Here is a 262,757-nt window from a genome sequence, read left to right as displayed (position 1 = left end):
AAAGTAGGGGAGTTGCCTTCCTTGGAGATTTTAAGCAGAGGATGGAAGGCCATCAGTCAAGGATTCTTCAGCTGTGATTTCTGCATTGCAGGGGGTTGGACTAGATGACCCTTGGGGTTCCCTCCCAACTCTACTGTTCTGTTATTGTAGGTGGGCCCCTTTTGGTCTGGTCCTGCAGGGCTGCTCCTATGATGGGTCATCTCTCCGTGATTGAATGCATATGTTCTGCTTACAAAAACTGCCAGGTTTAATTCTCTGTAGCATCTCCAGCGTAGGACTTTGAAGAACTCCTGTCTGAAACCCCAGAAAGCTGTTGCCAATCAGTGCAGACAATATTGAGCAGAAAGCCATGTCCTATGTTCAAAAACACCTGAATACCACTTAACCTAGACAGCATCTTAAAAAGCAGAGACATCACCTTGCCAACAAAGGCCCATATAGTTAAAGCTATGGTTTTCCCAGTAGTGATGTATGGAAGTGAGAGCTGGACCATCAAGAAGGCTGATCGCCGAAGAATTGATGCTTTTGAATTATGGTGCTGGAGGAGACTCTTGAGAGTCCCATGGACTGCAAGAAGATCCAACCTCTCCATTCTGAAGGAAATCAGCCCTGAGTGCTCACTGGAAGGACAGATCCTGAAGCTGAGGCTCCAAGACTTTGGCCACCTCATGAGAAGACTCCCTGGAAAAGACCCTGGTGTTGGGAAAGAGGGAGGGCACAAGGAGAAGGGGACGACAGAGGACGAGATGGTGGGACAGTGTTCTCGAAGCTACCAGCATGAGTTTGACCAAACTGCGGGAGGCAGTGGAAGACAGGAGGGCCTGGCGTGCTCTGGTCCAGGGGGTCACGAAGAGGCGGACACGACTGAATGACTAAACAACAACAACCACTTAATATATATATTAAAAAATCTAACCAGTGTCTAAAAAACCATAGAATTAAAATAACGTCAACAACCTAAACCTAGAAAAACAACAATATAAAAATGCATGAAAAGCTACAGACGTGAATGAAATTCAGACTTGTGAAACAGGATCCAGCTTTCCACTGACCTGAAAGATAGATGGACTTTCCTTGGTTTGGTCCCTGTCTGGTCTGCCTGTCAGAGCCCCTTGGCTCTTTCTCCCCTGCTCAGGGTCCGTAGAGGTCACCCAGGGGCGATCTCGTGAGCTTTGCCCTTGCAACATCGGTCCCAAGAATTCAGGGCAGACACCAAGCGGACAAGGGAGCCTTTGTCTGCTAGATTCCTCTCCCTCCAGTCCCCAAGGGATTTGAACCAGTTTGACTATCAAGTGTGTTCCTTGCAGATTTGGTTCCTGCAGAGACTGGAAGATCAAAGGATGTTCATGAATTGCTGCCAGCATTGTTTGCAGACCTGTGAGGGGGCTTCGAGAAATCTCCTGTTTTGCTTCCTTTTCTCCGCCTGCTCTCGTCATCCCGCTGCCGATCACTAAGACCAAACGTGCAAGACCGCTGGGGCAGCAAGAGCTTGCATTTTTAAAAATTGTACCAGTAAAAAGGACTTTCATGTACAGGGTGCTATGGAAAAATAAAATTTGTCTTTGTGATAGGAATTTTGAGTTCTTAGATAAATGTTAAATGTTCATAAGTGTACCAACCAAGCACATACATAGATCAGCACAGGAAGACCTACCTGGAACCATTTTGATTCCCAAACTGTCCCAAACTGAGCAAATGTTTTCTCTGCAAGGTCAGGAAAATGGAAAAACCTCCCCATTGTCTTTTCCTTCACAAATCCTGTCTTGAGGGTATGTCTCTGTTTGAATAGGGTGTGAGCCTGTGACCTGGCCCGGGAACTAAGTATTTATCACTACAAAAGACTGGCCAGGCTCCCCAGGCAATCCAATCAAGTAACCTGCCAAACAGGAAATGAACAACGACAGGAGAAAAACAACATTCAAATTTCTGTTTTAGATCGCCTTTTCTGTGATGTAGGTGTGATGTATCTGAGGGGTGGTCTTAGGTTACACCCCTTCTGTGAAGTACCAGTATGTATGATGTTTCTGGGGGTGGTCTTGATCTACAGGGTGGCAATTTCAAAAGTCTTTATAAGGCCTTGCGCGCCATTGTTCTGGGTTCCTCCTCCCTCCTGCGTGTGGTGAGTGAGGATCCTGTTGCAACAGATCAATAAAGATCAAGCTTACTAGCTGCTTTGCTTCTCAATATTCTCTGGTTGGCCTCTGTTATTCTCTCCTACCAATAGGGAACCTATGTAAGGACTCTATATGGGCTCTTGGATACCCCATAAGGGAAAAGGGCAATTTTTGTTTACATCTTCATGGCACAAAAAATCCTGGCAAGAAAAAGGACCTAGGATGAGGACCAGTGATGCCCTGTTGCACTGGAAGCAGGCAGGTCCAGCCCTACCATTAGAGAGAGGCTAGTGGCCATTTGCCCCAGAAGTGTGCATGGTCATATTTTTTTCCTACTTGGAGCCCACTCACGGGGGACATATACATGGCCTTCATCTTTTGTCTCCCTTCCTGAGACTCTGGCAGATGTGACTTCCCTCTGCCATTTGCACTCTTAATTTCTTCTGTTTTGGAGATCCTCAAAAGCATTTTGTTTTTCAGGGTTTTTTTAGGAGGAAAATGGTTTGTTTGTACTGTATTTTTATTTCCAGGGAGAAAGAGAGATGCTTGTGTGGTTTTCTGTCTCGGATGCCAAAAGACATTGATAATGCCTCTCTGGTGCCACTATTTATTATTTCAGGCATATAACTATGCACCTTGACTGCGGCGTATTGGGAGGCTGGGGGTGTTTGCCATTTACTTCTTTGCCTCAGGCAGCCAAATGTCTTGTGTCAGCCCTGGAGCTATGCGCGAGTGCATAGTGTGTGGTCTGCCCAGGATCTCTCCTCCGTGAGGCTCTGCAGAACCAAACCTGTGTGGGAAGGAAGAGAGCTTCTGCAGTGGCTTTTAGAAGCTGTGTTGGGGAGAACCGTGAAGTTGCTCAGAAGTTTATTGAGGATCCGTAAGGGAAAGATCAGGAGGTAGGAGACAGCTCCCCTTGCACCACCGCTGAGCTTCTTGTAGAGCGTGTGGCTCAGAGGGATGGGCAATGAGCAAACTCTCTGTTTCCAAGCGCCGGTCATATCCCTATTGTTTGGGGACTAACAGGTGAACAGCAAAGGTGGGTCCTGAGAGACTTTATAGCTGCAAAAGACATACACTGCATGACTGGAAGAGGAAACACCCACAATCTCCTCAGGAGGGAAGATCTGTGGCTCAGCTGTAGAGTGACCACTTTGCATGCAGGATCAATGCTCAGGAATCCATCAACGGTGTCTCCGAAAAATTTTACACATCACTTGGGAAGACAGGCGAACTAATACCAGTATACTGTGTCGACGGAAATCACCCCCCCTCCATTGTCACGTGTACTGCACAAGCACCACACTCACACACACACGCATCTTCCCCCCCCAACCCTAGAGCTGTCCCTTTAAAGGGCCACCTCTTAAAAGCCTTCCGTAAATAAGGAAGTGCTAGCCTGACAGCTTTCCGCTATAGCGCTCCGCATTGCCCTATCTTTCTTACGAGTAGACCGGCCGCCTGAACTTTGGGTCAAACGGCGGCCGCCTCAGCCAATCAACATCGCCGAACAGCGCCCCTTGCGGCGGCCACACTGGTACTGCAGGCTGCAAGCGCTTTCCCTCACCTTTTGACAGCTCTCAATACAATGTTTCCGAGTTTGTTTTTTATATATATATATAATTTTTATTAATTTTCCAATTTTAAGACAAAGCAACATACACACATCAACAAACAAAAACAAACACACAGATATAATTTCATAACCTCATTTTCATAAGCCACCTTTCTCGGACTTCCCCATACCTCACCCTTTTTGCATCCTTATTTTACAATTTTTCAGCAACCCTTTACTCCAATTAATTAAAACTTATTATCTTTCTCAATTTCATCTTATTTCAACAAACAATTTCCGCTGCAACTCTGTATCTTCCTTTCCCTTGACATTTTAGCACTCATCAATATTGTAACAGTTCTTAAGATAAACTTTGAACTTCTTCCAGTCTTCCTCCACCGTCTCTTTCTCTTGGTCACAGATTCTGCCAGTCATTTCTGCCAATCCCATAAAGTCAGTCACTTTCGTCTGCCATTCTTCCAGTGTGGGAAGTTCTTGTGTCTTCCAATACTTTGCTAGAAGGATCAGTAGTTTAGATTACAGCGCCACCTGCATCACGCAAGCCTTGGATCGTGCCCTAGAGCCTTCTGCATTGCTCCGTCCAGAGGAGCAGGATGGTGTCTTCTGCAGGCGGGTTAATGCGGAGAGCTGTCTCCAGACAGCATAGAGTTTGCAACTTCCTGCCCTCAAAGAAAAACAGGAGGCATTCATTTGCCGTCTTGGCAGCCGGCATAGAAAACACCAAAGTGAATGGAAATGTCAAGAGATCTCTGAGCACAGAGGCCCATCACTCTTTCCATGCCCCCTCCCCTCTGCCACCCCCAATTGTCACGCTTTACTTGGAGGCAGCAGAGATGAGAAGGGGAGCACTGGCTGACCCAAGACAGGAGACTCCAATGCGCTCCCCTTCCTTGCTCACGAATGAGCAGAGGCCACCATCCAGGCTTTTGCTTCCTTGCCAGGAGAGGGAGCACTGATAGGCCCCCTGTTCGAATTGTGGATTGTAAGGGTGTCCTCTGGGGCACTGTGCCCTGGCATATACTCAGAGTCGAGAGTGGATTTCATGCTCTTTATTCAGCTCATAGTGGTGAGGAGGAATGGAAGTTCCCCCAAAGTATCTGCTTTATATACATTATTTACACAATGGGCCCCACGCGATTGGCTAATTCCGGGATTCTCCTGTAGGGCAATCAGGTTGCGGATTCACTTCCACCTGGAGCTGGATTGGGTGGCTCCTGTGGACCAATCAGACTGCTGCATTCTGGATCCTATTGTTCCAGGACCAATCAGAATGCTGCATTCTGGATCCTATTGTTCTAGGACCAATCAGACTGCTGCATTCTGAATCCTATTGTTCTAGGACCAATCAGACTGCTGCATTCTGGATCCTATTGTTCTAGGACCAATCAGACTGCTGCATTCTGAATCCTATTGTTCTAGGACCAATCAGACTGCTGCATTTTGGATCCTATTGTTCTAGGACCAATCAGACTGCTGCATTTTGGATCCTATTGTTCTAGGACTAATCAGACTGCTGCATTCTGTTGTTTTTTTAAAAATAATATTTATTAAGTTTTCAACAAGAAAAAGGTTACAAGACAATAAAAGACAAACACAAGAAGTACAAAAAACCAAAAGTAGACATAAAAAGAAAAAAAGGGGGGGGGAGAAAATCCCTCTTTCTGATATCTTACCACTCATTTACTTATTTTCATGACTTCCTCACACCTCCCTTTTTTGTATTCCATTTAAAAAATTGTTCAGCAAATCCGTACCCTCTTAGTTTACCCTTAATTGTTTATCCTCACATATTATAATTCAGACTGCTGCATTCTGAATCCTATTGTTCTAGGACCAATCAGGCTGCTGCATTTTGGATCCTGTTCAACTCAGTACATAACACCACCCATCTCCAAAATAGCAAAATGGCTGGGCATCCCTAGAGCCATTCACTTCAACCTGGATCTGCCGCAGTCAGAAGGGCAGAGTGTCTGGTCTGTAGAGGGAAAGTGGGCAGGGGAGTGGGAGGGGGGGGGTCTGCAGGGATTTTTCAGAGAGAGAGTAGCAAAGTCAAAATAATATCTGAAAAGCGGGCAAAGCAGGCTTGTTTTGCGCACACACAGGGGAGAATAATGCCCGTACATTTTGCCTTGTGGCTCAGATACTACAAATGCTAGAAACTGCCCCACTCTTCTTAAAATAAAAGCAGGGGATCTGGAGCTTATTTCCCGGGTGGGGGGGCTTGCTAGGGGGTCCACTTCCCAGTCTCTGTGAGAAAAGGGTGCTGGATTAGATGGGTCCATCTGGGTATGGGAGAAGTGGAGAAGGGAGCTTTTTCCTGACCTCTCTCCCCTTACCAAAATGTGGTATTGTGTGGCGAGTTCCCGCCCCCCACCAGGATAAATAAAGACACGAGACACCATAATTTAAGGTTAATTGGGTGAATTAGGCCACAACTTTATTGAATTCAGGAATGAGAGGCATTGGCTTAGGCATTGGTGCTATCGACTATCCGGCTCCAGCCCATTTGCTGGAGACACGGGGAAGGGTTAACACTTTATCGGGGGAGTCTCCTGCAGAGGCACGTCGACTAGGAGCTCCCCCGGGTCACCGCTCTGGGGCGTGCCTTTGGCCCACACCTCCATAGGCTTCGGACAGGGCCACGCCCCCCGGAGTCCTTTAACGGACCACCCTTCGCTCACTGGGGGGAGGTGATGGCGTTCCTCCCCCCCCCCACACATCCTCTTAACCCCTTCTTACCAATGCCTACCGCCAATGCCGAAAAGTTGTGACGAGTTGCTACGAGGTAGGCGAAAAACCAAAAGGCTACAAATTGCCAATTGGGAAAAATTCCTACCATGCCCCTTGCGGCGACAGACCGAAGTCCATAGCAAAGTCAAATACCTACCTAAAGCATACCTAAAGGGAGGGAGGGTGGGAAAACGTGAGGGCTGGCCGGCGAAAAGAGGGCAAGCCCCCTCTGTGCTGGCCCTAAATAGGGCATACCCGGCCAGGATTCCCCTGTTCTCGCGGGGGCTGAAACCAGCCCCCGCTCACGTGGGGGTGGGCGTGAAGCCCGCAACCCTACCTCCTGGGCAGGCCGGAAGTGGCTTTATGATAAAATGGCCCCGTTAAGGGAGCTCATCCCAAAGGAGGCAGGGGATACATTAAAGGCAATCTCAATTGAGGAGATGGAGAATAGTTGGGGGATAGAAGGTACAAGGGAACAGGAAAGTGGTATTTGGAATAAAATTAATTGGCTACCAAAAAGACAAATTTCCTCTCCGCTAAAGGAAGAAGAAGTTAAAAAATGTAGTAAAAGAATCTTTACACCCTTTGAAGAATTAGTGAAAGCATATAGGACAGATAGAGTTTCAAAATTGTATAAGGTGTTATTAAACAAGGGGAAATCACCAAAGGAAAGTTTGAAAGAATATTGGAGGTTAGATACTCAGGAACAGATTTTAGATGAAGATTGGGAAAGAATCTTTCGACAACCACCCTTTGTTGTGACCTCTAGGATGAAAAAGAAAGAAAAGAAAGAAAGAAAGAAAGAAGATGGGCCCCTGGCCTGATCCAACAGCCTTTTGTGTTCTTACGTTGCTGTTGATCTGCCTTTCATTTAAAAAAACACAAAGGTGGTTCTCTAAGACAATCCTTTCTTGAAAGTAGATTTACACACACACACACACACACACACACACACACACACACCCCTCCTTTTCTTCCTCCCCGCTGATCCCCTGGAATAACCCTGTCTCCCTCCTCTGCCTGCCTTGTTTGCCCACTGAATTGCAAGGTTGCCTCTCGTCTCCCCTGCTGTTATGTCATCCAAGAGGGAGTAACCGAGCCAAGACCAACTGCCGTGTCTTGGTTATATTGACACTAAGAAGAGAGAGAAACAGGTTGTTGTTATGAGTTGCAAGAAGAGCTGGGGTTGTGTGCAATGAGACGAGGATCCAGGGAGCCTCTGAAGGGCCACAGGCATTACGGAAACCTGGTGGGATGAGACTCATGGCTGGGATGCAGGAATGGGGGGGGGGGTATGAGCTGCTCAAAATAAATAGATCAAACAGGAAGGGAGGAGGAGGAGCGTTCTATGTAAAGGATGTGTACACTTTTGAAGAGATCCATGACTTGGAGCATAGAAGGCAGATTGAGAGCATATGAGTAAACACCGGAGGAGAGGGAAATCACAGTGACCTTACTATGGGGGTCTCCTGTAGACCTTCAGACAGACTGAAGACCTGGATGGTGCCTTCCTAGAACAGACTGGCAAACATTTGAAAAGGAGAGGTGTAGCAGTCATGTGGTGAGAGCCAGTGTGGTGTAGTGGTTAAGAGGGGTAGACTCGTAATCTGGTGAACCGGGTTCGCTTCCCTGCTCCTCCACATGCAGCTGCTGGGCAGGGCCTTGCAGAACCAGGCAGAGGCCCGGGCCAGGTAGATAACGTAAAGGTAAAGGGACCCCTGACCATGAGGTCCAGTCGTGGCCGACTCTGGGGTTGCGGCACTCATCTCGCTTCATTGGCCAAGGGAGCCGGCGCACAGCTTCTGGGTCATGTGGCCAGCAGGACTAAGCCACTTATGGCAAACCAGAGCAGCGCATGGAAATGCCGTTGTAAATAATGTGCCACCCCTTTTTTTTACCCTGGGGATAACTTAAGTCTTATAACCAGTTACAGATAGGTAGTCGTGTTGGTCTGCCATAGTCAAAACAAAATAAAAAAATTCCTTCCAGTAGCACCTTAAAGACCAACTAAGTTAGTTCTTGGTATGAGCTTTCGTGTGCATGCACACTTCTTCAGTTGGTCTTTAAGGTGCTACTGGAAGGAATTTTTTTATTTTGTTTTGATTAAGTCTTATAAATAAGACTCGTGCTGCCAGCCATGGCCCCAGGTAATCCGCCACCGCCTTTGTGCCTCCGTGTTCGCCCCAGTGCATCCCCTGCAATTGTGAATATGCTGACCGAGGCCCCCTTTGGAATCGGAGGGCCAGGCCAAGTGGCCTATATGCCCCCCCCCTTTGTCTGGGCCTGCTGCTGCATGACCTTGGGCTAGTCACACTTCTCTGAAGTCTCTCAGCCCCACTCACCCCACAGAGTGTTTGTTGTGGAGGCAGAAGGGAAAGGAGAATGTTAGCCGCTTTGAGACTCCTTAAAGGTAAAGGTAAAAGGTACCCCTGACCATTAGGTCCAGTCGTGACCGACTCTGGGGTTGTGGCGCTCATCTCGCTTTATTGGCCAAGGGAGCCGGCGTACAGCTTCCGGGTCATGTGGCCAGCAGGACTAAGCCGCTTCTGGCGAACCAGAGCAGCGCACAGAAACACCTTTTACCTTCCTGCCGGAGTGGTACCTATTTATCTACTTGAACTTTGACGTGCTTTCGAACTGCTAGGTTGGCAGGAGCAGGGACTGAGCAACGGGAGCTCACCCCGTCGCGGGGATTCGGCCCACCAACCTTCTGATCGGCAAGCCCTAGGCTCTGTGGTTTAACCCACAGTGCCACTCCTTAGGGTGGTGATAAAGCAGGATGTCAAATCCAAACTCCTCCTCCTCCTCCTCCTCCTCCTCCTCCTCCTCCTCCTCTTCTTCTTCTTCTTCTTCTTCTTCTTCTTCTTGATGGGAGACTTCAACTTCCCCGATATCGATTGGGACTCAAACTCTGCCAAGAATATAAGGTCCGACAAATTCCTTCATTGCCTCGCTGACCATTTCATTTCCAAGAAGGTGGAAAAAGCAACAAGGGGTTCATCTATCCTGGACCTGGTCCTCACCGATAGGGAGGAACTGATCCACAAAGTGGAAGTGCTAGAGGAAGCAAACATGTCCAGTGGCATAGCTAGCCGCTTGGGTGCCTGGTGCGACGCATGCATCCTGTGGCCGAGGGCGGGGCGAGCTGCCCATGGGGGCCGGGCGCACTGCATGGAGCCTTTCCGCTGCCTCCCCCTCGGCTGTAGGGCAGCTGAGGGAGAGGCAGAGGGCAGACGTAAGCCCCATGCTGCCATTTCAGACACCACATCACTCCCAGGAGAGACGCATGGCTCTGGCATGCTGCAGGCCCCGTGGTAAGTGCCGGCCCCCGCGGTGTGGCGCCCAGTGCCAGCCGTGTTTCATTATGTTTGTTGACTGAGCTAAAAGGTTTCGTGAGCCAAATTAGAATAACAACAACTCATATTTTTGTCATTTTGTCACCCACCCACCCCAGTGATGACACCTGGGACGAACCTTACCCCCCCTTTCTCCGCCACTGATCATTTCTTCCAGGGAGGTGGTTGGAGGATGGATGGTGGCTAATGGATTGAGGTTGAATCCTGACAAGACTGAAGTACTGTTCTTGGGCGACAGGGGGCGGGCTGTTGTGGGGGACTCCCTGGTCCTGAATGGGGTAACTGTGCCCCTGAACTCACAGCTGTCCATGGAGGCGCAGGTCAATTCTGTGTCTACCAGCTCTATCTGGTACCCAGGATGAGACCCTCCCTGCCGCGGACTGTCTCGCCAGAGTGGTGCATGCTCTGGTTATCTCCCGCTTGGACTACTGCCATGTGCTCTATGTGGGGCGACCTTTGAAGGTGACCCGGAAACTACAACTAATCCAGAATGCGGCAGCTAGACTGGTGACTGGGAGCAGCTGAGACCACATAACACCAGTCTTGAAAGACCTACACTGGCTCCCAGTACGTTTCCGAGCACAATTCAAAGTGTTGGCACTGACCTTGAAAGCCCTAAATGGTCTCGGCCCAGTATACCTGAAGGAGCGTCTCCACCCCCATCATTCTGCCCGGACGCTGAGGTCTAGCGCCAAGGGCCTTCTGGTGGTTCCCTCGCTGCGAGAAGCAAAGCTACAGGGAGCCAGGCAGTGGGCCTTCTCGGTAGTGGCACCCGCCCTGTGGAACGCCATCCCACCAGATGTCAAAGAGACAAACAACTATAGTGGTACCTTGGGTTACATACGCTTCAGGTTACAGACTCCGTTAACCCAGAAATAGTATCTCAGGTTAAGAACTTTGCTTCAGGATGAGAACAGCAGCAGGAGGCCCCATTAGCTAAAGTGGTGCTTCACGTTAAGAACAGTTTCAGGTTAAGAACGGACCTCCGGAACGAATTAAGTACTTAACCCGAGGTACCACAGTATTTGACGTTTAGAAGACATCTGAAGGCAGCCCTGTTGAGGGAAGTTTTTAATGTGTGACATTTTAATGTATTTTTAATCTTTGTTGGAAGCTGCCCAGATGGGCGGGGTACAAATAAATAATAATAATAATAATAATAATAATAATAATAATAATAATAATAATTTCATGATACAGAGGAAAGGGGAAGCCAACTGTGGAGGCAGTTCAGAGTCATCCAGGATAACAGCCACCAACAGCCCTCTCCTCCGCCAATGACTCCATGATTTTATGTGTCCAATCCTCTTTTCAAACCATCCAAATCGGTTGCCATCACTGCCGCCTGTGGGAGCATGGTCCATAGTTTATGCACTCCTCTTCTTGTGTTCTTCTGATTTCATTTCTTTCTTCTTCCCCACTAGACTGGATGCCACTCCTCGCCTAGGAAGGCTTCTTGGCCTCTGCAACCACCAACCTTCTTTCCATCTGAAATATACTCGGAGTCGAGAGTGGATTTCATGCTCTTTATTCAGCTCATAGTGGTGAGGAGGGATGGAAGTTCCCCCAGAATGTCTGCTTTATATATATTATTTACACAATGGGCCCCACGTGATTGGCTAATTCCGGCATTCTCCTGCAGGCCAATCAGGTTGCGGATTCACTTCCACCTGGAGCTGGATTGGGTGGCTCCTGTGGACCAATCAGACTGCTGCATTCTGGGTCCTATTGTTCTAGGACCAATCAGACTGCTGCATTCTGGATCCTATTAAACTCAGTACATACACCATCATCTGTTGCTAATGCTGGCCGGGGAGCCTGCAAGAGTTCCTTGTTGAGAGGCCTCAGGCCGTGTCCGGCATCACGTCCGGCCTCTTTGACACAGGCAGCGCCCGATGCGATCCTTTGAAAGAGCCCCATGCGCTGTCTGTGGGTCATTGTCTGCCCTTGTCCCAGTCGCGCACCTCCCCCCCCCCAGGCACCCCTACCACCACAAAGCCTGTCAGATTACATGCCTGTAAGAATGGGCTACACAAATACCCCCTAGCTGTGCAGACAAAAAGCCCTGACATTGTGAGCACGAGCGCTTGTGTCATAGACACAGAGAATGCCAGTGCTGTGCACTCAGGAATAAGCCTGCTCAGCTGCAAAGCTCTGTGGGTGAGGTCAGCTCTTGGGGTGACACGGAAGCAATGCATCGGTGGGATGACATCCCTCTGCCGAGAGACGGGGGCCCTCAATTCAAGACGGGACTTGGGGGGGTTAATTGCAGCTATAATAAAGGCGGCATTTTTTCATCTCTGCCAAGCTAAGCAGTTGGCTCCTTACCTCTCTCGCCCTGACCTAGCCACTGTGATCCATGCGACGGTCACCTCCAGACTGGATTATTGTAACTCGCTCTACGCGGGGCTGCCCTTGAGACTGACCCAGAAACTCTAGTGGGTGCAGAATGCCGCAGCGAGACTCCTTACGGGGTCTTCGCTGCGAGATCACATTCACCCAGTGCTATACCAGCTGCACTGGCTCCTGGTGGAGTACAGGGTCAGGATTAAGGCACTGGTTTTAACCTTCAAAGCCCTATACAGCCTAGGACCCTCGTACCTACGGGACCGCCTCTCCTGGTATGTCCCACAGAGGACCTTACGGTCTTCCAACAAAAACATCTTGGAGGTCCCAGGTCACAGAGAAGTTAGGCTGGCCTCAACCAGACCCAGGGCCTTTTCGGCCGTGGCCCCAATCTGGTGGAACGCTCTGTCCCAAGAGACTAGGGCCCTGCGGGACTTGACATCTTTCCGCAGGGCCTGCAAGATGGAGCTGTTCCACCAGGCCTTTGGCCAAGGCACAGCCTGACCCCCTGCTTTGGTAATCCTCACAGAACTCTAGCCCAATGGTTACCATTAATTTGATTTTGAATTGATTTTAGAATGAATTGATTTTAGAATGCTATGTTACTTTTATTGTTGTTAGCCGCTCTGAGCCCGGCTTCAGCTGGGGAGGGCAGGATATAAATAAATTATTATTATTATTATTATTATTATTATTATTATTATGATGCGAGATTTTGCAGTCAAATATAATAACACATATTCTTGTTACTTAGTAATGGGGCTAAGGACCAGAGAGCCATCAATTTATAGACAGGCAAGTTATAGTTCTGCGGTCACATTAGCCCCTGGACTTGCTAATTAACAAGAATACACCTCGTTAGATTGGACTGCAAAGTCTGCCACAATCTGGACATTTCCACAGAAGCAAAAGCAAAATATGTGGAGCTGAACTGAATGGGGTGCCTGGCTGGCTGGGTGGGAGTCATAGCTGTCAACTTTCCCCTTTTCTCGTGAGGAATCCTATTCGGAATAAAGGAATTTCCCTTAAAAGGGGGGAAATGTTGACGGAGTTGTGTTGTGCAAATTCTGAAGGGTGCCAGCTTGGCCAAGAATGCTTCCCTTCTGCCCAGTCATGCTCTATGGTTCAGACTTGCACCCTGAAATATACTCGGAGTCGAGAGTGGATTTCATGCTCTTTATTCAGCTCATAGTGGTGAGGAGGAATGGAAGTTCCCTCAAAGTATCTGCTTTATATATATTATTTACACAATGGGCTGCACGTGATTGGCTAATTCCGGGATTCTCCTGTAGGCCAATCAGGTTGTGGATTCACTTCCATCTGGAGCTGGATTGGGTGGCTCCTGCCAACCAATCATACTGCTGCATTGTTCTAGGACCAATCAGACTGCTGCATTTTGGATCCTATTCAACTCAGTACATAACACACCCCCTTCAGATCTACCTCTCTTTCAAATTGGAACCAGTGAAGGTCCTGTGTGAGTGCCTGGAGGCGGTTGGACGATGGATGGCAGCTAACAGATTGAGGATGAATCCTGACAAGACAGAAGTACTGTTTTGGGGGGACAGAAGGCGGGCAGGTGTGGGGGACTCCCTGGTCCTGAATGGGGCAACTGTGCCCTGAAGGACCAGGTGCGCAGCCTGGGAGTCATTTTGGACTCAGCTGTCCATGGAGCTGCAGGTCAATTCTGTGTCCAGGGCAGCTGTTTACCAGCTCCATCTGGTACGCAGGATGAGACCCTCCCTGCCCACAGACTGTCTGGCCAGAGTGGTGCATGCTCTGGTTATCTCCCGCTTGGACTACTGCAATGTGCTCTACGTGGGGCTACCTTTGAAGGTGACCCGGAAACTACAACTAATCCAGAATGCAGCAGCTAGACTGGTGATTGGGAGCGACCACAGAGACCACATAACACCATCTTGAAAGACCTACACTGGCTCCCAGTACGTTTCCGAGCACAATTCAAAGTGGTGCTGACTTTGAAAGCCCTAAACGGCCTCGGTCCAGTATACCTGAAGGAGCGTCTCCACCTCCATAATTCAGCCCGGACACTGAGGTCCAGCGCTGAGGGCCTTCTGGCGGTTCCCTCATTGCGAGAAGTGAGGTTACAGGGAACCAGGCAGAGGGCCTTCTCGGTAGTGGCACCCGCCCTGTGGAACGCCCTCCCACCAGATGTCAAAGAGAACAACAACTACCAAACTTTTAGAAGACATCTGAAGGCAGCCCTGTTTATGGAAGCTTTTAATGTTCAATAGGTTATTGTATTTTAGTGTTTTATTGGAAGCTGCCACGAGTGGCTGGGGGGACCCAGCCAGATGGGCGGGGTATAATAAATTGTTGTTGTTGTTGTTGTTGTTGTTATTCACCCCCAAAAGAAACTAACCAGCTCAAACGAGAGGCTGCTCAGTTTTCTGCCCGACCTGCCTGTCACCACCCATCAGCCAAGAATTCTGATTGGTTGCAGCTTTCAGCAGTTTGTTAATATCAAGAGGCATCCCTGGAAGAGAGAGGGGTGGGGAGAGCAAACTTCCTATCAAGGGGAGGGTCGCAGAGGGGCCATCATGGATTCATTACTGCAGGCCCAGGGAAATTGGGCAATATCATTAGCTGTGCCCCTCCCACCTCCCCGTCTGCTGTTTGTCACCACGAGACGGATATTTATGCTGCTCCCGGGAAGCCTCTGAATCAAAGACACATGCCCTTGCGTTCTTGGAGCATTAGCTAATGGTGTACCTCATGCAAAATTCAGGGGAGGGCTGTGAAAGGTTGTGCTCATCAAAAAAAAAAAAAGGGGGGGTTCTGCCATACAGTGCAATCTCCAAACTAGGCTCCCATCAGAAGAATATTTCTTTCTCTCTTTTTTTCAGTCACTTTTTTGTCACTGTTAATTCCCCCCCATCCCATTCTTTTATTTACATTTTATACATTCTTTTTTTGACTGAAGAAAATCACCATTTTATAATTCAAATTGGGAAAAATAAATACAGTAAGTGGACAAAAGTACAAAGATGCACAAAATGTTAAGAGGTATGCGTACCCCTGCGTACCCCCAGGGGGAAAAAACCGCTGGTTATGCTAATCGTGCTGCTTAACTAGCCAGCCAAAACTATTAATTAGAAGGTCTGGATTTGGCAAGCCTGCTCTCAAATTCCAAGAAGTGGCAGAGACTTGGGGCATCAGACTAAAATTATCCAAATTCATAACATCCTAAGTCCCAAGTTGTCTTCCTCTTGGAGGAGAGAGAGGATTGGAGATTGTGGCTGGTCTGTATTTCTGCAGCTTGCACATGCATGTTCAGCCATGTAGGAGCATGAATGAGAAGGAAGTCGTTTTGATTTGGGATTTCCAGTTCTAAAAATACTGTGACGGTTGCTATGATCCTAATCCGTGGCCCGTGTTTTATACTGTGACCTGCCCAGGGATTGTTGCATGAGCAAGAGGAGTGGGGGTGGGGGCTATAAATGGGAGGAAGGAAATGCATGAATAAATCAACAGACCAGCAGCCCCTTCTCATTACTTTGCCGTGCTTCTAAGTGTTCCCTGCATTAGTTCACCTCTGTGCAGCTGATTTACAGCTCTGCAACGAAAGGAATGTGCAACAGGCAATGGGACTCTTGCGGTATCTGTAGGTTTTCATCATCACCCAGGATTGGGACCAAGGAAGGCTTGGAGGAGCCGGCTCTTTTCAGCGCTTGACAAAAATCCCATAAATCACGGTGCTCAAATGTGCATAGCTGTCAACTTACATATTTGAAAATAAGGGACCAGCAGCCTCGGAAATAAGGGATCAGCAGCCAAAATAAGGGATTTCCCCAGCACAGGTATGTTCGACTTCTGCGCCCCTCCGAGCCAAAGGCACAAAGCCCAGCCAGCAGCCAAACGAAGCCTCAAGCGGGGGTTCCCACAGTGCAGCAACCCGGCAAAGGGGATGCAGCAAGGAAAACCACCGTCACCTCTCCGCTGGGAAGCGCTGAGCAAAGGCGAGTCCCCGGGCAACGCAGCCGATTTGATCGGCACCAGGCATGCAAGCTCCACAGTTACACAGTTGGAGCCTCCCTCCTTTCTGGCCGGCAGGGAGGGAGGGAGAGGAGCTGCTTCCTTTGAAACCTGGGAAATTTAAGGGACATCATCAATAAGGCACAGCAGCGGGGCAACGGCACTGGGTTAAGGGACTTTGCCGCCAAATAAGGGACGGTTGACAGCTATGCAAATGTGGCCTCAATTCAGAGAAGTCGTGAGCGTCCAGTGAATGTTGGAAAATGCAGGACTGATAAAAGGGTTATTATTATTTTATTATTCATTACATTTATATACCGGCCTACATCCGAGGTTCTCAGGGCAGTTTACAGTGTAATAATAACCGGTCATGTTGTGCGGATGCCTGATGATCGTCTTCCAAAGCAACTACTCTATTCCAAACTTAAAAATTGAAAGCGTAATGCTGGTGGTCAACAAAAGAGGTTTAAAGACTCTCTCAAGGCAAATCTTAAAAAATGTAGTATAAACACCGACAACTGGGAAACACTGGCTTGCGAGTGCTCCAGTTGGAGAACAGCCTTTACCAAAGGTGTCATGGGCTTTGAAGACACTCAGGATGCAAGGGAGAAACGTGCTAAGAGGAAGGCACGCTTGGCAAATCCACACCGTGATCAACTCCCGCCCAGAAACCAATGTCCCCAGTGTGGAAGGATGTGTGGATCCAGAATTGACCTCCACGGTCACTTATGGACTCATTGTTAAAATTGTGTTTATGGAAGACAATCTTACTTGGTTGGGTGATCGCCGAAGAAGAAGAAATGATAAGAAGAATTTTATTATTTATTATTTATACCCTGCCCATCTGGCTGTTTCCCCAACTACTCTGGGGTTAAAGTAAGTTAAGAAGAAGATGAAAGAAAGCCGATTACCATGGTTGATATTAGACCCACGTAGAGGGCGAAGGAAGTCAATAAAGAAAATGAAGTCAAATTTAGGTTAATACATATCTTTATTTTTGAGATATTTACCCCCTTTCCCCCCTTTTTTCTATTTTTATTTTCTTGCCTATATATTATTTTTATTTTGTTGGTAATATATTTTATATCTATGTGTCATTTTTTGTTTATCAGCATATAAACAAACTATTTTAAAAATGTAATAAACAAACAAACAACAGTGTTTATGGAAGACAATTTTACTCAGATATGAGTGATCACCAAAGAATTATTATTATTATTATTATTATTATTATTAATCCCCCGCCCATCTGGCTTGGTTTCCATCCCACTGGATGCAGTGATGACCACTAACATGGATAGCGTTGAGAGAGGATTGGACACATTCAAGGAGGAGGGGGCTGTTGATGTCTGCTAGGCAGCATAGCTACCGTATTTTTCGACATATAAGACGCACCCGACCATAAGACACACCTAGTTTTTAGAGAAGGAAAACAAGAAAAAAATATTCTGAATCAAATGTTGTACTAAACTACTTAATAAACATAGGGGTGATGGGAGTTGTAGTTCAACAACATCTGGGGACCCACAGGTTGAGAAAGGCTGAATTACGCTATGTGAGGTGGGGCTTACCTGCTCCACCAATATTTTCCTCAAGTTGGAAGAGGGAGGGAGGAAAGGAAGGAAGAGAGAGGGACATAGCTGACAAGTTTCAGATTTGAAAATAAGGGATCAGCAGCCTCACCTGTCCCGGGGACAGTCTACGGGATATCTAACAATCCGGGATAGCAGCGGGAAGCAGCGGGAAACGGCGCTGCAATAAGGGAATTTCCCGCAAAAAAAGGGAAAGTTGACAGCTATAGAGAGGGAGAGCTCACATTTGTGTGTGCCTGTGACAGGCAGCTGCCTTGCCTCGCCTCCGAGGTGATGCCACAACCAGAGCAAAAAGAGGAGGAGACACCGGGGCAGGAGGCGTGTAAGCGGCTCTCCCATCAGCTGGGAGGAGGGGCGGAAGGGGCTGCCGTCCATCCCTCCTCGCTGTAGAGCAAGCAGAGCAAGAGCCGCTTACACGCTCTCCCTTTGCTTGCTTTAAAGCTAGCCACGGAGGAGGGAAGGAAGTGGAGCCATGGCTCCCGTGCGTCCCTCCTCTGTGGCATTCGCTTCATAAGACACACAGACATTTCCCCTTACTTTTTAGGAAGGAAAAAGTGCGTCTTATAGAGCGAAAAATACGGTATGTTCTGCCTCCACTTTTGGAGGCAGCAATGCTTCTGAATGGTAGTGTGCTGGTCCCGGGGGATAACCGTGAGGTGAGGGCCGAGTCCAGTCCGAGGTCGAGGGTGCAGTATGGAGACTGTCCATAAAAGTTGAAGCTGGATGCAGGGCAGGTAGTTGGGTGAGGTCAGGAGCTCCAGCAGAAGAGCAGGACAGGGTTCAGGCAGGAACTGACAACCAACGATGTTGCTCCCGCAACCTGGGACTGGGGCTGGCTGGCTTATATCTGCCCCGAGGCATAGGGTGGCCCCAGTCCACAGGTGACTTGCCTCTCCTGGCCTGGAGGCAAGCACTCCTCCTGCGGCAACATAGTTCCCTCCGCCTCTCTGCCCTGAGCCTCTGCAGCTCAGGAGAGGCTGGAGGGTTCCTGGACCCAGAGGCAACCTCAGCTTCCTCTGAAGGGGCTGAGAGTGGAGCACCTGCAGGCAATGGGTCCTCCATCACCTCAGGAGCCAGAGCAGACTCAGCTGATGCTTGCACCTGAGGATCCAGCACAGGTGAGGACCCTTCAGGCTCAAGCCCCAGCCCCGGCTCAGCTGGTTCCGAAGGCGGGGAATCCTGTGCAGGCTGGGATCCCTCAGGTTCAGCCTCTGAATCCAATTCCCAGGCCATCACAGGTAGTTACTGGCAAGCGGAGGGGGCAGAATTGCTCTTCCGCAGCTAGAACAGCCAGTGCACTCCTTTGCTTTTTGAGAGTTTTTCATATCCTGCTTTATTTTGCTGCCCTGTCTTCTTCCTGATGGCATTCCCTTTGGGCTGTGGTTTGGCCTGGCCATTGAGTGGCGGGGGGTCAGGAGAGCAATGGGGAATGACAGGCAATTAGCGGAAACATCCAGCGCTTTAATAACAAGCACCTGGGGCATGGCTTTCATCACACCCCAGAGAGCGGAAAAAACTGGGGCAGGAAAATGCTAGAGTCCTCCTGTATGCAGACTGAGCTCCTGGATGAAACGGGAAGCTGATGATGATGATGATGATGATGACGATAATTTATTATTTGTACCCCGCCTATCTAGCTGGGTTTCCCCAGCCACTCTGGGCGGCTTCCAACAAAGACCAAAAATACACTAAAATATCACACATTAAAAACTTCCGTGAACAGGACTGCCTTCAGATGTCTTCTAAATGTCAGGTAGTTGTTTATCTCTTTGACATCTGGTGGGAAGGCGTTCCACAGGGCAGGTGCCACTACCGAGAAGGCCCTCTGCCTGGTTCCCTGTAGCTTTGCTTCTCACAGGGAGGGAACCGCCAGAAGGGCCTCGGTGCTGGACCTGAGTGTCCGGGCAGAACGATGGGGGTGGAGACACTCCTTCAGGTCTACTGGGCTGTTTAGGGCTTTCAAGGTCAGCACCAACACTTTGAATTGTGCTCGGAAACGTACTGGGAGCCAATGTAGGTCTTTCAGGACCAGTGTTATGTGGTCTCGGCAGCCACTCCCAGTCACCAGTCTAGCTGCCGCATTCTGGATTAGTTGTAGTTTCACAAGATATTCGCAAGCACTCTTTCTGGACAGAGAGTGTGGTTGGTTCTGCCCTTGGGCATCTCCGGGGCAAACACAAACACACCCAAGCTCAAGACGGCCTGGTTGAGACTCTGAACAACTCGGGATGCTGTTCCACTTCCCAGTTGAGCAAATTCAGTCTTTCAACCTCTTAATCTGCCTGTCCTCTACATTTGTTTTGGAAAAATGACTCTAAGATCTACATCCCACACTAGAAATGGCCGGCACTCACAGGACCTTTGTTGGCCACCGTAAGGATGGTGGAGTTAAAGCCTACTGGGATATGACATACAATGAACTGAAAAAGATTTTAAACCATACAGTGGTACCTCGGGTTACAGACGCTTCAGGTTACAGACGCTTCAGTGTGCAGACTCCGCTAACCCAGAAATAGTACCTCGGGTTAAGAACTTTGCTTCAGGATGAGAACAGAAATCACACGGTGGGAGCAGGAGCCCCTTTAGCTAAAGTGGTGCTTCAGGTTAAGAACAGTTTCAGGTTAAGAACGGACCTCCGGAACGAATTAAGTACTTAACCCGAGGTACCACTGTACTTTTATTTTTAAAATGGAGGCTTTTCTATTGGGTATTGTGGGAGAAGAAATTCCCAAAGTAGACTTAAATATGTTTATGTAGCAGACAAAATTAATGGACTACGCAGAATCGGATAAAATGACAGGAAGGATTCGAAACCTGCGGGACGAGAGATTTACAGAAGATTGGTAGAAATATACGAATTATTTGAAGAGCAACTGTAATCAACAAATTACGCTAGTAGGACTACAAGAAGTTTTGTAAGGAGGAATATATGAAATATTGCAAAGAAGAGAAAAAAAGAGAGACATTGGTTATGATATTCAAATATAATAGTGAAAGTAAGAAATGTATATTATGTGAAAAAGATTTGAAAATTTTCAGATGTGATTGATGTCAAAAAAATTGTATAAGATATAAAAGTATGTTTAATAATGGTTGAAAATGATATATATATATATATATATATATATATATATATATATATATAATATAAATATGTTTATGTATGCTACCACTGCTGCAAGGACACTTTTAGCCCAGAAATGGAAGCAGCAGGAACTTCCAACTTTGGAAGAATGGCAGACAAAAATGACTGAATATGCAGAACTGGCAAAGCTGACAGGGAAAATCCGAAACAAGCGTGGCGAACTGTTTGAAAAGGACTGCGGTAAATTTATGCAATATATGAAAGAACATTGTAACCACTTGAGAACGTTTGCAGGTATGATTTGAAATATTTTGCAATGATAATTTTGGAAACTGATTTTCAAATACTAAATAAAAATTTTTAAGTATAGTAAGAAGGTAAATAGGTTGATATAGAAATGCTAAGTGGATTGTGATTGCTTAAGAAAGTCGGAGGGGATGGGGAGTCGATGTTTGATATGAGGAAAGTTGCATGTGATATGATTTGATATGAATGTGACAAAGGGAAAATATGAAAAAATAATAAAAATGATGGAAAAACAAGAACAGGATGCTGGACTAAGTGAGCCATTGCCCTGATCCAGCAAACTCCTTCTTACCTTCTTATGACCTGAAGATGGCTCTTGATTTATCTGTAGGCTTATCTGGTTGAGGGATTTTTAACACACAAGCCAGTAGACCTGAGCATTGCTGGCCGGCATGCAACATTATGTGCCCAATTAGCCGAATCTCTCCAGAAACTCATTCCAGCAAAGCAATGAAGCAGAACTCTTCTTTCCCGCCTCTGGTGGCTGGAGCTTCGCAGCATCGAGCCCATGCAGGTTTACTTTGGAGTAAGTCCCAAGTGGGGATGGGCAGACTCATGTAGGTTTGGCAGAAGTGAGGCACCAAGAGTTCTTAAAGGAACAAGGAAGAGAGGGGGGTGCGGCCAGGGTGGGGGCAATTAAACCACTTTAAACATTAGGTCCAAGTGCAGAAAAAGAATTTAAAAATGTGGTTTGGGGTGCAGCATTAAAATAATATAAAAACCAAATCTGTTAAAATGAAAATAAAAACAGCACAAAGCTATTAAAAACTGTTTGCTTGAAACAAGAAGTTCCATTTAAGTACAGTGATACTTTGATTTACAACCATAATCCATTCCGGAGGTCTGATTGTGAACCAAAACAGGTTGTTACCCAAGGTGCGCTTTCGCCAATGGGGCCTCCCCCCAAAAAATTGGTTGTAATCCCCCAAAATGGGTTGTAATCAAAAAAATGGGACACATACTTCAGGGTTTCACATGGTTGTAATCAAAAATGGTTCACACTTACAGCTATTGAAATGGACAGACAGAGGTGTTTCCATCACAGTGTATCTAACTGAGCTGTGGAACTCACTGAGACTAGATATTGTACTGGCCACAAACACTGATAGTCTCTTTATATAGTGTTGCACACCACCCCAATCACCAAGCAGTGAGAGATTCCAGGGGTTCCAGAACCTACTACACCCTATTAACACCCCGACAGATCCTGTTTCTCCGTTAGCTGCAGCTTTGGATCCAGCACAGAGCAAATAGGTCTCCGTGCCTCCAGCTTCCAGTGTGGTGTAGTGGTTAAGAGCGGTGGACTTGTAATCTGGTGAACCGGGTTCGATTCCCTGCTCCTCCACATGCAGCTGCTGGGTGACCTTGGGCCAGTCACACTTCTCGGAAGTCTCTCAGCCTCACTCACCTCACAGAGTGTTTGTTGTGGGGGAGGAAGGGAAAGGAGATTGTGAGCCACTTTGAGACTCCTTAAAGGGAGTGAAAGGCGGGATATCAAGTACAAACTCTTCTTCTTTTTCCTCCAGCTCAGCTCATGCACACCAAACCGGCTATTGCTCTCCTATCTAGCAATTCACTTGGGGTTGTTGTTGTTTAGTCGTTTAGTCGTGTTGTTGTTTAGTCGTTTAGTCCGACTCTTTGTAACCTGCTGGACCAGAGCACGCCAGGCACTCCTGTCTTCCACTGCCTCCCGCAGTTTGGTCAAACTCATGTTCGTAGCTTCGAGAACACTGTCCAACCATCTTGTCCTCTGTCGTCCCCTTCTCCTTGTGCCCTCCATCTTTCCCAACATCAGGGTCCCTTGGGGTACAGGACCCCAAGAATGGGAAGGGACTCAGAGCATCATCCACACTGACCCCCCACAAACCCACAACATCAGAAGGAGATTTGAACCCAGAGCTCTCTTTGTGGCTACTGCTGGCCACAAGACAACCACAAGCACAGCCTTCGCTTTCAGCACGAGCTTGTCTTGGGCTGGCAGGTGTCGGCTGCTGGAGGTGCAGATTGCAGCGACTGCAAGTCCCTCTCCTGAGCTGAGGCACCCAGTTGGCGTGTGCCAATCAAGCTGCGTCACTAGACTGGCCCTGCAAGGTGGATGCGTGAGCACTAGCCTTGAATGGCGCTTGCATTTTGTTGTGCTTGGACGTTTCTCGGGTCCTGTGACACGCTCCCTCCCCACAGAGAGACAGAGATATTTAGAGGGACACTGTCCTGGCTGAGCCTGCCTTTGCTGTTGGTGCAATTTCCTTTCAGCCCCCTGGTCAGAGGCGGCTGTGCTGAGCCGCCTGAGTATTAGCTCTGTATTGATCAACAGGGACAGGCGAGGGCCAGTGGCGGAGGCAGCTGCACCCCCGACGCAATTCATCAGACAGGATGCCCTTTCTCTGCCCCCACCTTCTTCTTTGAAAGTTTCCACAGCTGTAAAGGGAGCCCCTAAGCTGAGTGGGGAGTTCCCAACCTACGGTTAGAAATTCCCTGGGGTTTTTTTTGGGGGGGGGGCGTTTTGCAATCAAATCAGGTCAAAGAGGAGATTCAGAAATGGGCAGAGGGGAATGAATGAAAATGCGGAAATAAGAAGCCGGGGCAACAAGTGCATCGTGTCACTGTGGAATGTTGTTGCAGCTTTTGGCAATAAATAAAGCCTGTCCATTAATCAAGTCCATAAAGAAGGCTGATCGCCGAAGAATTGATGCTTTTGAATTATGGTGCTGGAGGAGACTCTTGAGAGTCCCATGGACTGCAAGAAGATCAAACCTCTCCATTCTGAAGGAAATCAGCCCTGAGTGCTCACTGGAAGGACAGATTGTGAAGCTGAGGCTCCAATACTTTGGCCATCTCATGAGAAGAGAAGACTCAAGTGTCTCTCAGTCTGGCAAGAGGAGGAGATCTGCATGCAGGAGGGAATTATCCTTGTTAGCGATCCAAACACCATCTGCATCCCAGTTGAACTGGTTGGGCTTGGGTGGCTTCTGATGCATCCAGGGCCACCGCTTAGGAACGTAAGAACAATGGCCCATCTAGATGCCTCAATGGGAGGCATGCAAGCAGAAGTCAAGAGTCTTCTCCCTTCCTGTAGTTCCCAGCAACTGGTATTCAGAAACATCATTGTCTCTGACTGTGGAGGCGGAACACAGCCATCATTGGCTGGTAGCCATCGACAGCCCTCTCCTCCATGAATTGGGCTAACCTTTTAATGCCAACCAAGTTGGTGGCCATTACTTTCTCCTGGGGGAGTGAGTGCCACAGTTCAAATATTTTTCTTTGTTGAATGTTTATACTGCCCTTCATCCAAAGATCAGGGTCAGGGGAAAAACAATGCTGTCCAGGGTTGTAAAGACTGCGGAGAGAATAACTGGACGCACTCTTCCCACCTTGGATCAAATCTACGCTTCCAGGTGCCATAAGAAAGCTGCAGAGATAGCGCAGGATAGTGTGCACCCCGGAAATGATCTCTTTCAGCTTCTGCCTTCTGGGAGAAGGTACAGGGTTATAAAGACTAGGACTAGCCTCCTGAGAAACAGTTTTTATCCAAATGCAATTTTGGTTGTAAACACAGTGTAAGGTAGTCTCTGTGGGAGTATATTGTATTTAATTATGGGGTATCAGAGTTTTTAGGGGGCTAACCAGGCTGGGATAGCTGGGCTTGTTGGTTTCTGAATGTCTGATGTAGATTTTCAATTTCATTGTTCTGTATGGGACAATGACAATAAAGATTATTGTATTGTATCGTATCTCAGGGCGGTTCACAGCCTAAAAACACGAGATAAAAACACAGAATACATAATAAAAGCAAGAATAGTAACAAACCAAACCAATGCACTGTGCGAAGGAGAACTTTATTTTATCTGCCCTGAATCTTCCAACATTCACTTTCCTTGCACGCTCATGAGCTTTAGTATTGTGAGAGAGGGAGAAAGGCTTTGATCTACCCACTTTCTCCATTCCATGCATGGTTTCTATAAACTTTAATGTGATGCCTCTTACCTTTTCTTGCCAGGCTCTCGTCAGTGATTCCTGCCCCCCCCCCATGGGATGGGGGCTCCCAGCAGATGCCTGCATTTGCTGAGCCCTGGTGCCAGCTCTTTTCCAAAAGGCCGCTTGCTTCCTTCCCATCCCTGCCCACAATGCTTTGCAGGCCAAGAGGAGCAAAACAGATAGGATCCTGCCCCAAGGAGCTTACACTCTGAATTCCACTTGAGGAGGAAAGAGATGGAGAGGAGGGAATGGGGAAAAGAGGGAGGTGGTCAGGGAACGAGAGCAAGGGGGGCTGCTTGCACTGAAGCTGTTTCGTTTTAGGGCGAGCATCATTCCAAAGCACGGCTCTGCACCCGCCAGCCAACGGCCCCGGATCCTGAAGAGCAAAGTGATGGCAATTAGCTGCGACAAAACAATTGATTGTTTCCCCTTGGTTGGCCATAACGCAGGCGTTTGGATTGCTGCAACGTGGTTTTAATTAAGTAACAGGTTCATTACGAGCCACTGAGGGAGCTTTAACAGGAGGACCAGAAACGTCTCCCGCCGCCACCGCCGCCCTCAACAAAAGCGCAGAGCAACAATTGCTTGTGCCGGGTTTCCCAAAATAATGATGAGGATTGCTTTTTAATTTATGCATTTATGCATTTGGTTTAGATTCGCAGCCTGCCCAATCTTGCAGGCTCTGGGCAGATAGACGCAGGAAGCTGCCTTTTCCTGAGCCAGACCACTGGTCCACCTAACTCAGTGTTGTCAACACTGATCAGCAGAGACTCTCCAAGTTTCTGGTGGGGGACAGACCTGGAGGGGCTGCCAGGGGTTGACCCTGGCTCTTTTTGCATGCAGAACAGGAGCTCTGCCTCTGAGCTGCAGCCCCGCAGTACACTGGACGCTCAGGTTGCGAACATGATCCATGCGGGATGCACCTTCGCAACCCACAGCGTTTGCAACCCGCAGCTGCGCGTCTGCGCACGCACGGGTTGCAATTCAGCGCGTCTGCGCATGCACAAAGCGTGATTTAGTGTTTCCGGTACTTCTGGGTTTTGGTGGTCCGTAACCCGAAAAAATGGGACGCGGGTGGCACTGTAGGTTAAACCCCAGAACCTAGGACTTGCCGATCAGAAGGTTGGGGGTTCGAATCCCCACAACGGGGTGAGCTCCCGTTGCTCTGTCCCTGCTCCTGCCAACCTAGCAGTTCGAAAGCACACCAGTGCAAGTAGATAAATAGGTACCGCTCTGGCGGGAAGGTAAACGGCGTTTCCGTGCGCTGCTCTGGTTTGCCAGAAGCGGCTTAGTCATGCTGGCCACATGACCCGGAAGCTGTAACCGGCTCCCTCAGCCAATAAAGCTAGATGAGCACCACAACCCCAGAATCGGCCACGACTGGACCTAACGGTCAGGGGTCCCTTTACCTTTAACCTGAGGTATGACTGTACGTTAAATCACCTATCAGACGGCCAACTTAAATGGATGAAGCTGGTCAAACACAAAACCCCTTTCTGGCAGCTGCTGCCACCCCTAAGGCCCAGGGTTCCTTCTTCACATGCTTCATAATGCTGGCACTCTGGGTCACACAACAAAAGGGTTAAGCAGGGCATTTAGCGCAGACAAACAGCGAAACCTTTTCCTCACATGGCACACAGTGACGGTGGGAGAATCTGTCAGTTTAAAGTTTCTCCCAGGTTCCCATTTCTCATTCCAGTCTTAAATTCAGTTCTCCACACTTCCATGTCAGTTTGCAAATTCTTCTTCTTTTTTTAAAGTCCGTTTGAAAATTGATTAGCATCTTACCGGGGATCTCTCCTAATACGCACAGGTTTGTATGCAATTATGCCTAACTTTGCAAAGCGCATTTTTGTAATATTATGCATTTTCACGCATACATGCATATCTGTGCACACTTCACCCTAGAATGTGCATTTTTGTACATGTTACTTGGTTGGCAAATTGCACTGCAAAATTCAGAGAAGTGTGAATTCTGGAGGATGGCTGCCTTTTGATCTTCATGCAGTTTAAGGAAGTGCAGAGGAGGTAGACTGGCCTGTAACTGGGAACATTTTATCTCCCCGCCCCTCCCAAAAAACCCCATTATGAAATCTGCTGCAACCATGTGCACTGATGGCCTCTAGCTTAGTTTTAAAAGAGAATTACAGTGGTACCTTGGTTCTCAAATGCCTTGGAACTCAAACAACCTAGAACCCAAACACTGCAAACCCGGAAGTGTGTGTTACGGTTTGCGAACTTTTTTCGGAAGCCAAATGTGCTCTATTTTGAGTGTTATGCTTCCGTTTTGAGTGTTACGCTGAGTTCTGTCTGTTTTTGCTATTTATTTTGCGTTATTGTTCTATTTTTTGTGACTGTGGGGAACCCAGTTCAGCTACTGATTGATTGTGTGACTGCAGTATACATTGTTTATTGCTTTCGTTTTATGGATCCATGATCTTGTTAGATAGTAAAATCCATGTTCAATAGCTGTTTTAGGGGTTGTTTTTTAAAGTCTGGAACGGATTAATCCATTTTGCATTCCTCTCTATGGGAAAGTGTGCCTTGGTTTTGGAACGCTTTGATTTTGGAATGGACTTCCAGAACGGATTATGTTTGAGAACCAAGGTACCACTGTACACAATTTCAGATTGCTATCTCTGTCCAAGAATTTGCCATGGCTGATGTAGCTGGTAGAAGGTTCTCCTAGTCCAGGCATCCTCAACCTTCGACCCTCCAGATGTTTTGGACTACAATTCCCATCATCCCTGACCACTGGTCCTGTTAGCTAGGGATCATGGGAGTTGTAGGCCAAAATATCTGGAGGGCCACAGGTTCGGGGTACCTGTTCTAGTCACTGAGGCTACCTGGATCAAGGAGCATCCTTCTTTCCCCAAACTCCAAACCAGAACTTTCAAAGGGACAGTAACCATATCCAGAACAGGCAGATGGGCCAACCTTCTGGACATTTGAACCACCCACCCTCAATGCCTCTGTTTCCCCAGGGTTCCAACATTTCAGGAGTTCAGGGAGTGGCTGGAAAATAAAAATGTCCAAGATACCCTTTTCTGTCAGCGAAGAATTGATGCTTTTGAATTATGGTGCTGGAGGAGACTCTTGAGAGTCCCATGGACTGCAAGAAGATCAAACCTCTCCATTCTGAAGGAAATCAGCCCTGAGTGCTCACTAGAAGGACAGATCGTGAAGCTGAGGCTCCAATACTTTGGCCACCTCATGAGCAGAGAAGACTCCCTGGAAAAGACCCTGATGCTGGGAAAGATGGAGGGCACAAGGAGAAGGGGACGGCAGAGGACGAGATGGTTGGACAGTGTTCTCGAAGCTACCAGCATGAGTTTGACCAAACTGTGGGAGGCAGTGGAAGACAGGAGTGCCTGGCGTGCTCTGGTCCAGGGGGTTACGAAGAGTCGGATACGACTAAACGACTAAACAACAACATCCTTTTCTGATAAATTTCAGCTAAGCACTAGTGAAGACCAGCCTACTGAATTGATAAGCAGTCGACGCAGATGAAACAAATAATGGAGAGAGAGAGATCTGCTCTGTCCAGCCAGCCTCTGTCAGCAGTCTGGTAGCGTGTGAGGAAAAGCTTCTCTCTGCGCTTTGGTGCTGGAGCAAGCGAGCAAGTCCAGGAATGAAGGCTGCTGTTAATGGCACGGCTCTGGAACAACAAGGCGCGTGATACCCTCGGCTGGCTTTCGCGTGGAGTGAGGCCGCTTAGCAGCTTCAGTGAACAGGCAATTTGCAAAAGTGCCTGGCAAATCGCCGTGTCAAATGCCACGCTCAGATTGGCGCAATTGCATGCTTAATGTCTGGAACCATCCGCAGCCCATGGCAGAAAAGGCAAAGAGCTCAGGCACAGCAGGCAGCAAGGAAATAAAAGGAAAGAGGGTCGGCTACACACCACACCTCTGCCCCATAACCTAGGAGGAGTGTCCTGCTAAGGCAGGGGTCAGCAAACTTTTTCAGCAGGGGGCCGGTTCACTGTCCCTCAGACCTTGTGGGGGGCCAGACTATTTTTGGGAGGGGGGAATGAACGAATTCCTATGCCCCACAAATAACCCAGAGATGCATTTGAAATACCGTATTTTTCGCTCTATAGGACGCACTTTTTCCCCTCCAAAACTTAAGGGGAAATGTGTGCGCATCCTATGGAGCGAATGCAGGCTCCTTGGCTTCAGCGATAGCAACGTGAAGCCTCCAAAGCACAGAGAGAGCGCTCCGTCCGTGCTCCGGAGGCTTCTCGTTGCTTTCGCTGAAGCCTGGAAAGCAAGAGGGGGCGGTGCGCACCGACCCCTCTCGCTCTCCAGGCTTCAGGGATAGCCGCCTGAAGCCTTCGGAGCGCAGCAGGAACTTGCACTGCACTCTGAAGGCTTCGGGTTCCTTTTGCTGAAGACGGGCGAGCAAGACTCTCCTGACTTCAGCAGAGAGGGAGAGCTGTGCAGCGCCCCTTCAGCGAAGCGGGAGGAGAAATGGAAGGGGATCCATTTCTCCTGCCGCTTTGCTGAAGGGGCGCTGAGCAGAGAGGGGGAGAAATATTTTTTCCTGTTCTCCCCCTCCTATGGTCCGGTGTGTCCTATAGAGCGAAAAATACGGTAAAAGCACACATTCTACTCATGTAAAAACACTAGGCAGGCCCCACAAATAACCCAGAGATGCATTTTAAATAAAAGGACACATTCTACTCATGTAAAAACACGCCGATTCCCAGAGTGTCAGCGGGCCGGATTTAGAAGGCGACTGGGCCGGATCCTGCCTCTGGGCCTTAGTTTGCCTACCCATGTCCTAAGGCCTTGGTGGCCTTGTTTTAAACAGATTTTAATATTGCATTGCTGCAACTCACCCTGGGACCTTCTGGTGAAAGGTGGGTAAGAAACTGAAGAAACAACAGCAACAACAACAACACATTATGTGTGTAGTAGGCATTGTATAAAATCACATCTAAAAATGGGGGCGTTGAAAAGGAACGTGCAATACAATGGCAATTAATTTTCATGAGGTCCTTAAAAAAAAACAAAAAACGCTCAAATTGATGCACAGATGTGGTGAGTTGAATTTAAGACTGAAATAATGAGAACTGAGAGTGGCAGATGTGTTTGTCCTTGGATAGGACGCAAGATCTGCACTTTCATTCTAGTTTGCTCCATTCAACTCCAGCAGCAAAGGGGGGGTGGACCTTGTTGCTCATCCTTCTGTTTTAGACAGACTGCAAGTTACGTTCTTCCCTTCTCAAGCAACACTGCCAGGGAAGTGGGGGCTGCAACCTCGCCGTAGATTAGATGGGAGATCGCAGACCTAGAAAGAAATGACTTTTCCAGGACCAGATCTTGGCCTGAAATCGTGTGAGAAAGAAAAGCGCCCAAAATGGTCACCGTGCTCTTACTGGGGGAAAAACACAAGGATGTCCCTGTTTTTCTGGGGCAATTGACAGGTGTTTTCTTATGCTTAAAGGTAAAGGTAAAGGGACCCCTGACCATTAGGTCCAGTCGCGGCCGACTCTGGGGTTGCGGCGCTCATCTCGCTTTATTGGCCGAGGGAGCCGGCGTACAAGCTTCCGGGTCACGTGGCCAGCATGACTAAGCCACTTCTGGCGAACCAGAGCAGTGCATGGAAATGCCATTTACCTTCCCACCGGAGTGGTACCTATTTATCTACTTGCACTTTGTGCTTTCGAACTGCTAGGTTGGCAGGAGCAGGGACTGAGCAACAGGAGCTCAACCCGTTGCGGGGATTCAAACCGCCGACCTTCTGATCGGCAAGTCCTAGGTTCTGTGGTTTAACCCACAGCGCCACCCGTGTCTTATGCTTATTCTCTTTCAAATGTTGCCCACAACTTGGATATCTTTGCTGTGTAACAAGTGGCTAACCAGTTTCATAAATCTTAAGTTCCTGGAAGTCACAGCTATCTAGGATGCACCCGATGATCCTGGAACATGTCTTGGGCAGAGCATAGGGGAAAACAGCGGACGCAGAAACAGCCTCAGGAAACATCTGTGCCCCCCACCCCACCCAAGCCACACCTGATCCGCCCCACCAACTCACTTTGCAGACAGACGGCATCCTTTGTCTGCAATCCATTTGTTGATGGGCGGCCTGATAAATATTTAGAATAAACAAAGAGCCGCCTCCTGTCTACCGTCTCGATGCAAAAAATCTGAACTGGCAAAACACACATTTATTTTTTAATTTTTTCCCAGGAATGGCAGGCAGCCTCTTCTTAGACGCCTCGCTGGAGGGAGGGAGTTGCTCAAGGCGCATCACTCACCAAGGTCAGGCTAATAAGCCGATGCTATTAAAAGCTGGAGCCGGCACACCAGCTGGACGAGAAGCTGGAGTCGTGGAATGCTGCCTGGCCGGTGAGACGAGCATCGCTCAGCACCGATTGCATTAAGGGAAGCACACAGGGAAAGGAGCAGCAGGATCCCATCTCTGAATCCCCAAGTGGGAGATTCTCTCTCTCTCTCGGCAGCCTCTGAAAACAGTGTGTGTATGTGGGTGTGTTTTGGTTTGGCAGCTGTACAACTTCAGAGCTGGACCAGAGCCCAGCAAGTGATGAAGCAGAACCCTTGTGCAGGTTTACTCGGAAGTTGCTATTTAGTCGTTTAGTCGTGTCCGACTCTTTGTGACCCCCTGGACCAGAGCACACCAGGCACTCTTGTCTTCCACTGCCTCCTGCAGTTTGGTCAGACTCATGCTAGTAGCTTCGAGAACACTGTCCAGCCATCTCGTCCTCTGTCGCCCCCTTCTCCTTGTGCCCTCCATCTTTCCCAGCATCAGGGTCTTTTCCAGGGAGTCTTCTCTTCTCATGAGGTGGCCAAAGTCTTGGAGCCTCAGCTTCAGGATCTGTCCTTCCAGTGAGCACTCAGGGCTGAGTTCCTTCAGAATGGAGAGGTTGGATCTTCTTGCAGTCCATGGGACTCTCAAGAGTCTCCTCCAGCACCACAATTCAAAAGCATCCATTCTTCGGTGATCAGCCTTCTTTATGGTCCAGGGATGGGCAAATCCATCTATTTCAGCTTCACTTCTCAGTTTCCCAAACTTAAGTTCAGTTCAGGTCTCTACACTTGACAACAGCTTGAAAATTCATTGGTTTCTCAGTGCAAATCTCTCCTAACGTACACATTTGTATGCAATCTCCCCAAAATGCACTCCCCCCCCAGCTATTTCCCCTAATATAAGGCATTTTGTATGTTATTTTCACTGATCTATGTGGGTGTCTTTTTACACGGCCAGAGGACTGCATTGCAAAATTCAGAGGCATGCAAATTTTGAAGAATGATTGTGTTTTGTTTCGTTTTATTTTAGAATCAGGCCAGTTTACCTTCAAACGCAAACTGATTCAGATTTTCCTCCCTTGTGAAGTCAGCTCTCCTGTGAAACTGAGGGCAGAGTCACACCATGCATTCAGAGCACAACCAGTCCACACTTAAGTATGGGAAGGGAAAACTAGTTTCCAGGATTCTTTGTAGTGGGAAAATGTGCTTTAAATGTGCGTTGGGTATGCTTCCAATGAATTAACGCCTGCTCCCGAGACACAGGCCGATTCCAGGCTGCCACTATTTCACAGGTGGGGTTCAGTCATATACCAGCAAATTTAGGTTCTGCAATTAAATTAGGATCTGGCGCTCTTGCGCAACAAAACTGCTCCTCCCTCCCAATTCCCCCCCCGCGCTTCTTGATGAGCAAATGCCCTAGAAAGTGTGGGATGATAATTGCTTGTCTGGACATCCATATAACCACACAAGCAAGTCACAATGCATGTTCAACCATCAGCAGACATTGCATTGCCTCCATGCAAACTTTGTAAAAATGAATCAGGGTGAATGGCTCTTTTATGTAGCCCCATAGCAAGCTTTATGTTAAATGGGGTTAATTAGAACATGAAACAGCCCCCTCCCAAGCCACATGCACTCCTGGAAGCCAAGCACTTCCAGTGCAGCTTTGTAGTTACAAAGACTTTTCTGCTTTAAAGAAACAACCCCAGCAAATATGAATTCTGCTACTCTCGGCACCCGATTTTAAAGATGGGCTGTGTGTTAGCTTGCAAATGGACAACATTCTCTTTCCCCCTGCCTCTTCCATCAGATACTCACAAGGGAGGGGGTTTGGGATGTCTTGGCAGAAAAAAATGGAGCGGCTCCGTTTACATTGCTCAACCAGGTTAGTTGTCTATACCCACAATGGCCTGAGTGTGCATGTGGGTGCAATTCTGGGATTAGGATATATATATATATATATATGTATGTTGTTGTTTAGTCGTTTAGTCGTGTTCGACGTTTCGTGACCCCCTGGACCAGAGCACGCCAGGCACTTCTGTCTTCCACTGCCTCCCGCAGTTTGGTCAAACTCATGCTGGTAGCTTTGAGAACACTGTCCCACCATCTCGTCCTCTGTCGTCCCCTTCTCCTTGTGCCCTCCATCTTCCCCAACACAAGGGTCTTTTCCAGGGAGTCTTCTCTTCTCATGAGGTGGCCAAAGTCTTGGAGCCTCAGCTTCAGGATCTGTCCTTCCAGTGAGCATTCAGGGCTGATTTCCTTCAGAATGGAGAGGTTGGATCTTCTTGCAGTCCATGGGACTCTCAAGAGTCTCCTCCAGCACCATAATTCAAAAGCATCAATTCTTCGGCGATCAGCCTTCTTTATGGTCCAGCTCTCCCTTCCATACATCACTACTGGGAAAACCATGGCTTTAACTATACGGACCTTTCTTGGCAAGGTGATGTCTCTGCTTTTTAAGACGCTGTCTAGGTTTGCCATCGCCTTTCTCCCAAGGAGCAGGCGTCTTTTAATTTCATGACTGCTGTCACCATCTGCAGTGATCATGGAGCCCAAGAAAGTAAAATCTCTCACTGCCTCCATTTCTTCCCCTTCTATTTGCCAGGAGGTGATGGGCCCAGTGGCCATGATCTTCATTTTTTTGATGTTGAGCTTCAGACCATATTTTGCGCTCTCCTCTTTCACCCTCAATAAAAGGTTATTTAATTCCTCATCACTTCCTGCCATCAAGGTTGTGTCATCTGCATATCTGAGGTTGTTGATATTTCTTCCGGCAATCTTAATTCCGGCTTGGGATTCATCCAGCCCAGCCTTTCGCATGATGAATTCGGCATATAAGTTAAATAAGCAGGGAGACAATATACAGACTTGCCGTACTCCTTTCCCAATTTTGAACCAATCAGTTGTTCCATATCCAGTTCTAACTGTAGCTTCTTGTCCCACATAGAGATTTCTCAGGAGACAGATGAGGTGATCAGGCACTCCCATTTCTTTAAGAACTTGCCATAGTTTGCTGTGGTCGACACAGTCAAAGGCTTTTGCATAGTCAATGAAGCAGAATGAATATATATATATATATATATATATATAAAATATTTTTTATTAATTTTAACACATAAATTATAAAATGTACCATAAAACCTATCACTTATATAATCTTTTTAGACTTCCATCAGCACCTCTGATGATCCACCGTTTTAACCACTTGTAATGCATTTCTTAACTTTATATTGCCTTTACATCTCTTAACAAATCATCCTCCCCCTTGTCCATTTTTACATTACTTCTAATAATACTCCTTACAAAATTTCTTGCAACCCTACAAACGTCGTCTGTTCTTCACAATTACTTTTCAAATAGTCTGTAATTTTACTCCAGTCTTCTGTGAATTTCTGGTCTCGCCGGTTTCGAACCCTTCCTATTAGTTTATCTAATTCTGCATAGTTCATTAACTTCATCCTCCATTCTTCAATCGTCGGTAACTATTCTTGCTTCCATTTTTGGGCCAATAATATTCTTGCTGCTGTTATTGCATATAAAAAGAGCTTACATTCCTTTCTATTTATGTCACTTCCCACAATGCCCAATAAAAATGCTTTCTTTATAAATGTATATTTCAACATTTTTTTCAACTCATTATATATCATCTCTCAGAAGCATTTCAGCTTTTTACATTTCCACCACATGTGATAAAATGTTCCCTCTTTTTCTTTACATTTCCAACATTTATTACTGACTTTATACATTTTCGCTAACTTGACAGGTGTAATATACCATTTATACATCATTTTCATCACATTTTCTTTTAGGGCATTGCATGCAGTAAATTTTAAACCTTCCTTCCATAATTTCACCCAATCACTCAGCTGTATATTATACCCAAAATATTTGGCTCAGTGAAGGGATTAGGTTTTGAATGTGCAAATGGTTGTAGCTGGGAGAAGGGAGAAAAAGTAGTTTTTTCACATTTTCTCTATCAAAAGCTCCAATAAGTGTGATCAACAGATAAAGAAAGTCAACACAGTGAGCTTCATGGCTGAGTGTGAATTTGAACTTTGGTCTCCCCCAGGTTCCAGACCAGCACTTTTAATATCTAGACCACACTGGCTCCGTTGTCTTTCTGACATTTAGTACTAGAAAAAAATCTAGAAATGTCTTCAAAAAGAAGAATGGGTATGTTTGTGTCAAATGGGTTTTGGTGCCCTCCTGACCATGACAGGGACCCCCCCCCCCCTTTCTAATATCTGGGGCTGATGCATGCACAAAGCAAAAATCCCGCAAATAGAAGCAGGTTTGTGCATTCAAAGATTTTCCTTCAATCTTACTAATAAGCACCATCAATCATTTCAACATCTCTGCACTCATTCCTTGCAGGTTTAATGAAAAGCTGGGCTGAGCTGGTGCCTGCACATTTGTTATTTAACCTCTGTTCGTATTGCATCGCATTGCATTTATATAATCAAAAGCCGCAGACAATTTTAGAAAACGCTGTACGTCCAGGATAGAGAGAGGGCTGGAATACCCCCTCAGGTGCCACAAACCATCTTCAGCCTCTCTTTGGGTCGCCCCGCTTAGCAATTCAGCTCTGCGCAGAGCTGCCCAATTTCAGAGTGAATACTCTGTTAAAGGTAAAGGTAAAGGTACCCCTGCCCGTACGGGCCAGTCTTGACAGACTCTGGGGTTGTGCGCCCATCTCACTTAAGAGGCCAGGGGCCAGCGCTGTCCGGAGACACTTCCGGGTCACGTGGCCAGCGTGACATCGCTGCTCTGGCGAGCCAGAGCCGCACACGGAAACGCCGTTTACCTTCCCGCTGGTAAGCGGTCCCTATTTATCTACTTGCACCCGGAGGTGCTTTCGAACTGCTAGGTTGGCAGGCGCTGGGACCGAGCAGCGGGAGCGCACCCCGCCGCAGGGATTCGAACCGCCGACCTTTCGATCGGCAAGCCCTAGGCGCTGAGGCTTTAACCCACAGCGCCACCTGCGTCCTGTTACTCTGTTACTGCTGCACAATTGAATCCCCTTTTATCTAGAGCAGGGTGGTGGGGAGAACTCAGGCCTGAACGTGGCCCCTCCTGGGCTCTGCACCTGACCCCGGGGCCTCTCTCTAGGCCCCTTGCCCCACCACAAGCCTTGCTGCACACCCTCTTCAAATGCTTTCCCCCCAGACTCGATTGTGTGTCCTTGCTTGAACCAGGATTGGTTCTGGGCTGCATCAATAGTAGTATAGCATCTAGATCAAGGGAAGTAATAGTGCCACTGTATTCTGCTCTGGTCAGACCTCACCTGGAGTACTGTGTCCAGTTCTGGGCACCACAGTTCAAGAAGGACACTGACAAACTGGAACGTGTCCAGAGGAGGGCAACCAAAATGGTCAAAGGCCTGGAAACGATGCCTTATGAGGAACGGCTAAGGGAGCTGGGCATGTTTAGCCTGGAGAAGAGGAGGTTAAGGGGTGATATGATAGCCATGTTCAAATATATTAAAAGATGTCACATAGAGGAGGGAGAAAGGTTGTTTTCTGCTGCTCCAGAGAAGTGGACACAGAGCAATGGTTCTAAACTACAAGAAAAAAAATTCCACCTAAACATTAGGAATAACTTCCTGACAGTAAGAGCTGTTGGACAGTGGAATTTGCTGCCAAGGAGTGTGGTGGAGTCTCCTTCTTTGGAGGTCTTTAAGCAGAGGCTTGACAACCATATGTCAGGAGTGCTCTGATGGTGTTTCCTACTTGGCAGGGGGTTGGACCCGATGGCCCTTGTGGTCTCTTCCAACTCTATGATTCTATGATTCTAGGATAATGCCTCTTAGTGCTGGGTGGAAAGGCGGGTGAGTGGGGAGACCTCAGATTTCTGCCTGGCTGGAACTTTACACCCAATTTTGCTTCTGGCTCCCCACCCCTGGCATGCAGCCCCAAAACTTTGCCCATGATAGAATTTGGCCCTTGGGATGGAGAAGGTCCCCTTCTCTTGATCCACAGCAGGAGTGGGCAAACTTTTTGACCTAGAGGTGCTTTCTCTGCCCACTCCGTGGGCCAACCTTTGACAGGTGCCCACCCACCTGTCAAAGTTGGACCACAGAGCACGATCTGCTTTGCCAGCCTGGTCTCTGCAGGGAGACACACTGGCTGGCAAAGCAGGGCTGAGCAAAGAATAAAGTATTTGATGGACTTTTCAGAGCTAGCTGACCTGACTGGAAGAATCCGCAACCAGAAAGAAGAGGAGTTTCAAGAGGACTGGAGGAAATTCAAGGACTATTTGAATAAATATTGTAATATAAAAAATTAGAAATTACTTGAAAGAAACAAATAGGCCTAGGATTAAATTAAGTCATAATTAAATAAATGGGATTTAAAATGTTAAGAAAAGTGAATAAGATAGACAATAATTGGAAATTGTTTTAGTTTAATAATGATATTGGAAAGCTGTTACTTTTAATTACAAGGAAACTCAGAAGGGAGGGATTTGAGGCAGTTAACCAAGATGTTTAAAAGGTTGGATTTGTGAAGAATTAAATTTGTTGTTATTGTTTATCTGTTTATTGTTCCCCCTTTCCCCCCTCTCTTTCTTCTTTTTCCTTTTTCTATTTTTGTGTATCATCTTGCTTTTTGGTTTGTGTTATCACGGTGGAGAATCTAACTTTTTTTTAAAAAAAGAATAAGGTCTTTGCTCACCAGTTGATGAGCAGATACTTCCGTTCCTGCGCTTCCTCGAGATCCTGCTGGTGCCCACTAGCGAAAAAAGGTTGGCAATCCTGACACCAGCCCCCCCCCCATCTTTGCTGCTACTCCCTGCCCACCCCTAAGTCTGTACTAGAGGGCGCAGAAATTCAATGCTGTTCACACTGAAAGCCAAACAGGTGGAAAGTACTTTTATTTTTACCTATTTTATTTGTAAAGGCAATCTTTGTATGACCCAGTACCTTATTGTGCCTTTTGAACTGCCCCGTGTCTTTGTACCGGTGTCCTTCCAGGCTGTGATGCTTTATGGTTCTATCACAATTAAGAATAAAGGTTCCATTAAGTATTAGTGGTGCCTGGCGTTTGCAGAGATTGGTGACGCTAAGTGACCATGTGCCTCGATATTCGTGTATGAAATAAAATCATGCCATATTGGGGAGGGGAGTCATTTGAGCTCTACCCTTTAGATACGTTGGGAACTAAATTATCTTCTCAATAAGGGCAGTGCCAGTACCAGCAGTCCAAATTATTAAGAATTAGGTCTTCCAAGGTTTGGCAACATAAGCCCTGGACTGCTGTTAAGAGATGAGCAATGAGAACAAATATTACTAGCTCCTAGTTATCATGTATAGTTCAAGCTATGGTTTTCCCAGTAGTGATGTACGGAAGTGAGAGCTGGACCATAAGGAAGGCGGATCGTCGAAGAATGGATGCTTTTGAATTATGGTGCTGGAAGAGACTCTTGAGAGTCCCATGGACTGCAAGAAGATCAAACCTCCCCATTCTGAAGGAAATCAGCCCTGAGTGCTCATTGGAAGGACAGATCCTGAAGCTGAGGCTCCAATACTGTGGCCACCTCATGAGCAGAGAAGACTCCCTGGAAAAGACCCTGATGTTGGGAAAGATGGAGGGCACAAGGAGAAGGGGGCGACAGAGGACGAGATGGCTGGACAGTGTTCTCGAGCTACCAGCATGAGCTTGACCAAACTGCGGGAGGCAGTGGAAGACAGAAGAGCCTGGCGTGCTCTGGTCCAGGGGGTCACGAAGAGTCGGACACGACTAAATGACTAAACAACAACAGTTATCATGTTCCACTATGGGAAAAATGAAGGCTTCTGCTTTTCTTTGGGGGGGGGGGTGGGTGGGACAGGACAACATTCATTTCCACTTGGTGTTTTTAAATTTTAATACACAAGTCTCGTGCAAGGCTGAAAAAGGTTCTTGCGATGCTGTTTGACATAAGGCCCAATGACCCAACAGTACTACAGATACCAGTCTGTATTAATGATGAGAGTGTGAGTTATGCGCAATCATGTATGGGGTGTGTGTGTGTGAGAGAGAGAGAAGTAAAATGGATAAAAAGAAGTCTGTCCTCACAGCTCCAAGAGCTTAGGAGAAAAGCCGTAATTGACTGGTTCATGGGAATTTAACATGCAACATGGAACAGGATCCCAGCCCTTGTGAAGAAAGACCCTTTGTCTTGGGCAGGAAATTCAGCCTCATTACTCCATCTTCCAGCTCATTAAACAGAGAGGAAAAGCGATTGTTGAACAGTGGATGCATCAGGAGCACATAACCATCCATTCTTGCCATGCTTGGCTCCAAAAGTTGGTTGGTTTTCTGCTTCTAGAGGGGTGGCTGGATCAGTCTGTTGTCACAAAAACAGCAAAGTGGTAGCCAATTTTTAAATTTGCATTTCCAAAGAAGCTCAATATTTTAAAAACTTTTAAGAAGAGTCTGCTGGATCAGACCAACGGCCCATCTAGTCCAGCACCGTCTTGTGTGGTGCACAGAAGCATTGCTGCCTTTGACTGTGGATTAAGAGCATAGCCATATTGACAGCCCTGTCCTTCATAAGGGAAGCAGGTGGCGTTGTGGTCTAAACCACCAAGCCTCTTGGGCTTGCCGATCGGAAGGTCGGTGGTTCGAATCCCCACGATGGGGTGAGCTCCTGTTGCTCAGTCCCTGCTCCTGCCAACCTAGCAGTTTGAAAGCACACCGGTGCAAGCAGATAAATGGGTACCGCTGCGGCGGGAAGGTAAACGGCATTTCCATGCGCTCTGGTTTCCGTCACGGTGTTCTGTTGCATCAGAAGTGGTTTAGTTCTGCTGGCCACATGACCCGGAAAGCTGTCTGTGGACAAACACCGGCTCCCTCGGCCTGAAAGCGAGATGAGTGTCGCAACCCCAGTCGCCTTTGACTGGACTTAACCATCCAGGAGTCCTTTACCTTTACCTTACCTGTACTCCATTAATTTATCTAATCCTCTCGTAAAGTCATCCATGTTGGTGTTGAATGATCTTCTACCAGCTGTGTTTGATAAGGGTAATGTTAAAAATGGGGGGGGGGGTAAGAATAATTGTCTCTACAGTGGTACCTCAGGTTAAGAACTTAATTCGTTCCGGAGATCCGTTCTTAACCTGAAACTGTTCTTAACCTGAAGCACCACTTTAGCTAATGGGGCCTCCCACTGCCGCTGCACGATTTCTGTTCTCATCCTGAAGTAAAGTTCTTAACCCAAGGTACTATTTCTGGGTTAGCGGAGCCTGTAACCTGAAGCGTCTGTAACCCGAGGTACCACTGTACATTTGGAAATGTGACACTCATACCACCAATAAGGAGCTTGCACTCCAAATCAACTTTAACTGCACAACCTGAATTTGCTGGTATGTGACTGAATCTCTTTGACAAGTGAGTGTCCAAAAGTACCTGTAGTTTGCCGATGAGAAGCAAACTGTCAAAGGATCCTGCAAGCTCACCCACAGGAGGCAGCTGTCTACTGCTTCTCTGCATGATCCAGTGTTCTGGCCTTGCTTTCTCCCAATCAGCCTTCCCTGCACGGAAAGAATTCTGCCACATTTTTTACCAATCATTTCTGGTGCAGCAGTATCAGCTCCACTCAGGGGGAGCTTCCCCATTGCAACCCTGGATGAGATTCAGAACACAAGAACAGACTCCTTCAAGGGCATAGTACCATTACTGACTATAGAAGCCTTTTGGGGGTGCCCTGCAACTTTAATCCAGAAAATGAGAGTGCCTCTGCTATCAGAAGTCAGAAATGCAAATTGCTCGGGGAATCGTTTGAGAGATGTCCAGAACCCTATTTGTTAACTCAGGTGTAATAGTAAGCAAGAACAAATTGCTCAGTCTAGGAAAGGGCAATCCACAGCCAAGACCAGCAGGAAAGGGGAACCGCCACTACCAAGAGGCGACAGACTATTCCAAACTAATCCAACCCCTTGTTGAGGAAAAGGCATCATGGCAGATGTTTAGCTAATACAGTAATTAGATTAACATGTTTTGCCAGCAAAGAGAAGTGGTAATTGAAAAGCTGGAAGTACTTGTTTTGCATTAGCAACATGGCAATAACACTGCCTGCTTTCATAGCGAATGTTTGCTTAAGGCAGGGCTGAACAGCTTAACGCCTAGTACTACAATGGAGTGGAACAGTCTTTGGTCACAGGGGGGCTATACCTAGCGCCTTGTGTCTGGAAACCCTGAATGTGAATTGCATCGTTAAATTCACAGATGAACAAGGCTTTGAAGTTTGTTTCATGTCCAACAGTGACTCTTGAACGCCAAGTAGCACCACAAAGATAGATAGGATCGTAGGAGTGGATCATTGTATAGTTGGAAGGGACCCAAAGGGTCATTTAGTCCAACCCACTGCAATTTCAGAAACACACCAGAAAGCTGTCCCTGCTAATTTTGGTGTACAGAGGTGGGATCACATCTCAGATCAAGTTTCAAAGCCATACACAGTCCTAAGGCTCACTGGGTAACCTTGGGCTTGTCAGATTTCACAGCTTATCCTACCGCCAAGGGTTGCTGTTAGAATAATATGGAATAATTGGAATACTGGAAGCAGTTTACATGAGAAAGATGGGATACAAAGAGGAATTCAACACTTCTGTCAACTCTTGCCTATGCTGGTTGCTCCGATTTTGAGAACCAGCTTCTCCTCACTAGCACACTTGGAATGTAAGTCCAGCAGTTTAAATGACAAGCAGAATTTCCAGATCTATTATTCCACATATAGCCTGTCTTTCTTATAAAGGACTCAAGTCAACAGAGGATTCCTGGGTGGTTTCGCCATCCTGACTGATCAGACCCAAAACAGGACTTTTTGAGAGGCACAAGACACAGCTTGGTTGAGAGTGTTGGATCAGAACCTTGGAGACCAGGGTACAAGTCCACACTTAGCCATGAAGGTCACTGGGGGACCCTGGGCTGGGCACCATCACTCAGCTTAACCTACGGTATCTCACAGGGTTGTGATAAAATGGAGAAGGGAGGAAAGATGGGAGCAGTGTTACAAACTGGGATAGAAAAGCTAGGAGCCAAATGGCTTCTGGGACCTGGGTTGTGGGCACCAAAACAGAATGTCTAGTTGCCACTGGGGGAGGCAAGTTGGCACCACTTTTTATTTATTACTTTGATAAGCATGAATTAATAGACATTAATTAACACAAGCGGCACATTGTTAATATCAGATTTTTAGAATTGTTAATACAATTATTAACAATTGTTGATACAAGGAGGTTCAATCTCCACTCTTAGTGAGTGCCTGTTCCAAGATTCATAAAGGAGTTAATCTAGAATTACTTCATTCTGACCGCATCATCACATCTACTTCATTGGCATGCGAGGCTCAGCCCTGGTCTGCGCCACCCCACCCCTCCAAGACATAAACAACACTGTCAACAATTCACTTTAGTCATTGCTGGCCCACAAATTATGGCTCAACATAATCTCTCAACGGGACAAACAGGATGACGTAATGCAAACTTTGCTAGGGTGATCTCTGCTTTCACAGTACAAAAGTGGATCCCCCTACCCTGTCAGGCAAGAGGGGGAGAGGAAATGGTGTGGTTTCATGTAAAATGTTTCAATAAAACATGCTTAGGGAAAGCAGATAATTGAGAAGGTTTGCTAGTTGTTTTGAGCTTAAACCTGTGGGACTGGGCAAGCAACATCATTTTCTTTTTAAGTCTGTTTTGACACATTTTATTACCACTCTTTTATACATAGGGACGCGGGTGGCGCTGTGGGTTAAAAACCACAGAGCCTAGGGCTTGCCAATCAGAAGGTCGGCGGTTCGAATCCCCACGACGGGGTGAGCTCCCGTTGCTCGGTCCCTGCTCCTGCCAACCTAGCAGTTCGAAAGCACGTCAAAGTGCAAGTAGATAAATATGTACCGCTCCGGCAGGAAGGTAAACGGCATTTCCGTGCGCTGCTCTGGTTCGCCAGAAGCGGCTTAGTCATGCTGGCCACATGACCCGGAAGCTGTATGCTGGCTCCCTCAGCCAATAAAGCGAGATGAGCGCTGCAACCCCAGAGTCAGTCACAACTAGACCTAATGGCCAGGTTTCCCTTTACCTTTTATACAAGCTGTGCATCAAGGTTCAGTTTTATCCTCTTAAATACAATTTTTAATATATGCTGTAAGCAACCCAGAGTGGCTGGGGAATAAGTTGTTGTTGTTGTTGTGAAGTGCTCTGGGCAAATCTTGCTTCTGTGTCATTCCATCCAGCTAACATGAGGGCAAAGAACAGCTCACACTTTACATTTCGATTTTGTATAAAAGAATCCACAGAGGCATTAGTACGGAAAGGAACAGGGATATAGTGGAATAAAGATTTCAGTCACTATTACAGGAGGAATGTATGGCACAGTCCAGGTGCTGGTCTTACAAGAAACCCACTACGGCTGCAATCCTACACACACTTACCTGTGAGTTAATCCCATGGGATTTACCATATTTTTTGCTCTATAACACGCACCTGACCATAACACGCACATAGTTTTTAGAGGAGGAAAACAAGAAAAAAATATTCTAAACGAAACAGTGGATGTATGATTTTTGTGGTTCATGCTGTGGCCACAGACATGTGATCTGACGGTGAGTTTGGGGTAGCCCAATGCAAAAATCCTGAGGATCCATGTGGATCCATGCTTTGTAACCACGTTTTTGCGCCATTGCGGCCCCATGAAACAGTGGGTGCGTGTGCTTTTTGGTGCAGGCTGTAGCCATGGATATGCTATGTGATCTGCTATGGTGAATTTGGGGTGACCTAGTGCAAAAATCCTGAGGATCCGTGTGGATCCGTGCTTTGTAACCACGTTTTAAGTGGGGAGGGAAGGAAAAGAACTCAAGGGACAAGGAGCACGCGTGGGGTGGGTGGAAAAGGATGCTGCTAATAATGCAGGAGAGGCTCCTCTCCGGCTTTGCTCCTTTAGAACAAGCAGGCTCTGCGTCTCTCCCTCCTCCCTGGCAAGGAAACCATGATAGTAACCACTCTGAGACAAATCAAGAAAAATTGCGACCAACACTCTCCCCCAACAAGCGCAGTGAGGTCAAAACACACACACACGCAGAGAGAGAACTGGCCCTAAAGTCACAGGGCGCTGGAATTCGCAGGGGTGCTGGGGGAGTGAACGGGAAGCAGGAGGAGGAGAAGGAGCCCTCTCTCTCACACACACAGAGTGTCAATTCTAAAGTCGGAGGCAGAGGGCAGGGAGAGTGAACGGGAAGCAGGAGGAGGAGAAGGAGCCCTCTCTCTCACACACACACAGACACACAGAGTGTCAATTCTAAAGTCGGAGGCAGAGGGCAGGGAGAGTGAACGGGAAGCAGGAGGAGGAGAAGGAGCCCTCTCTCACACACACACACAGACACACAGAGTGTCAATTCTAAAGTCGGAGGCAGAGGGCAGGGAGAGTGAACGGGAAGCAGGAGGAGGAGAAGGAGCCCTCTCTCTCTCACACACAGACACACAGAGTGTCAATTCTAAAGTCGGAGGCAGGGGGCAGGGAGAGTGAACGGGAAGCAGGAGGAGGAGGAGCAGGAGCCCTCTCTCTCTCACACACAGACACACAGAGTGTCAATTCTAAAGTCGGAGGGAGAGCGCAGGGGCGCAGGGAGAGTGAACGGGAAGCAGGAGGAGGAGAACGATAGCTCAAGCACACACACACACAGTGGCTAATCCAAAATCGGACAGCAAAAAACTGCAGGCAGGGACAGAGAGCACGGGGTTGTTTTGAAGCTCTGCTTCTCTCCCTCCTCCCGGCTAGGTTGGCTGAAAAGCTTTGCTGCTACTTAGCAGCTCAGTGGGGAGGAGAGAGGAACATAGAGGACGGGGTTGTTTTAAAGCAGCCAAGCCCGCTCTGCTTCTCTCCCTCCTCCCCAGCTCGGCTCGCTGACAGGAGCTTTGCTGTTTCAAAGCGAGCCACGGACTGCTCACAACTGCAGCAGATTCCCCCGCCATCTGTAGGCATTCGCTCCATAACACGCACAGACATTTCCCCTTACTTTCTAGGAGGAAAAATCTGCGTGTTATGGAGCGAAATTTACGGTACTTCTGAGTAGGTATTTGTACTTTAAGAGGGAGCATGCCTGTAGGAATGGCAAAATACACATTTTATGGAAGACTGAGGAACCTGGCATTAGTTGTGGAAGCAGGTAGCCTTACAACTCATTTGGACTCTCTCTCATTGTCAACATAGATTCCACAGTCACCCAGTTCAAAGGGGGAGTTTTTGGTTAGGTAAACCATGATTTATTAGACGAAAAACACAAGTCAGGCTCCCAGGCTCCAGCATCCCCTTTCCCTTTGTGCACAATAATACAAGGTGACTTCTAGGAGTTGTTAAACCACTGCTTCCCTATAACATTCATATCAGAAAACTGCTTTAATACCCAAATACAGACCAGGATATCTCTGTTGATAAGAGATTAAAACAAGAGTTTCCCAGTTCAAATGTAGCAGGAAACAGTGGTGTAGCAATCCTGGACTTATTGGAGCCATACAGTATTGTGTGCTTTTAGGACACAGGACAACAGCTATTCTTATAAGCGACCAGAACCAGGCCACAGACTCCCTTGAGACGACCAGCCGTTATTTGAACTGTTTGAATGACAAGCAACAGAACAAGAAAATTCTTCTTCATATGTAACATTTCAGGCTGTTTTATAGACACAGAATTGACTTCAACTAAGTAACACTCAGAGCAGACCTGCTGAAATCAATGGAGATGATTAATTTCAGTCCATTGATTTCAGTCAGTCTATTCTGAGCATGACTTAGTTGGATACAGCCCAAAGTGGCCCAAAATATACTTGCAGGGCCGAGGGGTAAATCCCATGCCATTTGTTAAATTATTTCTGGTGGGACTTACACTTGCTGGCACATACTTTGCATTTCTGTCTTTCCAAAGGCTGACACACACACACACACACACTGGAATAAACAAATGCATTGTGTCACCTCAAAGGCTAACTATCTTATGGCATCAAGCACATTTGTGGGAGTCTGATGGCTGTGGAAGCTCATGTGGGAATTGATCTGCTAAGCTTTGGAGTACCACGAGACATGTGTTTCCCACAAGGGCTTTCAGTAGCAGCTCAGAATTCTAACACCCAGTTGTGCCCTAACACAGCCACTGTTCTAAAATTTATACACAAGTCAGTATTTCTGAACAATATGAAATCATGCAGATAGGGGAAGAAAATATAACCATCTCGGGGGGGTGGGGGGTTAAGAGAGGATTTGGTGTCCTGCAGAACAGAGGTTTTTTTGATTTGCAGAACGGAACGCCTCCCCTGAGGATGATAAACATGGCTTGAAGGCAGAACATAGCCAGTTCCTTCCAGTCTTTGTCTGTATGCTTAGCACAGAAAGAAGGCTAAGTGCGGTGGAGATTTACATGGCAGAAACCCATAGATTATGCAATGAAAGACGTTAAAGGGATAAAAGGAAAAGTTAGGCTGCATTCAGACAGCAGATGACAGGACAACTGCAAATCCAAGTCAAACATTAGAAAAAAGCAAAAAAAAAACTTGGTAAAAGCCAGCTCAGCAGCTCAACGGAAGAGTTTGCCTTTGGGCGATTGTGGATTTGTTCTACCAGACTGCAAGGCTGGACTAGCTGTTTATCTGGGATGCCTTGCCCATCTTCATAGCTTTGTCACCTAGGCAAGACAAAACACAAGAATCTGGTTCAGCTGGTATTATCTACTCTGGGAATCGGCAAGTTGAGGAAAGGCTGTGTGGCACCACCGTCTCACTGATCCACATGCTAAGTGGCACACCCCTAGTCCTGAGAATCCGAGAGCTTTCCAGCAGTAAACCAGTCTAGCCTTGCACAGCATAGCCAGTCAGTTGTTTGTACTTTCCACTTCCTGGCACTTAACCAATTCCTGATCCACAAGAGGACCCTTCCTCTTATTCCATGAGCACTCCGCTCTTTGGCAAGGTCCAAGTATCCTCTGTGAACTGAATCAGCTCTATCTATATGCTTGTGGACACTCTCAAAGAACTCCAATAGGTTCATGATACACTTGCCCTGGCAGAAGCCATACTGGTTCTGCTCCAGCAAGTCTTGTTCTTCTATATGTTCGGTTATTTTATCTTTAACAATACTTTCTACCAGTTTTCCTGGGACAGGTGTTAAACTAACTGGTCCATAATTTTCTGGATTACACACACACACACACAATTTTTGAAAACTGGTGTTACATTGCCTACTTTCAAGTCCTCTGGTACAGAGAAAGAACTGAGCAACTTACATATTTTTGTTAGACCACAAATTTCACATCTGATATCTTTTAGAATTCTTGGGTGGATGCATCTGGGCCTGGGAATCTATCCTTTTTTATTTTGTCTATAATTAGGCTATTGGCCAATGTGAACTCGCCTTGGGAGGCTGACAGTTTTAAGATTAATTTTAAGTTACTGGTACACGTTATGAAGCCACTGTAATTTTGAATCCTGGTCTCTCACATATACAGTGGTACCTCTGGATGCGAATGGGATCCAATCCGAAGCCCCATTCGCATCCTGAAGCGAACGCAACCCACGTCTGCGCGTCGCAATTCGCCGCTTCCACGCATGTGCGTGACATCATTTTGAGCGTCTGAGCATGCGGCGAAACCCGGAAGTAATGCGTTCCGTTACTTCCAGGTCGCCGCGGAGTGCAAACCGAAAATGCTCAACCCAAGCTACTTCAACCCGAGGTATGACTGTACATAGGTCATGTAAATGTTATAATAAAGCTATAAACACGAGCTAAAAGCCAAAACTGTTTGGAGCAGCAATTTAAACAGATTTCAAAAGCTTCCATGCAAAAGAAATTCTGACATTTAAAACCAATAAGGCACCTAGACTACCAACAACATTACTTTAAGTCTTCTGACATAAGCTTTACCGCATCTGAGTCATTCCACGCCAAATCACCTGGTGCTATGTGCTCTCGAGTCTGATTTTGTTCAAAAAAATTTTGTGTGTGCATACCTATGAGATAACCTCAAATTAATTTAAGATTTTTTTGGTCCAAAATTGGGGTCAGGAGAAATTTTTTTAAATCTTGATTTTCGCACGATTTAGGCTAATGCAATTTATACGTCAGTTTAGAAAAAAAACTCATGCTCCTCTTATTCTTCATCCAATTGGGCTTATTTTGGTATCAAAATAAAGCTAATTCTTGTGTCTTTCAAAATAAGGTATAAAAATGGTATTAAGTGCCACAGAAAAGGGTCGCTGACCATTCAAAGTGAATTTTAGTCATTTTCTACCTTGTTAGGTTGGATAAGCCATAGCGTGCAAACCACAACTAACACGTATCATAATTTTTTTGTAGAATGGGCTAACTATGAACTTGTTATGTTTTAAAAGAAGCTTGTTTTTTGTGGTTATAAAATATTTTAAAAGTAAGTTTTTTCACTTCTTGCAGTAAGGGAACTGCCAGAAGGCCCTCAGCGCTGGACCTCAGTGTCCGGGCTGAACGATGCGGGTGGAGACGCTCCTTCAGGTATACTGGACTGAGGCTGTTTAGGGCTCTGAAGGTCAGCACCAACACTTTGAGTTGTGCTCAAAAATGTCCTGGAAACCAATGCAGGTCTTTCAGGACCAGTGTTATATGGTCTCTGCCACATTCTCGATGAATTGTAGTTTCCAGGTCACCTTCAAAGGTAGCCCCACGCACAGCGCATTGCAGTAGCCCAAATAATGTATCAAGAACATCAGATGACGCTGTAACATAAGAGGGTACAATTTTAACTATTCTCATGAATATGTGAGTTATTTCAGGCCCAATTTGGGACGAAAAAATCTTAAAAAAATAAATTGAGGTTATCTCATAGGTATGTACAGACAAAAAAAATTTGAACAAAAATCTGAGATGTGAGAGCACGGTCGAGTATTAAAATCAGGTGATTTGGTGTGGAATGACCCATCTGTTATTTAAATTTGGCCTGTCACAAAATAAAACTTACGGTAAATTACATGCAAAGCACCGTAATTCAGTAATGACAGTAATCTCTCCATTTTAATAGATTTATCCCTGGCACCATCGCACCATTAACTTTGAAAAGACAACACAGCAGAAGTCATTCACTCTTGAAGTAGGTTTTTGAACACCAAAATTAGATGTTGTGCATATCCTTCGAACTTTAACTCGAATTCCATGCACGGGGGGGGGGGGGGTGTGTGTGTGTGAGGGGGGGGACCCAGTACTTTAAACTTAGGAAGTGAATCAGAGTCCCCTACTGAAAGTCGGATAATTTAGTCATATATATGCAACTGATTTAGACTATTTTAACTAACAAGTGTTGATGGAGAGAGAAAAATATGATACAGCTGAATACTATATTTGCAATGGGGCCCCGCATTTTGAGAGCTGCAAAGAACTTTCAAATTGCTCTCCGTTGCTCTTTGAGCCTCCATAAACCTGCCCGCTAGCAAAAGCCTTTCACACAGATCATGCTGAACTTTGAGATTCCAACAACCAGGGCTTCAAAGTGCAGCATCACCCATGTCATTATGTCAGGTGATTGACAGGTGGGTGGCCTGCCTGCCTACCTGTCAAATTTGGCCCAACAGGGGTGGGGAGATAATGAAAAGATTCCCCACCTTAGGGTTAGAGCATACCTGTCAGACCTGAATTAGATCTGATTACAACTCTCCAATCTTACCTAAAACCTCAATCCTTATATCTGGCTCTCCCACTCTCTTCTCTCAGTTCACAGCTGTCACAGAACTAATGTATTCATCTTTCTGAACTCCACCTATCATAGGAACATTAACTTATGAAACCAACTGAACACAGCAGTTTAGTTTGCACGCCATGGTAAACCACGAACCCATGATTTGCTCCAACAAACCACAACCTCCAGTTTAGTCTAAACCAAGGATCATCAGTCTCAACAGATTGATCTGTAGCCAAAGTTTGTTCTTGGCTTATTGATCACTGTTTGTAGGAGCAAAAACAAAACTATGATCCTTGGTTATTACTGACTGTATTTATTAGTCGCCTCATGTGATAAGCTGCTAGGCAGCATACCGCAAAATAAGAAACACACACACCAAAATACAAACAGTTCATATTAGAACACGTAAACTGTAGTTTTCAAAAAATCAAACCAGAACAATAATATAAAACTAGGGGTGGGGGAACCAACCATGCCATCTAAAAACTACATCACTAATCAGATTAAACAAACTAAAATTAGAGGCTAAAACATCACTTAAACATATCAAATAGATGTTTAAAAGGCCTGGAAGGAAAGGAAGGTCTGCAGTCACAATCTGCACTGATAAACCAGAGATTGTGATTTGTTTTCTTCCAAAGGAAGCCAGTTGGAACAAACTGGGTGCAATTCATTTGCGCGTGGTATGGCTTACTATCATGTATGAATATAGCTAGCAAGGCTTGCTTACTAGTATGCACAGAGCATAGCTGCACCTGTTAACTTCCAAAGACTTCTTTAATCAGTGTCGTCTTCACTCCAGCCTTGGAGACAACTGCTGTACTAATGTTGGAGCCATAGTACAGGGTCAATCAGCATGTCCAATGGTCAGGGCGGCCAAGTGCTGTAGTCCAGAAGCATCTAGAAGGCCATAGATTCCCCAACCCTGTTTTGCGTCCTCCTCTCAGTTACTGCACTCTCCATCCTGAAACCCTCTTGTGCTTTTCACTTATTTGAGATTTGTCACACGTTTTAAACCACTCTCTCGTCTCTTAACTTTTCTTTCTAAAGCACTCATTGATTTTCTAAAGCTTCTCTTCCTTCCATGCAGTATCTTCCAGTACTGATCTCTTTGGGACTGCTCTTATCCTTTCTTGACAATCAGACCTTTTCCTGTTGGCTGCGTGTTTCCTTAAAGCAGCACAAATGTCCTACATAGCTGTCTTTGTTTAATACATCATCATCCTTGAGGAAAATATGTGGATCAGATATTCTTTTGACTTTTCAACACCAGATAAAGTTACATTTTACTTAGTTAACCCCCCCCCAAAAAAAGCCTCTCCTCACCCCTAAGAGTCCACCCCGCAGGCAAACTTTTTAACACCTGCCAAAGACTATGACACACACAAGTATTCAAATATACTTATTTCTCCCACATTCAAACATAACAGGAGAACTGCACTTTATAATTGCTTTATTTTCTGCTTATTAGTTCTTTTACCAACACTACAACCATATTGCGAACACAAAAAATCCTGTTTACTTTATTCAGGGAGATCACAGTCTACAGACTCATTCACTTATCAGACAAAGTTAACGCCATTCAAAAACGGATTCAGTTGCACTTTATAGAGTCACATGAACACAGAAGTTGGATGTACTGAACCTTTCCCCCCCAAAGAAGTTGAATTCTAAGATTGCATTTTATCTTGCAAGCTGCAGATAAATCTCTAAAGTCATCAATTTTTATGGCTACCTTTGAGCCAGAGAGAACACAAAATGTTGTTTCTTTGAAAGAGACACTTAAAATGAAACTTTACTAATTTTTGTTCAGTATCAAAAGTTATTTGATGCATTTGTCACACGTTTTTCAACTTCATGTTTCCCACCAAAGACTGGCAATTTAAAGGGGAAAACAAAACCAGAATTAATATTTATCTTTTTTTTAACCTACAAAACTGGCACACTTGGAGGAACAAAATGGACATACCAAGTAACGATTTCAAATTAATGTATAAGTTATATGACAATTTGATTCTGTCTCGGTGAGAGAAAAGATACAACAAACCCTTCACCAAAGGTAAAACCACCCATGTTTTTACTGCAGTTAAGATTTATATGAAAGTTTGAGAACTAGTAACAGATCTTCAAGTTTTCCAGTTTAGGCAACTACTTTGTGCTTGGCTTTAGTTATTCCAGAAGACTACGCTTAACTGTTTTGTGGACTTTTTCTTTGCATTGCCACTCTTGCCAGTGCTGCCAGGAAGAAAGATTCTAAATTTATTTTTATCGCAACCAGAATGTAGCATTTTTGTTCGATTCTCTCACAAATTTGTTGCTTTAGTAGAACTTTTTGTGAACCGCTGCTGTTTTTCCGATGAAAATTAATTTTTGTTCTGATCCTAAAAATTATTTTATGTGAATAATCCACATCCAATTTGGAGGAAGTAAAAAATCCAAATAACTATGATGTAAGTTTATTAGGATCAGAGCTCAAGTTTTCTTCTGTTAATGATGCTAAGCATTCAGTTCTAAGAAATTAATTTCTCATTACTTTATCCCCCTCAAACATCTTTGGTACAAGCTCTGGAGTCCACAATTTAAGTAGCAAAATCAACACTGAAGAAGTGTAGTGTAATGCCCCAATTTTATTTCAATCTCATACCCTTTAACAAAAGCAATTTTCTTCTGGTTTTGTAGCAATACATTCCTAAAATTCCTCAGATGAGTTTTACTCCTTGAGGAAATCTGAAATTAATCCTTAAGGCTGAATAGGAACCAGCTGCTTTACATTTTTTTGCACCTAGTATCAATACTTGATTGAAACCATTTTTTTATGCTAACCTGAATTCACAATCATTTTCCCCCATACAAGTAATCAGACATTTGAAAACTGCGATATGACAAATGAGATGCTTGCCCTTGAAGAACAGAACGTGGAAGTTTACATTCATAGTCGTTTGCTCACTCTCCACCTGAATCATTGCTGCCCTTCCAAAGGGCTTTATACATCCAAAGCAGATCAAATAAAGGTACTACCAGAACAGAAGTCTAGAATTTGTCTGTCACTGCCTGCGTGAATTCAGCATGGTTTTGTAACTGATGAAAGGGAAGCAACTTCCAAAGACACTCATTTGTTCCATTTAATTAGTAGTATCTGCAAAACCAAGTTGCCACATCCTTCCTTCATATTAGTACATCTCAATAAATTCTTAAGAGTGACTTATTCAAATCATAGTATAGATGCAGATGCAGGCTACCCCCCACCCCCTCAAGTTAATAAAGATGCATCTTAGAAGCCAAGCTAAAAGGTCTACAAATAATCTACTTAAGTTTTTAGAAGCTTTTAGACCAATTGTGATACTGCCACCTTTGTCTCAATTATTAAGACAGGAAGAGTTTTTAACATTCAAGTTTTGACTACAAGTTTATGATTTTTTTTAAAGTAATGTGTACATCACACATTATTCTTACGAATTATTGCTGCACTTTATGGAATGAAAGCATATTTGCACTGAAACTGGAAAGTAATGCAGCTACTTAATATTGCAGCAGCAAAATTAACTTTACAATGCAAAGTACAGGAACTGTGGTTTGACACTAGTCTCGTTTCATCCTGCATACGGTTGCTATTTAGAATGGAAACTTATTTGCATCCTTAATCATGCATTATATTTGGTTCATAACCTCCTGCAGCTAACATTTTGAAGCGGTTCTTGAATTACCCAGCCATCATTGGGCCCAGTAAGCAACCATACATTTATTCTAAATGCTACCCTTCTGATTTGTCAAAAGTCCAGATAAAGGCGATGAAAATTTTAGTTTCTAGTTACAGGTAAGCTCTCACCATAAAGAGGACAGACTGCAGTTTGTTCATAAGCAATGGTTTTCAGTTTACTAGATAACAAGAGACCTATCAACATATTCTGCATGGTTGCAAAAGGAAGCAAATCTACAGCAGATGATAATGGAGGGGGGGGTCAGGGGGAACTAAATCAGAAAGCATACATTTGAAAAGGTGATGCCTTAGCCCCAAGACTCAACAAATGAAGTCAAATCATCATAACCAAGGGCTCTCATAGTATGAGAAAAGTTGCTTTGCAAAGCTATGTGTCTCCTTCCCCCCTCCCTCCCCCATGTCGCTGGAAGCTTGCCATATAAACTAGTGCTTGTGTTCATTCACAGTTGAAGATTAGAGCATCTTAACACCAAGCAAGAATTGTATTAAACTGGGGATCCAGTCAAGTATGTGGAAGAAAAGGGTGGTAACTGGCAAAGAGGTGAGCAATCATTGTAATCCTATGGATGCTTAATTTCAGAACATTTTAGTATGGAGGATCATTCTTTCTTGGGAAGCAAGTATTTCTTTCCCCGCTAAACTCTCTTGAAGACTAGTAATAGTTTGTCTTTTTTTATTTTTTAATGATCATTAGGATTTATAGTTAGATGTTAACCATGTCAGCCCTTCGTAGAGTCCGTCTCCCGAGGTGGCACAGGACGGCTGAACATACCAATTCCTATCCCTGATTCGGGTCAGGCCTAGTTTCTCTTGGATCTCGTGCGGCTTCATGGCATCAGGAAGGTCCTGCTTGTTGGCAAAGATAAGGATGATGGCATCCCGCATCTCTCGGTCGTTGATGATGCGGTGCAGCTCCTGCCGGGCCTCGTCTATGCGGTCCCGGTCAGCGCAGTCCACCACAAAGATCAGGCCCTGGGTGCCCGTGTAGTAGTGCCGCCACAGCGGCCGGATCTTATCCTGGCCCCCGACGTCCCACACGTTAAACTTGACGTTTTTGTAAGTCACGGTCTCCACGTTGAAGCCCACGGTGGGGATCGTGGTGACCGCCTGGCCCAGCTTCAGTTTGTAGAGGATGGTGGTCTTGCCCGCTGCGTCCAGGCCCAGCATCAGGATCCGCATCTCCTTGTTGCCAAAGATCTTGGACAGCACCTTGCCCATGATGGCGGCTGGGGGGAGGCAGGCATCCACGGGGGGAGAGGGGGGCAGAGAGTTGGGGGGTGGGTGGAGGAGGAGAAGAAGAAGAGGGAAGGGCTGTTGCTGCACCCGCCAAGTAATCCACACAGGTGGTGGTGGTTGGGGGAGGGGGCCCACACCTGGACAGGGGAAAGACCAGTGGTTTACTGGTCTGTATGGGGCCCAAGAACTTGAGAAAGGGGCTTTGGGGGAGGAGGGAGGGGGGAAAGAAGAGGAATAATGCAGCCCCCACTTATATGCACCAAGAGAAGGATTAAGGGGGGGGGGGAAGATGCTTGACTTGAGATGAAGGGGGCGTGGCCTCGCGGGCGAGGGGGCGGGGCTTGGCGCGCGAGGGGGCGGGGCTCGCGAGGTCTCCTCGCCCGTCAGTCAGAGCAGGCCCGGGAGCCTCCCCGCGCTCGGCTGGGCTCCCCCGGGCGACGCTTCGGAGCTCTGAGGAGAAAAGAGAAGGGGGGAGAGGAGGAGGAGGAGGAGAGTCAGTCGGAGGCTCCGTCAGTGGCGGCGTGAGGGGGAGGGAGAAGGGAAGCCGCCGCCGCCGTTGCCGCCCGCACTTACCTCAGGAGGCGCCGGCTTTCCCTCAGCGCCGGCCGGCCGGCCTTTCCGGGTGGGAGAAGGGGCCCGCCTGCCCAGCCGGCCCGCCTCGCTTCTTCTTCCCTCACAAACTCCCTTGCCTGGCTTCGCTGGCTCGAGGCGGCCGGCGGCGACGCGCATGCGCGCAGCTCGCTCGCTCCCTCGCCCGACCGACTTGCGAAAGGGAAGCGGCCCCGCCTATAAGACGGGGGGGGAGGGGCGAGAGGGCGGGGAAGCGCGCGCACTTTAAACCCGGAATGCGCACGCGCAAAGTTAGGGCGGGAAAAGGGAGCCTTTGCGCATGCCCAGTGGGTCGCCCGCTCCCTTCACAGGGAGCCTCGACGGGCAGTTCTGTTCCTTCCACCATTAAGCTCGGCGTTTAAGCGCCGCGCCTTTTTCCCTTCCCCGAGGGCCGAGACAGAAAGAGAGGGGGAAATAACACCTCAGGTTCTCTCCTCTCTCGAACGGGCATATGCGCATGCGCGGTTCCACTTCGCGCAGCCGCATTTCCAGTCGCCAATCCCGGAAGAGAAACCCCCACGAGGAGAATTTACCTCAAGTGCCCGGCCAAGGACCGCGCAAGCGTGGTGGCCTTCTCACCTAACGTGGCCTCTCTCTACTGCGCATGATCTGGAGAAGCTGTCTCAGAGACGGAACTGCGCACGCGCAGGGTGTCATCCCCATGAGCCGAGAACGCGCGATCTACGTCAGTTGCTGCGCGACTCGGCCTCGCGTCTCCTTAAAGGGCCACGCACGTGGATGGGAGCCGAGATAAAACAGCAATAATTGAGATGTTTGCGGCCTCTTGTTAAGCGCTCCCTTGCCTGAAGGGAAGGGGAATGCAGACCACGCCCCCTCCTGAATTGCAGCTGATCTCATGCAAAGCTTATCTGTCCTGTCCAATTTCTTAAAAGACCTCAAGGGACTTTTTCACCTCCTTCTCGCCCCAAGTCTCAGCTCTTGTAAGGCTCATCATAATAAAGGCAAAGGGACCCCTGACCGTTAGGTCCAGTCGTGGCCAACTCTGGGGTTGCAGCGCTCATCTCGCTTTACTGGCCGAGGGAGCCGGCGTACAGCTTTCGGGTCATGTGGCCAGCATGACTAAGCCGCTTCTGGCAAACCAGAGCAGCGCACAGAAACGCCGTTTACCTTCCTGCCGGAGCGGTACCTATTTATCTACTTTGACGTGCTTTCGAACTGCTAGGTTGGGAGGAGCAGGGACTGAGCAACGGGAGCTCACCCTGTCATGGGGATTTGAACCACCAACCTTCTGATTGGCAAGTCCAAGACTCTGTGGTTTAACCTACAGCGCCACCCCATCATAATATAATATGATAAAAAGGACTTAATATTTATTGCATTCATTGCTTGCTACATAAAATGTCTCAGAGCAACTCCAAATTGTAAGAACGTACAGAACCATAGCTGTCAACCTTCCCTTTTTTTGCGGTAAATTCCCTTATTCAGGCGCCATTTCCCGCTGCTTCCCGCGGCTATCCCGGATTGTTAGATACCCCGTAGACTGTCCCCGGGACAGGTGAGGCTGCTGATCCCTCATTTTTCGAGGCTGTTGATCCCTTATTTTCTGTCCATTAAACTTTGATTAGTTTAATGTTAAGTAAACGTCCAGTGCGCTTCCAACGCCATAAGTATTATCTCAGCAGAGAATTTCGTGCAGCGGCTGAAGGAGGCAGGAGAGTCAGTACCTTTCTCTAAATGAAGAATCCTGGAGCAAGCACTTTGGAACTCAGGGAAAAACTTTATTCACAAAAGCAAAAAAAAACCCTGGCGATAAAGCACACATGCTTTTATCTCCGGCATAAAGAAAACTTTACTCTAAACTTAACTCATATCAGCAAACACGCCCACGGCCACAAACTGAGTCTGCGAGTCAGGTCAAGGGGGGAAGAGAGAAACACGGATGAACTGACTATTTATACAAACCAACTCATATTCCTGGATGCTTAATGACTTTCAGCTGCTCAGTGATTAGAGCGACTTGTTACCTCTTAACCCTTTAGTACCAACATTTTCAAATCTGAAAGTTGACAGCTATGTGCAGAACACAAAATATAAAATAACAAAAAGGAGAGAACATTGTTAACACAAAGTGCTCATCCTGCAATATTATGATGCCTAGATGAAGGTCCACCAGGCCTGTGTGTTGAGCAAGCTGCTTTATGGAAGTGAGCTGAGGGCAACTTACAACTGTCGGTAGCGATGCACAGCAGGACGGTGTCTCAAAGATATGGTCTCCCAAGCCCACATTCCCAGCAATGTCTACACTGGCTTGGTCATGTCCACAAAAGGGAAGATGGCAGGATCCCCAAGGATGTGCTGTATGGGGAGCTGGCTTCAGGGACCAGATCCAACTCTGAATTATAAGACATGATGACTGACAATATCAACCCCGCTGTGTGGGAATCCCTTGCAGATGACCGCAATACTTGTAGATGGATAGTCAGGTCCTGCATCCACAGTAATGACCAGAGGAGGAAGGACTGCTTGGAGGAACGCAGAGAGGAGAAATGCCATGATGCATCTGTAGCAGCACAACCGGACACCTTCATCTGCCTCAGCTGCAACAAAACATGTCTCTCCTATATCGGTCTCTACAGCCACATCAGACGTTGCAACCTTCCAACAGTTTGACTTCACCCCCAAAGGCGCACTCCTCCATTGTCTCCCAACAATGGCCTCACTTTGGCCTGATCCTGCCAGGCTTTTTCTTATGTTCTGCCTATTCTCACAGCAGATCATTTACACACAGTCCCTAACCATCATGATATAGGCAGGACTGTGGTGGTGTCCTGGGGATCAGCTGTGGGCATCTAAGCAGTTTGGGGAGACACAGCCCATGTAGGTGGGATTTCTGAACAGAAAAAAATAGTATTTCTCATTATTTTAAGAATGTGAGAGGAGCCTCCTGGATGAGGCCAATGGCCCATCTAGTCCAGCATCCTGTTCTCACAGTGGCCAACCTGATGCTTGTGGGAAACCAGCAATCAGGATTCATAGAATCATAGAGTTGGAAGAGACCACAAGGGCCATCGAGTCCAACCCCCTGCCAAGCAGGAAACACCATCAGAGCACTCCTGACATATGGTTGTCAAGCCTCTGCTTAAAGACCTTCAAAGAAGGAGACTCCACCACACTCCTTGGCAGCAAATTCCACTGTCAAACAGCTCTTACTGTCAGGAAGTTCTTCCTAATGAAAAAGCCCAGAATTAAGTTTAAGATACTTACCGATTCTAAAGAAAGAGGGGGGTTTGCCCTGCCGGACTTAAGACTCTACTATGAATCGGCAGCTTTCTGCTGGTTAAAAGATTGGCTACTTCTTGAAAATGCAGACATTCTAGATTTGGAAGGATTTGATAACAACTTTGGTTGGCATGCATATATCTGGTATGACAAGGTTAAGGTGTATAAGGGTTTTAAAAATCACATTGTCAGGAAAGCACTATATAATGTTTGGATACGGTATAAAGATTTACTGGAAAATAAAACTCCCAGGTGGCTTTCACCTATGGAGGCCAAGGAGGTAAAGAAACTTAATATGAGAACTAATTGGCCGAAATATTCTGAAATTTTAGAACAAGAAGGTGGTGAATTTAAATTACAAAGTTATGAGAAAATAAAGTCCAAGGTACGAGATTGGCTCCATTATTTTCAAATAATGGAGGCCTACAAACAAGACAGGAAAATTGGTTTCCAGGTGGAGAAATCGAAACTAGAAACAGAACTGTTAGAACCCAATACTAAGAATTTATCAAGAATGTATAACTTGCTGTTGAAGTGGAATACATTAGATGAGACAGTGAAGTCTGCTATGGTTAAATGGGCACAGGACATAGGTCATGACATTATGTTTGCTGACTGGGAGCAGTTATGGACCACAGGTATTAAATTTACGGCATGTAATGCCTTACGAGAAAACATTATGAAAATGATTTACAGGTGGTACATGGCCCCAGTCAAGCTTGCGAAGATTTATCATTTGCCCAATAACAAATGTTGGAAATGTAAAGAGACTGAAGGTACCTTTTTCCACCTTTGGTGGACCTGCCCAAAGATTAAGGCCTTCTGGGAAATGATTTATAATGAAATTAAGAAAGTGCTTAAGTGCACCTTTAACAAGAAACCAGAGGCATTTCTCTTGGGTATGGTCGGCCAGTTGGTGCCGAAGAAGGATAAAAATTTCTTTTTGTACGCTACTACGGCAGCAAGGATTCTTCTAGCAAAGTATTGGAAGACAGAAGAGCTACCCACGCTGGAGGAATGGCAGGCGAAAGTGATTGACTTTATGGGACTGGCAGAAATGACCGGCAGAATCCGCGACCAAGAGAAAGAGACTGTGGAAGAAGATTGGAAGAAATTTAAGATGTATCTTAAGAATTATTATAAAATTGAGGAGTGCTAAAATGCTGAGGGAAAAGAAGACGTAGAATTGCAGCGGAAAATTGTGTTTAATTTTAGGGTGGAATTGAAAAAGAGAATGAATTTACATTTAATTGGTTAAGAAGGGTTGCTGAATAATGGCTTAAAATTAAATGGCTTAAAAGGGAAAGGTATGGGGAAGTCCGGGAAAAGAGGGTTATGGAAATAAGGTTAAGAAAACATGAGTTTTTGTGTTTGTTTTTATGTTGTTTTTGTTTATGTTAAAAAATTGGAAATTAATAAAAATTTTATTAAAAAAAAAAAAAAAAGGAAGTTCTTCCTAATGTTTAGGTGGAATCTTCTTTCTTGTAGTTTGGAACCATTGCTCTGTGTCCGCTTCTCTGGAGCAGCAGAAAACAACCTTTCTCCCTCCTCTATGTGACATCCTTTTATATATTTGAAGATGGCTATCATATCACCCCTTAACCTCCTCTTCTCCAGGCTAAACATGCCCAGCTCCCTTAGCCGTTCCTCATAAGGCATCGTTTCCAGGCCTTTGACCATTTTGGTTGCCCTCCTCTGGACACGTTCCAGTTTGTCAGTGTCCTTGAACTGTGGTGCCCAGAACTGGACACAGTACTCCAGGTGAGGTCTGACCAGAGCAGAATACAGTGGCACTATTACTTTCCTTGATCTAGATGCTATACTCCTATTGATGCAGCCCAGAATTGCATTGGCTTTTTTAGCTGCCGCGTCACACTGTTGGCTCATGTCATTCGACCACAAGAGCCCTCTTCCACCTGTGGTTTCATAGAATCCTAGAAGCATAGAGCTGCAAGGGACCCATGGGTCTTCTGGTCCAATCCCCTGTGATGCAGGAAACTCAACTAAAGCATCTATGACAGATGGCTATCCGACCTCTGCTTAAAAGCCTCCAATGAAAGACAGTCCACAACCTCCTGAGGAAGCCCGTTCCACTGTCAAACAGCTCCTACTGTCAGAAAGTTATTTATTCATTTGAGAATACAGTATTGATTCAGTGTTTTGATCTTTGCTGCCATCTTCTGGATGATGGACACACAGGAAGCAAACAAGGAGCCCTGGTGTGATGGCTCTTGCCTATAATCCCAGCTCCTTGGGAGACCTGAGCCTGGAAGGCTGCTCTAGCTCCAGAGTTCTAGGCTGCTGCTATGGACTACGTTGCAGAATGAGTGCATTGCTAAGGTTAGGGTCAATACAATGGTCCTCAGTGTGTCAAGATCCAACAGGATGCTGAATTCGCCCAGATCAAAGCCACCATCCTGAGCATCCTCTCTTCTCAATTCTGAAAATAAAATTAAAATGCACATGTCTCTGAACTTGTGCAAAGTGTCTATTATCCCTGGAAGCCATACTCCTCCGTGCTATCAGGCTGGCTGAAGCCTATCTAAGCACATTTTGAAAATTAATCTCTAGTGTTATGCTCACCCCACTTCCAAGCAGTAAGAAGTTCCAGGGCACATTGTATACCCAGGATTAGTTTAGTTTCCATTAGAAGGAGGTTTCTGGAGACTTACTGGTATTTTGTAACGTTTGCATTTATTTGCAAAATTACGGGCTGAGCATAGCTGGAGACACCGTTGGGATTATATCATTATTTATCAATTAATGAGTTGCCTTTTACATGCACGTGAAGGTGATTACGGTCATATAATAAAAAAACAGCTAAAAAGTCTACTGTTTTAAAAGCAGTACAAAAAATAATAATAACTGGAAGGCTGAAAAACAACAGAATAGCGGATGAAATGCACTAATTAATTAATTAATAGCACAAAACACCTAAGGCAGAGGTGGCTTCATCCAGGTGCAAAAACTTGTCAAAACAAAAATATTCCATATCCACCTGTCTTATAGGCACCACTAACCAGCATTTTCATAGCCCTGGGACTTTGCTAACACCATCTGATTTCTAACCTTGGGCTCAGGAAAGCAGGTCACAGTCAAAATAAATTAAAAAATTGTCCAGTAGCACCTTATAGAGACCAACTAAGTTTGTTCTGGGTATAAGCTTTCATGTGCATGTAGCTTTCATGTGCATGTAGCCAACCCACTGTGGGATCCAGGTCCCCATCCCAGATTTAAACACTCAAGGCCCAAATCCGCTTTTCTCAAGAGTATCCTCTCAAACAGAGCTTACAGAGGCTTAACTTGGCTCTCTCTCAGTCTGGCCTAACTGCAGTTTTTAATTCTCCCTTTTTAGATTACATGACTTTCAGCAGCTGGGTGGGAGGCCTCTTTCTGCTCCATTCAGAAGCCTTGAGAGAGATCACCTAACAATCAGTAGCCATGGAAACGCATCACCTGTACTTTCCTTAACAAAAGCTGTGCCTGGCAACTTTGTCAGGAGTATTAAATCAGCCTTGCTCCATTAACCCTGTCCTGGCCAAGCTCCCCATCTCACAGCAACATGCTCCCCTAAATAAAACATTTCAGAATTCTCCTCCTAGGTGCCAGCCAAACTCCAAACCCCAAGATCTGAATTCAAATGTGCGTATCGGGCTTCCTCCAACAGCTGAGCATGGTGGCACCTTGGGAGGCTGAGGATTGCTTGAGGAGTCCTAGGCTGTTATGGGCTATATTAGATGCTAAGAAGGTGCCCTTGCTAAGATAAGGGCACCCTCTGGATGCCTCGCAGGAGACTTAGGAACACCACCCTCCGCTTCAGGGAGGAAAGGTGGAGTAGAAATGCAATGCATAAACAAGGTGAAGAAATAGCGGGGACCTCTGAGCATACGAAAAGTGCTTTCCCATCACCATTAAACTCCTGCACCTCCAAGCGTTGCCATTTCCACGCTGTCCGGCAGAGGGCGGCAGGGAGCTCTTCTCCTTCCCTGACGCCGCGCTGGAACAGTTTTGGCCTAGTGGGCTCGCCGTAGGTCACGTGGCGCAAGGCGCATGCGCGCGAGCGCGATTCGGCTCCTGACAGGAGGAAAAGCGTCCCGGAGCGCGGCGAGGGAAGGCCGGGCAGAGTCCGCCGCGGAGAGGAGAGGCCCGGCCATGAAGTCCCGCTTCAGCACGGTCGATATCCGGGCGGTGATAGCCGAGCTGCGCCAGAGGTAGGAGGGAGCCTCGAGACAGGCGGGCGGCGGCCCCGCCCCCGCGACCACGGAGACCCCGCCCACAGGGCATTGGCCCCACCCACAGCCACGCCCCTTTACCTCGCTCCGCCCCTGCCAGCCTCCCCCAATCAGGTGCCTCCCAGGAGCTTTGGACTACAGTTCCCATTCGTTGGCAGGGCCTGGTGGGAGTTGTAGTCCAAGTCACGTGGGAGCTGGCTGGGGGTCGATGGGAGTTGTAGTCCCCTGGTTGTTAGACCAGGCATAGGCAAACTCGGCCCTCCAGATGTTTTGGGACTACAATTCCCATCATGCCTGACCACTGGTCCTGTTAGCTAGGGATCATGGGAGTTGTAGTCCCAAAAACTTCCGGAGGGCTGAGTTTGGGGATGCCTGGTCTATAAGTCCAGTTACAGATAGGTAGCCGTGTTGGTCTGCCATAGTCAAAACAAAAAAAATTCCTTCCAGTAGCACCTTAAAGACCAACTAAGTTAGTTCTTGGTATGAGCTTTCGTGTGCATGCACACTTCTTCAGATACACTGAAACAGAACTTCTGTTTCAGTGTATCTGAAGAAGTGTGCATGCACACGAAAGCTCATACCAAGAATTAACTTAGTTGGTCTTTAAGGTGCTACTGGAAAGAATTTTTTTTGTTTGGTCTATAAGGTGCTACTGGACAATTTTTTATTTTATTTTTATTTCTTCCAGATGTTGTGGGACTCCACCCCCATGGCCAAGGGCAAGCATAGGCAAACTTAGCCCTCCAGATGTTTTGGGACTACAATTCACATCATCCCTGACCACTGGTCCTGTTAGCTAGGGATAATGGGATAATGGGAGTTGTAGTCCTAAAACAGCTGGAGGGCTGAGTTTGCCTATGTCTGTGTTAGACTCCTAGCAGTGTTTCCTAATAATAATAATAGTAATAATAATAATAATAATAATAATAATAATAATAATACAGTGGTACCTCGGGTTGCATACGCTTCAGGTTACACACTCTGCTAACCCAGAAATAGTGCTTCAGGTTAAGAACTTTGCTTCAGGATGAGAACAGAAATTGCGCAGCGGCAGCGGGAGGCCCCATTAGCTAAAGTAGTTCTTCAGGTTAAGAACAGTTTCAGGTTAAGTACGGACCTCCGGAACGAATTAAGTACTTAACCCGAGGTACCACTGTAATTTATTATTTCTACCCTGCTCATCTGGCTGGGCTTCCCCAGCCACTCTGTGCAGCTTCCAACAAAATATTAAAATACAGTAATGCATCAAACATTGAAAGCTTCCCTAAACAGGGCTGCTGTGAGTTGGCTTCCAGCTGTTTTGGACTCCAGTTCCCATCATCCCTGACCCCTGGTCCTGCTAGCTAGGGATGATGGGAGTTGTAGTCCAAAAGCAGCTGGAAGCTCAAGTTTGGGAAACCCTGAGTCTTCCAACTGACAGCAACCTGTGTAGCCAGTGGTCAGGAGTGCTGGGAGTCAGAGTCCAGCAACATCTGAAGGGTCCTCTCCTGATCCTGAGCTACATTCTTTCACCTGACGATTGAAGGCCGCTGGCATGGGAGCACTACTATACGGGCAACTCACAACTTACACACATTTAACTTGCATGCACTGGGCTTTATGCACTTAGCAAAAAAAGAAAAGGAAAGTGGATGGGATTCACCAGAGCTACAGATCCCAGTCTTCTTTCTTTCTCCCCTTGTTCCTGATGTAGATCTTCCCTGGTGGGGAGAGGGTGTGTGCTATTTTGGGGTCTGCCTCAGGTGCCAACATATCTTGGGCTGGCGCTGTGTAGGACCAGCCACATATTTTACAGTGGTACCTATGGATGTGAACGGGATCCGTTCCGGAGCCCCGTTTGCATCCTGAAGCAAACGCAACCCGCGTTCTGCACGTGCCATTTCTGCGCATGCGCGTGACGTCCTTTTGAGCGTCTGCACATGCGCGAGTGGCGAAACCCGGAAGTAACGCGCTCCATTACTTCTGGGTCGCCGTGGAGCGTAACCTGAAAACGCTCAACCTGAAGCACATTTAACCCGAGGTATGACTGTATTTGTCTGATTTTTAGACCTACGAATACGTGTCACATTGATTCTATCTCACTACAGTCATACCTCGGGTTAAATATGCTTCCAGGTTTTTGTCACTTGCACATGTGCAGACACTCAAAATACATCACACGCATGTGCGGAAGCGGCAAAACACGGCCCGCGCACGTGCAGACACGCAGTCGTGGCTTACGTTCTACTCAGGATGCGAATGGGGCTCCGGAACAGATCCCGTTCGCATCCAGAGGTACCACTGTAGTCTTGTTCCAAGATAATCAGCATACAAGACTACTCCAGATTGGACTTAGCCCAGAAATATATTTGTACTATAATTAATTTGTTGTTCCTTTGATTTTAGAAGCAGTTCTTTCACTGCCTCCTCCAGCCTTAGCCACAATAAGATTGACAGTTGCTCTTTGTTAAAAAAAATTGAGTCAGTGTTTGCAACAAGAGCAGTTTTCTATAAATTTCCTTAGACTGGTAAATATATATATATATATATATATATGCATTTTCTCCTCTGTCTCTTTTCCCCCCAGCTTGTTGGGAATGAGAGTAAACAACGTTTACGATGTGGACAATAAGACATACCTTATTCGCCTTCAGAAGTAAGAGCTGAAACTTCCTTGTTTTCTTTATTTCAGGAGCAGGAAGCCTCTGGCCCTCCAGATGTTGCTGGATTCCAGCTCCCATCAGTCCCAGCCAGCATGGCCAATGGTCAGGGAGCTGTAGGCCAGCAACATCTGGAGAGTCACAGGTTAGTATCCCAGCTCTCTTTGGAATATTTCTAACTTTTCAAACTGTATGTGTGTTTTACGTGTATCTCAATCTCCGATGAGATAAAGTAGCCAAACAAAACTAGAACACTATGTATGAAAAGGAAGTTGGAACACGGACCTGTTTCCTATGAATGTAGTCTTTTGAATGTAGTACATGAAATCAAGATGCATTAAAATTAATGGGACTTTTCTTCAAAGATACAGGTGTATATTGTCCCCTCTGCTTTCTTCTGTATTCTTCATTTAATGTGAATGATTACAATCTCTCTCTCTCCTTCCTCCCCTGCATAGCATGCCCATATTATGTATTTTCCTGGTGCTGTTGTTAAACGTAGGGAGAAGGTTCACCTGTCCTTGCTTTTCCAAGCATCTTCACACACTACTTTCTCTGAGTTTATAAACATTGTTTAGTTCATAAAATTTATATACTGCTTGATTGTTAAAAAGATCCTTCAAGGGATTACTCGTGGGAAACCTTCTCAGTTCTGGGGAACTGCATAAATTTATTACGAGCGAGTGGATGCCAGCATGCAAATTCAGTGTTTGATTTTGAAAAAAATTAAAAATGCAAGCTTGCACTTCCCAGAGGAGGAAGAGCATGTGTTACGCCAAATCGGTGCCTAGATGCTCCCTGACGCCTTCTGTTGTCATTAGGCCAGACCTCAAGGCTACGCTTCTCCTGGAATCTGGCATAAGAATTCACACAACAGAGTTTGAGTGGCCCAAGAACATGATGCCATCTGGCTTTGCAATGAAGGTAAATGCATCTTTCTCTGCATGCTGTAGATTTCTGGGGCGGGGGAGAGAAAACATGCCAAGCCGCTAATGTTGTCGTTTCATCTCTGGGACTAGCCAGACAAGCATTTTGCATTTTTCATATATGAACCTTGCAGTATGAGACTACAGGCGCAAATAACAGCAAGGCTTGTGCCTTGGTTTTCTCTTGTTGAATGGAGAGCTCTCGTCTTTCCTTCTCCTGGCAGGAGTAGGTGAATAATTCCACTCCATGCTCTAAGGCTTTGGAGTGTTTTACATACATATGTGTTTTCATGTGGCGGAGTGAGTTCTGGAAGCAGGCAGGCTAGCAATATCTGCTGAAGACTCAGCAGCCAAACAAGTGATGGGGAGGTCTTCGGGTAGCCAAAGTCACATCTGCTCCACCCTTTGCTTCTGCCAGACCTTCCCCATAGGTTTTTCTTTTTTAAAATACAGTTATACTTCATGTTGGGATGCGGGTGGCGCTGTTGGTTAAACCACAGAGCCTAGGGCTTGCCGATCAGAAGGTCGGCGGTTCGAATCCCCGCGATGGGGTGAGCTCCTGTTGCTCGGTCCCTGCTCCTGCCAACCTAGCAGTTTGAAAGCACGTCAAAGTGCAAGTAGATAAATAGGTACTGCTCTGGCAGGAAGGTAAACGGCGTTTCCGTGCGCTGCTGTGGTTCGCCAGAAGCGGCTTAGTCATGCTGCCCACATGATCTGGAAGCTGTACTCCGGCTCCCTCGGCCAATAAAGCGAGATGAGCGCCGCAACCCCAGAGTCGGTCACGACTGGACCTAATGGTCAGGGATCCCTTTACCTTTACTTCATGTTACATCCGTTTCAGGTTGCGTGTTTTCGTCTTGTGTCCCGCAGCAACCCGGAAGTATTGGAATGGGTTACTTCCGGGTTTTGCCTCTTGTGCATGCACAGAAGCGCTAAATCGCACCGCGTGCCTGCACAGACGCAGCACTTCGAGTTGCGGGCTTTTCATGTTACGCCCGGGCCTCCGGAACGGATCCCATCCGTAACATGACTACCACTGTAGACTCTCCCCAACACCATGCTTCTCCTGCTTTTATCAGGCCATTGTTCAAATATTCCAAATGATCCAAAAGTTTATGAGAGACTACGATATCAGCATTTTTATTTATGGGGCGTGGGAGTCCCCATCTACCCTGGCTTTTTGCAGGGGAAGAGCAAACGACTGTGCCTCATTGCCCCTTTGTGAGACCTGTTTGTGCTCTCCCCGCTGACAGTGTCGCAAGCATCTGAAGACCAGAAGGCTTGTGAGTGTGACGCAGCTTGGCGTCGACAGGATAGTCGATTTCCAGTTTGGGAGCGATGAAGCCGCCTATCATCTGATTATAGAGTTGTACGACAGGGTAAGTGGAGGGTGAAAAAGCTGCGGGTCTTGGAGGCGAAAAGGCTGATCTCTCTCCTCGTGCCGCTGCTTTGTTACTTGGTGGGAAGGTTCTTCGTTTTTGTTTCAAATTTCCTTTACTGCCATTACTAACAACCCAAAAGGGCAGTAGCAGGGTACTGCGTCATACCATATGCAAAGCAGACAAGCAATAAATAAATAAATAGTAATTAAAAAAATCCAAATTTCCCTAGGTAGTGTGGATGGTGAATGTTGAGCATCTAAGTCCACAGCATAGGAACTAAAATTGCACCCTTGTCTTCTGACTGTTTTATTACTTTCCACAATAAAGTGTCTCAAAGCGGCTTACAAATCCGTAAAACAACCTGACACTTGAAGTGTATCCTTTATTTTTGTGATCGTAATTTGATTTCAGCTGTTTTAAATAGAGTGTTTTAATGTTATAACCTGCCCAGGGATTTTAGGATGAAGGGAAGTAATTAATAAAAAATTAATGTTGACACAGGGAGAGGCTCCATAAAGACTTTATAGGTTGAAACCCGCATTTTGCTTGGAAACTCTTTTGCAGGGCAACATTGTTCTTACTGACCACGAATACCTAATACTGAACATCCTGAGGTTTCGCACGGATGAAGCAGATGATGTAAAGTTTGCAGTGCGGGAACACTACCCGGTCGATAACGCCAAAGCAGCAGCACCGTTGCCCAGTTTGGAAAGGTACCTCTGTTCTTTGTGCAGCATTTAGTTTGGGGGAGAAAGCAATATCCGCCCCCGCCCCATCCTTCTCCAAGAACTGAGTAGAGCTGCTTTTCAGAGACCCGCTTGCTGGGCTGGAAAGTTGCTCTGGTTTGAGTTTGACACCCAAAATGGTCAAGGGGAATGGAGTGACTCCCCTGTGAAAATAGGTTGCATCGTTTGGGACTTTGTAAAGGTAAAGGTAAAGGGACCCCTGACCATTAGGTCCAGTCGTGGCCGACTCTGGGGTTGCGGCGCTCATCTCGCTTTAGTGGCCGAGGGAGCCGGCGTCCAGCTTCCGGGTCATGTGGCCAGCATGATTAAGCTGCTTCTGGCGAACCAGAGCAGCGCACGGAAACGCCGTTTACCTTCCCGCCGGAGTGGTACCTATTTATCTACTTGCACTTTGATGCGCTTTCGAACTGCTAGGTTGGCAGGAGCAGGGACCGAGCAACGGAAGCTCACCCCGTTGCGGGGATTCGAACCGCCAACCTTCTGATCGGCAAGTCCTAGGCTCTGTGGTTTAACCCACAGCGCCACCCGCGTCCCTATTGGGACTTTGTAGTTTAGCGAAAAAGTTAAGTAAAAGGCAACATGATAGGAGTTTTTTTAAAAAAAATATATGCATGGCACGGAAAAAGTAGATAGAGAAATGCTTTTCTCGTCTCATAATGCTGGAACCTGTGGGCCTCCATTGAAACTGAGTGTTGGAAGATTCAGGACAGAAAAAAGAAAGGACTTTTTCACACAGCGCAAAGTCAAACTGCGGAACTCCCTGCCACAGGGGGCAGGGATGGCACCAGCCTGGGATTAGACAAATTCTTTTTAAAAAAAATTATCATTTTTATTAAATTTTAATCGATGTTACAGAAAAATGAAAAGAAAAAAAATAGAAACAATACATAACCGTACATAAAAACATTTATCTACACAATTTTCCAGAATGTAGACTAGAAAAGAAGAAAGACCTAAGATAAAAGAAAGAAAGAAGGAAAAGGATGAAGAGAAAAAATACTTTTCATAATCAATAATTCCAAATTTGTACTTCAAACATTACAATATTTAAATCCTAGTTAAAATATTATAAAAGACTTCCACCGCATTCTATTTTAAATTTACATCTGTTCTTTAGTCACTTCCTTTCCTTAAATTCTTTCATAGTCCATCTAATCTTTGTATTCTCTGTATTCATCACAAGGTTAGTCTAAGCACAACCAAACTTTTGTGTTTGATCCCTGTTTGAGTAAATATTCATATAAGCATTCCCATTGTTTCTGTACCATAGTTTTAGATTTATGCCTTCTTATGTCCATCAATTTTGCTAACTCCAGATACTCACATAGTTTACTTAGCCATTCCCTTTTTGTTGGCCACCAACGTTCTCGCTGCTGTTGTTGCGTATAGGAATATGTTAATTTTATCTTTGGGGATATGGGATTAGACAAATTCATGGAGGTGGAGAGGGCTGTCAGTGGCTACTGGCCACCATGGCTACGCTCTGTCTTCGCAGTTAGAAGCAATACAGTCATACCTCGTGTTGCGTCCGCTTCATGTTGCGTCTTTTCGCGTTATGTCCTGTGGCAACCCGGAAGTACCGGAACGGGTTACTTCCGGGTTTCGCCGCATGCGCAGAAGTGCCAAATCGCACCGCACACCTGCGCAGACGCAGCGCTTTGAGTTGTGGGCATTTCACGTTACGGATGGGCCTCTGGAACACGAGGTCCCACTTTACTGCTTCTCAATGCGAGTTGCTGGAAACCAGATTAGGGGAGAAGGCTCTTGTGGTTAGATCTTGTTTGCAGGTTTCTCACGGTCAACTGGCTGGTCATTGTGAGACGAGGAGGCTGGACTAGATGGGCCCTTGGCCTGATCCGGCAGACCCTTCTTACGTTCACAATGTGCTTTCCTCTTCAATATCATTCTATAGCAATGTATTCTTTTTTGGGGGGTGACCTTCCTCCCCATCTCCCACTTAACAGGTTGACAGAAATAATAGCCAGTGCACCGAAAGGGGACCAGCTAAAGAGAGTCCTAAATCCTCACCTTCGTAAGTACCATTTATGTTAAAATTGAAATCAGCAATAAGCTATCTTCTGTTTTTCAAACTTTGAGCACTAGAGAAGAAAGCAGGATTGCAAATATATCTAAGAGATCCTGTTGGAACATCAAATAACAGGTATATTTCTACCAGTAATAGCCAATTGCTTTTGAGAGCTGTAATGTTTTTGAGATGTGCTAGGTCTTTGCCGCGATACTTAAAATGACATATATTTGTTTGGAGCTGGGAAGGGACAGACTAAACAAATTGTTGATTCAGGTAGGTAGCCGTGTTGGTCTGACGCAGTTGAAATAAATAAATAAAAATTAAAAAATTGTCCAGTAGCACCTTAGAGAACAACCAGAACAAACTTAGTTGGTCTCTTAAGCTGCTACTGGACAATTTTTTAATTTATTTAAACAAATTGTTGAAGATGGAGGCCTCTTTATCCCCTGTGTATAAAATGTCCCATATTCTGCCTTGTTTGAAAAAAAATCCTTGTGGGGGGGGGCGAGGATTCTTTTAAATCCATGTCTCTGGCTAATTGTTTGGTCTTATAAATGGTTCTCTCCCTTCCTCCACTTTTTATAGCTTATGGAGCCACACTTATCGAGCACTGCCTGATGGAAGCGGGAATTTCCAGTAACGCCAAAGCAGAACAGATAGAAGGGAAAGGCAAGTGGCCAGACATTTCATCGCGAAATGCACCGCACACCCTTTTGCATGTCACATGACAGAGTTGCATAATGCCTGGTATTTCAAGATCTTTGTGTTACGCACTGTGGTGTATCATTTTAATTTCATCTATTAGGCCTGGTTAATTCCCTGTTTCTTGTGAGTGGTTCCCTGACGTACGAGTGGTGTTAAGTCGATCATCTCAGCAGTTATCACCAATATGTTGCTCAAAAGGTTAAAGGTGTTTGTATAGGGTATACAGTGGTGCCCCGCAAGACGAACGCCTCGCAAGACGGAAAACCCGCTAGACGAAAGGGTTTTCCGTTTTGGAGGCGCTTCGCAAAACGAATTTCCCTATGGGCTTGCTTCGCAAGACGAAATGTCTTGCGAGTTTTTCCGACTTTTTTTCCCTCCCCCCCCTTTTCCTAAGCCGCTAAGCCGCTTAACAGCTGATCCGCTGATAAGCCGCTTAACAGCTGATCGCTAAAAGCCGCTAAACCACTAATAGCGCTAATCTGCTAAGCTGTCAATGGGCTTGCTTCGCAAGACGAAAAAACCGCTATACGAAGAGCCTCACGGAATGGATTAATTTCGTCTTGCGAGGCACTACTGTATATTTCAGCTCTGATCATTACGGTCTGTCATTTTTGCACCTCATTCACCTCCCAACCTAGACTTTCTTTCTTTGCATTCCTGCCAGCTAATATTGTGCGCATGAGTCCTTGAAAGCTTAAGCCATAATAAATTAGTTAGCCTATAATGCACTGGTTTTCAAACTTTTTTTTCCTGGGCCACACTTTCAGAATAACAATTTGCTCTTAGCAATTTTTTTATTGCTAAGAAATACATGGGGAAACAAAAAGAAACAACAACTAGCAACTGATTTATAACACAGAACACAATTGCTTTATAATACGATCATGGGACACCCAGAAAGTATAAAACAATGCAGCTTACATAAGAACATGAATCATTCTTAGACTATAATTAGAAATGAGCGTCTTATGTATGTACCTTAAATATGTGTACAAACTCCATGAGAGGTGTGAGCTTTTGCCAGATAACCTCATTTATAAAGAATATTTTTATACTATACTACACCGAAATGTTTAAATGTTTCCTTGATTGTCTTTGAATCTTCCACCACACTTGCTATCCTCTCCTGCCACGCCAATCTTTGAGAACCACTGCTCTAAGGTGTCACTGTACGCAGCTAACACAGCTGACGCTTTGGAAATGCTTACCATATTTTTCGCCCCATAGGACGCACTTTTTCCCCTCCAAAAATGAAGGGGAAATCTGGGTGCGTCCTATGGGGCGAATGCAGGCTTTCGCTGAAGCTTGGAGAGCGAGAGGGGTCGGTGCGCACCGACCCCTCTCGCTCTCCAGGCTTCAGGAAGACATCCGCAGCCTAGGCAGCCCTGCAGGAGGTCCGGCAGGGCTGTCTAGGCTGCGGATAGCAGCCTGCTTCCCGGAGCGTCGGGTGCCCTGAAAGTAGAGCGCCCGGCGCTTCGGGAGCGCATCCGCAGCCTGGGCAGCCCTGCAGGAGGTCCGTCCGGCAGGGCTGTCTAGGCTGTGGATAGCAGCCTGCTTCCCGGAGCGTCGGGCGCCCTGAAGCAGAGCACCCCGCGCACTGGGCAGACATCCGCAGCGTGGGGAGCCCTGCAGGAGTTCTCCGCAGGGTTCCCCACGCTGCGGATAGCAGCCTGCCACCCGGCGGGTGGGGCGCCCTGAAGCAGAGTGCCCCGCGCGCCGGACAGACATCCGCAGCATGGGGAGCCCTGCAGGAGTTCCCCGCAGGGCTCCCCACGCTGCGGATAGCAGCCTGCCGCCTGAGGCAGACATCGGCCAGCCCCACAAGCTCGGGGGACAGCAGGGAGGTGCAGCGCTGCCATCCCGCTGTTCCTCGACCTGGTTCGGCTTCCCCGACCTGCTTTTGGGGGGGAAATAAAGGAAAAAATTTTTTCCTTTATTTCCCCCCCCAAAAAACTAGGTGCGTCCTATGGGACGGAGCGTCCTATGGGACGAAAAATACGGTAATTCTCATTCTCCTAAACCAGCCTTGGGGCAGTCTGCAGCTCTGAGTTTGATCATATCCCCAGCATCTCTAGGCAAGGCTGAAAAAATACAGTGGTACCTCGTGTTGCATAACCTCCAGGTTACAGAATCTTCAGGTTACTACCGCAGCAAACCCGGAAGTGGGTTTGCCACTCGCGCATCTGCAGAAGAACTCTGCGGCGCTGCGTGCGTGTGCAGAAGCGGTCCTCGGGTTACGAAATTTTTGGGATACGGCCGGGCCTCCAGAACGGATCCTGTTCGTAACCAGAGGTACCACTGTTATCCTGTCTGAAACCCTGGAGAGTTTCTGACAACATTGAGCTTAGATCAGGGATGAGGTACCTGTTGCCCTCTAACTTTTCCTGGAGTGCATCAACACCAGCCACCAGTCCCATCATCAGAGATTATGGGAGTTGCAGTCTAATAGTGTTTGGAGGCTCCAAGTTCCCATCCTGGGATTAGGTGGACAGATTATCTGATCTGGCCCAAGGCTGCCTCCAGTATGCAAAGAATATGCTGTAGCACGGCAGGAAGCCACAGAATCAAAAATCTTGGATTCCATTTTTTCTCTTTTTAGATGTCGAAAAGGTACTTGCTGCGCTACAGAAAGCAGAAGAATATATGGCGATCACAGACAACTTTAACGGCAAGGTAGCTCATGGTTGAAGTGCTCTGGTTTTTGCACACCCCACGGGTTCCAGAGGAGCAGTGTTCAAACATTGCCATTGTAGATCTTCCAGGGAGGGGTGGGTTTAGTAAACATTCTCAAGCTCCCCTAGCCCAGAAGTGGAGGCAGTCTGGGACCGTGATGCAAAAGGCAGACTTATTGGACCAAGGAGGAGGGGAGCCCAGAGAACCTCATGCAAAAATAGCTGTGGTTTGATCCTTCTCATATCAAATGATGTATTCTGGAGAAGGTGTACAAATTCGGATTTTGTGGTCGTCTTGTTGTGATCCTTACTTTTTTCTCCCAATGTGTTCTGGCCTAGCGCTTACCTTCCACTTTTTGTGACCCAAGCTTCTAGTCTCTCCCATCCCCTCACCCCAGGCTGTCTTGTAGGCTCTGGTCTAACTCGCCCTTACTGATGGCTAGCTAAAAATAAAAACCGTAATAATCACAATAATTCCAAGAACAGAAAACTGAAAAGAAATGCTGCTCAGGGTTTCTCTACTTCTCTTTTTTTGGCAGGGTTATATCATTCAGAAGAGGGAGAAAAAGCCAAGTCTGGAACCCAACAAGCCGCCAGAAGAAATCCTCACGTATGTATTTTGAAGAGAGCCTCCTTTTTGGCCCCTCACTTTCCTGCTGGTCATAGAGTCATAGAATTGTAGAGTTGGAAAAGGGACCATAAGGGTTGTCTAGTCCAACCCCTGCAATGCAGGAATCTCAGATAACAACTATGTTTACAAAAATTTGTTAACAGAATGTATTACATATCAACAGTTTCTAAATCATGAAATCTTAATTAATGTGTACAATGCCAAAATAATAATGGCACCCGCAACTCAATATCTTAAAGCCAAATAGTCCAAATATTCCTAAAATACGTCCAGAGAACAACTCTCTGTGTGTGTACTTGTGCTGGTGCGGTCCCAACGGAACTCTGACAATGAGCTACGCAGATTTTAATCTCTGTGTCAGGGGGCTGCCATCGGAACAGGGGAGGGAGGCAGGGGGGCCGTTGGGATACAGAGAGCCTCCGAAGCTCCTGAGGAGCAGTTCCTCTTCCAGCGGTGGGAAAAGCCACACCTCCAGTGGGGAAGAGAGGGAAGGGGCCAGCCAGGCGAGGAAAGGGCTCGATGCTGCTGCTGAGAACCCCAGCGCCTCACCTGGCCAGGCTTGCCGGGAGGGACACACGCCACTTCCGTCGCCCAGCTTGCGCAGAGGGGTGAAACACAAGGAGGGGAGGAGGAGGCTTGGGGTGTCAAAGTTCTTATGTTGGGGGAGAAGCCGGAAGGGGCCACTCCCGGATTCTGCAAGTAACTGAGACAGACATGAACTTGGTAGATCTGCACTGTAAATAGTTTGCACACTAAAACCTGTAAAAGACAGGTCCTGCCTGGTTACTCATGAGCAACCACCACCACCATCTGACACTCTGTCTCGTGAATCTTCTTATGACCGGCCCAAAAAGGAGCTATACAATGGCAATTCCATGCTCCGCTAAATAAGTCAGCTCCAACCTTAGAATGGCCCTCTGCTCTTTTTTGATGCAGCCTAGAATAGCATTAGCTGCTTTTGGTTTGCTGCTGCGACATTATCCAATGTGTGTCTTGTAGATATGAGGAATTTCACCCTTTCTTGTTTTCACAACACACAAGATGTCCGTACGTGGAGTTTGACTCTTTCAACAAGGTACGGTCCTGTGTTTGGTATTTATTGTCTTTTATAACTGGGGTGTAATTTTTTTATTGTGTCAGGTGGTACTGGGAAGCCACAGTGGCCACTGAGTTAGAATCCTGCCAACTGTTTGTGGCTGCAGCAAGATGGATCTGAATGCAGCATAGCGGTTTAAGAGCCAAGTTTAGGATTTTGAGTTACAGATTTTTGAAGCGGCGGGTGGTGGCATCTGTGCTTTTGAGCGTTACCAGAATGCGGCAGCTGTGACACAGAAAGTTGCTTTGCTCGAGTGAATTCTGAACTCAGACTTCGGAGTTTGAGACTGAAGGAAATCTAACTCAAGGGCCTTTTTGGATGTAATTGGTTTTGTTCTGAACTTTTATTTTTTATGAGAAACGAAAAACAGCTTCCTGATACATATATATATATATATATATATATATATATATATATATATATAAGTTTTCATCTCTTTTGGAAGGCAGTGGATGAATTTTACTCCAAGCTGGAAGGACAGAAGATAGACCTGAAGGCATTGCAGCAGGTACCGACCTCGTGAAAGAATTAGCATTTGACACAACACCTTGTGGCTTCCCTAAGGAGCCAGTTGCTAGCTGTGGGTTGTCGTTCAGATGGGGAGAATTTTACTTTTGTCCCTGCTGAGAACCCTAATAGCTTCAGCATTAGAGGGGAAAGTTTTGCTGCTGTCAAACACACATGGAGCTCTCTGTGAGATAGCTTCCCTGCGTTTGCTAATACAGAGTAAGGCACAGCCTTGGCTCCTGCATCTTGTCAGCTTGGGGTGATTCAGGAGATGAACTGCCTGCCAGCTGCCTCCAGACCTGCCAGGTCTACTCCTTTCCCCAGTAGACTAGAGTGGCTCTTTCTAGCTACCTGCTTGCAGCCTTCTCTCCCCTCCTGCTTTGCCTTCAGCTCACTATGCTTGAGTTGGCATGAGCATCAAATCACCACCAGTCTTTCTTTCCTCCTTCATTTTGTCCTGAAAGGAGAAACAAGCACTAAAGAAGCTGGAAAATGTTCGGAAGGACCATGAGCACCGGCTTGAAGCTCTCCATCAAGCTCAGGTAAAGGGTTGTTATCGTACCACCATGATAACTCCATAAATTGTTGGCTTCAGTCCATTTGTCATACTCCAGAGAATCTCAGCTGCTGCTTTTTTGGTCTCCTCCACTTTCCCAAAGGAAATTGACAAGGTGAAAGGGGAGCTTGTGGAAATGAACCTGGAGATAGTTGACCGAGCCATCCAGGTGGTCCGGAGCGCCTTAGCCAATCAGATTGACTGGACAGAGATTGGCGCTATTGTCAAAGAAGCCCAGGCCCAGGGGGATCCCGTGGCAAGCGCCATCAAAGAGCTGAAGCTGCAGACCAACCACATCACGATGCTCCTGAAGTAAGTGCCGGGCAGGTGGGAGAAACGCGCTGGAAAGGGGTGGTTGGGGCGTGTGTGTGTATTGAAACTCCTTTGTTAGGAGGTTCAGGGTTAGGCAGAATTGGGGGAGTGGGACTGTGAATAGCTGAAAATGGGACCTCACTGCCTGGATACAAGCTAACCCCCCGAGGACCAAGTGCTGGAGCAATGGGAGTGGGGTCCCTGTTCCAGCAAAGACAGCATTGGGTTCTTATCTGCAATTTAATTGGATGAATAAGCCCCAGCCCCAGCCTAGGTTGGCTTGAGGCCTGTAATCTGGAGAATATTGGGAGTGCTACTTGGGTACCACTGAAATCAGCAGTGCTGAGGCTTTTCCAACAAGGAGCTGTTTTTGTAAATTGGTATGTTGTTGTGTTATATTTATATCCCACCCACCTGGCTGGGTGGCTTACGGCATATATAGAAACACAGCTAAACATCAAACATTAAAAAAACAGAATATCCTATACAGGCAACAAACAAACCAATAAATCAATAGAAATCAATAATAACAATAGTAACAATAATGAACACTTTATGTTTATACCCAAATTAAAATAACCGCCAAACCCAACTGAACATTTAACCAACCCCAACCCGACAAAAACAAAACAGAGGAGCCAAAATTAGAACTGTTTAAAACATTGAAAAACATTTTAGCTAGTTGTCCCAACCCAAGAGTTGTCCCAGCAATGTCCCTCCGGCCTCCCCGGAGCCTATACATGCTTATACATGAGCCCCATAGGGACGTGGGTGGCGCTGTGGTCTAAACCGCTGAGCCCCTTGGGCTTGCCAATCCGAAGGTCGGCGGTTCGAATCCCCACGGCAGGGTGAGCACCTGTTCCTCTGTCCCAGCTCCTGCCAACCTGGCAGTTCGAAAGCATGCCAGTGCAAGTAGATAAATAGGTACCGTTGCGGCAGGAAGGTAAAATGGCATTTCCGTGCACTCTGGTTTCCATCACGGTGTCCCGTTGCACCAGAAGCGGTTTAGCCCTGCTGACCACATGACCCGGAAAGCTGTCTCTGGACAAACACTGGCGCCCTTGGCCTGAAAGCGAGATGAGTGCTGCAACCCCATAGTCGCCTTTGACTGGACTTAACCATCCAGGGATCCTTTACCTTTTACCTTTACCTTTTTATACATGTGCCCAGGAGCATGTGGAGGGTGTCAAGATTGGCTACCCCTGCACTAAGTAGTTACACTTCAGCTCTTGCCCCCCCCTGCCAGCGCAGGATGACTTCCTTTCCCCTCCTTATGACTGACAGAAGCAGAATAAACCACACAGAACAGACAACGGAAAACATACATGACGTGTGTAATAACTCTGCTGAATTCAGCTTTCTAGGCACAGAAAACAATGCAGAATTTTACTGTACAGTGGTGCCTCGCAAGACGAAATTAATCCATTCCGTGAGGCTCTTCGTATAGCGGTTCTTTCGTCTTGCGAAGCAAGCCCATTGACAGCTTAGCGCATTAGCGCTATTAGCGGTTTAGCGGCTTTTAGCGATCAGCTGTTAAGCGGTTTATCAGCTGATCAGCTGATAAGCGGCTTAGCGGCTTAGGAAAAGGGGGGGAGGGGAAAAAACCCGCAGGAACTCGCAATACATTTTCGTCTTGCGAAGCAAGCCCATAGGGAAATTCATTTTGCGAAGCGCCTCCAAAACGGAAAACCCTTTCGTCTAGCGGGTTTTCCGTCTTGCGAGGCGTTCGTCTTGCGGGGCACCACTGTATTATTAGGCCACAGATCATGGGCACAATCAACAGAATGAATGGGAAATCCTGGTCAGAACTTTTCAATTGGTCTTCCTGCAACTAGCAGTGTGCATACTTTTAAAAAATAAAATAAAAAAGGGTAGACATTTTTGGCTCCGGACTTTTGCAATGCCTGTCTTTTCTGCTTGGCTAGAAACCCTTACATGCTCTCAGAAGAGGAGGAGGAAGCTGAAGGGGAGGTGGCGGAAGAGCCGCAGAGCGGGAGGAAGCAGAAGAAGAAAGCCAAACCACTTCAGAAGCCCCAGAAGAACAAGCCCCTGCTAGTGGACTTGGACCTCAGCTTGTCTGCTTATGCCAATGCCAAGAAGTAAGGAGTTCGAGTGTTTGGCTGGGGTTGCCCCTGAAAGCGGCCCTGGGATATAGGACCAGTTTAGTGCCCATGAATCAAGGGGTTCCTCGCGCCTCCTTAATTGCATTTCTTTTGGTCCTGCCCAAGACATCAAGTCAAGATCTTTCTGAGATCCATTACTTCAAATCTCTCTGCAGAGCACTCGGCCACCTTTCCATCCCCCCCCCACCACCACTGACTTATTCCAGGTAGTGGACGAAGCGCTATGATTAGCACTCCTTTTGAACAAATTTAGCATCTTCCAAATCATGGGTTCTGTGCTATTTATGTGGGCTTACAAGGCATCTTGCATGGAAAGGCAAACAGGCCGTAATCCTAACGGAAGAAGGGAACGGGATGGAGACATTGACACGGCTGCTTCTTTCCCAGGTATTACGATCACAAGAGGCACGCAGCCAGAAAAACCCAGAAAACGGTGGAAGCTGCAGAGAAGGTGCGTTGGTGATTTCTTTGCCTTTCTTCCTTCGAGACACTTTATGGCAGCAGCCCATAAGCAACTCTTTCCAGTCTGCTTGGAGCTTTTCACAATTTCCGCGGTTCATATACCTCGACCGAAAATAAGCTCCAGTACAGTGGTACCTTGGTTTAAGAACAGCTTAGTTTATGAACAACTTGGATTAAGAATGCTGCAAACCCGGAAGGAGGTGTTTTGGTTTGTGAACTTTGCCTTGGAAGCAGAACATGTTTCGCGTGTTCCATTTGTAAATTGAGTTCCCCGCTGCTATGGGAAAGCATGCCTTGGTTTAAGAACGCTTTGGTTTAAGAACAGACTTCCGGAACGGATTAAGTTCGTAAACCAAGGTACCACTGTACTAGAAACCAGGAGTGGGGAACCTCCAGCCCATGGGCCCAGCCAGGCCTGGCAGGCCTGTGAATTTGACCTCGAATCTTATGCAAACCAAGTGCACTTGTCAGTCACCTGAAGTCATGTTACGTCCTGCACAGAGATCTGTTATCTCTGATATAAGTGCTAAGTACTAAGACTGAAGACAAGGGATCTCTTCTCTTTCATCTTAGGGCTAAGTGCTAAGATCAGAGATTAGCCTCTCTTTGATCTTTCATAGTAAAAGTTGGCAGTGCACATTTTTGCACTCTCGTCCCATGGTGCTAAGATTGGAGGTACCGTAAGTCTGAAAATGGCCAATGAAGGGGTATGGATCTGGCCCTGGAGCTGAAAAAGGTCTCTTCTTGCCTGCAAAAGGGTCTCTTCCTCCGCCCCTGATATAAAGGTTTAGTGGCTAGTGAGCCGAATTCAAGAGAATAGCCTTGTGGAGTCTGGGGGCGGCAAACCCTCCAAGCCTGCTGTTGGTGAATCCAGAGTGTCTGCTTCTGATCCGGCAGCAGTTAAGAGCAAGATGGTCAAAGGCAAACATGCTATAAGCCGCCCGCAGGTATAGGCAGCACATAAGCAGGTCCAGGGACAGAATACTGGCCATTTTGAGCATCTGCCATTTGCATTGCCTACACTAGTTCATTGCAACTTGGGAGATCTCTTTAAATTCCAAATTCTAGTTGCTGGAAATCACAGGAGGGGAGAACTGCTTTTGTGCCCAAATCCTGCTTACTGTTTCCCCACAGGCAACTGTTCAGTCACCGTGAGAACCAGATGCTGGATTAGGTGGGACATTGGCCTGATCCAGCAGGACTTTTCTCACATCCCTCTTTCCTTGCTTTCTTGCTTTCTTTGTTTGCCTAAACAGGCCTTCAAATCAGCGGAAAAGAAGACCAAGCAAACACTGAAAGAAGTTCAAACGGTTTCCACTATTCAGAAGGCGAGGAAGGTGTTCTGGTGAGAGTGTGCACAGATATAAGCAAGTGAATTCTCTGAACATCTTTTGCATGTTCTTGTCTGTGTGATGTGAGTTAAGTACTCAGTGCTTAAGATCCAGGTGTTTTAAGCTTTGGGTTGGTAGGAACTTGCCATTCCTCTTTCAGTTGAGTGGGGTTGGCAAGGGACGGGCTTAAATGTTCCTAAGATATGGGGCTGTTCCCTGACAACATCATGAGATGTCTTTTTTTTTTGGTTATTCCAATGCCTTGCTCTGTCTTGATGGCTTGATGTAATCTGGCAGGTTTGAGAAATTCCTGTGGTTCATTAGCTCTGAAAATTACCTTGTTATAGCTGGAAGAGACCAGCAGCAAAATGAAATGATCGTCAAGAGATACCTGCGGCCAGGTGAGTCTGCCTCGCTCCTCACTTGGGGTGCAGTCCAGATTTGGGACAGGCTAAATAAAGTTCAGGGATGCGGGTGGCGCTGTGGGTTAAACCACAGAGCCTAGGACTTGCCGATCAGAATGTCGGCGGTTCAAATCCCCGCAATGGGGTGAGCTCCCATTGCTCAGTCCCTGCTCCTGCCAACCTAGCAGTTCGAAAGCATGTCAAGTGCAAGTAGATAAATAGGTACCACTCCAGTGGGAAGGTAAACGGCGTTTCCATGCGCTGCTCTGGTTCGCCAGAAGCAACTTAGTCATGCTGGCCACATGACCCAGAAGCTGTACACCGGCTCCCTCAGCCAGTAAATTGAGATGAGCGCCACAACCCCAGAGTCGTCCGCAACTGGACCTAATGGTCAGGGGTCCCTTTACCTTTACTAAATAAAGTTCAACCGCACTCTGTGTGAAGGAGTACTGTGCAAATTGCTCCTACAACATGTAGTGATGGCCACCAACTTGGTGAGCTTTAAAAAGAGGTTTAGACTAAAGCTGCACGGATATTCACCACTGGCCTCTCTCTGTCTCCCTTCCTCTGTGTAAGGCGACATCTACGTGCACGCTGACCTCCACGGAGCAACCAGTTGTGTCATAAAGAATCCAACAGGTAAATGCTTTCAGGAAAGTGAATTTTGAGAGGGCAAAAGAACAGTCTGTCATTATTACGGTGATTGGTTTTAGGGCTTTTTTTCTACCTTAAATTTTATTGCTTTTTGAAAATTCTGTGAACTGCTCAGAGGACTTTGGTGGTGATGAGGCAGCATACAAATTGTTAAAAATAAAAAGTTATTTTCCTGCTTTTTGTTCAGCAAGCAGAGGTATGTTGGCTGAAGTCTCGTGATTTTGCCTCTGCTGTGCTACAGAGCAAATCTCTTAAATAATGTGCCCAAACTGCATTGAGAAGACTACAAAGTTTATTTTTAGCAATGCTAAACTTGGAGAGTGCTGTTTTCTTTGGTGTTGGGGTTCCCTGATACTAACTTGCTTCTGGCGCTGCTTCTGTTTCAGGGGAGCCCATCCCTCCACGGACGCTCACCGAGGCCGGCACGATGGCCCTGTGCTACAGCGCTGCCTGGGATGCCCGGGTCATCACTAGCGCCTGGTGGGTGTATCATCATCAGGTAAAGAGGCCTGGAGTGGCTGTTGTTGTTATTATTATTATGCATTGAGCTTATATACCGCCCTAGGGACACAGGTGGCGCTGTGGTCTAAACCACTGAGCCTCTTGGGCTTGCCGATCAGAAGGTCAGCCGTTCGAATCCCCGCGGCGGGGTGAGCTCCCGTTGCTCGGTCCCTGCTCCTGCCAACCTGGCAGTTTGAAAGCACACCAGTGCAAGTAGATAAATATGTACCACTGAGGAGGGACGCTAAACAGCGTTTCCGTGCGCTCTGGTTTCCGTCATGGTGTCCCGTTGCACCAGAAGGGTTTAGTCACGCTGGCCATATGTCCCAGAAAGCTGTTTGTGGACTAACACCAGCTCCCTCAGCCTGAAAGCGGAGATGAGAGCCGCAACCCCATAGTCACCTTTGACTGGACTTAACCATCCAGGGGTCCTTGACATTTACCTACCTATACCGCCCTATACCTGGAGGTCTCAGGGTGGTTCACAGAAAAACTGAGAGGGGTGTGGCTTGGCTTAACTTTGCATTTTAAAAAGAATATTTTTCGAAACTTGATGAAGCATAGCCAATGAAATTGATAACACATCAAGGGAGAAAGGGCGTAGAAATGGATTCAATTTATAAGAAAGGAGACTCCCATTCAACGTTAGGAAGAATTTTCAGACCATAAGAACTGTTCAAGAGTGGAATAGACTCCATTGGAAGGTGTAAGATAATAATAATAATAATTTATTATTTGTACCCGCCCATCTGGCTGGGTTTCCCCAGCCACTCTGGGCGGCTTCCAACAAAGATGAAAAATACACTAAAATGTCACATATTAAAAACTTCCCTGAACAGGGCTGCCTTCAGATGTCTTCTAAATGTCAGGTAGTTGTTTATCGCTTTGACATCTGATGGGAGGGCGTTCCACAGGGCGGGCGCCACTACCGAGAAGGCCCTCTGCCTGGTTCCCTGTAACTTGGCCTCTCGCAGTGAGGGAACCGCCAGAAGGCCCTCGGCGCTGGACCTCAGTGTCCGGGCAGAACGATGGGGGAGGAGACGCTCCTTCAGATATACTGGACCGAGGCCGTTTAGGGCTTTAAAGGTCAGCACCAACACTTTGAATTGTGCTCGGAAACGTACTGGGAGCCAATGTAGGTCTTTCAAGACTGGTGTTATATGGTCTCGGCGGCTGCTCCCAGTCACCAGTCTAGCTGCTGCGTTCTGGATTAGTTGTAGTTTCTGGGTCACCTTCAAAGGTAGCCCCACGTAGAGCGCGTTGCAGTAGTCCAAGCGGGAGATAACCAGAGCATGCACCACTCTGGCGAGACAGTCTGCAGGCAGATAGGGTCTCAGCCTATGTACCAGATGGAGCTGATAAACAGCTGCCCTGGATACAGATTTGACCTGTGCCTCCATGGACAGCTGTGAGTCCAAAATGACTCCCAGGCTGTGCACCTGGTCCTTCAGGGGCACAGTTACCCCATTCAGGACCAGGGAATCCTCCACACCTGCCCGCCTCCTGTCCCCCAAAAACAGTACTTCTGTCTTGTCAGGATTCAACCTCAATCTGTTAGCCACCATCCATCCTCCAACCGCCTCCAGACACTCACACAGGACCTTCACTGCCTTCACTGGTTCTGATTTAAAAGAGAGGTAGAGCTGGGTATCATCCGCATACTGATGAACACCCAGCCCAAACCCCCTGATGATCTCTCCCAGCGGCTCCATGTAGATGTTGAAAAGCATGGGGGAGAGGACAGAACCTTGAGGCACCCCACAAGTGGGAGCCCAGGGGTCTGAACACTCATCCCCCACCACCACTTTCTGAACACGGCCCAGGAGGAAGGAGCGGAACCACTGTATAACAGTGCCCCCAGCTCCCAGCCCCTCAAGACGGTCCAGAAGGATGTTATGGTCGATGGTATCAAACGCCGCTGAGAGATCCAGCAGAACTAGGAAACAGCTCTCACCTCTGTCCCTAGCCCACCGGAGATCATCGACCAGCGCAACCAAGGCAGTTTCAGTCCCATGATGAGGCCTGAATCCCGACTGGAAGGGATCCAAATGGTCCGCTTCTTCCAGGCGTGCCTGGAGTTGTTCAGCAACCACGCGCTCAATCACCTTGCCCAAGAATGGAAGATTTGAGACTGGGCGATAGTTGGCCAGAATATTATTATTATTATTATTATTATTATTATTATTATTATTATTATTATTAAGACTCTCCTTCTTTGGGGGTTTTTAAGGAGAGCTTGCAGGGGGTTGGACTGGATGATCCTTGGTGGTCCCTTCCAACTCTACCGTTATATAATTCTGTGATATTGGTGATGAGTCACCGTGGCTGTGCTGGGAGGAACCAAGATTGTGGAAGGCTGTTTTGGAACATCTCTATGCTTCTCAACGGCCTCTTTCTGGTACTTATCATGCTTATTTATTTATTTTATAAAAAAATTATGCACTGGTTAATTGTAAAAACCCTCAAAGCAGTTAACAAAGAGAGTAAAACAATAAAACTATCAGTAAGAAACAACTCTTTCTTTAAGACATCCAAAAGGTAAAACCAGCAATAAACTAAAAACAGATTAAAACATAATATTAATAATAATATTTTATTTATATCCTGCCCTCCCCAACCGAAGCCGGGCTCAGAGCGGCTAACATCAGTAAAAATAACACAGATTACATAAAATCACAATCAGTTAATTGAAATGCATTTTAAAATCAATTCAGAGTCAAAGTTCTACATTTTTGGATAGGCTAAAATGTTTTTAGCAGGCGCCGAAAAGGGTACACTCAAAGAGCATGCCTGATGTCAAAAATCAGTGTGTGATTAACTTCTCTGGATAAATTCCACGCAGGTGTCTAAGACGGCCCCCACTGGGGAATACCTGACAACTGGAAGCTTCATGGTCAGAGGTAAGGCCCACCAGGTGAGACACAGAGAGGGTTCCTGGAATCCATACCTGGCTGGGCAGCCCCTGGTCCAGCTGGGGGTGGAAGGGGAAGAGTTTTGTCTGTTCCCTTTGGGCATCTTCACATCAAGATCCCCAAACGGCTGAACTTTGCAGAATTCCTCCCCTCTTGCAGGACGGAACAGTGGAATGTTCACAAAACCCTGAGCAAGTTTGCTTCTTTCGTTTCCTCCTATACAGGGAAAAAGAATTTTCTCCCTCCTTCCTATCTGATGATGGGGTTCAGCTTCTTATTTAAGGTACAGTGTCTTCAGTTTCTGGTCTCCAATTATTTGGAGGTCCTTCTTAAAAAAAACTAATCCTGCGTTGATTCTTCTGTATCCTTCTGCACCCTCAACTGCAGTGATGGGAAAGGAGCTCTGTGCACATTCAGCCCTCCCCCAATCCTGATTGGCCTAGATTATTTTTTTTGGGGGGGGGTTGTATCTATTTATATTTATTAATTAAATTTCTATACTATCCTTCCCCTGAGGATCACATGGTGGGTTACATTATAAAAACATAAAAATACATAGCATAGTAACAAACAAAAAACTATACCCCACTCCCACACCCAGTTTAAAAGGGCATCGATTTTGGCTATTCGCCATTTGGCTAATTAAACAGTTGCTGTGTTCTCCTCCCACTCTCGGAGGCAGTAAGTGCCTTTAAATGCCAGATGCTGGGAATTTCAGGTGGCAAGGAGAGCTGCTGTTTTCCTCTTGCCCTGTTTGTGGTCCTCCCTTCGGGGCACCCGATGTCAGGCTTCAGGGAACCAGCTTTTCCCCCCCTCCCCCCATGGCTGTAGATAAGCAGAACAAAGGAAAGGGAGTCTTCGTACCAGTTGGAAACTTTAATAATCGCAGCGGGAGAACAAAGAACCCATCTCTTAGAAATGGCGGTGCTCCCAATTAAGGATTCCACCCCCCTATGTCCTTATTAATCCATGTCACTTCTACGTCTTGTTACAGGTAGGTAGCCGTGTTGGTCTGCCATAGTCAAAACAAAATAAAAGAAAAAAATTCCTTCCAGTAGCACCTTAAAGACCAACTTAGTTCTAGGTATGAGCTTTCGTGTGCATGCACACTTCTTCAGAGACCCTTCTATATAGTGAGAAGGTGGGGAGGGGTATTACTCAGAAGGGTGGTGGGAATGGGTGATTGGCAGATAGCTGTGTCTTTGTTAAGACCAGGTCTCTCCATGGTTTTAAGTTTGGTAATAAGTTGCAAAGCTGCTGAATTGCAACTTATTACCAAACTTAAAACCATGGAGAGACCTGGTCTGAACAAAGACATTGGATTCTTATCTCATTATACATGACAAGGCCATTTTTCACCTTCTCACCCCTTGCTTTTTCCTGTAAGACCTATTGCAGTCGTTAAGAGTCGTCAACAGGCTCATCACAGCTATCTGCCAATCACCCATTCCCACCACCCTTCTGAGTAATACCCCTCCCCACCTTCTCACTATATAGAAGGGTCTGGTGACTTCTGTTTCAGTGTATCTGAAGAAGTGTGCATGCACACGAAAGCTCATACCTAGAACTAACTAAGTTGGTCTTTAAGGTGCTACTGGAAGGAATTTTTTTTCTTTTATTTTGTTTTGACTTCTACGTCTTGTATTTTTAAAACAATCTTTATTGCATTTTTTAAAAATTACAGAGAAAGCATGAATTAAACATTACATCCAATTGTTCAAAAATAAAAAGGAAAAATATGAAAAGAAAAAACCCGATAAATAATAAAAAATGAAAAAGAATTAATCAGGTACACAAAATTGTTCAAAGGAAACCAACAGTGATTTGAATAATCTATATGCCAGGTTCTCAGAAATAAATTACATTGTAAAGTGACTGTAACGAAAGAAAGAAAAAAAGGATTACACTTCTACATCTTGTAATCTGAGCCTGTCCCCTCTGTGCTTTCTGTTCTGCCACTTTCTCAGCTCTCCTTGACCTTGGGGAAAGCGGATGGATGCTTTCCGGAGACAGTGAATCTGTTAACCCTCTCTCTCCCAGTGTTTCTTCTCCTAGATGTTTCCCCTCCAGTATTTCCCAGCTTCTGCCTTCTGAACTATGTCCCTCTGCAAACCACTGTTCCAAATCTACATTGTCCTCCTGCTCCTGGGAAAATTCAAGAGCAGGGGGAGGGGGAGGCTCCCACCATTCTTCCTCAGTGCAGCCTTCCTCAGCACGGTCCCTGACACCTGGTTGGCCACTGTGAGAGCAGGTTGCTGGATTAGTTGGGCCGTTTGGGGCCCCTTTTTGTGTGAGTGGCTTCTGCCTGTGCAGCCCGCCTGCTTCAGCTTTGATGGGTGCCTGGGAGGGCTTCCTGCGCCCCATGGTCACATGGCCTTCTCTCCCCCAGGTGGACGAATCCTGCGTGTGGCGACACAAAGGGGAGCGGAAGGTCAAAATGCAAGACGAGGACATGGAGACGGTGACCAGCAGCACCAGTGAACTGGCGGCGGAAGAGATGGAGCCCTTAGGTAGGAGGGCAAAGGGGTGGGTTTAAGGGGGTGATCGGGGGCTCCACACACTGCCAGGGAGAGCTTGGGGTGGCCCTGCGATATGGGACAAAGTCCGTTGACACACTGAACTTCATGGAAAATATTCATTTTGAGGTTCATTATTATTATTATTAGTATTATTAGAATTTATAGACCGCTCTATACCCGGGGGTCTCAGGATGGTTCACAGAATAAAATCAGGATGTGGTTGTTTAGTCGTTTAGTCATGTCCGACTCTTCGTGTCCCCCCTGGACCAGAGCACGCCAGGCCCTCCTGTCTTCCACTGCCTCCCGCAGTTTGGTCAAACTCATGCTGGTAGCTTTGCAAATACTGTCCCACCATCTCATCCTCTGTCGTCCCCTTCTCCTTGTGCCCTCCATCTTTCCCAACATCAGGGTTTTTTCCAGGGAGTCTTCTCTTCTCATGAGGTGGCCAAAGTCTTGGAGCCTCAGCTTCAGGATCTGTCCTTCCAGTGAGCACTCAGGGCTGATTTCCCTAAGAATGGAGAGGTTTGATCTTCTTGGAGTCCATGGGAATCTCAAGAGTCTCCTCCAGCACCATAATTCAAAAGCATCCATTCTTCGGCAATCAGCCTTCTTTATGGTCCAGCTCTCGCTTCGCTTCCATACATCACAAAAAATCAGAATATAAAACCACAAAATGCCTTATAAAAAACCAAAAAACCCAATAAAAACAAAAACAATAAAAATAAAAATAAAAACAATAGCCCCCCCCCAAAAAAACATATTTTAAAATGGCACAGCATGTAAATTGGATCAACCAAAGGCCTGGTTAAAAGGTTTAGAGAGGAGAGGGCAGCCTTCGCCACCCTAGCGCCCTCGAGATGTTTTGGAGGAAAACTCCCGTCACCCTAGCCAACACGGAAGCAATCCAAAATATCTGCAGGGCACCAGGTTGGTGAACCCTTGGAGAGGGAGAGAGGGCCCCATGCAAGCTTTCTGGTGGGGAGAATTTTTGGGTCCAGGGAGCACTATAGGAAGAAAGGGCAGAATCTTTTTCAGGCAGCAGGAGATTTCCCAGTCCTGTCCTATCCAGGCTGGAATACAGTTCCCATCAGCCCCAGTTGGCATGCCCAAAGGTCAGGGACGGTGGGAATTGTGGTCCAAAGTATCTGGAGGACATCTGCTTGCAGATGGCTGTTAGACTCTAAGCCCTGGAGAATGCAGCTGCACTTTCTTTTCCAAGATGCACCGGAAGGAGACGACAGCAGCAGCAGCGATGGCGAAAAGGAGGAACCTCAGGAGAAGGCTGGGGATGAGGGAGACGCGGCCGAGACCCCCCACCAGGAGGGGGATGGGACTGGGGCAGGGCATGCCCTGGCTCCAGAAGGATCGTCCGACGAGGAGTATGCAGACTCAGAGGAGGAGGAGGGCAAAGGAACTCAGGCCTCGGAAGAGATACGTTTTCCCGACACGACCATTGACCTCTCGCACCTGCAGTCCCAAAGGTAACCGAGACAGGCTGAGCCACACCTTGGCTTTGTGTGTGTCGCTTTCAGGAGGACGAAGCAACGTTTGGATTGTGAGCTTGGCTGGGTGTGAGCTGCGATTGGCATAGTGAAATCTGGGAAGTGGTTTCTTGGAGCCTGATTAAGGAGGGTGTTGTCAAGCTGGAAGGTGTGCGGAGGAGGAGAATGAAGGGCCCGGAAATCAGGCCTTACGATGAAGGGTTGAGTTGGCCCAATGTTTAGCCCGGATAAGAGGAGATCTGATAGCCATCTTCAAATATCTGAAGGAGATGGAGCAAGATTGTTCTTCTATTCCAGAGGGTAGGACTTGAGACATTGGATTCAAATTATTATTATTATTATTATTATTATTATTATTATTATTATTTATTTGTACCCTGCCCATCCAACAAGGAATAAAAATACATTAAAATGTCACACATTAAAAACTTCCCTGAACAGGGCTGCCTTCAGATGTCTTCTAAATGTCAGGTAGTTGTTCATCTCTTTGACATCTGGTGAGAGGGCGTTCCACAGGGCAGGTGCCACCACTGAGAAGGCCCTCTGCCTGGTTCCCTGTAGCTTTGCTTCTCGCAGTGAGGGAACCGCCAGAAGGCCCTCGGAGCTGGACCTCAGTGTCTGGGTAGAACGATGGGGGTGGAGATGCTCCTTCAGGTATACTGAAGATGACAAGAAAGGCGAGCCTGACTAAACATCAGGAGGAACTTTCTCTCCCATAATCAACATCCACTTCCCAACATCTCGCACCAGATTGGCAGCTCCTGCTAACAAAGGACTTATTCGTTTCCTTCCAGATCCCAGCTGAAACCTGCTCCAAAGGAGGACGTCTCAAACTTGGTAAGTTCCTGCCTGATACCAGCCGGTAATCGTACCGCTTGCCTGCTGCCCCAGAGGAAACAGACCAAGTCTTAATTCCCTTTTCTCTCTCCCTTGCAGAGCGACAGCAAGTCTCAGGGCCGGAGGCACCTCTCAGCCAAGGAGAGGAGGTGAGAATCATTGGGCGGCAGTTTCAGGGCTGCTTGAGAGATTTGATTCATTGTGATCCAGCAGACGTCTTCAGCCTTGTGGCTGGCTTGCTGGTCTGACTTTCTCCCTCCCCGAGGAGATTTCTGCAGGGCCACGTGCAGTGCAGACTGAGCCAGGCTGAGGTTTGCTGGCTGCTGGTGCCAGCATGGAGGGAGTCCCCTTTTCCCTCCCTCTCCTAGCAGTAGCCTCCAAACAGAGGCCGTCCGTCTGTGTGTGTGTGTGAACAGGGGCTGTGCTTTGGAGGGCCCCCCTGCCTCCCTGCCCCACTGGCCCTCTCACCCACCCTCCTGCCAAAGCTGCCTGCCTCCTCCTTCCTTTGAGCAAAGCATCTCAGGTGAAGGGTTTGGGTGCCCCTGCTAAAGGTCAAGGGACCCCTGACCATTAGGTCCAGTCGTGGCTGACTCTGGGGTTGTGGTGCTCATCTCACTTTATTGGCCGAGGGAGCCGGTGTACAGCTTCCGGGTCATGTGGCCAGCAGGACTAAGCCACTTCTGGTGAACCAGAGCAGCGCACGGAAACGCCGTTTACCTTCCCGCCAGAGTGGTACCTATTTATCTACTTGCACTTTGACGTGCTTTCGAACTGCTAGGTGGGCAGCAGCAGGGACTGAGCAACGGGAGCTCACCCCGTCATGGAGATTCAAACCGCCGACCTTCTGATCGGCAAGTCCTAGGCTCTGTGGTTTAACCCACAGCGCCACCCGCGTCCCGCCCCTGCTAAAGCAGCAGCAAAAAATGTCAACTGGGGTGGAGAAGAATTGGGAAGAGAAGGCAGCGGCCATTCACATGTGCAAAAAATAGGCTTGTCCAGGCAGTGGGTGGGTAGGGAGGACCACTGACACCATCACCATGTAGAGGAGGAAGGGGGCAGCAGAGGCACGGAGGAGATGAAGGCAACCAGGGAGAGCAGTTTGACTTGCCCCCCTGACAGTGGCTCTTCTCTCAGCTGCTGGTTGGTGCCTCCTTTCTGAGTTTTTAAGCCAAGCAGCTGGTCAGACTCTGAGCCCTTGGGTGGTCTTTTTTCTTTTTCTTTTTTAAAATATATTTTTATTAAGTTTTACATTGTGAATTTAAATTCAAACACATCATTCACCTCCTCATTTAGGATTCTCTGGATCCCTTGACTTCCCTCCATCCTTCCCTAGTTTCCATTATCTTTCTTTTTTCATCTGCTTACCTTATTTTCTCTAATTTGTTAAAAAAATTAATAGTCTTTTTTCCCATATTTTTTCATACATCACAAGCATTATTCAAATCCTGCCAAAGTTTTTAGTTGTTTACAGTGTTCTCTTAAGTAGATTATAATTTTTTCCCATTCTTTCTTGAAATTCTTCTCTTCCTGGTTTCTGATTTTCCCAGTCAATCTCAGCATTTCGGCATTGTCCATCATCTTCATCAGCCATTATTCTCTGAGCCCTTGAATGGTCTAAGGCAGGGGTCGGCAACCTGTGGCTCCGGAGCCGCATGTGGCTCTTTTACACCTTTGCCGCGGCTCCGGGGCGGATACTAGCGAGGGGAGGAGGCGCATTGTGTGCCCCGACACTCCCCACTGTGGCGGGCGCTGTACTGGCTGTGACGTCGCATGGGGGCGGTGCGAGCATTAGTCACGCACCATCCCGACGTCACCTTCCCGCTCACCCGCCCACTACATTGTAAGGGGCATGTACACTGGTCACTGCATTGAAAGGGGGCATGTACGCTGGTCACTGTTTTGAAGGGGAGTGAAGAACACACACACACAAAAAGGTAACTTGTTAATTTAACGTTTATTTCTATGAGGAGGAGTAATTCTGAGGGGTCAAACAAAGAAATAATAAAAAAGTGACAAAAAAGTTATTTTTATAATGACAAGTTTTGCGGCTCCCAGTTTTTTTTTCTTCGGAAACGGGTCCAAGTGGCTCTTTTTGTCTTAAAGGTTGCAGACCCCTGGTCTAAGGCAGGGGTTTCCAAGCTTTTTTGGGGGGGGGCCTGCCCTCTTGTTCCCCCGTGTCCCCTGCCCTACCTTATAAAAAGCTTTATTCGGAATTGCTGCAACCTGCTAAGGAAGATGTCACTAAGGGGTCGCTGTTGCCCAGTTTGGGAACCACGGGTCTCAGGCCACCTGCCTTTCCTCCAGGGAAATGAAGAAGAGGAAGCCAAGTGACCCAGAGGATCCAGACCCGCCCAAGGGGAAGGAAGAGGACGATGGCCCTCAGCTCCCAGCGCCTCCCCCCAGCACCAGCAAGAATTCAGCAGGGGCCCAGCAGCCCATGAAGAGGGGACAGAAGGTGGGCATTGCAGAGCTGTGGAGTTTGCCTATTTTGCCTGCCGCCTGCACTTTGGAACTCCCTGTCTCTTGAGGTCAAGCAGGTGCCTTCCCTTTCCCCTTCTTGGCACCTGCTAAAAACGTTCTTGTTTAGACAAGCGTGCCCAGGTGTTTAGAAAATAGCGTTTTAGCTTTGGCCTGGTTTAAAGCATTGCTGCAAATTTGTCTCAGTTTTATTGTTTTGTCTTTCTGCAAACCGCTCTGAGGGTTTCTCTTACAGTCAAGCGGTGTTTAAATATTGACAAATGCAGCGGTGCCTTGGTTCTCAAACTTAATCCGTTCCAGAAGTCCGTTCCAAAACCAAAGTGTTCCAAAACCAAGGCGCACTTTCCCATATAAAGTAATGCAAAATGGATTAATCAGTTCCAGACTTTAAAAACAACCCCTAAAACAGCAATTTAACATGCATTTTCCTATCTAACGAGACCATTGATCCATAAAATGAAAGCAATAAACAATGTACTGCAGACAGACAATCAATCAATCAATCAATCAATCAGTCAATCAGTCAATCAATCAGTAGCTGAGCTGGGTTCCACAAAGTTACAAAAACAAAACAAAGAAGCCACAAAACAAAAACGCAAAATAAATGGCAAAAAAAGACAGACCTCAGTGTAACACTCAAAGCGGAAGTGTGGCACTCAAATCGGACGCGTAACACTCAAAACGGAGCATGTTCGGCTTCCGAAAAAGGTTCGCAAACCGGAACACTTACTTTCGGGTTTGCAGGGTTTGGGTTCCGTGTTGTTTGAGTACCAAGGCATTTGAGAACTAAGGTACCACTGTAAAATGAATGAAATGGCTCGGATCCAGACCGAGTTGGGTGCCGCATTTGGAGCAGGAGCCTAGAGCGCCCTGTCTGTGGGAAAAGCTGCTCCACTCTGCTCCTTCCCTCTCTCCTCTGCAGAGTAAACTGAAGAAGATCAAGGAGAAGTACAAGGACCAGGACGAGGAAGAGCGGGAGCTGATCATGAAGCTGCTGGGGGTGAGTCGGGAGGAAATGGGATGGGTCTCTCTTTGCCTGGGGAAGAAGGGCCACTGCAGCTCAGAGGCTACAGCATCTTTCTTGCACGCAGAAGGTCTCTGGTCTCTGGTCCAACCCCCAGCGCCTCTCCAGGTAGGGTTGGGAGAGATCATAGAATTGTAAGGCTGTAAGGGACCCCCAGGGGTCATCTAGTTCAGCCCTCTGCAATGCAGGAATCCCAGCTAAAGCATCCATGTCCTGCCAAAACCCCTGGAGAGTTAGTCCTGAGCTGGGTGGACCCGGTGGCCTGGCACAGGGTAAGGCAGCTCTTCTGTGTCCACGGCTGGATTAATCATGAAGCAGAATAAGCACATGCTTATCCTGAAATTTTCCATTGCTGGATTTACCATGGATCATACGGTGTAGCTGAACCAGCTTCCACAAAAAAAGAAATAGCAGAGAGGTTTTCTTTGAAACTGAAAACTATTCTCAGTGTTGTCAAAAGCAGATTGATACTTGTATGATACCCAATTGATTGATACCCGAGAACTTGGACGCAAATTTCTCAGCTCAGCTTTGGTAGTTTCACTCGTATGTGCTTCATACGTTCAGTGTAACGAAAAAGGTGAAAACACGATTCAGACAATATTGAATCTGATTTTCCAAATGCCGAAATTTGCTTTCATATTTTTTTAACATTAATGGTCACAAATTGCCCAGCTGAGCATTCATTTTCTCAGTTGAAGTATATTAAAAAAATCCCAACAGAATAATTGTTCAACAAGGCAGGCTGGGTACCTTTTTCCCGTGGAACACCCTCTTCAGGTGTCAAGGAGATAAAGAGCTATACAACTTTTAGAAGACATCTGAAGGCAGCCCTGTACTGGCAAGCTTTTAATGCTTTCTTATGCTTTATATATTTTGTAAGCCACTCAGAGTGGCTGGGGAAACCCAGCCAGATGGGTGGGGTATAAATAATAAAATTATTATCATAATCTCTACTTAAGCATAGAAGCGGACATGTTATGTAAGATTAGTTCTGAGGATCTGATCAAAAACTTTGCAATTATAAAAAGTAGGAGAAAACGTTTCAAATACAAGTAAAGTGGAAGCATACCAAAATAAACATTACTTTCCAACTTACTGTAGGTTTTGTTTCGTTTTGAAAAAGAAAATTTCATTTTGCTGTTTATTATTGTTTATAATTTGAATTGGACATGCATGGGAGCACCAAAAAGCTTTTTAACAGCTTATGGCCCTGAAGGTATTAATCTGGCCTTGTCTGTGTCCTACGTTCTGGGGTGAGGGGGGGGGGGAGAGAAAGAGAAAATAAATGTTTTTCCCCTTTGCTTTCTGTGTCGGGTCTTGAATTCTAACGCCACTTGCTTGCGCCCAACCCAGTCTGCAGGGTCGAGCAAAGAAGAGAAGCCGAGGAAAGCCAAGAAAGGAAAGGGTGGTCCGGATTCTTCAAAGAAGCAGCCCCAGAAGCCACGAGGGGGCCGGAGGGGAGAGGGGGTCACAATAGAGCACGTGGCCCTCGACTTGCAGGACGTGGCTTTGGAGGAGCCCCTGGACGAGAAGGTAAGCAGTCGAGAGAGAACCTGTTAGTGCTCAAAGCCCCTGTGGCGATCACACACAGCGCCCCCGGACGTTTGACGGTCTATTTCCTTCTTTGCTCCCACCACCCCGTATCTCACGGGGACACATGGAGTCCAGTCAGTTGTCAACATAAATCAAGTTTATTGTTAAATGCAGGAACAAGCTTATGGTTACTGTTAATTTTGCTTGGCAGTTTCTTATCTTAGTTCCTAACAACTCCAAACTGATTATTCCAACTATCTATCTGACTCCACCTAACAATTCCTCTCACTCTCTCACAATACAACTCTACCAACCCACTGCCTATTCCCCCCTCTTCCTTCTTCAACTCCCAAACCTCAACTTCACTCAACTCAACTCGACTGACTTTCAAAACCTCCCTCTCTAACTTTTATTCCCCCCTTGCATTCTCACTGGCCAATCACATCACACCTATTTTAACCCTTTCCTTATGACCCATCCTAGGAAGCAAACGCCACAGCCCCTAACAACTTGGGACCAGTTTTCCTACGAGATCGCCTGATCCCACAGGCTCCCACTCGATCCCTTCAGTCTGCGTAAGGGGCACCACTGCAGGTGCCACGTCTGTAAGAAACCAATATTTTAGTTTGGCAGTACCTGTACTTTGGAACTCCCTGCCTAGTGATTGTTATAAAGAAAAAATTTGCACCTTTTCCCTTATGGGGTACCAAAGAGCACTAATAAAGTCCTTATGTAGTAGGTTCTCTATTGGTAGGAGACGAATAACAGAGGCCAACCAGAAAATATTGAGAAGCAAAGCAGCTAGTAAGCCTGATCTTTATTAAACTGTTGCAACAGGGTCCTCACTCCCCACACGCAGGAGGGAGGAGGAACCCAGAACATTGGTGTGCAAGCTCTTATATAGACATTTGAAAATTGCCTCCCCTGTAGCTCAAGACCACCCCCAAAAAACTTCCTGCATATATCACTGAAGGGGCAGTCTACAGCAGAAATCCTGTCTGCCAGGATACCTGATAATGGTCACTGATTGCTTTTACCTGGGCATCCTGGCCATTCTTTTGTGATGGTAAATACTCAGTTCCTGAATCCAGGTCACAGGCTCACCTTATTCAGACACAGATACGCTCTTAAGACAGGATTTGTGAGCAAAGAGACAAAGGGGAGGAAATTTTCCCATTTCCTCCCTCCTTGCAGAGAAATATTTGAGGTCAATTTGGGAGAGTCAAAATGGTTTCAGGATTGCTCTCCTGTACTATTTCAGACACGTGGTTTATATACTTACGTATGTGTTTGCCTCGTACATTTATGAACATTTATTATATACCGTATTTTTTGCTCTATAAGACGCACCAGACCACAAGACGCACCTAGTTTTTGGAGGAGGAAAACAAGAAAAAAAATATTCTGAATCTCAGAAGCCAGAACAGCAAGAGGGATCGCTGTGCAGTGAAAGCAGCAATCCCTCTTGCTGTTCTGGCTTCTGTGATAGCTGTGCAGCCTGCATTCGCTCCATAAGACGCACACACATTTTCCCTTACTTTTTAGGAGGGAAAAAGTGAGTCTTATAGAGCAAAAAATACGATATATATATATATATATATGTAAGACCTCAGAATTCCTGTAACATGATGTTAGGCAGGGGCCTTTGCTGTGTTCTTTTCGGCACCCGCTAGAAACATTTTTCTTTTCGACAAACCTGCCCGCGCTTGTAGAACATTGATATGCATAAAAAAATTCCTTCCAGGAGCACCTTAAAGACCAACTAAGTTAGTTCTTGGTATGAGCTTTCGTGTGCATGCACACTTCTTCAGATACCCTTGGTGAGGTTGATGGACTTCCATTTCATGCGGCTCAGTGTGGTGCCTTCCATAGTTCCAGTTACAGATAGGTAGTCGTGCATGCACACGAAAGCTCATACCAAGAACTAACTTAGTTGGTCTTTAAGGTGCTACTGGAAGGAATTTTTTTATTTTGTTTTGACTATGGCAGACCAACACGGCTACCTATCTGTAATTGATATGCATTTTAGTCTGTTTTTAGCTCATTGCTGGTTCTCTCTTTTGAATACTTTAATGTGTTGTTTTTAACTGATAGTTTTCTTGCTTCTTTTTTTTTTACAATCAAGTGGTATATAAATTTTAATAAATAAATAAGAGGCGGCTGCTATAGAAAGCAGAGACTCCTCCTGCCCCCCCCCAAGTACTGCAGGCTTTCCTCCCTTGGAACCAGCCCTCCTCCATGTACTTCCCCCTTTGCCAACTTGGTGCCCTCCAGGCTGATGGGAGTAGCAGCCCCACAACATCTTGCAGACACCAGGTTGGCGAAGGGTGAGTTGCTGTCGTTTCGGGGGTCAAGGTGAGAAATCTCCCCTCCCCACTCCCTGTTTTCCTGTTTCTTCTAACTGGTGCTTCCTAATCTGTTGCTGCTCAGCATGTTGAGTCCTCTTTGGGGTTTGCACATTCTCTTCTCCCCGCCCGCTTCGCCTCATTATTTATTTGGTCCTGAAATATTTGTTGCGCTTCTGAAAATCTTGGGGTTCCCCCGAGCAGGCCAGGATTCCCCTCTTGTTTCTCGGAAGGCCCATTTTGGATCTGTTCATGTTTCGTTGCTGGTGGAGGGAACGGTGACTGACGGATACTGATGCTTATCTAAAGATAAAACAAAATAAAAAAATTCCTTCCAGTAGCACCTTAAAGACCAACTAAGTTAGTTCTTGGTATGAGCTTTCGTGTGCGTGCACACTTCTTCAGATACACTGAAACAGAAGTCACCAGACCCTTCTATATAGTGAGAAGGTGGGGAGGGGTATTACTCAGAAGGGTGGTGGGATTGGGTGATTGGCAGATAGCTGTGATGAGCCTGTTGACGACTCTTAACGACTGCAATAGGTCTTACAGGAAAAAGCAAGGGGTGAGAAGGTGAAAAATGGCTTTGTCATGACAAAGAGAAGCTGCTGAATTGCAACTTATTACCAAACTTAAAACCATGGAGAGACCTGGTCTGAACAAAGACATTGGATTCTTATCTCATTATACATGACAAAGCCATTTTTCACCTTGACTATGGCAGACCAACACGGCTACCTATCTGTAACTTATCTAAAGATAGACAGGAAGTATCTTACAAGAACTAATTTTTCTCGCCTTTGTTCTTTGCATTGCATTGCTTGTTTTTTTGGAACATATTCTGCAAATGCCTAAATAAATAAATAAATAAATAAATAAATTATTTGTACCCCAGCCACTCTGGGCGGCTTCCAACAAAGATTAAGAATACATTAAAATATCACACATTAAAAACTTCCCTGAACAGGGCTGCCTTAAGATGTCTTCTGAATGTCAGGTAGTTGTTTATCGCTTTGACATCTGATGGGAGGGCGTCCCACAGGGCAGGCGCCACCACTGAGAAGGCCCTCTGCCTGGTTCCCTGTAGCTTTGCTTCTCGCAGTGAGGGAACCCCCAAAAGGCCCTCGGCGCTGGACCTCAGCGTCCGGGCAGAATGATGGGGGTGGAGACGCTCCTTCAGATAATTTGACGAATGCAACAATATAGACTAAGACATGCAAGACGCGGGGGGTATTCAGCTCAGAACAGGCTCATTGAAATTGGAGTGGAGGAGAAGGCTCTGCTCGGCTCTTGTGTTCAAATTTTGCTTGCTGGTTTCCCATTGAGGAATCTGATTGGCTCCTGTGAGAACAGGATGCTGGACTTGATGGGCCATTGGCCTGATTCAGCAGGCTCTTCTCGTGTTCTTGATTTCACTGGGTGTACTCTGAGTAGGACTCAGAATCATGGAATTAGAAGGGACCCTGAGAGTCGGAATCATTGGGTAGTAGTTGATTACTACCCAGTAATAGTACAGTGGTACCTCGGGTTACAGACGCTTCAGGTTACAGACTCTGCTAACCCAAAAATATTATCTCAGATTAAGAACTTTGCTTCAGGATGAGAACAGAAATCATGCTCCGGCGGCGCAGCAGCAGCAGGAGGCCTCATTGGCTAAAGTGGTGCTTCAGGTTAAGAACAGTTTCAGGTTAAGAACGGACCTCCAGAATGAATTAAGTTCCTAACCCGAGGTACCACTGTACAGTAACAAAAGCAGGCAGTTTTACAAACCCAGCCGCCAGATTCAAAGCAGCGAACAGCCACACTGAGTGAGATTTCTCTATTTTCCAGCTTCTGGGCCTCCCGAAAGCTGGGCTTCTTTGCACCTTTGTCCCCCTGCCCCCATTTTTTTGCTGAAGGCTCAGCGTGTTGCTTGAGATGGTTTCTCTCTACATCTAAGACAGCACTGAGTCCAGCAAGCTAGAAATCTCAAAAGGGGCTGGACACCTGCACATAATCAGGAGTAATTTAGTACTGGGGACGTGCTAGCATCCCCCTGATCAAAATGCTCAAGGAGACCTTGAGATGATGAATGAAATCAATGAAGCATCTGAAAATAGGAGTAGTAAAGGGTGATTTCAAGCACCCTCACGTAGACTGGCTAGATATGTGTTCCAGTCGTGACAAAGGGGCAATATTTCTAGATACCCCAAATAATAATAATAATAATAATAATAATAATAATAATAATGTTGTTGTTGTTGTTGTTGATTAGTCGTTAAGTCGTGTCTGACTCTTCGTGACCCCATGGACCAGAGCACGCCAGGCAATAATAATAATAATAGACTGTGCACTAACAGTTGGTGTTAGAACCGGGACCCTCGACTTAATTTTGAGTGGCGCCCAGGACCTGGTGTGAGATGTAAGCGTTGTTGAGCCAAATATAGATGCAAATGGCCAAGGAAATCCAGCACGGTCACATTTGGTTTCAAAAAAGGAAATTCGTCCCAAATGAGGAGATTGGTAAAGAGGAGGTTAAAAGACAGAGGGTCAAATCGCCAAAACGCTTGGGAGTTGTTTAAGACCACAATGTTAGAAACTCTAGTTTGTCCAGCAGATCAGGAAAAGGTACTGTGAGAGCCAAGAGATCACCAGCTTGGACCTCAGGCAGAGTCAGAGAAGCTATTGGAGGGTGTTGTCCAAATGAAAAGAAAGCAAAGGAACACAAATCTGGCAAAGGAAGTGCAGAGAGAAAGGGATGCTTTAAAAAAAGCTTTGAAGAACCAACAACAGGCAGTTCTTTAAATATGTTAGTATCAGAAAACCATCTAGGGAGGCAGTTGGTTCCTAGGGAGTCAAAGGAGTTGTAAAGGAGGATAAAGAGATTGTGGAGAAGCTAAATGATTTCTTTGCATCTGTCTTCACAACAGAGGATATAGGGCAAATATCAGAGCCTGAATTAACCTTTGCAGGAGGCAAGTCTAAATGTGAAATTTCTGATCTTTGCACAAAAATATGTAACTTATATGTAACAGATCAGCCCCCACACCTGACAACTGGTAAGCCGGCAATGTAATGCAATTTTTAAAAAAGGGATTCAGGAGGCTATTCTGGAAATTGCAGACCTGTTGCCTTAATGTTTGGAAAACTAGTGGAGAGTGTTGTTAAAGATAAAATAACCCAGCACATAGAAGAACAAGCCCCACTAAAGCACAGCCAGCGTGGCTTCTGCAAAGGAAAGTCCTGTCTCACGAACCTAGTTATTTGAGAGTGTCAGCAAGCATCTCAACAGAGGTGATCCGGCTTACATTGTTTACTTGGACTTTCAAAAAGCTTTCGACAAAGTACCTCACCAAAGGCTCTTGAGTAAGCTTAGCAGTCAAGGAATAAGAGGAGAAGTCATCTTGCGGATAAGGACTTGGCTAAGTTGCAGGAAGCAAATAGCAGGAATAAATGGACAGTTCTCTGAATGGAAAGAAGTAGGAAGTGGAGTCCCCCAGGGATCAGGACTGGGACCTGTGCATTTTAACGTGTTCATAAACGATCTAGAGTTAGGAGTCACTTGTTAAAATGAGATTGCAAGGAGCTCCAAAAGGACCTCTTCAAGCTGAGTGAATGGGAAGTAAAATGGTAATTGCAATTCAGTGTAAACAAGGTTAAATTGATGCATGTTGGGGCAAAAAACATCAATTTAACATAAACGTTCATGGTGACTGACCAGGAATGAATGAGACCTTGGGGTCATAGTGAAGATGTCAGCCAAGTGTGCAGCAGCCGTGAAAAAGGCAAATTCCATGTGAGAGATCATTAGGAAAGGAATTGCAAATAAAACTGCCAGTATCATAATGCCATTATATACAAATCTTCTCGAGCAACCACATTTAGAAGACTATGTACAGTTCTGGTCGCCTCAACTCAGAGAGGATATGGTAGAGTTGGAAAACGTTGAGAAAGGGGCCACCAAGATGACTGATAATTTCGAGCGAAGGAAGGTTGCAGCGTTCAGGACTTTTAAGTTTAGAGAAAAGGCAAGCAAGAGGCACTATGACAGAAGTTTATGAAATAGCACAGAGAAAGAGGGCAGTTTTTCTTCCTCTCATAACAATAGAACTCATCAATATCCAATTCAGCTGAGTGTTGGAAGATTCAGGATAGATAAAAAGACAGGACTTCTTCATGCAGCGTATAGTTAAACTGTGGAACTCATTGCCACAGGAGGCAGTCATGGCCACTAACCGGGATGGCTTGAAAAGAGGATTAGACAATTTCATGGAGGAGGAGAAGGCTGCCAATGGCTCCTAGCCCCAATGTCTACTCCCTGCCTCTACAATCAGAGGCAGAAATGCATCTGGACGCCAGTGGCTGGAAACCAAATGAGGGGAAAGTTGCTCTTGTGCTCAAATCCTGCTTGCTGGCTTCCTACAACCATCCGGTTGGCCATTGTGAGAGCAGGACGCTGGACTATGTAGTCCATTGGCCTTATCCAGCAGGACTCTTACGTTCTTACATTCTTATGTTGACTTTTGCAGGATGAGCAGGACCAGGATCAGCTGGGGAACGAGGTAAATACAAAATGCCCAATTTCTGGGGGAATGTTGGAAGTACTTTGACTTGGTCAGATCCGTCGTATCCTGAACGTAAGAGAGCTGTGGCTTGGGGAGGGAACATGAAGATCCCTCCTCGGAACGTGTTCTCCCTGCCCACCCCCACCCCCCATTGATGCGAGGAATCGTCAGCACGGTGTATTCTCCAAACCCTTTTCTCTTATTTCTGTTGAGTTTCACCTGGTGATGAGCCACGCACAGATATCCTGTTGTCAAAAAGACTGAAGGAGGTTCCTTCCTTTGTTTTATGAAATGAATGCCACACGTTCTTCATCCAGTGGCTCTGGAAATAGCTTAAGGTAAAAAGGTAAAGGGACCCCTGACCATTAGGTCCAGTCGCAGACGACTCTGGGGTTGCGGCGCTCATCTCGCTTTATTGGCCGAGGGAGCCGGCATACAGCTTCCGGGTCATGTGGCCACCATGACTAAGCCGCTTCTGGCGAACCAGAGCAGCGCACGGAAACGCCGTTTACCTTCCCGCTGGAGCGCTACCTATTGATCTACTTGCACTTTGATGTGCTTTCGAACTGCTAGGTTGACAGGAGCAGGGACCGAGCAATGGGAGCTCACCCCCACACGGGGATTCGAACCACCGACCTTCCGATCGGCAAGCCCTAGGCTCTGTGGTTTAGACCACAGCGCCACCCGTGTCCCTGGAAATAGCTTAGTGTCCGTTTAAAAAAAAGATCCTTACATGGGAGCATTTGAGTGAAATATGGAATGGCTGCAAAAGGCCATAAAGAAAACTTGTGTACATCCATACGGCCAATGGGGAGTCTTTAAAGAGTGTATAAACCACCACCACCCCATTTGAAAATATTGTGTGGCACATACAAAAAGAAATGAATTACAAAGTTAAAACTGTGAAGAGTCCATTAAATCTCTGTCAAGCCAGCATGAGTGGTTTGCGTGTTTCTACCCCAAGAAAGCTGGCTTGAATGCGTGTGTGTCTAAAGGATTTGCCTGAAAGGATAAAGCACAGAAAAAACCCCCAGAACCAGGCATGCCCCCCCTCCCTTCCCAGCCTCTGCTCCCATCTCCTCTGTTCTGTTTCAGGAAGGAGAGACGCTGTATGATTCTCTGACTGGGCAGCCCCACCTGGAAGACATTCTCCTCTTCGCCATCCCATTCTGCGCCCCTTACACTACCATGACCAACCACAAGTGAGTGGCAGCATCTCTTGGCCCGTTTGGCATTGCCCCTCGTAAAAGGGGCCTCCGATTAAAGCTTGTGTTTGTTCTTTTTTTAAAGATACAAAGTCAAGCTGACACCTGGCACACAGAAGAAGGGCAAAGGTATTGTATATTCTCCATTGTGTTTCTTTCCAGCTCCTTTTTGTTCTTCTAGCCAGTGGATCAATTGCACACACAAAAATTCCGCAGGGCAGCATCACTCGGGAAACTTGAGCGTTACGAGGCAGCTTGACCTCTTACCGTATTTTTCGCTCCATAAGACGCACCTGACCATAAGACACACCTAGTTTTTAGAGGGGGAATGCAAGGAAAAAATATTCTTTAAAGGGAGCGCTGAGCAGAGCCCAGGCTCTGCTCAGCGCTCCCTTTCACGAGCCATGAGGAGCGTGTGTGCGGCACTTGCGGGCTTTTCCCCAGGAGCCGCACACATGTTCCGTGTGGCTCTTTAAAGGGAGTGCAGCTCTTGGGGGCTTTTCCAGGAGGTGGGGGAAGGGACAGAGGGGCTAAGCCAGAAGCTAGAACAGCAAGAGGGAGCGCTGCGCAGCGATCCCTCTCGGTGTTCTGGCTTCTGGCTTAGCCGCGCAGTCTGCATTTGCTCCATAAGATGCATACACACACAAGTGCGTCTTATAGAGTGAAAAATACGGTAACTTCGGGGGCCAAATTTCATGCTTACACTCCAATCTCTCAATGTCATTATCACATCATATGATTGACTGGTTGGTTTTCCTGTCCACCTGTAAAATCCCTTCTGCGGTGTCCCCAGACACCCAACAGCCAGTCATGTCTGGCATCAGGTGGGCTTGACTTCCCCCAAACAGCCTTGTGGGCCAAATGGGGAGGCCTGGTGGGCCCCATTTGGCTGCAAATCTGGAGGTTCCCTTTCACTGCTGTAGAAAGATGGGTAGCCCAGAAATCTGTCCGGCTTGCAAACAACCACTCACCTGTCCTCTGTAGTGATTTGAGAATCATCTCCAGGTAAGCAAGCTTGGGGTGTTTTTCCCCCTTTGGCCTGCAATGTGCCCACTGACTTCCATGGTGGGCAGAAAGGCTCGTAATCCGTCAGTTGGGTGGTGGCCACGGTGAACCTGCTAGCAAGGATGTTCTAAGTGAACAAACTGGTACATTTCTGTCTCTGCTTATGGCCCCCACATAAATCTGTGCCTTCTGTCTTTCCAACAGCTGCAAAAACGGCTCTGCACAATTTCATGCAGTCCAAGGAGGCGACTCCAAGAGAGAAGGATCTCTTTCGCAGCGTCAAGGTAAGAAGCCCCCTCTCTGGGCAGGGGGCAGGCCTGCAGCTTTGGCTGAAAGCAGGTGGCGTCTGCTTTCGGAGCCAATTTGTGTGGTTTTTTCCTAACCAAGTTTCCTGCTAACAGAACAAAGGTTTTGCTCTGTGCATGTACAGCTGATCAAGATGGAATCGTGTGATTCTCTTCTACAGGATACAGACCTGTCCAGAAATATTCCGGGCAAAGTGAAGGTGTCGGCCCCCAATCTCCTGAACCTGAAAAAGAGGTGAGGGGCCACTGCTCACAGCACTGCCGGCCTTGGACTGCCTTCACCCACTGCCAAGAGTGACAACTGACCTCCCTGTCTGGGCCTCCTTCCAGTTTTGCAAATACAAGTGTGACTGATACTGATGACTTCTGTTACTTATTTGGCCAAAGTGAGAGCAGAACATCCTGTTAACTTAGCTCCAGCTTTCAGATCACAGCTATGCGTGGAAGTGGGTTATGGTCTACCGTATTACCTAATGGCCCAAGTCCTTCTCATGTTTTAGACTCCAGATTTGAATGTTCATATTGCTACAATGTCCAGAAAGCTGCTTATGAGACATCTTGCTGAGATGCTTATTAAAGGCCTCAGTCCCCTGCTTGTCTCCTCCCAAATGGATTGAGTTAGGTTTGAAATAAGAGGGTGCGTTTAGCAACACTGAGAGGACCTTGCATTTCATTGGTTTAGTTTTCTTGTGTGGGCTGATGTTGAGAAATGAAGTCAAAAAAACCATTAGGGAGAGGGAAATCCCCTTCTAAAATACATATTAGCTCTAGTTACACCTGTTTACACACCAACATATTCATTCCACCGTTGAACAGCTCTAACTGCCAGAAAGTTCTTCCTTATATTTTGTCGGAATCTCCCTTCTTGTCATTTGAATCCATTGGTTTGGTTCCTGCCCTCCGGAGAAGCAGGAAGCCAGCTTGCTCTTCGTCCCATGGGACACCCCTTCAGATACTTGAAGCTGGCTATCAGATCTTTTGTGATCTAGTGCCTGACAGAAGTAGCCGAGCAGGTTCAAGGAGCTACAGACTATGGAGCAATTTTCCCTGATGGAAATAACAGCTGCAACTGTCCCAAAGTCCACCGCTGCTTTTTCTTCCGCCTTAAACGCAACACTAACAATACAGAGGGTTCAGTTTCCTCTGCTGATCTGTTTTCTTTCAAGGGCTACAGCCCCACTGCTTTTAAGCCAGGGGGAAGCCCTTCCCAGGAATCGTTCTGGAGGGCAGGTGAAGCAGTGACGTCCTCTTGCCTTGCATTAATTACATTTATTGCAAACAAATTTTTACACAAAAATAGGTTCTCTCTCTAAGCCATTCACATGCAAACAGAAAAAGAAAGATCAAAGCAGAGAAGCCGTTACCTACAACGCAGAGGGTTTTTTTTGGGGGGGGGGGGAATTAACCTATACAAATGTCACACACACTTTGCCAAACCGGGATGGTTCAAATTATTACATCTCTTTATATAAGAAGGGCTTGTTCATGCGCAGCACGGCAGCCGAGGGCCTGGCGTCAGCGGAAGTGCTTCGCTGCTGTCCTCCTAGGAGCCAGACGTGTTGTTACTCCCAAAGCGCTGGTTGAGGCTGTGGAGGAGGTGTTTGGGCAGGCAGTGCCAGGAGCTAGCCAGGATCTCCTTGAAGCACATGATGGCTTCCAGGCACAGCCTGTGGGAAGGGAAAAAGAGAGGGGAGAAAAAGGGGGCTGAGAATTTGCGCCAGGCTCCTCTCCTGCCCTCCACCAAGTCCCAATGGCCAACAGAACATGGGGCACATCTCCACTGGGCTTTCTAGGGTTCTCCTAGAGCAGTGGCTCCCAAATTTGGGGGGGCCGCCATCCCCTCGGTTTCCATTAATGCATCCCCAGCGCCCCTTACTCTACAAAAAGCACTGTTTGCACAACCCACCAAGGGAGGGTAGCATGGCACATTGCTAAACTAACAAGTAATGGCACATTTATTGAAAATCCAATTAAAACTACTGAATCTGATCCAACGAAACTGACAAATTTGATTTAATGATACTAGCTTTTCAAAGTCTGATAGTCGTTAACGCCTCCGGCAACCCCCCCCCCCCCCGCCTTGTAGTGCCCACCTTGGGACCCACTGTGTTATCCAACAATCCATGTGGGTCTGCCCTCCCTTGCTTTTCTCTTGGTTAATCCTCTTGGCTAAACCCTTCCCATCACTCGCTGGGTGTGACCTTTATACAAAAGGAACCAGCCCCTGACCTTGCGATGAGTCTCAGCTGGCCTTCTGGGAATCTCTGCTTAGGGGTTTATGTGGGGAGATGGAGAGGGGGCTGTGTTCTAAAAGCAGAACCCTTCCCAGCAATAGATTTGCTTCCCAGCTTTTCAGAGTAATAATTCAGGCTGTGCAACTACTTGTTAAGAAAGCAGAGCCAGGCTGGATGGGCTCTGCACAGTTGGAGACGGGGGAGACTTCTCATTCCTTTCTTGGGTGACCTACTTTTTAGGCAGGCAGAAATTCAACAGGGGCAGCTGTCCTTATCCCAACTGGCAGGTTGAAATGCACCTGCCAAATGCTGACTGACTTCCCAGAGCTTACAAACGGGGCGAAATCTTGTTGACATATGGTCACCCATTCCTAGAGAGGAAACCTCAACAGAAGTTGTTTCTCTGACTCCGAGAATACCGTATTTTTTGCTCTATAAGACTCACCTTTTCCCTCCTAAAAAGTAAGGGGAAATGTGTGTGCGTCTTATGGAGCGAATGCAGGCTGCACAGCTATCCCAGAAGCCAGAACAGCAAGAGGGATTGCTGCTTTCACTGTGCAGCGATCCCTCCTGCTGTTCTGGCTTCTGAGATTCAGAATATATTTTTTCTTGTTTTCCTCCTCTAAAAACTAGGTGCGTCTTGTGGTCTGGTGCATCTTATAGAACGAAAAATACAGTAATTCTGCTCCTATTTTTCTCAGGAAGAGACTTGAGCCCGTCATATACCATATGAAAGTCCCCAGTTTCTCATGTTGCATATCCAACTGTAACTGCAAGAACGCACAAGCAATTAGTGGGTTTCCCCCACTTTAATATATACCTTACGAGGGATTTTGGTTGAAGAGAAAAGACAAGAATCTCATTACTATGTGCCTGAAAGAAAAAGAAAGAGCAGCTTGTATAAATCTCATGATTGAAAAAGCACCTTTGACTTCAGCCCAATTCAAAAGGGTCCGTGTGGAGCTGTAGAGACTACATTGCTGGCCCTGGACCAGAGAGACCCAGGTTCGAATCCTTGCCCAGCCCTGAAATCTCTCAGCCCAACCTAATTCCCCAGGTGGTTCTGAGGATAAAATGGCAGGTGGGGTGGAAGATCCCCTAGCGGGTGAGTAACGTCTGCCCTCTTGGGAGACATAACACTGCCACTTCAGGATATTTGAAATCCGTCACCAGGGAGAACCACAAGGACAGAATTCGCAAGGAATGGGGAACCTCAGGAGTCAAATCCTGCACTCCAAGCTTCCTTAACTGGTGCCTTCGTTGCATATCTTTAGGTGCCGGGCAAACACATTCCTCTTTGCTCAGGCCTTTGGTTAATTAAGCAACTTGATGGCCTTTTAAACTGAGTGTGTAAGGGAGATGCTGTTTTTATTTGCTGTGATGGCTTGTAATGTTGTGCTTTTATATTGTAACCCGCCCTGTGATCCTCAGATGAAGGGTCATATAGAAATGTAATTAACAGCAACGGGCCCTGGGGACTCTACAGAGGCTGCGCACTCAGACATACCTCGCCTGCTCCTTCCTCTAGTGGTTTCACCTGGCTAGAGTGTTCCTTTGACCCATGGTAATGCATTTTGCTAGCCCAGATGGAGAGTTGTGTTCCAGGCCCTGGCCCCCGGAAGTCTTGCCCCAAAGGAATGTGGCCCCTGGGCTGAAAAATGCTCCCTCCCAGTTCTGCACAGACTTGGACTGGGGTCAGAGGAACTGCCCAGGAGGTGGCAGCCATGTTAGAGCAAGTTGAGACCCATCATCATAGATTCACAGAATTGGAATGCAGGAATCTCAGCTAAAGCATCCATGACAGATGGCCATCCAACCTCTGCTTAAAAGGTTTCCAAGGAAGGGAAGTCCACAACCTCGCAAGGCAGACTGTCCCACTGTCAAACAGCTTATCTGGTGGGTCTCGCTGGAAAATCCGAATGCCAACGTTTTGCCATGACCAAATCCAGAAATAATTGTCATGTGCACTACTTCTTCTGCCCCACTGGCTGGCAATCACGGCACTGAAAGGTGTGTGAGAGGGGGTGCCTCTACGCAGCTGGAACTGCTTTGCAATGGGCCGGGGGGGCGGGTAAAGCCAGGAATTCTGCCCCCAAACGATGACAGAGCAGGCAGCCTTTGGGCTTTACAAAGGGAGCTGTGACTTGGTGCCCAGGTGCCCTGAGAAGAACAACAACAAGGACTTACGGCTTTGTGGTGGGCAAGCAGATTGTTGGCACAGCCCCCAAAGACAATCACTTCTCCCTCGTCGCTCGCGCACGCCGTGTGCCAGAGCCTGTAAGATCACACAAATTAATAATAATAATAATGATGATGATGATGATTTGTTTGTACCCCTCCCATCTGGCTGGGTTTCCCGAGCCACTCTGGCCGGCTTCCAACAAAGATGAAAAATACATCAAAATGTCAACATTAAAAACTTCCCTGAACAGGGAACAGCCTTCAGATGTCTTCTAAATGTCAGGTAGTTGTTTATCAATCAATCCTTTATTAGGCATAGCAAACCACCCATTATGAAACAAACACCGTATGCAGATTGTGGAAAATACGAATTCGGCATAAAAATTTGCATACATAATACAGTCTAACACTACCACATCACTGACCAATCAAGAACCACGAAATCTTTCTATAATGACTCAGTCTTTCCACATGGACAGCACTCAAAAATTTAGCCACTATCAAAGTAATTTGATCATTCCTGTCCGAGAGCAGGTCCTGAACCGCTGTTTATCTCTTTGACATCTGGTGGGAGGGCGTTCCACAGGACGGGCACCACCACCGAGAAGGCCCTCTGCCTGGTTCCCTGTAGCTTTGCTTCTCGCAGTGAGGGAACCACCAGAAGGCCCTCAGTGCTGGACCTCAGTGTCCGTGCAGAACGATGGGGGTGGAGACGCTCCTTCAGGTCTACTGGGCCAAGGTGGGGTCAAGCAGTGGGGAGATTCAGCAGAAAGCTTTGGCTGCAACTCAAGGGAATCCTGCTGCCGTATACGGCTTTCATCTCCCCTGTTTTTGTTGTTGCGATTATCCATTTCTGTGAGTTTTTGAACATTTTGTGTCGCTTTTCAACTGTCTTGTTTGTGGCCCAGAAAAGTCAGCGGTTGGACAGGAGGGTTTATCTGCCCTCCACTCCTTTAAGGAAGGGCCTGTTGCAAGACACTCCTTTGTTTCTTACCCTGAGGTGGGAAGGCTGCCGGACGAAAAATATGGGCCCCTTTGCCCAAACGTGCGGCAATATTCAGGAATGTCGAATTGCTTTTAAAAACAGAATAAAAGCACAGACCTAAGTGGCTATGCTTAATAATAATAATAATAATAATAATAAATTTTATTTATATCCCGCCCTCCCCAGCCGAAGCCGGGCTCAGGGCGCATAACAACAATAAAATAGTACAACATTCTAAAATCATTCCATTCTAAAATGAATTCAACTCAAATTGATGGCAACCATTAAGCCAAAGTTCTGTGAAGTTTGCCAAAGGAGGGGGTCAGGCTGTGCCTTGGCCAAAGGCCTGGTGGAACAGCTCTGTCTTGCAGGCCCTGCGGAAAGACGTCAAGTCCTGCAGGGCCCTGGTCTCTTAGGACAGAGCGTTCCACCAGATTGGGGCCACAGCCGAAAAAGCCCTGGCTCTAGTTGAGGCCAGGCTTCTCTGGGATGCTAACAAGAGAATGACTGACATTTGAAGCCCCTTGCAGGCCAGCCAAATGGAGACTGGCCTGAGTTTACCGGAACTGAAGAGTCTGGCCTAGACACACTGCCCATTATACAAAGGGGAAATCAGAGAATTGTAGAGTTCGAAGAGGCCCCAGAGGGTCACCAAATCCAATCTCCCGCAGCGCAGGAATCGCAGCTAAAGAATCCCTGACCAATGGCTATCCAACTTCTCAATCTCCTCCTCTTCTGATATATACGATATCCTTATTGTCATTGTCCCTTGCGGAACAATGAAATTGAAAAAACTACATAAAACTACATAAAAACTACATAAAACTACATAAAAACTACAAAAAACTACCTAAAAACTACATAAAACTACCACAAAACTACATAAAGCTACATAAAAACTACATAAAACATTCAAAACCCCTAAAAACTCTAAAACCCCATTTTAAAATACACTATACTACAGAGACCCCTTATGCTGCGTTTAGAACCAGAATTTCATTAGCGTAGAAACTGTTTTTCAGGCGGCTAGTCCTGGCCTTTATAACCCTATACCTTCTTCTAGAAGGCAGAAGCTGAAAGAGATAATTTTCGGGGTGCGTACTATCATGTGCTATCTCTGCCGCTTTCTTATGGCACCTGGCAGCATAGAGGCTTGGATTCCAGGCCCTTTTATCATCTCCAGGCTGCACACACTGCAGCTTGTCAATATCCTTTTTAAACTGTGGCGCCCAGAACTGGACACAGGACTCCAGGAATAGAGGGGCACTATGACTTCCCTTGATTTGGACGCTACACTTCTGCTGCAGACAGCATTGCTGCAGCTGTCTGACAATATTCTCATCCAGAATTTGTCCCTGTCAAATACAAGACGGTGGAGTGGTTTCTCTGTCCTCCACCCCTTAAAAGCCAATTTTAAGGTAAAGGTAAAGGTACCCCTGACCATTAGGTCCAGTCACGGACGACTCTGGGGTTGCGGCGCTCATCTTGCTTTACTGGTCAAGGGAGCTGGTACACAGCTTCCGGGTCATGTGGCCAGCATGACTAAGCCGCTTCTGGCAAACCAGAGCAGCGCACGGAAACACCGTTTACCTTCCCGCCAGAGCAGTACCTATTTATCTACTTGCACTTTGATGTGCTTTCGAACTGCTAGGTGGGCAGGAGCTGGGACCAAGCAATGGGAGCTCACCCCGTCGCAGAGATTCGAACTGCCGACCTTCTGATTGGCAGGTCCTAGGCTCTGTGGTTTAACCCACAGCGCCACCCGTGTCCCTTGTAAAGCCAATCTTACTTGAGCTCAAAAAACGCAAGAGCTGAAAGGCTGCCCAAAATCTAAAGAGCCACGAAGATAGAAGCCAAAGAGGGCTATCAGTGCAAGCAAAGCAACGACCAGGAGAGGTGAGTTCTGTGGAAGGTTCAGAGTAGTGTTTGTTACTGCGCGTGGGGCTGCTTACCGGGGTTTCTCTGAATAATTGTGCTCAAATTGTATCCACTCGTTTTTACTAATGCAATAGATCCAGGCGTCACCTGCAAGGAACAGAAGGGAGGTTTTCGTTGGGAGCGCGTTTGGAGTGTTAGCAAAAGAAGCTGTCATTGGCCACAACTTGATCCTGAATTTGAACTCACAAGGTGGTCACTTGAAGCCGTCATTTCCTACAACTACCATGAGTGGCTCAAGAGGCAAATAGGAAATACGAGGATCAGGACACACCCCAACCCCTAAACTGTGGTTAAATTAATTGTTTTTACATACAATCATTTAACTCCAATAATTCATTGTACTTTTTTTTGGTGCAATGAAACACGTCCGCGTGGAACATTGGTGGTGATGGTGAGAAGGCACAGAGATGTTTCCAATTTTTCTTTACAAACATGAGGTCTAGAAACTTGGGGTGTTTGTTTTTTTAGAAATGAAAAGTGTTAGCCAAGATTCTCAGGATGCCAAATTTAAACCAGATGTACTAGGTGGGGGGTGGGAGGGCGAGAGGGAAGGAGGAAAGACTTCAGAGTTATCGGATCTACTTTGGTTTTCTTGCTAGAAGTTCAAGGCTCACCAGCTGAAGCCAGAGCGCGGCTCAGGAGGTGGGAGTTTGTTGCCAACTGAGGGCCACAAGCCAATATACATCACATCCAAGTGACGCCCCAAGTCCTTGTGGTCAAGGGCAGGTAAGAAATCTGATAAAATAAAATATGTTAAGAAAGAAGTGTGGATTCCAACACAGACCTCTGAAGCTGGCCAGGACTTAACAAAAGGTAAAGGGTAAAGGGGCCCCTGACCATTAGGTCCAGTCGTGGACAAGTCTGGGGTTGTGGCGCTCATCTCGCTTTACTGGCCGAGGGAGCCGGCGTACAGCTTCTGGGTCGTGTGGCCAGCAGGACTAAGCTACTTCTGGCAAACCAGAGCAGCACACAGAAATGCCGTTTACCTTCCCGCCGGAGCGGGACCTATTTATCTACTTGCACTTTGACGGTCCCATCCTACAATGTCCCCACCCCTATTATGTATTATTTGAGATCCGTATCAATCAGCCCAACTTCCCACCAGCCTGTTGTGTTTTGTGACCCTTTTAGCCGCTTTAAATCTAGCCAGTGTTTTTGAGAGGGGTGGGCAACAAACAGCAGCAGCGCCAGACCCCAGATGCCACTGGGTCCTGAACTGCAGCCATTGCAAGGACCTTCTGGGATCATCCCATGAAAGCTAAAATAAACCCAGCGCCAACCAATTCTGCGGAAAAGGCTCTTCTGTCTAAACCAAAGGCTATTTTTAGTTCTCCTGGGATTTACTTACTGAGAGGCTGCTTGTCGGTGGTGAACCCGCCAAAGAGGAAGAGATGGTCAGACGAAACGGGGGTTAGAGAATGCCAAGATCGGCCAACCGGGCAGATGCCTTGCGTGATTCTGTGTTGGGGAAACACAAGGGATTGACAAGAGATTGTCAAAACAGCAGCCAGGAATGGAGTGTCTGATCTTACTATAAGCAACCTGTTCCTGACCGGGGTGGGAGATGGTGGAAACTCTGGAGACATCGATCCAGGTGATTCGCTGCTCCGGCCATGAAGTCAGGCTTTGGGAGAAGATTTGGCCGGCTGCTTCTGTACTCAACCCACGCTTCAAGTTTTCCTGGCCAACTAAAAATGGGAATAGGGGAGTGCTGCAAACCACTTAGGTACAGGTGAAACTTGAAAAATTAGAATATCATGGAAAAGTTCCTTTATTTCAGTAATTCAACTTAAAAGGTGAAACTAATATATGAGATCAACTCATGACATGCAAAGCGAGATCGGCTTCTACTTCTCAGAGGTCCAATCTTGCTCCATTTGCAATCCTTGTTTTGCTGATTTCCTTGAATATTCTAATTTTCTGAGATTGTTCATTTGGGGTTTTTATCAGCTGTACGCCATGATCTTAGCAATGATAACAAATCAAGGCTTGACATATCTCGCTTTGCATGTCACGAGTCAATCTCATATATTAGTTTCACCTTTTAAGTTGAATTACTGAAATAAAGGAACTTTTCCACGATATTCTAATTTTTCGAGTTTCACCTGTATATTTTTGACGACATAGCGGGATAGAAATCCTTCTCTAAACAAATCAATAATAAGCAATTTTAGGCCCCACCTTTCATTTTAAATTGTACAGAACTGTTTTAGAACTGTGTGAGTTGTTGTAACCTGCCCTGGGACCTTAGGATGAAGGGCAGGGCACAAATCACAATAAATGAAGTAAGAATAGCAAACGAGACCCGGTGCTCTCCAGATGCAATTCCCACCGGCTCCCAAAAGTGCTCGCTGGGACTGATGGGAGCTGTAGTCCAAAAGATTTGGAGAGCACCTACTCGGGATCAGCTTCCCTGCGCCGACAAGGGGAGACAGAAGCCTACGTACATTTCATGCCACTCCCACTTGTCCAGATTGAGGGAATAGAGATCGTTCATCCTGGACTCCTGAGGGAAAGAGGGAGAGAGGGACGCGTTTAGTGAAACCTGCACTCCAGAAAGGCAGCAGCAGCGTCCCCACTCTGCTCTCGCACTCACTCGGTATCTTCCTCCAAAGACGTAGCCTCTGTTTCCAACCGTGGCACAAGCGTGGGCTGCTCGGGGCGACGGCGATTTACCCTGAGGGGGGAAGAAGAGGGGACAGGTGAGAGACTACCTGCTTTGGGCTCTACGAAATCTCCTTCCCATCTCCTGCCACTGACCACTTTTCAGGAACTTGCTGCTGGTGGTTATATTCGTGTCCGTTGGCAGTAGGAGTACAATATGGGCATGTCTTTAAGTTAACATCTTACATCAAAAACCTGACAGTACCTGTCAGGGGCTCAGGAGCAGAAGCACAGGGAAGAGGGGAGATGGAGAGCGAAGGGGAAGAATCTGAGGGCAGCGTAGGAGAAGATGACAGTGGCCCGAGAGATTCCATGAGCCTCTCCAGCGAATCGGAAGATTCACAGAAGGGGGCGTCGGTGGCCAGGGCAAGGGGGGTCCCAATGGGGACACTCCAGAAGCAAGGGGCCAGCGGGGACTCCCAGAGCAGCAGTTGGAGATCAGGACCAGCTTCCCCACCTGAGCATAGTGGGGGGGAAGAGTCCCAGGTATCGGGGGTAGCGTCTCCCCCAGCAGGGAGAGAAGAGGAGTCAGGGCTGACCACGCCTCCATCGGAGAGTCAGGCAACGGAGGGGAGGTCAGGTCCAACTAGCATCCCGGAAGAGGGAAGCAGTGACAGAAGCAGTGCAACCGTCAGGAGGAAGGTCACTGGGTTGGCGCGAGAGCCAAGTTCAAAAGTACAGGCGCGCGGGGCAGCAGAGAAGGAGGATTGGGAACCGGGTCCTAAAGCCCGCAGGAGGCAGGGGGAGGAGTCAGGGGACTCAGCGTCAGAAGAGTCCAGAAAGGGGAATGCCCCAGCGGACAGGAGGACCCAGAGGAGAAGAGAGCAGAGGAAGAGGTGGAGCAGGGCGAGAATCTTAAACTGGTGTCAGGGGGGAGGAGATTCAGACGGAACTTCGGCGGTCTAGGGTTTAAGACGTAGAGCTGCGCGCTACGGCTTTGGAATGGAAACTGAACTTCAATAAAGACTTTTGTATATAACGACGACCTGGCGTTGGTCCTCTGTGAGCTGGGACCTTGGGCAGCTCTGACAGTACCAAACTATCGAAGGCTTTTCACCAAAGCCAGACTAAATGTCTTTCCCTCTGCAGTGTTGGCTGGCAGGTTGAGAGGAGTTCCCTACCAGGACAGACTTTGCTCATGCGCTCAAGACATCAATTCCATAAAACATATTTTGTTGCACTGTGCAAAATTAAGAGCAAGCCAGGGCTGAACTGATGCTACCCTTGCTGGTGCCTTTCCCAGGAAAATCAGAGGCTCACTATGTCAGGTTCCTATTGGAAGACCGGACAAACGCTAGAACATTAGCAGTGGCAAAGTTTTTATCGGTGGTTGCAAGAACAAATAATCCCTATATTCTGAACAAAATGCTTGTTTAACCTGGAAGTAGGCTGTATGAATTGTGTACTGTTTTGTAATGATTGGTTGGGTCTCTGGACCGTAATAAAGATTGATGATGATGATGATATTTGTTAGGATCTGATGGGCAGTGGAAATGAACCAGCTGATATTAATCATTATGGGTGGTCCTACTGGATAATAATTTTTTTAAAATGTACGATTGCCATATTTTGGAAGTCCATTACTTTACCTTGGTTACAGGCTGGCTCCACGTAAAGGTGTCTGTGTCCAGGACGTGAACATGATCATTCCACCCACGGGGAACACCTGAATTCTTTTAGACAAGAACAGGGACAATGGATAAAATCTCATTCCGTGCAGCAGTTTCGACATTTGCTAACTAGGGCAGAAAAATCTGACTACCCGCGGCCACTGTTCCTCCTGTGATGTGCGCAAGAAGCTTCTAGAACAGCTGTGAGTTTCAGCCTCCACTGCCCAGGAGGAGCAGGACCACAGAGCAGGTAAATATGGGCAGGTATTCAAGGTGGTGGAGCTGAAAGCCAGTTTTTCTGGGGGCCTCATGTGCCGCCTCCCTGCATTTTTGGTATTATTTATTTAACGCTTTAATACCTCACCCTTCCTCAGTTAGGAAGCACAGTGCAGCTCACAACAAGAAACAAGATAAAAACAGCAGCAACAGAATGATAAACCCAATAAAATAAAACCCCACAATCAGAATCAAATAAGCAGTGGCAAATATCGAGAATAAATTCCACTTATGGATCCAAAGGCCTGGGCAAATATACGTGCCTTTAGCTTTTGCTTGAATGTTTGTACCGAGGGAGCCAAGCGGATGTCACCTGGGCGGGGGTTCCATAGAAATCACAGGTGAGATGCCACCACCGAGAAGGCCCTGTCTTGTGTCACTGTCCAACAGATGTGACTACAAGCAGGGCATTCTCTGTGGACCATAATGCAAAGGTTGGATGGCAGGGGGCGGGGAGAGATAGTGTTTCTTTGGGTCCTAATTCACTTAGGGGTTTTGATCATGTGCAGCCACTGCAGAGCTTTCAGGAGGGGGCCGATACAACCCCTCCTTGCTGCTCCAGCCAACAGCCAAGCAGCAGCATCCTGAGCAATCTGCAATTTCCAGAATGTCTTTAAGGCCTTTAGGGTAGGCATAGGCAAACTCAGCCCTCCAGATCTTTTGGGACTACAACTCCCATGATCCCTAGCTAACAGGACCAGTGGTCAGGGATGATGGGAATTGTAGTCCCAAAACAGCTAGAGGGCCCAGGTTGCCTATGCCTGCTTTAGGCCCTCAAAGAGTAGATTGCTGTAATCTATTTGTATGTATTATAGTGTTAGAGTATTTTAATATTTTTGGGAAGCTCAGCCAGATGGGTGGGGTATTAATAATAAATTATTATTATTATTATTATTATTATTATTATTATTATTATTATTATCATCATCTATTTGGAAGGCTACAAGAGCATTAATTAGTAAATGAGCCACTCCTGAGCTAGAAGAGATTCCAGTGCACAAAAAGCAGAAGACTTACCCAAAAAGAGGTTTCATCAAACTCAAACCTTCCAATCTGCTCCCCTTCAGGGTAATACCCGTAGCCACCAAAAAATATAAGCCTGTTCAAAAAGAAGGGAAGGGAAGGCAGGTAAACAAAAGAATAAACTATCATCAGAGTGACCCGGTAATACGCGGTAATGGATTTCCATTTACAAGAAAGCACCACTTAAAGAGTAAAAGCCAGAATATCTGAGAAAAGATTCCATTATTTATTTTAGCCTTTCATAAGCTGAGCCAGCATGTCTGCAGGGCACCAGGTGGACAAAGGTAGATTTATTTAAATGAAACTGAGCACCCATAAGCAGCTTCTTTTCCCTTTACATACTGCACTTAAATTTGCAAATAATCGTTCGCAAAGGCAGTTAGAAGTGCCAAAGGACAAGACCAGGACGTCAGCAGCGTCTGAGATGCTTTGCTGTTGCTGTTTCAGAAAAAAAAAAAAACATAACGCCAACAAAACATTATTTTTCAGGGGATGGGGGAGGGAAGAGGCATCCAGTTGTGCTGCTATTTTAGCCGGAAAAGTTTCTTAGCTTGTTTCCTCGCCCCCTCTTGCTGTCGCTAACTCTAATCTGAAAATTACCATTAACTCTCCATGGTCACAAACCTGTATGCGATTTGGCTGCAAGTTTCTTCTAATATTTAGGACGTCATGGAACATCAAGTAAGTGCATTTATAGGCTGCCTATTTTTATATAAAAGCTATCAGTTGCTTACACGAAACCAACATAATCCAATTAGGCCAAATTACATTACAAATTAAATACAAAGAGTGCTATTACAGCAATGAATAGGTAACAGAGACACTTTGGAGAACAGGCAACATGGAAACCCACTATTTTTTGAGTCAAATGAGGCTGCAGAGCACGCAATCATTTCCAGGAAAGAGAAGGGACCCCAGAACAGCCAGGCTCTGGTTCACGCCGACAAACTTACTTGTTTCTATAAACCCAAACGCCGAGTTTGTCTTTTGATGACGGAGGGGTGCCTTGGCACTCCACCCTGACCCACTGCAACACTTTGTCACTCGACCTGGAATTAAGCATGTAGAACTGCAAGAAAATGAAGGAACAGATTATAAACGTGCAGCTCATTGGCCCCAAGGAGTCCTGATTATTTGGACTTCTCTGTGTCGATTTAAAGATCTTAGGGACGCGGGTGGCGCTGTGGTCTAAATCACTGAGCCTCTTGGGCTTGCTGATCAGAAGGTTGGCGGTTTGAATCCCCGCAACAGGATGAGCTCCCGTTGCTCTGTCCCAGCTCCTGCCAACCTAGCAGTTCAAAAGCACGCCAGTGCAAGTAGATAAATAGGTACTGCTGTGGCGGGAAGGTAAATGGCATTTCCGTGCGCTCTGGTTTCCGTCACAGTTTTTTGTTGCACCAGAAGCGGTTTAGTCCTGCTGGCCACATGACCGGAAAACTGTCTGCGGACAAATGCCAGTTCCCTTGGCCTGAAAGCGGAGATGAGGCCTGCACCCCATAGTCACTTTTGCCTGGACTTAACCATCCAGGGATCCTTTAGCCGTGTTGGTCTGCCATAGTCAAAACAAAATAAAAAAATTCCTTCCAGTAGCACCTTAAAGACCAACTAAGTTAGTTCTAGGTATGAGCTTTCATGTGCATGCACACTTCTTCAGATACACTGAAACAGAAGTCACCAGACCCTTCTATATAGTGAGAAGGTGGGGAGGGGTATTACTCAGAAGGGTGGTGGGATTGGGTGATTGGCAGATAGCTGTGATGAGCCTGTTGACGACTCTTAACGACTGCAATAGGGCTTACAGGAAAAAGCAAGGGGTGAGAAGGTGAAAAGTGGCTTTGTCATGTATAATTCAGCAACTTGAATTGCAACTTATCACCAAACTTAAAACCATGGAGAGACCTGGTCTGAACAAAGACATTGGATTCTTATCTCATTATACATGACAAAGCCATTTTTCACCTTCTCACCCCTTGCTTTTTCCTGTAAGACCTATTGCAGTCGTTAAGAGTCGTCAACAGGCTCATCACAGCTATCTGCCAATCACCCAATCCCACCACCCTTCTGAGTAATACCCCTCCCCACCTTCTCACTATATAGAAGGGTCTGGTGACTTCTGTTTCAGTGTATCTGAAGAAGTGTGCATGCACACGAAAGCTCATACCAAGAACTAACTTAGTTGGTCTCTAAGGGGCTACTGGAAGGAATTTTTTTATTTTGTTTTAATTTGGGCTGTCAGGCAACATGCGATGGATCTGATGTCAGATAGTGTGGGGGTTTTGGATACTGTAGTTTTCTGGCTCCAAAACAAAGGCAAAAAAAGGGGGCGAGTCTCCCCACCCAAACTGGGAAATTTGAGGACTGACCTTGTTTGTGTTGCCGCGTGCGTGGTGCCCTCCAAACAGGTACAAGACTCTGTCCATACAGATGGCGCAGCTCCCTGACATGGAAGGGGGAACATCTCCAGCCGTTCTGTGCTTTGTCCTGGCAAGGCAGGGGTAGAAAGGCCTCTGAGTTGAACAAGGAAGCTTTCCTTTCTCATGCTTATCTGTCATTTATAGCTTTTGGTATAACTTAGTGTGCTACTTTAGGGACGCGGGTGGCGCTGTGGGTTAAACCACAGAGCCTAGGGCTTGCCGATCAGATGGTCGGCAGTTTGAATCCCCGCGACGGGTTGAGCTCCTGTTGCTCGGTCCCTGCTCCTGCCAACCTAGCAGTTCAAAAGCACATCGAAGTGCAAGTAGATAAATAGGTACCGCTCTGGCGGGAAGGTAAACCGTGTTTCCGTGTGCTGCTCTGGTTCGCCAGAAGCGGCTTAGTCATGCTGGCCACATGACCCGGAAGCTGTAAGCCGGCTCCCTCAGCCAATAAAGCGACCCCAGAGTCGGTCATGACTGGACCTAATGGTCAGGGGTCCCTTTACCTTTACCTGGTGTGGTACTTACAAGCTGATTCAGAGCTCCCATCACCTCCCCAAACTGATGGCACTTCAATCCGAAGTGCCATATGAACATTCTCAATGGATTCATGCACATGTTATAAAACAGTAGGATCCCCAAGCATAAAACCTAGTGGAAAAACACTGACATCACCTTCTGGAATCAGGCATCTAGGTAAGGAGAGGAACCATCTCTAGGCAGTACCTCCAGCACTCAACTCAAGACAACCTGACTAGGAGGATCCATCAGGGATGGTGGTACTGAAAACTTCTGTGGATTCCAAGAAATCCAACAGAGGAAGGCAACTCTCCCCGTCTTGCTTTCCGCAAAGCGGATCAGAAGACTCACTAACCAAAGGGCCCCTGATTTTCTTCTTTCAATTCACATTTTGTCTTATCTGCCTTGAGCCATCTAGAAAGGGTGGGTTGAAAAATAAAACAAACTAAAAAAACCCTGAAGGACATGGAAGTACAGTCGCAAGTCAAACGCTTTGGCTCCCGAACGATGCAAACCCGGAAATAAGTGTTCTGGTTTGCGAACATTCTTTGGAACCCGAACGTCTGATGGGGCATCCACAACTTCTGAAAGAAATCAGAAGCCAGGAAATCAGAAGCTGTGCTTTGGTTTCTGAACCTTTTGGAAGTTGAACGGACTTACAGAATGGATTCCGTTCGACTTCCAAGGTACGACTGTATGTTTCCGAGCATAATTCAAAGTGTTGGTGCTGACCTTTGAAGCCCTAAACGGCCTCGGCCCAGTATACCTGAAGGAGTGTCTCCACCCCCATTGCTCAGCTACTGAGGTCCAGCTCCGAGGGCCTTCTGGCGGTTCCCTCCCTGTGAGAAATAGTGGCACCTGCCCTGTGGAACAGCCTCCCATCAGATGTCAAAGAAATAAACAACTACCAGAATTTTAGAAGACATCTGAAGGCAGCCCTGTTTAAGGAAGCTTTTAATGCTTAATAGACTATTGTATTTTAATATTCTGCTGGAAACTGCCCAGAGAAGCCAGGTGGGAGGGGTATGTATGTATGAATGAATGAATGAATGAATGAATAAATAAATAAATTCTACTGCTCTAACAAAACGTGATCATGGTTGGAGGTATTTTTTTGTGTTGGTAGGGAGATAGGAGGCACTCAAGATATAATTTACCATCTTCCAGTCTCCATGTTGTATATCCAGATTTCATCTCGGGGCAGGTAAAAGTCGTAGAATCCTCTCACTTGAGCATTCTGAAGCAGGAAAGAAGGAAAGGGGGGAAACACTCCCATTATTAAATGGAACGATTAATTCAAAAGCACCATCTGCTTCTCTCTTTATGCCAATAGTCTAAAGAACACCCCACCCTCCATTTCCACCCAAATATCTGTATTTTGAGAATCATGGCCAACTTGGGTATAAAAATGTGGAATGTTCCAGGGCAAGACTGTGAGCCCCATTTATTTATCTATTTAATTTATAGTCTGTTTCTTCGAATGACATTCTGATTAATCCACAGGGAGCATTATTCTACAGGCAGAGGATCGTGACTAAGCCAGGACCAACCCCAGCCCCATGTCATAGAATTGTAGAGTTGGTGGGGGCCCCAAGGGTCATCTAGTCCAGCCCCCTGCAATGCAGGAATCTCAGCTAAAGCATCCATGACAGATGGCCATCCAACCCCCATCTCCACCCCCATCGTTCTGCCCGGACGCTGAGGTCCAGCTCCAAGGGCCTTCTGGCGGTTCCCTCATTGCGAGAAGCAAAGCTACAGGAACCAGGCAGAGGGCCTTCTCGGTAGTGGCGCCCGCCCTGTGGAACGCCCTTCCAGCAGATGTCAAAGCGATAAACAACTACCTGACATTCAGCAGACATCTTAAGGCCGCCCTGTTCAGGGAAGTTTTTAATCTGTGATATTTTAGTGTATTTTTGGTTTTTATGGAAGCCGCCCAGAGTGGCTGGGGAAACCCAGCTAGATGGGCGGGGTACAAATAATAAATTATTATTATTATTATTAACCTCTGCTTGAAAACCTCCAAGGAAGGAGAACAGCAGAAGAGGTCAGATGGGTGGGGTACAAATAAATTATCACTATTCAGGGTGGATAAAAATCAATGTTTTTAAAAATATATATTAAAAAAAATATCGATTTTTTATTTTATTTAAATCAGATTTTTTTTATTTAAATTAGATTTTTAAAATAAAATGCTTTTGGAGGAAAAATCTTTCTAAAGAGAGTTTTCTATTTAAGTTACATTATAGTACAAAGACTATTCATCAGGAAATAAGGATTTGTCTTAAGTTTTTCATGTATGCTAAAACTCAAAGTTTTTTTTTAAATTGTTTAACCACATCAGTTAACAAACATGGATACATATCCTATAATGTTATTTTTAAAAATAAATAAATTGTTTAAATTGTTATTAAGGAAACAATTATTTTTCTCCTTCCAATAAAGAAAAATTGTCCAAATATCAACTTATTAAATCTCACAATAATTTCATAATAATCTGTCAATCTATTTCTAATAGTATAGTATATTTTTTGATATAACTGTAAAAACTACTCTGAAAATTTATTATTCCAAAATGAAACCTTGCTCTGGTTGTAAATATTAAGATTATACCAGCAAGAATGAGCCTTGATGTAAAAAAATGATGTAAATTAAGTCTTACTGACTAGTGATTTAAATTGATTTGATTTAAATCAAGTCCACCATGTCACCATCATCATCCTCATCCTGTACAGTGGTACCTCTGGTTGCAAAACGGGATCCGTTCTGGAAGCCCGTTCGCAACCTGAAAGGAATGCAACCCACCACTTCTGCGCATGATGTCATTTTGCGCGTCTGTGCATGTGCGAGCGGCGAAACCCAGAAGAAACCCTTTCCGGTAATTCCGGGTCGCCGCAGGAACGCAACCTGAAAACGCTCAACCTATAGCAACCGTAACATGAGGTATGACTGTACTTAATACATCCCTTGAGAGCTTTGGGGCATAACACAATGTACAAATAAAGTAATAATAATGGCAACACATCCCACAACGTCCCTTGAGACCTTCAAATATAAGGCAACACATCAATGACCGCATTTTCGCCCTATAGGACGCACTTTTTCCCCTCCAGAAATGAAGGGGAAATGTGTGTGCGTCCTATGGGGCGAATGCAGACCCCTCTCGCTCTCCAGGCTTCAGGCGGCTATCCGCAAGCCTTCGGAGCCCGCAGGAGTTCCCACCAGGCTCCCACGGCTTGCGGAGAGCTGCCTGCATCCTGAAGCCTGGGGTGCGCAGCAGAGCGCACCTCGGGCTTCGGGCAGCTCTCCGCAAGCCGTGGGAGCCCGGCAGGAAGTTGCGCTGGGCTCCCAAGGCTTACGGACAGCTTCATGCACCCCGAAGCCTGGGGCACGTGCCCCGGGCTTCGAGCAGATATCCGCAAGCCTGGGGAGACCGGCGTGACTTCCCGCCGGGCTCCCTAAGCTTGTGGATAGCAGCCTGTTCTGGGGGCTGGGGTCGGGGGAAGCTCAGGGGATTTTTTTCCCTTTATTTCCACCCCCCCCCCCGAAAAACTAGGTGCACCTATGGTTCGGTGCGCCCTATGGGGCGAAAAATACGGTAAATTATTACAACATGGTTACACACATTTTAAGCTGGGTGCATCTTCTCCAGCCCTTTGTGATGGAGGGAACAAGGCCACCACCTCTTCTTGTCCTGCATTTGCCAAATAAAGAGTCTTTTTTTGCTGCTCACCTTATACCCGCCCCAAACGAACATGCACTGCCCGTCACTGACTGCCACGTGGCCACTCCGTTCGGCAGGACTGCCATTCTCTAGGTGCTCCAAGCTGTCCTCTGCTGGCCCGGGAATCTCTTCATCCGCCGGCAAATCTTCATCCTCCAGCAGATCCTCATCCACCGGCAACTCTTCATTGTCATCTGCCATGCCTATAACAGGGTAGTCACCTTCAAGAAGGGCACAAAGAGGAAGAAAAGCTTTCAAAATTGTGCTTAGCCAAAACAGGATGGAGAAAAAGCCACACTCAGAGCTGTTTCCTTTGCCCGGGGGCAAGAGGACTCAGCGAGGGGCAAGAGACACTTCTTCAAGTCTCTGAAAATCTCTTGTTTTCTTTTGGCTGGCTCCTCGGGTTAAATAAGTTGGAGTTCTTGTTATTAAATATACCAAGAGAAAATAGCACACCAAGAACACTGGCCAATATAAGTTTCAAAAGTGGGAGTGGTCCCTTCTCGCAAATCAATAGTCAATTGAAAAAACCCATTCAAAAGTATGTATTCTGACAAGGATTACAAACTCAAATGGAGATTACAAACTCAAACAGAGATTAGAAACTCAAACTCATAAGGATATGTATAACACAATAATTTGTCACAGTATTAAAAATAAGAGTTTATGAGTTTATGCTCAATGACTGAAACTAGGATCTTCATGTCAAATCTTACTATGGACTAACATGAACTTATCTCTACTCGTAAACTCTTATTTTTAATACTGTAACGAATTATTGTGTTATACATATCCTTATGAGTTTGAGTATGTAATCTCTGTTTGAGTTTGTAATCCTTGTCAGAATACATACTTTTGGATGGATTAGTTTTTGTTACAACTGACTATCGATTTGTGAGAAGGGACCACTCCTTCTTTTGAAACTTATATTGGCCAGAGTTCTTGGTGTGCTCTTTTCTCTTGGCTCCTAGGGTTGGCAGGGGTCACTTCTTGTGAGAAACACCTCTTAGCTATTGTCCACAGATGAACCTTGGTCTCTGGGGTGTCTGTTTTTAGCTTGCTGAGTTCTTTCGTCACTTCCTAGCCACGCTGTGGGCTTTTAGAGGCACGGCACTTCCAAATTACACAGACCTTTCCATCAGCCACAATGGAAAAGCAGCTAGGCACATACTTAGCACTCCAGAATTAGGCCATTTGCTTTTCACGCGGAAGGTGCCAGTATAAAGCATCTTCTCTATAAGAAGAACCTGGCTGCTGGATGAGGTCCAAGGGGCCCCACCTTGTCCAGCATCCTGTTCTCAAACTGAGAAACCAGACACCTCAAAGGTAAGCCCCCAAGGGAGAGATGCCTTTTCACAAACTAAGATCTCCTTCAAATAACCCATTTCTTGAGCATTCGTCTCAATTTGCTTGTGGAGTGTGTACACACCTTTCCATTAACCATTCACTCATTCCTCACTTTTCGGTGCATTCCTCTGTCATTTTCTCCTCACAAAAAAACAACAACTAGATTTGTTGCTTTAGACTGGCAACAGAGTGCTTTAATTCAATTTAATGGCGCAAATCCAAACTTCCTGGTATGCACTCAAATCTGTCCCGTAACATACTGACAATCTGGAAGTGTCCTGAAAAACTGTAAGAGAGCCCACCCGTTCCTCTCCAAGCTCACTCTGTGAAGATGACCTCAATGTTGAGTGCAAATAAAGGTCTTAACTCAGCCAACCAGAGCAGGAAAAACAAGCTCCATGGCCTAGTAGTCTCACCCACAGCCAAGCTCAGCATCTCAAGGATGTCTTTAAAAGCTCTCTGGGAAAAGCCAGCCCTGAAGGCCTTGGCCAGGGAAGCGGAAGGAGGAGCAGGCAGCCGGAAAAGAAGAATTGGCTCTTGGCTACCTTTCCTAGTCATTTGGACATCCCAAGGCTTAGCTGCTAGATGACAGTACCTGGAGCCTGAAATGCTGAAGGCTGTTTAAAGGCAGTTTAAAAGGATTTCTTGCTAGACAAAACAGAAGCTGGCTGCAAAGCGTTTGACATTTAAAGGGGCAGATAGACAGGAAGGTTCCCCAGTCCCTTCTTCAAACTTCTCAAGAGCTTTTAAAAGCTCCTCTGCACCTGGTCAGGAATCTGGGCTGGACACATGGCACTGCCTCATGACCACTTTGCATCTGTACTCAATGGTCCAGTCATAACAACATGGACACATAGGAATTTGCCTTATATAAGTGTCAGACCAGTAGAATGACTCATTATAATCTCCAGCACTGGCTTGCGGGATCTTTCTGGGCTTTTCAGGCAGGAATCTGGAGGTATCTAGAGATGCTAGGGACTCAATCTAGGCCCTTCTGCCAAAGCAGGTGCTGGACCACTGAGCTATGGCTCAGACCCCTTTGCAGCAACATACGGAGGTAGATTCCTTCAAGGGGTGGGATGGGTTGTGCTGCAGCCAGTGAGGGGAAATCACAGTTTTGAAGGGTGCCCTACACATTATTCATTGAAAGAAAAAATGAGGGGTTACTATATAAAACTAGCACAATGGGGATCAGGGCTAGAAACCCTGGAAAGGCAGTATGGTGTAGTGGTTGGAGTATCATACTAGGACTTGAGAGAGCAGGGTTCAAATGCCCACTAGACCACATGAAGCTTACTTGGGGTGATCTCGTGGGCCAGCCAATACCGCCTCTCAGGCTAACCTACCTCACAGAGTTGTTGTGGGGATTAAATGAGGAGGGGTGAGAACCACGTATCCCACTCTGAACTCCTTGGAGGTAAAGGTGGAATATAAATGCAATCAACAAACAACCCCACAAGTCTGAAAAGATGTGGAATTGTGGCGAACTGGATTTAAGACTGGAAATAATAGGAAACAGAGAGGGTGGCATAGTCATGGTTCAGAGTGGGTGACTAGGGCCTGGGGGACATGGGTTCCAATTCCACGCTCGGCCATGGAGCTCACTGGGTGACCTTGTGGGGCAATCGCTCTCCCTCTCAGCCTATTTATCTTACGTATTTATTAAATACACATGCCACCCTCCACTGGAAGATCCGCAGAGTGGTTTACAGTATAAAAAAACAAAATACATAACAACATCCACCACCAATACCCAATAAAGGGTGAGGGTTGGGGGAAAGGGGGTTGTTGTTGATGTTGTTATTATGCATTTTGTGCTTTTATCTTGTATCTTGATGCTGCGAACCACCCAGAGATCTACAGGCGGTAAGCAAATGAAATAAAGAACCCTACCTCGCAGGGCTGTCTTGGGGGTGAAATGAGGGGAGGGGGGTAAGGAGAACCCTGCCCTCCACTTTCAAGCTCCTTGGAGGTAAAAAGGATGGGATAGGAATGCAGTATACCTGAAGGAGCGTCTCCACCCCCATCGTTCTGCCCAGACACTGAGGTCCAGCACCGAGGGCCTTCTGGTGGTTCCCTCCCTGCGAGAAACCAAGTTACAGGGAACCAGGCAGAGGGCCTTCTCAGTGGTGGCGCCCGCCCTGTGGAACGCCCTCCCACCAGATGTCAAACAAACAAGCAACCATCTGACGTCTAGAAGACATCTGAAGGCAGCCCTGTTCAGGGAAGCTTTTAATGTTTAATAGGTTATTGTATTTTAGTGTTTTGTTGGAAGCCGCCCACAGTGGCTGGGGAAGCCCAGCCAGGTGGGCGGGGTATAAATAATAAATTATTATTATTATTAGAAGAAGAGGAGTTTGGATTTGATATCCCGCCTTTCACTCCCTTTAAGGAGTCTCAAAGCGGCTCACATTCTCCTTCCCCTTCCTCCCCCACAACAAACACTCTGTGAGTTGAGTGGGGCTGAGAGACTTCAGAGAAGTGTGACTGGCCCAAGGTCACCCAGCAGCTGCAGGTGGAGGAGCGGAGACGCGAACCCGGTTCCCCAGATTACGAGACTACCGCTCTTAACCACTACACCACACTGGCTCTCTTATAATTTATTATTATAAATTATTATGCAGTACATGAAATGACGGTTTCTGCCTGATGGGCTAGTCCAGGCACAGGCAAACGCGGCCCATCAGCTGTTTTGGGACTACAACTCCCATCGTCCCTTGCTAACAGGACCAATGGTCAGGGATGATGGGAACTGTAGTCTCAAAAATATCTGGAGGGCCAAGTTTGCCTATGCCTGCTTTAGGCCCCCAAAGAGTAGATTGCTGTAATCTATTTGGGGGGCTACAAGAGCAGGGTACTACTACTACTACTACTAATAATAATATTACCCTTGCAAGGTAATAATAATAATAATAATAATTTATCATTTATACCCCGCCCATCTGGCTGGGTTTCTCCAGCCACTTTCCTTTTTAACTGGGGGGGGGGAGCTTCCTAAAAGGTGACACCCCCCCCCAAAAAAGAGACCCCCCCCCAGCCTGCAGTGGTGCAGCCCATTCAGTCACCTTATTCTGCAGGAGGAGGAAGGAGCCACTGAAGGCGGCGGGGGGGGGGTAGGAAACTTTCGCCCGCCTCCCCTGCCGGGCTCAAGGGAAAGCGCCCCCTTCTCCTCTCTCGACTTACCTTAGCGGGGTCCGCTCACAATGTCAACATCCGCCGGTGCCGGCGGATATCCGGCCCGCCTTCCTGCCCCAGCGGAAGCCCCGCCCCTTCTGTCCTCGACGGAGGAGGCGAGAGATCGGGACAGAGCGTCCGCCGCGGTCTTGCTCCCCCTGCAGGGAAGGAGGGGAACGGCACCCGAGAGAGCGTTAGATTGACTGCCACTTGCAGGGGTGGCCGAGAGTGGCCGCTGTGGGCGTTGGAAGGACATATTTTAATGTTGCATCTTAATCTTTTAAATTGTATTTTCATCAACTTGTTTTTATTATTGGTTGTTAGCCGCCCTGAGCCCGGTCTTGGCTGGGGAGGGCGGGGTATAAATAAAAAATCATTATTATTATTATCATCATCATCATCATCATCATCATCATCATTATCATTTCTACCCAGGGACTTCAAGGGGGCATCTAGATGAGAGTGGTGTGTTCTCCCTGCTCAGAGGGAGGCAGGGAAAGGGCGAGGGGGGAAGAATGGTAGAATCATACAATGGTAAGGGAACCCAATTTTGGGAGAAAAGCAATGACAAACCTGGACAGTATCTTAAAAAGCAGAGACATCACCTTGCCAACAAAGGTCCATCTAGTTAAAGCCATGGTTTTCCCAGTAGCGATGTATGGAAGTGAGAGCTGGACCATAAAGAAGACTGATCGCCAAAGAATGGATGCTTTTAAATTCTGGTGCTGGAGGAGACTCTGGAGAGTCCCATGGACTGCAAGAAGATCAAACCTATCCATTCTTAAGGAAATCAGCCCTGAGTGCTCCTGGAAGGACAGATCCTGAAGCTGAGGCTCCAAGACTTTGGCCACCTCATGAGAAGAGAAGACTCCCTGGAAAAGACCCCGATGCTGGGAAAGACGGAGGGCACAAGGAGAAGGGGAGGACAGAGGATGAGATGGTGGGACAGTGTTCTCAAAGCTACGAACATGAGTTTGACCAAACTGTGGGAGGCAGTGGAAGACAGGAGGGCCTGGCCTGCTCTGGTCCAGGGGGTCACGAAGAGTCGGACACGACTAAACAACAGGGGAACCCAAAGGCCATCTAGTCCATCCCCCTGCAATGCAGGAGTCCCAACGAAAGCATCCGTGACTTATGTGTTGCTCATGTAAGGAATCATAGAATTGTAAAGTTGAAAGGGTCCCCCCAGGGTCATCTAGTCTACTCCCCCTGCAATGCAGGAATCGTAGGTGAAGATTCCCTAACTGGGGGCCATCCAGCTTTGTTTTTTTAAAACCTCCAATGAAGAATGGTGATGAGAAGCCAAGCCATTTTTGCTTCACCCCCCCCGCCTCATGTTGTCCTCCCACCAACCCTGTGAGGCAGGTTACACCTGAGAGCCAGTGGCTCGCCCAAGCAGGTCTCCCAGGATTTGAACCCGCATCCTAACCCCAACAGTGCATCACACTGATTCTCGTCTGCCTGCACACGCAGGGGATTGAGATGGAAGCTGTTTTGCAGAGCAGTGCTGTCCATTCCTTGGGTTTCTTGTGCATCCACTCTGGAAAGTGAAAGGGCTGTCGGTTAATGAGGGGTTATGTTGACTCACAGGCACCGAGAAGGGGGCCTGGATTCTAAACCTTCTGCTCCAGTATTCAAGTGACTAAAATTATGCAGCCTCGTATCCTCTTCCCTCCATTTTCCTTGGGGTGTGAATTTAGTTTTCGGTGGACACACAGAACCTTCTACTCTCCACCATCCACTTCAACTGCTAGATTCACTGCCTACCTGACTTACCTGCACCCCTAACCCCCACTCAATTGCCATTCTGTAAATTCACAGGCAACGATGTTGTTTTTAAGTGTGATTTCCTTTCCTTCTATAAACTATGCGCTTCTGAATTCCTTGACTATACCCCTGCCACAGTGTGCAGCTCATTTTATGGGTTATTTGTTTTTGTACTGTATTGCTGTTTTGTACTTTGTGTTCTTATTTTGTATTTTTCTGTTGTGTTGTGAACCACCTTGGGATCTTCGGATGAAGAGCCGTATACAAATTTAATAAATAAGAAGCCACTTTCATTTGTTTCCAAACTAATAAAATGTTGTTGCAGTGTGGAATGCTCCATTCCTTTCCCTTCTTCCCCTTGGTTTTCCATTTCTCTGTCCCCTAACAGTCTTCTATGGTCACTGAACATGTCCAATGGTCTGTCTGTGCGACGGTCTTCCCTAAAGCTTCTTGAGAGTGGTGGTGTGGGTACTTCTGCAAAATTGTAGGGTGACCGTATACCTGCTGACAACTTGCTTGTGTGCATGGTGTGGTTTCAGCCCCATAATAATCGTAAGTTTGCTATCGGTAAACAGGATTACTGTATATAATTGTATAACAGAAACAAGATCGTCAGAATTCCATGTTTTTATTGCGAGAGAGAAAATTCCAGTCTTCTGCAGATATTGTAAAACACACATGAAAACATAATAAGGCAATAAAGGCACTTTTCTTTGGAACTGATTCTGAACACAATTTCAATATGAAAAACTTGCGGATACTTCCTTGTCAAAGTTTTCTAGCTCAGGTATGGTATAATCATCAATGTTGCTACTGAAGTTCAGAGTCAAGTTCCCCTGACTTTGACCTCATCAGGATTTGACCTTTGAAGTAGCACCATTGCTATTTGCAAGGTTATCTGGAAGTCCATAGAATTCTCACACCAATCCTAAACACATCATGTAGAGGTTCCATTAAAATAAACGACCATCACTTCAAAATACTGTCGCAATCCACTGAAGTTTTCCAGCTCATGTATGGGAGATGCCCCCATTCGTTCTGCAGAGGCCTTGGGCAGAACATCCTAGTGGATTGCATTTTAATGCTTGACACGGATGGCACTCTTGAGTATACTGCATGTGCTGGGGACCAGAAGGCAAGAACTGAATGCTCCTGTGCAGCATTCTCCAATGCCATAATTTTCATAACTGGTCAGATCAATTCTAATGCAATAAAGGGTTCTCATCCTACTAGGCTAGTTTTCTTTAGGATGGACTCCTTTTGTGTTTTAAGAGCTGTGCAACAAGCAGAGATTCAGAGGAAACTAACTCATTACTTCACCTGCACATCAGAAAAGCTTCGTCTGCTGAATTTCAGCTTGTTAAAGGCACAGAACTTCCACACACAAGTTTTCAGCCTTAACCCAAACATCTGCCAGGATGAACATTAAAATTACTTCAAGAGAAATATTTGTGACATCTTGATTTGCTCCAAGACTGCGTCAATGCCAAGTGCAACATTTTACCTAGAAGGGAGCAGAACTGGAGTGAATCTCATGACAAAAGGTAGATAAAAAGTCACTTGCTACCTACAGTACGTTCAAAGTACGTTATGCCATTGTTCCACGACAAAGGTTGGCATTAATGAGTTCACTAAACTGCTGCATCTGTTCAGGTGTTTGAACCACCCGATTCCTCTGATTTTCAGTCATTCACATATTAGGTCCAAAGTCAAATATCTGAAACACAGCTCTATATTTGATAAGTCACATACTCTGTTTTGGGAGTAAAAGCCCACATTCCTTATTTTAGCTTGTAGGTTCTGCACTAAGAACAAGGAAGCAAAGATCAGCTATATAAAATCTGCATCACCCCTTCCCCAAGAGAAGCAAAACTGCTATGGTGGGATTCGGCTAACAAGTCCCATTAGCACAAAGATTTCCACTTGCGCAATGGGCTCCCGACACCCTAGGTTTGAGGGAGAGAGTAGGCAAGGGATTGTTCTCTCTGGGGAACTGAAATGCATGTGCTGGTGGAATGATCAGAAGAGTGTGATGTTGAATTCCTCCCCTAGTATCAAAAATATCCCTAAAGAGATATATGGCTTAAATGTGATACTGAGTTATTAAGCAGCATATCATGGCATGACTCTACCTCCTCCTAGTCTCCTAATACCACATGTGCTTAGTTATTACTGCAACCAGCCTGAAGGCAACTCTAAGAAGATGTATAAACAAAAAGATTTCCCAAGATTTTTGCTCAAAATGGCAAGTGAGTAAAAGTATTCAGAGTAACATTCTATTCAAAACATAACAGCAAAACGGTAACAATAGGGTCCCTATTAGCTAAATACCTAGAATTGATAGGAAATTTGTCTTTTATAAATACTTTACAATAAATAACAAAAAACAGCTAAGTTGAATACAAACCTTACACATTGTGGTCTGTGTAACATTTTTTAAATTGTGATTATTTACAGTCCATCAATGTTTATTGCAACAGTAAAACTTTGCCCAGTAAAAACATTTAACACAAAAGTGCAACTTTAAAGTGTTTCTATAAAATAGTGTCAATACCCGGCCCGTGCAACTTTCAACCAAGTTTTTATAGTGCTGTCGAAAGAAGAGAGTTTTGCGGCTTCAGAGGTATTAAAGAAATTCCCCTCTTCAGACAATGGCTAAAGTGTAGCAATACGCAGGAATATGACCAAATAAAGCTTTGACTGTCTGAAGCCTCATTAACATATTTAGCTTTAATAATAATAAATGGCTCAACTAGCTTTAAGAACTGGCTCAGTAAACCCAAGAAAGTTGTTATTAACCTCCATAGCCCATAGCCCCTAAGTGGAGCTGCCATTACATCAGTAGACTCTGCTCCCGTTCCTTATGCACCAGCAAATCAGAGTGCCTTTCACCCGATCTGACCCAACCTTAGAAATTCAGCCCAGTCAACAGTCAACATTTCAAAATTATCTCCGAGAAGGGTCTGTACTGTGCACTGTATATTCATGAAGAATGGTTGCTAAGAGACATTAATCTGCTCCTGTGCTGCTGCTTCGGCTTTTCTTTCTTGACGATGGCTAGCAGCAGCCCAAAAAGTTATTTTATCCATAGCTTCCTCCAAAAGTCTAGATGGTAACCAGGACAGTTGGTTCTCCAAGAGGGCAGCATTTTTACCAATGCAGTCAAGGCTCAGTCTGAAAGAGATAATGCCAGATTACAAAGTTTTGCAGGTTAAACATTAAACTATATAGAAGAAAACAGTTTTATCCATGTACCGTATTTTTCACTCTATAAGACGCACTTTTCCCCTCCTAAAAAGTAAGGGGAAATGTGTGTGCGTCTTATGGAGCGAATGCAGGCGGGAGGCTCTGCTCAGTGCTCCCTTTAAAGAGCCACGTGGAGCCTGTGTGCAGCTCTTGAGGGCTTTTCCCCAAGGAGGGAGAAGGGCGGCTCTTGGGGGAGCCTTCCTCCTGCTGGCTTCTGGCTTCATTCTGCTGCCTGGGAGAGGCTGCGTGCGGCTATCCCATAAGCCAGGACAGCAAGAGGCTATCCCAGAAGCCAGATCCCTCTTACTGTTCTGCCTTCTGGGATTCAGAATTTTTTTTTCTTGTTTTCCTCCTCCAAAAACTAGGTGCGTCTTATGGTCTGGTGTGTCTTATAGAGCGAAAACTACGATAAGTATCTAGGTATTCTCATCTCAACTATGAATTTACCAGGTGGCTTTAGGCAAGTTAATATGGCTTAGTTGAAATATCATGCCAAACTGGTTTGTGCTAACTGCAGTTAAGACTCCACACCATGATTTGGACATCCAACATTAAACCATGGCTTACAGCAGCTTTTGTCTTCCATCTGTTCAGCTTTGCAAGTTTCCTCCCATCTACCATACATGGTGCATTAGCTTCCTGTGGTGGAGTAAGGGCCGGGACTGTGTTTTCAAGGGTTTGATAACTGAAAACCACAGCAAACCAGCTTCAAATAGAGGCTTGATATCATAGTTTGACAGTGTTTCACACAGATACAAAGATAGACAGGCCAGACAGTGGATTTGATGGACATTGGGAACGCAACCGGGAAAGGGGGGAGGGAAATTTGGAATCCAAAGGGTGTTAAATTATATTTTATTCTTTTTTTAATTCTTTTATGTTAATCTGTATCTTATATTAAAGAGGGGAACTCGTGGAAGGGAACAGGTCGATTTTAGGGGATGGGAAAATATTTTTTAAATTGGGTTAATGATAATAATTTTAAAATTTGGGGTAAGAATTTGTTGAATTTATTTGAAAGAATTGGAATACAAGAGGGGGTGGGGAGGGGGAAGTCTTGGAAAGATGATATTGAAAATAAGGCCTTAAATTTGGATGTTTTTCTTTTTTTTGTTATATTTGAAAATCTATAATAAATATTATTAAAAAAAAAAAAAGATAGACAGGCCATGGTTTGGAGCCGACGACTGAATGCAGTCGCAACCTCAGCCCTGGCCCCTTACCTGCAATATGGGGACTATAGTGATTAATTCAACTCTGTGCTAAGGTGATCCTTCTGTCAGCTCGTCTGATGGAATGATCCCCCTTCCCCCTGTGCACTGTTCCTGACATCCACCCACACTAAGCCAATTTGGAGTGTGGGAGAGGGAATGAAGAGGTGGTGGAAGCAGCCCTATTGCATCCGGCTTCCGCTGATGGGACTCATCAGCTGCATCTCACCCATAACGTTGATCTATAATGTTGCAAGGATTATCAAGTGAATGGAAAAGGCTTTGGACTCTTCAAAGTCGCACGCTGTTTTGTATGTGGTTTCAACTTTGAGGTTAACAGATGCGCAACTGAAATAACACTCGGATTTCAGAGCCTCTGAAATCCACAGAATGTAACTGTCGTTTTTCATGAACCAAAGTTCTGCAGGACTCTGAGGTGCAGGGGATGGCCCCTCTTCCCTTCCTTGTCAGGGAAGGCTTGAAATCATTGCACTGTGTGTGGAGCATTTCCTGACGCCCTGAACAGCCCCTGCATGGGTACAGCTTAGTGTGTGTCAGTGGCCCTGCATGTGCTCTGAAGCCGCTATGTCGGGATAGTTACCGCTTAACATTTTGGAATATACAGTTGCTTTTAAACAGTGTTGAACTCAACTAGGCTCATGGCTTTATAATATTGTTATCTGAGTAATTTCTCAGCTCACCTGAGAAGTGAGTATGGTTGTGTCTGGAAAATCAATAAATCGCTGCAGTGTCCCTAAGCAAGAACAAAAAAAAATTCAAATATTTATGAGTTACTTTGCAACAAAGATGCTTATAGCAATGCATAACAATAAAACATTGCATTAAAATATGTGCAATTAAAAATAACATAAAATCAACAATACCAACGTGCAGCAGAAACAGTTAAAAAACCCCAGGAAAACTGGGTAAGGAAGAACAACTAAATATTTTAATGAGGTATTTAAAAACATTGGGCTAAGCCAACAAAGCAGTTCTGATAATGCAATTTGTGAAATGGAATATCCTCACCCTCTCCTCAAGCACCTGCCAGGTGCCCCCGCCCCCCCCCCAATCTGCTCTAGAGGGTTGTGGGAGCCTCAGAAGAGATTTAGGGGTGCACAGGGAAAAGAGAGGGAGGAGGAGTTCAGGACGGATCAAAACTCCTGTCATATGATCTGATTCTGTTTACCTAAATTCTCTCCATAAAAATATTTTAAAATTTCAGTTGAAAGATTTATCAGCACAATGGTGACATTTAACAAGTGTTCTATTTACTGACCGTGTCCATGAAATGCAAGTCATCTTTACTTCCTCCAAAGACCATCACTTCACCTTCTTTACCAAGACAAGCTGTATGCCACAATCTAAAAGTATATTATAGTGAGAATAAATACTCAAATAGCTGTGCATTTTAAAAAAGTTTTCAGATAGCTATCATAGGGTTTTAGTGCATTTTGTAGGCTATTGTAGCACTTTCCCCCTTTAATCTCTACTACATAGTAAATAGATTTATTTGAATGGAGCTCTCTCTCAGCTCTTGAACTAACTAACTAGTCCACTCAAATGGATTCTAAAAACATTTGAATTCATTAGACACAAATCAAGAACTTACTACCCTTTTACTACTTACCATGCGTAGGCTTACTTTTTTTGTCAAACACAACTGTTTAATAAACGTTTAACAATGTATGCATTCCAATTCTTAAAATGATGCTATCTTAAAACCCAGCAAGACAGATTTAAATAGGAGGAACACAACCAAAATAGTTCTCTTGTGAGTGCTGATTTAAAAAGTACCTTTAGCAAACATAATTAAAAATGGCTGCTGTGATATAGAGGGACTTGATTTGAAAGCAGGTATGGCCATGGAAACAATTTAAAAACTGGGCCATCGGAAAGAAATCTTTCTTTCTTACAGATCTTGGCCTTCACTCAAAATCATAGGGTGAAACCCAGGCTATGAACTTGCTTATTCTGAAGTGCACAATTTGAGAGTTGGGGAAACATCTCTGGGATAAAGAAGGCACCTCTCCTCCCTCACCTGTCTCAATTCAAAGGAATCTGACAAGCACGGAGATGGAATTTGTTACCTTAAAAACACACTTATGCAAAAAAGTAAAGAAGAGCTTGGTAATTTAGTTTAGATACCAGCTTTCCACAGCTAGAGCGAGCTGCTACGTTCAGTTTCTCCTCACCCCACCCCTGATATGTCACTGAGGTCAAAGGAACAAAGGGTCTTTAATCTCTCATCCCTCCTTTGTATCTTCCAAGAGTTGGAGCTTTCTGAATGTTAATGGTTTACAAAATTATGCTAAAGGGAGTAAGTTTTCTTTTTGCACATGCTAGTACAAAATAAACAAATGGGTATGCATGGATACACAGAAGTTCAAAATAGGACCAATTCATATAGGTTTGTAAAGAGAGCTTCACTGAACTGAGGTGAATTTTCTTTCAAGAATTAACAGACTGAGTATAACTCACTGAGGTCAGCAGGATTGCAGAATTTGTCCCCTTTTGTTTATTTAACTATTGCAAAAATATGTGCAAGATGACTCGGTACTAAATAGCACTTCTTACTTCATTAATTTCAGCAATTATGCACTGTTCTCCTTACACTAAACTGTATCCCACCTGTTCTCTTCCTCATACCTGTTGATAGGTCTGCCTCTGTCTTATCTGCATTAGGAAAACTTTGGCCTGGACTGGATCATCGCAGAACACTGGAAAGCCTTTCCTGCATTGACTCTGTGCCTTGACTCCTAGCTTGAAACCTGAAGCTTTTTTCTACAGACTGATAGGTTTATGTCCTCTCACAGCTGCTCTAACTTAGTACCTAGACATTCTAATAAAGCATGTTATTTGCATCACATATCAGCTAGATTAACGTCACCTTTTAAAATAAACCCTCCACCTAGAATTATAGTACTGAGTTACACTCTGATTTCAATCTAATTTTATATAAAATTGCTTTAATATGAGAAGATCTAAGTATCAAAATATGTTATGGTTAGTGTGTGCTGCTGCGCAGTCTACCTAAAACATTGGGGGTGGAGACTTCGTTAGAATGGAGGGGGATGATGATAGTTTGGCACAGTTTGAATCAGCTTCTATCTATTGTAGAGACTAGCTGTGGTGTGGGAGTGTAATTCCAATCCCCCTTGGCGGCACCGGTTCAACCTTCAGTCTGCAGTGATATAATATTTGCACAGGGCCTGCACAGATAAAGTCAACATGCAGGCCCTCTGAAAACATGCATATCAAGAATGTTTTGTTATAGTGCAGCCTACACCCCCCCCCTTCCACAAATAAATAGAAGGTGTGGATGCAATCTCACTCCCTGACCCATGTAGATTTTCATTTGAATCAGGGCTTTAAGGCCGCCATCCCAATCGCATGAACCAAGCAAGCAATTTCTCCTGAAGTCAATGTGCCTTTCTTCCAAATGAGTGTGTTAGGGTGGAAGTCAAATAAAATTCAAATAAATGTCCAATAGGTGCATGATTAGGTGGAATTCATCAAATATTCTTCACAATCGTATGTATCTATACTGATACCTTTTTAGTATCACCTGGAAAATTATATTACTGGCTCAGACAGAGATATAGGATAAAGTTAACTGAAAATGTGCACAATTCATTTTGGGGTTTTTTAAAAGATACCTGGTTGGATTCTATGACCTATGATGAGACTTGTCTAACAGGGCTTTCCTGCCTCCACCCTCCCATTCCAGAAGCTCAGGGGACCCTATAGGACAACATCTGATGTGAGCAGAACTTCTGCCTGAACAGAAGTTTATACTTGCACTTGGCATCACTGGATCCAAGCCTATGCTCCGATGTTGAACATGACATAACGATTTATCCATACTTTCCTCAGTTCCAGAAAAAGTTGACTAGTTTATTATACCCAGAGGCATGCGTAGGAGCCCTTAAACCATTGGAAAGGAATTGCATTGACCCCCTACCCCCCAAAAAAAACCAATATTTACTGCAATAGCCACATTAGAAATGACTACATTTTATGTGACCCAACTACTCCAAGCATCCGGAGTGAAGGAAAGGCAAGCAGGAAGGGCAAAAGAATTAGCATCCCTTTGTGCCATGGCACGAAAAGGACAGGAAGCTTCTCCTATGTTTGATTTCACCACGACAGTGGAGGCAAGTCACCACACACACCTACATCATACACTCCACAGTCTGATAGGTGTTTTTTGCACGCCCCTCCCCCCGGGCCTGCGCCCCTGGTTGGGGGCTGGTTTCACCAACCCCCAGGTATGCCTCTGATTGTACCTCGGTATGCTCTTTGGTAAGTATGTAAGTTGTTGCCATTTGTTTGTTGCGACCTCATAAATCCAGCCATCACCTGAAAATAAAGAAAGATGCATAGTTACTGCTATTTATTTTCTTTAAAAACACACACATTGATAATAAGAGACCATTTATGTTATGCAATATATTATGTTTCGTGTTTAAACATGAAATAAATGATACTGAATATGAAAAACTAGGGCAACTGTGGACAGGACCCAAGGAGCAGCTTGTACTAACCCTATGGGCTTTTGACACCCTCCTCCTACAGAACACTGGACTTTAGTGCCATATCAGCAAGCACTACCTGCCTTTTAAAATTCCCTACCGTTACAAAAGTGGTGGCAAGGAGGGATGTTGTAACTTGAAGCCTCCTTGTGCATAGACTTGACTAGTTACATGGTTCTATGGACTGGGACCACTCTATGTTTCACAAGCATTCAGCATCTCTGCTTGGGCGAGTCCTCTTCTTTTCACCACTTTTCCTTTCTGTCTGTTGTGACAGGCTGCAGACTAGGCTGCACATTTCAGACTTCTGCTACAGAGGCAGACAATAACCTAGTCTTGGGAGGCAGGGGTACCATTTTAAAGCCCATATATCCTCAAAAGGCCTATTGGCTGGAGATGTAAAGTACCCAGAACTAAAGCAGCTTTGTTAGAAGAAAAGGTGCTCTGAGAGTCTCTTTTGTGTGAAGACCTGGATAAAACTGCTTTCAATAAATAATAATAAAAATTTACCATATGTCTGTTTAGTTAGAAGTAAGCTCTACGGATAAATAGATTTACCCCTAAGTAACTGCAGCCGATGCGTTATAGTACTGTTTTTTAAAATGCCAAGTCTGAAACTAAAAACTAAAGGAACATTTTTTAAAAACATTCTGACACTGATTTTATCTTCAGCTGGTTGCAGTTCTTTGACTTATAAAGAAAGCCACAGCAGTTTCCTTCTGAAACATGAAATCTGCTAGACTTTGATAAAAGATGGATTGAAATATTATGTTTAAGTTTACTTGTAGTCAGATTTGGAGCAGGGGGACGGGAGCCAGGATGGTGGCAAGTCCTTCAAGCATCATGTATCCAGAGTTTTTCTGTTGCTATTGTGCCAGCAATTCATTGACAAACAAGTTTTTAATTTATCTTAGCATTATAGTTTGTTAATCACACAAATCATTCAGCTGGAACTTGCTTCCCTCTTAGCATAGTGTACTCAATAATTTAGAGTAAATAAAGTGATAGCAATCAATTAATATCAAACTACTTACTTAAGGGTACATTGTCTGAACTCAGCCCACCAAACAGGAAAAGTTTACTGTCTGTTACAGATGTCAGAGTATGCCATGATCTGTCTCCTGGTTTTTCTCCATTTGTGCAAATTCTAGGAAAAGCAAGCAAAAAACAAAAGGCCTACATATTTCAAGAAACAAACAAAATAATTATTGGGTGGGCAGTTTAGCATCTTTCAGGTGGGGGGAACAACTATTTTGCAAAGTCAGCATTCACATCAAGTGATTTGCTTACAGAGAGCTTGCTTACTGCACCATTGCCAATGAGAGTCCTTCCCATGGGTAATGCCCTATTTTTCAAGTCTTTTTGCTCTTGGGAACCTCCTGTTGGGACATTCTTAAAGCTAAAGGTAAAGGAACCCCTGACAATTAGGTCCAGTCGTGGCCGACTCTGGGGTCATGGCGCTCATCTCGCTTTATTGGCCAAGGGAGCCGGCGTACAGCATCCGGGTCATGTGGCCAGCAGGACTAAACCACTTCTGGCGAACCAGAGCAGCGCACGGAAACACCGTTTACCTTCCCACTGGAGCGGTACCTATTTGTCTACTTGCACTTTGACGTGCTTTCGAACTGCTAGGTTGGCAGGAGCAGGGACCGAGCAACGGGAGCTCACCCCGTTGCGGGGATTCGAACCGCGACCTTCCGATCGGCAAGTCCTAGGCTCTGTGGTTTGACCAACAGCGCCACCCGTGTCCCATTGGGACATTCTTAGGATCCATGAAAATCCTAAGATCTGCCTGGGGACTCTCCTTGTCTTTCAAAACCAGGAATCCATAGCTACCAAGGAGGCAGGCTCCTAACAGAAGCACTATCTGATACTGGTAAGAAGGGGACTATGGACCCTGTTCTCCCTAGAGGCTTGGCATGTGTAATAAATATGGTAATAAATTCATTGGGGCTGAGGCCCAGAACAATAAATACTGCTAATTTAACATCAAACAAAATTTAAACAAAAAATTTAAAGGAGGGACAGCTAATGGAATCTGTCCTTATATAATTCCTCCCTTCCTTCTTCTTTTACAAAATAATATTTTCCCAGTCTGAGAACACTCATAAGAATGGATAAACGTACTTCAAAGATATGTCAAACTGAGATTTCCACACAATCTAAATAAATGTTCCCCAAAACCATATTGCTGTTTACCACCCTAAAACAGTTATCTAAAAAGGGCATCGTTGTTATTTTAAGCATAACAAAGAGCAGTTTTTAGCTCAAGCTCCCCCCCAAAAGAAAACCAAAGGGGGAAAAAAAGTAACGATGGGAGTAAAAGGTAAAGGGACCCCTGACCATTAGGTCCAGTCATGACCGACTCTGGGGTTGCGGCGCTCATCTCACTTTATTGGCCAAGGGAGCCGGCGTACAGCTTCCGGGTCATGTGGCCAGCATGACTAAGCCACTTCTGGCAAACCAGAGCAGAGCACAGAAACGCCATTTACCTTCCTGCTGGAGTGGTACCTATTTATCTACTTGCACTTTGACATGCTTTCGAACTGCTAGATTGACAGGAGCAGGGACCGAGCAACGGGAGCTCACCCCGTCGCGGGGATTCGAACCACCAACCTTCTGATCGGCAAGTCCTAGGCTCTGTGGTTTAACCCACAGCGCCACCCGCGTCCCAAATGATGGGAGTATTCAGTACTAAATATACAAATGCATTGAACATGAATTGTTACATACAACAGAGCTATGACATGAGGAAAAACTTACTTTCCTGACCAAACCCAGGTATCCAAATTCAAATAATGTAAATCATTCATTCTTTTTTGCTGTTAAAATAAAAAAGTTTAATTAAGAAAATATGACAATACAGCCTTTCACAATGATTTTCAAAGGAAAGCCAACATCCTCCCCCACAACAAACACTCTGTGAGGTGAGTGGGGCTGAGAGACTTCACAGAAGTGTGACTGGCCCAAGGTCACCCAGCAGCTGCATGTGGAGGAGCGGAGATGCGAACCCGGTTCCCCAGATTACGAGACTACCGCTCTTAACCACTACACCACACTGGTTGAATGCTTTTCCCTTTCCAGCACTGACATGCTCCTTTCCCCCTGTTTTTTCATAGCGTAAACATAAAATCAGTACAAACCAAAACACGGCCTCCAAACACATAGCCTTTGTTTCCTAGGACTGTGCATGAATGTGCTGCTCGAGGCTGAGGTGGAACTCCATTCTGCAAGCAAACACAAAAGAAGTACTGCTGTGATTCTTAGGACTGCTGTATTGCGTTTGAGGCAGGACTGCCTCTGAAGACGGTTTAGACACTTCAGTTGCTGCAGAACGAATTGACTGTCTACATTCTGGTATGGACCGGAAAGTCAGAACATCAAAAATCAATCCTGTCTGTGAGTTTCTGGGGCCAATTTAAAAATTGTTGTGGTAACCTAAAACCCTAAAAGTTTGGGATCAGGTTATCGGCTTCGCCCATATGATTTTTGCCTGCACATTAAGATCTGCATTGAAGGTCCTAGGTGGATATGGATATCTTACCACTGTTAAGATCAACAAAGTTGCCTAGCACAAGAAGACAGGATGGGCACCCTGTCTAGGTTCATATCAATCCAAGAGCATAAGGAAAGATATGTCAGATTGTGTTTGGAAAGCCTCTGGAGGACAACGAGACATGACAACAACAAATCCAGAGTTCAAATAACACTTACTTTAATTTTTGGCTGATACCAAGTTTGCGTTGTTGTATCAAAAACATGAACATCATTGTGCCACCCCCAGAATATCCGTTCTCCCTGAAAGAAAAAAATAAAACAGTAGGTGAGAAGGAATAAAAGACAATAAATCCACTGCTAATATTCCTTCCAACACAGGGTCCTCTTTATTTGAAACTGTAACAGATCTCTTACCCAATATGCATCATGAACATCAAAACAGTCACACAGCTCACTCTGCTTTCTACAGCCATAGCCACCAAAATAGATGAGCCTTTTAAAAAAAAAATCAGAATTAAAATTTACAAATTAATTCCTGCCATTAGATCTAAGAGGTCAGATGCTCTAATTTAATTTCTCTAGAGCAGCCTTCCCTAACCTGTTGCCTTCTACACCTTTTTGACTACAACTCACACACCTAGAAGGCAACAGGTTAGAGAAGGCAACTCTAGAGTTCTTTGACATCTGCAATCATCTTGTTTCAATTCTCCTTGTGTGTGAAACCTTCCCACCCTCCAGTGTGCAAGGAACTACTGGAGCAAGGACTTATCTGTGCTACCAAAATGCAGATCAATCAGCAGAGGAAAAACTCAAATATGCATTCATATTTTAATCATCTAATATTTCTAAGACAGTGAGCCACTGTCATTTAACAAGGTTTTAATATTGCCTTGGGCTCTAATCCTATCCAATATCATGCCTCACACATAATTTGCAGGCTGTCGACATCAGCACAATTCTTATTTTATAAGTGAAGGAACAGAAGAACAAGTGAATTAAAGGAAGACAAAGGTCATAAAGCCATACAGAATTACAACTTGGTCTCTTCACCAGCTAATGCCACCTCCCCATTTGTGAAATCACCCATGACAATTACCTGTCTTTATACACCCAGCAGGCAAGTTTGTCACGTGGTGTAGGAGGCTGACCTTTAAAGTCTGTGATTTTTTCCCACAAATAGGTTCCATTTCTTGTTCGCAAATTAACATAATAGAGCTTAAAAGGAAATTAAGACACTTTCAACACACAGCAATATTCTGGAAAAAATGAAGTGCTAATCGGCAAAAGTGGTGTCTGGAGAGAACAACCAGTAATATTTAGTCCTTTATAGTTTTAATAGAAAATGCTTAAATTCTTCTTCCTCCACTTCCTCATTGCTAATAATGAGCAGCACTTCTTACTGCAGGGGGCTTCCGTATTCTAATTTTAACTGTTGAAAGTCAGACTGTCCTTAACCTTTTCCACAACAGCAACATAAATTCCGAAGAAATAAAATGAAGCAGAAAGGCTTAACCTCTCAATTGATGTTTGGTCACAACTTCTACTAAAATTAATTACTCTGATGCCCCATCATAGAGAGTTATAGAATCTAGTTACCCCACAGAATCTAGTCAAGATAAGTTCCTAAACATCGGTGTCAAGCAGAGTCCCTCTGACGTCAAAGGGCAGCTCTGAAGGCTTATATAAATTTTGAATGGCAGCATAACAAGCAGGTCATCAAATTCACACTGACATGAATGAGTTGCTGCCCTTCTTTTGGTAGCAGCATAAAATGCACAGAACTGCAAAACAAATTACACACACACAATTAGGCTGCTTCTCAAACATAAGCGCCCACATCACATGGCAAACCATTATGGAAATTAGGAGGAGGGTTAAAAGGATTTTGTGTGTGTGTGTGTGTGTGTGTGTGTGTGTGATAGGTTCTGCGGTTCAAATACTTGGGCATACCCTAAAGTTGTTATTCTGGTTCTAGCCTGTTACATCCGTGTGAAAATAAAATCAAAACATAATGTTAAGATTTCTTGAACAGTTTAATTCTCACTACTATACTATTTCATCCTTAACAAGCTGGTAATTCTATCTGAAAGTTTCTAAAAATAAAGGAACCCTTTACCCGATTGCTGTATCCTTTGTCATCATATCCTCCAAAGATGTACAGCTTTCCATTAACAGACGCTCCGCAACTTCCAGACATGGATGGAGGCAATTCACCTTCCATCAGATGCATCGACCTGTAAATCAATGAACATAAGAAATCCCATAATTTGGCCCACAGATTCAGGAGTATATTCCTTCAGGAGCCCTTATGGGAAGCGATTCATGAATGAAATATGTAATAAAATACAGGTAGTAGTTAGCGAAGGGTAGACTGAAGCTGGTTGGGCAATGCCCCATTTGCCCTAATGGACCAGACTCCACTGGTGCCATCCCTAGACACAACCTACCATTGACATGTATCTCTGTCTCAAGAGACAATGGAGTGTGCCTCTGGGAGTGAAGTCAAACTGCTGCATTAGGAGCATCAAAGTGACCTCCCAGGGGTGCAAGCCTGGGCAGTGTGTATGGAGGTCCTGGGATGGCCAGATGACAATAATAATAATTTTTATTTATACCCCGCCCACCCCAGCCAAGGTCGGGCTCAGGGCGGCTAACAAACAATAATAAAAACAAGTTGAATGAATACAACTTAAAAACAAGATTAAAATACAACATTAAAACACTGAAACATTAAAATATTAAAATGCAGCCTCATCACAGGAGGAGAAAGGAAAAAGAAAGAGGGGGAGGGAATCAAATTGGCTCCAAGCCAAAGGCCAGGCGGAACAACTCTGTCTTACAGGCCCTCCGGAAAGGAATCAGATCCTGCAGGGCCCTGGACTCATGTGACAGAGCGTTCCACCAGGCTGGGGCCAGTGTTGAAAAGGCCCTGGTTATAGTTGAAGCTAGGGACAAGAGCCTTCTCTTCGCCTTGCTACGGTCCAAAGAAAAGCAGAGCAATACGTTCAGGCCAACCGTCTTATGGATTCCTCTCCAGATTTGTGTAAGGTTTACTCCTTAACCTTTCCTTCTCCTGAAGATATCCCACAAGGCAGCAGAGGTTTAGGGTCAGAGTTTTCCTTCTCTTAGATGGGCTACATTCCCATGCTGCTCCTCACTTCCCTCTACAGCAGGGGTCAGCAAACCTTTTCAGCAGGGGGCCAGTCCACTGTCCCTCAGACCATGTGGGGGGGCCGGACTATATTTTGGGGGGGAAATGATGCAAGAGCACCACGAGCCCCGGTGACTGCTTACCTGTGTCTTGCAAGCGGCAGGGGCTGGCAGTGACGACAGGGTGACAATGAGCGGTGTGCGAACAAAGCCCAGCCCCCTTCCTCCTCTAGGCAGGGTGGGGAGAAGCCAGGAGGAGGGAGGGAGGAGGTGCCACTGCCGTTGCCATGAGAGGGAGAGGGAAAGAACACGCACACTGGCGATACATGTGATGATTTCCGGACCATCCGCAGGCCGGATCCAGAAGGCAATTGGGCCTGATCCGGCCCGCGGACCTTAGTTTGCTGACCCATGCTCTACACTACAGCATATGCAGAAACCGCCTTCTTGACTATTGGACCCACTGTTGGTCTTGTCTGCTCAATCCGCCAGAGCCTGCCTTTATAATAATAATAATAATAATAATAATAATAATAATAATAATAATAATAAAATAAAATAAAAAATAAAAATAAAAATAATTTATTATTTGTACCCCACCCATCTGGCTGGGTTTCCCCAGCCACTCTGGGCGGCTTCCAACAAAGATGAAAAATACACTAAAATGTCACATATTAAAAACTTCCCTGAACAGGGCTGCCTTCAGATGTATTCTGAATGTCAGGTAGTTGTTTATCGCTTTGATATCTGATGGGAGGGCATTCCACAGGGCGGGCACCACTACCGAGAAGACCCTCTACCTGGTTCCCTGTAACTTGGCCTCTTGCAGTGAGGGAACTGCCAGAAGGCCCTCGGTGCTGGATCTCAGTGTCTGGGCAGAATGATGGGGGTGGAGACGCTCCTTCAGGTATACTGGGCCGAGGCCGTTTAGGGCTTTAAAGGTCAGCACCAACACTTTGAATTGTGCTCGGAAACGTACTGGGAGCCAATGTAGGTCTTTCAAGACCGGTGTTATGTGGTCTCGGCGGCCGCCCCCAGTCACCAGTCTAGCTGCCGCATTCTGGATTAGTTGTAGTTTCCGAGTCACCTTCAAAGGTAGCCCCATGCAGAGCGCATTGCAGTAGTCCAAGCGGGAGATAACCAGAGCATGCCTCACTCTGGCGAGACAGTCCGCAGGCAGACAGGGTCTCAGCCTACGTACCAGATGGAGCTGGTAAACAGCTGCCCTGGATACAGATTTGACCTGCGCCTCCATGGACAGCTGTGAGTCCAAAATGACTCCCAGGCTGCGCACCTGGTCCTTCAGGGGCACAGTTACCCCATTCAGGACCAGGGAATCCTCCACACCTGCCCGCCTCCTGTTCCCCAAAAACAGTACTTCTGTCTTGTCAGGATTCAACCTCAATCTGTTAGCCGCCATCCATCCTCCAACCGCCTCCAGACACTCACACAGGACCTTCACCGCCTTCACTGGTTCTGATTTAAAAGAGAGGCATGCAGAGGAGTCCCTCACCCATCAGCTACCCTCACCCGTTTTGGCCGGCCTGTCAAAGCCACTCCTGGGGTGTGTCCACTGTCACATGCTGAAAGCCTCCAGGACTAGTTGCAGCAATACAATAAAAAGGAAGGAGAAACACTGATACCTATTTTCCAGCACATATAATGCAGAAAGTCCATGAAAACCCATGGGATTTACTTTTACCCAGGGAATTTAGGATCATGCCCTTTGAAACAGTTATGAAGGCTTGTGATATAAAGGCCTTGATAAAAATTGTCAGTAAATAATATGACTTACCATAATCCACTGTCAATTTCATAGATCCACAGCTCATCGTTAGGTAAGTAAACTTCATTTTCTTCAATTGACTAACCAAAATAAGAAAGAAAATCATAGGCATACAAATGTTTCATCAGGGTCACTGGAAATCTTCCTTTCTACTAACAAGCTACTTTTCATTTCAAATTATAGTTTCTCATCAAGTGACTTGGATTGTGGAAGCCGTGCTGTAATAATGCACACTCATGGAATTATCTTCCTGTATATAGGAGTTTTGCTAACTACCTAAGCTGCTCTCTGCTCAGAGTTCCACCAAAGTCTCTTGGGAAATTAAATTAAGTCTGGTTCAGCAGCAAATGGGAAGCAGGGAAATCGAGGCACTCAAAAGTATTGTTAAAAGCAATGTAATAAAGAAATTCCTATTTTGAAGAGTTGCCCATCGTGAAAAGTATTAGTGGTGATCAAGACTTTCGGGAAGTATTAGGCATTAAAACCAGCCACCATAAACTGGGATATTTAATGCCTAATCTCATGGCACAAGGCAATCAGGATTCTGGAGCTAGAGAGCTGTAGACTATGCCACTCAGGTGGAATTATTATTTTGTACTAAAATCAGTGTAAGATCTTTGTGCCTGAACAAAGGCAGGGAAAGGCAGACTACTCATAGCAAGGCACAACCTTCTCACACACTCCCATAGATTTCAGCAAAAGGTCAGCCTCCGCTCTTTCTGCACTGCTGTTCTGTGATCATTTGTTGTTGTTTAGTCGTGTCCGACTCTTCGTGACCCCATGGGCAGAGCACGCCAGACACTTCTGTCTTCCTGTGATCATTTAGCTGCACACAAATGGCATATGTGGGAGGATGTGCAAGTGTGATATCCATGCAGAACCAAGAACTGTATTTGTGAAACTAAAACGGCATCCCTCCAATTTGCTAGCAAGGCCAGAGGAGAGAAATCACACCCAGAATCATCCAGCTAATGGCACTGTAAATAATTATTTGAACTACAGTGCTGCCCCGCAAGACGAATGCCTCGCAAGACGGAAAACTCGCTAGACGAAAGAGTTTTCCGTTTTGGAGGCGCTTCGCAAAACGAATTTCCTATGGGCTTGCTTCGCAAGACGAAAATGTCTTGCGAGTTCCTGCGGGTTTTTTCCCCTCCCCCCCTTTTTCTAAGCCGCTAAGCTGCTTATCCGCTAAACTGATAAGCCGCTAAAAGCTGCTAAACCGCTAATCCGTCAATGGGCTTGCTTCGCAAGACGAAAAAACCGCTAGACGAAGAGACTCGCGGAACGGATTATTTTCGTCTTGCGAGGCACCACTGTATGAAGTTTTGCATATGAGAAGTGGTGGTTGCTGCCAAAGGTTCCTGGCTAATGCTCCTCTGGCTTCCTGCAACTGGTATTCAGAAGCATGGAGGCAGAGAACAGCTATCAAAGCTATTATCCTCCAGGAATATGTCCAATCCTCTTCTAAAACCACTCGGGACAATCTTAGCTGTGAGTCCTGGAAGACTTGCACCATGCCATGCAGGCATGTTTGTGCTGGCTGGGGCTGACAAGATAGTACAGTGGTACCTTGGTTCTCAAACTTAATCCATTCCAGAAGCCTGTTCCAAAACCAAATTGTTCCAAAACCAAGGCGCGCTTTCCCATAGAAAGTAATGCAAAATGGATTAATCCTTTCCAGACTTTTAAAAACAACCCCTATAACATCAATTTGACATGAATTTGATTATCTAATGAGACCACGGATCCATAAAATTAAAGCAATAAACAATGTACTGCAGTCACACAATCAATCAATCAGTAGCTGAACTAGGTTCCACACAGTCACAAAACAAAAAAAGAGCCGCAAAAACAAAAATGCAAAATAAATAGCAAAAACAGACAGACCTCAGCATAACACTAAAAACGGAAGTGTGGCACTCAAAACAGAAGCTTAAAACTCAAATCATCAGCGTAACACTCAAAACAGAGCACGTTTGGCTTCCAAAAAAAGTTTGCAAACTGAAACACATCTGGGTTTGCAGTACAGTGGTGCCTCGCAAGACGAAATTAATCCGTTCCGTGAGGCTCTTCGTTTTTTCGTCTTGCGAAGCAAGCCCATTGACAGCTTAGCGGATTAGCGCTATTAGCGGCTTTTAGCGATCAGCTGTTAAGCGGCTTATCAGCGGATCAGCTGATAAGCGGCTTAGCGGCTTAGGAAAAGGGGGAAAAAAGGGGGGAAAACCCGCAGGAACTCGCAAGACATTTTCGTCTTGCGAAGCAAGCCCATAGGGAAATTCGTTTTGCGAAGCGCCTCCAAAACGGAAAACCCTTTCGTCTAGCGGGTTTTCCGTCTTGCGAGGCGTTCGTCTTGCAGGTTCCAAGTTGTTTGAGTACCAAGGCGTTTGAGAACCAAGGTACCACTGTAGCCCAAAACATCTGGAGGGCATCGGGTTGGGGAAGGCCACCCAATGCTATGGCTCCAACAAGGCTGGGACCAGTTTACCTGCAAGGTTGCCTCACCCCATAACTGCCCACCCAGCAGCTTCAATCGACAGAACTGGCACTGTTACAGGTGTCCCATAAGATCTGTTCCACATTTCTAATAATTTCATTTTTTCATGTGGCGGCACCTACACTTTGGAACTCCCTGCCTATTGACATCAAGCAGGGGTACACTACACTGAAATTCTTCATTATTTACACAAGCCTGTATTCGAGTTTTCATGTTTTAAGACTACTGTCATTCCAGCTTTCTGAAAGTTTTTAACCAGTGTTAACTTTTCTTGCAGTAAAATTGTTTTATTATTATATTTTGTAAACCGCTTTAAGGTTTTGTGTGCCCCCCCCCAACCAAGCGGTGTTTGAATCTTATGAAATGAAACGTTATTGGCAAAAGAGTGCGAGTGGCAGGGAACCAAGTCGCCCTTTTATTTATTGAATTTATATTTATATTTGTAATAGAAACCGAAGATATTTTAATGCTATGTTTAGATATTTATTTATTTTTGTGTGTTTTTTTTTGTAACTGTTGTAACTGTTGATTTGTTTTTCTTTTTGGTTATTTAAGTGAAAATTAATAAAAAGAATTTTTTTTAAAAAAAGAATTTATACACCGCTCTATAACAGGTCTCCTCAGGGCGGGGGGCGGGAAAATAGGCCGGCCGCCGCGCCTCGAAAAACCAGCGACCAATAGGCGACGCCGCTTAGGTAAACGACGGCCCCTCTCTCCAATCCCGATTCACCTCTACCTCCAAACCCCCACCCCTCCCGGGGCCTCTCGCCCTGTTATGCTTTCCCGCCCATTTTGCTCTCCTCAGCGAGCGCCCGAGTGGGCGGAGCCAGCGCCCCTTCCCCGTCTCCTCACGGGATGTTTTGTCGTCGGCCTCCCGCCGCCCCGCTTCTCCGCCGCCTCCCTCGCCCCTTCCTTACCACGTATCCCCCCCACACGTAAAGGCAGCCGCCGTCCACCACGGCGCAGTGCCCGCTCCGCTCCTCGGCCACGGAGAACTCCTGAAGCGGTGGGGAAGCGCCGGAAGCAGCAGCAGGGGGAGTCGCCGCCGCCGCCGCCGCCGCCATCTTGACGCGGGGTGAAAAGGCAGGCTGCCGTCGCCTCGCGTCGTCCCCTCAGCAACCGCGCGACGCCCGACCGCTCGGAACGCCGGCCTGGCTCGGGAGCGCGGCGCCGTTGGCCTTGGGGAACTGGAGTCGTCGCGGAGCCGCTTCTTCCGCCGCCGCCGCCGCCTCCTCTCTCCCTTGGCGCGGATGCGCAGGACTCGCCTCGCGCCAACCGCCCCGAGAGCCGTTTGAGGGGGAAAGGCGGAATACGCCGGGGAGGGCGGGGGAAGAGAAGAAGAAGAAATATCAATAAACTGACGGGGTGGTGTCTTCGTTATTGTCTATTCGTAAAACGGCGCTGTGTGATAAGGCAAATCCCACGTCCTTGGTGTTACGGAAGGGGGGGGCATGTCTTCTTCACCTTCTTCACTACAATATATTTGCTCAATTTCTCTAGGACTCCATCACCCCTCCCCTGTCTTCCATAATCCATCAAGGTGTCAAGACCCTAATCCTGTCAAATCGCTCTGATCAACCTTTCCTCCAGGCAATGTCAGGTGCCAGACTAGGCATATTTGGGACCATTGTTTTCTCATCCCCAGGAAGTGTTTATCTGTGCATATCTCCAGCTCTGCATATTCCCCCCTCCCTCCTCCATATGTTAATCTGTGTAACCCAACCTCCCTTTAATATATTCATGATGTAATCTGTGTAACCAAACCTCTCTTTAATGTATCCATGACGTGTTTTGCACTGTATTCTGGGACATGGAGGGAGTTTCAAAAACTCATGTCACCCCTTTCTCACTGTTCAATCTTGCCTTGAACCTGTTGCGCAATAAACTTGGATCTTCTGCTGTTTGCTCCTGTCTCCGGCTGAGCTCATTTTCCTCCGCAGGGACCCACGGACTTAGTCCGATGAGCTGGGTGGCAGAGCAGCCTCGCACCCAGATTTTTGCCGTAACATTGGGAAGGAATTGAAAACGAAATGGCCTCTGGCGCGACCGCATTGGAAATCCCGGCGCCATGAGGTCGCCTCATCTGAGAAAGGGCATGGCGGGGTTGGGAATGAAGTATGATAGGAATTTTATGCTCTTAGACACATGGCAACGTTCATAACCACACGTACATAGATCAGCACAGGAAAGCCAACCTGGAACCATTTTGATTCCTAAACTGAGCAAATGTTTCTCTACATGGTCAAAATGGAAAAGCCTCCCCATTGTCTCTTCCTTCGCAAATCCTGTCTTAATCTGTGTTTGAATAAGGGTGTGGGCCTTATCATTACAAAAGACTGCCCAGGCTCCCCAAGAAATCCAAACAAGTAACCTGCCAGACAGGAAATAAACAAAGCGACAGGAGAAAATGAGGCATCTAATCATAGCCTGCATTTTTATTGAGGCTTGATCAGGGCCTGTATTTTAAAATGAGCTTAAAGATCTTCAAATGTTTCATGCCAGGCAGAAGAGCAGCTGCCTAAGAACCTTGGCAAGATGTTTATTCTCCTAGACAAGGGGGCCCCCTGATTTATAGCAGAAAACAATTCTCAAAGTCAAAAAGGGAATTACAGGCTGACAGCCAAGGTTACACTGACCCTACATATTACAGAAGATAAAAAAAGAGAAAAACATAATTAAGAGTGGGTAAATAGTAAAATAAAACCATGTGCCTCCCATTAAACTTGAGCCATATTTTCCTAAGGTTCAAAGGTCAAGAGCAATGGAAAAGCATCTAGCTGGCAGAAAGGGAGAGAGTATTTTGGGAAGTCTTTTTCTAAAGTTGTTTCTTTCTTAAACTGAAATCCTTTTAAGATTTCTTTTCCTTTTAAAAGGTTATTTATGTTATGTATTAAATATATTGGCTTAAATGTAATTATGCAAAGGAATTAGAAGCTAAGAAATGTTAAATCCTTATGCTAGATTCTTATTTCATATAGTTGGAAGAGATCACAGGGGCCATCAGCCACCAGCCCATCCCCCCTTGCCAAGCAGGAAATATCATTAGAGCATTTGTCAAGCTTTTGTTTAGAGACCGCCAAAGGAAGGAGATCTTTCAATGATGATCCTTGACATCTGTTTAAGATAAAAATTTAAGATTAAACCATCTGTTTTGGAGGGCAATAGGGCGAGGTGAGCTGGTAATTAAGGTTCCTTGTTGAGACACATGTAAGATATATTACTACTTATTTGTCATTTATAGATAGAAGAATATATAGCTTTTTGTTTCCCATAAAAAGGCAGAAGGAAATGGGTGTATCTTTTGTGATTGGTTCTAGCAAACAGCCAATAGGAATTTCAACCAGGCTGATTGGACAGAGGCAGCCACAGGAGGAGCAAGGGGGCTGGATTAAGGAAATATAAGTGCTGGCCAGAATGGCAGGAGGCCAGGCCAGAGCTTGGTAACCATATACCACTGTGCCTCTCATTTATTTGTCTGACAAATAAATTATTATTTTAATTTCTCTATTGCTGCGTTGAATATTTCATTCCAGCTAAGCGTTAACCACAAGCAGGGTGCTACAAAAACAACATGTTTTAGATCGCCTTATCTGAGGGGTGGTCTTAGGTTATACCCCTTCTGTGATGAATGCATAATGTTTCTGGGGGTGGTCTTGATCTACAGGATGGGAATTTCAAGTCTTTATAAGGCCTTGCGCGCCATTGTTCTGGGTCCTCCTCCTTTCCTGCGTGTGAGGGGAGCCCCCTGTTGCAACAGTTCAATAAAGATCAAGCTTACTAGCTGCTTTGCTTCTCAATATTCTCTGGTTGGCCTCTGTTATTTTCCCCTACCAATAGGGAACCTATGTAAGGACTCCATATGGGCTCTTGGATACCCCATAAGGGAAAAGGGCATATTTTTATTTACAACAGAAAGAAGGTGAGGACAGGTGACCTCACCTAGGCCTGAAGTCACCCCCCACCAAAGCAGGCTCAAAGCTTCTCAGAGCTTTTCAAAATCATTTTTCTCAGCAGCTAAAAGGCATTAGCTAAGCACCAGAAACATTCCGCTTGCTGTAACTAAAAAGATTGCAACAAAGGTAGGGAACACAGTCCATTTGTAGCGACAGGATATCCAAATCCTGTCTGTGAAATTACCCCAGGCTTCAATAATCGACCAGGCCTCAAAACTCCTTTTGTCTTCTAAAAATCCAAAACGGCTTTTCTCTGCTTTTCTCACAAGATGCTGTGGCAAAAGGCAAAATGTTACTTTTAAAGGCTAATGTGTATAGGCTCTGTCATTGCCAAGAATACTCAGGCCTGAGAAACGAATCTTATCTCATTCGGTTGCAACATCTTGGACATGCTGAACCACCAGGGCTCCTCGACCCACCCCCTCGGCTTCTCATTCCCCCTTTCCTGGGAAGAGTCCAATAGTCCCAAGACAGCTTTCTGTTCATGCTCGGAGGATTCCTGAGGGAGGAGAAAGGGGGAGGGAACTGGAAAGGGGTATACAGTGGTGCCCCGCAAGACGAACGCCTCGCAAGACGGAAAACCCGCTAGACGAAAGGGTTTTCCGTTTTGGGAGTCGCTTCGCAAAATAAATTTCCCTATGGGCTTGCTTCGCAAGACAAAAATGTCTTGCGAGTTCCTACGGTTTTTTCCCCCTTTTCCTAAGCCGCTTATCAGTTGATCCGCTGATAAGCCGCTTAACAGCTGATCGCTAAAAGCCGCTAAACTGCTAATAGCGCTAATCCGCTGCGCTGTCAATGGGCTTGCTTCGCAAGACGAAAAAACCGCTATACGAAGAGCCCCACGGAACGGATTAATTTCGTCTTGCGAGGCACCACTGTATATGCTTGTGCACATGACTGTGAACTTCGTGCATGCTTTTTGTGACTTATCACACTTGCTCCTTCTACCAGTTCATGGATGGTAGAAATAAAAGCCTTTTCTCCGAAACTATTCCTTGAGTGTCTGTTGACTCCCACTTCCCTTTCCCAGGCGCAATATTTTTCCCACCCGAGGTCAAAGCCTCATAAGGCTACAGGAAAAGGGCCAGAAAAGGGAAACCCAAAAGAACCGAGGGGCTGGAGCGGCTTCCCTATGAAGAAAGGGTCCGACGTTTGAAGCTTTTTAGTTCAGATTGAAAATAGCGAGTAAGAGGCAACATGATAGAAGTTAATGAAGTAACATATGGAAAGGGCATTATTTTATGAAAACCAAGTAACTTCTTAATTTTTTTTTAAAAAGTATCAATTCTCATTTAAAGTATATCATCATCATCATCAAACCTTTATTGGCATCACATACAAACATTCAGAATAAATAGGCCAGTGCAATCTCCCTGCCATTTCAACAGTACAGTCATTTGCCAAAGGGAAGAAGAGGCGAGCAATCTATTTCAAAGCAGTATATAATAATAATAATAATAATAATAATAATAATAATAATTTATTTATACCCCGCCCATCTGGCTGGGCCTCCCCAGCCACTCTGGCAGCTTCCATAGAAACCAAAAATACACTAAAATATCACACGTTAAAAACTTCCCTGAACAGGGCTGCCTTAAGATGTCTTCTGAATGTCAGGTAGTTGTTTATCGCTTTGACATCTGATGGGAGGGCGTTCCACAGGGCGGGTGCCACTACCGAGAAGGCCCTCTGCCTGGTTCCCTGTAGCTTTGCTTCTCGCAATGAGGGAACTGCCAGAAGGCCCTCGGAGCTGGACCTCAGCGTCCGGGCAGAACGATGGGGGTGGAGACGCTCCTTCAGGTATACTGGACTGAGGCCGTTTAGGGCTTTAAAGGTCAGCACCAACACTTTGAATTGTGCTCGGAAACGTACTGGGAGCCAATGTAGGTCTTTCAAGACCGGTGTTATATGGTCTCGGCGGCCGCCCCCAGTCACCAGTCTAGCTGCCACATTCTGGATTAGTTGTAGTTTCCGGGTCACCTTCAAAGGTAGCCCCATGTAGAGCGCATTGCAGTAGTCCAAGCAGGAGATAACCAGAGCATGCACCACTCTGGCAAGACAGTCTGCAGGCAGATAGGGTCTCAGCCTACGTACCAGATGGAGCTGGTAAACAGCTGCCCTGGACACACAATTGACCTGTGCCTCCATGGACAGCTGTGAGTCCAAAATGACTCCCAAGCTGCGCACCTGGTCCTTCAGGGGCACAGTGACCCCATTCAGGACCAGGGAATCCTCCACACCTGCCCGCCTCCTGTCCCCCAAAAACTGTACTTCTGTCTTGTCAGGATTCAACCTCAATCTGTTAGCCGCCATCCATCCTCCAACCGCCTCCAGACACTCACACAGGACCTTCACCGCCTTCACTGGTTCTGATTTAAAAGAGAGGTAGAGCTGGGTATCATCCGCATACTGATGAACACCCAGCCCAAACCTCCTGATGATCTCTCCCAGCGGCTGCATGTAGATGTTGAAAAGCATGGGGGAGAGGACAGAACCCTGAGGCACCCCACAAGTGAGAGCCCAGGGGTCTGAACACTCATCCCCCACCACCACTTTCTGAACACGGCCCAGGAGGAAGGAGCGGAACCACTGTATGACAGTGCCCCCAGCTCCCAGCCCCTCAAGACGGTCCAGAAGGATGTTATATAAATCTTGTTAAATAAATAACCCAGTACCCAGTAAGGGTTCCTCGTCATCCTGGGGAAAAGTGGAAGGGTTCTGTCCTGGACAGGTGGTTCAATGTCTTTTGGATGAAGGGAGTTGGGATGCTCATCCTCCTTTGGCGATCACTCAAAGCCGAGTAAAATTGTCTTCCATGACTCCGCCAGTGACCATGGAGGCCAATTCTGGATCCACACGTCCTTCCACAGTTGGGACATTGGTTTCTGGGTGGGAGTTGATCACACTGAGGGTTTGCCAAGCATGCCTTCCTCTTAGCATGTTTCGTCCTGAGGATGCTCATCCAATTTGCAGATGGCACCGAACTGGGAGGGGTAGCTAATGCCGCAGAAGACAGAATTGGAATTCAAAATGAGAACAGATCGGAGAACCTGGCACAAGCTAACAAAATGAATTTCAATAGGGACAAATGTCAGGTTCTGCACTTAGGTTGGAAAAACCTGGTACACGAATATAGGATGGTGGACACCTGTCTTACTAGCAGTACAGTGGTACCTTTGGTTGTGAAAGGGATCCGTTCCGGAGCCCCGTTCGCAACTTGAGCAGAACGCAACGTGCGTCTGCGCGGGTCGCAATTTGCCACTTTTGCGCGTGTGCGTGCCACCATTTTGAGCATCTGCATATGGGTGAGCGGCGAAATCCAGAAGTAACCCTTTCTGGTACTTCCAGGTTGCCGCGGAACGCAACCTGAAAAGATTTAACCTGAAGCAAACGTAACAAGAGGTATGACTTTACATGGGAAAAGGATCTAGGTGGACCACAAGCTGAACAGTGTGTCAACAGTGTGATGCAGCAGCAAAAAAATAGCTAACACTATTCTAGGCTGCATCAACAGAAGTTTAGTGTCCAGATCAAGGGAAGTAATAGGGTGGCGCTGTGGGTTAAACCACAGAGACTAGGACTTGCCGATCAGAAGGTTGGCGGTTTGAATCCCCGTGACGGGGTGAGCTCCCGTTGCTGGGTCCCTGCTCCTGCCAACCTAGCAGTTCGAAAGCACGTCAAAGTGCAAGTAGATAAATAGGTACTGCTCCAGCGGGGAGGTGTGGGACGCAGGTGGCGCTGTGGGTTAAAGCCTCAGCGCCTAGGGCTTGCCGATCGAAAGGTCGGCGGTTCGAATCCCTGCAGCGGGGTGCGCTCCCGCTGCTCGGTCCCAGCGCCTGCCAACCTAGCAGTTCGAAAGCACCTTCGGGTGCAAGTAGATAAATAGGGACCGCTTACCAGCGGGAAGGTAAACGGCGTTTCCGTGTGCGGCTCTGGCTCGCCAGATGCAGCTTTGTCACGCTGGCCACGTGACCCGGAAGTGTCTCCAGACAGCGCTGGCCCCTGGCCTCTTAAGTGAGATGGGCGCACAACCCCAGAGTCTGTCAAGACTGGCCCGTACGGCAGGGGTACCTTTACCTTTACCTTTACCAGCGGGGAGGTAAATGGCGTTTCCGTGCGCTGCTCTGGTTCGCCAGAAGCGGCTTAGTCATGCTGGCCGCATGACCCGGAAGCTGTACGCCGGCTCCCTCGGCCAATAAAGCGAGATCAGCACCGCAACCCCAGAGTTGGCCACGACTGGACCTAATGGTCAGGGGTCCCTTTACCTTTTATTCTGCCTTAGTCAGACCACACCTGGAATACTGTGTCCAATTTTGGGTGCCACAGTTTGAGAAGGATGTTGACAAGCTGGAACATGTTCAGAGGAGGGCGACCAAGATGATCAAGCGTTTGGAAACCAAGCCTTAGGAGCAGTGTTTTTTTCTGGAAGGACGCAGGTGTACACGTACCCAGTGCCGGATTTACGTGTAAGCTAAACAAGCTATAGCTTAGGGCCCCACTCTCTTGGGGGCCCCAAAAAAATTCAAAGCAAAAAAAACCCCTGGATGTGCATTTGCAAAATATAAGATAAAAAACATAAAATAAAACCTACATACAGCAACAGAAGACATCTGAAGGCATGGAAGGGAAGTTTTTAATGTGTGACATTTTAATGTATTTTTAATCTTTGTTGGAAGCCACCCAGAGTGGCTGGGGAAACCCGGCCAGATGGGTGGGGTACATATAATAAATTATTATTATTATTAACAGTGGCAAATGGCTTTAGAGACCTATTAGGTCCATACATTTCCATATAGCATATACTCAATACAAAAAAATAGTGACAATTTGTTGTTGGCAAAGGACAGCTGGACATAGAAAGGGCCCCATTGAAGGAGGTGAGGACAGGTGACCCCCCCCCCTAGGTCTGTATAGTCACGCCTCCCCAACCAGGCCTCAAGACTTTTCAAAATTACTTTCTCAGTAGCTAGGTGGGGTCACCTGTCCTCACCTCCTTCACCATTACCTTCAGTAGCTGAGGGCCTCATCAAACCTAAATTGCCCTGCCTGTAACCCTAAACATTTTGTGAATCTCTGCACTTTTGTCCATTTACTGCATTTATTATAGACGAGTCCACGTTTCAAATGAGTAGCTATAAGCTTAACACAAGTTAAAAACAGCAAGGTGGAGGTAATTTCTACATTGGAACTACTTGTGAGTAAGCACTGCGTCATGATACTGTAACTTCTTACCAGTGATAAAACATGAAATTACATTTAGTGTTTTGGAGCTGCCATAGCCCAGAGAGGGCTGGTGCATTCCCAGCGGCATTATTTGAGTCCCATGCTTTACAGCAGCATAGGAAGTTACCTAAAAGCAAGCCGGACTTTGGACATGCCTGGTCTACACTGATAGCGGCTCTCCCGAGTTTGGGGCAGGGGGCATTCCTAGCCCAGCCTGCAGGTGCGATTATGGGTTGTTCTGCCCCTTCCCCTGTACTCTTTCCATGCAATCACATTCAATATAGTCATATTTACTTGAAGCAATTCTAAGTCATTAAAAAAAGAACCCTCTATAATAGATGCAGATCTTGGAAATGCATGTGCTTTTCTGCACCGGACAATGCTCACTTCCCTTTTATTTTTATTATTTCTATTTTATTTTATTTTATTTTAATTATTTCTATTTTATTTTATTTTAATTATTTCTATTTTATTTTATTTTATTTTTATTATTTCTATTTTATTTTAATTATTTCTATTTTATTTTATTTTTATTATTTCTATTTTATTTTATTTTATTTTTATTATTTCTATTTTGTTTTATTTTTATTATTTCTATTTTATTTTATTTTTATTATTTCTATTTTATTTTTATTATTTCTATTTTATTTTATTTTTATTATTTCTATTTTATTTTATTTTTATTATTTCTATTTTATTTTATTTTATTTTTATTATTTCTATTTTATTTTATTTTTATTATTTCTATTTTATTTTATTTTATTTTTATTATTTCTATTTTATTTTTATTATTTCTATTTTATTTTATTTTATTTTATTTTTATTATTTCTATTTTATTTTTATTATTTCTATTTTATTTTATTTTTATTATTTCTATTTTATTTTTATTATTTCTATTTTATTTTATTTTATTTTATTTTATTTTATTTTTATTATTTCTATTTTATTTTTATTATTTCTATATTTTATTTTTATTATTTATAATGATTTCGGATGATGACGACTGCCGCGCCTGCCACGCCCAGCCCAGCCAGCCTCCGCAGAGGAGGAGCCTTCGCGGGTGAAGGGAGCGGAGGCGGCGGCGCGGCGGCGGCGGCGGGCCTTCCCTCCCTCCCTCCCTGCCTCCCTCGCTCCCTGCTCGCGAAGGGGCCGGGCGAGGGACGAGGAGGCGGCGGCGGCCTCGGCCTTGGCGGGAAAACCTTTCAAGATGGCTGCGGAGAAGCTGAGGGGCAAAGTGGGCGCCGCCTTCAAGATGCACGGCTTGCTGCTCCGCGCGTGAGTAGCAGGCAAAGAAGGGGGACCAAAACCCCGGGGTCCGGGTGGGCGGGAAGCAAGACTCTGAACGCCCCTGGCAGGAAGGGGTGCGTGTACACGTGTACGAGTGAACGTGTGAACGCGTGCGGGCGCCGCCTCCCCCCCTGGGGCTCCTCAGCTGGCCGCCCCGCTCAACTGACAAAGAGGATGTGCAAAGAATGGATCGTCTTTTTTCGCCATATGTGATGACTTGGGGTCTTCTCCTGTGAAATGGACAGGCAACGTCGAAAGCTGGGGCGGCTCACACGTAGCCAAACTCCAGGTGGTTTGGGACTACAACTCCCATCATCCCTAGCTAACAGGACCAGTGGTCAGGGATGATGGGAACTGTAGTCCTAAAGCATCTGGAGGGCTGAGTTTGCCTATACCTGCCCTTGGTCATGCTGGCTGATGGGGGTGGAGTCCCACAACATCTGGAAAAAATAAAAAAAAATTGTCCAGTAGCACCTTTTAGACCAACTATATAATATAATAATATAGACCAACTAAATAATATAATTTAGACCAACTAATAATATAGTAATAATAATAATAATAATAATAATAATAATAATAATAAAATATAATAATATAGACCAACAATACAATACAATACAATACAATACAATACAATACAATACAATACAATACAGACAAACTAAATAATAATATAACAACAACGACAACAACAACAACAACAATTTATTATTGATACCCTGCCCATCTGGCTGGGCTTCCCCAGCCACTCTCGGCAGCTTCCAACAAAATACTAAAATACAGTAATGCATCAAACATTAAAAGCAAAAAACATTAAAATCGTGCATGCACACAAAAGCCTATACCAGAACAAAATTATTTGGTCTATAAGGTGCCACTGGACAATTTTTTTTATTGTTATTTTTATTTTGCATCAGACCAACATGGTGATATGATAGCCATGTTCAAATATATAAAAGGATGTCACACAGAGGAGGGAGAAAGGTTGTTTTCTGCTGCTCCAGAGAAGCGGACACGGAGCAATGGCTCCAAACTACAAGAAAGAAGATTCCACCTAAACATTAGGAAGAACTTCCTGACAGTAAGAGCTGTTTGACCGTGGAATTTGCTGCCAAGGAGTGTGGTGGAGTCTCCTTCTTTGGAGGTCTTTAAGCAGAGGACGCAGGTGGCGCTGTGGGTTAAAGCCTCAGCGCCTAGGACTTGCCGATCGAAAGGTCGGCGGTTTGAATCCCTGCGGCGGGGTGCGCTCCCGCTGCTCGGTCCCAGCGCCTGCCAACCTAGCAGTTCGAAAGCACCTCCGGGTGCAAGTAGATAAATAGGGACCGCTTACCAGCGGGAAGGTAAACGGCGTTTCCGTGTGCGGCTCTGGCTCGCCAGAGCAGCGATGTCACGCTGGCCACGTGACCCGGAAGTGTCTCCGGACAGCGCTGGCCCCTGGCCTCTTAAGTGAGATGGGCGCACAACCCCAGAGTCTGTCAAGACTGGCCCGTACAGGCAGGGGTACCTTTACCTTTACCTTTAAGCAGAGGCTTGGCAACCATATGTCAGGAGTGCTCTGATGGTGTTTCCTGCTTGGCAGGGGGTTGGAGTCGATGGCCCTTGTGGTCTCTTCCAACTCTAGGATTCTAGGATTCTAATACGGCTACCTACCTTAACCTAACATTCGGAAGGGCCACCATCAGCCACAGGTCACAAGGACCGTGAGGAATTTGGTGCTGCAAGATGTGAGAAAGGTTTCTACATATTAGGTTAGAAAGCTTTTAGGAAAAAAAAGAGTCAAGCCCGGCACCCCCAAACTCCAGATGTTTTGGGACTACAATTCCTATCATCCCTAACCACTGGTCCTGTTAGCTAGGGATGATGGGAGTTGTAGTCCCAAAACATATGGATGACCGAGTTTGGGGATGCCTGAGCCGATGTACATCCACCCGATGACTACTTGGCAAAGCAGATGAATGGAAAACAAACAAACCTGAATGTACATTTCCAAAATATAAGATAAAAAAACAAATAAAACCTACAATTTTTATTTCATGTTATAGCAAGTTTCTAGAGACTAGATTATGAGTCTTTGTAAATTGTGTTTCTAAGGGAACTTTTGTTATTGCCAAATGCCAAAGTGTTTGCATTATTAAGTTTGTAATGAATAAAAAATCACTTTAACTTAGAGCTTAATAAAAATTTCACTATTAATATGCTTAATTGTATTTCACTCCTAATATACTTCTAAATTGTATTTCAGTTCAACAATTCTTTTGATAAAATACATATTTTATTATGTGCAAATGGCTTTAGATACCTATTAGGTCCATAAATGACCATATAGCATAAATTCAACACAAAAGCAGCGGTAATTTGTTGTTGACAGCTGGACATATAAAGGGCCCCATTACCTTCAGTAGCTTACGACCTCATCAAACCTAAATCTGGCCTTGCCTGCAGGTCCCCTCCCTTTGCTGAAATTAGCAATATTCAGTCGTACCTTGGTTCCTAAACGCCTTGGTACTCGTACATTTTGGTTCCCGAATGCTGCAAACCTGGAAGTGAGTGTTCTGGTTTATGAACTTTTTTGGAAGCCGAACGTCCAACGCAACATCCGCAGCTTCCAGTTGAGTGCCTTAGTTTTCGAACATTTTCGGAAGTCAAACGGACTTCTGTAACGGACAACATTCGAGAGCCAAGGTATGACTGTATTTTTGTTGACAAACTAATGATTCAGTTGGGGGCAGTTTTCGTGTTCAGGTTCACATCTGTATGCCATCGTCATGTGCATTATTACGATCGTTTCAATCACATCTTGACTAATTTTGTTCTTTGTTCTTTAATCAGAGAAGCTGCCAAGTATCTCACGGAAGCTCTTCAGACAGTTAATGAAGCGGAGCTTGAAGATATGATAGAAAATATAATTGATGCTGTTGAAAAGCAGCCTTGTAAGTAGAGTTTTGGTTATCTTAAATGCTTTGAAGAGAAAGGAAAGTTGGATTCTTATGAGTTTTGTGGCGTCCTTGTGTGGCTGTGATGCTCATGATAATCAAGTGTGTTAAAGTTCTATGGATCTAATAATTGGCACAATAGATGGCAGGGGCAGAACTTTGGGTCAGAAGGCTGCGTGTGCAACCAGCAAATTGAGCATTATGTTCCAGTTAGCTTCTCATTGCTAATAAGATTGTAATTCTATTATGATTTCTCTTGAAGCAAAGGTATTTTTAAATGCTTTGTGAAATACTTCTGTAGCCTGCAGATGCGCAGGTTCCCATTTTAATCTTTTTTTTAAAAAAAATTATTAGGAATTTAAACAAAACATATTATCTTAAAACATATCATCCTTAATTTCCCCCCTCTCTCCCATAAAACAACCCGCCCCCCCTGACTTCCCTCAGTTCCAATCTCTGGTTTCTCTATAAATGCTATTCTCTGCATGTTACAAAATTGTATAAATCCTTCATTAATCCAACTGGTTATTATCAATAAAAAGTTTGTGAGTGTTTATTCAAAGCCTGCCAAGGAGTCCAATTCATTTTGTTGGATCTTTAGGTACTTTGTAAAAGGTTCCCATTCATCTTTAAAGTCACAGTTATCCTTGTCCTGTAGTTTATGTGTCAATTTTGCCAATTCTTCACAGTCCATCAGTTTCTCTTGCCATAATTCTTTAGTCGGGATTTCCTCAGTCTTCCATCCTTGTGCTATTAAGACTCATGTTGCAGACATGAAAATATTTTTCAACTTCTTTGGCAGGTCTTTTCCTACAATCCCTAACAAAAATGCTGCAGGTTTTTTAGCAAATGTTAGATGGAACATTTTCTTCAATTCATTGTACAGTGGTACCTCGGGTTACATACGCTGCAGGTTATGTACGCTTCAGGTTACATATCTTTCAGGTTACAGACTCCGCTAACCCAGAAATAGTACCTCGGGTTAAGTACTTTGCTTCAGGATGAGAACAGAAATTGTGCTCCGGCGGCGCGGCGGCAGCAGCAGGCCCCAATGGCTAAAGTGGTGCTTCAGGTTAAGAACAGTTTCAGGTTAAGAACGGACCTCCGGAACAAATTAAGTACTTAACCCAAGGTACCACTGTATATCATTTCCCAAATTTTTAAAATTTCATTACAATCCCACCACATATGGTAAAATGTCCCCTCCTTTTCCTTACACTTCCAACACATATTTGAGCTAGTTTTATTCATTTTTCCTAACTGCACTGGTGTCATATACCATCTATACATCATCTATACATATAATTTTCTTTCAACAAAGAACAATCTGTAAACCATTTTAATCTTTTGAATTGTTCTCTTCAGTGACGTGTAATATGATTGAAAGAGCCATGGTGGAAGCAGCCGTCTTGGAGTGCAACCAGTCCTTAGATGAGACCATGTAAGTCGGCATCAATTCACACAGAGGAGTAAACAAACCGCTGGGAACATTTTTGCCATTGAATTCAGTTAATTGCCATTTGTAGCCCTCCCTGCTGATATTTCAGATTTAAAACTCATTAACGCTAGCCCCTTCTTTAGACTCTGAGGGATTGTAATCTTGTTCTTACATTAAAATGGCATGTCTAGGGCACTGCGTGGCTTTTACCAGAGATCATTAGCTGATAGAATTGGGAAGAAAATGTTTAAAAGAATGTTTCCTAAAAACCCAGAAGCTTTCCTTCTGGGAATAATAACAACAGAAATCCCCCCCAAAACCACACTACATTACGGATGTATGTGACTACAGCGGCCCAAACTCTGGTAGCACAAATGTGGAGAACAGATGCAGTACCATCATGGGAAGAATGGCACCTTAAAATATTAGATTATTTGGAACTCACCAGCATGACAAATAGATTAGGAAATAAGGACGATAAGAAACTAAAAGAAGATTTGACAATATATAGGTTATATGGAAAAATACTATAACAAGAAAATAGTGTAACAGGATGTATAAATACTCAGCAGTAGATGTGACAAAGTGGGATAGTGTATGGCAATGAAAACAATTTAGTAGAGTAAGAAAATGCAGTTTGAAAAGATACCAGATAGGAAACCAGGGAAAGAATGAAAGGGGAGTTAACATCAATGTATATAAGAGTGGAGGAATAAGTTATGTTGCGATTATTTCTCATATACATATGGGTTATAGTTAAGTTATTTTTCTTTTCTAATTACCTTGTGCTTGACTGTAACACAGTATGCATTGATGGTATGATTATATAGAAAAGCAAATAATAAAAAAAGAGAATATATATATTTTTAAAAATCCATGAACTTGACTGTCAGTTATCTAAATGAGATAGAGGACTCAGCTATACAGCCGAAAATAAAAAGTTTTAAGTGTGCTTTAAGTGCAATATACAAAGTGACACTAGATGGCGATGATGAGCTTTAAGGAAAATTCAATGTATTTTAAAAAATGCTTTAAAAAGAAAAGCATTTTCAGGACAGTTTTTATATGTGTGTAGATTCTACCTCTGACTTAGTTAGATACAGCTCAGTAAGTTTGGAATGCTCTTTGGCTTTAAGTCCTCTTCAGATGTTCTACTTGTGTGTACAACCAATAGTAGGGCAGGTAGGAGAGCACTAAGCTTGTAATCTGAACCGTAAACTATGGGTAACTTAGCTGTGGTTAGCGAAAGCAAGCCATCTTCATAAACCATGGCTTAGTTTCACTAACCATCAGTATGATAAGTCACAGTTTGTCCAGGAGTGGACAACAAACATCCCCTCTGTCACCACACTGCAATCTGGGGGATATCCAGTGAAGGTGAATGTTTGGAAATTTAGGAAGGGTTAAAAGAAGTCCTTCTTCATACAGTGCACACCTAAACTATAGAACTTGCTGGCAAAGGAGACAGTAATGGTAATCCACCTGTCAGGGAACTGACATCAGAACTAGAGGTGGAGGCAAGGCTCCACAGCAGGGGGGGAAGGAATTCACCGGTAGGGAAGGGAGGGAAATGGAGGATTCGGAGAGAGGTCTCCAAGACCCTTCACCCGAGACTAGTGGGGAGAGCGCGGACACACCTCTGCCTTCCCCTTACTTGCGCAGACGAGTTCCGCGCAGGGAGAGTAGGAGGAGACTTGGTGTCAAACAGCTCTTATGCTGGAAGAGGTTCAAGAAACGCCCACTGACGGATTCTGCAAGTGACTGACCGGCCACGGAGTGTGAGCTGTCAGCCAAAGCATGGTTGGGCAGGCAATCTAACCAAAACTGAAGGCAACATACGCACAAGTAACCCCTTACAACCATTACACCACCTGAATGGCTTTAAAGGAGTCTTAGACAAATTCATGGAGGATACTGCTATCAGTGGCTACTAGTCAGGGTGGCTGTGTTGCCTCGGAGGTGGCATTCCCATTGTCACTTGCTGGGAATCGGAGAGCGCTGTTGTGCTAATATTCAGTTTGTGTGCTTCGTATATAGGCAAATGGTTTGCTACTGTGAGAAAATAGGCCTTTGGTCTCATCCAACAGGGCTTTTTTTGGATGTTCTTAGGATGCAACAAACTGGTTAATCAAAAGCATAAGGGAAAGCTTCTGAACTCCTTGAGCTGTGCCAGGGGAGTGTTGGAACCCCGAGGGAAGCCGTTTTATTTGCGTCTGCTAGGATAAATTGAAAATCAAAGTAACTATATTCTCGCTGTTCAAGCAAATGTAAAGTGATTTTCTTGTAAATGTGAAAATACAGGAATAAGATACAGGAGGATAATGAATCAAATTCTTCTTAAAGTGATTTTTCCCCCTTTAAAATGCATTCATATGTATGTGCCTTATTGTGCATTTCTTTGTTTTAACCCCCAGGGAACATATTTTCAACATTATTGGAGCATTTGATATCCCCAGATACGTTTACAATTCTGAAAGAAAGAAGTTTCTCCCGTAAGTTCTGGCTTTGCAGTTTCGGAAGAGCTGGCATCCCAACAATTGTTTCCCCATTTCCTCAGACCAGGTTTGACTTATAATATGCAAAGGTTTCCTAGTTCCCTATTTTAGCACGGAAGCGCAGGTCAATTCTGTGTCCAGGGCAGCTGTCTACCAGCTCCACATGATACACCGGCTGAGACCCTCCCTGCCCACAGACTGTCTGGCCAGAGTGGCGCATGCTCTGGTTATCTCCCGCTTGGACTACTGCAATGCGCTCCATGTGCAGCTACCTTTGAAGGTGACCTGGAAACTGCAATTAATCCAGAATGCGGCAGCTAGACTGGTGACTGGGAGCAGCCGCCGGGAACATATATTTCTGGTCCCAAAGGATCTTCGTTGGCTCCCAGTGTGTTTCCGAGCCCAATTCAAAGTGTTGCTGCTGATCTTTAAAGCCCTAAACAGCCTTGGTCCAGTATACCTGAAGAAGCGTCTTCACCCCCATCATCTAGCCTGGACATTGAGGTCCATCTCCAAGGTCTTCTGCTGGTTCCCTCACTGTGAGAAGCTAAGTTACAGGGAACCAGGCAGAAGGCCTTCTCGGTAGTGGTGCCCATCCTGTGGAACACCCTTCAGATGTTAAGGAGATAAAGAACTATACAACTTTTAGAAGACATCTGAAGCCAGCCCTGTTTAGGGAAGCTTTTAATGTTTGGTGCTTTATTATGCTTTATATATTGTGTAAGCCGCTCAGAGCAGCTGGGGAAGCCATATGGGCAGGGTATTATTACTACTACTACTACTACTACAGGTATTATTACTACTACTACTACTACTACAGGTATTATTACTACTACTACTACTACTAATAATAATAATAATAATAATTTATTTATACCCTGCCCTCCCCGGCCAGAGCCGGCCTCAGGTTGGCTGACACCAGTAAAATTACAATAAAAACATAATGGGGGGGGAGAAAATAATAAAACCCAATTTAAAATACGGGTTAAAATACAATTTAAAATGCAGCTTCATTTTAATAGTAGCCCATAGAATAAAACCATAAGGGGAGGGAAACATAAGGGTCAGACTGAGTCCAAACCAAAGGCCAGGAGGAACAGCTCTGTCTTGCAGGCCCTGAGGAAAGATGTCCAGTCCTGCAGGGCCCTGGTCTCTTGTGACAGAGCGTTCCACCACGTCGGGGCCAGTACTGAAAAGGCCCTGGCCTTAGCTGAGACCAATCTAACCACCTTGCGACTTGCGACCTCCAAAATGTTGTCATTTGTGGACCTCAAGGTCCTCCATGGGGCGTACCAGGAGAGGCAGCCCTGTATTATTATTAGTGCACACTTTTTGTGCTCACTTAAAACCCACCTTTACACAAATATCTGTAAAAATTGATTTCAGCCTCTCAATGACCAGCCATTCGGCTCCAAATTTATTCGGCTCTGCCAGGGATAAAGCAGAACTGTTTCGTGAGCGCTACATCATCTTGCAGCAGGTGAGATAAAGTGGGGAAATACTCCCATCAGATACATATCAATGCCATAAGTACATGACAAGAGTGCTGCTGAATCGGACCCAAGGACCCATGTAGCCAAGCATCCTATGCCCTCAGTGGCCTCTCAGATGCTCCCAATGCCCACAGAAGGACTTGAGGGCAGTAGCCTTCCTGTGCTGTTTGCCCTCCAGCAGCTGATTTTGCAAGGTATGCTACCCCTGGACAAGGAGGTTCCACTTAGCTGCCATGGCTGACAGCTGCTGACAGTGTCCCCTTCCTTCACAAATTTGGCTTATTCCCATCTTAAAACTGTCTGTAATAGTGGCTGCCACCAAATGCTGTGGCAACGAATTCCACGAGTTAATTATATGTTAAGCAAGCAGCTGCAGTTTCCTTCCAAATAATTAACTTTGTAGATGTGGAACATCGTTTCGTTTTACCACCATGCTTGTAACGCACATATCCCAACCATAGTAGGCTAGGATCGTGGTTAACGTGGGATAACAGCTTGAGGGCATCATTGCACGGGGGGAAATGTTTTAGCCATAACTGCATGGTGCTTTCCAAATATGTAAAATAACTCAGCAAGTATTAGACATCATCCCAGAATTGGCCCTACTAAACATCTTCCAAGACAACAATGCCCATTTACACCACAAAGAACTCATAACTCACCTACTTTCATTAGCCAGAAACATCATAGCCAGACACTGGAGAGACCTGTCAGGAGTAAGCATGGACCAATGGTACCAAATAGTATGGGAAACAGCCCTACTAGAAAAATTAACCAATAAACTGAAACTGACATGGGGACAAATAGAAGAAGACACCTTCACCCCAGTATGGCTCCCCTTTATCACATACACAGCCCAACAAGACAATAACAATAATCCACCAACAGCATACAAATCAATATGGCTAACCTGATCCAAAACACCCACCCACCCCACTCACACACGAAAACAAAGATCACCACAGCCAACCACAAACAAACAACCATACCGTAGGCCAACTCCAACCTCTCTCACCACCAAAGAAACAAATGAGCAGCAGAGAACACTGACACCAGACCCTACATACATTAAGCAAAATAGAAACATCGCCACCCAACCCCCACCCCCACCCATCTTCTCCACCCCTTATTTCCCCCTAACGTCTCAACAAATGAAACTGATTTGTAAAAATGTTACATGGAAAAAATACGAGAGACATTACACATACTTCTGTAAAACAAGAAAATCTTTAATAAAAAAAGGAAAAAGAGAATACTTTGAAGGCATCATTGCATGGGGGGAAATGTTTTAACCATAACTGCATGGTGCTTTCCCTTGCTACCTGGCTTGTATTTCCCACTGTGCAGAGAACGCATAGGCACGAACTGTTCACACCATCTGCTATTGGCGCACCCGCAGAGGAAAGCAGAAGTAAATTCCAGGTAAAATTTAAAATGTTTTCATTTACTTCCTTACTTAAATATTTACAGAATTTATATCCTGCACCTTGCAACACAAAGGCCTTTTGGAGACTTTGGGCATGCGTTTCTCAAACAGCAGCTCCCATTTTTCCTGAGAGCAAACTAAGGGTAAAGGTAAAGGGACCCCTGACCATTAGGTCCAGTCGTGGCCAACTCTGGGGTTGTGGCGCTCATCTCGCTCTATCGCCGAGGGAGCCAGCATACAGCTTCCGGGTCATGTGGCCAGAATAACTAAGCCACCTCTGGCGAACCAGAGCAGCGCACGGAAACGCCATTTACCTTCCCGCCGGAGCGGTACCTATTATCTACTTGCACTTCGTGCTTTCAAACTGCTAGGTTGGCAGGAGCAGGGACCGAGCAACGGGAGCTCACCCAGTTGCGGGGATTTGAACCGCTGACCTTCTGATCGGCAAGTCCTAGGCTCTGTGGTTTAGACCACAGCGTCACCCGCGTCCCACGAGAGCAAACCAAGGACAAACTAAGGAGTCTTTAAAAACTGCTAAAAGCTGTTTGCAGTAGGGCACCAGGGACTGACATTCAAAGGGGGTAAAGTAGCTCTATGGACTGTGTAGCTACCGTATTTTTTGCCCTATGGGACGCAATTTTTCCCCTCCAAAAATGAAGGGGAAATGTGTGTGCGTCCTATGGGGCGAATGCAGGCTTTCGCTGAAGCCTGGAGAGCGAGAGGGGTCGGTTCCAGGCTTCAGGAAGCTATCAGCAAGCCTGGGGAGCCCGGCGGGAGTTCCCGCTGAGCTCCCAAGGCTTGCGGATAGCAGCCTGTTCTGGGGGCTGGGGTCGGGGGAAGCTCGGGCTTCCCCTGCCCCAGTCCCGTGCCTGGGAGGGGATAAAAATTCCCCCCCCCCAAAAAAAAAACCCCTGGGTGCGCCCTATGGGCCGGTGCACCCTATAGGGCGAAAAATGCGGTAATTTTTGAATCTGGGAAACACAGGCCTTAACTAATTTAATTTATTTATCTCTTATTGTAGCTCAAAACTATAGAAACTCTCTTGGGGAACTCAGCTAAAGTTAAGGAAGTTATCGTTCTGGGGATGATAACCCAGCTGAAAGAGGTAAGCTGTGCTGTGTCAGCGGCTCTTTAGATGACTTTGCTGTTCAGTATATTCAACTAATATAAGCAGAAGTGTAGTTTTTTGCAGTTGCATGACCTCAAGGGGAGTGTTTTGAAGCTGAATGGCTTGGCCCTAATTTATTTTATTCATATTTTTAAGGGAAAATTTTTCTTGGAAGATCCAACAGGAGTTGTCCAGCTGGACATTAGTAAAGCAATATCCTTTTACATGCATCCTAAGTAAGAAAAGAGACTGAACAGTGAGATAAACTCATATTTCCCCTTTTGCATTTCTTTGTGGACTTTCTACATGTCCCCCCCCCCCCCAATTCTTTTTTCCTACCTGTAGTTTAATCATTGTATAGGGTTTCTTTATTATTTTATTTTATTTTGCTTTCTTTTTTCTCATTCAACTGCTACAAAGTTTTCCTTTCTCCAACCTTCTTTTTGTATTTTTCACATGTTGATTTTAGTTGTTAACCCTGTGGACTGGGGCATTTCATTCCTGTACAGTACCTAGTCCTCAAATGGCCAGACACTGAGTGTTGCTGCTTTTGCAGCCAAACAGCTGGAACGGTTTAATTAAAAACATAGTTCTTCCCACCCAACAGTGCTTACACAGCTGCCTTTTTATCTTTATAACTATCAACTTGCCATGATCGCACACAGCTATAGTCATCATAACCGTCTTCCTGGAGATTCACCTAGAAGTGGAAGTTTTCTGTTCCTGCACTTGCTACTCAGCTGACAAAAACCCCCAATATTTTTGTATATGAGCTCTCTGCCGGCCCTTCCCAATTTGCATTTTTACAACAGTATGAAGGCCTAAATGTTATTATTCTGTTTTAACCAACACATGGAAAAATTTAGACTGTTGGCTTTCATGTGGAGAAATGAAGGTGCAAAGAATATTCACAGCCTTGCCTAAAGTCTGTGTTTTGAGCCACAGCTGTTCATTTGCTTTGATTAGAATAATTAGAATCATTTCTATAGGGCTGCCTACATAGCAAGAACATCTTCCTTAACTGTTCTGTACCAGTTCCACAGTGGCTTATACACAGAGTCATGTTTTGTTTTAACAGAAGGTAAGCCAGATCATTTTTCTTCTTCTCAAGCTTCACTCTTTTCAGTAAGGTCAGATTCTTCAGCTGATAATAACTACTGGCTCTGTTTGCATGATAAATCCAGGGATCTGAACAAATAAGGGTGGGTGGAGAGAAGAGAATTGTACCAGAGGACACTGCCTAGGTGTTGTTCTAAGGCTTTGAACAGAACCTATTCATATAGAAGTTGTGTACACAATCCATACACTCCAGCAGAGTACAGATTGCATCAACAACTTATGTGTTGTTATTATTATTATATTATTATTGGGGATGCAGGTAGTGCTGCGGGTTAAACCACAGAGCCTAGGACTTGCCGATCAGAAGGTCGGCAGTTCGAATCCCCGCGATGGGGTGAGCTCCCGTTGCTCTGTCCCTGCTCCTGCCAACCTAGCAGTTCGAAAGCACACCAGTGCAAGTAGATAATAGGTACCACTCCGGCGGGGAGGTAAACGGCGTTTCCGTGCGCTGCTCTGGTTCGCCAGAAGCGGCTTAGTCATGCTGGCCACATGACCCGGAAGCTGTACGCCGGGTCCCTCGGCCAATAAAGCGAAATGAGTGCTGCAACCCCGGAGTCGGTCATGACTGGACCTAATAGTCAGGGGTCCCTTTACCTTTATTATATTATTATTATTATTATTATTATTATTATTATTATTATTATTAACCTGGAAGACAGGAGTGCCTGGCGTGCTCTGGTCCATAGGGTCACGAACAGTCGGACGTGACTAAACGACTAAACAACAACAACATTATTAACCTGCCCTTCATCATGAGATCCCAGGGTGTGTTATAACAATTTAAAAATGCAATGTTAAAAACAATTAAAATGAATTATAATCCAGAGATTAGAGTGGGTCCTAAAATATCTATCTTGGGTGTCAAAGGCACCTAGACTGGTGACTGGGAGCTGCCTCCAGGACCATATAACACCAGTCCTAAAAGATCTACAAATTTCCAATTTAAATAGATGGTAAAATCTAAAGGCTCTAGATAATAAAAAGTGCTATATCAAGTTGCAAAAGAAGAACCCAGCCTAAAAGAACAGCTTTGTTGAGCTTGGATGTTCTGTTTGGTGGAAGCTCTCCATGCCTATTCTACTAAACCAAAAATATCTAGCTGTTCTTCAAAATCCAGGAAAACAGAAATGTTTTTATCTGGCACTGCAGTGATCTTAAGCAGAGCTCTAGGTGGGCCTCTTTGAGTAAGACATTCCTCCAACCAGGTTATTCCTCCATGCCTCCCAACTTGATTCTTCTTATGTGGGAACTTTCCTCTGTCCCATATGGAAAAAACCAAATTCACTTGCTAAAGGTACTTGACGATCCACTCCTTTATTGCGTTTATGAATCAGTAGGCGCTTAGCTTGTGGTTTTTCTGTTCGTGTATTATTTACACATTTGAGAACCTGGGAGAAAAATAATGTAAAATATGTTCAGAGAGCCTGGCATCTTTGGTGGAGGATGTAGTGTCAATGGGAGTGATAGGTTTAAAGCATACCTTGGTTTTTTTGAATTTGGAAAAAAAACATGCTAATCTTATTTCCTAGGCTGGTATGAAGATGAAATATTTCACGTCAACGCATTTGGCTTCCCCCCTACGGAGCCTTCTACAACAACTAGGTAAGAAAATATAAAACTATAAATTTTCATTTTGCTCCATTTTTATGAAGGAAAATCTTAGGTGTAAGAGTATACAGTTTATTTAATCTCTTGAGGAACTGATGTTTGTAATGTGGATTATTATCAGCAAAAATTTGCATTTCAGAAACTTTATGCAGGTGAGGGACAGAGTGAGCTGGGTTGGGGAGTCAGTGTTCAATGCTGGAAGCTACAGACCCTCATTTAAAGTCAAACTCTTTGCAACCAACAAGTGACAAACTGAGGAGGTGATCTGGGAAAGGAATAAGCTTAACTTGCTTCCGCAGGGCCTGTAAGACAGAGCTATTCCGCCTGGCTTTCAATTTGAACTTAGCCTGATCTTTTATTCCCCTTCCTTCCCTCCCTCCCTCCTTTTTATGAAGATTCCCCACTCTGGGATCCCACAGCTAATTCTCCCCTGGTCTCCTCGCTGGCCCAAACAGGACTAATTTAGCCAGCTAGCCCTGGTGATCATCTAATGTTTATTGGATGGATTTTGCCCCTAAATTGATTTTTGAATTCTGAATTTATTGTTATTAACGTTTTATACTGTATTTTATGCTGTTTTTTGTTGCATTAATTAAGTGTTTTAAATTTGTTGTTTGCTGCCCTGAGCCTGGTTTTCTGAACGGGGAAGGGCGGGGTATAAATAAAAATTTATTATTATATGGAGCCTTCTGGTGTTTGCTGTTCACGCTGTAGGGCGTATTATGGAAACACAAACTTCTTTGGAGGGCCTTCCTCAACCTCTGTGAAATCTTCTGCGAAATTGAAACAGCTGGAAGAAGAAAATGAGGACGCCATGTTTGTGTTCCTTTCGGACGTTTGGCTGGACCAAGCAGAAGTTTTGGAGAAGCTGCGTATTATGTTTTCAGGTAGCTCTCTTGACCCATATTTGTCAACCGCTTAAAGGTTTCGGTTGAAATGTGAAGCAATATGTAAAAACAAAAAAGATACGTGCTACCAAATCAAAAGTCAGTGATGTTCCTTGTTCCTTTAACCAGGTTATTCCTCCATGCCTCCAACTTGCTTCTTCTTCTGTGGGAACTTTTCCTCTGCCCCATACGGAAAAAACCAAATTCAGTCGCTAAAAGGTACTTTGGAATCAGCTGCTGTATTGCATATTGTGAATAGCTTGTGGTTTTTTCTGTTTGTGTGTTATTTAAACATTTGAGAGACAGTTCTGTAGAGAGATCCATGGTGGGAATTTGTTGTGAATGGGAGGGCTAAGGCTAATTTTAAAAATAATAATAATAATAATAATAATAATAATAATAATAATAATTTATTTATACCCTGCCCTCCCCGGCTAAGACTGGGCTCAGGGAGGCTGACACCAAATATAAAATACAGTAAAAACATTTTAAAAACAAACAAAACAAACAAACAGTTGATTAAAATATAGGTTAAAATTGATATCTCAATTTAAACTTGCTTAGGTGCAGTAACAAAAATACTGCCTTAGTGATCTTTGCATTGTGAGAAACAGCTTCCACAAAGCCATTTACAATATAACCAATTGGTTTAGTTACTTAAGGTTGGGGGAAATAATAGATGTTCTGCGTAACTGTTGTTCAACTGTCGATGTAAGATGCATATTTATTACCTGTGGATAAGATGAGAAAATATAGGAATAACTATGCTGTTTCATAGGAAAGCTTTTACGGTTGTACCTCTAGGTTCACTGAAAGCCCTTGCAAATATCATCTGTGAATACCCCAGTATCCATAAGAGGTATGTGCTGTGTTTTTATTTGCTTGATGAAAAATCTTACTGAATATGTGCTTCAGATTTGTCAGTTAGAGAAAACATTCCACCCTGCAGAATTTAGTCCCACTTAAAGAAAGAACGGACGCAGGTGGCGCTGTGGGTTAAAGCCTCAACGCCTAGGTCTTGCCGATCGAAAGGTCGGCGGTTCGAATCCCTGTGGCGGGGTGCGCTCCCGCTGCTCGGTCCCAGCGCCTGCCAACCTAGCAGTTCGAAAGCACCTCCGGGTGCAAGTAGATAAATAGGGACCGCTTACCAGCGGGAAGGTAAACGGCGTTTCCGTGTGCGGCTCTGGCTCGCCAGAGCAGCGATGTCACGCTGGCCACATGACCCGGAAGTGTCTCCGGACAGCGCTGGCCCCTGGCCTCTTAAGTGAGATGGGCGCACAACCCCAGAGTCTGTCAAGACTGGCCCGTACGGGCAGGGGTACCTTTACCTTTACCTTAAAGAAAGAAAGAAAAATTGAGTCCATTCACACCAAGTATTGTATAAAGAATGTTGATAAAAGGTAAAGGGACCCCTGACCATTAGGTCCAGTCGCGGACGACTGGTGTTGCGGCACTCATCTCGCTTTACTGGCCGAGGGAGCCGGTGTACAGCTTCTGGGTCATGTGGCCAGCATGACTAAGCCGCTTCTGGCGAACCAGAGCAGAAACACCGTTTACCTTCCCTCCGGAGTGGTATCTATTTATCTACTTGCACTTTGACATGCTTTTGAACTGCTAGGTTGGTAGGAGCAGGGACCGAGCAACGGGAGCTCACCCTGTCGCGGGGATTCGAACCGCCGACCTTCTGATCGGCAAGCCCAAGAGGCTCCGTGGTTTAACCCACAGCGCCACCCGCATCCCTCCAGAATGTTGATAACAGCTACTAAAAAGTTCATTCTCCTTTGTTCAGCCACACTTAAACATTTTGTTGTTGCTGGCATCCCGTCTGTCTTGGAAGACTTATGGTCTGTGTGTGTGGTTTGGGAGCTGCACGGTCAGGGAAAAAGCAATGTTGTCCAGGGTTGTAAAGACTGCGGAGAGAATAATAGGGTGCACTCTTCCCACCTTGGATCAAATCTATGCTTCCAGGTGCCATAAGAAAGCTGCAGAGATAGCGCAGGATAGTGCGCACCCCAGAAATGATCTCTTTCAGCTTCTGCCTTCTGGGAGAAGGTACAGGGTTATAAAGACTAGGACTAGCTGCCTGAGAAACAGTTTTTATCCAAATGCGATTTTGGTTGTAAACACAGTGTAAGGTAGTCTCTATGGGAGTATATTGTATTTAATTATGGGGTATCAGAGTTTTTAGGGGGCTAACCAGGCTGGGATAGCAGGCTTGTTGGTTTTTGAATGTCTGATGTAGATATTCAATTTTGTTGTTCTGTATGGGACAATGACAATAAAGATTATCATATCGTATCATACAATGGAGGAGTGCACCTTTGTTCATTCACCTGTCATAACTGGAGGTTTATGTGGCCTGCCATTTACTTTACTTATGCTTTGATTTTTACCTATCAGTTATGTTAAATGTAGTGTATGTATTCAACTATTTATAGCAGTCGATTTGTCTTTGTTCCTGGCTCTGAAGACCCTGGCCCAGGCTCAATTTTGCCAAGGTATGCTTGCGACTCGACAATTAAGGTGATTCATTCAAACATCCACCTTTGAGAATACGCACATTTATTTCTAATACATACCACATAAATTTATTTCAGGCCACCACTTCCTGAAAACATTACTGAAGAGTTCAAACAGCAGGTGCCATTTTCAGTCTTCACTACAAACCCTTGCAGGTAAATGTCCCAATTTAAAAGAGATCTTTTAAATTGAGAGCTTTAATATGTGTCATATTAATAGTACACATAATACTACATATTTGTGTAGGGTTAATACTCTGGGTATCTGGGGAGAAGTCTGTGCGTGTTTCTGCCTTGCTGATGGTCTCTCCTGAATGCCTGTTTAATCACCCTGAAAAAATAAAATTGCGCTTCTTCCTTCCAGAGTCCAGTATTACACTCAGGAAATAATAATCTTTAGAGAAGACCTGGTAAATAAGATGTGCCGGAACTGTGTCCGTTTTCCTAACAGCAACTTGGATATTTCTAATCACGTAAGGCAAAAAAAAGCATGAAACATTTGGGGATAAGCTTCTGCTGGTTAGGTCGTTACTATTATTCTAGCATGGTTATTTTTAGTAATAGAGTAAGAAATTGAGGAAGAGATCCAGTGTGATGTGATCAGGCACCTGCTTCTCATTCCATTCCTTACCTCTGCATCTCCCCCGCCTCCACCTGCTCTGAAGGGTGGGGAGGAAGCAGATTTGGAGGATATGGGGAGGGCTGGAGAGGGAAGAAGAGAAAACAACTCCTTGCAGTATATGCAAGCAGATTTCTTCATTGCTTTTATTTTTTATTCAACTCCTATACTACCTTTCATCCAAGGATTGCAGGGCCATTTTAAATAAGTGGGCTGTGCAAGTGGACTGCCGCATTTGGATCTCACCCTCCAAACCATCCAATAATAATAATAATAATAATAATAATAATAATAATAATAATAATAATTTTTTATTTATTTATTTATACATACATACAATATGTATACATATTATACATACATCCCCAGCCACTCTGGGCGGCTTCCAACAAAGATTAAAAATACGTTAAAATGTCACACGTTAAAAACTTCCCTGAACAGGGCTGCCTTCAGATGTCTTCTAAATGTCAGGTAGTTGTTTATCTCTTTGACATCTGCTGGAAGGGCGTTCCACAGGGCGGGCGCCACTACCGAGAAGGCCCTCTGCCTGGTTCCCTGTAGCTTTGCTTCTCGCAATGAGGGAACCACCAGAATGCCCTCGGCGCTGGACCTCAGTGTCCGGGCAGAATGATGGGGGTGGAGACGCTCCTTCAGGTATACAGGACCGAGGCCGTTTGTGTCTGATTACCAGCGGAGTGGACTCCCACTTGTACTCTGGGTGATATTCAACATTCTGCAAGCAGATATCTGCTCCAACAATGAGACTTTCCCTTCTCTACTGCCCCCCCCCCCCGCATGCCCTCCCAAATCTGCCGGGGCAGGAGCAGAAAGGGAACTTTGTGTGTCCTGACGAATGCAGTATGTTTAAAGTGGCCGCCTTATTTTAATCTTCACACACCCAAAGTTCTTTTCTGTTCCGGTGCATTTCTGTGCAAATAATATGGGACGCTTACACCAGAGTTCTGCCGAGGGAGAAGTAGTCTTCATTGAAAAGAGAGAGAGGAGCTGAAATTCCATCTTCTTCTGCATATACTGTAGAAACTTTTTAATATAGTTAATGGAATGTGTGGATGGATTCTGATGACTAAATTGGATTTCAAATGGTTCATCTTCCATACAAGAGGCCTTGCAGCTGCTCTGCTCTGGAAAAGTATAGCTTCCCCAAAGCATGGTCCTCAGAGATCACTTCAGATGCTGTTGGTAGCATGGGAATTTCATTGGGCCACAGTAGTGTTTCCCAGGGACACGGGTGGCACTGTGGTCTAAACCACTGAGCCTAGGGTTTGCCGATCAGAAGGTCGGCAGTTCGAATCCCAGCGACGGGGTGAGCTCCTGTTGCTCGGTCCTAGCTCCTGCCAACCTAGCAGTTCGAAAGCACGTCAAAGTACAAGTAGATAAATAGGTACCACTCCGGCAGGAAGGTAAACGGCGTTTCCATGCGCTGCTCTGGTTTGCCAGAAGCAGCTTAGTCATGCTGGCCACATGACCCGGAAGCTGTACGCCGGCTCCCTTGGCCAGTAAAGCGAGATGAGCGCCGCAACCCCAGAGTCGTCCATGACTGGACCTAAGGGTCAGGGGTCCCTTTACCTTAGTGTTCCCCAAGTCACCGCACAACCCTGCAAGACTGCAGAGGTTTGAATGAGTCTCAATTCTGACTTAGTTTACCAGATTTAGAACTCGAAGCACATATAGTGCTATTTTTAACATGTGCTAATCATCAGGAAAGTAAGATGGTTTTGTGATTTATATAGGAGTTTGGAAGACAGGTTTTTGCTTTCAAATGGAAACCAAAGTAATTTGTGTGCCCTTGTTCTTTGCCTTGCAGTTTGTAAAGACTATTTTATCACAAGGGCATCTGACTCCATTGCCCCTTAATGTTAGTCCTGTCTACTGGGCTTATGACTATACATTGAGAACCTACCCTCTGCCGGATCTCATTGTCTTTGCTGACAAATATGACCCGTTCACTGTGACCAACACTGATTGCCTCTGCATAAATCCCGTAAGATCCTATCTCTCTATCCACCCTTTCCTCCCTTCTGTAAGCATGATGAAAAACAGTCTCTAGTTTGTTTTTTTAAAAAAAGTGTTTAATGTATTGTTAGTACACACTCCTAGTTGGGATTGTTCCTACTTAGCACCGCTCATTCTGATGGATATATAATACAAACATTTATTTAGTTTTTCCAAAACAAAAAAAATGGCAAGTTAACTGAAAGTGATTGTACCTGAATTTCATTCCTTCCTTCCATTATTCTTAAATTAAATGCTGCCAGGTGGTGGTGAATAGCAGTTATTCTTCTGCAAGCAGTGCACTGTTTTGTTAATGTGGACTTTCGGATTCTACTTTAGTCTGGTGCTAGAACAATGTGTCTTTGAAAAGAGTGGCATGGATCAGCCTCTTAGAGGTGTCCCCGTAAAGCTGAACAAATTGGAGATGCCTGGTGTTATAGGGAAAGCTACTGATTTAGCCTTTCCAGAATCTAAATTACCGTATTTTTTGCTCTATAAGACTGACTTTTCCCCTCCTAAAAAGTAAGGGGAAATGTGTGTGCGTCTTACGGAGCGAATGCAGGCTGCGCAGCTATCCCAGAAGCCAGAACAGCAAGAGGGATCGTTAAGCAGCGATCCCTCTTGCTGTTCTGGCTTCTGGGATTCAGAATACTTTTTTTCTTGTTTTCCTCCTCCAAAAACTAGGTGCGTCTTATGGTCTGGTGTGTCTTATAGAGCGAAAAATACGGCACGTCCTTTTAGAAAGATCCAGGCAGGTACGCAATTGGCGTTTCAAAACAAAAGGCAAGTGTAGAGAGTTCCTGGGACATTGTGCACAAGGTGAGGCGATAGCCCAGCCATGGGGCATTTCCTGCTCATTAAATCTATTTTATTAAGGTTCTATTGCCGTGGCGACGAGAACAAAGGAAGCTGGTTTTACATTGAGTCAGATCTGGTCTCTGTTGTCTCTGTTGACTATCAGTGGCTCTCTAGGTTTCAGATGGGATATTCCCAAGCCTTTATAGAGATGCAGAAGGCTGAACCTTCTGCATGCAAAGTAGATGATGTACTGTTGAGCTACAGCCCTTCTGAAGTTCTTAAGAAATCCAAATGACGAGCTTTAAAAACTAAAATCCTTTCTTACCCCCTCATTCCAGGGATCTTTCCCAAGAAGTGGCTTTTCATTCAAAGTATTCTACCCATCTAACAAAACAGTGGAGGACAGGTAAGGTCTTGTTTTTTCATATCAAATAGTAAGTGTGAGAGATGTTTTGACCCCCCTGCTTTTGCAGTACAAATTTCACCGTTATTTGGGCTGCCATCTGTTGTAAACTCTTTGTTTGGTGGAACAAAGCGTTTGGTGTTTGACTGGGATAAAAACAAACTGTTCAATATATAAAACACGACTACAGTAAGCCCGCAACTTAGGCACATTTAATTTGTGCGTATTCAGCTTTATGTGCTTGGCAAAAAAAACGTAAGAAATTAAAAAGTGGACGGGCGTTTGGGTAAGAAGGTTTTGGCAATCCCTCCCCCCCCCATTGAACCTAGTGTGTCTTAAATATATGAGATTTTGGCTTTTGGTGCATTCCACAGAATGTAACCCCTGCATGAGTTGCGGGGTTACTGTACTCGCAAGGAAAAATCCATACCCAAGAATTTCAGCCCCATAGCACCATAGTGGCTACAAGGTGTCTGAATATAAGGGTTTTTAATACTATTCAGAGGAAGATTGAGATTCAGATAAACCTTTCCAGGGAGGGAATTATGAAGCTTGTCTACCCTCTATATACCAAAAGGAAATGACCCAAGAATGTGCCCTCTCTGCTATTTTGCTCTGCAGGACTTGTGCTTTTGCCATGCCCTGCTTGCCCTGCTTTTGTAGGCAACGGGTCCTTTAGTGTTGCACCACCCATTCTTGAGAACTTCCTGCCCATTAATATTTTGCAGGTGCCTTCAGTGAATTGTTCTCCGTGCCTGCTAAGAACTTTGTTTCGGCAAGCCCTGCCTAGGCATACAATTCTAGCATTTCAGTTTAACAGGAGTACATTAACTGTTCACCAGTTTTAAGCTTGTTTTAAACTTTCATGTCACTTGCTTTTAATACTTGTTTTCTGTTGGTGTTTTTGGTATTTTAACTGTTTTGTTAAACTGCTTTGGGGGCTTTTTTTTGTTGTTGTTGTTTTAGTAAGTGGTAAATACAGTCTTGTTAAATAGAAACGAACAAATTTCCGTTCCTGTTTTGGAACTCTTGCCCTTGGGTAACAACATGAATTTGGACCTGTCTGCCTTGTGAATACATCTGTGTAGAATTCTCAGTGATGCATTGGGTTGAGCATTTTTAGTAAGAGGGTTTTTCATTCACATGTTTTTATTCACAGAATGTAGGCTATAAATGATGAATATAAAATATAGCCTATATAAAATGTAGATACAAGATATATTAGAATATAAAAGACTGTATGCATTTTTTTTTGTATCCTTACCACAAGGACAATGCTGAAAGGCACCAGTGACACCCTAGCTAGTGCACTTAGTTAAGAGTGGGCATTACAAAATTTGTATTCCCCCCCACCCTCCCGCATATTTGTAACACAACCCTGAAATCTTATTCTGCGTAACTGGCAGTAATTCTCTTAGGTACATTTGTGATTTTTCAGACCAAACTATGGCTTTTAAAACCTTTCCTTTATAACTAAGCTAGTAAACTTTCAGCGACCCCAGCCATCTGGAAGACAGCCAAGCTGAGTTTTAAGGGAATTAAATATGGAAGCATTAAGACTCAGTGATCAGAGGCAATCTCGGTAGCCTTCCGTGTGGAAGTATAAAGGGCTCCTTTTGTTGTTGTATTAAACAGAACTTAATCCTCAGGGCCTGGGACAAAGCATTACAAATCTGTGTGAAGTGGGCTCTTTGTGTCCCCCATCAAGTGCACTAATCTTGGATCTAGAATATTCACGTAACTTTAATCAAATGCGAGGGTTTAATTCTATGTAACCATAGGAACAGAGATATCTTAGCATGACAAACTCCTTTGAAGTTGCTAGTGCTTATTTTACAAACTTTTAAAAAGCAAGCATTAAGGCCGAAGAAAGAAGATAAGAAGTTAAGTTTCAAGAAGCACCAATGTAGTTTTGGTAACTTGATTTTTTTCCCTTCCCCCCAGCAAACTTCAAGATATTTGAATCTCAGGAAATAGCAGTAGATCAAGAATTCTGACCTTAATACCATGGAAGCATCACTTCTGGAATCGTGAATTTTGTTATATGCTGCTGTTACAGATATTGAACGTCTTGTAAATAAACTTTCAAACAATGGATGGAATAGGCTTGTGGCATACTTGAGTAAGTCTTACAGCTCTACTTGAAACAGCGATGGCGCAATGGCCCAACAACTTTTTCTCTAAGTGATTTTTATTCAGAAACAAAAAAAATTGTGGCTGGATCCTGGCTTGAAAAATGTGTGCCCTTTTGCCTTCTGCTGCCATAACAGTTCAGCTATTTGTGGATGGCTTTTCTGAATTTGGGGAGATGGGGGAACCTCTCCAAAGGGGCTTGAGAACCTTCGAATACGTGAAACATCAGATCTAAGCAGACAAATGCTCATTTTACATTATCCAAAACTGGGGTCTCTTAACAACTGAAGGGGACTGGCCTCATATCATGGTCCTACCTAACCACAAACTGGCTGAAATATTTAGCATATTTGAACATGATAGCCATGTTCAAATATATAAAAGGATGTCACATAGAGGAGGGAGAAAGGTTGTTTTCTGCTGCTCCAGAGAAGCGGACACGGAGCAATGGTTCCAAACTACAAGAAAGAAGATTCCACCTAAACATTCCTGACGGTAAGAGCTGTTTGACAGTGGAATTTGCTGCCAAGGAGTGTGGTGGAGTCTCCTTCTTTGGAGGTCTTTAAGCAGAGGCTTGACAACCATATGTCAGGAGTGCTCTGATGGTGTTTCCTGCTTGGCAGGGGGTTGGACTCGATGGCCCTTGTGGTCTCTTCCAACTCTATGATTCTATGATTCTATGAGTTCTCCCTACAGTGGCCAAAAGCCCCACACCAAACCCTGTTGGTTTATTGCATTAATATCCTGCCTGCCAGTCTTCCATTATACCAGACACAGCATACGTATCCTTGAGGCAGTCTACCATCCAGTAGACTGCCTCAATCACTTCTGCAAAGTTGCTACTGTATGTATCTTCAGCCCACATCCCAGTCCTGAGAAAACACACCACCAGCAGCACTTCAGACTAGCTTTCAGAATACACAGTGACTGATAATGGGATTATAACTTCTGAATTCACACAGCCTCATCAAAACAAGATAGCCAAGACTGATAGCATAAGAAACAAGATGTTCCATCAAGTTTCTAGGACCTATGCAGCTAATCTACTGGTTCATGTAGCATATCAAAAGGTATGTTGTTCTAGCATAAGGAAGTAGATTTGGTGGGGAATATTGCTCTGGTTGTGTGCAACTGATGGATGGGACTCTATACTTTTTAAAGCTTAAGTGTGTGCCCTTTTAAAAAATAACTAAGTGGGGCTTCCTGTTCCCGGCGGTGGAAAATGGCAGATCCCACATGATCGGACCTCAGCCGTTCCGATAATTCAGGGCTGATATGGGGGTAATTAGCCCTGGCTGCCTCCCCGGGGCAGGGGAGGACTGTCTCGATGACCCGCGGTTTGCCCCAGATTGCCAATGTGGCAGACGGCAGGGGCACTGGGTCACGGAGCAAGGGACGGACTGACACTCCTGCAACGCCACCCCATAGCCGGACGCATCTGTTTGGGAAAATATAAAGATTTGAAAAACAAACAGACATGCTCTGAACTGACGAAGCTGGGGGAAAAACCTGCGGTATGTACAGTCTCTGGTGCAAAAGATCGAACTTCAAAGAGATCCTCATGACGTTTGGAATTTGGAGGGGCTTGGTATGTTTTTTTTCTACTTCCTTTAACATTAACAATCTGTATTGCATGCCAAGTCCCATTAAGAACCTAAATTGTTCTTCAAAAAGTGAGTACAGATGGACTTTCATATATAATTGGGACCTATTCGCAGCTGCTTTCCTTCTAAGATTTGAAATGCTTGATAAAGACGAAAACAAAAACAAAAGGGCTTCTACCCACCACGCATTTACGGAATATCTGAAATATTTCCCTGATTAAGAGAAACAGGAGCTAACTGATGGTTGGTCATAAAGACTGGAAACAATATTATATATACAACTTTGCAAAAAGGAAGTTTTTTATTATGAGCGAGAGAGAGGGCTAAATGGATGTCTGGCAGCCCCCCTCTAGGGCCCGGAGGGGGGGTTGGGGGGATTCCAAAGGCTAATTGTTAACTGTCTGATATATGGCTACATTGCAAACAGTCTGCTCAAGAATAAATCAGCAAGGAATTTCAGAAGGAGGTTTCTCTCTGTTTCTTTGATAACACCTGGATGGGAAAGATTAACGATCTGGGAGCTGCCAAAATAACAACTCTCAAAGAGCTGGACAGAACTCTGGAATTGGATGCAATTAAAGAAGCGGTGCGATGAAAAAACAAAAACAGCTGAAAAAGTACAGTATAAGGACAAATCTGCACTCCATAGAAAAAAAAGGATGTGTTTTCTGACATGAATGAGGATCGCAGAAGCAGAGTCAAAACGTGGAGGAAAAGATCGGATATGGAATTATGAAAAACATCGATGATGGTGAGAGGCAGGACTATAATGTTGAAAGCGCTTCGTAATTCAGACCGTGGGAAGCCAAAACCAAAATTATCACAATTTGGAAGACAATTGGACTTTTTTTTATTTTGGTTTTTTATTGGATTTGATTTGATATGTTAATTAGATGTTCTTATTGGAAAACTAATAAACACTTAAAAAAAAAACCTGAAGAGAGTTCACTGAAATGTGTGGGCTTGTTCACCTTTTTTTGGATGATTTTATTTATTTTTCATGGTACAGAAGATACATTTTGAGAAAACAATTGCTACAACAGTAAACAACAGAGTTGTCCTGATAGAATTACAGACTTCTGTCATGCTGTGTGATATTCATTCGATTCCTCTGAGAGATCACACCACATTTCCCCATGAGTGTTGGGTAGATTCCTGCCACAGTCTGAACAATTTATGTATTTGCTAAACATTTGCCATATGTTATAAAAGGAATAGGGATTGTGTTTGCCCTTTGCTGCTCTGACCTGTTAGTTTCTATTGACCATACTATGGTATACCAAGAATCAGTGTTCAGCCCAACACCAGTTTTCCAACAGTGGTCAATAGAAAGGCTAAGATGTCATCACTGGGGTAATCTTGAGCAGGTGACTCCCGAAGCCCAAGTAGTGTTTGTGCACGAGACAGTTCAATTGTTTTGTTATACATCAAGTTTATTTCTTTGAATACAGCACTCCAGAAAGATTTGATGAGGTCACACCACCACAACATATGGAAATGTGTACCTATGGCTTGTTCACCATATATATATATATATATATATATATATATATATATATATATAATTTATATTATCTGTTTTACAATTTCAAATAAACATTTTACAAAGTTTATAATGTCCAATTACTTCCCTTCTTCTTTTTCCATGGTTCATTTTACATGTCCTATGGCTTGTTCACCATTTTTAGTCATTCTGTTTCGTTATGGAACCAGCGTTGATGGCAGCTACCAATCATACCCTCTGCATTTGTTGCTCCAAATGCTTCCGTGTCTTTATACCAAAATAAGTTTTTTAATACTAAAAACCAAGCATGAGCAACATGCCATTGTGACCAGGTAAGGAAGTCTGTAGCCCTGAAGTTCATGCCCAGGAGCTGTTGCTCTTTTCATCTTACAAGGCAATTTCATTAGTCTCAAAGGATAGCGGGAGTAAAATTAAAATAATTGGTTTAGCTCTTGCTGCTACACTTTCACTTCTGAATTAAACTGCGTACTGCTGAAAGTTCAAACCCATTTGACTTTCCATTAATACCTTACACGTTCTTTAGCAATTCATGCCCTCTGTCGTTCTCCGTTTAGCAACCTTGTGGGAAGTACTTTTGTTCACAGTGGAAGTCTGAATGACTTTAAAATGTTAATGATACATGAGCTTTGTAGGAGATGGGGGAATAACGGTGGTTGCATTTGAAACTTCCTTGCAAGCATTTTCCTCTGGAGAAGGGCCTCGCCACGGGATCACATTCACCCAGTGCTATACCAGCTGCACTGGCTCCCAGTGGAGTACAGGATTAGGTTTAAGGTGCTGGTTTTAACCTTCAAAGCCCTATATGGCCTAGGACCCTCGTACCTACAGGACTGCCTCTCCTGGTATGTCCCATGGAGGACCTTACAGTCTGCAAACAACACTCTGAAGATCTTGGGCCCCAGAGAAATTAGACTGGCCTCAACCAGAGCCAGGGCCTTTTTGGCTGTGGCTCCGGACTGATGGAACGCTCTCTCACAAGAGACTAGGGCCCTGCGGGATTTGACATCTTTCCACAGGGCCTGCAAGACGGAGCTTTTTCTGCCAGGCCTTTGGCCAGGGGGCAGTCTCTCCTATTTTCCTTTGTATAAAAACAAGCATGTTCACAAACTGTTCACAGGTCCATATATGATCAGTGAAAACAATTGGTCCTGGCAAGTATTAACTGCTCTCAATCTTCACCTGATAACTGCCATTTGTCCAGGTTTTCCCGGTAATTTGTCTGAATTAATTTAAAGATGTATTTTAACTGATGCCTGTTTTTATGTATACTGTGATATTTGTAGGAGGATAGCCGCTCTGTAACCCCGTCGCCTCTGACTGGACTTAACCGTCCAGGGTTCCTTTACCTTTGCTTATTGGGTAATCCTGCACTGCAGCAACCTCAGTACCATGGAGCCCAAACCTCCCCACTACGCCTCCCAGCAAGCGATGCCCACCCTTCCCTCTGCACATGGCCAGAGTTTCCAAAGTACATTGTGGACTATGTCATTCTGGGCGCTGCAGGAGGAAAGGAAGCGGCAAGGTTTTGACTGCCAGCTAAGCAGCATTCATTCTCCCAGCAGATTTATGCTTAAGGATTCGCTATGGTTTTTTTTTTAAATGATATTTATTAAAGTTTCAAATAAGCACATATAAACACAAACACAAACAATAAAAACATACATAAACCAACAAACACAACAAAAACAAGTATAAATTCAAACCTTATTTTCTAAACCTAATTTCACCGACCTCCTCACACCTCCCCCTTCTGTATCCTAATCTCATTTATTTTATCAGCAAATCCATTCCCATTTTCCCCATAATTTTTAATAGTTCTATTCTTTTTTCCTTAATCAGCACCCCTGCAAACCACTAATTTTTAAACCCATATCTTTTTAGCCTTCATTAATTTTATAATATTTGTTAAGATAGTCTTTAAACTTCTTCCAATCTTCTTCCACTGTCTCTTTGTCCTGGTCTCGGATTCTGCCAGTCATCTCTGCCAGTCCCATATAGTCTGTCATCTTCATCTGCCATTCTTCCAGGGTGGGTAGATCTGGTGTCTTCCAATACTTTGCGATAAGAATCCTTGCTGCTGTAGTAGCATACATAAAAAAAGCTCTGTCCTTCTTTAACACCACATGGCTTACCATACCCAGGAGAAAGGCCTCTGGTTTCTTCAGGAAGGTATATTTAAATACCAGGATTCGCTATGGTTAGGTTTCTTTTTAAAGAAAAAACCCAACACACACTTGCTGTTTCAGAAATGGTTTTCAACTGAAGACAGAACCGTACCATTAGTTTTAGCAGGTTACTGAAGGGCTTCTGCGGTTTTTATTAAGCTGCTGGGGAAACGAGTGTTCATTCTGGTTTATTTGAACAGAGGAGCCTGCAGAATCAGGCCAGAGATTGCCATTAATTTGATTTGAGCTGATTTTATAACGAACTGATTTTAAAATGTTGTATTATTTTACTGGGATGCGGGTGGCGCTGTGGGTAAAAGCCTCAGCGCCTAGGACTTGCTGATCGAAAGGTCGGCGGTTCGAATCCCCGCGGCGGGGTGCGCTCCCGCTGCTCGGTCCCAGCGCCTGCCACCTTAGCAGTTCGAAAGCACCTCCGGGTGCAAGTAGATAAATAGGGACCGCTTACCAGCGGGAAGGTAAACGGCGTTTCCGTGTGCGGCTCTGGCTCGCCAGAGCAGCGATGTCACGCTGGCCACGTGACCCGGAAGTGTCTCCGGACAGCGCTGGCCCCTGGCCTCTTAAGTGAGATGGGCGCACAACCCCAGAGTCTGTCAAGACTGGCCCGTACGGGCAGGGGTACCTTTACCTTTTTACCTATTATTTTACTGTTGTTAGCCGCTCTGAGCTCGGCTTCGGGAGGGAGGGAAATAAATAAATAAATAAATAAATAAATAAATAAATTTATTATTATTATTATTATTAAATGCAAGAGAAAACTTTTGTCCATTGCCTTTTAGCTGCTCAGGGTGGGAAGTCCCATTTGCAGCCCTTTGCCCCAGCACCCGCTCCGATTCTGCCTCTTGACCTGGCACACCCCATCTGAAAGGGAGACAGGAAGGGACACTGGCCCTTAGGACTTGGCTCCTACGATCTGGCAGCTCCTCCGCAGATCCCTGCCTCCAGTGCCCCCGACAGGAAGGACAGCGAGACGGGGAACGGAAGCTCCTCTCTGTCACACTTCCCTTCCGCTCTAGGAAGGGCAGCTCCACTGCCGCTGTTAACCCTTCCAAGACGAAGCGGCAGGAACCTCCGGGCCGCTCGGACAGACACAAGAGACACTTGCGGGGTGCGCGTCACCCCCAAATATCTCATTGGGCGGTGCAAAAATACCTAGCACCTAAGGTTATGAAAGCTTTTACAGCGACTCCGGCCTCGCGGAGGCCATTTTGCTTGCCGCCGTCTCCACGGCGACGGGCCTCGCCGCCATTTTGCCGGGGTCGTTTCTATAGCAACGGCGGCCTCCGCCACTTTGCCGGGGTCGTTTCTATAGCAACGGCGGCCTCTGCCATCCCCGCCGCCATTTTGCCGGGGTCGTTTCTATAGCAACGACACGGCCTCCGCCATCCCCGCCGCCATTTTGCCGGCCTCCGTCTCCACGGCGACGGGCCTCGCCGCCGCCATCGTTTCTACAGCGACGGCGGCCTCCGCCATTTTGCCGGCCCCCGTCTCCATAGCGACGGGCCTCCCCGCCATCTTGTTAGGGTGGCTTCCATAGCAACGGCCGCGCTTCGTCGTCCTCCTCCTCCTTCCCCGGTGGCTTTCCGAGGGCCGGCATGGCGGCGGTCCGCTCGAGCCTGGAAGGGCTGGACCTGACGGGGGACGAGGTGGAGCGGCTGAGCCAGGCCTTCCAGGACGAAGGCTTCCGCAAGCTGTTCGCCGACTATGCGGCCGAGCTGAGCGACCCGGCGCAGCGGGCCGTGTACGAGGCGGAGGTGTCGGCGCTGGAGCGGCAGCGGGGCGTGGAGGCGCGCTTCCTGCACCCGCAGCCCGGCTGGGTGCTGCGGACCAGCCAGGCCGGCTCCCGCCGCTGCTACGTCAACGTGTGCGGCAACGCGCTGGTGGGCAGGCCCGAGGCGCGGCCGGAGCCCGGAGGCAGCCGCTGGACGCTGCCGCACTGCCTGGCGCCGGCCCGGGAGGAGCTGGGCAGCCGGCCCAGGCCCGGGGAGCCTCGAGGCCCGCCGCGCCTGGTCTACGACGTGCTCTTCCACCCGGACGCGCTCCGCCTGGCCGCCCGCTCGGCCCGCTTCCGCCGCCTGGTCAGCGACACGGCCCTGGAGGCGCTGGAGAGCCACTTCTCGCCCGGCCTGGACCGCACCAACGCCGTGCCGCTACGGGGCGTCAAGTACAAGGGAGTCCCGCAGGCCACGCTGCTCCGGACGCCGCTGCCCGGCGGCGCCCCGGCGGGAAGCGGGGAGGAGGAAGAAGAGAGCCCCTCGCCGCTGCCGCCCTTCCCCACGCCCTACGCCTACCCGCCGCGCCCAGCTCAGCCCCCGAGGCCGGCGCCCGAACCGGCCCCGGCGGCCGCCGCCACCACGCCGCGCTGGAGCCTCCGGCAGCGCTGCTACGTGGACCTGCAGGACTACCGCTGCTGCCGCGACTCGGCGCCCAGCCCGGTGCCCCGCGAGCTGGTGGTGACGGTGGAGCTGCCCTGCCTCGGCTCGGCCGCCCAGGCGGAGCTGGAGGTCCGCGGGCGGGAGCTGCGGCTCGAGTCGCGCCGCCCCGCCGCCTACAGCCTCCGCCTGCCGCTGCCCTACGCCGTGGACGAGGCCGCCGGCAAGGCCACCTTCAACAAGGCCAAGAGGCAGCTGGTGGTCGTGCTGCCCGTGCTGCCGCCGGCCGGGAAAGAGCAGGGGAGCCCCGGCTGCGGCGAGCAAGGCCGGCCGGAGGAGGAGGAGGAGGAGGAGGAGGAAGGAAGGGAGGAAGAGGAGCCGCCGCCGCCGCCGCTTTCGGAAACCGGAGGCTCGGCTGAACCGCAGCCGGGCTGCGCCCCGATCCAAGCCGCGAGCAACGCGGAGCAAACGCCCCTTGCCGCCCACGTGGAGGCGGGGCCGGGGTGCACCGCGGAAAGCGCTCCGGCCGCTCCCGAGCCTGGCCTTTCCACGGGTCCGGGTCATAACGATTCCGACGATCCTCGGAGCCCCGGTGCCAGCAGCCCGGAGGCTCCCGCGGAAAGCGACCAGGCGGCTGACACGCGTCCGACCGCCCCGACGTGCGGCGGCACGGGTTTGCCTGCTGCGCCGCGTGAAAATCCGTGCGTGGACGGCGCCGTGGAGCTACCCGGCCCTGTTGCGGGAGTAAGTCAGGGGCTCCTCTGCGCCGACATGGATCTGAACGAAAACACCCAGGTCACCAGCGACGTGGTGCCCTCGCCGTGCCCCGGTGGCATCCTGGCTCCTCCACGTGTGTCCCGCTGTGACGGCCCGGACCATTCCGTGGCAACCTTGTCGGGTCTGGACTGGTCTAGTGTAGATGAGGATCCGATGCCCTCGACAAGAAGCGAGCTTCCTGCGCCACCAGGGTGCCCCAGTACCATTAGCACCGTGCAGATTTCTGCACCTGCCTCTCTGGGTCCTGCAAATATAACCTCTGGTTCTCCTCTGCTGCCCACGGAGGGCCCCACCGTTGATCCAGATACTGCCAAAATCCCTACTAGCTGCCTTGACTCTCCAGTGCCCCCTGCAAGCACAGCCGCTCGGTGTCCCCCTTTCCAGTGCGCTCAGGATGAAAACTCTCTGAGGCTGATCTTGCAGGTGCCAGGCATTGTTCCCCAGAGCCTCAGGGGGGAAGTAGGAACAAATTGCTACAGAGTTAGTTTTGCCAGCAAAGACTTTGCTTCTTATACATTCCTCTTGCAGTTCCCTCCAGAAAATAGACTGAGTCCCCCTGAGTTTGGACTTGATGTGTCCCTCGATAATGCTGTTATTTCCCTTACCAAGTCTCACGAGACCACTGGACTTTGGAGAAAGATGTATTTCGGCCCAAATGCTGATTCCTTGCAGGTAAAACTACATTTTTTATCAGTCTCACCCTCAGGGTGTAGCAGAATCAGGGGTATATTTTTGAGGCCCTTATTTCATTTTTATTCTGCTCTTCTTCTACTTGGGGCACTGCGCACTCACTTGTTATCCCATAAATTTATTCTCACAGCTACACTTTGAAGTAAGTTATGCTGAGACTAATAATGTGATAGGCCCCACATAACCAGTGACCCTCATGGCTGAGCAGGATTTGAATGTGGGTCTCCAACACTTTCCCCACTAGTCTCCTCGCTAAATGTGTGAGCAACAGAAAGGTATCTGGGTTCACACAGTGCATAGTTAAACGATGGAATTGATGGCCAATAATTTGGATAGCATTAATAGGAGACTGTGGGACGCAGGTGGCGCTGTGGGTAAAAGCCTCAGTGCCTAGGACTTGCCAGTCGAAAGGTCGGCGGTTCGAATCCCCGCGGCGGGGTGCGCTCCCGTTGCTCGGTTCCAGCGCCTGCCAACCTAGCAGTTCGAAAGCACCCCCGCGTGCAAGTAGATAAATAGGGACCGCTTACTGGTGGGAAGGTAAACGGTGTTTCCATGTGCTGCGCTGGCTCGCCAGATGCAGCTTTGTCACACTGGCCACGTGACCCGGAAGTGTCTCCGGACAGCGCTGGCACCCGGCCTCTTAAGTGAGATGGGCGCACAACCCTAGAGTTGGACACGACTGGCCCGTACGGGCAGGGGTACCTTTACTTTTACCTTTAATAGGAGACTAGACAAATATGTGGAGTATAAGGCTATTTCTTATGCCCGCTGCCAAGGGAGTGATAAGGAGTGCTGTTGTGCTCATGTTTTGCTGCTGGGCTTCCCTGAGGCATCTTGTTGACCACTGTGGACAGCAGAATGCTGGACTCGATGAGTCTTTGACCTAATCCAGCAAGGTGGTTCTTCCATTCTTAGGATCTGTGGGAGTAGTAAAGCCCTTTAAAGCCCTAAACGGCCTCGGTCCTGTATACCTGAAGGAGCGTCTCCACCCCCATCGTTCTGCCCGAACACTGAGGTCCAGTGCCGAGGGCCTTCTGGTGGTTCCCTCGCTGCGAGAAGTGAGGTTACAGGGAATCAGGCAGAGGGCCTTCTCGGTGGTGGTGCCTTCCCTGTGGAACGCCCTCCCTCCCTCAAGGAAATAAACAACTATTTTACTTTTAAAAGACAACTGAGGGTGGCCCTGTTTAGGGAAGTTTTTAATGTCTGATGCTGTATTGTTTTTAATGTTCAGTTCGGAAGCCGCCCAGAGTGGCTGGGGAAACCCAGCCAGATGGGCGGGGTATAAATAATATTATTATTATTATTATTATTATTATTATTATTATTATTATTATTATAGCAAGTGAGGCCCCAGTTAGTCCTTTACCTGAAGGCCAACTAGATGCATGTGATGATGCTAAGTTGGAGTGCTGTGGTTGTTTTCTTATTGCCCATAGCTATTGGGGTGTTGGGAACATTTTCCTTCCCTACCACAGTGATGAAAAGAAAATAACCTCCATAGTAAGTAGTGACTGCTACCGACACCCTTTCAGTATGGCAACCCACTGCTCTCTTCCCATTCTCCTTGCCTCTGAAGGCTTGGGTACTTGGAGAAGGACCTCTGAGGATGGTTGGCAGTAGTTGAGTAGGCTTGTATGAGAGAGAGAGAAAAAGTCATTCAGGAACCTAAGTCCCAAACTGTTCAGGGCTTTGCATCAAGACTGCATCTGACCTCCTTTGGGCTGAAGGCGCTGTCAAAACACAAGGACCTCATAGTACTGAAGTGAATACTGTGTGCCTACCTGTACACAGGAGAACTTCTCCCCTGAACTTGCTTTGCTACTTGTTTAGTTTTGTTGTTCAGTCGTTTAGTCATGTCCGACTGTTTGTGACCCCATGGACCAGAGCATGCCAGGCACTCCTGTCTTCCACTGCCTCCCGCAGTTTGGTCAAACTCATGTTTGTAGCTTCGAGAACACTGACCCACCATCTCGTCCTCTGTCGTCCCCTTCTCCCTGTGCCCTCCATCTTTCCCAACATCAGGGTCTTTTCCAGAGAGTCTTCTCTTCTCATGAGGTGGCCAAAGTCTTGGAGCCTCAGCTTCAGGATCTGTCCTTCCAGTGAGCACTCAGGGCTGATTTCCTTCAGAATGGAGAGGTTTGATCTTCTTGCAGTCCATGGGACTCTCAAGAATCTCCTCCAGCACCAGAATTCAAAAGCATCAATTCTTCGGCGATCAGCCTTCTATTTAGAATGTTTCCTTGAATGTTTCTTTGCATTGGAAAAAAAAACCTCGTATAAAAGTTTCAGAGGGGAGGAGAGAGAGGATCTAGGTTTGGTCTTCTTGCTGACACTGGGACTATACATTTTTCCCTGTTGAAGAAAACACACACATTTTTTTACCACTTAATTGGAGCATTGAGTCAGCTCTCATCAACATGAGATACTATTAGAGCTACGGTTGCATTCTGGCAAGGCAGAACCTGTCTATGTCAGGACTCAGTAGCTTCAAAATATCATTTGCATTGACATATAATTAATTATTCAAACTCACATAAATATTAATTAGATGCCAGTACAAATGACATATTGAAGCTACTGAGTCCTGTATACTAGTGATGACTAAAATAAGCTCTGTACTTTATATAGGGGTGTTTTGCAGGACCTTTTCACCTGTCAGGCTTGGTCTGCTGGGCTAGAAAGCTTTGCCATTCCTGAAATAGAAGTTTAAAGTCCTAACCAGCACTTCGATTTGGGTCTGGATATGGGCTGACCGTCAGTTAAACTCTTGTAATAGTGGAGCCACACGATCCTGATAACTGGCTCCAGTCAGCAGTCTGGCCGCAGCATACTGTGCCAGCTGAAGCTTTCAAACAAAAGCTTGGTCAGTTGCAGTGCAGGTCGTGAGGTATCATGGCCAGATCTGACTTTTCTAGGAACAGGTGTACCCAGCGCACCAAGCAAAGTTGTGCAAAGACACTTTTGCCCACAGCCAGCTTCTGAACATCCAGGTTCAGAGTGCAAAACTCAACTTTAAAGTGGGGCGCAATCCAGACTAGCTGCTGCTTGCTTTTGGTTTAGTTGAGAGTAAACTGATCAAATCAAGCCCCTGCTGTTAAATAGAAACATGTCGAAGAAGAGCTTATAAGTATATAGTGACCTGTAAACCATCACCAAACTCCCCTGTGATTTTGCTCTGGTTCTAGAACCAGATGAGGGTGCTCTGCAGCATGTTACCTTTTGGGGATGGTGTTTGGGCTTCTGTCTTCTGGCAACAGAGACATCTTTATCCTTTCTCAGGTGTTTCAGTTGTGGCCTTGAGTAATTTCCCTCCTGTTCTGGAGTTCAACCCACCACTTTGTGGAGGATCTTGTCTTGTGGTGGAGTGCTAGTTGTGTTGACCTTCTGCTCCCATCTTAAACTGCACACCCTTGGTTTGGAAAACCACGGCAGTTTTTAAAGAAAGAGACTGAGCCCTTGATACGGATGGACTTTCCCCACTGCTGTTCCTGCAGGGGTTGCATCTCTTAGAGAGGTAATGTGACCTTTCGTTCTGAAGTTCCTTAAAGGCCAGCAGTTTGTTAAATAGGGTTTTAACAGATCAAATGCCCTTTCGATTAAAATTTTTAAAATTATATTATCTCATTCAGTATGGATCATTGGTGGCAAGGAGGTAAAAAATAACTGTGGCATTTCTCTCAGAGGCTGGTGAAAGGTCATTAATCTAATGCTTTGCAGAAACCATTAACTCCTTATGTCAGCCATTGCCGCTGGCTGGGTGTGAGGACTACGAATGGGAGAAGGTTCAGTTGCAGGTGACTGGTTTCATTTCGTCAGATTTTTCAGCCAAGTACTGTAGTACAGCACAAGCAAGTAAGTTTTCCATCATACAGAACAGCTGGCACCTGGAGGCTGAAGGTGTGTCCCAGTGAGCAAGATCAGTACTGCCAGCGGTGGCTCAGCTATGCTCATGGGTCTTTGCCTTCCGCAGCCCATGGATAGGGCCTGGTTGCAGTGATACCCCTGCAGTATGGACAACAATTGGCCATTTTTTCTCCAGGGAAGATAGAGAGATATAAGAAATAGGCATGCAGGAAAGCATAAATTCCAGACATGAAGCCTTCAGGCAAAGATGCATTGTTTAGAATGAGAAAAACGGGTTTATTTAGTGACATTCTCATGGAGAGAGATTCAAGATTATCCACGTCTTGGTCCAAGAAACCAGATACGTTCTTGTTACAGTATAAACAATTTTAACAGCAGCTCTAGTTTTCCTGTTTCTAGCCTTCCCACATATCTAGATTCTTTTGGAATTAGCCAGTGGAATTAGTTCTTGCTTGACCTCCAGCTAGCAACTGAAAATACTTTCACAGGAGAATGCTTAGAAAAAAATAAATATTTTCAGGTTATACACTGACATTGTTTGTTGTTGTTGCTGTTAAGTTGTTTCTGACTCTTCGTGACCCCATGGAGCAGAGCACGCCAGGCACTCCTGTCTTCCACTGCCTCCCGCAATTTGGTCAAACTCATGCTGGTAGCTTCGAAAACACTATCCAACCATCTCGTCCTCTGTCGTCCCCTTCTCCTTGTGCCCTCCATCTTTCCCAGCATCAGGGTCTTTTCCAGGGAGTCTTCTCTTCTCATGAGGTGGCCAAAGTCTTGGAGCCTCAGCTTCAGGATCTGTCCTTCCAGGAGCACTCAGGGCTGATTTTCTTCAGAATGGAGAGGTTTGTTCTTCTTGCAGTCCATGGGACTTTCAAGAGAATTCAAAAGCATCAATTCTTCGGCAATCAGCCTTCTTTATGGTCCAGGTTTCACTTCCATACATGATGGGTGACACCTGGCTTGAGAGCAGTACATGTGAAAAGGATCTAGGAGTCTTGGTTGACCACAAACTTGACATGAGCCAACAGTGTGACGCGGCAGGTAAAAAAGCCAATGCAATTCTGGGCTGCATCAATAGGAGTATAGCATCTAGATCAAGGGAAGTAATAGTGCCACTGTATTCTGCTCTGGTCAGACCTCACCTGGAGTACTGTGTCCAGTTCTGGGCACCACAGTTCAAGAAGGACACTGACAAACTGGAACGTGTCCAGAGGAGGGCAACCAAAATGGTCAAAGGCCTTATGAGGAACGGCTAAGGGAGCTGGGCATGTTTAGCCTGGAGAAGAGGAGGTTAAGGGGTGATATGATAGCCATGTTCCAATATATAAAAGGATGTCACATAGAGGAGGGAGAAAGGTTGTTTTCTGCTGCTCCAGAGAAGCGGACACGGAGCAATGGATCCAAACTACAAGAAAGAAGATTCCACCTAAACATTAGGAAGAACTTCCTGACAGTAAGAGCTGTTTGACAGTGGAATTTGCTGCCAAGGAGTGTGGTGGAGTCTCCTTCTTTGGAGGTCTTTAAGCAGACCATATGTCAGGAGTGCTCTGATGGTGTTTCCTGCTTGGCAGGGGGTTGGACTCGATGGCCCTTGTGGTCTCTTCCAACTCTATGATTCTATGATTCTATGATTCTACATCACTACTGGGAAAACCATAGCGTTTACTATACGGACCTTTGTTGGCAAGGTGATGTCTCTACCTTTTAAGCAGCTGGTTAACTGATAGAGGTGTGCTTGGTGGCTTTATAAGTCATCCTTCCCCAACCTAGTTTGAACTACAATTCCCATCAGCCCTAGTCAGCACCATTAGTTCCCGAACACTGTAAATCCTGTCCAATAGCTGCCAACTGTAGTTGAAGAACATACAGGAGCTAGTAAAAATGAATGTCAACCCTTGCAAGAAAGGATTAATAACACTAATGATTTAATGCACAGTTGGGAACAATTTGCTCAATATTAGAATGACTCTTGGGAAAATTAGTCTGGATTGTTGTCTCTTCATTCCATAATTCTTGTGCTAATTATGTGTTGATATGTGTATGAGTCAAGAAGCGAAGGGATTCTACTCCCCACAACAGTGGTTCCCATTAGCTTAGTACTGCAGACCCCCTGTTTTTCAAAAGGCAAGCCATGGAGCCCCTGCTTCTGAAAATTTTGATATCTCTATGGTAGGTTTTTTTCATGTGAATAGTGCCACAGACTCCCTGTTGGAAAACAAGCCCCCTCGGGAGAGGCTGGCCCCCCTTGTAGGTTCCTGGAGCTTGTTTACCGGTGATCTTCCTGGCTGGCATCCCCGCTAGTCCAGGGTAGATCTTGATAGGCGACATTTCCCAGCGGGTTATGTAGACCCCCTGGGTTGTGCGGACCTCCAGTTTGGAACTACTGCCCTACAAGAAACTGATATATTAACTAATTTCAGGCTTCTCATATGCATCTAGTTGGACATTGTGAGAACAGGAAGGTGGACTACATGGATCATTGGCCTGATCGAGGAGGGTCCTCTTATGTTTGTTGTGGGGGAGGAAGAGAAAGGAGAATGTTAGGTGCTTTGAGACTCCTTAGGGTAGTTATATGGGCAGGGGTACCTTTACCTTTACCTTTAGGGTAGTTATAAAGCGGGATATCAAATCCAAACTCCTCCTCCTCTCCTCCTCTCCTCCTTCTGTTCACCAGCACCCACAGAGACCTTCCCTTGTGCCTACAGGGTCTCCTCCACCCACTGAAATTCAACTTGAAAGAAGCATTCTCTTGTGCTAGTCAGTCGGATAGTTTGAGCTCTGTCCTTGGTTGCTGATCGTATTTGGTGCTCACAACAGGTTTAAAAGGTTGATGACGTCTGGTTTAATCAAACAAACCAAATTCAAAACATGGTTTATGAAGCTGACTTGTTTCAGTAAACCATAAATAAGAGTAATTACATTTTGAGTTTGGACCTAACACTAAACTGTGGTGAATAGAAAATGGAAGTGGAAGCTTCAAATGTCCCCATGACTGTGGAGGCAGAGTGTATAAGCCAGGGCTGGGCGATGCCTGGTTTCCAGCATCACAATATACCAATGTATGACAATGTCTGAAATAAGGATGGATCTAGGTAGAGGCACTGGCTGGCTTCATGGTTTCTCCTGCATCGTGATTTTTGCCTGCGCCTGCTCCTGCAATTCACTGCCCCCTGCGTTACTGTATGATACAATAATCATGACTGCACATCAGCTAAGAAATACAGACTAAAATAAAAGTTTGTGCTGATCTACATGAAAAACTTTATGTAAAATATAATCCACAGAAAAGAAAAATTACCTTTCTCCTAGCACCACACTTTTGTGAGTAACATACAGTTGTGGTTTCCAGTATTTCCAAGCTAATGCCATTAGCAATAAGCACATAAATAGTTTTATACTCATTTACTTGTATCTTGCATGTTCTAAAATGGCGCACATGTTACTGTGAAATCTCTTGGGTTTCCCCATGCCTTGGTATTTTTCTGTGGTGCAAAGGTTCTTCTGGGCTCCTTTGTTTCTGTCAATCCACAGATTACATGTTTGCCTAGTTGTTCCTTTCCAAAACTGAGCAGTTAGTTTCATGTTTTGCTGGCAACAGCGGAAAATTGCCAGTTCTTGATGTTTTCCAAATGAGTGGAGAAATGCCAACTAGAATTGGTTTTGGCACATGGACGTTTAAGGGGATTGCCATGGTGAAACGTGGTTTGCTTTTCAGAGGGGGGAAATTGTTGCTCTCGTCGTCACCACCAGCAGATAGGCAGTGGAGTTCCTCGCTCTCTATGTTTCCCCCAAGAAGCAGGGGTTGGTTTTTAGTGCTGTGAGAAGGCAACCTACATAAATGTTTTAAAGCAGGATTCCTTTTCGCTTACACATGGTGGCATTAACGGACCGTATCTCACTTTTCTTCACCTGGGAGGAATTCCTGTGTGTTTACTCTTCCAGCTGGAACTGAAGGAGGCTCACACATCAGGGTACAACCATAGAATCATAGAATTGAAGTGTTGGAAGGGACCCTGAGGGTCATCTAGTCCAAACCCCTGCAGTGCAGGAATATGCAGCTGTCCCATACGGAGAAGCAAACTTGCAATCTTGACATTGTCAGCACCAGGCTGTAACCAACTGAATCATCCAGGATCTTATGCAAACCAAACCTTTAGAATGCCAACTAGAAGATAGTCAGATGGATTAAAAAAAGATGTTCCTCCCATCTCTTTGTATTTCAGCAATGATGCAACAGGCAAATGGGTTCCAAGCCATTTTGGAAGCCAGGGTGTAAGCAATAAATCCCCCTTATTTAAAAATACACACTTTCCCCATAAAACTACGTCCACAGTATTAATTCCATTTTAATGCCCAGTTTCCCAAATCAGCTTTAGTCATCTGAATGGATTTGCAGTGGGTTGCTAGGATGGAAGTATTTGGTGGTAGCTTTGCTCTAGGCTAGTCTATACTTCAGATAGACAGGAGCATTAGACTCCTGAGTAAGCTTAGCTGTCGTGAGATCAGAGGAGAGGTCCTCTTAAAAGTAAGTAAATGGTTAAGGAAGCAAAGAGAAGGCATTAACAGACAGCTCTCTCTTTAGCAACGCTGGGATGGGGCAATCATGCACAACTTATAAAGGTTTCATGCAGACCTGTATAAAGCAGTTCTTTCCCCCTCTTCTTTTTTCTACAGCAAATTAGTGTCACAAGGAGCAACTCTTAGACAATCACAAAGCAAAAAACACACCTCTCTGAATGCCATGCCCTTTCCCCAGAATAAATATATTTGTCTAACTAGTGTCCTCCCTAATGTGGAGCAAAGTAGTCAGTTCTTCCATTTCCTATCCTTTATAAATATATGATGAAATTAAGTCCACATTTCCACATTTGCCACCAGATTTTATTTGTTCAGTTTATTTCAAAGCTAGCCTTTCTGTTTGAAAATGCTCAGAGCAGCCAACAAACAACTCCCTAAAAGTACACCCCATTAGCACATAAAACTGTTCAAAAACATTGTAAGATGCAAAACAGTGTTTTGAAACATTTGCGTAAACCAAGCAGTGCTAAAAGTAAAGAAAGGAGCCTCCACATGCTGTTACGTACTAATTTTCAGTGGTTTATAGATGTTTGCTTTGGTGCCGTTGTTGACCTTTGCTTTGGAAGTTTCTATTTATCTAAGCATTATTTGTCAAAGCAGAGGCATAACAAATATAGAACCGGGATTAGAATATTTATTGTAACATGGTATTCGAAAATGGGAGTGACAGGAGGAAATAAACCCAGGGCCATTTCAAGTCATTTTGCTGCCTTGATGCATCACAGAAACTAGAATAAAGAATAGAGAATACATTTTGAAAAGAAAAGAAAAATCTACCCATCAAAATTGTTACTGATTTAATCGCTGATAAAAAGCACCATCATTTTCTAGAAGCCATTAATATTTAAGTTTCATGTGCCACCTTCTTGGTATAGGAAACTTGTGTCACCAAAGTTATTAACTTCTTGATTAAGCTGCTGAAAGCCTTTCTGGCGATGTCTTAATTCTGGCCATTGCTAATACCTTATACATAGGAGACTCCCCCCTTTGTGGCTTTCATCTTCCATTGCCGTAGAGACTCTGACTTTAGCTGATCTCCTCTGCGGCAGGATTTGCAAAAAGGCAGAGAGGCTCTGAGATCTGAGTTTCTTTTGAACCTGTTTCCTGAATTCACCATAAAGGCACCTTAACTTAATTTAGATCCAGCGCATGACCTACTTTTAAAATGCCTGCAGTCTGCTGGAGAGAAACTTTCAATTCTAATAACTTAGCACTGGGTATTATTGACAAAGGGGCAAAAATGGATGTTAGCTTTATTTCTTACCATTGGCAATTGCTCCAAAGACTACTGTGAACTCAAAATGTGCTTTATTACTTGTTTTTATTTAATGCCCAATGAACAATGTGACATAGTGCTGACATATAGTGTTAAGTCCTAGACATACAGCGTTATTGTGGTTTTGTGCAATATTCTCAATATGCCCAGTTGGGTTCAGTGACTTACCTATGAGTGATATTCCATCTTGCCATTGGCTTTCCGTTGGTTGATGGATTTGTGTGTTATTTCTGGGCTGGACATGTATTTATTATTGCAGGTTTTCTTAATATTTTGTTTATATTAGAAGTTTTTTATTTATCTTATTCCTGTTGAAAGTTGTATATTTATAAGGCTGTAAGCCACATTGAATGAGTTCATAAAGTCATCCTATGAATGTTATAAAATAAAAATGTATCTTAATATATGCGAAGCTTCTTGAGGGTGACATGTTCCAAGGGTGCATGTGTGGGTTTTGTTAACTCTGAAACGGTGGTGACAGCGATGTAAGGTTATGAGAATGAGGCTGGGGAAGCCTCTGGCACCTCCCTCTCCTCTGGAAAAGCCAAAAGGAAATGGGAAAGTCTTGTTTCTGTTTCCAGCCAACTGTAATTACTTATTTTGTCCAAACTGAGGACCATTATTAGTGTTAAGCAACTGCATTTTGAAGAAGGCTTCTTCCTCTGAAATGTACTTAACATTCATCACAGTTTCCCCTAGCTTTGAACATGAGTCACTATGGTTTTCTGCAAATGGAAGCCATCACTTCTGATTTCCTCCTCTTGGTTCTCCTGGAGAATGAGAGGGCAGGGTATAGATAATAAAACTGTTATTGTTATTATTAAACTACAGTTCAGCATTATGTGTGAACCAGGACAGCATGTGGAGCCATCTCTTTCAGTGATGTGCAGACAGGGAACATGGGCACAAATAAGGAAAGTGGAATTCCCCACTGGGCAGCTTGCTTCATCAGTGAACCTGGACATTTCACTTTAGCTTTAAAGGCCAGATCCCCTGAGATTGAGGAAGTGGTGGCTCCAGGACAAAGCATGCATGTACCTGCAGTCCAGAAAACAGCTTTAGGCACTTACCTTTTCTCTAAACCAAAAAGTCCCAAATGTTGCAACCTTTCCTCATAGGGGATCTCCTCTACTTTTTTTTTTACAACTGTATGGCAAGCAAAAATTCACTGGCTGAAGATTTTATTGTCCCATGGTCCAGTTCATGTACCCCATGTGTAAAAAGCTTCACCTGTTGAATTTCTCCTCACCCCACAGTTGTACAAGGCGCTGGTGCTTTGCCAGAAAAAAAGGTTGACAAATCTGCATAGCCTCTGTTTCTCTCTCATTGGTGAATGTCTTTTGGGGTTGAGTAATGCAGCACTTTTGCATCTGGATTCTTGCTCAAAGGCCTTAAAAAAATGTCTGCAGCCTAACATAGAATTGGCCTGTTACTGTATATATTGAATCTTCATCCTGACCTTCAGACCGGTTGGGTGTATACAGCATAAGCACAATAATGAAACAACAGATAAAATGGTTAATCATTAAAATGTACTACACAAGGTTAAAATGCTTCTGTGAGCAAAAACACCTTAGCCTGGTGCCAAAAGGACTCTGATGTGGGTGCCATGGAAGCAAGGCTGTGTGTGTCGTCGTTGTTGTTTAGTCGTTCAGTCGTGTCTGACACTTCGTGACCCCCTGGACCAGAGCACGCCAGGCACTCCTGTCTTCCACTGCCTCTCCCAGTTTGGTCAGACTCATGTTTGTAGCTTTGAGAACACTGTCCAACCATCTTGTCCTCTGTCGCCCCCTTCTCCTTGTGCCCTCCATCTTTCCCAACATCAGGGTCTTTTCCAGGGAGTCTTCTCTTCTCATGAGGTGGCCAAAGTCTTGGAGCCTCAGCTTCACGATCTGTCCTTCCAGTGAGCACTTAGGGCTGATTTCCTTAAGAATCGATAGGTTTGATCTTCTTGCAGTCCGTGGGACTCTCAAGAGCTTTGTTGGCAAGGTGATGTCTCTGTTTTTTAAGATGCTGTCTAGGTTTGTCATTGCTAAAGGCTGTGTTGCAAGGGCAGTTGAGAGTTCAGGTGTCACTGCCAAGAAAGACTTTTCTTTCATTGGAGTTCCATGGCATCCCTCAGACAGATGTGCACAAGGAAGAAGGGCCTTGGCAAAAAGACTTTAATCACAGAAAAAGGAAACAAAACCAACCCGGCCTGCCCTGCCCTTGTGCCATTTGCCAGCATATGGAGAAAGCATTATCACCTGCAAGCATGCAGTAGCTCACCATGAAAGGTTTGGCCAAAGGATCTGCTAGAAAATTAGGCAGCTATATTCAGGTTTTTAGTATAAGTAGATTGCTTGAAAAGGGAGATAGAACTACCTTAAGGAAAGCATCACTTTGTTGACCAACACGAAGTCTGTCAGCCCACAATAAAATCTACACCTTCTTGTTGCTGATCCAATTGGTTGTGTGTGACTTTCTGATTGAGGGTGCCACAGCTGAAGGTTTCGTCCATTATTTAAGAATGCCAGCTTTAAGGAGAAGCAGAGATCTGGGGATTGCGGCAGCTGTGGGGAGCCTAAGGGCTGGTGTTTTGTAACCAAAGGGAAAGTTTAATCCTTGCACTTGTTTCTCCCCTTCAGGAAAGGTGGTTTGTCACTGAAGACAATGTGGATGAGTTTCTGGACAGTCTTTCGAGGATGTCCCGTTCCAGCCCGTCTGAGATGGAACATCAGCCATTAATTGAAGTGTTGGATGTCTCGGAGGGCAAAAGTCAGATCAGATTAAAGGTAAGGCATTGTTCAGCAGGCCTGCCTTATCATCCATGAACAACGCTGCAGTAACCAGTCACTGTCTTCTCCAGTTCCATTTGCCCAACACCTTGCTGCTTGTAAGGATATTTTTACCTGTGCATTAAGGGCGCTCATTGATTCTGAAAACTTCCAAATTAAATGTTCAGCAAACATGGCAACTTGCTACTCCACTGTATTAAGCTCCCCCACCCTGGCATGCTGGCGTGTGCTGGGAATGTTCTGGCTTCAGTTCAATGCAGGACAAGCAACATTGAATTTAAATTGCAGAGAGAGATTTAGGATAAACAAGAGAGAATGTTCCTAATGGCCATGAACTTGCTCCCAGAACACTGTTTCACTGCATTTGGAAAGGATCTTAACTGCACATCAGAAGTCAGATTTTTCTCATCTTACTGCGGATCTTGTAAGCTTTGTGATTTTGAAGCCCTTTTGGAGAGCATGAAGACTTGTCATCGTCTGCTGTACTTGGAAGGAATAGAAGTCCAAAATCAAATATAAACAGAGGCAGCTGGCTGGACTGACACCTAATATTTAGAGTCTCTTGAAAACATAGATAATTTTAAGAATTACTTGGTCCTGTGTGGCAGTTTCTCAAATAGCCTGCTGTAACAAACGGTCAGATTCCCATTCCAGAATGAGGGTTTCTAGGATGTCACTCCCCTCCTCCCAACTTAATCTGCAGAATCATTACAAGAACTTCGCAATTTGTAAAATTATAGCATATCCCAAATAATAAATGATTAAAAATGGCAGCAGATGAGTTGTAATCTCTTCCTGAAATAGACCGAACACGGTGTGGCTCCACATGCTGCATTTGCAAATATTATTTCAATAATAATGTGCCTCAGCCAGCCCGTATCTTGGATCAGACTCTGAAAGTTCAAGGCCACAGTCTGGACTTTGTTCCTGGGGGTGGGTTGCGAGGTGCACTCTCTTTAATTGCCTGCACACAATGAAATGAAATGAAAGATAAGAGCAGACATCTGTATTTGTAGCCCAGCTCTGCTTACGGACTCTGGGGGTGTTTCTGCTTCCCCTACTGTAAAATAAAAGTGTCTCACACCTTGTATGTGTTGTCAACTTACAGCTTCCATTTAAAGCCCCAGAGGCTGCCTTGCATTTCTACCTGGGATCTGACACCTGTTGTTTGTTAGCTGTTGGAAACTTGCCAACTGCAATGAATATCAATATTTGATTTTCTACATTTAATTATTGAAAGGAGAGCAGAGCTTGGATGGCAATTCCAGCCTACACCAGACCTCTTGGTTGGTATCTACGTGGTGTGTTTTCCCTTATCTGTGCTCTCATTTTTCTCAGTCCTGCACTGGAGCAGAAGAGCTTTTTCCATTAACATTTGCAGCCAGCAACGTGGCACAGACCACCTTGGTGTACTAGATTGCATGAGGCCAAGAATATTGAGGTTGGCAACCACCTGCTGCTCATATCCAGGCTGCTCTGCCAGCCACCGCAAGAGTTTGTACCTTATTCTGTATCTTAGAGGACTGCTTTATTTGCCAGTGAAAATGAGAGCTGGTCTAAAGTCTTCTGAGCGTCACAGAACGTGGCCCGTCCTGCTGTATAGGAACAATTGGAGGAATGTTGACATAGAAACCTGGGCTACCAATCATTGGCTGCTTCTGGGCATTGTCAAAGAGGGTCCTTAGCAAATAGGGTCCTTGGACGATTTAGATACAGTCCTCCTCAGCAACAAGGTGTTGAGGCTCAAAACACTCTTAATTTAGACTACATGCATTGTTTTACACTTGTTTGCACTGAATTGCATTTGCCATTTTACCACCCATTCACCCAGTTTGGTCTTCACAATCTCCATGATCCCTGAACAATTTAACATCACCTGGAAACTGGGCTAGGAAATTAGATTGTTTACGAAGAAGTTAAAAAGCATAGGTCCCAGTATCAATTCTTGGGGGAATGCACTTTCTACATCTCTCCATTCAGAGAAATGGCCATTTCTTCCTACTCTCCACTTCCTGATACTTAACCAATTCCTGATCTGCAAGAGGACCTCTCCAATTATTCCATGAGCTTACTGACGTTTCTTTGCTGAGGTTCCTTGTCAAAAGTCCAAGTACACCATGTAATCAGAATAAACCAATTAGTGCACCACTTATGACTTATGCACATTGAGTCTCCTCAGCTGAAACCATGACTCCTTCTCTGAAATGTGCATGATCCAGATGGCCCCAAGGCATCGGGTAACTACGGCTCTGTGACAAGCGCAAGGCATCTTGCCCAACCCAGCCAGATTCATCCTTCCTGTGAGGAGCACACAGTGGGCAGCCACCTGGCAGAACTCTTGCAACTTTGCCTCTGAGCACGTTCCCAGAGCTTTGTAGGTCAGGGTCCACTGCCAGGCCTGCAAAAATCTCCAGCCCTGTTTACTGGAAACATTGCAAGAAGGTACGAACTTAAAAGGGAGACCTGTTTGGGAGGAAGCCCAGGTTGTTCCTGTTTGGTGGCTGAGACCGTTTTCAGCAACACTTCTCTCTACCTTTAGCCTACAACTGTAACAAACATCTCTCCCCCTTTCTTTTCACAGCCGCTGGAGCAGAATGGCTTTGAGCTTGGTAAAATGCAAGAAGGAGCTACTCCCAAGGGAGAGGATGGTGAACAAGAAAATGGCAGTGAACTCTCAGCAGATGCAGAAAGCTGCCCCGCACAAACAGCTCCGCTCACATCCATGGAAACAATGGGCCAAGTTGGCGGGGGACCAGGCCATTGTTTGGAGCTTGACCCCAGCAACCCCAGCTTGGCAAGCCCTGGGAAACAGCAGATAAGGGAGTGTCGTGAGTCAGAACGTGCTTTTGCAAGGGAGGAGGAAAGAGCCACGTCCACACCGCAAGCCCAGTTTAACTGGGAGGAGCCTGGCCAGACCAGAGGGGGGGAGAGTGTGCATTCAGAGTCAGCACAGAACAGCCAGGGCCAGGGCAGGAGCAGGCCGGCTCCTCCTGTGCTAAAGGAAACAGACATGCGGGATGGAAGTGTGCAGTACATTACCAGCCACACAACGCACTGCTCAGTCGCCTTTCAGAATGCTTTGTTGTATGAACTGGATTAACGTGCTGAGCTCCCAGCCGGGCTCTGCAGCGAGAAAAACCTCAAGTTTTACATTTTTCATTTCCTCCAGGAAGCACAGGAAAGGGACGGTGCAGAACCCCAACCACAAGTCTTGCGGAAACAAAGCACCGGTCCCATCTGCTCAAAAATGTTCACTTCCATTTGGGAGATTTGAAAGGATTGGACTCCAGGAAGGGGTTACCAACACAGTGCTCTCCATATCAGCCCCAGCCAAAGGTCAGGAATGAGGGAAATGGCCGTGCAGCAACATCTGGAGAGCAGTGCCTTGGCAGCCCTGGGTTTAGACGAGCACTCAGCATGTTGCTGAATTTCAGAAAGAAACTGGCAGTTCATTAAAGTCAAAATCCCATTGCTGCGAGTGGTCAGGGGAACATACAGGTCGTGGTCAGGCTACATCTAGGTTTGTTAAACTGAAATAGAAACATGCCTTTTGCCTGTGCACACAACCAGGATTAAACCAGGAAGTCTCTAATCAGTTTCCCATTTCCCATTCTGAACTGGGAGACTATAGTTACTAGCTTTGGAATGGGGATCTTAAACCAGACTTTGAAGTTTCGTTTAGGATGCTGGCTTGTTCTGAAGCCGGTGACTGAAACAGGGAGACTTCTTGGTTGTGACGTCTTGCGCCACGGAAGGGCAAAGCGAAGAGGCTGTGTGGGCAGAAGGCTAATTCATCTCTCGGCTGAGCCAACTGAGGCATGCTCTTGCACAAGGCCTCGTCACAACTTCAGGGTTTCATAATGCCTTTATTCCAACTTCCCCTTCCTCCAGCATTCCCATTTCTTCTCTGCTGATGGGGAAACAACAACCCACTATTTGAAGTTTCCTCCCATCTCAGAAGCCTCACATTTCACAACAACTTGTGCTGCCACACTTTTAGGTGTGCATTTGTATGGCTTGCCTTTGGGGCACCCCTTTCACACTCCGCAAGCACCCTTCAAACAGGTAGATAAAAATGCAACAGCACCAGCTGGGCAAAAACCAGCTTGCTTGCTTTCATGGTGGATGCGAAAACCAGTATAAATACCCCTAGTTGCTCTCTGTTCATCAAAACCCATGCAAGTCTCCTGAACGCCCAGTGTTGCAACTGTCTTGGGAAATCCCCTGGGTGCTTGCATGAAAACTGTTTTCTGTAGTGTATGCAGCACAATCTATTTTGGATCAGGGTGTCATAGCCAGATTGTAAACTGCATTCACAGGAAGATAATCCTATTCATTTTAATGGAATAGATTTCAAAGTAAGCATGCCCTCGAGGGACAGGGCTGTACCCAACCGTTGCAGTTCCACTGCCATTGGGACAGAGAATAGCACACCCCACAAGCAGCTACTGTACATAGATCTATTCCCAGCTTTATGTTTTACAGCAGAAATGTGTTTCAGGTTTTCTGTCAGCCAAACTAGTTTTCACAGTTCAAAGACTATTTTAGAACTTCTGCTTAATTTGTCTACCATAGCTAGATTTTGTACCAACTGTTGTTTTAACAAAAGTCATCAATACCCTGGATGTGGCAGGTACCTACCATGAAGCTAAAATTCAGCACATTTTAAATGGAAGAATTGTTCCCCAGTGATCTGCATTGGGGCTCAACAGTGCTCAGTTGGAGCAGGATTCAGTCCCACAGATTTCACCAGAACCCACTCTCAATTAAGACCTGCTTGAAAACCCATCAGCACTCTTCAAGCCATTAAATTAGAAGTTCTGTCTACGTTAATTAGCATGTTCAAAATTGAAATGGAGCAGGGGAGACTAACCTAATGAAGTCTTTCCTCTCTTGTAACCTGAAGAAACACATTTGCATCCCAGAAAGTCAAGTTCTGGAAAACACTCAACAGTTAATTATGTTAGACAGAATTCAGTAGTTTCCACTAATTGGATTGTCCTGTAAAATCTAGGAACGCACTAAAATTCACCAATAAAGCGTTTGGCTGCAGGTCTAAGGGATGCCTTGGAGATGACTTTGCCATCTTGTGTTTTCTGCTGCTGCCTGTATTACTGCACCACAATACACAAATGGGCCTTTGTTACATTTTGGGCATATAAATGGATTTCATCTTTGGTGCCTTTTTCCAGAGGCAAGGAAGGGCACAATCCACTGGGAAGTTCTTTCGCACAAGGCCCATTTACTTTATGAAGAACTTGTGCAGAAGAATTTTCTGATGGGATTGCGCTGTAACATTCATTCAATACATAGTTAAATTAGATCTGTGCTCTTTCATCAAGAAGGGCTTTTGAAGGTTACTGAGCCTCTTAACACAGATGTAGACTAGGCTCTCAATTAGTATATCTCTTCTCCATATGCTGTTACTTTACATTGCTTGGGGCTTTTAGCACTTGGATGCTCTCCTGTCTTTCTTCACCCAGCCCTATTTTTAATTATTCATTAAGCTGGGCTGCCTACGCAGGAACCTGAATTGTTTCTGTAACAGGAGGTAAATGGTTGTCATTGTTTTCAGTTCAGTTCTTCAAATGTTATGTTGTTAATTTACTTTACTTTCTATCATTGTACTGTGTCGTCATTACCATTGTTGAAGCTGTTCTTTTAATTTGGCACTATAAAAATTAAAAGGGATTGTTTTGGATCACTGAAAGACTTGTGTTACAAAAAACATGATTTTTTTTTATTTTGGCAGAACTAAAAAAAAAAAGTTGCATATTTCTACATTTAAGTGAAAAGAAATGGATTTCCAATTTTCTCATAAGCACATAGCAAATAAAATAGAAGGCTTTTGCAGGTATTAAGGTACCAAATTTCAAGCAAGCATGTACAAGATTATGGAATACTGAATGACTGATTCTCTCTAGTAAGAGAAGTGGTTGGCAGAGAGAGGGTGAGGGGTTGTTCAGAAAGTGCCAACCAGTTCAGAACTGGGGGGCTCGTGAGTAGCAGACAGGAGGCCCTGGTCATCTTAGGCACTCGCCCAACCCTTTGACACTCAAACTGCAAAAGAAAAACGGAATTCAGGGTTGTTTGAAAGTGTCGCAAACACTTTATAAAAAGGCCTAGGTAAAAACTGTCAATTATTTTTCCAGTAAACAAGTAGCATTTATGTTTATTTTTAACATTCCCCTACAGGACCTTTCTGCCTCAGAAACACTTCTTTTCTCTCTCTCTCTCTCTGTAATAACCACTGTCCCTATTAAAGCAGAAACCAATCAATACATTTTTGCCGCCCCCCCCTGTAATAGATCCCACAGGCCCGACGGGGAAAGGCTGAGGCTCCATCCAGGCCCGGCTGGGCTCACTGCAACCTGCGGTAACTTTTGCAGAGCTCGTGGTCCCGAATGTCTCCCCAGCCGCCGTTCTTGACGTGGGGGCTCAGCGGGGCCAGCGAGTACCTCTTGCCCACCACCATGGTCTCGGGGAACAGGTGCTGCCGGTTGGCGTCCAGCAGCGCGTCGACTTTGGCACTCTGGGTGGCGGGCTGGCACTGCCTCTTGTGGTGCATGCCGCAGTCGCCCGTGTGGAAGACCCTGGGGATCTCGGGCACCAGCACCTTCCAGAAGCGCGGCAGGCAACTGACGGTCAGGTGCTGCAGGGTCCAGTCCCAGTTGTAGTCGTCGTAGGTGCAGAAGGCCTCGGCGCAGCCCATCAGCTGCTCGTAGGTGTCCCGCCCAAAGGCCATGCCCATGTTGTGCTCGGTGGACTTCCAGGTCTTCAGCTCCAGCTTGTCGGCCCGTCCGGAGAAGGGTCCCCGCACGGGCGCGTAGGTGCCCAGCGACAGCACCTGGCACTCGGGGCAGTCCCTCTGGCGCGCGGCCCACAGGCGCTGCAGCACGTGGTAGAAGTCGGGTGCCAAGTAGTGGTCCTCCTCCAGGAACAGCACCAGCCCTGGGTGGCGTCGCAGGGCGCGCACCCTCTCCCAGACGAAGTGCAACTTCCACCACCAGTGGTGCTTGGTTTGCGCAAAGGCCGCCTCGCGGTAGTGGCCGAAGGCGTCCGGGTATTGCGCGTTGAGGCAGCCCAGGCGCAGCGCAGCCGCCTGGCCCACGTCCCTGGCACAGTCCCGCGGATCGGTGCCCGGGAACTCGCCCGGGTAGAGCTGCAGGCTGAAGGGGAAGAAGACCTGCAGCACGGCGCAAAAGTCCACCGACGCGGCCAGCGCGTTCAGCTCGGCCGACCACACGTCGTGGCTCAGCACCAGCAGCACCCGATCGGCGCCCGGCGCGCGGCGCAAAGAGGCCAGCAGCAGCCGGAGGTGCTCGGCGCGCTCGTGCACCTGCACCACCACCGCCACCGCCACCGCGTCCGCCCCGGCGCCGCCTCCCTCCGCCGGCGCCGCCCGCCAGCGCTCCTCGTTGCGCACGGGCTGGTCGAAGTTGAGCCGGTAAACCAGCGATCGGTAGTGCAGCGTCCGGTTGGCCGCCGCCGCTTCTTCCCCGGGGAGCCACGCCGGAGACGACGCGTTGGGCAGCCGCTGGCCGGACCGGGCGGGGAGGATGCTGCTGCTGCTGCTGCTGCTGCTGCCGGCCGGTGCCCCGGGCTGGTCTCCCGGCAGTGGCGCTGGAGGCGGCGGCGGCGCCCGATCGTCCGCCTCCCGCTTTCCTCCGGCTTCTCCGGCGCCTCCCCAAAGCGCCAGGGCGCAGGCGGCGGCGGCCAGGGCCAGCAGCAGCGCCAGCACTTTGCGCTTGTAGATGCGGAGCCTCATGGCGGCGGCGGCGCCCCTTCGATCACCGGGGAGCCGGGCCCGGCGCGGCCCTCCCTCCGGGGCGCATCAGCCGAGCGGCCCGGCGGCCAACGGTGCCCTCCGCCGCGCGCGCGGCATCTTCCGTGGGCTGGATCTCGCTCCCTGCACGCCTGCCTTCTTGCTCTCCGGAGGCGGCCGAGGGGCGAGCGGCCAGTCCCCGCGCCGAGGCCGGATGGGGCGTGGGCGGGCGGGCGGAGGAAGGAAGGGAGGGAGGGAGGAGGGAGGAGGGAGCCGGCCAGGCAGCCAGCCGCCCCGCCCCGGACGCGCCACCAGCCGCCCCGCTCCGCTCCGCCGGGGCTGCAGCAGCAGCAGCAGCGGCGGCGACCAGGGCGCCGCCTCCGGATCCTCCTCCTTCTCCTCCTCCGCCGCCCTCCACGTGCGGCTTCCGCCTCCGGAGCCACTGGCCGGCCGGCCGGGGAGAGGGAAGCTGGAGGGCGGCCTAGTCCCCGGCAGAGCGGGAAGGCAGAGGCAGCCGGAACTGGAAAGCCTCCAACATTTTTCCCCTGCAAAGGGGTGTTGTAAATAAAAAATATGCCCTTTTCCCTATTTCTAAAGTCTTTATAAGCCCTTGCACAGCATTTTTGGGGGTCCTCCTCTTTTCCTGCATGTGAGGGGAGCACCCTGTTGCAACAGATCAATAAAGATCAGGCTTACTAGCTGCTTTGCTTCTCAATATTCTCTGTTTGGCCTCTGTTATTCTCTCCTACATGTATGGAAGTGAGAGCTGGACCATCAAGAAGGCTGATCGCCGAAGAATGGATGCTTTTGAATTCTGGTGCTGGAGGAGACTCTTGAGAGTCCCATGGACTGCAAGAAGATCCAACCTCTCCATTCTTAAGGAAATCAGCCCTGAGGGCTCACTGGAAGGACAGATCCTGAAGCTGAGGCTCCAGTACTTTGGCCACCTCATGAGAAGAGAAGACTCCCTGGAAAAGACCCTGATGTTGGGAAAGATGGAGGGTACAAGGAGAAGGGGACGACAGAGGACGAGATGGCTGGATGGTGTCTTCGAAGCTACAAACATGAGTCTGACCAAGCTGCGGGGGGCAGTGGAGGACAGGAGTGCCTGGCGTGCTCTGGTCCAGGGGGTCACGAAGAGTCGGACACGACTAAACGACTAAACAACAACAATTCTCTCCTACCAATAGGGAGCCTATGTTAGGACTCTATATGGGCTCTTGGACACCCCATAAGGGAAAAGGGCATATTTTTATTTACAACAGGGGGACGAAGCATTCGATCACAGTAGTTCTATTTGTCACTTGCTGAAATATACTCAAAGTCGCAAAGTGATTTCATGCTCTTTATTCAGCTCATAGTGGTGAGGAGGAATGAATGAAAGTCCCCTCAAGGTATCTGCTTTATATACATTATTTACACAATGGGCTGCACATGATTGGCTAATTCCGGAATTCTACTGTAAGCCAATCAGGTTGTGGATTCACTTCTATCTGGAGCATGATTGGGTAGTTCCTGCCAACCAATCATACTGCTGCATTGTTCTAGGACCAATCAGACTGCTGCATTCTGAATCCTATTGTTCTAGGACCAATCAGGCTGCTGCCTTTTGGATCCTATTGTTCTAGGACCAATCAGACTGCTGCAGTTGGATCCTATTCAACCCAGTACATAACACCCCTCCCCTCTAAGTTCCAGTCCTGCCCGGGAGGTCGCATTCATAGTCCTCGAGGTACGCCGGCGGCCTACGTGTGCGTTGCGGCCTGGGGTGTCCCCTGGTCCGGGGTTCAGGTTCTGGCTCGTGTTCCAAGGATGCTGGCTGTGATGGGGCTGTTTGGTCTGGCGCAACCGGCTCACTCAGTCGTGGTTCTGGTTCCGGTGTCCTTTCGGCCTCGCAGGTCCTCTCTGTATTTACTGATTCTGCCTCTCCTGCTGGCCCCTCGTGCTCTATGGGCCTCACTGCCCCTCTGTTCCCTTGGGACTCCTCTGCCCTTTCCTCCTCCTGGTTTTCTCCTGGGAATCGTCGCCGTATCTGGTCGCAGTGGCGGCGCCAGCATTGCCCCCCATCCGTTAGCACCTCATACGACACGGGGCCAGTGACCCTGGTGACTGTGGCGGGTACCCATGCTGGGCCTGCCCCAAAATTCTTTGCGTACACTGGGTCCTGAGCCTCGAAGGTCCGGGGGTTCTTGCCTTCCCCCACCACTGCCTCATCCTGAGCTCTATCGGGGTGAAGGCGGTCCAATCTGATTGCAAGGCGCCGACCCATTAGTAGTTCAGCGGGGCTCCGGCCAGTCGTTGAGCTGGGGGTGCTGTGCTGTGCTAGAAGGAATGTGGCAAGGCGGTACTCCCAATCCCCTTGTGTCATACGGCGAAGGGTGTCCTTGGTGGTCCGCACCATGCGTTCTGCTTGGCCATTGGTGGCAGGGTGGAATGGCGCCGAACGGATGTGGCGGATGGCGTTCTGCGTTGTGAAGGTTTGGAATTCTCCTGACGTAAATGCAGTCCCGTTGTCTGAGACAAGAGTGTCAGGGAGCCCGTGGGTTGCAAACAGCCTGCGTAGTACCCGGATGGCTGCAGACGTAGAAGTGGACGGTACCAGTGCGACTTCCAGCCATTTGGTGTAGGAGTCCACCACTATGAAGAATGTTTTCCCCTGAAAGGGGCCAGCGAAGTCCACATGCAGGCGTGACCATGGTGCTCGGGCGGACTCCCAGGACTGGACTGGGGCCCTTGGGGGATCTGGGCGGGATTCTTGGCAGGCCTGGCAGTGTTTGACCCAGGCCTCTATCTCTCCGTCGATCCCTGGCCACCACACATAACTCCTGGCAAGGGCCTTCATTCTTACTACCCCTGGGTGTGTCTCGTGTAGGGCTGTGAGGACCCTTTTGCGGAGGGGCTGGGGAACAACGACCCTGCTTCCCCATAACAGGCACCCCTTGTGGGCCGACAGTTCATGTTTGCGGGTTGTGTAGCCGGCGAATTCTGGCCCGGGGCTGCTGCTGGGCCATCCCCTCCACACCCAGTCCAGGACCCGGGAGATGACCCTATCTTTCTTGGAATGGTGTGCAACTTCTTGTGCCTGAATGGGGCGGTCAGGAAGCAGCTCCAGGCTCATAACCTCTTGTGCAGGTGCTGGGTCGGGGCCTGTTTCCGGTAGTGGTAGCCTGCTGAGGGCGTCCGCATGGCCCATTGCCTTCCCCGGACGGTGAATCAGTGCATACTGGTAGCTGGCAAGGAAAATTGACCACCTGAGGACGCGAGGAGACAGCACTTGGGGGGTCTGCTTTTCAGGGGCAAACAAGCCAAGCAACGGCTTGTGGTCAGTCACCACGGTGAAGGGCCGCCCGTACAAGAAATCATGGAATTTTTTAACTCCCTTCACGATTGCCAGACCCTCCTTGTCAATTTGTGAGTAGTTCCGCTCAGTTGCGTTGAGTGTCTGGGAAAAGTATGCCACTGGTACCTCTCTTCCATCTGGGAGTTGGTGTCCCAGGACAGCGCCAATGCCATAGGGTGAGGCGTCGCATGCTAGCACCACCGGCAGCCTCTCGTCGAAGTGTGCCAAGACCGAGTTTGAGACAAGCAAGTCCTTGACTGCCTGGAATGCGGCCTCCTGGCGCTGGCCCCACACCCAAGGGGCCCGCTTGTCCAGGAGTCTGTGTAGGGGCTCCGCTACCGCCGCCTTGTGGGGAAGGAAGGAATGGTAAAAGTTCAATAGTCCCAAGAAGGCCTGAAGTTCAGTCTTGTTCTTGGGCGCTGGGGCATCACAAATGGCCCGTACCTTGTCCCCAGTCGGGTGGACCCCTTCTGCGTCCACCATAAATCCCAGAAAGTCCACCTGCGGCACTCCTAGTAGACATTTTTCCCGCTTCACCTTGAGACCCGCCGTCTGGAAACGGTGCAGAACGGTGCGGAGGCGGTCCTCAAACTCCTCTGGTGTGGGCCCGGCAATCAACACATCATCGAAGAAGGGGGTGACGCCAGGAATCCCTTTAAGTAGAGAGTCCATTAGATTCTGGAATATGCCTGGTGCCACGCTGATACCGAATTGCAGCCGCTTTACCCTGAATGCTCCTCTGTGCGTCACAATCGTCTGTGCCTCTGCTGTGGCCTCATCTACTGGCAGCTGTTGATATGCTTGGGCCAAGTCCAGCTTGCCAAAAATTTTCGACCCAGCCAGGGTGGCAAGAACATGGCTGACCACTGGCACTGGGTATGCATGGGCCGTAAGGGCCTTGTTTATGGTACATTTGTAGTCTGCGCAGATGCGGACCGAACCATTAGGCTTGACGGGTGTGACAATTGGGGTTTCCCAGGGGGCATTAGGCACCGGCTCCAGCACTCCTTGCTCCACAAGCTGGTCCAATTCCTCGTCTATACGGGGTTTCAGGGCGAACGGGACCCGGCGGGCCTTGAGCCTGACCGGTCGTACTGCGGGGTCAAGCTGTAGAGCAATGGGGGGGCCCGTATACTGTCCCAATTTCCCATCAAAAACCCCCGGAAATTCCTTGCATATGGCGTCCACGTCCACTTGTAAGCTAGTGTGGTTCACCCCGGTGACGGCTAGCCCCAGTGGTCCAAACCATGACAATCCCAGTAAGCTAATGTAGGGGCCCTTGACCACCAGCAATTCCAGTTGCCGCGTCCGCCCTCGGTATTGCACCCTGAAGGTCCCCACCCCCATTGTGGGGACCTTACGTTTCTGGAAGTCCCGGAGGGTGAATGGGGCCGGCCTGAGTTTGGGACCCCCAGTAGGACACAGTTTCCTTAAGGTCCTTGCCGAGATTATGGATAGAGTTGAACCTGTGTCAAGCTCCATGCGGCATGGGGCCCCCTCTATCTGTACGTCAACATAAATTTTCTCTACGTTGGGGTGGGGCAACTGGTATACCTGGAAGTCCGTGAGCTCAGTCGAGTTGCCTTGGTGCGTTGGGCCCCGGGACCTGGGGCTCTTGGATTGGTCATCTGATGCCTGCCGTCGGGTGGGCCGAGCCCGACACACCCGGGCGATGTGTCCCGATTTTCTGCACTGCCTGCACTCTGCATTGCGGAAACGGCAGGTCCTCCTCTCGTGACTTTCTCCGCAGCTTGCGCAGTTCCCTCCTTCTTGTCGAGGCAGCTGTGGTATGTGGGCTGCTTGAGTGCGCTGCTGTACTCGGTGCACCTCCTCCCTGTTGGATCCTGAGTCGTCGGTGAGGTCTTCATGGTGGACCCTCGGTTGGGATGGCTGGCTCGGCCGTGCCTCTTGCGTCGACCTCTCGGCAGCTTCCGTTGCCAGGGCCTCCTCCAGAGCGACCTGGAACGTTAGGTCCTTCTTAGCGTAGAGGCGTCGTTGCAGCTTCTCATCCCTCAGGCCACCGACGAGGCGGCCACAAAGCATGTTCTCCAGCTCTGAGAAGTTGCAGAACCAGGCGGCTTGGCGGAGAGAGGTCACAAACCCAGTTATGGTTTCCCCAGGGGCTTGCCGCTTTGCGTAGAAGGCATTTCGACGAGCCACCACTGAGGGCTGCGGCGAAAAGTGCCCCTTCAGCTGTTCCATTATTGTTTTGTATGGAACAGTAGCGACGTCTTCAGGCGCAAGGAGAGCCCGGGCGATTTCAAACGTCTCCTCTCCGCAGACGCTGAAGAATATTGCCCTCTTCTTGGCATCATCGGTGACCCCTTTGGCTTCTAGGAGGAAGGTGAAACGGGAGGCGTATGCTTCCCAGTCTCCAGATGCTGGGTTGAACGGCGAAAAGCTGCTGTTGGTTGCCATTCTGAGTTCCTTGTGTCCCGGAGCTGAAGCCTGGATACACGGTGCGAGGCAGCGATGCGGCAGGTGGCGGTGCTGCGGTGCTGTGTGTGGCAGTCAGCTCAGCGGGATCCCATCCTCGTCGCCAGTGAAATATACTCAGAGTCGCAAAGTGATTTCATGCTCTTTATTCAGCTCATAGTGGTGAGGAGGAATGAATGAAAGTCCCCTCAAGGTATCTGCTTTATATACATTATTTACACAATGGGCTGCACATGATTGGCTAATTCCGGAATTCTACTGTAAGCCAATCAGGTTGTGGATTCACTTCTATCTGGAGCATGATTGGGTAGTTCCTGCCAACCAATCATACTGCTGCATTGTTCTAGGACCAATCAGACTGCTGCATTCTGAATCCTATTGTTCTAGGACCAATCAGGCTGCTGCCTTTTGGATCCTATTGTTCTAGGGCCAATCAGACTGCTGCAGTTGGATCCTATTCAACCCAGTACATAACACCTGCCCATCTCAGTGCGTTGCCCCAGCCACTCTAAGCAGCTTCCAACAAAAATATAAACATTTAAAAAGCTTCCCCCCTACAGGGCTGCCTTCAGGTGTTTTCTATTTCCTTGCCTGGGGGTCGCATAACTCCCTACCCCCCAACATTTCTCCAATGAAAATGTTGTTGTTGTTTAGTCGTGTCCGACTCTTTGTGACCCCATGGACTAAGGACCCCATTAGGTTCAGTCATGGCCAACTCTGGGGTTGCGGCTCTCATCTCGCTTTATTGGCCGAGGGAGCCGGCGTACAAGCTTCCGGGTCATGTGGCCAGCAGGACTAAGCCGCTTCTGGCGAACCAGAGCAGCGCACGGAAACGCCGTTTATCTTCCCGCTGGAGCGGTAACTCTCTACTTGCACATTGACGTGCTTTCGAACTGCTAGGTTGGCAGGAGCAGGGACCGAGCAACAGGAGCTCACCCCATCGCGGGGATTCGAACCGCTGACCTTCTCATTGGCAAGTCCTAGGCTCTGTGGTTTAACCCACAGTGCCACCCGCATCCCCAATAAAAATAGGGACATCCTATTCAATAATGATGATGAGCTGCCCATGTAACTGGGTTGCCCCAGCCACTCTGAGCAGCTTCCAATATATATAAAAACAATAAACATTAAAAAGCTTCCCTCTACAGGGCTTTCTTCAGATGTCTTCTTAAGGTTATAAAGTCGCTTATCTCCTTGGCTCCAGGGTTGCATAACTCCTTACCCTCCAACATTTCTCTGATGAAAATAGGGGTGTCCTAAGGCATGGATCAGCAACCTTAGCGGCCCATGGGGGTTGTTTAACCGGCCCATGAGCCGCCCACTCAGCGAGTCCATGTGTGCTGTGCTAAACCAGAAGTGGGGGACTCACTTCTGTGGCACCAGAAATTGTACCTGCGCAGATGTCAAAAATCGCGCACACTATCTGGCCCACGGAGGGATCTCTGCTGGAGTGAACCGGCCCAGGCAAGGTAAACCTTGCTGACCCCTGCCCTAAGGAAAAGCAGAACATTCTCGGATCAAATCGGAAACCGGGAGAGCTTCTGTAAATCTGAGACTGTCACTGGAATACAGGGGCACATCATGGAAAGTCTACAGTATTACGTAGACAATTGCCCCTCCTCTTCTGCATCTTTAACCAAGTGCAAGCCCCACCTCCCCCTTAAACTCGGTGGGGGATTGGGTATCATAGAGCATGTGCAGAGTCTTCAGTTGTGCAAAGGGGAAAAAGGCGGCGGCGTCTCCTCTACCTAGAACTTTTCCCTTGCAGCTGGTTGTCAGAAGAATCTGTAAGGAAGAACTGGTACTTGCTTATTTCCTCCTCCCTCTCGACCAGATTTCCTTTTGTGTTGTGCCTTTTTAGAATTGCACACAAGAGGATGTGGGTGGCTGTGTTTTTGTTGATCTGCCAAGTCGTGGCATAAACGTTATTTAAATAAAAGAGGAGTTGCAGGCACCAGGCTTTGAGATGGGTGCAACAAGCGTGTTCATTTTAATCCCTCCCTGCTTGGGAATGGTGTGGCCTTGCTTTCCAAAACATCCGTGCTGCAGCTGATGCATGAAGCGCCAGTTGGAACTCAGAAGCAAATGCAAATTACTTGGCAGTTTAAAAACAATCACGTCCAAAAGAAGCGTCTGGCTGGAACTACAAGACTGAAAAAGAAAATGTTTGTGTGTTGCATAGAAGGAACTGGGGAAGGTTGGAGAGTTCAGAAGAGGAATTTTCTGAAACCTTGGTAGCGGCTTTTAATTCTGGAAGAGACCAGCTATACATTACAGCCCCACTATTCCTTTTGACACTTCATTCTGACAAAAAAAAAAAAAAAAGGACCTGTGGAACTCTGAACTTCATGTACAGTATTCTTCTTCCCTCTGCAAACCCAGATATGTCCTTGGTAGTACAGTGGGACCTCAGATTACATACGCTTCAGGTTACAGACTCCGCTAACCCAGAAATAGTACCTCAGGTTAAGAACTTTGCTTCAGGATAAGAACAGAAACCGTGCTTCGGTGGCGTGGCAGCAGTGGGAGGCCCCATTAGCTAAAGTGGTACCTCAGGTTAAGAAAAGTTTCAGGTTAAGAACGGACCTCCAGAACGAATTAAGTACCATACTTAACCCGAGGTACCACTGTACTCTTAAAGCAGCCCAGGCCTTGACCATAGAGCACCTCTCTTGAAATACCTGGGTCATTCCATATCAAGTGATCCAACTTTTTTACTTCATGTCATCCAATTTTCTTAATTTTTTGTACATTTTGTGGAATGATCAAAACTAAGTTCAAATCTAAAATTTAATTTTTTTATCTCATTCCGTTTGTGAGTTATGAGGGTTTGAAATTTCAAAAAAAAACAACCCCAAATAGATTGGTGAAAATAACATACAAAATGCCTTATATTAGGGGAAATAGCTGGGAGGGGGAGTGCACGTTGGGGAGATTGCATACAAATGTGTGCGTTAGGAGAGATTTGCACTGAGAACCCAATGAATTTTCAAGCTGTTGTCAAAGTGTAGAGACCTGAACTGAACTTCAGTTTGGGAAAATGAGAAGTGAATCTGAAATAGATGGATTTGCCCATCCCTGGACCATAAAGAAGGCTGGTCGCCGAAGAATCTATGCTTTTGAATTCTGGAGACTCTTGAGATGTTGTTTCTAAAGCCCAGCTCCATTTAAGAGTAATGCAAGACTCATTTCACACCATTTCAGACTCTAAAGCATTTATTTATTCTTTTTAAGAAATAAAAGAGGCTTTCAGAAGTTAACTGATGCAAAACTTGCTTCATATGATGCACTCCATAATAATTCTTGCATACAAAGCACACATTTTACAGGCAAAATCCAGACTAGCAGGGGCCCAATCCTTTCCCATTCTTGCATCACATACCCTTGTCCTTTCAAACTACAATTTCTGCATGTGGGCACCATTCCCAAAACACTCTGTGCCTGCATCTGGTACTAGGATAAACCAGTTCCTGCATACAAATTTTAATATATGATGAACTGGCCATCACAATATTTTGTTTTGAAGCACGTTACTTTTGCATCGGTTCTTCAATACCAACACAACAGGTTGTGTGAACCTGACAAACATCCTTTTGACAATGGCATGAACGTTAAAAAATCAACATAAACTCTGTGTTAACTAGTAATACTGTCCTGTTCAGAGCAAACACCATTTCAGGGAACAGATTTTGGGAGACTGATGAAATAACCTGGAGCTTGTCTGAACAAGTCCCATGCCATCCAGAAGGGCTCCACTGAAGCCAAACTTCTAGACACACTTTGAACATGTTCTGCTTTAAATAACAAACAGCTAACTATTTTTGTAGGTAGAACAGTGTCCTTATAATGCACAGAAGGAAATCAGGTTCTTGCTTGGGGGCACGACAAGAAGAGTCCTCCAGCTCAATCATAGCGATGAACAAGAAGGTGAGGGAATATGATATTCACATCTTGAACATAACCTGCCACTCTCAGGCAGGGAGCTTCCCTGATCTATGCAGGCAAGAGAGTTTCATAAAGAACCTGCAGCCTTTGCTAAACTGCATTCTGTTTAGAATGCAAGCCTGCCTCCCTTGCTCCTTCTGGATGATGAAAAAAGGAAAGGCCTGGGAGACAACTGATCTCTTGGCTCTGCTTCCTAGTGTCCCAGCATTGCTTTCGATATCAAACAGCGTCTGTTGCTGAGTGAGGCTTCTCAGACCACATGTGGTTTTCGGTTTCAGGTCATCGGATGCTTTGCAGATGTCTGTCCAGGAACTGAGAGTAGCAAGTCAGAGAGCAGAAGTAGCGGAGGAGGGGGGCCTCTGTGCTCCCCATGTTGTCCACAAGGACAACTGTGTGCGCCACACTGTGGAGATTCATGGTCACGGTTGTCTGGATGAAGCTGCTTAGGCAGGCCTGCCCACAGTGACAGCTCTTTGACATGTCCAGGTCGTGACAGAGGTGAGAAGGAAGGACGTGGCAGCTGTACGGGAGCCTGTGAAAGAGAACAAGGCCTGGATGTGAATACAGTTCGTGCTGAGCAGTTTCATAGAGCCTGGAAGCCTGTCTTGGAAAGAAGCCTGCAAGCATTTTAAATTAACATACTGAATGTATGCACCCCAAACACACTTCTGAGCCAAAGTGACCATCCAAGACCTTCATACTGCTGAACCTGGAATCTCCTTAGCTGGTAAAAATAATAATGTAGCTTTATTAAAGATGTAAAACCCATTTTGTCTTCCTTCCCCCGTCCTGGTGGCCTCCAGCTGCCTGGAATAATACGTCCTTCAGCCCCGGTCAGCACAGCCACGCTCACTGGAGCTGATGGGAGATCAACTGGAGGGCACTGGCTTGGGGAAGACAGGCTGACACTTCTGTGCTGAAAAAGAGGCCCAAAGCAAGTGTGTTGACATTTAATAATAATAATAATAATAATAATAATCTGTGAACCGGGGAAACTGTAAGTCTATGCAACACAGTCTTGGTATCATGCAGTATGTGGGCACAGGCTTGTCGGCACCCAGAAGCTTGGGGCGCGCTGAGCTCAGCACGCCCCAAGCTTTGGGCTTCACGCAGCGCTCCGCTAGCCGTGAGAGAGCCGCACGGCTCTCCCACGGCTTGCGGATAGCAGCCTGTTCTGGGGGCTGGGGTCGGGGGAAGCTCGGGCTTCCCCCGCCCTAGCCCCACACTTGGGGGGGAAATAATTTTTTTTCTTTATTTTCCCCCCAAAAAACTAGGTGCGTCCTATGGGGCGAAAAATACTGTATTCAGGCCTATCTTAAGGGGTGGTTGTAACTGAGATAAAGTGTTGTGTGTGCTCCGAACGCTGAAACGTATTGTAAAAATGCAAATGTCTGCAAGGCCAGGGACAGGAGGGTGTTAGGAGTCATTCTGCAAAGAAACAGAAAAGATGATTGTAACTTTAAGAACTGTTTCTGTGAGTTCTGGGAGTGGTTTTCTAGGCTGATTAGGTACAGCTGGTGATGACTACAAAAGGAGAAGAAGCTGCAGTTTGAATTTGCCTGCAGAGAGAGAACACCCACATGCTTTGTGTTTGTTGTTTTTGTATAGCTGTAATAAAACCTTTGTTTGAGTGTTTTACACCGGTCTTGTTCTGTCGTCTGCCACCAGAAGAAAAAACCCCTCTAACAGAGGGCAGCAGGAGTGAGGAAGGAGGCAGTTCCAAATAGAGACACTCCACCTGCCCCAATCAGACCCAAAGGAAATCTCTCACTTTGATTGTTTATAGAAGATACTGTTGGCATATTAACTTAAAAAAAAAAAAAAAACAGCAGTACCTAGAGCAGGGCTGGAGAACCTATGGCCCTCCAGATTTTGTAGGACTACAAATTCCATCACCCCTGATGATTAACAAGGCTGATGGGAGCAGGAGTCCAATATCTGAAGAGCAACCAGTTCTCAATCTCTGAAGCTAATGTTATTTAGGCATGATCAGTGGCATTAAAAAACCCCAACTTTTTTAAAAAAAGAGCATATCATAAATTGTTTTGGTAAATCTCAGTTTCTAAAGAAGTGTGTTGTCATGGACAATGGCAATTTTTGAGAGACACAAGGCCAGTCTCCTCAAGCATGCATATCCAATGGTGTCATTGCTTGGATTCTGGCCTTGACACCTTGGGAAGCCAAATTCCCTTCCAAACACCAATAGCCTTACTCATGCCACAAAGTTAATTCTGTTGCTATTATGCAACAGAACTGTAAACATCTGCCTTAGATGGCAGTGACTGAGGGTGTGAGATACCGGAAGTTCTTGTTGCACAAACAAGCATCAGTGAACTTGCACAATTCCACTACACTGCAATGAAGAGGATCTGGTTTCTGGAGAGGCAGGCCAACTCAGTTCAGCCACAGAACCCACTGGGTGATACTGGATAGTGGCTTAACCTCTCGCGCAGAAACAAAAACAAGATCTGGATCTACGGCAATGTTCCTCCAGCCACTGCCAAGAGGGTTAAGACCTAAACCGATTTTGGGATTGAAGAGAAATTTCTCCCAATAGCTACAAGTGCCTAATGAGCTTGGCAATTCCAATTACATTACTGAAATTACCAAACACCCAACTCAACAACTTACTGAAAACCCGTAACAGATTCATTCTGATTTATGTGTAAATACAGGGCCCCGGTGAGTCAGATGTCTGGTGCCTCTAGCTCAATACTGTGAACACAATACATTGCCCTTTTCCCCCCCTTTTGGAAAACCTCTGGAAGATTGCTGAAGGTCTCAGAGGATCACTTAATGTACTTGGTTCCTCATCAGCATCCTTGCCAAAACAAACACTGTATTATGAAAGTCCTGGGCTGCGGAACAGAGATCCCAAAGCTTTCTATGGGCCACGTGGGTGGAGTAGTGGAGGGGACCTGTGGCCCACAGTCCACAGTTTGAGAACGTAACTGCTCAGGTCTACCCTGACTTGCAGAGACTTCCAAGGCTTCCATGCCAGCCAGGCCTCTTTCCCAACCCTACCTGGAACCGTCAGGGAATCCGGGATCTTCTGCAAGTCACTAAATACTGTATTTGTAGAATAAACCCCACAAATGCACATCAACACATCATCCTAAGGCCTTTCTGAAATTCTTGCATGAGCTTTACCTACTTTTCCTTCATGTTACAATTGTTTCTTACACTCAACAATAATCTTAACACTTTAGGAAAAGTCCTGAAGCGTTGATATGATTATTGACTATAAGAAACAATAGGAAGGAAAGGGATGCACCACTTCTGGCACTCAGAGCCCCCCCCCAAACCCCTTTACCTGTAATTGATCGTTGCTCTAGCTGAATGTTCCCACAAAGTCAGTGGTATTTTTAGCTGTATGTCAGGAGCAAGGGGATTGGGCTGCTCAAAAGGATTGCCAAATAAATCCAGGCTCTCGAGGGAGAGTTTTCCAAAGCTGTTGGGTAAAAAGGGGAGCTTGTTCCGAGCCACGGACAAGAAGCGGAGCTGGCTCAGTTGACCAATCTTGAACGGCAGCCTGATCAGATCGTTGTCATCCAACTTCAAGTGAATGAGCTCCCGCAACTGGCAGAACTGGGCTGGAAGCGCTTTGATTTTGTTCTGGCTGAGATCCAGAGACTGGAGCGACTTCCGGAGGGTGGAATTGCAGAGGGCTGCGCCAAAGGACTCCAGGAGGTTGCCCTGTAGGCTGAGCTCCTGGAGGGACACGAGATCCCCAATTGTGACTGGCAGCTTCCTGATGAGGTTGTGGCTCAAGTCCAGTTTCCGGAGACGCTTCAGGCCAAGTATGCACGTATCAATGCGGGGTAATTTGCAGTAAGAGGCCTGGAGTTGCTCCAGAGTGTACGGGAAGCTCTGGGCAAAAGGGTAATCCTTCCTGGATGTTATGGTCATCTTTGTCTTTGGCTTCTCAACTTCAGAAGCTTTTGGAGGGGCCAAGGTGGACAGTGGTAAGCTTTCCTCACTGGTGCCTCGGTCAGCCAGCTTCATTGCAGAGAGGAAAGTCTTCAGGTGGCCGACATTTGCCTGCAGCCAAACAGGACACCAAGATAATAAGCATTTGCAGATTCAGCACTTTTGTCAATGCGCTGGCACTTTCTGAACCATGACACCAACACGTGGGAAAGGATCAGGTGGCAGCCTTTGGAAAGCGAATGGGGAAGAAAGCACAATGCATTTTTGTCTAGCATTGTCTCTGCCACAATTAACAAACCACATTGTCAACAGGGGCATCGAGGGAGGCTGGGCAAATACTGCTCTAATATTAAGCGGGGCATGTAAGAACAGGACTAACTATTGAGACAGCAGAAGAAAGCTTCAGCATTGCCACACTGTACAACTTTCATGAATAATCTGGTCCTACAAACCAAAACCTGCATTGTTCTGAAGCACAAAGCTTAAACTTAAAAATCGTTCTCAAAACAACGAGAAAATCTCTTATCTACTTCATTTCTAAAATGATGCAAATATAAAACTTGCCAGCCAGAATCAACATTGATGAAAGGTATTTTAAGTGGCAAGATATCTCTCCCAATCTGTTCACTAACTTAAGAAATGAAATACAGTGGTGCCCCGCAAGACGAATGCCTCGCAAGACGGAAAACTCGCTAGACGAAAGAGTTTTCCGTTTTGGAGGTGCTTCGCAAAACGAATTTCCCTATGGGCTTGCTTCGCAAGACGAAAATGTCTTGCGAGTTCCTGCGGGTCCCCCCCCCTTTTTCTAAGCCGCTAAGCCGCTTATCCGCTAAGCCGCTAAAAGCCGCTAATCCGTCAATGGGCTTACTTCGCAAGACGAAAAAACCGCTAGACGAAGAGACTCGCGGAACGGATTCTTTTCGTCTTGCGAGGCACCACTGTATATATGGGGACCATAAGCCCCAATGGCCCATCTAGTCCAGCATCCTGTTCTCACAGTGGCTAACTAGATGCCTGTGGGAAACCCACAAGCAGGACCCGAGAGGAACAGCACTCTCCCCACTCCTGGTCCCCAGCAACTGGCAGTTATGTATTTAATATAGATAGAGAGATAGATAGATAGATAGATAGCTATATATATATATTATATGATATCTACATAACTTAAACAAGTAGAATCATAGAATTGTAGACTTGGAAGGGACCTCAAGGGTCCTCTAATCCAAGCCCCTGCGATGCCAGAATCTCAACTAGATCATACATGACAGATGGCCATCCAACCTCTGCTTAAAAATCAATGAAGCACATACATTACGATGCATTTTTATTTCTTCACTGTGAGATGGCCAAGACGTCACAAAGCTCCCAACCGCTATTTCTTAACCTTGGAAGATCAAAGGAGAAGCTAACGAGCTTCCTGCTGCATCCAAACTCCTGTGAATCAACCCCAAATTTAATCATTTCAGCAGAGACAGGTTCGAGGTTGGGGAGGGTGCATGTCATTTTCTGTCATCCAAGAAGGGCTACCTAGATACCATCCTAATTTGGCAAGTGAGAACACGCAGTTAGAAGACCATCTGCTGCCCCTGGCCTGACGCCATACCTTGCTGAGACAGATGTCCACGGCTGGCTCCTTCAGCCGTACGGTGGCTTTTCCTTCCTCCACGAACTTAGTAAAGAGCTGTTCTATGTTCTCTCTCAGCTGTTTTCAAAAGGAAAAGAGCACAATAGGGCCATGAGCCTGTAAGTAAACATTCCCTGCTGAGAACCAAAAAACAAGCTTCATGTTCAAATTGCCAACCAGATATTCCAGCTTTAAAAATGTGGGAAGGGATTCACAATCTGTTCATTTTAATAAAGCCCCCTGCGATTGGCCAGTGTCCGAAAGCTGAGCCTGATTCAGCAAAGCTCTTCTTAAAATATTGGTGGCACAACTTCCCACTCCCCTGGAGCAAAGGGCACCTTAACCCTCCACTGTTCCCTATTCACCACTGCAATATCCCAGATCTGCCCCATGGCTTTTTAAACCAGGACCAAGGTGATAAGGACTGAAAGAACAAGTTCAGAGCAGTTACAGATAGGTAGCCGTGTTGGTCTGCCATAGTCAAAACAAAATAAAAAAATTCCTTCCAGTAGCACCTTAAAGACCAACTAAGTTAGTACTTGGTATGAGCTTTCGTGTGCATGCACACTTCTTCAGATACACTGAAACAGAAGTCACCAGAAGTCTGAAACAGAAGTCTGGTGACTTCTGTTTCAGTGTATCTGAAGAAGTGTGCATGCACACGAAAGCTCATACCAAGTACTAACTTAGTTGGTCTTTAAGGTGCTACTGGAAAGAAGTTCAGAGCAGGAAGACAGAGGCCGCTGAATATACAAAGCTAATATTTGACAAAAGCAGCTTTGGTAGGGCTTCTGCTTTCCAAACAGCACATTATCTGTAATTTTTAAAGCATTTTACACAGTGGCCAAGTAACTGCCAATTCATTAGTGGAATTAGTATCCGATTTCAGTGTCCTAATCTAGTTCTTCAGCTCCAGGAAGTACTTCACCTTGAGTATCTGGGGACTTCAAGCCTGATAATTTTTTGCTGCCCCTTTTCTTGGGCACGTCCTCCAGCTTTGCTAACGTGGCTGTTGCCATGTCGCTCTTTGCTTCTGTTCTCTGCCTCTTAAGGGACCCACATGTTCTGATCAAAGCTACAGATAAATCCAAGTAACTACTAAAGAGTACATTCTCCAATGCTCCAGCAGCCCTCACTGTAGCTTTCTCCCTCAGGGGCCAACCAGGTGACCCTTAGACACAGCTGTCAACGTTTCCCCTTTTTAAAGGGAAATTCCCTTATTCCGAATAGGATTCCTCGCAAGAAAAGGGAAAAGTTGACAGCCATGCCCTTAGAATACCAGTATACCTGAAGGAGCGTCTCCACCCTCATCGTTCAGCCCGGACATTGAGATCCAGTGCCGAGGGCCTTATGGGGGTTCCATTACTGCGAGAAGTGAGGTTACAGGGAACCAGGCAGAGGGCCTTCTCGGTGGTGGCGCCCGCCTTGTGGAACACCCTCCCTTCAGATGGGAAGGAAATAAGCATCTATCCTATCTTTAAAAGACATCTGAAGGCAGCCCTGTTTAGGGAAGTTTTTAATATTTAATGCTGTACTGTTTTTAACATTTGATTGGGAGCCGCCCAGAGTGGCTGGGGAAAATCAGCCAGATGGGCGGGGTGTAAATTTTAAATTATTATTATTATTATTATAGAAGCTTACAGGCAGGGCACGATGGGAGTTGGCCTCTATTATTCCCTAGGTCCAGCTTGCAGGCTTCCCATAGGCACCTGCTTGGCCACGGTGAGGCAGCCAGGCTCTGCTGAGGATGCTTGTTGACAGCCAAAATAAATGAATGGCACCCTCGTCTTGGTCCTCATTACATGAGGAGGGACTGCTGGCAGTTCTGGGCAAGAGGCTCATAAGAACTTAAGAAGAGCTTCCTGGGTCATCAGTCCAGTGGCCCATCTAGCCCAAAATCCTCCTCTCACAGTGGCCAATCAGATGCTCACCAGAGGAAGTTAAGACCCAAGCACAATACCAGTCTTCCCTCTTGCAGTCTCCAGCAACTGGTATTCGGAAGCATGCCATCTCCATCTGTGGAGGGCAGAGCACAGCCATCGTGGCTAGTATCTGTTAATACCCTCTCCTCTATGCCTTTGCCCAATCCTCTTTGAAAGCATCCAAGCTATTATCTGCCGGGACCACATAACACCGGTCCTGAGAGATCTGCATTGGCTCCCAGTATGTTTCCGAGCACAATTCAAAGTGTTGGTGCTGACCTTGAAAGCCCTAAACGGCCTGGGTCCAGAATACCTGAAGGAGCGTCTCCACCCCCAACGTTCTGCCCGAAGAACGTTTGAGGTCCAGCTCTGAAGGTCTTCTGGCAGTTCCCTCACTGCGAGAAGCCAAGTTACAGGGAACCAGGCAGAGGGCCTTCTCGGTGGTGGCGCCTGCCCTGTGGAATGCCCTCCCACCAGATGTGAAGGAAATAAGCAGCTATCCAATCTTTAAAAGACATCTGAAGGCAGCCCTGTTCAGGGAAGTTTTTAATATTTAACGCTGTACTGTTTTTAACACTTGATTGGGAGCCGCCCAGAGTGGCTGGGGAAACTCAGCCAGATGGGTGGGGTATAAATAATAAATAATAGTAATTTATTATTATTATTATTATTATTATTATTATTATTATTATTATTAGGACCGTAAAAGCTCAAGGGCTGCCTCTCCCCATGGGAATGGACCCAGACCCTGCAATCACGATCTGAAGGCCCTTCTTCGTGCTCCTCCTTCATGAGAGGTCTGGAGGGCGGCAACACAACAACAGGGTTTTTCTGTGGTGGCTCCTTGCTTGAGGAATGCTCTGCCCAGGGACGCTGACCTGGCCCCTTTTTACATATCTTTAGGCACCAGGCAAAAACATTCCTCTTCTCCCAGGCCTTTATAATAATAATAAAAAAGTAATAATTTTTAATTTAAACCCCGTCCTTCCCGTTTCAGAAAACCAGGCTCAGGGTGGCTAACAACAAATTTAAAACACTTAATTGTAGAAGCAGCATAAAATACAGTATAAAAATATGAATAACAATAAAATTCAAAGTTCAAGAATCAATTTGGGGGAAATCCATCTAATATGCATTAGATGGTCACCAGGGCTAGCTGGCTGAATTAGACCTACTTGGGCCGCCGAGGAGGCCAGGGGAGAATTAGCTGTGGGGTCTCAGAGCGGGTAATCTTCATAAAAGGGGAGGGGGAGGGAAGAAAAGGGAAATAATTAAACCTAGTTAACCTAATTAAAGCCTTTTCAACTGTGTGTGCGTGCACATGCATGTAGGGAGGTGTTACTGTTTTTGTCTGTTACTATGTTATGTATTTTTGTGTTTTTATAGTTTAAGCTAACATGTGATCCTCCGATGAAGGGCAATATAGAATTTTAATGAATAAAAATAAAAATAGACACTATTAAATTCGTTAGTCTCTTCCCTGGGGCACCAACAGAAAAAGACAAACCATACGTATGTTAAAACCCGGGAGGGGGAGGGAGGAAAATACATTAAAAGCCCCCCCCCAACCCCTCTAAATGACTTAGACCACAAGACAGTGAAAAGTCAAAGGCCTGATTAGAAAGGCAGCTTGCCTTAGGAGGGGAGAGAGGCGATTCCTTGCTCTCTTTTATTTCCTTCTTTCATTTGCTTTCCCTTCTTTGCACGGGAAGAAAGGGCGCTGGACATGCAATGGGGTCCCCCCCCAAAAAAAAACACCTCTTCTCACTGTGGCCAACCAAGAGCCCTCTCCCCTCCTGCCATTTATACTGGGGGGCGCTGGGTGTGCAATGGGGTCCCCCCCAAAAAAAAACCTCTTCTCACTGTGGCCAACCAAGAGCCCTCTCCCCTCCTGCCATTTATACTGGGGGGCGCTGGGTGTGCAATGGGGTCCCCCCCCCAAAAAAAAACACCTCTTCTCACTGTGGCCAACCAAGAGCCCTCTCCCCTCCTGCCATTTATACTGGGGGGCGCTGGGTGTGCAATGGGGTCCCCCCCCAAAAAAAACCTCTTCTCACTGTGGCCAACCAAGAGCCCTCTCCTCTCCTGCCATTTATACTGGGGGGCGCTGGGTGTGCAATGGGGTCCCCCCCCAAAAAAAACCTCTTCTCACTGTGGCCAACCAAGAGCCCTCTCCCCTCCTGCCATTTATACTGGGGGGCGCTGGACGTGCAATGGGCCCCCCCCCCAAAACACCTCTTCTCACTGTGGCCAACCAAGAGCCCTCTCCCCTCCTGCCATTTATACTGGGGGGCGCTGGGTGTGCAATGGGGTCCCCCCCCAAAAAAAACCTCTTCTCACTGTGGCCAACCAAGAGCCCTCTCCCCTCCTGCCATTTATACTGGGGGGCGCTGGGCGTGCAGTGGGGTCCCCCCCCCCAAAAAAACCTCTTCTCACTGTGGCCAACCAAGAGCCCTCTCCCCTCCTGCCATTTATACTGGGGGGCGCTGGGCGTGCAGTGGGGTCCCCCCACCCCATTGCTACGACGTAGTACTAATAAATTATTCAAAATACTTTTATAAGGAACGGGATAAGGCGAGCCTCCCGTGGGGCTTCCCAGGAGCGAGGAGCCACCACCGAGGAGGCCCCTGCGAGGAGAGAGAGGGAGGGGGGGGAAGGGCCGTGTCGCGGCCTGCCTGCCGCCTGACCTGGTACTTGGCCCCCGGGCGGTGTCGGGCGGTGCTGACCTGGAGCCAGACTCCCCCTCCTCCGGGCGGCTTCCCGAGGGCCACCACAGCCCTGGCGCCGCGGCCCGGTCCTCGCAGCCCCGCCGAGGGGAGCAGGCGGCTCGACACCGACACCTCGCACGGCAGACGCATCTCCGCCCGCCCGCCGCCTCAGGCGCCGCCAACAAACCGCCAAGGCGACCGAGCGCCTTTCCCGCCTCCTGCGCGCGCATCCCGCCGCCGGGAAGGGAATCATCAAACCAACACACAAAGCGGGCCTTCCTCATCCGGTCGCTTCCATACTGACGCAACAGCGCGCGGCTGTCCTCAGCGCTGCCTGCCTGATGAAAAGCCGTCTCCCAATCTCTGCCCCCCCGATCCGTTTCTTTTCCCTAGAGTTGTTGCGCGAACTTCGCTGCTCTCTTCTCGCCCTCAGAAACCCAAGTGGGGTGGGGCAGAGCGCAGCAGGCGGATCACGTAGACGCCACAACTTCCCTCAGGACCCCCAGCGCGAACCCGCCCGTGGGATAAGCGACGTCTAATTCCATAGAGATGGAGAAAGGGTAGAAAGCAACTCTATGGTCTTCTGCCGGCTCTACTACAGTATCTTCCGGGGAGGCTATAACAGCCAGTTATCGCCCTCTAGCCGCAGATGGTGGTATAGCGTCCAACTTCATCGATCTAATTTTGTCTTGGATATCTAAATCTGTTGTATGTGATGTGTGGAAGTGAGAGCTGGACCATAAAGAAGGCTGATCACTGAAGAATTGATGCTTTTGAATTCTGGTGCTGGAGGAGACTCTTGAGAGTCCCATGGACTGCAAGAAGATCAAACTGATCCATTCTGAAGGAAATCAGCCCTGAGTGCTCACTGGAAGGACAGATCCTGAAGCTGAGGCTCCAAAACTTTGGCCACTTCATGAGAAGAGAAGACTCCCTGGAAAAGACCCTGATGTTGGGAAAGATGGAGGGCAGTGGAAGACAGGAGTGCCTGGAGTGCTCTGGTCCAGGGGGTCACGAAGAGTCGGACACGACTAAACGACAAATACAGGGCTCTTCTTATAATTTAATAACAGGTGGGAGGCATGAAACTTGGGCCTCCTGTGGAAGGCAGAATAATAATTTATAATACTAATAATTTATTATTTCTACCCCGCCCATCTGGCTGGGTTTCCCAACAAAAGATTAAAAATACATTAAAACACCAGTCATTAGAAACTTCCCTAAGCAGGGCTGCCTTCAGATATCTTCTATATGTCAGATAATTGTTTCTTTCTTTGAGATCTGATGGAAGGGCGTTCCACAGGGCATGCACCACTACTGAGAAGGCCCTCTGCCTGGTTCCCTGTGTTTTAAGAATTTTAAGGTCTTAGATATATAATAAATGTTCATAAATGTACCAAGCAAACACGTACATAAATATATAAACCACATGTATGAAGCAGCACAGGAAGACAGTCCTGAAAGCATTTTGACTCCCAAGCTGACCAAATGTTTCTCTGCAAGGAGGGAGGAGGTGAAAAAACTTTCCTTGTTACAGGAATTAAGTACTGTAATTACCATCTCAAAGGAATGGCCAGACTACCAGGAAAGGCAATCAGATAAGGCATTATCAGATAACCTGGCAGACAGGAAAAACAACAACATTCACATTTCTGTTGTAGACCACCTTTTCTGTGATGTAGGTATGATGTATCTGGGGCGTAGTCTCGGACTTCAGGGCAGACAATTTAAAATGTCTATATAAGGATGTGCACACCTTTGTTCTGGGTCCTCCTCTGTCCTCCTGCATGTGAGGGGAGCACCCTGTTGCAACAGCTTTAATAAAGATCAAGCTTACTAGCTGCTTTGCTTCTCAATATTCTCTGGTTGGCCTGTTATTTTCTCCTACCAATAGGAAACCCACATAAGGACTCTATACGGGCTCTTGGATGCCCTATAAGGGAAGAAGAGATTTTGTTTGCAACACCTGTAACCTCAATTCTTGCGGGGGGGGGGACTGCCAGAAGGCCCTTGGCGCTGGACCTCAATGTCTGGTGGAGTGGAGACGCTCCTTCAGGTCTACTGGGCTGAGGCCGAGAAGACTTCACCACCGAGTTATTGTTCTGTACCTTGTCCACAGCTTCCCACAAATGGTGATGAAACCTCTGGAAGCAATGGCACAATTCTGGATGCATAACTTATCACTGAGAGATGTGCCAGTCATTGCTTATAGTTGAAATATTCTTTACAGCCTCACATGGGGGAATACTGATGTCAATATCTTGACTTCTGCTTCCCTCTGTATGGGACAATAATAGATTGTTGAACTGCATTGCCCTCTGCTGGAATCCCAGGTAAGATCAAAGCCGTATTTCCATCCACAAGCCAGAAGCAACAGGGAGCTGTATGTGACTTCATAGAATGACAGAACCGTAGAGTTGGGGGGACTGCAAGGGTCATCTAGTCCAACCTCCACCCTAAAACGCCTTTGACACCTGACATGCATGTTTTTAGGCCCCATCCTATTCTATTGACTGTAATTCATATTGCTGTTTAGTCGTTTAGTCGCGTCCGACTCTTCGTGACCCCCTGGACCAGAGCACCCCAGGCCGCCTCCAGACACTCACACCGCCTCCAGACACTCACACAGGACCTTCACCGCCTTCACTGGTTCTGATTTAAAAGAGAGGTAGAGCTGGGTATCATCCGCATACTGATGAACACCCAGCCCAAACCCCCTGATGATCTCTCCCAGCGGCTGCATGTAGATGTTGAAAAGCATGGGGGAGAGGACAGAACCCTGAGGCACCCCACAAGTGGGAGCCCAGGGGTCTGAACACTCATCCCCCACCACCACTTTCTGAACACGGCCCAGGAGGAAGGAGCGGAACCACTGTATGACAGTGCCCCCAGCTCCCAGCCCCTCAAGACGGTCCAGAAGGATGTTATGGTCGATGGTATCAAACGCCGCTGAGAGATCCAGCAGAACTAGGAAACAGCTCTCACCTTTTTCCCTATCCCGCCAGAGATCATCAACCAGTGCGACTATCGTGGCCACATCTAAAGATGGTTTTTTAAGAAGCGGTTTAATAACCGCCTCTTTCAGCGGGTCTGGGAAGGCTCCCTCACGGAGGGAAGCATTCACCACCCCACGAAGCCCATCGCCCAGCCCTTCCCGGCTAGCTTTTATAAGCCAGGATGGGCAAGGATCCAGGAGACAGGTGGTTGGTTTCACTCGTCCAAGCAGCCTGTCCACATCCTTGGAGGTAACAGATTGGAATTGATCCCACGCAATTTGACTAGACAGGACTCTAGCACTCTCCCGCCCCGGCAATGCTCCCACGGTGGCGTCTACCTCTTCCCGAATCTGAGCGACTTTATCTGCAAAAAACTTTGCAAAATCATTGCAGGAGATCATGAGGCCCGTACTGGGCCCCGATGTTGCAGGTGGTTCTGCTAAATTGCGGACCACCTGAAAAAGTCTCCTGCTGCTGTTTTCTGCAGATGCAATAGAGGCGGTGAAGAAAGTCTTCTTCGCCGTCGCTACTGCCACTTGGTAGGCTCGACACTGAGCTCTAACCCGTGTCCGGTCAGCTTCAGAATGGGTCATCCGCTACCGGCGCTCTAGCCATCTGAACGATTGTTTCATTGCCCTCAGCTCCGGGGAAAACCACGGGGCTGTCCGGGTTCCATGCAATCGGAGAGGGCGCTTCGGAGCCAAACAGTCAATAGCCCTGGTTAACTCCACATTCCAGGGGGCCACCAGGGAATCGGCTGAAAGGCCATCAACACGGGATAAAGCCAGGTGCCTTAACTGCATCCTTTTCTTCAGCCTCTCTTGTGCTTGCACCTCGCGCTCATTAAAAAGAGACCAGCCCACAACAATGTTTGTCAGCTTTTCCTCTAGTACAGTAATGCATAATCATCCTGAAAGCGCCATCCGCCTGGCAGATTGGCATTCAGTAGACTAGAGCGATTCTGCCAGTCTGTGTGCAGCTTTTGTGCCTCCAGAGCGCCAGTGCATTTGTGTTTCGCATTTATGTTTCACAGGGTGCAAAAGAAGGGCTTTGCACCTTTATACAATGTGCATGTGTGCTTGGGCCCAGGGTCTTTTGCCTCACCATCCCCACTACTGATTCCCAGCTCCCCCCCCCCAAAAAAAGTGTTCCCGGATTCATTGAAAAAGAATCTGGTAACCATACCTTAAATTGCTCCCACAAAATCCTGGTAGTCTCTGGAGGCACCAAGGGACTCCAGGATGCACCACGAAGACCAGGGCCCTGCAAGGGGGATGATCAGGGGTGATGGGACTTGTAGTCCCAAACATCCGGAAACCAGTTTAGGGGCAGCTTCAATGGACCGTGTCTGGGAATCGGAATATACATTGTGGATGATCACGTTTCCCCCCATTCCTAAATGAAGCTGAGTTGCTCATTTACCCTGTGGTTCCACTTCTGGAAGGGCTTATCTGTTTCTGCAGCTCAAAGATCCTATAAGCATCCTTCTTTCCACCTTCCTATGCCGGAGCGCTGCTGCACTGACCCCTGCTGGCGGCTGGGGGAAGTGCGCGCGGCCTGAGCGGCACTTCCTGGCTCTGGCCAGGAGGAGGCGGTCGCGCAGCGCAGGAGCCCATTGGAGAAGTTCTTTGCAGAAATGCAGCCCAGCGGGGAGAGCAGGGGCAAACTCCCTTGCCCGGCCAAGCCTCCCGCCAGCCGGCTCCCTCCCCGAGATCTGCGGGACAGCGGGGCTGAGGAGTTCCTGCAAGCGGCCCGGGACCCTCTGTCTGACCCCCCCGGGGGGCCAAAGAAGTGGGGGGTGGGGGGAGTGGGGTTGGAATCTCTTCTTCTGCCCTTGGGGAATCAAGCCATGTAGCATTCTTCTTTCTGCAGCGTCTCTCTCCGAATGGCACTTTCATGATTCTTCATTTCTTGCATTAAATTCAGCCAAAGAGTCTGGGTTCGGCTGGGCTGCCCCGGCGAGGCTGCGGCGCCCCCCCCCTCTCTCTCCGAATTGCCCTGATTCTTAATACGGTATTATGATTCATTGCCCTAAATCCAGGAGCAAAAGAGTCTGGGTCTCGCTGTGTTGCCCAGGTAAGGCTGCAGCGCCCCTCTCTGAATTGCCCTTATTAATATTATTATTATGATTATGATTATTATTATTATTATTCCTATTCCAATAATGAGCAAAAGAGTCTGGGTCTCGCTGTGTTGCCCAGGTAAGGCTGCAGCGCCCCTCTCTGAATTGCCCTTATTATTATTATTCTTATTATTATTATTATTATTAATTGCCCTAAATCCAGGAGCAAAAGGGTCTGGGTCTCGCTGTGTTACCCAGGTAAGGCTGCAGCGCCCCTCTCTGAATTGCCCTTATTAATATTATTATTAATATTAATATTCTTCTTAATGCATTCATTAATATTCTCCTAAGTGCATCAGCAAAAGAGTCTGGGTCTCGCTGTGTTGCCCAGGTAAGGCTGCAGCGCCCCTCTCCGAGTTGCCCTTATTCTTATTATTATTATTATTCTTAATTGCACTAAATGCATCAGCAAAAGAGTCTGGGTCTCGCTGTGTTGCCCAGGTAAGGCTGCAGCGGCTATTCACAGGCGCGGTCCCACTACTGATCGGCACGGGAGTTTTGACCTGCTCCGTCTCCGACCTGGGCCGGTTCACCCCTCCTTGGGCAACCTGGCGCGCCTCGGCTCCCCGGGGCTCGCCATATTGATGCCGAACTTAGTGCGGACACCCGATCGGCATAGCCCACAGCAGCCCCGAACTCCTGAGCTCAAGCGATCCGCCAGACTCAGCCTCCAGGAGTAGCTGGATTACAGGCACGCGCCACCGCGCCCGGCTGGAGCAAGCAGCGCCCAGAGAGGCTCTTGGCTCGGCGCGCCGTGACGTCAGGGGGGGGGCGGAGCGGAGAGGGGCGGGGCGCGGGGCCGCCGGCCGGCGCGGGGCACGACGGGAGAGGCTCTTCCTCCGCGCGTGCGCAGGGCGGCGCGGCCTTTCCCTCCTCGCCAGGCGCCGAGCAAGATGGGGCACCAGCAGCTCTACTGGAGCCACCCGAGGAAGTTCGGCCAGGGGTCCCGATCCTGGTGGGTGGCGGGCGGGCGGGGAGGAGGAGGGAGGGAGCGGGGGGGAGGGAAAGGGGGGGGAGAAGGATTAGGAGGGGGGAGGAGGAGGAGGGAGCCCCGCCGCCACGAGGCGCCTCAGGGAGGGGAAGGGGGGGTGGGGGAGGAAAGAAAGGGAAGCCAAGCCCGGGGGGGGGTCTGAGGGGAGGGGGAGTATAGGGAGGGGGTTCCCGCCCCCCCGGCTGACCCCCCAGGCTTCTCTCTTTCTCTCCCCCGTGGGAGGGGGCTGAAGGGGCGCTTCCTCCGAGGGGAAGGGGGGAGTATAGGGAGTGGAGGGGTCCCTCCTGCCCCCCCCCCGGCTGACCCCCAGGCCTCTTCCCCCCCCCAGCCACGTGTGAGGGAGGAAGCCCCACTGCCACGAGGCGCCTCAGGGAGGGAAAGTGAGGGAGCCCCTCCTCCTCTGGGGCTCTATGAGGGCGAGGTGGGGGGGTCAGAGGGGGCGCTTCCTCTGACGGGAGGGGGGAGTATGGGGGTCCCCGTTCCCCCTGACCCCCAGGCCTCCCTCTCTCTCCCCCGTGGGAGGGGAGCGCTTCCTCTGAGGGGTGGGGGGGAGTATAGAGAGGGGGGTCCCCTGACCCACCGGCCTCTCTCCTTCTCTCCCCATTCCCCACTGTGGGAGGGCGGCTGAGGGGGAAGAGGGGGGTCCCCGTCCCTCCCACCCTCCAGCTGACCCCCAGGCCTCTTCCTCTTCCCCCCCCCAGCCGCGTCTGCTCCAACCGCCACGGCCTGATCCGCAAGTACGGGCTCAACATGTGCCGCCAGTGCTTCCGCCAGTACGCCAAGGACATCGGCTTCATCAAGGTGAGATGGGGGAGGAGGGAGGGGGCTCTGGGACGGGGTGGGGGGCCAGCGAGGGCCGTCAGCCCTGCTCCTTGCGCTTCCTGGAGCCTAAAAGGCGGGCAGAAGGGGCGAGGCGCAAGTTGCTCCTTCCCAAGAGGAGAGATGCCCAAGATTAGAAAATGGGGCCTCTCGGTTCTGGAGAAAGTCACACTGAAGGTCTTCGCTCTTCTCTCTCCCACTTTTCAGCTGGATTAAACATCCGTCCACCTGCAGAGATGGCCTGAAGAGGACACCAAACATGGAAGCTGCTTCAGCCGAATGAGACCCTCTTGCCACACATAAGATGCTTTTGTGTACAGAAAAATAAAAAATAGGGACTTGTTTGCCCAGATTCTCAAACTCTGATGTGACGCTCGTGATTTGACAGTTCTAAAGTCAGAGCAAATAGCGCTTGGGAAGGAGGAGATGGCAGGGGTTGGATCCAGCACCCAAAAGGGGCCTTGTCATCTTATGGCCCATATCCATGGTATGAGCAAGTATTATTCAAGCATCTGTAGTTTGGATCTCCGCGTACGCTCTTAATTTTTAAAGCAAATGGGGTTTCTTTAAAAACTTAATTCATGGTTTGGTTTATGTTCTCTACAATTAAAACAATTGATTATCGGTCTACATGCTTCACCTTTGAAATTGTTTTTAGGATACATAGCCTGACCAATTTCATGTTTTCCTTCTAGGAGCCACTTTTTAAAAATGGTTTCCTGTGATGGCATCCAATATTTTTCAAAAGGAAGCCTTCCATTAGATGCCCATTTATAATAAATAATAAGCATGCTCCCTTTTGCAGCAGACATAGTAAAATTAAAATGATGTGTGTTGGTGAGTTGTCTTGGCCTGAGCATTTCTGCCATCAAAAGGGGGCAATTCACAGCGTTTCCCAAATGATGCTCTTCTAGGCAGCAAGCTGTGGATCTGTCTATCCATCCTCTTGCCCTTGGATTCTCCTTTAAAAGGATTGCTCCTAACTCTTGTACCCAGTGACTTACCAGACTCTTAACTAGCCTGTACATGCATCTCAGGGTGCCATGGGTCATGGACATAGCCAGGAGGGGGCAGAGGGGGTAGCTGCCCCCCCCCCAATCAAGTAAATAAAATACTTAACTGACCAACTGTGTTGCAGATAACTTGGTTTTAAAAATTCCTGGCTAGCTCCATGTCAGCAGCCTATTTTGGGTGTATCATAATGGAAGATTCAGTAACCCCTCTGCAGAAGCCTGACCATTCTCAGATCATCAGAGGATCCAAATGCACATTGAAAGAGCTACCTGAAAATTTCTCTCCATCGTCCAGGCCACAGACAATTGAGAGCTGGTCAGTTTGGGGAATTTGAAGTCCTTCTTTGGAGAAAACAAATACGTAAACCAGTCATTTCAACAAATTCCCATTAAAATAAAATGGTCAGTGGTTCCATTCCGGGTTCGTTTACCTGGGCTTTGTTGGTGCCTTTGCTCCAGAGATGGGATCACTCAGTTTGTGCTGGACCAATGAAAATGCCCCTTCTGGAGAAGAATCAGCTGTTTTGTAGGAGGCAACCCACAGTCCACCTAGTGACTTAAGGTTCTAGATCTAATCCATCACCCTCTTGAGCTCTGCCCCCCCAGGTGCCCCCTGGGAATTTCATTCCCATCAGAGAGTGCAATGGGACTTTTCTTCCTGCCCCCACCCCAAAAACTGGCTGGGGTGGTGGTAGGGAGGAGAGATCATCCCATCAGGAAAACAGAAATGCTACTGGAGTGAGCAATCTCCTTAGTTATGCTGAATATATCCCATAGAAATTAATGGACCTACCGTACTTAAGTCCATTAATTTCAATGGGATGGATACTCTGAGAATCAATTGGTTGGACACAAAAATAAATAACTAAATAAATGCACAAGCTTCTGCCTCTCCAAGCAACCTTAGAAGATTCCTGTCAACAGAATGCTCAGCTTCACATCCAGAAAGCTGCCTGGTGGAGTCAGATACTAGTTCAGTGTCATCTCCCCCCGCGATTTCAGAGAGGGTCTTCTCCAGCCCTCCCTGGAGATGCCACTGGGGACTGAACTTGGCTCCTTCTACATGCCAAGTACATGCTTTCTCACTGAGCTATGGCCCTTTCTCTGCCTAACTGATGAAAACATTGAATTTGCTCCACTGCAATTGCCCTGACCGCTGGCTTTGCCTGTTGCTCTCTTCATGTTATTGGTGTGATTCTCTCTCCTTAGCTCAACATGAAAGGGACACGTTTAAACTATAAGCTGCCTCGGCTGAGATTTTGAGGAAAGGCAGTATTAAAAGAAGAAGAAAAAGCAAGGGGAGTTTTTAAAGAAGGAATGCAACTGAAATTATTTTGTGTTTACATTTGTCTCCTCCTTTTTTCCACATAACATACAATACAGCCCACAATCTTGCCTTGCACAGAGAGCAAGGCCTCACTTCATAGGGAGCCTGTGCAATTGGATGTCTTCATGCAAAAGGCAACAGCACTCTTGCCAGGGTCGTTCCCAAGCGCTCAGCATCTGCGAGCGAATGATGGGGAGCAGCCAGCGCACTCACAGTAGTGCCTCCCTCACCCCACGGTATCTTACACCTCATCAATGCACCCAGAACAGGGAGCAGTTCCAAAAAGTCCTCTGGGATTTCTGGAATTCGTGGAATCAGAATTGTAGGAGGGGACCCTTAGGGTCATCCAGTCCAACCTGCTGCAACACAGGAATTTCTGTGTCCTTTTCTGAAATATTCCTCTGAAAAGTGTCTCTGCGCAATCCGGTCTCTTAAGCGGTTTCCTCCTGTGTGCACACATGTCACACCCACTTTGCGCTTTCAGCTCGTGCTGAAACCCTCCCGGCTTTTCCCGTCCCCCTGGTGGATTTTGTGGTGCTTATTCAGGTTGGCCCTCTGGATGAAGCTCTTCCCGCATTCCGCGCACTCGTACGGCTTCTCCCCGGTGTGGATCCTCTGGTGCCGATTGAGGTTGGAGTTGCTGCCAAACCTCCTTCCGCAGACGGGGCACTTGTGAGGCTTTTCTCCCGTGTGGATCCTCTGGTGACGGTACAGGACCGAGCTGGACCTGAACGTCTTCCCACAAGACGAGCATTTGTAGGGCTTCTCCCCCGTGTGGGTCCTCTGGTGGATGATGAGCTTGGAGCCGGAAAGGAAGAACTTCCCGCAGACCTGGCATTTGTGGGCTTTGGCTCCCGCTCGGCGGCTCTTGAGCACGCTGGAACCCGGGCTGAAGCTTTTCCCGTAAGCTCGGCAGGTATTCCGCTTCTTCCCTGTGTCCACTCCTGCCTGGACGGTGGTCACGATGAGGGCTGTGTAATCTCCCCCATAAGGTAGAGATGCGTCTCCATCCCCTCCGGGGTCGGTCCTCAGCTGGCCCTCAGGCCTCTCCTGACTGGCGGCAGCATTTTCCTGGAAGTGGCACTGGGGAACCACCTCTTCCGCTTTCCACAGGGACACCCCTGCTCGGCCCGAATCTTCCGCTGTGAACGTCTCCCTCTCGTGTGCGGCCATCCATTCTTTGCCTGCGTAAGAAATGAGAGAATCCCAAATGACTCTTTCCCTGCGCTAGAGAAAAGAAACAAGAGTTTTAAAGCAGGGGGAAATAAAGGGTGGAGATTCAGAACATTAGGGGGAGGCAGGGTGGTGTAGTGGTTAGCATGATGGGGCAAAGGACCTGGGAGACCAGGGTTCAAATTCCCCACCCCACGGGGCCATGAAGCTCATTGGGTGATATTGGGCCAGTCATTCACTCTCAGCCTAAACCCAGTTCACATGGTTGTTGGGATTACACGGGGGAGAAGATAACAGTGTATGCCACTTTGAGCTCCTTGGGGGGGGGGAGTGATATACAAATTTAATAAGCAAACAAAAAATAACACGACCCATTCAGTAGGGGGAACAGCATTAGCAAGCTCACAGAAGGGAGTTGAGAGAGGCCCAAGCAATCTTTAGGTTGTTTTACCTAAATAACTGCTGGATGTTTGGTTTAATGTAGTTTGCCGCAGTACGTCTGAGGAATGTACCATCCTGCAATTAAATTACCTGCCTCACATTTACTCAGAGCAGGGTTGCTCCTGTTCTGTGGAGCAGCTTTTCTGCTGAGATACAACAGGCACCAACTATCTGCACATCCCTGAAACAATTGAAGATATATTTCTTCCTACAGGCTTTCCCAGTGAATGAATGAACGAATCTCTGCAAGAACGCCTCCTTCTTTGTATTGTGCTTGCTTTGTTTTAAATAGATCCGTTTGCAGTTTTGAAGGCAGCCCTCTTTAGGGAAGCTTTTAATGTTTGATGCATTACGGTATTTTAATATTTTGTTGGAAGCCCACGGGGAAGCCCAGCCAGATGGGCAGGGCAGAAATAATCTATTATTATTATTATTATTACACCAGCAATGAATGCATAGGTAAGGATAACAATGGGAGCTACCAGAGAGAAATACAAATTGCACCGAGAGAGTGTTTTTTCAGGGCACTGTCCCCACCTCCCACCCTTAGAAACCCCAAAGAGCCTGGATATTCTAATGCCAAGAGCATCTCCTGAGCTTTTCTGAAGAGAAACGAGGAACTCGGGCGCAAGGCACTCCCCTCTTACCCAACTTGCTGGCTTCCTGGTCCTCCTCCTCCTCCTCCTGCTTTGTTTCAGCGCACAGGGGCCCCTCCTGCTCCCCACCATCAGGAGCAGTTTCTACCTTGGAGAAAGTCACAGCCACCATCTCAAAGGCCACCTGCAAGAGCAGCAAGGAAGCCTTTCAGAACAGGGACCCCCTAGATCCCAATTCGCTATCCCAGTCTCAACTTAGCAGCCCCATGGCCACATTGGGGGCTCAGAAACAGGCTGCCTGTCTCCAGGAATTCGGAGTCTGATTGTCGCCCACCCACAGCAACCGGCCCCCAGCCGGAGGGGAGCTCCAGCAGGACAGAGCGAAGGAGCTCCGGGAGGCTTTCTGCCTGGGGCAACTGGCCAGGGGGAGGCCACAGAGGGAAGAGCAGGGCCCTCAGTGGATGCATCTTCTAGCTAATGCAGAGGCCTCTCTGGGCAACGGGTGGTGGGTTTCTCCAGCCTGCTCTGCGGGTGCGACTGAGAGAGATGCATTTGGGCAGAGAGAGGGAGGAGTGTGCAAGAGAGACAGAGGTACAATATATGTATGAGTGTTTGTGAGAGAGACTAATGCTTGCTAGCGGTCTCTACATGCTGCATGTGTGTGTGTTTGAAATCAATATTGGGTGATGTCCACGGTCAGGACCAGCAAAACCTGGGTGACTGCATGGCAAGCATAAGATTGTGGGTGAGAGAAAGAGCAACGACTATATTTTTCTAATTTTGCATTATGCCACACCACACTCCCCGTGGAAGCCCACAGCACTTTCTCAACATTCAAAATGTGCCCAACGGTCCCAAAAAGGTTGGTGACCATGGCTGATCAGAAAGCCAGGGTGGCGTAGTGGTTAGAGTGTCAGACTATGACCTCGGTGACCAGGGTTCAAATCTCCACTCAGCCAGGAAGCTCCGTGGGGGACCTTGAGGGGCCCGCCACTGCCTCTCAGCCTGATCTACCTCACAAGGGGGTTGGTGTGGGGATTAATGAGGAGCAGAGCCATGTACGCTGCCTGGAGCTCCTTGTGGAGGAAAAGGTGCAATAATTATTTACAGAGGGCCTTCTCGGTAGTGGCACCCACCCTGTGTAACGCCCTCCCATCAGGTGCCAAGGAGATGAGTAACTATATAACCTTTAGAAGAAAATCTGAAGGCAGCCCTGCATTGGGAAGTTTTTGGTGTTTGATGTTTTATTATGTCTTTATATATGTTTGAAGCCACCCAGAGAGGCTGGGGCAAGCCAGTCAGATAGGCAGGATACAAATAATAAAATTATCATGATCATTATTAACCAGTAAGGTTTTCCTACCTATACTGGAAGGAAGGGAAAATAGGAATGCAATGCAAACTTGAGCATCTAGATCTCGGGTGTCCTGTTATTTACTCTGTGGGGCAACTGTGAGGGTCAGGCCAGGCTGTGGGCACAGCTGTACCCAAAAACTAGACCTGGAGGTGCGCTTTCTGGACCCAGATCCTTAAGTCCCACCGCAGAGGAACTTTGTGGAGAAATCACCTGGCTTCCATCTCCTTTGGCCCCTTGTTGCCTGAGCAGAAAGTCTTCGGCCAGGGCCACTGCCTGGGAGCAGGTCTCGGGGCCGCGTTCCCTCACCCAGCCCTGGATCTCGGGCGGCAGGACGGTCAGGAACTGCTCCAGGATCAGGAGCTCCAGGATCTGCTCCTTGGAGTGCCTCTCGACGGCCAGCCACTGGTGGCACAGCTCTTGGAGCCGCCCATGGACGGCCCGGGGCCCCTTGGCCTCCCCATAGCCGAAGCGCCGGAAGTGCTGCCGCCGCCTCTCCCGGCCGAGGGCATCTCTGCGCAAGAGGGCCGCCTTGACCTTCCCGTAGTCCTCCCGGTCTCTGTCGTCCAGCAAGCCAAAAGCCAACTCGGCTTCTCCTCGGAGGGCCGGCAAGAGCCGCACCACCCACTCCTCCCGGGGCCAGCGGCAGGCGAAGGCCACTTGCTCAAAAGAGGCCAGGAAGGCCTTTGTGTCGCCCCACGGCGTGGGGTCCTCAGGCTGGGCTTCTGGGCCCTGGCAAGGGGGCTCCACCGTCCTCAGAAATTCCTGCCACTGGGATTCCCACTGATGGGAGAAGCCCTCTTCCGGCTCCTCTTTCACCAGCTGTGGAGCTGCTTTCTGAGGGGATCTCATTGATTCCGGGGGCTGCCTTCTGTCCTCCATCTTGGGTTGGCAGTCTACAGCGTCCTGGTCCTGGTCTCTTCCTGCCCCCTCCAGTGCCTCCTCTGGGGCGCATCCTGTCGCGGCGTCTTCCTCCATCTTCATCTTCGCCAGTAACTCCAGCAGCTCAGGAATAAACGACAGCAATCTGGACAGCTGCGCTGAGCTCCTGTCGAGGAAGAGGAAAGGCAGAATTGGAGCAAAGGAGCTGTCAGCCTCCAGAAGACCCTTCGCCTTTCATTTCTAAACAAACTGGCCATACAGCAACTAACATGGACATTGTGACTGTTTTAGTGGGTTTCCAAAAGATTTTTTTAAAAACCCACCCTATTTATTCTGTAAATGCAGCCAGAACTACAGTCTCTTTTCTGCTGTTGGAGCACCCAGAGTGAATTCGAAAGTAAACCATTTCCCAAACCCAGATTCATCATCTTGCGGGATCAGGAGGGATCAAGTTCAGGAGGATCAAAGAGGAGAAAAGGAGGTGAGAATGGAAGTCGTCAGATAGGCCTTCTGTGGATGAAAGGTGAAGAAACCTTCCAGCTCAAATCCCTCAAAATCTTGGCTATGGCAGAATAAGATGGGGAAGATGAGATCATGAAGAAGAGGCCAACCCACAGCAACCAGCTGTTGCCTCTCCAGTTGAGGACTGCAAGGGCAGATGGATGCTCCCACTAGAGTTCTGGGCATGTGTCTCCCGGAAAGAAAGGGCTCTGATCCAGGGAGGGTGCAGAGCTACCTCTGCTTTGCCTGGCATGGAGTGCGGGACCTTCTGGGAGCATGCAAAGCTGCTTTCTGCCCAGTAAAGTCAATGGTCCTGGCCTGCTCACCCTGCATGAGATGCATGGGTCAGGCCCCCCCCTAACCTGCCCCTCTCCATGGAGATGCCTCTCTAAACACACCCACACCCACATCCCACCCTCTGCCCTGGCCTTATTTAATAGATTTACATTTCTTTGCCGCCCCATATCCGTAGGTCTTTGGGTGGTTCACAAGATAAAATCACAGTATAAAAACATAAAATACATAATAAAAATAGAAACAAGAACCCAATAACCCTCCCTCTGCTTGTATCTCCATAGCCCTCTGCCCCCTCCCTTCCCACCCCAATGGGTTCCCTCCCCTATCGTTGCAAAGAGCCCCCTCCCCGGACAAATTCACTGATGCTGCACAGCTGGCATCCTACATGGGGGGGGGGCGTGTTGCAAGAAGAGCTGAATGGTGGGGGTCTTGCAAGGACCTGGCCACCCTTTGTGTCCCCCCTCCCTCTTTGCAATGCACCTCCTGCATCTCACCTCTGCACGTGCCCCCCCCTTCCTCCTCCCCGGTCCGCCTCTTTCTCTGCTGCTGCGCTATTTAGTAGCAAACCTTCCCCGTTCACGGCTTCGCATAGAGATAGGAAAAGGCTAGAGTCACCGCAGGATTATTATTATTTTTGTTTGGGGCTGAACTTCCGGGCTCGTTTCCTTCCTTCGCCCCGGAACGGAAGTGAAATGTTGCCATGGAGAAGAATGGAGAGATCGGAGACGTCTCCCTGGCTGCGCTTTGTCAATGAATGAATGAATGAATGAATGAATCTTTATTTGCGTCAGCCACCGGCCATAGCAATAAAACAACAATACGATATGCAAAGAATAGAAATGAAAAAGTCAGTTCTATAAAATACATTTTAGGGTTTTGAATCAGTAGTCAAAAAGTGCATTTTATTCTGATTGCCCCAGCTGAAAACCTTGCAACCTTGCAGAGTCCTCTCTGGCCTGCGAGGGATTTCCCCCCGCCCTCTTCTCAACCCTTTGCTCTGATCTCCTGCTGTTTCGTATTCTGATGCTATTTATTGCTTCTATTATCTTAACGATTCTTTCCTCTTAAAAAAAATATTGAGTGCAGGGCATTTAAATGATCGACATGATTTATTTCCTTGCGCCCAACAGCAAAGGCAATGTAGGATTCTTGAGCTGTGATTCCTAGATTGCAGGGGGCTGGACTAGATGACCCTCGGGGTCCCAACTCTACGGACATTAATCATGCTCAAAATGGGGCCCGTGGAAATGAAATGAATGGGTGGCTTAATTGGGTATCACCCAGTAATCTTTAGCACGGCTGCTATTGCACAGTATCACATCCGCACAGAAACAAGAGGCAGGAGCTCATGAACTGAGTTGCTGAGAGGAATCAGCAGCCAGGAGAGATTTGCTGCTGCTGTTCCGGTTCTGCTTGTGGGCTTCTTTCTGTTGGAGTGTCTGACTACTGTCAGAAGAGGATGGATCCAGAAGCCAGACTTCTCTGCTCTTCTCCCCTGCCTGGTCATGGGCTAGTCCTGCACATGTCTGCAGCTGTTTAAGCAACCTCCCGTGGCATATTCCATTAATGGCTTTTGGAAAGCCCCTGGATGCTATATTGACTTGATGCTCTGCCTTTAAATCCAGCTCTGGTCCCAGCTAGAGGAGGGTGTAAGGATGGCTTGGAGCTGATAAAGGCCTTTATTTCTAGGTGGTTCATAAAGTTGGCACAGGGAGCTATTTTTACCTGGCCAGACACAAACTGAAGATGTTACGAGAGGAAGTGAATGGAGTACTATTTTCAGAAGCTGAATTTAAAAGTGTTGGATATCGGAGAAAGCGCTTAGGAGACTGAAGTGCCCCCCCAGCAGCAAACCATCATTTACCTATTTATTTATTTATTTATTTCATTCCTCTCTCTCCTTTCCCTCCAAGCTCTAGGCAGTGTGCATGGTTCTCTCTCCTATTAATTCTGCACAACAACTCTGTGAAGTAGGGTAAGCGGAGACAAAGCAGTGACCGGCCCCAGAGATCACCTAGTGAAGTTCATAGCTGAGTGGGGGATTTGAACCCTCGTCTCCCAAGTCCCAGCCAGACTCTCCAACCGTTATGCCATAAAGGTAAAGGTAAAGGTAGCCCTGCCCGTACGGGCCAGTCTTGACAGACTCTGGGGTTGTGCGCCCATCTCACTTAAGAGGCCAGGGGCCAGCGCTGTCCGGAGACACTTCCGGGTCACGTGGCCAGCGTGACATCGCTGCTCTGGCGAGCCAGAGCCGCACACGGAAACGCCGTTTACCTTCCCGCTGGTAAGCGGTCCCTATTTATCTACTTGCACCCGGAGGTGCTTTCGAACTGCTAGGTTGGCAGGCGCTGGGACCGAGCAGCGGGAGCGCACCCTGTCACAGGGATTCGAACCGCCGACCTTTCGATCGGCAAGTCCTAGGCGCTGAGGCTTTAACCCACAGCGCCACCTGCACCTCCAACCGTTATGCCATACTGGCTTTCAAAAGCACCCCAAAGATCCCAGGGCAGTTCACAAAAGAAAAACACATAAACAAAAGCAAACCAATAACCTCCCTCCCACAGATTTAAAAAGCCATAGATTAGCAGGAACATAAAAGCAGCCTTATACTGAATCAGAAAATTCTGGTTTTCAACCTTCTTGAGTCCATGGCTCCCTTGACCCACTCCATTCTTTCTGCTGCATTCCTGTGGGGCTCAGGAGCCCAGTTAGGTCACCCCATTGCCTCACCCTTTTTTGAACACCCTCCCTTGTGGAGTGTTCCCTCAACCTCTCCTCTCCCCTCTCCTTGCTCCTCTGGGCAACCGCAGCTTCTGCCACTGGTCTTTGAGCTGCCCCCATCCACCCCAAAGAGTGGCACCTCCTCGCACTGGCCCACAGGGCCCTGGGAAGCAACCCCTGGCCAGCCCCAGAGGCACCTTTCGCCTGCAGAGCTTGTAGCCAGGGCTGCTGCAACACACAGCCATGCAAGCCTTGGGGAGGCAGAGACACAAGAGGGCATCAGAGGAGGGAGGGAAGGAAAGAGGGACAGAGGCCAGTGTTGCCCACAGCACCCCTGACCATCCTTCAAGGCAACTGAGGGTGCCACGGCACACAGGTTGAAAACCGCTGAAATAATTGATCTCTCTAGCACAGACTGGCAGAAAGCAGTTCTCCGGTTTCCAGCAGGCTAGGACTTGAACCCAGGACATCCAGCTTCACCCCCTCAATATGTGGATTTCTAGGGAAGACTCCCACCAATCTGTGGTGAGATTGCCCTGGTGAGGTCCTCCAGCGCAGTCTGGTATGGCATTCAGATTTGGAATTTTAGTGGTTCAACTGGCATTTCATTGCCTGTTTTACAGTTTCTTTACCCATTCATTTTAGCACCTGCAAAATCTATTTTCCTTGTTACTGACTCCCCCCAAGCTTGCATTAGAGAAAATGGCTTCCTAGCTGCCTTGAGCTTCAGCTGGTCTCATCGCTACAACTCCACCGCTTATAAATTCTAGATGTACATACATAGAATAGCGGGTATAATCTCTCTCTCTCTCTCTCCTGCCATCTACTGGCTGTTGCATAGATCACCTTATCAAGATTCAAACTTATGTCTGGAGGATATAAACTAGCTGGGCAAAGTGGCTCTGGCCTATAATTCTAGCTCCTTCGCAGGCTGAGGCTAGTAGATGCCTTGAGCACTGTGGGTCTATGATCAAGTGGCATGCATGATCAGGCTACCCTTTGGGAACTGAGGGGTACAAGGTTGAAAAAGGAAGGATGAAATCATGCCAGTCAAGAAACTTTGCCACACAAAATGGCAGTTCCATGTGGGGAATGTTATCTATAGTGAAACTGCAAGTGGTTCCAACCTCTTTTGATGTAAAAACACCCACAACAAACCCCTTTAGATCGTTCAACAAATCTGCTTTGTTAAATTGGCAGCAATTATTTTTTAAAATAGAAATAAAATATAAAGCACAAAAACTTGGGAATTTAAACCTTCATTTAGATGGGAGTGTGAAGTTGATTAGAAGGCGACAACTTCCACCCCTGCCTGGAGAAAACTGGACATTTGAAACCTATGTCCTGCGCCCAACCTGACATTTTATAAACTTGCTGAGGCGACATGCGTGCTGCATTGCAACTCTCCTGCTGAGAAACCCACCCAAGAGGAAGTGAGGGCCAAGGAAGGCCGGAGACACCATGCTTCTGAATTCCCTTTGCTGGAAACTGCAGGAAGGTCCTACTTAAAAGATTCCCATAGGTGCCAGGTTGGCCACTGCAAGGATGGGAATGCTGCCACTAGCCAGAACCAGATGCAGGACTCTTTTATGTTGTCATGAGAAGCAACTGGGTACAAAAGAAAGAGTCAGGAAACAGAGGAGTCTCTCTGTAGCTAGGACTCCTCTTCAGTTAAGCTCCTAACTCATACCATGGATATGGGCCATAAGATGACAAGGCCCCTTTTGGGTGTTGGATCCAACCCCTGCCATCTCCTCCTTCCCAAGCGCTATTTGCTCTGACTTTAGAACTATGTCAAATCATGCGAATCACATCAGAGTTTGAGAATCTGGGCAAACAAGTCCCTATTTTTTATTTTTCTGTACACAAAAGCATCTTATGTGTGGCAAGAGGGTCTCATTCGGCTGAAGCAGCTTCCATGTTTGGTGTCCTCTTCAGGCCATCTCTGCGGGTGGACGGATGTTTAATCCAGCTGAAAAGCGGGAGAGAGAAGAGTGAAGACCTTCAGTGTGACTTTCTCTTAGAGTCCCCCCCAAACCGGGGCTTCTTCCTCTGGGCCTGTGACTGCCAGGACCCAGAGGCCCCTTTTTCTCCTCTGGGGCATCTCTCCTCTTGGGAAGGAGCAACTTGCTCCTCGCCCCTTCTGCCCGCCTTTTAGGCTCCGGGAAGCGCAAGGAGCAGGGCTGACGGCCCTCGCTGGCCCCCCACCCCGTCCCAGAGCCCCCTCCCTCCTCCCTGCCCCCCCATCTCACCTTGATGAAGCCGATGTCCTTGGCGTACTGGCGGAAGCACTGGCGGCACATGTTGAGCCCGTACTTGCGGATCAGGCCGTGGCGGTTGGAGCAGACGCGGCTGGGGGGGGGAAGAGGAAGAGGCCTGGGGGTCAGGAGGGATGAGGACCCCTCTTTCCCTCCCCCCTCGGAGCAAGCACCCCCTCAGCCCCCCTCCCACGGTGGGGAATGGGGAGAGAAGGAGAGAGGCCGGTGGGTCAGGGGACCCCCCTCTCTATACTCCCCCCCACCCCTCAGAGGAAGCGCTCCCCTCCCACGGGGGAGAGAGAGGGAGGCCTGGGGGTCAGGGGGAACGGGGACCCCCATACTCCCCCCTCCCGTCAGAGGAAGCGCCCCCTCAGGCGCCCCCCACCTGGCCCTCATAGAGCCCCAGAGGAGGAGGGGCTCCCTCACTTTCCCTCCCCCCACCCCTCTTTCCCTCCCTGAGGCGCCTCGTAGCAGTGGGGCTTCCTCCCTCCCACGTGGCTGGGGGGGGAAGAGGCCTGGGGGTCAGCCGGGGGGGGGGCAGGAGGGACCCCTCCACTCCCTATACTCCCCCCTTCCCCTCGGAGGAAGCGCCCCTTCAGCCCCCTCCCACGGGGGAGAGAAAGAGAGAGGCCTGGGGGGTCAGCCGGGGGACGGGGACTTCCCTCTCTATACTGCCCCCCTCAGACCCCCCCCTGGGCTTGGCTTCCCTTTCTTTCCTCCCCCCACCCCCCTTTCCCTCCCTGAGGCGCCTCGTGGCGGCGGGGGTCCCTCCCTCCCACGTGGCTGGGGGGGGAAGAGGCCTGGGGGTCAGCAGGAGGGACCCCCCCTCCCTCTCTTCCCCGCTCTTTCCCTCCCTGAGGCGCCTCGTGGCGGCGGGGCTCCCTCCTCCTCCCCCCTCCTAATCCTTCTCCCCCCCCTTTCCCTCCCCCCCGCTCCCCCCTCCCTCCCCCGCCCGCCACCCACCAGGATCGGGACCCCTGGCCGAACTTCCTCGGGTGGCTCCAGTAGAGCTGCTGGTGCCCCATCTTGCTCGGCGCCTGGCGAGGAGGGAAAGGCCGCGCCGCCCTGCGCACGCGCGGAGGAAGAGCCTCTCCCGTCGTGCCCCGCGCAGGCCGGCCCCGCGCCCCCCCGCCCCTCTCCGCTCCGCCCCCCCCCTGACGTCACGGCGCGCCGAGCCAAGAGCCTCTCTGGGCGCTGCTTGGTCCAGCCGGGCGCGGTGGCGCGTGCCTGTAATCCAGCTACTCCTGGAGGCTGAGTCTGGCGGATCGCTTGAGCTCAGGAGTTCGGGGCTGCTGTGGGCTATGCCGATCGGGTGTCCGCACTAAGTTCGGCATCAATATGGCGAGCCCCGGGGAGCCGAGGCGCGCCAGGTTGCCCAAGGAGGGGTGAACCGGCCCAGGTCGGAGACGGAGCAGGTCAAAACTCCCGTGCCGATCAGTAGTGGGACCGCGCCTGTGAATAGCCGCTGCAGCCTTACCTGGGCAACACAGCGAGACCCAGACTCTTTTGCTGATGCATTTAGTGCAATTAAGAATAATAATAATAATAAGAATAAGGGCAACTCGGAGAGGGGCGCTGCAGCCTTACCTGGGCAACACAGCGAGACCCAGACTCTTTTGCTGATGCACTTAGGAGAATATTAATGAATGCATTAAGAAGAATATTAATATTAATAATAATATTAATAAGGGCAATTCAGAGAGGGGCGCTGCAGCCTTACCTGGGTAACACAGCGAGACCCAGACCCTTTTGCTCCTGGATTTAGGGCAATTAATAATAATAATAATAATAAGAATAATAATAATAAGGGCAATTCAGAGAGGGGCGCTGCAGCCTTACCTGGGCAACACAGCGAGACCCAGACTCTTTTGCTCATTATTGGAATAGGAATAATAATAATAATAATCATAATCATAATAATAATATTAATAAGGGCAATTCAGAGAGGGGCGCTGCAGCCTTACCTGGGCAACACAGCGAGACCCAGACTCTTTTGCTGATTCACTTAGAAGAATATTAATGAATGCATTAATAATAATAATAATAAGGGCAATTCAGAGAGGGGCGCTGCAGCCTTACCTGGGCAACACAGCGAGACCCAGACTCTTTTGCTCATTATTGGAATAGGAATAATATTAATAAAAATAATAAGGGGCGCTGCAGCCTTACCTGGGCAACACAGCGAGACCCAGACTCTTTTGCTGATGCAGTTAGGAGAATATTAATGAATGCATTAATAATAATAATAATAAGGGCAATTCAGAGAGGGGCGCTGCAGCCTTACCTGGGCAACACAGCGAGACCCAGACTCTTTTGCTGATGCACTTAGGAGAATATTAATGAATGCATTAAGAAGAATATTAATAAGAATAATAATAATAAGGGCAATTCAGAGAGGGGCGCTGCAGCCTTACCTGGGCAACACAGCCAGACCCAGACTCTTTTGCTCATTATTGGAATAGGAATAATAATAATAATAATAATAATAATAATAAAAATAATAATAATAATGGCAATTCAGAGAGGGGCGCTGCAGCCTTACCTGGGCAACACAGCGAGACCCAGACTCTTTTGCTCCTGGATTTAGGGCAATTCATAATAATACCGTATTAAGAAGAAGGGCAATTCGGAGAGAGAGAGGGGGGGGGGGGCGCCGCAGCCTCGCCGGGGCAGCCCAGCCGAACCCAGACTCTTTGGCTGAATTTAATGCAAGAAATGAAGAATCATGAAAGTGCCATTCGGAGAGAGACGCTGCAGAAAGAAGAGTGCTACATGCCTTGATTCCCCAAGGGCAGAAGAAGAGATTCCAACCCCACTCCCCCCACCCCCCACTTCTTTGGCCCCCCGGGGGGATCAGACAGAGGGTCCCGGGCCGCTTGCAGGAGCTCCTCAGCCCCGCTGCCCCGGAGATCTCGGGGAGGGAGCCGGCTGGCGGGAGGGTCGGCCGGGCAAGGGAGTTTGCCCCTGCTCTCCCCGCGGGGCTGCATTTCTGCAAAGAACTTCTCCAATGGGCTCCTGCGCTGCGCGACCGCCTCCTCCTGGCCAGAGCCAGGAAGTGCCGCTCAGGCCGCGCGCACTTCCCCCAGCCGCCAGCAGGGGTCAGTGCAGCAGCGCTCCGGCATAGGAAGGTGGAAAGAAGGATGCATATAGGATCTTTGAGCTGCGGAAACAGATAAGCCCTTCCAGAAGTGGAACCAGAGGGTAAATGAGCAACTCAGCTTCATTTAGGAATGGGGGGAAACGTGATCATCCACAATGTATATTCCGATTCCCAGACACGGTCCATTGAAGCTGCCCCTAAACTGGTTTCCGGATGTTTGGGACTACAAGTCCCATCACCCCTGATCATCCCCCTTGCAGGGCCCTGGTCTTCGTGGTGCATCCTGGAGTCCCTTGGTGCCTCCAGAGACTGCCAGGATTTTGTGGGAGCAATTTAAGGTATGGTTACCAGATTCTTTTTCAATGAATCCGGGGACACTTTTTTGGGGGGGGGGAAGCTGGGAATCAGTAGTGGGGATGGTGAGGCAAAAGACCCTGGGCCCAAGCACACATGCACATTGTATAAAGGTGCAAAGCCCTTCTTTTGCACCCTGTGAAACATAAATGCGAAACACAAATGCACTGGCGCTCTGGAGGCACAAAAGCTGCACACGGACTGGCAGAATCGCTCTAGTCTACTGAATGCCAATCTGCCAGGCGGATGGCGCTTTCAGGATGATTATGCATTACTGTACTAGAGGAAAAGCTGACAAACATTGTTGTGGGCTGGTCTCTTTTTAATGAGCGCGAGGTGCAAGCACAAGAGAGGCTGAAGAAAAGGATGCAGTTAAGGCACCTGGCTTTATCCCGTGTTGATGGCCTTTCAGCCGATTCCCTGGTGGCCCGCTGGAATGTAGAGTTAACCAGGGCTATTGACTGTTTGGCTCCGAAGCGCCCTCTCCGATTGCATGGAGCCCGGACTGCCCCGTGATTTTCCACGGAGCTGAGGGCAATGAAACAATCGTTCAGATGGCTAGAGCGCCGGTGGCGGATGACCCATTCTGAAGCTGACCGGACACAGGTTAGAGCTCAGTGTCGAGCCTACCAAGTGGCGGTAGCGACGGCGAAGAAGACTTTCTTCACCGCCTCTATTGCATCTGCAGAAAACAGCAGCAGGAGACTTTTTCAGGTGGTCCGCAATTTAGCGGAACCACCTGCTACATCGGGGCCCAGTACAGGCCTCATGATCTCCTGCAATGATTTTGCAAAGTTTTTTGCAGATAAAGTCGCTCAGATTCGGGAAGAGGTAGACGCCACCGTGGGAGCAGGGCCGGGGCGGGAGAGTGCTAGAGTCCTGTCTAGTCAAATTGCGTGGGATCAATTCCAATCTGTTACCTCCAAGGATGTGGACAGGCCTCTTGGACGAGTGAAACCAACCACCTGTCTCCTTGATCCTTGCCCATCCTGGCTTATAAAAGCTAGCCGGGAAGGGCTGGGCGATGGGCTTCGTGGGGTGGTGAATGCTTCTCAGGTTACAGACGCTTCAGGTTACAGACTCCCCTAACCCAGAAATAGTACCTTGGGTTAAGAACTTTGCTTTAGGATGAGAAGAGAAATCACGCGGTGGCAGCAGCTGCTTGCTCTTGTGCTCGGGTCTTGCTAGAGTGGGTTTCAGCCACTATGAAAACAGGATGCTGAACTAGCCATTGGCCTGATCCTGAGACTCTTCCTATGATTAGGAGGTCCACAGTCACTGAAAAAATGAGTTACGTGGATGCATTTGACAGAAGAATGAGAAAGACCATCGCATTGTAGAGTTGGGACCCCAGAGAATGGTCCCGTATCCCAGCCCCTTGCAATGGCTTCATCCAGGTGTTTGGGGAGACAGTACCAGGCAAAAGGGGTGGCAAGGGAATGAGGCATAGCTGTCAACTTTTCCCTTTTCTTGCGAGGAATCCTATTTGGAATAAGGGAATTTCCCTTAAAAAATGGGAAATGTTGACAGCTCTGGAATGAGGTCGGAATCTTTGGAGGGAACAGGAGACCTCGGAATAAGTGGGGGTGGGGGAATGGAGCTGCCAAGGCCATAGCGTGGATCCGACCTTCTAAAATCCCTTTGTTGTTGTTTTTAGTCGTGTCCGCCTCTTCTTGACCCCATGGACCAGAGCACGCCAGGCACTCCTGTCTTCCACTGCCTCCCGCAGTTTGGTCAGACTCATGCTGGTAGCTTCGAGAACACTGTCCAACCATCTCGTCCTCTGTCGTCCCCTTCTCCTTGCGCCCTCCATCTTTCCCAACATCAGGGTCTTTTCCAGAGAGTCTTCTCTTCTCATGAGGTGGCCAAAGTCTTGGAGTCTCAGCTTCAGGATCTGTCCTTCCCGTGAGCACTCAGGGCTGATTTCCTTCAGAATGGAGAGGTTGGATCTTCTTGCAGTCCATGGGACTCTCAAGAGTCTCCTCCAGCACCATAATTCAAAAGCATCCATTCTTCGGCAATCAGCCTTCTTGATGGTCCAGCTCTCACTTCCATACATCACTACTGGGAAAACCATAGCTTGAACTATACGGACCTTTGTTGGTAAGGTGATGTTCCTTACCTGGCCCCTCTTGCCCCCACCCCCTGATCAATAAAGCCTAGGAGTAGTTCTGGGAGGTGCAGACAGTCTCTCTCTCCCCCCCCCCCCCGGCAGCATCTTAAACACTGCTTGGCCCTGGGATCTCGCACGCTCTGCGCTTTTGCGAATCGCTTTCAACAGCCGAATCAATATTCCGTGCAGGGTAATACAAACAGTAGGCTAATGGTCAAATCACTATTTTAATTTAAAACAGAGGAAAAGGAGACATCTATTATCTGTGGCAATAAATATTCTGCAGCCGCTGCGTGCTGGGTTAATAATCCCACGGATGCATATGTTGAACTGAAACTAAATGAGATCAAGTGAAGAGTTTTTGCTTTGATCCTTGTGCCTGATTTCCGAAGGCAGGTGGCAGACTTGTCACACGGCTGAGGATGCTTTTGGGCTTCAGCATTTGAGGGGGGTTTAAAAGGGGGGGCTTAAAAGGCCAAGGCCTTTGGCCAAGGCACAGTCTGACCCCCTCCTTCTGTAATCCACATAGAACTCTAGCCCAATGGTTGCCGTTAATTTGATTTTGAATTGATTTTAGAATGCATTTCAATTAATCGATTGTGATTTTATGCAAACTGTGTTACTTTTATTGTTGTTAGCCGCTCTGAGCTCAGCTTCGGTTGGGGAGGGCGGGATATAAATAAATTATTATTACTATTACTATTACTATTACTATTATTATTATTAAGTATATGGATGCTGCCCTTCTTTGGGACTGCAAATGGGCAGCTTCAGGTCCAGTTAAGAACCTTTCCATGGAGGCGCAAGTTACAGCAACAGCCAAGGCAACATTTTTCCACCTTTGCCGCATCAAGCAGTTGGTCCCTTATCTTTCCTGCCCCGACTTGGCCACAGTGATCCATGCGACGGTCATCTCCAGGCTTGACTACTGTATTTCGCTCTACGTGGGGCTGCCCTTGAAGCTGTCCCAGAAACTCCAGCGGGTGCAGAATGCTGCAGCGAGGCTCCTCACGGGGTCTCTGTCATGGGAGCATATTCACCCAGTGTTTTTCCAGCTGCACTGGCTCCCGGTGGAGTACAGGGTCAGGTTCAAGGTGCTGGTTTTGACCTTTAAAGCCCTTCACGGCCTAGGACCCTCGTACCTACGGGACCGCCTCTCCCAGTATGCCCCACGGAGAGAATCAAGGTCCATAAATAGCAACACCCTAGTGGTCCCGGGCCTTAAGGAAGTCAGATTAGCCTCAACCAGAGCCAGGGCCTTTTCAACACTGGCCCCGGCCTGGTGGAATGCTCTGCCTCATGAGACCAGGGCCCTGCGGGACTTGACCTCTTTCCGCAGGGCCAGTAAGACAGAGTTGTTCCGCCTGGCCTTTGGCGTGGAGCCAATTTGATTCCCTCCTTCTCTTTCTTTTTTCTTTTCCTTCTTCTCCTGCGATGAGGCTACATTTTAATATTCTAATGTTTCAATATTTTAATGTTGTATTTTAATTTTGTTTTTAAGTTGTAATCATTCAACTTGTTTTTATTATTGCTTGTAAGCCGCTCTGAGCCCAGCCTTTGCTGGGGAGGGCGGGGTATAAATAAAAATTTATTATTATTATTATTATTATTATTATTATTATTATTGTTATTGTTAGAGCCATAATGATCAAGGCGCTGGAGCAACTCTCCTAGGAGGAAAGGATTCAAGGTTTGGGGCTTTGTAGTTTAGGGAATCAAAGAACTTTAGTGTTGGAAGGGACCCCGAGGGTCATCTAGTCCAACCCCCTGCAATGCAGAAATCTCAGCTCAAGAATCCTACATTGCCTTTGCTGTTGGGCGCAAGGAAATAAATCATGTCGATCATTTAAATGCCCTGCACTCAATATTTTTTTTAAAGCATCCATGACAGATGGCCATCCAAGCTCTGCTTAAAAACCTCCAAGGAAGGAGGGTCCACGTGGCTGATGGAGAACATGGTTGAGGGAGGTGCATTAAATAAAAAGAAAGTGCTTTTTTTCCATGTAGCAAAAAGTTAAACTGTGGAACTCTCTGCCACATGAGGGAGTGATAGCCAGCAACTTGGGTGCCTTCAAGAGGATGAGACAATTCATGGAGGTCTGGGCTCTTGAAGGCAAATAAATAATAATAATAATAATATTTTTATTTATTGATACCCTGCCCTCCCCGGCCAGAGGGCGGCTTGTTTCCTGCCTATCAAGATCCCTGATAATGTTTGCTGATTGCCTTATTCTTTTGAAATTCCTGAGTTCTTGCATCCATTGTCCCAGACCTCCCAGGGTTTGACGGATTTTGCAAGTGAAAAGAACTATTGGGAAAGGTTTTCCCAAGATACTTTCTTCTACTGCAGAGAAAATATTTGGGGTCTTTTAAGAGGAGAAAGATGGCTTTGGGATCGCTTTGTGAAACTAAAATAAAGTGTCTTTTTCCAGGGAATATTTCCTAATTTTTGAAGGGTGAAAGACTGGTTTTCTAGAGCGTGTGTCCATTATGTGTGCACCATAACATTTGTGTAACACAAAGCCTCATCCATCTATGTTCTTTTTCAGTTTCCTTTCCCTCTGATTTTGATATTTCATTCTGCGATCAGGCCTCCACCAAGCCACTCTTACGATTCCAGGAGGCCTGTATTATGAGCAGCCGGACTGGCAGAAGGTGCGAAATTCAATCCTTGGCACCTGAAGTTAAAAGTATCATAAGTGTGGGAATGTTCAGGGAGGCAGGAGAGGATTTATTGTTTATTAATATCCTTCCTAACTTGCGCTGGCAAGTTCTATAACTTAGCAGAGTTTTACATTCCCCCTTTAAACGCACAGCTTCAAAAAAAGAAAGGAACCCTGGATTCATTGAAAAAAAATCTGGTAACCATTTTTTACCTGCCCTTCGGCATAAGGTTTGAGGCAGGATCCAGCAACACAATCCTAACTCGGGTAAAAACAGGTAAGAAGGGATAATATAAGATCTAAACGGAACCCCAGCCATTGATCTGATCACTGCATTTTTGGACTGGTGGATCTTTCTTTCTTTCTTTTTTTAAAAAAGTTTTAATTGAGAATTTCAACATAACATATTATCAAAACATATCATCTTCTTTTCATCCCCGCCCCCATTTCCCCCCCTCCCCAAAAAGGACTGGTGGACATTTCTGAATCGCCTCCAAGGGCAGTCCCATGTGGAACGCATTGTAGTAGTCCAGTCTGGAGTTTTGCCAGAGCCTGAAATGTGAACCTTGCTTTGCGGTGCTGGAAGCAGGTTCTCTGAATCCAGCTTCTCCTGGGTTGTCCAAAAGGCCTGCCTTCGCCCCACCCTCCCCCAAAATGTGTTGCCTTGTTGTGCCTGGATAACAAACTGAGATAGTAATAATAATAATAATAAATTTTATTTATATCCCGCCCTCCCCAGCCGAAGCCGGGCTCAGGGCGGCTAACAACACCAAAACAGTGCAACATTATAAAAACATTATAAAAGTTAATTAAAATCCAAATTGATGGCAACCATAAACTAAAGTTTTGTAAAGATTGCCAAAGGAGGGGGTCAGGCTGCGCCCTGACCAAAGGCCTGGTGGAACAGCTCTGTCTTGCAGGCCCTGCGGAAAGATGTCAAGTCCTGCAGGGCCCTAGTCTCTTGTGACAGAGCGTTCCACCAGAGTGGGGCCACGGCCGAGAAGGCCCTGGCTCTAGTTGAGGCCAGCCTAACCTCTCTGTGGCCTGGGACCTTCAAGATGTTTTTATTTGAAGACCGTAAGTTCCTCTGTGGGACATACCAGGAGAGGCGGTCCTGTAGGTACGAGGGTCCTAGGCCGTATAGGGCTTTGAAGGTTAAAACCAGTGCCTTAATCCTGACCCTGTACTCCACCAGGAGCCAGTGCAGCTGGTATAGCACTGGGTGAATGGGATCTCGCAGCGAAGACCCCGTAAGGAGTCTCGCTGCGGCATTCTGCACCTGCTGGAGTTTCTGGGTCAGTCTCAAGGGCAGCCCCACGTAGAGCGAGTTACAATAGAGCTACAATACAATAGTAGAATTGGAAAGTCCCCGGTTTGCTGCGGCTTTGCAGCCGGGTAACGCTTTTTGGCAAAAATGGTTTTTTTTGTTTTGCTTTTGGGTTGTCACCAGACATCAGCGAGTCTTTAGTTCTCACGGGTTGTTTGAAAGGGTGTATTCATCCCCGACAACATTTATTTATGGCAGGCAAGAAAACCTACTTAAATCGCATCATTT

At 46.9% G+C, this 262,757-nt stretch overlaps 11 protein-coding genes and 2 long non-coding RNA genes across 22 annotated transcripts; 5 read left to right on the top strand and 8 right to left on the bottom strand.

Moving 5' to 3' along the window:
- Positions 1-51,446: 51,446 nt before the first annotated feature.
- Positions 51,447-56,131, bottom strand: ARF6 (ARF GTPase 6). 2 transcript variants are annotated; one of them, XM_079963372.1, is made up of 2 exons: positions 56,107-56,131; positions 51,447-55,414 (listed from the first exon to the last, which is right to left on the bottom strand). In XM_079963372.1, exon 2 carries the CDS (start codon positions 54,944-54,946, stop codon positions 54,419-54,421), a length of 528 nt encoding a protein of 175 aa, XP_079819498.1. In that variant the 5' UTR covers positions 54,947-55,414; positions 56,107-56,131; the 3' UTR covers positions 51,447-54,418. The 2 variants fall into 2 exon arrangements, with proteins under 2 accessions (XP_079819498.1, XP_079819497.1); XM_079963371.1 differs by lacking the exon at positions 56,107-56,131 and adding an exon at positions 55,538-55,745.
- Positions 56,132-62,861: 6,730 nt separating this feature from the next.
- NEMF (nuclear export mediator factor) lies at positions 62,862-105,524 on the top strand. Of its 3 annotated transcripts, XM_079985784.1 has the most exons (33): positions 62,862-63,024; positions 65,612-65,680; positions 66,506-66,608; positions 67,864-67,989; positions 68,557-68,705; positions 70,703-70,770; positions 71,353-71,436; positions 74,072-74,145; positions 74,684-74,754; positions 75,775-75,850; positions 76,317-76,379; positions 76,843-76,920; positions 77,038-77,246; positions 79,172-79,345; positions 79,757-79,820; positions 81,088-81,176; positions 81,460-81,563; positions 82,143-82,205; positions 82,607-82,719; positions 85,564-85,621; positions 85,858-85,916; positions 88,023-88,143; positions 89,372-89,633; positions 90,449-90,491; positions 90,591-90,640; positions 92,796-92,946; positions 93,892-93,969; positions 95,350-95,529; positions 102,383-102,415; positions 103,514-103,620; positions 103,709-103,752; positions 104,833-104,912; positions 105,095-105,524. In XM_079985784.1, the coding sequence occupies exons 1-33, from the start codon at positions 62,864-62,866 to the stop codon at positions 105,170-105,172; spliced, it is 3,282 nt and encodes a 1,093-aa protein (XP_079841910.1). In that variant the 5' UTR covers positions 62,862-62,863; the 3' UTR covers positions 105,173-105,524. The 3 variants fall into 3 exon arrangements, with proteins under 3 accessions (XP_079841910.1, XP_079841911.1, XP_079841912.1); XM_079985785.1 differs by lacking the exon at positions 102,383-102,415; XM_079985786.1 differs by lacking the exons at positions 102,383-102,415; positions 103,514-103,620; positions 103,709-103,752; positions 104,833-104,912; positions 105,095-105,524 and adding an exon at positions 96,013-96,152 and having other exon boundaries at positions 95,350-95,555.
- A 660-nt stretch (positions 105,525-106,184) lies between these two features.
- Positions 106,185-129,111, bottom strand: KLHDC2 (kelch domain containing 2). Of its 4 annotated transcripts, none has more exons than XM_079954277.1 (14): positions 129,029-129,111; positions 124,508-124,719; positions 121,935-122,014; positions 120,208-120,325; positions 118,798-118,913; positions 117,839-117,920; positions 116,525-116,608; positions 114,868-114,948; positions 114,719-114,777; positions 113,620-113,729; positions 112,286-112,358; positions 109,355-109,442; positions 107,988-108,040; positions 106,185-106,600 (listed from the first exon to the last, which is right to left on the bottom strand). In XM_079954277.1, the coding sequence occupies exons 2-14, from the start codon at positions 124,697-124,699 to the stop codon at positions 106,477-106,479; spliced, it is 1,260 nt and encodes a 419-aa protein (XP_079810403.1). In that variant the 5' UTR covers positions 124,700-124,719; positions 129,029-129,111; the 3' UTR covers positions 106,185-106,476. The 4 variants fall into 4 exon arrangements, with proteins under 4 accessions (XP_079810403.1, XP_079810405.1, XP_079810404.1 ...); XM_079954279.1 differs by having other exon boundaries at positions 124,508-124,701; positions 129,029-129,082; XM_079954278.1 differs by having other exon boundaries at positions 128,911-129,035.
- A 2,287-nt stretch (positions 129,112-131,398) lies between these two features.
- On the bottom strand, positions 131,399-151,785 carry KLHDC1 (kelch domain containing 1). Of its 2 annotated transcripts, XM_079954625.1 has the most exons (13): positions 151,624-151,785; positions 148,222-148,292; positions 145,393-145,510; positions 144,373-144,491; positions 143,691-143,769; positions 143,493-143,576; positions 142,922-143,005; positions 142,542-142,600; positions 140,813-140,925; positions 139,533-139,605; positions 136,523-136,607; positions 135,945-135,997; positions 131,399-133,960 (listed from the first exon to the last, which is right to left on the bottom strand). In XM_079954625.1, exons 1-13 carry the CDS (start codon positions 151,768-151,770, stop codon positions 133,786-133,788), a joined length of 1,260 nt encoding a protein of 419 aa, XP_079810751.1. In that variant the 5' UTR covers positions 151,771-151,785; the 3' UTR covers positions 131,399-133,785. The 2 variants fall into 2 exon arrangements, with proteins under 2 accessions (XP_079810751.1, XP_079810752.1); XM_079954626.1 differs by lacking the exon at positions 135,945-135,997 and having other exon boundaries at positions 133,823-133,960.
- Positions 151,786-152,030: 245 nt separating this feature from the next.
- On the top strand, positions 152,031-155,928 carry LOC307208837. The gene is made up of 3 exons (XR_013835249.1): positions 152,031-152,137; positions 152,723-152,809; positions 155,742-155,928. It is a non-coding gene; the product is annotated as an uncharacterized lncRNA (long non-coding RNA).
- A 5,092-nt stretch (positions 155,929-161,020) lies between these two features.
- POLE2 (DNA polymerase epsilon 2, accessory subunit) lies at positions 161,021-184,132 on the top strand. The gene is made up of 19 exons (XM_079949231.1): positions 161,021-161,158; positions 164,003-164,103; positions 165,472-165,547; positions 167,959-168,036; positions 169,426-169,519; positions 170,880-170,954; positions 171,980-172,063; positions 172,223-172,279; positions 173,099-173,147; positions 174,715-174,787; positions 175,508-175,680; positions 175,810-175,899; positions 176,485-176,539; positions 178,119-178,178; positions 178,278-178,355; positions 178,564-178,672; positions 180,644-180,820; positions 181,968-182,035; positions 183,977-184,132. The coding sequence occupies exons 1-19, from the start codon at positions 161,091-161,093 to the stop codon at positions 183,993-183,995; spliced, it is 1,584 nt and encodes a 527-aa protein (XP_079805357.1). The 5' UTR covers positions 161,021-161,090; the 3' UTR covers positions 183,996-184,132.
- Positions 184,133-190,949: 6,817 nt separating this feature from the next.
- On the top strand, positions 190,950-211,521 carry DNAAF2 (dynein axonemal assembly factor 2). The gene is made up of 3 exons (XM_079985601.1): positions 190,950-193,298; positions 205,662-205,808; positions 208,393-211,521. The coding sequence occupies exons 1-3, from the start codon at positions 191,073-191,075 to the stop codon at positions 208,909-208,911; spliced, it is 2,892 nt and encodes a 963-aa protein (XP_079841727.1). The 5' UTR covers positions 190,950-191,072; the 3' UTR covers positions 208,912-211,521.
- LOC307221233 lies at positions 202,376-203,376 on the bottom strand. The gene is made up of 2 exons (XR_013841325.1): positions 203,023-203,376; positions 202,376-202,486 (listed from the first exon to the last, which is right to left on the bottom strand). It is a non-coding gene; the product is annotated as an uncharacterized lncRNA (long non-coding RNA).
- A 376-nt stretch (positions 211,522-211,897) lies between the features above and the next one.
- MGAT2 (alpha-1,6-mannosyl-glycoprotein 2-beta-N-acetylglucosaminyltransferase) lies at positions 211,898-213,714 on the bottom strand. Its single transcript, XM_079985615.1, has one exon. The coding sequence runs from the start codon at positions 213,577-213,579 to the stop codon at positions 212,173-212,175; it is 1,407 nt and encodes a 468-aa protein (XP_079841741.1). The 5' UTR covers positions 213,580-213,714; the 3' UTR covers positions 211,898-212,172.
- Positions 213,715-222,550: 8,836 nt separating this feature from the next.
- On the bottom strand, positions 222,551-233,681 carry LRR1 (leucine rich repeat protein 1). 3 transcript variants are annotated; one of them, XM_079955046.1, is made up of 4 exons: positions 233,461-233,675; positions 228,831-228,929; positions 226,611-227,338; positions 222,551-223,829 (listed from the first exon to the last, which is right to left on the bottom strand). In XM_079955046.1, the coding sequence occupies exons 1-4, from the start codon at positions 233,629-233,631 to the stop codon at positions 223,577-223,579; spliced, it is 1,251 nt and encodes a 416-aa protein (XP_079811172.1). In that variant the 5' UTR covers positions 233,632-233,675; the 3' UTR covers positions 222,551-223,576. The 3 variants fall into 3 exon arrangements, with proteins under 3 accessions (XP_079811172.1, XP_079811173.1, XP_079811174.1); XM_079955047.1 differs by having other exon boundaries at positions 233,500-233,675; XM_079955048.1 differs by lacking the exon at positions 228,831-228,929 and having other exon boundaries at positions 233,461-233,681.
- Positions 233,682-239,396: 5,715 nt separating this feature from the next.
- LOC307208745 (small ribosomal subunit protein uS14) lies at positions 239,397-240,769 on the top strand. The gene is made up of 3 exons (XM_079963671.1): positions 239,397-239,554; positions 240,292-240,391; positions 240,617-240,769. Exons 1-3 carry the CDS (start codon positions 239,493-239,495, stop codon positions 240,623-240,625), a joined length of 171 nt encoding a protein of 56 aa, XP_079819797.1. The 5' UTR covers positions 239,397-239,492; the 3' UTR covers positions 240,626-240,769.
- Positions 240,770-242,255: 1,486 nt separating this feature from the next.
- Positions 242,256-248,611, bottom strand: LOC307200558 (uncharacterized protein). Its single transcript, XM_079949093.1, has 4 exons — positions 248,488-248,611; positions 246,527-247,361; positions 245,011-245,143; positions 242,256-243,933 (listed from the first exon to the last, which is right to left on the bottom strand). The coding sequence occupies exons 2-4, from the start codon at positions 247,295-247,297 to the stop codon at positions 243,230-243,232; spliced, it is 1,608 nt and encodes a 535-aa protein (XP_079805219.1). The 5' UTR covers positions 247,298-247,361; positions 248,488-248,611; the 3' UTR covers positions 242,256-243,229.
- Positions 248,612-252,533: 3,922 nt separating this feature from the next.
- LOC307220898 (small ribosomal subunit protein uS14) lies at positions 252,534-254,096 on the bottom strand. Its single transcript, XM_079985073.1, has 3 exons — positions 253,936-254,096; positions 252,967-253,066; positions 252,534-252,686 (listed from the first exon to the last, which is right to left on the bottom strand). The coding sequence occupies exons 1-3, from the start codon at positions 253,995-253,997 to the stop codon at positions 252,678-252,680; spliced, it is 171 nt and encodes a 56-aa protein (XP_079841199.1). The 5' UTR covers positions 253,998-254,096; the 3' UTR covers positions 252,534-252,677.
- Positions 254,097-262,757: the final 8,661 nt, after the last annotated feature.

The sequence above is a fragment of the Podarcis cretensis genome (genome assembly GCF_951804945.1).
Source record: "Podarcis cretensis genome assembly, chromosome: 1".
NCBI lineage: Eukaryota > Metazoa > Chordata > Lepidosauria > Squamata > Lacertidae > Podarcis > Podarcis cretensis.
The sequence above is the reverse complement of the archived record's forward strand: the minus strand, read 5'-3'. Positions and strand labels throughout refer to the sequence as shown.

Bases quoted from the DNA above. Each gene is read 5' to 3' on its own strand.
- POLE2 (XM_079949231.1), top strand. From the start codon at position 161,091: ATGGCTGCGGAGAAGCTGAGGGGCAAAGTGGGCGCCGCCTTCAAGATG. The intron at 172,064-172,222 runs GTAAGCTGTGCT...CATATTTTTAAG, and splicing joins TGATAACCCAGCTGAAAGAG to GGAAAATTTTTCTTGGAAGA. The intron at 175,681-175,809 runs GTAGCTCTCTTG...TCCTTTAACCAG, and splicing joins GCTGCGTATTATGTTTTCAG to GTTATTCCTCCATGCCTCCA.
- LOC307208745 (XM_079963671.1), top strand. From the start codon at position 239,493: ATGGGGCACCAGCAGCTCTACTGGAGCCACCCGAGGAAGTTCGGCCAG. The intron at 239,555-240,291 runs GTGGGTGGCGGG...TCCCCCCCCCAG, and splicing joins GGCCAGGGGTCCCGATCCTG to CCGCGTCTGCTCCAACCGCC.
- MGAT2 (XM_079985615.1), bottom strand. From the start codon at position 213,579: ATGAGGCTCCGCATCTACAAGCGCAAAGTGCTGGCGCTGCTGCTGGCC.
- DNAAF2 (XM_079985601.1), top strand. From the start codon at position 191,073: ATGGCGGCGGTCCGCTCGAGCCTGGAAGGGCTGGACCTGACGGGGGAC. The intron at 193,299-205,661 runs GTAAAACTACAT...TCTCCCCTTCAG, and splicing joins CAAATGCTGATTCCTTGCAG to GAAAGGTGGTTTGTCACTGA. The intron at 205,809-208,392 runs GTAAGGCATTGT...TTCTTTTCACAG, and splicing joins AAAGTCAGATCAGATTAAAG to CCGCTGGAGCAGAATGGCTT.
- ARF6 (XM_079963372.1), bottom strand. From the start codon at position 54,946: ATGGGCAAGGTGCTGTCCAAGATCTTTGGCAACAAGGAGATGCGGATC.
- LRR1 (XM_079955046.1), bottom strand. From the start codon at position 233,631: ATGCGTCTGCCGTGCGAGGTGTCGGTGTCGAGCCGCCTGCTCCCCTCG. The intron at 227,339-228,830 runs GTATGGCGTCAG...GTTTGGCTGCAG, and splicing joins TGGACATCTGTCTCAGCAAG to GCAAATGTCGGCCACCTGAA. The intron at 223,830-226,610 runs GTAAAGGGGTTT...TCTCTTTCACAG, and splicing joins AGAGCAACGATCAATTACAG to GCTCCCGTACAGCTGCCACG.
- KLHDC2 (XM_079954277.1), bottom strand. From the start codon at position 124,699: ATGGCAGATGACAATGAAGAGTTGCCGGTGGATGAGGATCTGCTGGAG. The intron at 122,015-124,507 runs GTGAGCAGCAAA...TTCCTGCTTCAG, and splicing joins TCGTTTGGGGCGGGTATAAG to AATGCTCAAGTGAGAGGATT. The intron at 114,949-116,524 runs GTAAAGTAATGG...TTCCCCCCTCAG, and splicing joins GGAGCCAGCCTGTAACCAAG to GGTAAATCGCCGTCGCCCCG.
- LOC307220898 (XM_079985073.1), bottom strand. From the start codon at position 253,997: ATGGGGCACCAGCAGCTCTACTGGAGCCACCCGAGGAAGTTCGGCCAG. The intron at 253,067-253,935 runs GTGGGTGGCGGG...TCCCCCCCCCAG, and splicing joins GGCCAGGGGTCCCGATCCTG to CCGCGTCTGCTCCAACCGCC.
- KLHDC1 (XM_079954625.1), bottom strand. From the start codon at position 151,770: ATGGCGGCGGCGGCGGCGGCGGCGACTCCCCCTGCTGCTGCTTCCGGC. The intron at 140,926-142,541 runs GTAAGTTTTTCC...TGCTTTTCCTAG, and splicing joins ACCTGGGTTTGGTCAGGAAA to AATTTGCACAAATGGAGAAA. The intron at 136,608-139,532 runs GTACAATCAGAG...ATATACTTTTAG, and splicing joins TTACCAAAGAGCATACCGAG to ATTGTGGCATACAGCTTGTC.
- LOC307200558 (XM_079949093.1), bottom strand. From the start codon at position 247,297: ATGAAGATGGAGGAAGACGCCGCGACAGGATGCGCCCCAGAGGAGGCA. The intron at 245,144-246,526 runs GTGATTTCTCCA...CTGCTCTTGCAG, and splicing joins CCAAAGGAGATGGAAGCCAG to GTGGCCTTTGAGATGGTGGC. The intron at 243,934-245,010 runs GTAAGAGGGGAG...TTTCTTACGCAG, and splicing joins CCAGGAAGCCAGCAAGTTGG to GCAAAGAATGGATGGCCGCA.
- NEMF (XM_079985784.1), top strand. From the start codon at position 62,864: ATGCGCGCGAGCGCGATTCGGCTCCTGACAGGAGGAAAAGCGTCCCGG. The intron at 65,681-66,505 runs GTAAGAGCTGAA...TGTTGTCATTAG, and splicing joins TACCTTATTCGCCTTCAGAA to GCCAGACCTCAAGGCTACGC. The intron at 90,641-92,795 runs GTGAGAATCATT...CCTTTCCTCCAG, and splicing joins CTCTCAGCCAAGGAGAGGAG to GGAAATGAAGAAGAGGAAGC.